Source organism: Plecotus auritus (genome assembly GCF_963455305.1).
Source record: "Plecotus auritus genome assembly, chromosome: 8".
Taxonomy (NCBI): domain Eukaryota; kingdom Metazoa; phylum Chordata; class Mammalia; order Chiroptera; family Vespertilionidae; genus Plecotus; species Plecotus auritus.
Window position 1 is genome coordinate 97,689,687 of NC_137782.1, and position 279,362 is coordinate 97,969,048.

The 279,362-nt window shown below is 54.4% G+C and overlaps 11 protein-coding genes across 21 annotated transcripts; 6 read left to right on the forward strand and 5 right to left on the reverse strand.

The window, feature by feature from the left end:
• Positions 1 to 2,430: 2,430 nt before the first annotated feature.
• Positions 2,431 to 27,086, forward strand: NTSR1 (neurotensin receptor 1; the record flags this gene model as incomplete). The annotated part of the gene is made up of 4 exons (XM_080687015.1): positions 2,431 to 3,114; positions 20,439 to 20,640; positions 25,844 to 25,934; positions 26,837 to 27,086. 4 exons carry the CDS (start codon positions 2,431 to 2,433, stop codon positions 27,084 to 27,086), a joined length of 1,227 nt encoding a protein of 408 aa, XP_080543141.1.
• A 16,186-nt stretch (positions 27,087 to 43,272) lies between these two features.
• On the forward strand, positions 43,273 to 47,377 carry MRGBP (MRG domain binding protein). Its single transcript, XM_080683831.1, has 5 exons — positions 43,273 to 43,478; positions 43,668 to 43,789; positions 45,566 to 45,647; positions 45,866 to 45,940; positions 46,506 to 47,377. Exons 1-5 carry the CDS (start codon positions 43,331 to 43,333, stop codon positions 46,691 to 46,693), a joined length of 615 nt encoding a protein of 204 aa, XP_080539957.1. The 5' UTR covers positions 43,273 to 43,330; the 3' UTR covers positions 46,694 to 47,377.
• Positions 47,378 to 50,788: 3,411 nt separating this feature from the next.
• On the forward strand, positions 50,789 to 59,574 carry OGFR (opioid growth factor receptor). Of its 2 annotated transcripts, none has more exons than XM_080684219.1 (7): positions 50,789 to 51,093; positions 53,386 to 53,454; positions 53,963 to 54,041; positions 56,204 to 56,282; positions 57,021 to 57,087; positions 57,609 to 57,757; positions 58,305 to 59,574. In XM_080684219.1, exons 1-7 carry the CDS (start codon positions 50,923 to 50,925, stop codon positions 59,275 to 59,277), a joined length of 1,587 nt encoding a protein of 528 aa, XP_080540345.1. In that variant the 5' UTR covers positions 50,789 to 50,922; the 3' UTR covers positions 59,278 to 59,574. The 2 variants fall into 2 exon arrangements, with proteins under 2 accessions (XP_080540345.1, XP_080540346.1); XM_080684220.1 differs by having other exon boundaries at positions 50,863 to 51,093; positions 53,391 to 53,454.
• Positions 59,575 to 62,374: 2,800 nt separating this feature from the next.
• On the forward strand, positions 62,375 to 82,750 carry COL9A3 (collagen type IX alpha 3 chain). Of its 2 annotated transcripts, XM_080684208.1 has the most exons (32): positions 62,375 to 62,455; positions 62,998 to 63,066; positions 64,250 to 64,285; positions 64,873 to 64,944; positions 65,507 to 65,560; positions 66,471 to 66,506; positions 66,728 to 66,751; positions 67,001 to 67,054; positions 67,401 to 67,454; positions 67,760 to 67,801; positions 68,855 to 68,911; positions 69,222 to 69,275; positions 69,735 to 69,788; positions 70,038 to 70,091; positions 70,474 to 70,527; positions 70,927 to 70,980; positions 71,664 to 71,717; positions 72,663 to 72,716; positions 72,814 to 72,867; positions 73,064 to 73,108; positions 73,188 to 73,241; positions 73,326 to 73,379; positions 73,867 to 73,920; positions 74,036 to 74,107; positions 75,084 to 75,119; positions 75,619 to 75,663; positions 76,703 to 76,735; positions 76,852 to 76,998; positions 77,092 to 77,146; positions 77,550 to 77,732; positions 81,158 to 81,235; positions 82,155 to 82,750. In XM_080684208.1, exons 1-32 carry the CDS (start codon positions 62,390 to 62,392, stop codon positions 82,340 to 82,342), a joined length of 2,040 nt encoding a protein of 679 aa, XP_080540334.1. In that variant the 5' UTR covers positions 62,375 to 62,389; the 3' UTR covers positions 82,343 to 82,750. The 2 variants fall into 2 exon arrangements, with proteins under 2 accessions (XP_080540334.1, XP_080540335.1); XM_080684209.1 differs by lacking the exon at positions 73,064 to 73,108.
• A 143-nt stretch (positions 82,751 to 82,893) lies between these two features.
• Positions 82,894 to 101,110, reverse strand: TCFL5 (transcription factor like 5). 3 transcript variants are annotated; one of them, XM_080686488.1, is made up of 6 exons: positions 100,382 to 101,110; positions 99,551 to 99,737; positions 98,880 to 98,994; positions 97,234 to 97,474; positions 94,672 to 94,813; positions 82,894 to 83,642 (listed from the first exon to the last, which is right to left on the reverse strand). In XM_080686488.1, exons 1-6 carry the CDS (start codon positions 101,038 to 101,040, stop codon positions 83,520 to 83,522), a joined length of 1,467 nt encoding a protein of 488 aa, XP_080542614.1. In that variant the 5' UTR covers positions 101,041 to 101,110; the 3' UTR covers positions 82,894 to 83,519. The 3 variants fall into 3 exon arrangements, with proteins under 3 accessions (XP_080542614.1, XP_080542613.1, XP_080542612.1); XM_080686487.1 differs by having other exon boundaries at positions 98,832 to 98,994; XM_080686486.1 differs by having other exon boundaries at positions 97,234 to 97,477; positions 98,832 to 98,994.
• Positions 101,111 to 110,300: 9,190 nt separating this feature from the next.
• Positions 110,301 to 159,973, reverse strand: DIDO1 (death inducer-obliterator 1). 6 transcript variants are annotated; one of them, XM_080686668.1, is made up of 17 exons: positions 159,852 to 159,973; positions 144,356 to 144,531; positions 142,857 to 142,969; positions 141,168 to 141,990; positions 140,232 to 140,553; positions 137,624 to 137,842; positions 135,888 to 136,101; positions 126,191 to 126,650; positions 125,934 to 126,093; positions 124,590 to 124,706; positions 124,377 to 124,481; positions 124,126 to 124,258; positions 123,383 to 123,911; positions 122,826 to 122,979; positions 122,171 to 122,260; positions 121,318 to 121,513; positions 110,301 to 114,098 (listed from the first exon to the last, which is right to left on the reverse strand). In XM_080686668.1, exons 4-17 carry the CDS (start codon positions 141,986 to 141,988, stop codon positions 110,914 to 110,916), a joined length of 6,705 nt encoding a protein of 2,234 aa, XP_080542794.1. In that variant the 5' UTR covers positions 141,989 to 141,990; positions 142,857 to 142,969; positions 144,356 to 144,531; positions 159,852 to 159,973; the 3' UTR covers positions 110,301 to 110,913. The 6 variants fall into 6 exon arrangements, with proteins under 6 accessions (XP_080542794.1, XP_080542795.1, XP_080542793.1 ...); XM_080686669.1 differs by having other exon boundaries at positions 142,857 to 142,951; positions 159,852 to 159,934; XM_080686667.1 differs by lacking the exon at positions 159,852 to 159,973 and adding an exon at positions 154,333 to 154,442 and having other exon boundaries at positions 142,857 to 142,951.
• On the forward strand, positions 159,490 to 166,330 carry GID8 (GID complex subunit 8 homolog). 2 transcript variants are annotated; one of them, XM_080686673.1, is made up of 5 exons: positions 159,490 to 160,133; positions 162,707 to 162,836; positions 163,789 to 163,985; positions 164,294 to 164,491; positions 165,469 to 166,330. In XM_080686673.1, exons 2-5 carry the CDS (start codon positions 162,719 to 162,721, stop codon positions 165,640 to 165,642), a joined length of 687 nt encoding a protein of 228 aa, XP_080542799.1. In that variant the 5' UTR covers positions 159,490 to 160,133; positions 162,707 to 162,718; the 3' UTR covers positions 165,643 to 166,330. The 2 variants fall into 2 exon arrangements, with proteins under 2 accessions (XP_080542799.1, XP_080542798.1); XM_080686672.1 differs by having other exon boundaries at positions 159,522 to 160,278.
• A 6,121-nt stretch (positions 166,331 to 172,451) lies between these two features.
• SLC17A9 (solute carrier family 17 member 9) lies at positions 172,452 to 185,367 on the forward strand. Its single transcript, XM_080683439.1, has 13 exons — positions 172,452 to 172,620; positions 176,674 to 176,871; positions 177,219 to 177,358; positions 179,136 to 179,235; positions 180,536 to 180,666; positions 181,126 to 181,222; positions 181,381 to 181,477; positions 181,919 to 182,006; positions 182,641 to 182,675; positions 183,037 to 183,152; positions 183,698 to 183,753; positions 183,864 to 183,893; positions 184,406 to 185,367. The coding sequence occupies exons 1-13, from the start codon at positions 172,547 to 172,549 to the stop codon at positions 184,567 to 184,569; spliced, it is 1,326 nt and encodes a 441-aa protein (XP_080539565.1). The 5' UTR covers positions 172,452 to 172,546; the 3' UTR covers positions 184,570 to 185,367.
• Positions 185,368 to 207,963: 22,596 nt separating this feature from the next.
• Positions 207,964 to 208,828, reverse strand: BHLHE23 (basic helix-loop-helix family member e23). Its single transcript, XM_080683849.1, has one exon. The coding sequence runs from the start codon at positions 208,811 to 208,813 to the stop codon at positions 208,154 to 208,156; it is 660 nt and encodes a 219-aa protein (XP_080539975.1). The 5' UTR covers positions 208,814 to 208,828; the 3' UTR covers positions 207,964 to 208,153.
• Positions 208,829 to 258,220: 49,392 nt separating this feature from the next.
• Positions 258,221 to 259,396, reverse strand: LOC308256506 (14-3-3 protein theta-like; the record flags this gene model as incomplete). The annotated part of the gene is given in 2 exon segments (XM_080684843.1): positions 258,221 to 259,279; positions 259,283 to 259,396. Coding segments are annotated over 2 exon segments (735 nt in total). The 3' UTR covers positions 258,221 to 258,658.
• A 15,202-nt stretch (positions 259,397 to 274,598) lies between these two features.
• On the reverse strand, positions 274,599 to 275,060 carry LOC308256491 (large ribosomal subunit protein mL43-like; the record flags this gene model as incomplete). Its single annotated transcript, XM_080684828.1, has 1 exon — positions 274,599 to 275,060. One exon carries the CDS (start codon positions 275,058 to 275,060, stop codon positions 274,599 to 274,601), a length of 462 nt encoding a protein of 153 aa, XP_080540954.1.
• Positions 275,061 to 279,362: the final 4,302 nt, after the last annotated feature.

The following is a 279,362-nucleotide window of genomic DNA, read 5'->3' on the forward strand; positions in this document are numbered from 1 at the left end:
TGTAATTTACCTGTTGGAAATGGCTAAAAGGCACTCCCCCCAAAGCTGAATGGTATTGTTAGCTGCCAGACAGCTCAGGGCATTTTATGGCCTCCTGTTGGCCAAACACCTGAACAGCTGTAGGCTATTCCGGAAACTGACAATGTTTCAGTATATCCTTTGATACTGTACCCTTTGAAGTGTATATTTCCACCTTGCCTTAGGACAGGTTGTGTTGAATAAAAAAACGGGTCCTTGGTCAAGGGGAGAGTCTTCTAGCTCCTTCAGCTGGAAGCTCCTCTGACCCCCAATGCCTTTCAAAAATATCTTTCGTCCATGGTTAATCATCTACGTGCAGCCCCCCCCCCCCCCCCCGGTACCTGAGGGCAAAGATCATAGAGCTAGTGGCTTGACTGCGCCTTGCGGGCTCTGAGGTGCAGGGCAGAGCTGTCTCTAGCTGGCTGTCCGGAGCCAGACCAGGGCCTGCCACCCACTTTGTAGAACAAGGCCTCCAAGTGACATTTCCTGGGTGGTTTTAAGCAAATGCCTTGTCATAATATTTGTGCTAAGTTTCCTTTTGTGATTTTTCTAAGCTCCTAGGCTGGCTCAAAGAGAAACCTTTGAAAGGAAAGCCAGCTTAGCAGAAAGGTCATGGGTTTGAAAACCAAATAGTGAGCTGAGGCGGCCGGGCGAGACTGCGTTTTCGCGGGCATCGTCCGGAGCAGCGACAGCTACTCAGGGGCAGGCCCAGTGACCACTGGCTTGTGCCTTCCCCTGAGGGGACTCCTGATAGAGGAGGGCAGAGGGCACAATAGTTGGCAAAACCCAACATTACCATTACTCCCTTTTGTGATGCAGACACACAGGTCCCAACCCCATGGTCTCTTAACTGGTAGGTCTGTCTTCCAGAGAGCAAACTGGTCTAATCAGTGGGGTTTTAAAGCAACCTTTGTTGGCCACGGCACCTCTCCCACGACCCCCTGAAGGTGCCACGCAGACCCCTCTAGTGTTTGGTGCACAGCTGCTCGCCCAGCACCTCCTGTGGCCCCATGGCCAGCTTCGTAACAGCCTGGCCCCGGAGCATCGGTCCATTCAGGACAAAATCGAGGCCCAGAGAAGTGGAAATGCTGGCCCAGGTCAGCAGCAGGGCCCAGTTTGAGCCCGTGTGGCCCGAGCTGGCTGTGCTGGCCTCTGACAGAGGGATGCTGGTGCTTGCTTTGAAGCTACATGTTTAAGCCATAATGACTCCCTGGGAACACAGCTGTGGGTGGCACAGGCATCCCAAGCCAGCTGCAAAAAGGAATAAGCAGGGACCCAGGCAGCCACCGTCAGCTCATGAGCTTAAACTTCCCTCCTGAGTGAGACAGGTTCCTGGGCCTCACCCCTTTACTTACCAGCCCCCCACCCCCTGCCCACTGCCCTCAGCCCACTGGGTTTCTAGACCCAGGACAGCATGTGCAGCCTGCCAGTCCACAGCCAGTCCACACAGGGACAGGGACAGGCTCTGAGGCTGTGACTCCACCCAGCCCCGCACAGTGCAGGCTCTCAGGGTGACTTTTGATGGCCAAATCAGATCCCATAAGGAGGCTGCGAGCCCACTCGCACCCCCAGCAGCCCCCAGGGCACAGGGACAGGAACCCGTTTGCATGGGAGGCGTGTTGCTTTGCTCCTGCATCCTGCCTCCCTCTCCACCCTCCTAGCTGTGCTGGAGCCCCAGGGCAACCAACTTCTGGCTGCCGCCCCCAGCAGGAAGCCCGGTGGCCCCTTCCCTGAGGGAATGAGAAGGTGGGTGGAATGAGGAGGTGGGAGGAGGCAGCCCCTCCCTCCCAGGGTGAAAGCAGGGAAGGCAAGAGGAAGGAAGGCCTGTGGCCTGGGGAGGGTCCCTGGAAACAGCATCCCTACCGCCCACACCCAATGCCCCTGGGAGCGTGTTGGGGACCCCAGCTCTTCACCCCCAGCGGGGCGGGATCAGCGGCTGGGGCCGCCTCCCCCTTTTTCGCCCCACCCAACCCCCCAGGCTGGGCGCGCCCCTCTGCCGCCAGCTCCTGGAGGCGCGGAGCCTGGAGGGCCCGGGGCGGGGCGGGAAGTGTGCGGGGTGGGCGTACTCCGAGCTCCAGCGAGGTGCTGAGGCAGCCTGAGTGAGCTCGCTCCCGCACAGGCTAGCCCGCAGCCCAAGCGGGAGGGAGGGGCGGAGCACGGAGGGAACCAGCAGCCCGGAGCTGGGAGTCTGAGCAGGAGCGGAACGCAGATCCCCAGGTGAGCGCAAGCCGCTAGCGCTCCAGGGGGCGGGTCCGGGTCAGTCGCTTCCCAGCTAGAAAGCGTCCCCTTGCTCTCTCGCGCCCTCCCCTTGGGCTTGGCCCACCCCAACCACCTGAGACACACCCACCCCCCGGGGCGCTGGACTGAGCCCGGGACCCTGACTAGCGCGGTACCGGGCCCAGCACGCTCACCATGCGCCTCAATAGCTCAGCGACCAGCTTTAGCTCCCTGGGCGCCCGGCCCTTCCCGCTGCCGCCCTCGCCCTCGGGCCCTGGCTGGGACAATGCCTCAGAGCAGGAGCAAGTGCCACCCAGCAGCGACCTGGACGTGGACACGGACATCTACTCCAAGGTGCTGGTGACCGCCGTGTACCTGGCGCTCTTCGCCGTGGGCACGGTGGGCAACGCGGTGACGGTGTTCACGCTGGCGCGAAAGAAGTCACTGCAGAGCCTGCAGAGCACTGTGCACTACCACCTGGGCAGCCTGGCGCTCTCTGACCTGCTCATCCTGCTGCTGGCCATGCCCGTGGAGCTGTACAACTTCATCTGGGTGCACCACCCCTGGGCCTTCGGGGATGCTGTCTGCAGGGGCTACTACTTCCTGCGAGACGCCTGCACCTACGCCACAGCCCTCAATGTGGCCAGCCTGAGCCTGGAGCGCTACCTGGCCATCTGCCACCCCTTCAAGGCCAAGACCCTCATGTCTCGGAGCCGCACCAAGAAGTTCATCAGTGCCATCTGGGTCGCCGCCGGCCTGCTGGCTGTGCCCATGCTCTTCACCATGGGTGAGCAGAGCCGTGGCGCCGACAGCCAGCACCCCGGCAGCCTGGTGTGCACACCTGTCGTCAGTGCCGCCACCATCAAAGTCGTCATCCAGGTGAGCAGCCTGTTCCCAGAGAGGATGGGAAAGCCCGTGGTCTCTTTCCTTCGCCCCTAAAGGAGTTCCCTCTGGATGCAGGGAGTTGGAGAAACATTTCTGAGAAATGTTGCTCCCGGGAAGCTGGGGAGAGGTAGGGGAGCAGCCTGGCCCCCCTTCTTGTCACCTTTGACTCCAGGGTTGCCAGGCCTCAGCCCTTTATCTCATCCTCTCCTTCTATCAAAGGGGCGGGGACTCAGAGCCTGACCTCCCTGGGGGCCAAGGGTGGGCCTTGGCGGCCTCCAGATTCCCTGTGCGCTGGGCCGGCTCCCAGGGTCCCCTGCATGGGGTTCTCAGAGACCACTGGTCCCAGAAGGAGGCGGGTCTGTCTCCTCTGCAGCAGATGCCCAGGCTGCCCGTGCCTCTTGGGAGGCCAGCTGATTGGTCTAGCCTTAGTTTCCCCACCAGAGCCCTGACCTCAGCAGGCAGAGGCTCAAGAGAGCTGTGGGGTGCTGGGGGCTCTGCCACGGAAAGGCTCGGAGGCACCCTCATGGGTATGGTGGAGACCATGTTGTCTTTGCTAGGCAGACCCGGAGTCTGGGTGTGGTGGCAGGTGGGGGCTGTGTAAGGCAAGCACCCTGCAGCGAGCAGCCCTCTGCTCTCCCCGGGTCTGAGCACAGCGCCATGGGAGCCCAGCTGGGACCCCACCCAGGCAATCGCTTGGAGGAGGGACCTGGCCGGGTGGGGGATCCAGCCCCCAGACAAAAGACTTGTCAGGCAGGACTTCCAGGAGAAGGCATCTACAGAGGAGTCTGGGCAGAAGTGCCACTTTGAATGGCATAGTGGCTCTAGGTCATGGGTAGCCATGGCAGTGCAGGGTGAGACAGGGAGGCCAAGGGATGGAGGGGCCGGGCAGAGTGGGAGGAGGGGCCAGAGCAGCACTGTCCCTGTCGGGCATTATTTTACACACAAGCCATACCTGCCAACCAGATGGTGCTGATGCACCTGAAGTGGGACTCGGGCAACAATGGGGGCAGGTGCTGTCATCTCTCTACACCTCAATCCCTGGACTGTGACCTCATGGGTCCCCCTCACCTCTGCTGAGGACTTGTGACTCCCGGTGCCCCATGTGGAGAGGCCCCGTCCCCACATAGCCACGCCTAGTGGGGAAGAGTCACAGCAGGGCTGCCCTCCATGCCCTCCCTGTGCTAGAGGCAGCCGGCGCCGTGGGCACGGGTCACAGTGGGAATCACCTTTCCCTTCTCTGAGGTTCCATTTTCTTCCCGAGCTCCTGTCTTTGACCGGCTGTGCCCAGGGGCTTCTCCCAGCCTGCCTTGGCATTGAGGGGGGCAGCAGCCATGCCACCTGCCTTCAAAGGTGTGATGTGGCAGGCTTAGGTCAGCAACTTGCTGCCCACCCAGGAGATGCCTTCAAGCAGACCTGCAGGGCTCAGCCAGGAGCTGCCTGAGTTGATCATCGTCAGAACAAGAGCAGAGGGAGCACAGCCCCATAAAGCATCCTCCTCCGGCTTGGTGGCCGCTCAGCTGGCCTCACAGAACAGACACCTGATGCGCTTCGCCCCACCTCCCGAAGGGCCATTCTGCGTCTTTGTGCGGCAGCTGTGGCACGGGCCCGTGGGATGTCCTGTTCCCTCGGCCACTGGGCCATGGTCTGCCGAATGTCCACGATGGCCTGGCCTTGCTTCTGCCCCCGAATTTGCCAAAGACTCGTGTGCTTCCCAGCGCCTCTCTTCAAAGGCCTCTGCTGCTGGGCACTTAGCATGCTGAGACGCTCATCCACCTGCAGCCGACAGCTCCCAGGGGCCTCTGCACCCCCAGCTTTCTGCTCCCTGTACTTGAACGAGCTTCCTTGCAGGGCATGGCCTTGGCCTGACGCCTTCCTCTCTCCTGTGCGGCCATCGCCCCCCCCCCCCAGGCGCTTTCCCGGGTAACAGTCCTGCTCAGGCTTCTGGCACTTGACAGTCTGAGCAAACTTCTGCTGTTTTTAAAGTGACATCTGGCCAGGGAGCAGCTGGGTGCCTGCATCTGCATGTCTCCTCTCATCCACCGTGTTCGGAGGTGTTGGCCAATCATGGGTCCCTTCCTTCTCCCAGCACCGCCTCTGAGGGTCCCTTCTGGGCACTGTAAACAGGTCATGGTTAGAAATGGGTTGTGACAAAGATATCTGATTAGCTTTGAAGTGGTGAGTAGAGGAGACATTTCCCGAGTGTGGCCCAGGCCGAGGTGGCAACAGGCCCAGGCCGGGGTGGCAACAGGCCGAGCAGAGCTGATGGGGAGGACAGGGCGGCCCCAGGCCAGCACAGGCACAGCTTAGGCAGTGGAGGACCCTGTGTGAGTGAGCGGTCACATGCTCGTCCCGTGAGGAAGTCCCTTCCAGGAGCAGGGCGGCCCCTGCTGTCCACACAGGCGTCTTGGAGGCGGCGGCCATCCGCACGTGACCCTGAGCGTGGATTAAGTCAGGCTGGTCCCCACCATTCCGGCCGACCCCGCTCTGACCTGGGCGTGTTTCAGGTCCTGCTGTCGCAGGTTCCGCGTCTCTGGCTTCCGGTGGCAAGGCCCACGTCAGGTGGCACAGTGAATGTCCACTGTGCAGTAGCGGCCAGGAGGGCCATGAGCTGAGACTGGCGGAAGCCTGGGGTATGAGCGTCCCCCTCAGATCCCACGTGGCCGGCACTTTCCAGTCCAGCATCGCCAGGCGGGAGCCCGGAGCCCTGCGTGAGCAGCAGCGGGGGGGTGGTCCTATCGTGGCCTCATGGCTGCCGTTTTCCAGGACCGAGGCCCCGCCTCCCCACTGCTGCTGCAGAAAATCTCTTTCAGGTTCAGTGCCAACAGAGGGGCCCCTCGCTGGGTGGCCAGCCCTGGGCGGGGTGCCCCCTCCTTAGGGGAGTGGAGTGTCCCAGGAGATCAGGACCACCTGCTCGGCTGCCCGAGCACCAGGCCATTCGCGTCCTACGTGGTTCCATGGAGGCAGAGGCAGCCGAGCAAGACCTCTCTCCACAAAGTGGAGGAAAACTGGTTGCAGTGAGGCCACCAATCACCTGTCAGTGTTTCTTGGCTGCGGCCAGCGACCTCCTCCCTGGGCAGTGTTCCGAGGGCACCCCACCCATCCACCGGTTCACGCCCCTCATTCCCGGTTGGAGGGTTGAGCTATAAACATGCGTGTGCCGGACCTTGTGTGAATGCACGTTTTCATTTACCCTGAGGAGATACTTATGAGTCAAACTGCTGGGACATACAGTGGCCTCGGTGCCAAGGTCACAGAGATGTCCTCGGCTGTCTCCTAGAAATCTTCATAGTTTTGTGTCATGTTTAGGTTTATGGTCCATTCTGAGCTGGTTTTCACCAGCGTGGGAGGCCCGAGTCTTCTTTGCACACAGGCACCTGAGTGGCCAGGGCCCCATGAAGAGAGGCTTCTCTCCAGTGAAGTGTTTGGCACTTTAATCAAAATCCCCGACCCTGTTCCAGAGTTCCCTGCTCCTCCCACCTGTGCTCTGCACTGCCCCCGCAGCGCTGCCCCCGCCGCTGCTGCCGTGATGACGCGGCTCTACAGTCTTCCCAGTGCCGGCACGTCAAACACGAGGCACGCTTGAGGTAGAGTGAGTCCTCCACGTCCTTCTTCTTCCCTAACCATCTTTGCTACCCAGGGTCCCTTGCTTCCTACATTAAGCTTTAGAATCAGCTGTCCAGCCAATACGTTTGGAGAGCCTGCAGCGACTCCAATTGCGCGCATCGCTAGGCCGACGTGCATCTCTAGCCCTACGTGCGTGCGGCGACGCGGCATCTGATGGGGGCTTGGGGCGCACGAGTTCAGTACTCGCGCAGTTCATTCGGGGCCCCTTTCGTTTATTCCATTGGTAGTTTTCAGCATGCAGGTCATACACCCTTTCTTTGTGGTTGTTCTTGTAACAGCTGCTCTCAGCCATCCACACTCATCCTAGTGTTCCTGTTCACGCCTGACGCTGCCCATGCCTCGCTCTCTACATGCAGGTCTCTAAACTGACTGCTTTTTCCCTTGTGGGTCCCATTGTCCTATTTCTTTGCATATCCCGGCATCTTATTCATCCTGGACAGTGTGTGTGACGCATGGCAGAGATGCTGGGCTCTGCTATTTTTCTCTGAGGAGTGGACATTCTTGCTTCAGCTGGCTGCTCAGTTGCTGGCCTCTCGAATTTGGGCAGACTCGCTTTTACGCCTCATTAGTCCAGACTTCGTCTCCCTGGGATTTTGTTGGTTAGAATTGGCTGCTGAGAGCAGTTGTAGCCTGGACCCTCCCCGAGGACGCGGTCCTCCCTCCTAAGGTGAGCCTTGCAGGCTTCCCAGGGGGATAGCGGGATGTTAATGAGACCTCTCCCCCGAGCTCTGCCAGATGCCAGCTGCCCTCCCCTAGCCTGTCACAGATTTGTCTGTGCACACAGCCCTGCCAGCCCACAGGCTGCTCCACACCCCGTCCTGCAAGTCTGCCCTCCCGTGTCTCACTCTGCAGGTTCAAGCCACTTGGCCACCCAATCTCACATCTCTGCCTCCTCAGCGGGAACAGCCAGGCTCTGCCAAGACCCCAGCTCCTAACGTCACGATCAGGGAAATGTCCCCAAGAAAAGGAACAGGTGACTGGGGACCACAGCCTTGCACAGTGGCTTGCCCAATGTCGAAACAGTCGCCTGACATTCTGCACAATCGTAGAGCTGTTTGTGCAGGAGACACAGTCCAGGACTCCACGTGCCGTCGTCTCCCGTGGACTCTAAACACTGCCCACTTTAAACACATCTGAGGTCGTTTATGATAAAAAGCTGGTTCAGAGGAATTATTAAAACAATGTTGCGCCTGGCTGCCATGGCTCAGTGGTTAGATTATCAGCACACACCCAAGGGACTCGGGTTCAATTTCCGGTCAAAGGTTCGGGGCATGGCCCCAGGGTCCCGTGCAGAAGGCAGCCAATCGGTGTGTCTGTCACATGCATCTCTCTCTCCCTTCCCTTGCTCCCTTCCACTCTCTGAAAAAGCAATGTGAAAAAATCCTCAATCTAGGATTAACAAAAAAAGAAAACCCCAACAATTTTGCAAAAGGATACATGACAAGAAACATAGTCATCCAAGAAACAAAGCTGAAGATAGACACTGTGTTTGGGTAAATCTTAGACTGAGGAAAAGAGCCACATTATTTATGCTGAAACATTTTTAGTTCAGTGTCTCTGTTGAAAGGTGAATGTGTTATAAATTCCACTCCCCCTTGACATAGTCAATGAATACAGCATTCTTCAGAGAGTTTCATGCCCTTGTAATCCAGAATGGTTCTTTCATTAAAAAAAACACGCCACCTCTGCGCTGGCTGGTGTGCTCAGCGGTTAGAACATTGGCCCATGCATCAAAGGGTCCCAGGTTTGATTCTGGTCAAGGCACATACCTGGGTTGCAGGTTTGATCCCCGGCCCTGGTCAGGGCTCCTGCAGGAGGCAACCAATGGATATCTCTCTCATATCAGTGTCTTTCTCTCTCTCTTCCACTCTCTCTAAAAAAATCAATGGAAAAATATACTCAGGGGAGGATTAACAATAACAACCAAAAGATCCACACCACTTCCAACCTCCAGAGCGCTCAGAGAGCCCTGGGCAGTGTGGGAGTTACTGCACTGAGCGGCCAGGCAGGAGTGCTGTGCCTGGGGGTAACTCCCCAGCTGTGGGCAGGACGCAGCCGCTGGCTCCTGAGGGTCAGGGACAGTGGCAGTTCATCAGGTTGTGCCACTTGGGAGACCCGTGCGTCGGGCTATCCAGGACATGCTGATCTGGAACGAAAATCAAAGACTCACTCGGGCCCTGGCTGGTTTGGCTCAGTGGATAGAGCGTCGGCCTGCGGACTGGAGGGTCCCAGGTTCGATTCCGGTCAAGGGCATGTACCTTGGTTGCGGGCACATCCCCGGTAGGGGGTGTGCAGGAGGCAGCTCATCGATGTTTCTATCCCTCTCCCTTCCTCTGTAAAAAAATCAATAAAATGTATTAAAAAAAAAAAAGACTCACTCGGTCGTAAGTCAGTCAGCCTGGGCTCTGCGCCCAACAGGATGTGCGTGGCAGGAAGCAGCTGTCGAGGGTCAGGATTTATTTCCTGGGATGAGGGAGAAGCAGTCGCCTCTGTACTGAGCCTCTCCCAGGACCCGGGTCGGGCTCACCTGCCGTTCCCATCGCCATCGCCACCGGCTGCTCCAGGGACCTTCAAGTGGGGGGCACCAATTGGGGGTGAGGACCCTCTCGAACTCACAGCCTGGAAACTGCCCCTGGGCTGTCCTCCGCGTGGGGAGCCCTGTGATGTTGCCCATTTATTTCCCTCTGGCAATGGGCCTGGAGGAGGCAGGGCCAGCCCACAGAAAAGCACCCGGCCTTCCGGTGAACTTGCTCTGGTGGCCTCAGGTGGGCTGCCCACCTTCCCGGGACAGCAGGCCAGGAGCACAGGCCCCAGCGCCAAGGGCGGGGGCAGGGCAGTGGAAGCCGTGAGCACTGAGTCTTGGTGGTCCCATGCCCACATGGCTTTGCAGGAAGCAGGAGAGAGGCCACCAAAAGGCCCCTGTCTCCACAGGCTGGCACAATGCCCAGGTCCCAGATTCTGCCAGCCCTGAGACCCATTTTGCGGAGGTGGCCTGTCTTCTCGGGACTTGAGCTGCCCTGGTGGACATCTGCTCCACCTCCAGGCTCACCGGACTTAGAGGACGAGGGGCAGATGAGGGCACAGGGCCTGGAGGGTGCAGGTCTCCCAGACCCTTTGCTCTCTCAGAGGCCCAGAAGGTTGGGGATAACACTGGGCCACCGAGTGGGATGTGGGGTTGGGATGGTGCCCCGACCAAAAGGGCTTTTTTGGACCAGGAGGTGCCTCTGAGGTCCTGGCCCATCCAACTGGCCTGCAGACTAGATGCAGATGTTTGCTGGGCACTGAGACAAGGCTCCACTTCCTGCAATTCCTTTTCCTGACAGCTTGTTTAAAGGATGCGCGTCTAATAAAGGAAACACACGGGAAGCTTCCATTTAACCCCAGGGCAGGTCCTCGTGTCTCTAACCCTAAACACCTTTTGTCCTGAAAGCTCCATAGGTCTCTTGAGCAGACGTGCTAGTGGCCTGGGAACCTGCCATGTTCCACGGGGTCAGTGGTCAGCAGCACAGGGACTCAAGCCCGGCCCCCTCCCCCTGCTGAGGGGGCACCTCTATGGGTGACATTTAAAGTGTTTAGAGCAGATTTCAGCACTTTCTGGGTGCCCCTTGCTGAGCTTGAATGGAATCCTTCCCTGACCTTTTAAACTAATTCAAAAAGTGGTGGGGCACCCCTGGGTCGACTCTCCCCAAGATTGAGAGCTGGGATCACCCTGCAGGAGCCACAATTAAAACCCAAGCACTGACATGCCAGGGATCCGGTGATCTGGGAGGCTCCGGCTTCCGGGAGCTGGCCACGGCTGTCAGGCAACTTCCACGCTCATTGCCAATAACTTAAAGTCACTTCCATTTCTCCTGCCCTGGAGATTGGAGAATGAAGCCCAGGAGGATGGGCTCTTTATGACAAAAATCAGGGGGGTGCCTGGCCCTAGGGGCAGAAGACAGGCCCCATGGACCCCTCACTCTGCATCTGTGTCCTGCCTGTAAGATGAGGCCAGTGTCCCCTCTGCCTACACTCAGTCCCAGGAGACCCAACACTCCCTTGCAGAGCAGGCCTTTCTTTCTTTCTTTCTTTCTTTCTTTCTTTCTTTCTTTCTTTCTTTCTTTCTTTTTTTATCCTCACCTGAGGACATTTTTCTGTTGCTTTTAGAGAGAGTGGGAAGAAGAGAGGAAGGGTGGGGAAAGAGAGAGAAAGAGAGAAACATGGATGTGAGAGAGATGCATCAATTGACTGCCTCCTGCACACACCCTGACTGGGGCTCAGGAATGAACCTATAACCCAGGTATGCGCCTTTGACCAGGAATCAAACCCGAGCTCCTTTGGTTTGCAGGCCAACACTCTAACCCTGAGCCGCACGGCCAGGGCACAGGGCAGGTTTTTCAACACAGGGCAGAGCTTCACGAGCATGAAGGTCTTCTCCGTCACTGTGCTGATTTGGGCCAAGCAGTGCCGTTGTCCACACACAGCAGGGCACTTGAAAGCACCCGCCACACTTTACTGCATGAGGTTGCGGGGCTGCAGGATGCCCGCGACCATGCGTCTCCGCCAGCAAGCAAATTTCCTCCTTCACGTCTCGTCGCGTTGCTTGGGAGCCGTTCCCTCTGCATCCACCCCTTTGCGTCCTGAGGAGGCCACTGCACCGAGGCTGCAGGGTGCTGGGTGCTGGCCAGAGCACGGAGAGAGTGGACTCAGCCTCACCTGTGCTCCTGGGTCCCAGGACCGAAGGTTCTCTGTGCAATCAGCTCAGCCAGATCAGGCAGGGCCGCACCTGCGCCCACAGCCCACACTTGTCACTACATGTGGTGGACTCTGCAGCAGCCTCAGTTCCTCCCCAGCCACATGGCACAACCCAAATCTCTGTGCAAGGGCGGCCGCAAGGGCTGGGGCCAGGCCTGGGCTGGACGGATCGCAGGGAGGCCCAGCAGGAGTTTCCGGGGAACAGGTGGGCCCCAGTGTTGAGCGCGAACAGCTTGCCTCTGCCACCGAAAACAAACAGGCCACCACTGCCTGGGCTGCACTCCCTTCCCTGGGACGGGCCCTTCCAGCAGGTGGGTCTGCAGCCAACTCCTGTGCTCGCGGGCCAGGCTGGGGCTCCGCAGGGGCGGTCTGAGGGGTCCCTGGGACAGCTGCGGGGCAATGGCTCTGGCCCCAGCTGGTGATGGAGCAGCTGTATCGGCAGCACAGATAGAGCAGCGGGACGTGGATTCCGCAAGAACGTGTGTCCGAGGTGGTGGAGGGAGAGCCGTGGCCCGGAGTCCTGGGCTCTGGGTCATTGGCTCAGGTCGGAAAGCTTTTACAGCAAATTGTCCTGCATCATGGGAATCCATGCAAACAGCCATGGTGAGCCTGTGCCCTCAACCCAGGCGAGACTGTCTGCAGGAGCCCCTGAGGCCAGCATGGGCTGAGGGCCCGGCGGAGCCCACACAGCCACTCTGAGGGGCTTAAGACAAGTCCCCTCCCACTTCCACTCTTTTGTTCCGGATTCGGCTTCTCTCCTGCCCTCCCAGCTTTCTCTCCTCCTGTTGGGGTCACGGCGGGTGGCCCAGGCCCGAGTACATTGCTGACATCTGGGTGAAAGGGGCCTCTAGCAGCTGGCAGCTTTGAAGTTCCACAACGTTCTCCAGTGAGATCCCCCCTCCCCCCATGGCATTGTCACATCACGGCAGAGAGGCATGGCCAGGCAGACTGTTCTGGGAGCACAGAATGAGCCTGCATGGTCTCAAGGCCATGAATGTTCATGGCAGGACGGGACCTTCCGATTCCAATGATGTAAAGTCATGAACAGTGTGAAACCGTGTTTGGGGGAAGATGCATCAGAGGAAGGAAGTCTCAGTCACCAGTCGCAGCAGGCAACGCCTCCATGGCCCTGGCGCGGCCACGGCTCCTCCGCACGGTCATCCTCCAGCATCACAGCTCTGGGGGGGTCAAACACTAACCCCCACGGGGCAGGAACTGGCTGGTTCTCCTGAAACAGTGGGCTGAGAGTGCGGGCAGCGCCCAGGGGAGTCAGTCCAGGATCCATTCCGGGACGAGAGTTCTAGAAAGCTCCGCTGCTATGGACGAGCTCCAGGCCGTCCTACCTGAGGATGCCGGTGGGCAGCTGGGATGGTATGGCATGGTGGTCTCGCCTCGGGATGGGGGAGGGAGGGGGACACCACCCTCTGAGGGACACTCATGACTTGGGTCTCAGCTGATAAGGAAGAAGGTTCTGGGCTGGGAGCAGCCATGGGGCAGGGGCAGGGTCACTGCTGTGATGAGAGTGATGACGGCGCCATCGCAGGGCCCTTCGACCACGGTCTGAGATTGCTCCGCCCCGCTCTGACTCTCAGGGCCCCGGGTGCACTGCTTCTGCTTTTGCAGTGTAGCTCCCAGAAGAGTTCCGTGCATCTGTGCTGGTGTGCTGTGTGCATGGGCGGTCGCCGTGGACACACAGGGTCTATGGGCTTTGGGCGATGTCCCAGAGCCTGCCCAGGCTTCCCAGGTTAGGGTGCCCATGCTGGGACAGCACACCTCTCCCTTTGCCAGCTGCTGTGGAATGAATGTTTGTGTCCCCCAATGCATGTGCTGAAATCCATTCCCGTTTGGTGGTGGGAGGAGGTGGGGCCTTCGGCAGGTGATGAGGTCATGGGGGTGGAGTCCCCATGAAAAGGCCAGAGAGCCCCTGGCCCCCTCCAGCCCCACGAGGACACGGGAAGGCGGCCTCACCAGAACCTGTCCCCGCCAGCACCCTGATGGGGCGCTGCCCCGCCAGAGCTGTGGGAATAGAGTTCTGCTGTGGTACTTTGCTAGAACAGCCGGTCACTCATTCGTTCATTCACATAGTATTTGAGTGACAGTGGGTGCCAGGCTCTGCAGCCAACTGGAGGTGGAGTTGGGGCAGCAACTGGGAGAACAAACATGTACAGTCCAAGCTAAAGGAAAAAGTGGACCCGCATCACCCTCTTCTGGCTGCTCAGGTGACAGATGGCCCACTGGGGGCAGAGGGGCAATGCCAGGCGCTCAGGGGAGCCTGCCTATCTGTGCCAGAGCGATCAGCCTGACCCCACAGGGTCCTGGCTCCCTGGCCGGCCCCATTCACAGTTCTGCAAATTGCCATGATTTGCTCAGCGGAAGGGGCGGGCAGCGGGCAGGGAGGGAATGAATGCCGCATTTGCTTTCCTCAAAGGCTGCGGCTGCTTCAGCCAGATTGCACTCCCGCCAACAAAAACCCCAGCGTACAGGCTTGCAGCTCTGAGTCCAACAAATGAACCAATTATGTCTTTGTGACAAACCATTATTAGGAGGGAGATTAAATTCCTTTCGTGGGTGGAGGAGTGGTGCAGACGGAGTGGCCTGTGACAGGCCGAGGCCTGCCTCCGGGACAGCCCCTCCCCCCCCCCCCCCCCCCCCCCCCCCCGCCAGCCGGGGCTGGCCGCCCGAGGCCTGTGGCAAGGGCTCCAGGTGGAAACAGCCCTGCCTAAGAAGAGGCCATGCTCTGGTCGCTTGATGAGACCCAAACACTGGCCGCCTTGCTCCTCACTCCAAGTCTGGAAACACAGCAATCTAGGCCCTTCCCCCGCCGCGAGCCGTCCCATACATACGTGCCTGAGAGCAGCAGTCTCATGTCCACTGGGCCTATGTCTCGTGGAAGCCCATCGCAAGAGACACCGGGATGGAGGAAGAACAGCCTGTAATCGACATGGCTGCCATGCTCTGGACACGCTGTGGGACAACACTGGCACCGCCCGGGCCTCTGGCTACACTTGTCTGTCCCTCTTACCTAACCCATTGGTTTTGTCTGGGACAGAACCACAGCCAGGCTGGTGGCACAGTGGGCTGAGTGGGGATGGTGGCACAGGTTCCCGACATCATTTCTGAGGCCGACCTGCTCCTAATCACAGCCATTCCTGGTGGAAGCCCCAGGAGGGGCCTGGCTGAAGGAACACAGGGTCACGTCCAGCCCTGATCAGTTTGGCTCAATGGTAAGAGCATTGGCCCTTGAACTGAAGGGTCGTGGGTTAATTCCCGGCCAAGAGCATGTACCTGGGTTGCAGGTTCGATCCCCAGCCCCGGTCAGGGCAGGTGCAGGAGGCAATTGATTGATGTGTCTCTCACATCAATGTTTCCCTCTCTCTCTCTTTTCCTTCCACTCTCTCTTAAAAAAAAATCAATGGAAAAATACCCTCAGGTGAGGATTAACAACAACACAAAAAGTGTCACATCCTGGGGGTTAAGTCCAGAGCACAAGGTCCCTCCAAGCCCAGCGGCTGGTCAATTTGGGAAGAAACAGCCAAATGCTGGCTGAGTTGGGGTGAGTCCCTTTCCCTTAGGGGCCTCATAGGATACAAGTGGCCCTGCTCCTAGCCCTCCTCCATCGGCCCGGGTTCTGGGTCCACCGTAATGTGATTCACCTAGAGCAGGGAGTGGCTAATTCTACCAAAAAGAGCCAGAAGCTGGCACAGAGCCAGGTGCCCACAGAGCCAGGCACCCACAGAGCCCAGGGCCCGATGCTGCCAGTGGCCGGCAATTCAAAATCGGGAGGGAACAGCCCACACAATTACATGGCAGGAAAACACCGAAATTGTGGGGCTGGAGCCTCAGCTGTGGCCATGACAGGCACACAGCAGATAGGCGGCGGGCCAGCTGCACAGAGGGGGCAGGTCCCCAGGCCCAGCCAGGCCCCGGCTGCAGGTGGGACCTTTCTGTGCACAGTCAGCACTGCGGGCTCTGGCCTGTGGCAAAGCGTGTCCCGGACTTGCGGGACCTCCCTGACCTGCGGCCGAGGGGTTTTGAACAACTTCCAGGAAAGCCACTCCCAGCGCGGCTCAGTCAGGACCAGTCCCCACCCTCCCGGCTGGTGCGGAGCACGCTCTCTGGGGTGCGGCTGCTGCCGGGGCACATGTGAAGCCCCCAGAACACTCCGCACGTGGGAGCTGGCAACGTAATCCCTCAGACTTGATCAGTGCCCAACACCTGAGCAAAGTGCAAACAAAGTGCTTAGCAGACCCGGTTGTGTCGGCTTATGTTTGCATGCGGGGTAAGCAGCAGCCAGTGCTAACAAAGGGTCGCTGTCACAGTGTGAGGTGCAGTGGGGACAGGGCTGGGACCGGCGTGGTTAGGTGACCACTAAGGCTCCTTCTTGCCCCAATGCTGTCCACCTGCCTGCGCACGCTCTGACACTGTCCCTCCAAGGATTTTTAAAGCCCCCTTTGTTGCTACTGGCAGACATCCCACTGGTCTGAACATCCTCGTGGCTTTTCAGCCAGCAGACATTTGAAAACACGGCAGACAGGCCCTCAACCTCCGTGGTTGGCACTCTGTGTGGATGGCTTCCATGCCGTTCCGAGAGGTGCTGGCATGACCGAAAAGCCAGCCCTCCCCCCAGCTGCTGCCTCCGAGTGGACATAGGCCAGGCCAAGGGGAGGGCCCTGTCCTACCCTCCAGAAGGACACCTCCCTGGGCACAGGTGGAGGGCAGGTATGCTGGGAGACCAGCTGCTGGGCTGGTGCCAGGGCCGCAGCCCACCCAGGAGCAGGCAGGATGCGGCTCCAAAGCGGCTTCTGTTCTACCGCATTTGCTCTCAGACTGTGTGCTGCCTCTGTGGCTCTGGCCCTGAGGGGTCGGGGAGACTCCCTTGCATAGGGCCTGGAGATAGAGGTCCTACAGAGTTTGGGGCTGCCCCCTGCCCCCCATGAGAGGACAGGAAGGGTCTGAGGACAAGGTGGGGGTCCTTGGTGGCCTCTGCCCCTGGCTGGCTTGGTCTCTGCCCATCCCCGTCCCCACTCCCTGGAACCCTGGGCAGCCCCATCAGGTTTATGGGTCACTGTCCATGGTGCTGACCAGGGCTCCTGGGACTCCAGCATTCTCTCCTCTCTGAGTCAGCAATGGCTCTGGTCCAGCCTCTCCCAGAAACTCCAAACCAGAGAGGAGCCGGGACCTGGGCAGAGCAGAGCGTGGCCAATGGAAGAGGAGAGAGAAGGACAGAGGCTCAGCCCTGAGAGATCACCAAGAACTACAAGTTATTCTCAGAAGTTTGCAGTTGCCCCCCAAAAAGTGTCCTCTCTGGGAAGCACGCATCCAGCGAAGCTTCCCTGATGAGGACGGCCCTCACTCTCCTCTGGCTGGTGCTCCTGCTCTCACGCTCCGCTCCTCCGCGCTGCGCCAAGGTCTGCCTAGACCGCGCATGAGAGCTCCCCGCGGTCAGCCGGCCAGCTCAGAGCTCTGCTGCATTTTTCCTTCTATAAAGTGAGGGTGCCAGCAGCTTCTACCCCATGGATTGGACATGTGTGTTCAATGGGGGTACATACCGAGTTCTGAGCCTTGTTAACAGCTAAAGGCTGTGTACCAACTGGGAAGTGGGGATTAGAGGCACTAAATGTCCTTTATTATATTGAGCCAAAATCTGTGTATTCAAGCTATCTAATGGTGGGTCAGCTGAGCTGTGCTTGGCTGAGACTTGTGGCCGGAAGCAGCTAAGCCCTAAGCTGCACATAATCCACGGTCCCCTTCCATGGTGGCTTCTCAGGCAATAAGATGACTCAGTGCCTCCTGGTCCCATCCCCGTCCTATCCCCTGGTCCTCCACCTTCGGCTCAGAAATGCTAGCAGTTCTGGGGAAGTGCGAGGGCTCCCCGCCCCCAGCCACACGCTGGACTCCTCAGGGTGTGCCACTCAGCGTTGCTGTCTTCTTTTCCAGATGCTTGTACTGCGGACCATGTGTGTGCTAGTGGGCAGCAGGCCTTTCAATTTGGGGTCCCGGCAGCATCTAAGCATCTAGGTGCTCGTTAGATGAGGAACAGCCAAGGGCATAGTCACCCTGGACAGTGTTGGCCCTGGGACACTCTGGGCCGTCACCTGGACAGACCCTTCCTGCTCTCTCGGCTCCCGGGTCCTTCTGAAATGAAGTCAGGCCCCCGAGGTCCAGTCCCTTCCCCCTCCAGCACTCCCTGTCCCAGGGTGGCCAGGTGATGAGTGTGGTAGTCACGTACCCGAGGGGCAAGGACCCAGGCCCCGTCCCAGGGCACCTCCCCAGCAGAGGCATTCCCATCGCTCCATTGGGTGCTCTGAATTCAAGATGACCGCGGGAACCGCCCCGTCCTCTCCCGGAGCCAGCCTGCATGGGCCGGCACCATTGGTTTCTCTCGGAAGCCGTCCTGGGTGTAGGGCTGTCCCCTTACGTTAGGAACACGCTAGCTGCTCTGTCCCAGCTCTTTTTCCTGAACTGTAGTCTCAGTCACCCTGGCAGGCTCACTCTCGGTGTTGACGGAGCACCCCTGGGGTGGGTGCATCGGAACTTACCAGCCAGCTCAAGTAGTGAGCACTGAAGTCGCCTTTCAAGCAAGACTGCGTGGCGTGACCGTGACACAGAAGCTGTGGAGTGACTCGCCTCATTGTTCCTGCCCTGGGAACCCTGGCACTCGCTTTGTTTCAGGACTGGGGGTAGGCGCATTCTATTCCATCTGGAGTCTGCCCCAGAGGTTAGAAGGCCGCCCCTGTGAGCCAGGCCTGGCTGGGTTGGTCACCTGCTGGGGCCCCTGCCGGCCGCCCTGGAAGCAATTTTCAGACACAGTGTCACTAGGCCGCTGGGGTTTGCAAAATCTTAAGCGGTACTTAGCACCTTCCCACGCACCACACCGCGGACTGCTGGTGGAGCCGCAAAGTGGCTGAGTCCGGGGCTGCCCCTTTACCTAAACACACTGGGACTAATGAGAGAGGGACGGCCTGTACAACCCAGCACGGGGTCTTCCGGAGGGTGGAACAGGCGGTGACCACCTCAGCGAGACCCCCTGGCTGACCCTCTGCACCTGAGGTGGCCCCTCACCCACCAGGCCTGCTGCTCCTGTCTGCAGACAGGCCCAGGCCCAGGCCCAGGGCCAGCCCTCCCGCCCAAGCACACCGGCTGCCCATCCAGCTGCCCCTGGACACACACTCTCTTCTGATGGTTTGGCCATTTATTTCCTTCTGTCTCCCTCGCAAAACTACCAATGCAGGAGGCAGAGAAGGGCAGGAACGTGGTCATAGAAACATTTGGAGAGCAAGACAGGAATTTTTCCCTTGGCTGAAACAATTTATGTCCCATCACAAATTTTATAGCACAATTTTACAGCAGTACCTGAGTCGCTGTTTTTAAAATTCCAGCAGGGCAGCATATGTGTGAGAAGCCAAGCGCCATGATCTCCTCAAGCAGTCTTGTGGCTTTTATTTCCATTTGTTAATCTTTGCTCCATCCGAGTTTTGTTTGTTTGTTTGTTTGTTGTTTTGTGTGAGTTAGGGTGCAAGTTTCAGGAACTAATTTGGGTTGTCTTAAGCGGGGGGGAAAGGAATATTTATTTTACTCAGGAGTGAGGGCTGCAGGCATAGCTGAGTCAAGGAGCTGAAACCTTATCATGGCGCTCTCCTGTCTCCTGTGCGGGCATCATTCTTAGGCGGGTCCTTCCCACAAGTTGGGAAACCGGTGCTAATAGCCACAAAAGCACGTTCTCACTCAGCAAGCCCTGAACAAAAGGCCTGTGGCTGGCCCTCATTGGATGAATGTGGTGTGGGATGGCAGGTGGCCTGCATTTCTCCAATGAGGGCCTACCCAGGTCTTTCAAATGTGCTGATTGGCCAGGTCTGGAGAGGGGGTCGGTAGTTCTCAGGAAGCACAGGGGGGTCCTGGGAAGGGGCAGAGGGTGCAGCCTCCTGGCTTTGCAGATAAACACCCCTTCTCCGCCTGCTCAGGTACCATCTCTATCCCATTCGACAAACGTTCTGGCCTCTCTTCTGTCTGCCCACTCCCCATGCCGCACTGTCCTTATGGAAGTCTCCTTTCAGCATGCTCCCATCGCAGTACCGCTGGGGCCTCCCTGTCTCGCGCTGACCCACCACTCTACCTTTCCGGAACTTTCCTGGCTATCCTTAGATGATGTTATTTTTCCATTTGAATTTTAGAATTAGCCTGTCTATTCCCAAGGCACTCTCATGTTTTATTTGGACAAATGCATAGACCAAGCACAGCCTGTCCATGTCCCCCCATCTCTGTCCAGGGGCCCTCGTCAGCCTCTTTTCCCTCCTATAGTCACATTGCTCAGGACTGATCAGATGCCTTCCTCTTTGCTTGTTGCAGGGGCGGGGGCTGGGCTGTTCCCCTGTTCCCAGAAGTGGGGGGTAGAGTGCAGAAAAGGGGCACAGCCTGAGCCCTCATTCGTGCTGTGAGCCTTGGCAAGAGAAGGCAGACCCCCAGCGCCAGCACCTCCCTGATGCAGCTGTCTAGTCTCCAGGCTGGAGGGCTGGAGAAGCCGAGGACAGGCATCGCTCACCCCCTGGAAGCCAGCATTGGCCTGAGTTTCATCTCCAATCGGGAACCCAGTCTGGTCAGGTGGGGCTGCAGGGCCATGGCCTCCTCCCCCAGGCAGGCCCCCAGAAGTAGCTATTTATGCTGCCTGCACTCAGCGAGGTGCCGTATTTTAAATGTTTTGACGTTTAAAATCTGTGTTGGATACATTTTCTCTGTTTAAATTATACCCGGCTGTGGTGACTCACAGGGAATCAGTTTGTCTTCTGGGCCCAGGCCCAGCCCCCTGAGCAGAGGGCCGGAGAGGCTGCAAACCTCCTGTGGGCTACGGGCTGGGAGCAGGCAGAGACTCCAGGCTGGGGATGGGGTCCTGTGTCTGCCAGTCACCCCAGTAGACCAAGCACCCCCAAGCCAGCAGGTCTGACGGCTGTCTCCTTTCTCCGCAGATCAATACCTTCATGTCTTTCGTGTTCCCCATGGTGGCCATCTCCATCCTCAACACCATCATCGCCAACAAACTGACAGTCATGGTCCACCAGGCAGCCGAGCAGGGCCACGTGTGCACGGTTGGGGACAAGCACAGCTCGTTTAGCATGTCTGTCGAGCCCGGCCGGGTCCAGGCTCTGCGTCACGGAGTCCGGGTTTTACGTACGTAACCACTGGGCCTTCTGGGGGAGAGGGATGGCCAGGGACCAGCAAAGCAGTGAGTGCTACACCCCCAAACAAGGCAATGTTTAAAGACCTGTGGGGTGGAGCCAAGGCTCAGAGTGCTGGGCTGCACCAGGTCGGTGCTGCTCTTCATTGCACTCATTCATTCATCCACCATCTACCACACACTCACCCATTCACGCATCAACCACTCACGCACTCACCCATTCATGCATCAACCACTCATGCACTCACCCATTCACGCACTCACCCATTCACTCACTCTTCCACTTGTTCATGCACCCATCAACAAGTCTCAGACCACTTGCCCCAGAGCCAAGGCAGCAGTGACAGGGTCACCCCTACATTCCAGTGGGAGCACAGGCTGCGCCAGAGGAAGCAAACACACACATCACACATGTTCAGACAGGGATGAACACGAAGAAGAAAATAAACCATGACCTGGCAGCCAGGAGGGGCTGAGGAAGAAACGCCCAGCTGAGATCAGCAGGACCAGGAGTTGATCTTTTTTTTTTTATTGAGTTCAGAGAGGAAGGGAGAGGGAGAGAAAGAGAAACATCAATGAGGAGAGAGACTCATTGATTGGCTGCCCAGAAACTGATCTTGGCAACAGAGCTGCAGACTGAGGGCACAGCTGTGCAAAGGCCCTGAGGTGGCGGGGCCTAGCGAGAAAGCTGGCTGGTGCTGAGAGTGGAATCATAGACGTGTCCTTTGTGACTGGCTTCTGTCCCTGAGCATAAGGCCCTCAAGGTCCATCTAGGAAGCATGTGTCAGTGGTGGAATTGTTGGAGGTCGTTCTATCTTTAATGTTTGTAAGAACAGCCATACTGTTTCCCACAGTGTCTGCACCATTGTGCATTCTCACCAGCAGTGGACAGAGTTTTCCATTTCTCCACAGATAGCCAGAAATTGTGTTTTTTTTCTGGTTCATTTGTTGTTTTTGTGGGTTTTTTTTTTTTTTTTTTTTTTTGGTAGCAGCCATTCTAATGGGCATGAGGTGGCATCTCATTGTAGTTTTGATTTTTGTTTCCCTGAGGATAGTGATGTTGAGCATCTTTCCATGTGCTTATTGGTCATTGGCCTAGCCTCTTTGGTAAAATGTCTATGCCAGTCCATTGTTGCCCATTCCTGTATACACAGGGGGCCCCCCAAAATGTGTGTGCACTTTAACAGCTGGTGCCTCACTTTTGAAAATGAAATATATTTTATTTTATTATTTGACTTTTTAAGATACTACCGTGTTTCCCCGAAAATAAGACAGTGTCTTATATTAATTTTTGCCCCAAAGACACACTAGGTCTTATTTTCAGGGGATGTCTTATATTTCCATGAAGAAGAATATGGTACACATTTATTGTTAAATGAAAATAAAGGAAATTTATTACCTGTATACGGTACGGTAGTATGGTAGTTGTCAACACAAACCAGACAAACTGTGAATCCTACAGTATCAAGAATTTACTCATTTATTCAATGACAATCATGTCATCATCTTCTGGAACATCATCATAACAATCCAATTCCTGAATTTCCTGGTGATTTTCTTGTGACTCCATTTCTTTCAGAATCAGTGGACCAAATCTGTCATGTTTAGCAATAGCACTGTCTTTAAATGAGTACTTCTTGTCAAGGTAGCCTGCTCGCAGTGCATTTGCAATGCAACTGTCAGTGATTTTCTCCCATGAATTCTTCACCCAAGTCACAACTTTTTGCAGTTTAGGTTTCACAAAGTTTCCACGCTGATTTCTCTCCATTCTATTTTCAATGTAGTCATTAATTTCCATGCGCAAATTGTCTTTGAATGGCTTGTTTATTGCAATATCAAGAGTCTGGAGATAGGCCGTCATTCCTGCGGGAATCATTATCTGATCTATTTTTCTTTCGTGAAGAAATGTCTTCATGTCTTTAGTGCGGTGAGTGCTGGCTGCATCCCAGACTAGCAGACCTCTTTGGCTCCCTCGCATAACAAGCGGCAGCATTAAATCGACCCACTTCCTTATAACTGCTTGTGTGGCCCAGGCTTTTTCAGTTTCAAGAATAAAAACGCCCAAAACACGTTCAATCTTTTCCTTCTTGCCCTTAGAAATGATTAAAGGTGGGATTTTAGTGCCATCCAGACGAATTGCCAAAATACAGGAAACACGTGCACTTTCATAAGCAGTGGAGGGAATGTACTCTAAGGAGGCACCCTGCTGTTCAATTGTTGTTTGAGATGATTGGCCCATAAACACTGCAGTTTCATCCATAGCAATCATGTTGGAAAGACTGTATTTAGAGAAGTCAGCATCATCAATAAAGGACTTGAATGCAAGTGCTCGCTTAATAACTTGAGTATCTTCCAACCTAAACAATGTTGTAGATCTTCTTAAAGACAGTTCACTTCGCTGAAGGAAATTATCCAGCCAGTGTTGTGATGCTTTGAAGTCTTCGGGGGCTATGTCAAACCGTGGTGCCATTGCAAGGGCAAATTCTTGAATCTGAGCCCTATTCACAACCAAAGCCTTTGCTCTCCTGTCAACAACCCATTCACAGATCAGGTCTTCCAGCTCGGAAAATAACGGTTGCCGACCTGATCCACACTTGCGCTTTTTAGCATTTCCCTTGTCCACTTGTTCAATGAGGTTACCATACTCTGCTCGCCATTTTCAGACCAATCGGATACTCAACATCTTCTCTTTGCAGAAAGCAGTAAGATTTTGGTCCCAAGAGTCTTCCACGATTCCTTTCTTGTACTCCACAGAGTAGCTTTTTCTTTTTGCGCTCATTTCTAGGGGTAAAAAAAAAAGGAATTGGGGTATCAAGGTGGGGGGAGGGGGATCACTCAAAATGACACAGGGGGGGATCAGAGGGGGGAATCAAAATGGCACAGGAGAATCAGAGGGGGGATTACCATTTTAGTAACCCCTTTTGATCCTCCTGTGTCATTTTGATTGTCCCCTCTGACCCTACCCCTTTATCAGACATTTACCCCCTGGGGCCTGCCTGGGGACTGTCACTGGGCTTGCTGGGGCCTGGATCTGGGCTGGAGCAGGGTCTGCCACTGACTGAGAACCTTCAGTCATCATGAAGGCGGCCGCGAGCATCAGGTAGTGTCACCAGGGACAGACCAGCACTCACCACCTTCGCCACGTCCCGTCCGCTCTAATCCTCCTGTTCTTCTACACGCATCTGCGAAAGTCTCCTCCTCTCTCCCGCCCCGCGCTCACCGCTCACTCTGACCTCCGCTCCGCCTCCACACCGCAGTGATGTCAGGACTCCACATAATGTCACTGGTTGCTAGACGCCAGTCAGGGCGGCCCTAGCGACCAGTTTATGGTAAATTAATTTTCATTCTGAGACAGAGCCTGGGGGCCTTATTTTCGGGGGATGCCTTATATTTCACTCAGAAGGAAACCTGTTAGTAGGACTTATTTTCGGAGGATGTCTTATTTTCGGGGAAACACAGTAATACTTTATTTTGATCTCCTAATAAAATATTTTTATCTGTTTGCATATTTTTCAATTTACAGTTTACATTTACTACTATTTTGTATTAGTTTCAGGTGTATAGCATAGTAGTTAGACACGCATATACTTTACAAAGGGATCTTCCCATTACTAATCAACATTTGATCTATTGTATTTCTTTTGTTATTAAATTAATGTGTATTTATTATGATCTCTCAAATTTTGGTTATTATGCCCTTTACTTTGCTTGCTAAGATACCAAGTAAAGAGTAAGAGCAGAATAAACATATATTATTTGCATATTATTAAATTCTGTTTGAAGTACATGACAGTAAATATCCTATATAATAAAAGGGTAATATGCAAATCAACCGAACGGCTGAACAACTGGTCACTGTGACGCACGCTGACCACTAGGGGGCAGATACTCAATGCAGGAGCTGCCCCCCCACCCCCACCCCCCGCTCCTGCCCCGTGGTCAGTGCACTCCCACAGGGGGAGTGCCACTCAGCCAGAAGCTCGGTTGACTGCTGGCAAGCACAGCGGCCCACCTCCGCAGCAGCACTAAGGATGTCCCCAAGGGCTCCCAGATTGCAAAAGGGCACAGGCCGGGCCAAGGGACTCCCCCCACCCCCCAATGCACGAATGTCATGCACCGAGCCTCACTGCCTTTATAATTATTCAAAGTGTACATATACTTTTTGGGGGACAACCTATATATTTTAATTCCTCACCCGATGATATGTTTTTTATTGATTTTAGGAAGAGGGAGTGGGAGAGAGAGAGATGTGAGAGAGAAACATGGGCTGGTTGCCTCCCATATGCTGACCGAGGATAAAGCATACACCTTGGGTAAGTGCCCTGACCGGGAATTGCACCCTTCAGTGCATGGGACCCACTCCAACCCAACCAGGGCTATCTTTGAAGTGGATTTTTGTTGTTTTATTGTTGAGTTTTAGAAGTTCTCTATATTAACCCTGATCAGAGATGCATAATTTGCAAACATGCTCTTCCATTCTGTGTTGCCTTTCCCTGTGTCCTGGATACAGTGTTTACTTTGACGTATAAATTATCTGTTTTTCCTTTCTTGCCTGTGTCTTTAGTGACATATCCAAGAAGTCGCTGCCAGGCACAATGTGGCACAGCTTTTGTCTGTGTTTTCTTCTGAGAGCTTTATACTCTCAGCAGAACATTTAGGTCCTTGGCCCATTTGGAGTTCATGTCTGTGTTTTGCGTATTTTGTGTGGTTTGTGTGAGGGAAGGGTCTAACTCCATCCTTCTGCGTGTGGATGCCCGCTTTTCCCGCACCTTGTGTTGCAAAGACTGTCCTTTGCCCTTGGATGGTCTCCACACCTGCTCACAAGTCGCTTGAGCATGAGCGTGAGCGTTTGCTTCTGGGCTCTCTGTTCTATCCCTTCGCTCTGTCTGTCTCTGCCAGGACCACTTTGTTTGCTTCCTGTAGCTTTTCGGTAAGTTTTGAAACCAGGAAGTTGAGTCCAGCTTTGTTCTCTCTTAAGTTGTTTTGGCTACTCAGGATCCTTTGAGATTCCATAGCAATTTTAGGGTGACTTTTTCTATTTCTACGAGAAGTGCTGCTGGGATTTTGATGGGATAACATTGAACCTGTGCGTCACCTTGGGTGTATGGAGGTCTCCACAGCGCTAAGCCTTCTGGTCCACAAACCACGTCCTTCTGGTCTCCCTCACTCCCTGAGGCCGGTGTCTCTCTGTCTCAGGAGCCGTGGTCATCGCCTTCGTGGTCTGCTGGCTGCCCTACCACGTGCGGCGCCTCATGTTCTGCTACATTTCCGACGAGCAGTGGACCCCGTGAGTACCAGAGGCTGGGGCGGGGCGTGTGCTCCCCAAACAGGAGGGCATGGGGGGCGCTGAGAGGAGCAGCTCAGGGCGGGGATATGGTCAGGGCCCTCAGATGCAGCTGTGACCAGACCGGGGGAGGGACAGATGCTGGCAACGGACTTGGCCAAGGAAAAGGGACGCAGGAAAGGAGAGCAGGTCTTAGGAGAGTGCGAGCTGAGACAGGTTAGAGGGGTCTGCAGAGCCTCGGGAAAGGCTGGCTCCCAGGTGTGGGGGAGGGAAGGCAGCTGGGGGATGGAAGAGGACACCAGGGACTGAGCGCGGCCACCCCCACGCGGTGACACTTCAGCGGGCCTCTCTGGGATGCAGCCCAGGCCCGGAACTCCTTTCTGCGCAGCAGTGCTTCCAAGTGAAGGGAACCCAGGATGGATGAGAAGCTGCGGGGGGGGGGGGGGCGCCAAGTAAAGGGTTTCTGAAACTCAGGGGTGCCTGGTGGTGAAGTGAGCGTCTGTGAGGGGGTGAGGTCCCTGTGAGTGGAGGCAAACAAGTCAAGGGTGAGGGGCACAGCTACCCAGAAGACCTGATGGGCCCCTGCCCAGCTGCTTGGCTGAAGTCAGCACCACTGAGCCCTACAGCCCTGGGGCCTGGGGTCCTGCACAGGGGCAGGCGGGCGGGCCACTTCAGGGCGATGTGGGGGCGGGGCAAAGCGGAGCAGCCACACCCTGCTGCTGACACTTGCCGGCAGGACTGCAGTCAGAACTTCAACTTCTCAGGAGAAGCAAGAACCTGGAATTTATTATGAAATGTCCTCACATCAAAAAATTATAAGTTGTTTTTAAATTATTGTCCCAAGCCACCATGTCTGCTGGCGGCTGTGGGTCATGCACACGGTCTGAGCGGCCCTCCCACGCCAGGTTCCTCTACGACTTCTACCACTACTTCTACATGCTGACCAACACCCTCTTCTACGTCAGCTCTGCCGCCAACCCCGTTCTGTACAACCTCGTCTCCGCCAACTTCCGCCAGACCTTCCTGGCCACCCTGGCCTGCCTCTGTCCCCTGTGGGGGCACAGGAGCAAGAGGCCCACCTTCTCCAGGAAGACCAACAGTGTGTCCAGCAACCACACCTTCTCCAGCAATGTCACCAGAGAGACACTCTACTAGGGCTATGAGGGCAGGTGACAGGTGACCGGTGATGGCAATGCCAGGGAGAGGCAGAGAGGGGGCTGCAAGGAGGCTGGGAGGGGGCAGGGAGGGGGCTGAGAGGGGCAGGGAGGGGGCTGGGAAGGGGCAGGGAGGGGGCTGAGAGGAGGCTGGGAGGGGGCAGGGAGGGGGCAGGGATGGAGCTGGGAGGGGTCTCAAGGAGGCTGGCCTGCCGATTGGCCTCCACCTCTATGCCCACTGCCTGGACTGGCAGCAGCTGAGGGGGGGGGCGGCATGTTGGGGGGAAGGCCTGCACTGGCCCTGGGACCTCATACCCAGAGGCTCATTTCCTTCTGCTTCTCTCTCTCCTCTCCTCTACCCCTTCCCTCCCCACGCCTCCCATCTGGCCTCTTTCAAAGCCAGAGAAATTGTTTCTCTCCCAGACCCCAAAAGAGCCTTAATGAGGAGAAATTCATGTTGGGTGAAAGGCAGTCTTATCCAGACTAATGGATGTTTAGAGAGGAGAGATGAAAGGCCTGGGTTGGGGTTGGGCCTGGAGTTGCTGGACTGGCCCTGGGAGGCAGTGACCGACCCCAAGATGAGCACCGGGAGGAGCCAGCTGGCAGGACTCGGCCAAGTGAGTGAAGAGAGGACCCGTGACCCTCTGCCGCTGGTCCAGCTCAGGAGCACGGAGCCTGGTGCAGCAGACACAGACCCGCCTCTCCCAGGGTGGTTCCCAGGAAGCTTGGATGTGCCCTAAGGACAGCGAAGGTCAGCCTGCATTGCGGGGCTGTTCCTCCACCTCCTCCTCTCACCAAGGTGGCAGTGAGGCTCTGCAGGGACCCTTCATGGGGGTGGAGGGGACCCAGGCCAGGCCAGGGACATGCCCTCACCCACTGCCCAGGTGACTCCAGCAGCCCAGCACCCGGGCAGCGGGAGTTGGGGCTCTGGCAGCCGCAGGTAGGAGGAGGAGCTGCAGGCCGGCAGCCAGGCGGAGGCCAGACTTGTTTGTCACCAGCTGGCAGGCAACAGCCCAGCCCGGCACCAGAAAAGCGGGCGCCTCCTTGATCTGTAGGAGCCAGTCTCCAAATGATGCGCCAGCCTAGCCCGGAGAAGGTCTCCGATCCCGGCCAGGGGGGCTGCCCTAGGCAGCCAGGCCTCCGGTGCAGAAGGGCCAGAGCGCCTTTTCCTAGGAGCCTCCCCTCTGGGCATGGGAGACAGCAGGCAGTTCGCGTGGGCAGCGTGGACTCAGGACTCAGGGCTCGTCCTAGCCCAGAGTCCCCAGACTCAGTCTACCACCAGGAGCATCTCAAGCGGGGGCCACACCAGCCCCAGCCCCTTCAGACCCAGTCAGTGTGGCCACGCCCCTCGGAGCCCTGCCTCAAGCCCAGAGAATGGCAGGGAGCAGGCCCACAGTGGGTCCGTGTCAGGCTGCAGGTGACTGTTCCGGAGGACCCCACCCAGAATGGACAGACATCTCTGAGGGGAGGAAGAGTGGACACAAGATGGAGACCCCACCACCCAGACCTGGACGCAGCCAGGGTGCGTCTATGGCTGCCACCCCAGAGCCACCTTCCTGTTGTTATCCTGGGCCCTGTCTGCGCACCTGCCCAGCCTTCCTGGTGCCACGTCAGCTCCTGGCCTCGTCATGTTGTCACTCCAGGGCTCCATGTGTTGGCAGGTCCAGTCTTGGAGTCCAGTGTCCCCAGTGACTGGTCAGTAGTCGTGTCACTTCACACCCCACCTCAATGTATAGCCATCGACAGAATCCCGAGTTTCTCAATAAAGGAAATGATGGCCCCCATGACTGGCTCCACTGCTGTGGGCCTGTGTGCATCCATCTGTTCACTCATCCATCCACTCATCCACTCACTCACTCGTCCACTCACTCATCCATCCACTCACTCATTCATCCACTCACTCATCTGTCCACTCTCTCATTCATCCATTCACTCACTCATCCATTCACTCATCCATCCACTTATCCATCCACTCACTCATCCACTCACTCATTCGTCCACTCACTCACCAACTCACTCACTCATCCATTCACTCATCATCCATTCATTCACTCATCCATTCACTCATCCATCCACTCATTCGTCCACTCACTCATCCATTCACTCACTCATCCATTCACTCACTCATCCATCCACTCACTTGTCCACTCACTCATCCAACCACTCATCCATCCATTCACTCACTCACTGATCCACCCACTCATTCATTCATGCACTTATTCAACAGATATTTGCTAGCACAGCAGACAGCCCCTCACTGGGGCCCTTTAACCAACACATGTGCGCTTTCGTCGTGTCTCCGAGAGGCTGGGGGGTTGGGGGCCAGGATCCCCCAGTTCAGGTCCCATCCACCCTCCAGAGCTTCAGGAAACCATGGAGGAAGAGGGGCTTGTGCAGGAGCAGCCCCCTGTGGGCCATGGGGTCCCCTCACAGCCTGGTGTCAGGGAGCCCTGAGCCCACACTAGCCTCTCCTGAGCCTCAATTTCCTGGTCTGTGCTCTGAGCACAGAGACCGAGGAAGGGGTGTGGGGTTCTCTGACATCTGACTCTGGTCTCCACACCCCAACCGAGGGAATTGAGGGAACAAAGCTAGGGGTCAGCAGTTGGGGGGCCTGGGAACAGGGCAGGGGCACTAACCCTGTCCCCTCAGAAAGCCACCACTGTCTGCTACCTCCTGCCAGCAGACAGCCTGGACACCTACCCACAGGAGGTGCCTTCTGAATTGGGGCACCCCCACATTCCCCCCTTTCCTGCTGCCTCCGCTCTGCCTGAATCTCACCACAGCAGGGTCCCCAAGGCCTCAGCCGTGGTGGTCGAAAAGGAAAGTGTCTTCGCAGCCTGCAGAGAGCCCTCTGTCCACTCCCCTCGGGGCCCTGGCAGCCTGGACAGCACAGCAGTACTGACCCCGACTGGCATCCCAGCCTCCCCACAGCCCCCCTGCTCGTGTGAGCAGATGCTCTGGTGGCCTGGGAACCTGCACCCGCGGCAACTTGTGCTGCAGCGTCCCAGGCCCACTGAGTACAGGAACGACTGCCCAGCCCTTCCCATCCTCCTGTCCATCCATCATTCACTTACTCACCTGCCAGGTGTTCTGATTGGCTCAGGGATGAGGCATGAGGCTCCAAGTGCCCCACCCTCTGTGCTTTTGAGGCACCACTCCCCCTACAGCCAGCAGTGAGGCACGGACTCCCATCACTGTGAGTTCCAGTAGAGGCACTGACTGTTTATAAAAACATCCGAAGGAATGCAGTTCTAATGGAGTTTCAGGCTAGTCATCAAGAGAGAATTTGGGGAACATGCGCAGGCAGTCCTGAACCATAGCCACAGCTCCGCGCCCCTGTTTCACGAGGGCACGTAGCCACACCCTCCACATGCCCCACAGGTTTTCTCTGCTGGAACCTCTATTCCAGCAAGTGGACCAGAGAGGAACCCACCACCCGCAGAGGGAGGGCACCTCTGGCTCACCGCCATTGCTAAGCGATGGGAGGAGGAGGGGGAGAGCTCTATACATATGAAAATACACTCGAAGGGATAAAAGAAAAAACAGCCACCGGCTTATGCAGGAGCCTGGGCTAGGAAGCTCCCCGCCCGCCCCCCCCCGCCCCCTCCGCCCTCCCCAGCCCTTCCTCCAACCCCCACTCCCTCCCACTCCATTCCTCCTCCCATGTCCCCCATTCCCCACAATTATGATTTGAATTCCAATTTTTATCAAACACCATGGAAACCATGTCCAGGCTGAATTTATGAAAGAAATGAGGCTGCTTCCCAGAGGGGACAGAGGCAGGGGAAGCCAGGGGCCAGATGGGGAGTGAGGAGTGGTAGAGCCAGGAGCCGGAGCAGGCACTGTGCTCCACGTGGGGAGGGCCTACTGGCACACATGCACATGCACATGCCTGTGCACATACCTGCACACAACATACACATGTGCATGCACACACCCAGCCTGCTCCAGCCTCCCACCCCAGTGGTCCTCACTCCTCAGCTCCGAGAGGTGGCCAGTCCTCAGCCTGCGGCCCAGCTCAGGAGGCAATCGGCAGACCTTTGGGTGCCTGGCACCACCCTCCTGACTGCCCAGGCCTCTCCAGTCCCACCCTTGTCCCTTTGAGATGAAGGGAGACACGTGGGAGCCCTCAGCCCAGCCCAGAACCAGAGCCAGTTCCCAGGCCCGAAGCACACCCAGCTTAGTCCTTGCCGCCCCTCCTCATGGCCAGGCCTCCCTCCCCACAACTGAGGCTGTCCTTCAGTGGCCGGGTCTGAACCTGCTGAACGAAGTCCCCAGTGCCAGCCAGAGTCTCACCCAGTTCCCAGGCAGGGTTCTCGCTCCCCGGCCCAGGAGACACTGGGGCTGTCTTCATGGGGCCCGTGTGTGGGGAGAAATGAGAACATTCAAACCCCCCAGTGACTGTGTTTGAGGGCAGTTTGCTTATCTTTGACTACACAGAGCATGGTAATCATAGACACTCAAAATCCTAATGAGCCAGCCGACAGCTGGCCACCATCTCGCCAGTTCTTGCTGGGGCGGGGAGGCGACCCCGGCCTACCTGGAGCTGGACCGAACCTGTGCTCAGGACACGGGCCTGGACCCATGGCTTGCTGCTCTGCTTTACAGCTGAGGGGGCAACCAAGACCTCCTGTGGGGTCCCCGGGAATGGCCCTCACATCTTCAGAGCTGGGGCCACCTGCACGGCTCAGCACTTTCCCCCAAAGCAGTGACACCTGGCCACGTCAGCTGACATGACTTGCAGCCAAGGGAACACTACTGAACCTGCTGGCCACTCCTGCGAGCAGGCTGCGTGGGAATGCCCAGTGCCCAGGGCCTGCACTGGGCCTCCAGCCAGGCAGGTGACAAGGGCAGCGTCTCCTGTCATCTTGCTGCTCAGCTTAACATTGAGCTTCTCACCGATGCCGCCCTACTAAGTGCCCAATGTCCACACCTCACCTGCTCTTTCCTCATCAGGAGCGTGGGCTCAGCCTCTGGGTGGGGGGGGGCGGGGGGAAGGATTGGAACCAAGGAGCAGAATGGGAGCTGGGCTGAGGCCGGGCCAGGCTGCAGGGGCCCTGGGTCTGGCCCCCAACCCGGTGCCCTACCGCTTGCTGTGTACACATTATCTTTCAAGATGCAAAACCCTTTCCTTTTATTAAAAAAGTGATTCATTTTCATGTGGAAATTTTAAGTAACATGGAAGAGTGTGTGGTACAGTGTGCCGTCTCCACTGGTCCCACCCGGAGACACGCGTGCCGGCAGGTGGGCCCGTGTCCTGCCCGTGCCTGTCACTGCCACCTGCTGCTCACAGACACAGCAGGTCCTGACTGGCGCCTGCACACACACACACACACACACACATTCACATGCCACATCCATGCATGTGGCGTCCCTCCTTCCCCTGTGTGCACACTCACAAAGCCATTTGTAGGCACAAAATTAAAATAGATTTCTAACATTCAAATGCTCCCTTAACAAAACGCCTCTCCCGCCTGCGCAGTCGGGGGTTCCTGTCCTGTGTCCAAGCAGAGGACCAGTCAGGGGTGGAGCCTCCCACTCAGGGAGGCAGCGGAGACCCTGCGCAGACCAGCCGGGGGCTGCAATCCAGGGAGACCACTTGGAGGAGGGAGCGAGGGGGCAGCCTTGGGCTTGTGCTCCTGGGAGCCCCCAGCGGGTGGAGATTCCCATGAACAGACTTCCCTGAGCCCCTGGGGAGTGCAGCCCTGCTGTGCGGGCGTAGTGAGCGGGCGGGGCCCTGGGTGCTCGTGAGGTGGGGGCACCAAGGGAATCAGGAGAAAGGCAAGGTGTTGAGGCCATCTCGGTGAGGACTGGGAGCGGCAGGGAGGGCCATGCTTCCCTCAGGGGACACCTGTGTGGCAAGAGCGATGCTGACAGGTGGGCCAGCTGGACCCAGGGCCTGGCAGGATGACACGGCTCACAGGAACACGTGGGCAGGGGCGGGCACGACAGGCCTCTGAGTGCCCCCGTCTGGAGTTGGCCAGTCCTGCCCATGGCGTCCCGAGCGGGGCCAGCTCAGCGGCCAGACTGCTGGCTGTTTGTCCACATCAGTCGCCTCTCTTGGGCCCAGATTGCCCTTAATCACCTAATTGCTTCTCCTGCCCGGCACTCGGGCTCCTCCGAGAAGCCCCGTCATCCATCTCCGTTCGACAGTGACACTCCCTCAGCCTGAGAGGCCGCCCGGCAGTGGTGCCAGCAGGGCCCTGAGCCCTGATCACAGAGCAGAGGCCCCATCCTGGTGGGCCTCCGTCTGAGGCCAGAAGTAGAGCAGGCTGGGTCCCTCACACCACATGGTCCTCAAACCTGACTATCCCCAGGACCGCCACACTGTCCCCTCGGCCACTCTGCCATTCCGAGCTGGTCAGCACCACTCAGACTCCCGGCGCACCTGCTTCAGGCCAGAAAGCAGCGGCACGCCCCCCACGCGGCACAAGGGGGTGGGGTGGGGGTTGGGGGGGAGTATCCGGTGTGAGGCCTTGGCGGCTCCGCCCAGCCCCTCCCCTGGAGCGAGCAGTGGCTGCTGACTGGTTCTCAGAAGCTAGTGTACCCAGGGGTTCAGGGCCTCCCAGCAGCCCTGGAGACACCCCACATTGTCCTCAGCTTACAAATGGGGAGGGGCCAAGGAGGCAGTGTCCCCGCACGGTCTGTGCCCCGGCCCCTTGCCAGTATGGGAATCCAGCCTCGGTGGGGAGAAGGTGGGAAATAGATGGCGAAGGTCCCCCCCTGGGGCCTGACCCCTTTCCTGTGGCCAGAGGACCCTGGCCTCACCCACTCAGAGCACCAAAGAGCCGAGGGGCAGATTTTCTCGTGGCCAGGCAGTAACTGTCTCTCTGGGTCACCTCAGATGAGTCATCTCAGGGGTCCTATCCCTGCTGCTCCCCAAACCAGCACCCTCCCCCGCCCGCCCTTTCCCCCTACCCTCCTCAGCCCCCTACCCCTTCATCCCCTCACCCCACCCCACACACACTGGATAGGGCTCCCCGGGCGCCCTGCCACCTCCAGGCAGAGGGAGGTGCAAGCTGGCAGGTGTGCCTGCCCCTCACCTCCTGCCCGTCCTGAAAGCCAGCGTCCAGTCCATCGCTCAGGGGCTGAGCTCTGGGTTCTTCGAAGGCAAGTGGCCCTGGGTGATGTTCAATGACTTTCCAGCCATTACTTACCGGGGAGCCCAAACAGCTTCCCAGTCTCCACGGCTGTGCATGCGGACCCTGACCCAGACTTGATTTTCAATATTGACTTTTCATTTTTTGTGTTTTAAGAATATGTTATTTTCAGATAAGTAGCACAACACAAAAGAGGGGCGAAGCTGATGCCAGGAACCATCACTGTTCCTCCCCACCACTCAGGTCCCGCCCGGAGGCAGCCTGGAGGACGTCCTGTCCTGGGAGGGGGCGGCAGCCCTGTGCTAGCCCGGGCCCGCCTCAGTGTCCAGAGTGCTGGGTCCTTCTGCATCAGACCCGCAGAACTGCCGGCCTCGGGAAGGTGGCTTAGTGTCTGTGGAGGCAGATGTCCACCCCCCAACCCCCGGAGCCTGGGACACGTGTCGTGTTATGTGACAGGGCAGAGGGATGTTGTAGATGTGAGTAAGGCCACAGCATTAGGGTAAGAAGGGTGTCCTGTATTACTAGGTGGGCCTAGAAGTCACAGGAACAGTTAAAAGCAAAGAAATTTCTCTGGCCTCTCTGGAGCCGGAGGGCAAGTCGGAGAGACTGAAGGTGCGTGGAGGACCCCACCTGCCACCACTGGCTTTGAAGGTGGAGAAAGGGGCCTGAGCCCGAGAAGTTGGGGACAATCCAGGCCACAGGCAGCAAGGATGGGCCTCAGTCCTACAGCCTCCAGGAACTGGATCCCAAGCACAGCAGGGATGAGCCAGCTCGACTTGTTCCCAGAGCCTCCCAACAGGCGCTCACTGACGACACCTTAATTTCAGAGTGTGACCCTTGCAGAGGACCCAGCCACACTAGGCCAGCCCGCTGACCTATACAATAAGACAGGAAAAGCCTGCAGTTTGAAACTGCTACAATGTGGTAATTTGTTGCAGCAGCAGCAGTGGGAAATCGCTACAGTAACCACTGCACCACTTTGGCTATTCTTACTGCCCTATTGATTCAGACCTATGTGCTTTTCAGTCTTTTGCTGTGTATTAAGAAAGCGTTGCACTCCCTAGCTGATTTGGCTCAATGGATAGAGCATTGGCCTGTGGGTCCCAGGTTCGATTCCGATCAAGGGCACATGCCCAGGTTGTGGGCTCAATCCCCAATAAGGAGCATGCAGGAGGCAGCCAATCAATGATTCTTTCTCATTATTGATGTTTCTATTTTTCTCCCCTTCCTCTCTAAAATCAATAAAAATATTTTTTTTAAAAAAAGAAAAGAAAAGAAAGCTTTGCACACCTGGCCAGCATGGCACAGTGGTTGAGCGTCAACCTATGAACCAGGAGGTCATGGTTTGATCCCCCATCAGGGCACATGCTTGGTTTGCAGGCTGGATCCCCTGTAAGGAGAGTGCAAGAGGCAGCCGATCAATGATTCGCCCTCATCATTGATGTTTCTATCCCTCTCTCCCTCTCCCTTCCTCTCTGAAATCAATAAACATATATTTTTAAAGAAAGCTTTGCATGTGTGTCTGTGCACACATGTAGAGGAGGATAAACCAGCCCTTGAGCCCTGAGCTCAGCCCCTCACATGGCCCAGTGGTCACCATCCACAGACCGGGGAGCTGGCTCAGCCAGTGCCAGAAACACTCAGGGCCCACCTGTGGTGCCATATGATGCTGGGAGTTCTGTAGCCTTCACCTGCCTTGTCCTGAGCAGGCTGCATCCTGGATCTGAATTGGGGCCACGGTGAAGTGGGGTGGGGGCCCGGCTCCCCGTCTGCAGGAAGTGGACAGATCTGAGCTCCTGAACCAGCATGCCCTGCTCTCCACGGTGTTCCAAGTGCTGCTCTTGGGGACCAGCCTGGGACAGCATGGTCAGTGGTAAGTGGACAAAAGAGGCAGACCACAGGGACATGCACTCCAACCAGTGTGGCCCAGGCTGGGACCCATTCCTCCCACCACTAGCAGCTTTGGCTGCTGCTAACTGATGTGCACCTGCTATGGCAGCCACCCCTGCAGACCTTTCCGCTGTCCTGGATGAATGATGGATAGTTGGTGGATGGGTGGATGAGTGGATGATAGATGAATGGATGGATGGTAGATGGGTGGGTGGGTGGATGGATGGATGGATGGATGGATGGATGGATGGATAGTAGATGGGTGGATAGACAAGTAGATGGATGAGTGGGTGGGTGGATGAACAGATGAGTGGGTGGGTGGGTGGGTAGGTGGATGGGTGAGTAGGTAGATAGATGGATGGATAGATGAGTGGATGGATGGATAGATGGTAGATAGGTGGGTCGATGGATGAGTGGATAGATGGGTGGGTGGATGGATGGTGGATGGATGGATAGTAGATGGATGGATAGATGAGTGGATGGATGGATGATGGTAGATGGGTGGGTTGATGGATGAGTGGATGGATGGGTAAGTAGGTAGATAGATGAATGGATAGATGAGTGGATGGATGGATGGATGGATGGATGGATGGATGGATGGATGGTAAATGGGTGGGTTGATGGATGAGTAGATGGATGGGTGGGTGAATGGATGGGTGGATGGATGGTGGATGGATGGATGGATGGGTGGTAGATGGGTGGGTTGATGGATGAGTGGATGGATGGGTAAGTAGGTAGATAGATGAATGGATAGATGAGTGGATGGATGGATGGATGGATGGATGGATGGATGGATGGATGGTAAATGGGTGGGTTGATGGATGAGTAGATGGATGGGTGGGTGAATGGATGGGTGGATGGATGGTGGATGGATGGATGGATGGGTGGTAGATGGGTGGGTTGATGGATGAGTGGATGGATGGGTAAGTAAATAGATAGATGAATGGATAGATGAGTGGATGGATGGATGGATGGATGGATGGATGGATGGTGGATGGATGGATAGTAGATGGATGGATAGAGTGGATGGATGGATGGGTTGATGGATGAGTGGGTGGATGGGTGAGTAGGTAGATAGATGAATGGATAGATGAGTGGATGGGTGGATGGATGGATGGATGGTAGATGGGTAGGTTGATGGATGAGTGGATGGATGGATGGATGGATGGAAGGAGAGTGGTCAGATGAATGGATGAAAGGACGGATAGAGGAGGAGACTAGCAGTACACTATAGATGCTGCACGGCCTGGCTCAGGGCAAGTGCGGGGCAGAGGAATTTGATTTCAGAATGATTTTTCCTGCCTCTAAAGAGAATCGCTGCCCTTTACAAAGAGCACATTCGCTATTCTCCACATTGACCCAAAGAAGCATTTTCTTTTTTTGTAAGTGCACAAGAAAGCAGAGCTGGCCTATGGAAGCTGCATCAATGAGGAATGATTCCATATTTTCAAAATAAATTCAGCCCTTGTTTTTCCCTTGAAACTGACCTGAGAGCTGAAATGATGAGCACCCCAGCCACGACCTCCATGGCATTTGGCGGCTGTCACATTGCTGTCCTGAAACATTTTGAGGTCAGAGTGGTCCCAGGGCTCTAAGAGGGAAATGATACATGACACCGCCATCAGATGGTGCATAAAGCCCTCATCATTAGAAAATAGAACAAGGGGTGGGGGGCAGTGGGAGAGGGTGTCTGTGGGGCAGAGGTGTCACTGGAGTTGGCTCTTGGGGGATAGGGGTCTTCAAAGCCGACATCAAAAAGCAGAGCCCTTGGAGACCAGCTCTCCCCTCTCCCTGGCGCTGGGCCGCACTGAGCCACGAAGCTAAGTCCCCATCACTGTGACCACACTGCCGCACAGCCCCCAGGGAGCTGCTCTCACTGAGGACAGAGCACACTGCCTTCACAGGGTCCCTGATCAGGAGGCCCGCACCTCCCCCATCTCCACCACCCCCAGCATGACACCCTCCTGGAGAAGGGCTTCCTATAAACTGGTCCACAGGCTCCCAGAGGGCCACAGGAGGAGAGAGCGGAGGGGCTGGGTCCGTCAGTTCCAGCAGGGCAAAATGAGTGGTACCCGTGGGACCCCACTCTCAGGGAAGATGAGAGAGTGGGGGGGTCACATGGGCAGAGTGCAAAGCCCAGCACCCCACTTAACACAGTGGACCAGTTACCCAGTATTCCTGTGCCTCGGTTTCCCCAACACAAACAGGATAATAATGACCACTGGCACAGAATAACCAGGAAACCCTCCTCTCTGCTTGGTCCCTGCAGTCCCAGGTGAGGCCATCAGCTCTCACAATCACCATTTGCCAGCCAGACAAAGGTCCTTCCAACAGGGCCTGGCTCTAATGACAAAGACTGTGCCCAAGGGCGTGGAAGGCCTCATATCCAACAACAAAGAACTGGGAAGTGGAGAGATGATGAAAAGCAGCTCTGCCTGTCTCCCCTGCCCACTGTGAGGCAACTTGAGAGCAGCACTGGAGGCAGCTGGCGGCACTCCCATGGTGGCCCTCATCTCAAGACACCTGGAAGACTGCTCTCAACAGCGCCCCTCCCCAGGCTGACTCAGCAGAGCGGGGACGCATGTGCGCTGACATGTGCATGCACATGCACACACAGGCACTCATCCCCGCTAATCGGGCTGCTGGTGAGGGCTGCCGCTCACACTCGGAGATGCTGGGCTACCAGAACTTCCACCCTCCTCCTCTTGGTCCATTCCACCGCCCACAGGTGTGCAGGTGGACAGGGTACCTCACCGCCAGGCTTTTCCTGGCAGAAACACACAGACTCTGTCCAGTGAAGCAGGAGGTAATGAAGTTGATTCTTGTACACCCTTCCCTGGGGGGTCTTCTGCACCCACAAAATCAGCCCAGGAGAACCTGGGCTGAGGTCTCCCCTGGCCATCACATCAGAGTCTCTCACTCACTCTACAAATCCTAAGTGCCCAGCAGTGACAGGGCTGCCTGTCCCTCACTCACACATGTCAGCAAGAGGTGGGGCACTATGGACCGGGCGGGCCCTGCATCTCAGCACATCAAGCTGCCAACCAGACAGTAATTTAGGCAAATTTAGGAGTGGGAGCATCAGATCCTATCTAATAAAAGAGTAATATGTGCCAAAACCGGTTTGGCTCAGTGGATAGAGCGTCAGCCTGCGGACTGAAAGGTCCCAGGTTCGATTCCAGTCAAGGGCATGTAACTTGGTTGCGGGCACATCCCCAGTAGGAGGTGTGCAAGAGGCAGCTGATCGATGTTTCTCTCTCATCGATGTTTCTGACTATCTATCCCTCTTCCTTCCTCTCTGTAAAAAATCAATAAAAAATATATTTTTTTTAAAAAAAAGAAGAGCAATATGCAAATTAACCATCACTCCGCTACATCCACAAGCCACGCCCACCAACCACGCCCACCAGCCCATCAGGAGCAAATATGCAAATAAACCCAACCAAGATGGCTATGGCCACAGAGAGCAGGAGGGAGGCTTGGGTTTCCCCGGCAATGGAGGAAGCCAAGCTTTCCGCCTGCCCTTGCTGGCCTAGGCCTCCACTCAAGGCTACAAAGTTTCAATGATAGAAGATACATAAATCCAAACAGAAATGGCAGCAGCCAAGGAGCTGGAAAGAGCAGGAGGCTAGGGTTGCCCCCGGCGATGGAGGAAGCCAAGCTTTCCACACACCCTGGCCAGCCCAGGCCTCGCTTAAGGCTATAAAGTTTCAATTATAGAAGATACATAAATCCCCCCAAAAATGGCTGCCGCCACAGAGCAAGCAGAAGGCTTGGCTCCACTCCAGGCTACAAAGTTTCAATTGTAGAAGATAAATAAACCCCAGATACCAGGGCCTCCACTTGGGTTGCCTGGGGGGCGTGGCTGGCCTGCAAACCACCACAGGCCCCTTGCCCAGGCCTCCCCACGCCCCAAGGAAACCCCCACCCTGATCCAGGACACCCTTCAGGACAAACCAGCTGGCCCCCACCCATGCACCAGGCCTCTATCCTATCTAATAAAAGAGTAATATGCAGATTGACCATCACTCCAACACACAAGATGGCTGCCCCCATGTGGTCAAAGATCCTGCCCCCATGTGGACACAAGATGGCTGCCACAAGATGGCCAGCAGGGGAAGGCAGTTGGGAGGGACCAGGCCTGCAAGGGAGGGCAGTTGGGGGCGATCAAGCCTGCAAGGGAGGGCAGTTAGGGGTGACCAAGCCAGCAGAGGAGGGAAGTTGGGGGCAACCAGGCCTGCAGGGAAAGGCAGTTGGGAGGGATCTAGGCCTGCAGGAGAGGGCAGTTAGGAGTGACCAGGCCTTCAGGGGAGGGCAGTTAGGGGAAAACAGGCTGGCAGGGGAGCAGTTAAGCATCAATCAGGCTGGCAGGGGAGTGGTTAGGGGGTGAGCAGGCTGGCAGGCAGAAGCGGTTAGGGATAATCAGGAAGGCAGGCAGGCGAGCGGTTGGGAGCCAGCAGTCCTGGATTGTGAGAGGGATGTCCGACTGCCCGTTTAGGCCCGATCCCACTGGGATCGGGCCTAAACGGGCAGTCGGACATCCCTCGAGGGGTCCCAGGCTGGAGAGGGTGCAGGCCTGGCTGAAGGACACACACCCCCGTGCACGAATTTCATGCACCGGGCCTCTAGTAAAATATAAGACGTCCAGTTAAACCTGAATTTTAAATAGTGAATAATTTTTTATATAAGTATAACCTATGCAATATTTGAGACATACTTATACTGTAAAATTATTCCTTGTTTATCTGAAATTGGAATTTAACTAATGTTGAATCTGGCAACCCCAAAAAGAAGCCAACCCCCCACACCAGTCAGGGATGATCAGCAGCTAAGCCTGGCATCCTGTGGCTCCCCTCATCCCTGGCCCAGCTCAGCCCTGCAGGGCTGTGGTGGGGACAATAATAGGACCAGGACAGGGTGCTGTGAGGATCAATGGAGCCGACCACAGCGCTTCCCTCCCCAGGCGGGACACAAGTCCCTGGGTCATCACAGCGATCCCTCCCTCAGATGCCCTTCTGAAGAATTGGACTTCCTTTTCAAGATGCCAACCTCTGGGTGGGCCAGGTTGCAAAGGAACAGCCTTCATTTGGTTCCTGCCTGCGTGCTTCTGAGGAGCCCTGGTTTGGGTCCAAACAGTGAGTGGGAGACGCCCCCTAGAGGTCACCAGGGCTGCAAGCCCCAGCTGGTGGTGGAGCAGATAGCTTGCCACTCCAGCTGGAGGTGTTTGTGGTTCCCCAGGCCCCTGGAGAGGAGGCTCTCCAATGGAAAAAGGCAAAGATAGGCCCTAGCTGGTTTGGCTCAGTGGATAGAGCATCAGCCTGCGGACTGAAGGGTCCCGGGTTTGATTCCAGTCAAGGGCACATGCCTGGGTTGTGGGCTCGGTCCCCAGTGTGGGGCATGCAGGAGGCAGCCAATCAATGATTCTCTCTCATCATTGATGTTTCTATCTCTTCCCCTCTCCCTTCCTCTCTGAAATCAATAAAAATACTTTTTAAAAAAGAAAAAATAGGCAAAGATGGGCCCTAACCGGTTTGGCTCAGTGGACAGAGCATCAGCCTGCGGACTGAAAGGTCCCAGGTTCGATTCCAGTCAAGGGCATGTACCTTGGTTGCGGGCACATCCCCAGTAGGGGGTGTGCAGGAGGCAGCTGGTTGATGTTTCTCTCTCATCGATGTTTCTAACTCTCTATTCCTCTCCCTTCCTTTCTATAAAAAAAAAATCAATAAAATGTATTTTTTTTAAAAAAAAAAAGGCAAAGATGGGGTGGGAGTGAGCAGAGAGTGCACGTGGCCAAGGAGGAGGGACCCCAAGGTGTCCAGGGCACAGTAAAGAGATTATAATGGAGGGCCACCCTCCAATGAGCACTTCCTGCGTTGAGGAGCCTGTGTTAAGCAGCCTTGCTTCTGCCTTGCGGCCACCACTGAGTCAAATCCCACTCTGGGCCAAGGCAGAGGAGCACCGGCCAGGCGGGACCAGAACTCCCAGCTACCTCAGGGTTCCCAGGACAGCTGGAGTCCCTGGGCCACTGCAGAATCCTCTCTGGGCCACCTCTCCTGCTGGAATTGTGGGGACTGCATCACCGGCAGCCCCCTTCACAGATGGGAAGCCGAGGTTCAGGCCCCAGCCAGCTGATCCCGCTTTGAGTCCACGTGGCTGTCCCAGAGTCTATGCGGGCCAAGGGGCAGCGCTCAGCGGCGTGGCTCCAGCTGTTTACTATGAAGCCCGAACTGTATCCGGGACACTGAGCAGACAGACGGCTGGCTGGGCAGAACCCTGGGAATGCGCCCTTGTTGGTCCAATCGCACGCAGGAGGAAACTGAGGCCTAAAGAGGCTCTGTGCCTGGCGCGACTCACACAGCTTGCAGGCGGCAGAGAAAGGGGACCCACAAGCCCCACCCTCGAGTATACAACCATTGGGAGCCAAAGAGCGCACTGCCCGGGGGTCCCGGGCTAGGGCACCACGGGGGCGTGGCCTGGCAGGAATGGGCGGGGCGGTGCGGAGGCCCGGGATGCCTTGATTGGGTGCTGCTTTGATTCGTCACTGGGCTGCTGCCTCCCAGCCGGCAGCCCCACCTTGACCACGCCCCAGGGCAAGACTCCGCCCCGGCACCGCACCGCCCCCGGCCGCGGTTTGGGCGCCGACTAGCGGTTAACCCTCCATCTGGCCCCGACCCGGCTCTGCCTCGGCCACGCCCCGGTGCGGACCGCAGTTAACTTGCGCCGGGGTCTCTCCGGGGTCTCTCCGGGGCCTCTCCGGGGCCCCACCCAGGCGTGGCCCCTGCCGCAGCCCGGGTTAACCCCCCAGGCGCCCACCTGTTTGGGCGTCTGGGTCAAGATCCTTCCCCGTTGCGCAGAAGCCGCTTTGTGCAGTGCTCAGACCAGAGGCAAAAGAAGCCCTTTAAAGCCCACACTGGCGGAATTGAGTGTGGCCTGCTCTTATTTCTTAATCGCTTTATTGGGGTGTAATTTGCAATTCCGCCATTTACATTCGACGGGATTTACCCAGAGTTGTGCAGCGATCGCCTCAACCTAATTTAGAGCGCCACCATCCCCTTCCCCAAATCTCCATTTCCGGAGGTCCGCGCTACGTTACTCGGCCGCACCGCCAGGGGGCGCCGCGGGCGCGCGCTGGGATCCACCCTCTGCTGAACCCGCGCCTGCGTGCTGAGCCCGCAGAGCACGCACCCCGGCGAGTGCGCTTGCGCGGAGCCGTGGCCCCGCCGCTCCCGCTGGGGGCTCGTCGCTGAGCCGGGCCATGGGGGAGGCCGAGGTGGGCGGCGGGGGCGCGGCGGGCGACAAGGGGCCGGGGGAGGCGGCCACTAGCCCCGCCGAGGAGACGGTGGTGTGGAGCCCGGAGGTGGAGGTGTGCCTCTTCCACGCCATGCTGGGCCACAAGCCCGTCGGTGAGCGGGCGCCGTGGACCTGCGTGGGGCGGGGCGAGCCGGCAACGGCCAGGGGCGCGCGCCGGGCGGAGCCCCCTCCCACTGACCCTGCCCGGGTTCCCGCGCCCCGCCTCTGCCTCTTCTTTACCCCTTCCCCACCGACGCCTGCCCCTCCTCCCCTCTCCCTCCAACCTGAGCCTTCTCCCGCAGGTGTGAACCGGCACTTCCACATGATCTGTATCAGGGACAAGTTCAGCCAGAATATCGGCAGGCAAGTGCCGTCCAAGGTCATCTGGGACCACCTGAGCACCATGTATGACATGCAGGCGCTGGTGAGCTGGGCCCCGCCCTCCCCAGTCCCCCAAGGCCGAGCCCCTTCCTCCCCAAACGGAGCTGGCAGTGGTGTCCCCTCCAGACCTCCTCGGTCTGTCCTCAGAGAGCCTGCGTCCTCGTGGGGACCATTCATTCAACCAGGTAGCTCCGAGTGGGGTTAAAGAAAGCACAGACCTAGTGATGATAGCTGGTTACCTGTGCAGAACCTTCTGTAGATTGGTGATCAGTGAAAGTCTCTCCAGGGAGGTAACGCCGGAGCCCAGGCCCAAGGGAGGGAGCCCTCACGCGGGCATCTGTCCTATGGGAGGTCCCAGGAGTGCTCCAGGCAGGAAGTGCCCACATTCCGGTCAGGTTAAGGTGAATGTGGTGGCTTCTCTGAGAACCAGACAGGCAGGGCTTCGGGCCTCATGGGACTCCCAGCTGACCAGGTTACCTAGGTAACCATGAGGGCCAAAGGGACAGGTGTTCCCCACAGAGGAACAGCAGGAGATCAGAGGAGGGCACACACCTGCGGTTGAGGCACCTGGGGTCGAGGCAGGAGCCTAAGCTGGGTCAGGGAAGGCTTGCCAGCCCCCCAGCCTTCTGTCCAGATCCTGTGCTGTCCTTTGCATCTTGTCGACCTCTGGCAAGTCCTTTGCCTCTGCTTGTCATGGGTCACAGCTGTGCCCTGGAGCTGGCTGCTGTTTATGCACAGCCCCTTTGAGGGTCAGCTGCTGTGCTAGAGGGGTTCTTCTGGGGTGGCCTTGGGTGCGGGGCCGAGGCAGGCCTGCACTCAGCAAAGCTCCCATGTCTGTCATGTGTGGCGTCACCTGGACCCCAGGCACTTCCCACACCCTGACTTCAGGCTGCTGGGGGCCAGAAGTGGGACATGGAGATGAGAGCAGCAGAGTCCTGTCATGGGGAGCCCCTGGTGTCCTCGGGGAGACAGGCAGGCAGCTCTGAGGCACAGACACTAGCGCAGGAGGCCCACATGACAGGCCCCAAGAGGCTGCAGTGTACACCCAGGGCTCTCAGCTCAGGACAGCAGCCCTCTCCCTCTTCCTGTCATGGCCTGTCACTCAGGTATGGGCAAGAAAGACCTCAGGGATGGTACTGCCTAGACCCCAGCACGACTCTGGCCCTTGTTAGCACAAGTCCCTGGAACCTACCCACAGAGTGACCAGGGGGACCACCAGCCGGTGGGTCACTGCGGCCAGAGATGCTGATCAGCACGTTGACAGCGGGCCATCTGGCTTGACATGGCTCCCATGTGGGTGGCAGGTGGAAGGCCGTTTCCCGAATCCCCTCCCACCAACTCACCTTCCCTCATCCTGTGTTCCATGTATCAGGGTCTCTGTCCCTTCTGGCACACGTGACGTGCAGGACAGGTGGAACCTGACAAGCCGTAGGGGCCTTGGGTCTCTGCTCTCCTTACCTGCTTTCTGTAGGGTGGCTTTCTCAGCCCACACACCGTGTCTCCAGGCTGCTGGGCTGCCACTGCCCCTGAGCGTGTGGCAGCTGCTGCTGCTCTGCCCTGAGGCATGTGCCAGCAGGGAGGAGGCCCAGCGCATCTCAGGTGACACTGACCAGCATTCTTCTCACCAAGACTCCTGCCCTGGCTGGCGCTGGAGCTGTGCCCTCCCTGGTCTGTCGCCTGCCCACCTCTGCAGCCTCAGGGCGACACTGTGCACTCACTGGGTGCTCCTGAGGTGGCTCTTACACATTTTTAGTCACTTGCTAAAATCACATCATCTTTTTTGTTTCTTAAAAAAACTAAACTTCCTATTTGCCATCAGCACGAGTCTGAGATTCTTCCATTCCCGAATCCAGAGAGGAACTTCGTCCTCCCGGAAGAAATCATTCAAGAAGTCCGCGAAGGTGAGACTTAGACAAGGTTAGGTTTGGGAATAGGGAAAGGCGGGAGGTGGGCCAAGGGTGGTGGTGTCAGGGTGAAGGGCATGAGTGAGGGTCTCTGGCCTGTGATGCTCGGCCCACCCGGATGGTCGGAGCAGCCCCAGCCTGAGCCACCCCAGGTTGGGCCAGGCGTAGTCACCCAATAGTGTGGGCATTCAGTGAAGGCAGCTCTCTCCCCGCAGGAAAAGTGACCATTGAAGAGGAAATGAAGGAGGAAATGAAGGAAGACATGGACCCCCATAATGGGGCTGATGATGGTAAGTGTGTAGCTTCTCCCGTCCCTCCGCCGGGGTCCCGGGGGACACAGCACCCACCCCTGGCAAGGCCTTCCTGCAGGGCGCAGCGCAGGTCCCCAGCCTGTATTTCTAGCCTGTTGCAGCCCCAGCTACTCTATCTGGTCCAGCAGTTGAAAGGCAGCTTCCATCTGCTCGGGCAGGAGCCTCACCGGGCATGGACATCGTGCATGTGGCCGACACCATGAATGAACCACAGGGCGGCCCCGGGCACCAGCGGGCCCAGTCAGGTGGACCCAGTGTGCAGTGCCGGAGGCCCCAGTACAGGACAAACTGAGTAGCAAAGCTGGCTCCACCTTGCAGCACAGGCGTGAGTGGCGGCCAGGGCGGGTCCTGCAGCCTGAGCGCGTGGTGCCCGAGGCCCCCACGGAGGGCCAGGTGCTCTGTGGGCCGGGCGGGCGCCCCCAGCTCAGGAGAAGCTTGTGGGTTCAGAGTGTCATATGTGTAGATACAGAATTTTCTAACTGAACAAGAAGAAGAAATAAAATTCTGGATATTCTGTTTTCAGCCAAATGATTTTGTTTCCCAGTTTTTTCATCTTCAGGAAGCTTGGGGAAAGCAACCGAAAAGTGCAGCAAAGACAGAGACAAGAACTCCTCAGACTTGGGGGCCAAGGAAGGGGTGGACAAGCGCAAGCGCAGCCGAGTCACCGACAAGGTCCTGACCGCCAACAGCAACCCCTCAAGCCCCAGTGCTGCCAAGCGGCGCCGAACTTAGATGCTCCTCAGAGAAGGGCTGGCAGGGGTCAGGTGCTTGGCCCCTGCTGCCCGCCCTGGGCCCGGGGTTCTGTGGCACCCACACTCCTAGAAACAGGATCACGGCTTAGGTGGAGTGTGCTTTGTGTCAGTTCCGCTGCTCTTTGCACCAGCGGCCCAAGCTACAGCTGCATGCCAGAGAGACCTGGAGGAATGAGCAGCAATGCTGTTGTCCCCGCCTGCCCAGGAGCACCAGTCTTCCCACTGGACCATCTGTCCGCTGCGCTTGCTTAAGTGACTGCGTCCTCAGGAGAAAGGCCACACAAGCCGCATGCAGCGGCCCCTCCCTCAGCGCCTGAGACACAGCTGGGTGCTTGGCCTCATTCACTTGTACTGTAATGATGTGTATAATGTGGTTGATATTTCACTATTTAATTTCTAAGAAGCCTATTTTACTAGTGTTTTATATGAAAAAATACTGCAGAAGTTAAAAACCTGTGTTGTATTTTTTCCAAGATGTTTTGTTTTAAGGTAATGAGCGATGGGATAATTTTTGCTCAGTTTTTATATGCCAGACACAGAGAATTTGTGGTTATTTTTGTATTACCGAGTAACTTGCAAACAGACCAAATGAGTGAGTGGAGGGGAGGCCCGAAAGAAGCTGATGGCCGGGCCGGGGCCTGTGGAGCATTAAAGCACAGAAAGCAACCTGGGCTTGTGTGATTTTCATACCAAAATCAGTTGCTTTGGCTACAGTAGGAAGTCTTCATTTTACAAAGATTGATAACTAAGCGTACAATTAGATGTACTTGACTCACTTGATACAATGTAGGTGCAACTCGTAACAGGTGACAGGTGCGGAGTGTGAGTGACTGTGACAGGCCCCCAATGGGAGAGAAACGAGGCTCAGCTGTGCCTCCTTCGCACTGGATGTTGCCTGTGCCCGGGGCTGTGACAGCTGTGCACAGCAGAAGTCCACCAAGTGATGGAGAGCCAGCCGGCACACCAACAACAGGCCACTGAATTCCCGCCCACCCAGCAGCCTTCCCACCTTCTGGGAGCAGAAAGTCAGAACTTGCTGCAGCCCGTCCAGGACCCTGTGCTGAGAGGCCGCCCAGCATCAGGTTGGAGGCTGGCCTGTGCCAGATCCATTCCTTCAGGGCCTTGAAGACATTGCTGGCACCCTGCCTCCCAGCAGGCCGACGGTGCTTGGCACAGAGTGTCTTGTACCAGGGTCTGCTGACACTGAGCGGCTGCTCTCAGCGTCCACCCTGTACTGGAACTGCAGCAGAAGCTTGCACTCCGAGGCTTGGGGGCCCCATGGTGTGGGTAGCACTTGCCGCATGGAGCAGGGATCTAGACAGAACCCAGGGTGGTCGAGGCTGCCTTCCCCACACCCTCCTGCCACTGCCCTTGCCCAGTGATGCAGTCCCAGAGGTCTGCACAACACACACCATGCTCCCAACTGTCCTTGCAGCAGAGTAGGCAACAACCCTTCATGGGAAGAGAGCAGCGGTCTGCCTTCTAGAGAGTTCTAGAACACATGCAGGGAGATAATGCCCCTTGGCCTCCCTCTCACTGCCAGTGTCCACCACCCTCACTCAGTACCCACTCTACCAGGTCCAGAGTTGTGATGCATGAGAGAAACCTGGGGTGGCACTCGGCACGGGAGGGGCTCCCTTCACTAGATTTACTGGGAAACTCCCATCTGGAACAGCGTCTTCAGGGACCTCAGAATTTGCTGGAAAAGCCTAGTCAATAAACCTGCCTTGTTTCAATTAACATTTTACTGCACTTTAAGAAGGGTGGGCAGGTGGCCCCACTCCCCCTGTCCTGAGCAGACACTGCCCCTGCCCAGGGCTGCTCAGCCCTCGCCAGCTCAGCTTCCCTGCATGTGAGTCCAGTCCCGCTGGCTGCCTGGGATTTGTGCAGGTCAGGCTCACAGGCATCTGTGGCACTTGATGTCTCCCAGCCTAGGGGTCCAATCTGTGACATGGGTCTTAGGTACATCCACCAGGCAGCATGGAAATTATCTGAACAAGAAAACAGTGAGGGCGGGATGGGCCTTAGAGACGAAGGCCCACAGAACAAAAAGAAGCACAGTCCTCCTGCAACTCAGTGCTGCCCGGACAGGCACCTCAGCGAGCAGCCCTTTGCACCAAGGATGCTGGGGCCTGAGCACCTTGCTTGCAGGGCCGGCGGGTGGGAACCAGGTGGTGTGGTCTCAGGGCTCCCTGCTCTGGCCGAGCCCCCCAAGGGGGATCCAGAAGGACTGTGGGCTCCCAAGAAGTGTTGAACACTTACTGAGTGGCAGTGGGCCTGCCCGCAAGGCTAGTTGAGTAGTGGGTGGTCTTTGGCCGAATAACATGGCCACAACTATTTTTGCCTGAGGAAAGTGTTAGGGCAGGTCTAACCTGATCCTGCCTCAGCCAGACTCCTACAAAGAGCCTGGCCAAGCACATGGGGCAGTGTGTGAGGCCTGTGGATGTGACCTGGTGTGATGCTCTCGGCCACCTCACGCACCTGGGCAACAAGCCGCCTGGAGTGCTGAGCCCACGTGGCATCTCCAGAGCCCCAGCTGTTCTCACAGTAGAATCTGTGGGGTGATTGGGTGTGGCCATTATTCATAAAGCAGCAGTTGGGCAGTGTCTTAAGTCAATAAAGAGGTCTACAGTCCTGGCCCTGGCAGGAGGCAGCAGTGGGCAAACTGAATGGTAGGCTGGGGTGGTGAAGCCGGGCTACCCTCCCGCAGGGCTCAGAGAGAAGGGACCTGCCAACCCAAAAGCTCCCAGATCAGCAAACCCGGAATGACCCACAGCCCAGCACCCAAAGCCTCCATCAGAGGAGTCCCTCTACCCCGGCATCATAGCCAGGGGCTCCAAGGCCAACTGCCAATGGGCTAACAAGTCAGGCCCTTCGCCCAGGCCTGTGGGCTGGCCCCACTCCCCAGGAAATCTACCCTGGGAGTCACCTCTGTCCTTTTAGCAAGGGGAGCAGACTCAGCTCCGGCCAGGTGGGCTGTGCTGAAGTTAATGGAGGTCGACTTGTCAGGGAGCCGTGGCACCAGCACCAAGACAGGCCTCCCGCTGAGCTCCTGGGCGATTAGAAGTCTCTGTCCCACTCTTGGCTGCCACCAGCTGCGCTGTCACCATCCCCAGGCACAGGCAGCCTGAAACCTCTCCGCTGGCTCGCGGGGCCAGGAGAATCAGCGTCCCCTGCAGGGCTGGGTGTGCCCTCTCCTGTGGCCCCGTCACCCACAGGCCGCTCTCCTCAGGGCCAAGCCTACGAGCCGGACTGGATGTTGGCTGCTTTTGTGATGATGACGTGGTGCGGTTCTAGACGACGGTTTTACCTGGAGTGACCACTCCCAAGTTTCATCTTGAAGGCGAGTCACCCACTTTGCTGGAGCTCTTGTCACCCAGCAAACGTCAGAGCCAAGGTTGCATAGGGACCACAGTCACTGGGACATGTGCAGCTGCAAGTAATTTTCACCTCCTAGCTCCTGGGTGACCCATCATTTCTGCCTCCTGGGGTTGGGGCACACTGACTCAGGGCGCTGCAGACACTCTCCTGCTGGCCTCCAAGGAGCAAACTGCTGCTGTGAGCCCCTGTGGAGGGGACACAGCGCCCTCTGTCACACAGTCTGAGGAGCTTGGAGGTACTTAGATGGCTCCCCAAACGAGCCTCTGATGGACCGCAGACCAGCTGACACCCGCAGGGCACCCTGGTGGGGTAGATTCACTGGGGGACAACTTCCAGGCAATCCCCTCCTGGGGGCATCCTCCAAGGGCATTTTCTGGGGGGAAGGGACATCTGGGGGGGGGGCATGTCCTCCAGGGGACATTCGCGGGGGGACCTCGGGGGGGGGCGTTCTCGGAGGGGAGAACATTGGGGGAAATCCTCCGGTGGGAGGTGATCTGGGAGGGGTTCTAGGGACAGGCACCCGCTGTGGACAACCTCCAGGGGCTATTCTTCAGGGGGGGAGCCTCCCTGTGAGAAGTCCCAGGCTGGCATCTTGAGATGGGGGACACCCTCTAGAGGAGACGTTCTGGGCAAGGGAAGAGGAATTTTTGGGTTGGGGTGTCTTGGGCAGGCAACCCCAGGGCACATATTCCCAGGGCGGGCCCCCTGGGCAGGCGGAGTCAGCAGCCCCGCGACCCTGGGCGCCCCGCCCCTCCCTGCCCCGCCCCCGCGCTTCCTCCGGGTTTCACTTTCGCTTCCGGCGGAGCGCGGTCCTGCAGCCACCCGAGCATGGACGATCCGGACCACGACTCCACCTGGGAGGACGAGGAGGAGGAGGAGGAGGACGGCGGGGGCCCGAGCGCCGGGGACGACGATGGCGAGGCCGGCGCCCTGGGAGATGCGGAGGACGAGGACGAGGAGGAAGAGGAGGAGGAGGAAGCGCGGCCCAGCGTGCTGCAGGTGCAGCCCCGCACCCCCACGCCCCGGGAGACCCGCACCCCGGAGACACCGTCCCCCGCACCCCAGAATGGGGGCCAGGCCCTGATCTGGGAAAAACTGTCCACTCCCCCCTATCCCCGCCGGGAGTGTGGGGGAACGGGGGCATCTCCTGGAGACCCGACTTGGGGCCCAACTCCCTCTCCAGCTATGCCCTTTTCCCCACCCTGGTCCTTCTGCCGCCCTCATAATCTGATGGACACCCTGGGATCTGCCCCTGCTTGCCACCCCCACCCCCACCTGACCCAGACAAGAGGCTTTGCAGAGAGATCCAGGGCCACACTAAGACAGGTGCCCAGGACTGAATCTGTGGTGGTGACATTTCCTCAAAAGGATACCCTGGGCACATCCTTGACCTCTCTGTCACATCCACCTCCAGGCCCCTGGCTCTGTCTTCTAGATCCCAGCGCTCTGTGCTGGCCACCTCCACGGCCCGCCTGCCTCTCAGCCTCCTGGTGCCCCTCAGGGAGCACCTGAGTCTGTTCCCCACCCTCCCACTCCCCTCCACACCTGACCCACCTGCTGTTCCTCTTGGGCTGGGGCTGGCCTTCCCCCTCCTGGAGGTGCCTTGGAGGCTGCATTTATGTGGCTTGGGAGCCAGGGCCCTGGCTGTGCCCAATGGTTACTTCTGGTTACCCTTGGTTACTTGTTAGCACTGTTACTTTTGTTGCCACCCAGTACTTGTCTTGCCACTGGTTATTTGTTAGCAGGGGCTGTTTGCTAGCACTCACTGGGGTGTGGGGGCCATTGCTCTAGCTGGGCCCCAGGAGTTAGGGAGGTATGGTACCCAGAATGGTAGCCGTCACCCTGTGTCCCAGTTGCTTTTGGATTAAAGCATCTTAACTGCGTGTCTAGAGAATCTTGAAGCCATCCAGGTGGTCTCTGGGATGGATTCTCCCTGGACCAGAGAACACTGGTTTTCAGGTTTATCTGAATGTCAATGCGAGGGACCCCGAGAGGCTCCTGGGCCTGCCTGAAAGGCAGCGGCCTAAGCGCATCCAGTGTTTTGGGCAGGGACAAGTTCCCTGAGGAGGCAGGCTGGGCAGTGGTCAGGGTCATGGGCCTGGAGTCACGGGGCAGGAATCCGGTTCTGTCCCCCAGCAGGTGTGGCGAGGGTTAGGTAGAGGACACTGTCCTCCCACAGTTCCACAAGCCACACTGCTGGAGGCCTGTGAGATGCCCATGATCCTCTGACCCCTTCCCAGAGGACTCCACCCTGCAGTGCTGCCCCGTGTGGTGCCCCACTGGCCCAGGGGTAGGAGAAACAGAAACTGGTGGAGAAGTGGGACATGCACCTGCTGAGTTTCGGTTTTGTTCTCTGGCCCTTGGACTGTAGGAGAGAACCTAACCAGCTGGCAGAGGGGCAGACCTGGAACTGGCTGGAGTTCAGACCATTGAGGGGTGTTGGGGATTGGGGAGGGGCTGGAACCTGGAGACGCAGTGGTGGACCTGGCCTCCTCACCCCTCCAGCACTTCTTGGCTCTTCCCAGGTCATGGGACCCAGCTGTCTCCCCAGGATGAACTACCTCTGCCCTGCCCCCTCATCCTCCCCCAGCCTCAGTCAGACAGCTGGGCTCAGACCTGCCTGTAATAGGTGGGTGGTGCTGCATTTCCTTAGCTTCCTGCTCACCAGTTACCTCCCATTTTTCCCAGGACCCCAGGGTGCTTGGCCTGTAGAGACAGGGATGCTGGGGTTGGGAGGGAAGCGAAGAGCCTCTGACTTGTTGCAGAGAAGGGCTGGTGGCCAGGAGACCCAGGGTCTGGTCACTGAGCAGTGGGATTGGGTGGGATGGGACTGGCGCCCTGGGCTTTGGTCATTCGTCCTTCCTCAGACCCTGTGACGAGCGTTTGGGCCCCTCCTAGGGCTGTAAGTGGCAAGGCACTGTCCTTGGGCACAAGCCTGGTGACAGTTTCCAGCCCAGTGCAAGGAGGAAGTGCTACAGAAGGCGGGTTTCCTGGGGAGATATAACTGCAGCTGAGGGGGGTGGCCAGCAAACACAGAGGAGGAAGTGAAGCTGGAGCTTGGAGGGCTGCCCCCCAAGAATGTTCCCATGAGCCTGGGGGTCCTGAGGGCTGAGCAAGGGGCAGGCCTCACTCCAACCACTCTGGGCTCCTCTGGTTTTGTTGACATCTGGCCCAAGTCCTTGCTGCCCTCACCAGGATGGGGCTCACGGGGAGGAGGGGTCTGCTTGCTGGCAGGCCTCTAGGAAGGGGGGCATCTCCCATGGGGTCTCATCCTCTCTCTTCTCTTCCCAGTCTAGGATGACAGGGTCCCTAAACTGGAGAGCCATGCAGGACACACGCAGGTACCGGCACCACTACCCGGTACGTAGCTGCCCGAAGCACCCTCCCCCCTGGGGCAAAACCCCGCCTTCCATTCCACCCAGACGAGGCCGGTGGCAAGTGTGCTCCTTGGCCCCCGCCTCTGGGGCCTCAGCGCCCTTGCCTTTCCTAGGCGTCCTGGTGCCAGCTTTCAGCACAGCCACATGAGGCCCCACACCGCCTGCCCCCGCAGTGCTCTCCTGTGTCCTCAGCCCTTGCCCTCTGCACCCATGAGCCTCAGGAAACCCTTGGGCTGCCTCTGGGTGCAGATGAAGGGGACCTCCCAGCACTGGCCACATTGGGGAGGAGGAGGAGAAGGAGGTCAGAGGTGGGTGCTGACCCTAAGGGTGAGGAGCCCAGGTTGGCACATGGGGTCCTCACCAGCCTTCAGGATGTCTGGTGTTTTCCAGTGGAGAGCAGATGTCCCTCCCCCAGGAAAGCTTTAGTCTGAGGGCCCAGGGAGGCCAGCCTGTTTCTGATGATGTCACCGGCACTCTCTTTGGCTCTTTAGGATTTGATGGAAGGGGACAGCAACGGTGACATGCCAAACCTGAGTTTCTACAGAAATGAGATTCGGTTCCTGCCCAATGGTGCGTGCCTGGCCGCCTGCAGCTGCCTCCTGCTGCGGGTCCCCTCTCCCCTCTCTCTGCCTCTGGGTCTTCTGGGACCTGGGCTGCTGGGATGTGGACTGGGACTGGGGCACTGGGGCCTATATCTTTCAGGTAGCTCCACAGCGCCCCCCTGGAGGCTACTGAGGGGACACCAGGGCCCCAACCTGCAGCTTGGACCCCACAGGCAAACTTGCTGTGATGAACCAAGCAGTAAATACATGCGGCTTTGCAGGCCCCAAGGTCTCTGTCACAACCACTTGGCTCTTCTGCCAAGTGGGAAAGCCACATGTCAACTAGTGAGTGAGTGTGGTTTCACATTTTTAAATGGTTGGAAAAAATTTAAGGTAGAATAATATTTTGTGCCTTGAAAATTATATGTAATCCAAATTTCAGTGTCCATGAGTGAAGTTCATATATATATATATATATATATGTATATGTATATGTATATGTATATGTATATGTATATATATACTATCTAGTATATATATATATATTAGATAGTATATATATATACTATCTAATAAAGAGGGACTATGCTAGTTGACCCTCATGCCATCGCAAAGATGGCGGCGCCCACAGCCAATAAGGAGGGAATATGTTGCCCTAACTGGTTTGGCTCAGTGGATAGAGCGTCGGCCTGCGGACTGAAGGGTCCCGGGTTCGATTCCTGTCAAGGGCATGTACCTTGGTTGCGGGCACATCCCCAGTGGGAGGTGTGCAGGAGGCAGCTGATCGATGTTTCTCTCATCGATGTTTCTAACTCTCTATCCCTCTCCCTTCCTCTCTGTAAAAAAATCAATAAAATATATTTAAAAAAAAAGAGGGAATATGCTAATTGACTGCCATGCCCTCAAAGATGGCGGCGCCCACAGCCACAAGCTGGCAGTGCCCAATCCCCTCAGCCCTGCTGGGGTGGCAGGCACATGGCAAGTCCGGGCTCGCGTGGGGGTGGGTCCGGCCACTCCGTGCACCTGCCTCCGGAGCCCCCCAGTCCCCTCAGCCCCCCCAGCCGCCCAGGGCCGCCCAAGGCTCAGGTAACCAGGGTCAGCCGAGGTTTGTGCTGCCGGCAGTGGCAGCAGCAGAGGTGTGATGGGCGTCACCTTCCCGATTGCCAGGTCACCTCCCACCCCTAAGGGCTCCTGGACTGTGAGAGGGCAGGCTGGGCTGAGGGACCCCCCCCTCCAGTGCATGAATTTTCATGCACCGGGCCTCTAGTATATATATTCCTTATTGATTTCAGAGAGGAAGGAAGAGGGAGAGAGAGATAGAAACATTAGTGATGAGAGAGAATCATTGACCATTGATCATTTGCCTCCAGCATGCCCCACACTGTGGGGATTGAGCCCGCAACCCTGGCATATGCCCTGACTGGAAATCAAACTGTGACCTCCTGGTTCATAGGTCGATGCACAACCACTGAGGCACACTGGCCGGGCCATGAGTGAAGTGTTATTGGAACCTGTGGTCTGTAGCTGTTTCCCTAGGATCCAGCATAATTGCCACAGAAGCCATGTGGCCACACTGCCTCAAATACTCACTGTCTGCTCCTTTGCAGAAACAGTGGCCAATGGAAGACCAGCTACGGGGTGGGGCTCAGCTGCAGGTTCTGTGTGAGGTCAGAGTCCTGATGACAAGCCCTGGTGTGAGGGGCAGTGAGGACCCTCTGGCAAAGACAGGTGCAGGTTGGGAGCACCTGTCCCTACCTCGGGCATAGTCCTCTCTCTGGCATCTGCTCTCAGGTTGCAAAGAGGCCGAGGGCCTAAACTGGGAGATTAAAATCACATGAGATGTACAACTCAAAGCTGCAGAGCCCCAGGGTCCTCAAGAAAGGTGGGAGCTCTGGCCAGTTTGGCTCAGCGGGTAGAGCATCGGCCTGCGGACAGAAGGGTCACAGGTTTGAGTCTGGTCAGGGGCACCTACCTCCGTTGCAGGCTCAATCTTCATGCCAATCAGGGCACGTGCAGGAAGCAACCCATGGATGTGTCTCTCTCACATCAATGTTTCTATCTCTCCCCCTCCCTTCCACTCTGTCTAAAAATCAATGGGGGAAAAATGCTTGGGTGAGGATTTTAAAAAAAGGTGGGTAGCAGGACGAGCTTGAGTAGCTCCACACTGACTCGTCCCTGTGGGGCTCCTAGGCTGTTTCATTGAGGATATTCTTCAGAATTGGAGGGATGACTACGATCTCCTGGAGGACAACCATTCCTACATCCAGTGGTGAGCAGAGGGCGGGCGTGGGGCTCAGAGCACAGGTGGGCTCGGCATCTGGGGAGGGGCTGGGACTCCTGAGGAGGAGGGGCAGAGTTGGGGGGCTGAGATGAGGCTGGACCCCTGGGGAGGAGCTGGAGGGCCTGGCTTAGGCAAGCCTCTTCCTGCAGTGCCCAGGCACACCTGGCTGGCACACTGCGTCCTTTCCGAAGCAGGCCGGGGTTCTTAAGCTGCGAGCAGCATCTGTGGCTGGCTGGGAGCGGAGGCTGCACGGGGGTGGGGTGGGGGGGGTGTGTGTGTGTGCAGGAAGGGCAGCGGATATGCAGCCTGCTGCACGTGGGACCCGAGGCAGCTAGTGCGGCCTGTCCTGCATGGCAGGGTGCTAACTGCGGCGTGTGGTAGCCCTGCAGTGTGTCTTTGAGGACGGCTCCCGGGGGCCTCTCCTGGGCACAGGGACTCTCAGCATCCATGATGAGAAAGGAAGGACGAAGAACAAGAGGGACAGCTGACCAGCCTGGGCAAAGTGGCTAGCTGGTCACCCTTGCTGCTGTAGGCCACATGTGCCTGTCCTGTGCCCTGGTCTGTGATGCCCACCCTGGAGCTCTCCTGCCCTCACCCCTTGACTTTATTGTGAGAGCCTGTGACATTTGTGGGTCTAGCTAGCCCCTCCTAGGGTTGAGTGGTGAGCCCAGGGGGTGGTGAGCCACTCCAGGCTGCTCAGAGCATTGCCTGCATCTTCTCCCACAGGCTGTTTCCTCTGCGGGAACCAGGGGTGAACTGGCATGCCAAGCCCCTCACGCAGCGGGAGATCAAGGTGAGCTGGGCCTCTGTGGACCCCTAGGGAGCCACTCGTAGGGCAGGAGCTAGAAGTCCCCCTAATTACCTTCCCTCTAAAGTGTTCCTCACCTCTGCCCCCAGCACTCCTCACAGACTTCCAGAGAAATCGCTCTACCTTGGGGTGTCTGGGGCAGGGGCTAGCCTTTGTCACCCCTTGTTGGGGCTGGAGCAGGACCCCCAGAGGGATTGATGGGGAGCCACTGAGCATGTCAGGAAGAGCATTGTGGCGATGGCGGGTGCCCAATGCCACCCTGGCAAATCCTGAGCACTTCCCAGCAGCTTGAGGAATTCCTTCAGGACTAAAGCGGACACTCAGGCCCTGGTGACCTGGTAGAGCTCAGAGTAGAGACGGTTACATTAAGGAGCTGTAGGGCTCCTCCACCCTGAGTTGTCCAGTCCCGGCCTCTAGATGAATCAGACCTGAGGGAGGCATCGCCCGCTGATGTCTGTGAGGGTGGCTCCTGAGCTCTCTCTCGCTCTCCTGGGGCTGCTTTCCAGGCCTTTAAAAGCTCCAAGGAAGCTGGGGAGCGGTTTGTCCAGGCCTACGAGCTCATGCTGGGGTTCTACGGAATCGAGCTCGAGGACCGGGACACAGGCAAGGTGCGCCGAGCGCAGAGCTACCAGAAGCGCTTCCAGAATCTCAACTGGTGAGGACCCCAGCGGGGTAGCTGGCACAGCCAGGTCTCAGGCTGGGAAGGGGACTGTGCTAGGGTTCTGGCAGGTGCCCTGGGAGCCCTTGTGGGAGCAGGGACAAGCGACTGAGGCTGAGCACCCTGCTCCTTGCTTGTGTGTGTGTGGGGGGGGGGTGGGGGGGAGGCGCTGCCTGATAGGGTGTGAGGGCCTAAAGGGAGTCCCACTGGTCACTGTGCCCTACTACCCACTGGGCTGGGTCAGCTTCACAGCACCCCCCTGTGCCTGTTGAGAAGCTAGGTGAGGAGGGGTCTGGAGGAAGTGCAGGGGATGAATCTGCCCATTGGCACAACCTACAGGAGCCCCCTCCAACCCTCCTCTAGCCTTGCGGGGGGAGGGGGTGTTCCATGGGACCAAGGGGACAGTCACCCTTCAGAGGACAGTCACCCTTTAGAGGAGGCATCATAAACCCAGCCTACCTCAGGCTCCTGGAGAGGGGTGCAGCCTGGTGGGAGGAGGAGAGCGGGCCTCGCGGCCCGCCCACCAGCGCCCTCTGCCCCCCAGGCACAGCCACAACAACCTCCGCATCACGCGCATCCTCAAGTCGCTGGGCGAGCTGGGGCTAGAACGCTACCAGGCGCCGCTGGTGCGCTTCTTCCTGGAGGAGACGCTGGTGCGCCGCGAGCTGCCGGGCGTGCGGCAGAGCGCCCTGGACTACTTCGTGTTTACCGTGCGCTGCCCGCGCCAGCGCCGCGCGCTGCTGCGCTTCGCCTGGGAGCACTTCCGGCCGCGCCGCCAGTTTGTCTGGGCGCCCCACGACAAGCTGCGGAGGCTCGAGCTGCACTCCCCACCTCGCCCGCTCTTGCCTGCGGGCCCCGAGCAGGCCGAGGGGGAGGCGAGCCCCGTGGACGCCCTCCTCAAGGCGGGCGCACAGGGGCTGACCTGCGGACCGGGGAGGGGCAAGGGCGGGGATAGCGTGGCCGCCGGGCCCCAGCAGCCGCGCACTGAGCCCCAGAAGGAGGGAGCCCCGGAGAGGGACCTGGGAGAGGAGGCCGGGAGCCAGGGGGAGGAGGGGCCGGAGCCCGGGAGCCCCAAGGAGTGCAAGAAGAGGAAGTTGGAGCTGAACCGGCGGGAGCAGGCCCCAGGGGAGCTGGGCCCCCAGAGCGCCTCGGAGGTGGAGAAGATCGCCCTGAACCTGGAGGGCTGCGCCCTCAGCCAGGGCAGCCTCGGGGCAGGGACCCAGGAAATGGGCAGCCAGGGACCCGGGGAGACCGAGCAGCCCTGTCCCCCGCCCCCACGGTCCAAGGTGGCCGACGAGATGAGGAAACGAAGGAAGGTGGATCAGACGCCGGCCCACACCTGGCCCCCTGCCCCCTCAGGGCGTCCTGAGGCCGGGGTGGGCAAGAATGAGGTGGAGGAGGAGGCAGAAGGCCAGGGGGTGCTGGAGCAGGGGGCCCCCGGGAGCCCGGCCCTCGCCGAACCTGCACTGGATGAGAGGGCGCAGGCGGGGCTGGCTGCCAAGCCCCCAACGCCTTAGGCTGTGGGACCTGCGGGCGCCTCGGCTGGGCCTGTGCTGCGGGGGTCCCATTGCCAGCTGTCCCAGCGCCCAGCAGTGCTGGCCTCGTCGGGTCACTGCAGCGGTGGGAGCACAGGCCCCAGGGAAGGCTAAGGACTCCAGAGCCCTTACCTCGACCTCACCGGCTGCCTCCTCCCTCCTCTGTGCCGCTGACCCATCTTTGTAAATGGGCCCTGAAGGGTCTGGGGTGGGAGTGGGGCTCACTTTCTTAGTCTAGTGCCGAGGCCTTTTCTGAATAAATTCATTTGATTTCGAGTGTTTTGGTGTGGATAGTGGTCCTGTGGGTGGCAAGGTGGATTTGGGGTTGGTTCCGTGAGCGATGCTGCTCTCTGGACTCTGGCCTAGTGGAGCATCCCTCAGGCATGTCTGCCCTGCCCACTGCTCCCTGGTCACAGCGCATGCGGCTGGCTAGTGGTTTCTTGGCTGCATTTGTTACTGGTTCAAGAGGGAGGCTGGGCACAGGCAGCTCCGCCAGCGGGGGGCAGTGTTCAGAGTGCCCAGGTCTAGCCACAGCTTCGCCTGCCCCGATTCTGAGTGCAGTGACGTGCTTTGGAAGCAAACTAATGCAGCCGTGTTCTCTGTGGCTTTGTCCCTGCCCTGCCAGCCACGGCCCCTGCTGACCCTCCACTCCAAGGCACAGCCTCCCAGGACCCCCTTGGCTCCTCCAACCTGGCATGGGCACAGTGCATCCCTTGCTATAGCAGGCCCTCCCCCCAGGACATGGGGAGCTCCCAACCTGGCTTCATCCCCCTGGGCCAGGAGCCCTCCCTTCCTGACACTGGCATGGGGGGACTTGGCAGAGGGCCACACACACTTGCCTTTGCACAAATGAAGTGATGAGCTCACTGCTCTCCTGAGGAAGGAGGGAGCTGCGGAGTGTGATCTGCCTCCTTTCCATGAAAAGCATTGATTCGCTCTAGTCCCGGGAAGAGCAGGGGGGAGGGGGACTCGGATGTGACAGACAAATTGGAAGTCATTTTGGAGGGAGAGACCCTGCCTGAACTCTCCAGCACCCACATGGGGGAGGGGCATGTCCTTATCCTCTGTTTGCACCACAGAGGGACTGAGCGCTGATGTGGGTGTGGGACGTCAAACACTGAGTCAGGAACTCCAGTGGTCGGGGTCCTGGGTGAGAGCCTGTGGGGTTCAAGTTCAGATAGAGAAGCTTGATGCCGGAAAGAAACTCCACTGGAGTCGCCCTGGGGGTGGGGTCTGTGCCCAGCAGTGGGGAACTAGGGACAGCCAGGCAGCTCCAGTACACTGACCTCAAGCTCTGGCCCCTATCCCCCAGTCCGAGGCCACTGCAGCTGTTTGGGCTTGGCGGCAGGGGCAGCTCTGGGGAGTGGGGGGTGGGGGGCAGCATTTCCCATCAACAGGATGGAAGGGTCTGCTAGGAGCTGGGTCTGGGCTTGTTGCGGGCAGTGGAGCAGGATGCCAGATACCAGGTGGCTCCCGAAGGAGTTGGAGGCCAGCTGGGCTTCCTTGGGAGTTGAGGGTCAGCTGGGAGGGACTGAGGCTGGAGCTGGGGGGAACCAATCTTGCTCCCCAGACCCCGGGCTTGGGGTGGCAGTGGAGGGCTTCCCCAGCCCGCTGCTATCTATGAAGCCCAGGATGGCTCCGGTTCTGCTGGAGGGCAGGAGCTCAGCCTCTCTGGATTCTTCCTGATATAACTCACACGTCTCCCTCCCAGGTGAGGGTGTGGCCCAGCCTGAAGAGGTTCTTGGTAGCCAGGTGCTTCCCTGAGGCTCCCTTTCCTGGTTCATCCATCGCCTCTCATTTGAATTCACATCGTCTCAAAAGTCCTGCGTTCCCACCTGGCTGGCGTGGCTCTGTGGTTGAGCATCTACATATGAACCAGGAGGTCATGGTTCAATTCCCGGTCAGGGCAGATTGATCCCTAGTGTGGGGCATGCAGGATGCAGCCGATCAATGATTCTCTCTCTCACTGATGTTTCTATCTCTCCCTCTCCCTTCCTCTCTGAAATCAATAAAATCTCATATTTAAAAAATATATTTTTTAAAAAGTCCTGCGTTCCCACATGTGGAAATGAAGCTGACACGGTGTGCCATGACCTCTAAATGGTCAGATATCTTGGGGTGGGCCTGTAGGTGACCTGGATGTTGGAGAGGCTCCTAGGGTGGCCATGGAGGCCACCTGGCCCCAGATGCTGCCCCTTCCCCTCCCAGAGTGAGTAATCAGTTTGCCCAAATCCAGGGACCCCTGAGCTGCCAGGGGCTTGTGGGAAACAGAGCACCTGACTCAGCCTTAGAGTCCCTATTCATCACTGTTTGCTCAGGCCTCGGGATCCTGGTGATCCTCCTTCCATTCGGCCAGAGCCACCACTTTGCTCTCCCTTGGGATGAGGGGTGCCAGGGACAGCTAGGCCTTTGCCAGCCATGACTCATGTGGATGGACCACTCGGTATAAAGTTTGGGGTAAGGCCCTGAAACAGGAAGTGTCCCCAACCTGGCAGGCATGGCCCTAGACTTTTGCCCATGGCGGGGCCCATGTCAAGAATCAGGGCTGTGGGGGGGCTGGTCTGAACCCTGGCATGGGGCACTCACCTTCTCTGGGGTCTTCCTGGGCCTTGGGCAGCCTGGGACCCACTCGGGGCCTGGGGAAGGGCAGGCAGCTTCCAGACTCCATTTCTCAGACTAAAGGTGCACCTTCACCACAGCAGCCCTTCAGTGTGGGGCTCTCCACACCCTGGGGAGGCGCAGGGAAGAAAAGAGCATCTTTCTCTGTTGCTAAAAGGTGTATGTGTCTAACTCACCAGTCCGGGGTAATTTTAACTCAGAGGCTGACCAAAAAAATGCCACTGGTTGTTCCCCCACCCCCCGACCCCCGCTGGCCCCAGCCTTCCTCCCACAGTCTGGACTGGGAGGCTCCAGTAGCAGTGGCGGTGGCAGCACGGAAGCCCCTGCCCACCTTGGTGGGCCCCGCTGAATGGGGGGTTTGTGTGCAGCCAGAGGGGTGGGAACTGGCGACCTGCCCACCACCTGCCCCGCCTCCAAACCCGGAGCCCCAGAGCCCCTGGCCGCGCCTCCAGCGCCACTCACAGCGCATGCAGCCATGGCTGGAGCCCCCACGCTGGCCCTGCTCCTGCTCGGGCAGCTCCTGGCCGGGACAGAGGCGCAGGTGAGCACGGGGCGCAGGAGAGCTGGGCTCGCCCCAGCGGACTGGGGTGGGGGTCCAGGGCTCTGATGTCAGACATCTAGCAGTGCAGCCTGGGGGCCGCCCCCCACCCCAGCCACCTGGGCCAGACAGCGAGTGAGCCTGGGATGTGGAGAATGGCACAGACCTGTCGCGGCTACCAGGCTGAGCCCACAGACACCGGACCTCCTTTGCATGAGCCCAGGAGGCTGCCTGGTCCTCCCAGGCTAGGGTGCCGCCACCGCCAGAGACCACAATGTGGCCTTTGTTCCAGGCTCCCTGTGGGCGGGCACAGCCCTTCCTGGCTGTACAGATGAGGTAGTAGACAGTGGCATGGGGCGGTGAGGGAGGGGGGGAGCATCGCTGAAGCCAGCTGGGGTCATGGGCCCCTGTGCCAGGCCCCAGTGCTGCTCGACCTTGGGAAGAAGGGACACTCCGTCAGACTGACCCAAGAGCCAACCAGGGGACCCACCTCGAGGGGGAGGGATGAAAAGTTTCAGGTGCCTAATGACATTTCTCCATTTCAGAAAGTGGGACCTCGGGGTCCTCCTGGTCCCCAAGGGCCACCTGGAAAGCCAGGCAAAGATGGCGTTGATGTGAGTTTGGGGCATGGGGAGGGCCCAGGAGGGTTCTGTGGGGTTCTAGCTCTGGCTCCAACCTTTACAAAGCCCTGGGCCTGATGGAGAGAAAACTAAGTCCCACTTTTCAGGTTGGGTGATGTTGGGTGATGAGCCAGCACCCTTGTGGCATGTGAAACAAAGACAATCCTTGTTCCTACTTGGGACACACCCCACGAGGACTGCATGGGACGGGGGGGCGGGGGGCTGCATGGTGGTCTTTGGACTGGAAATGTGGGCACTGAGGTGTGTGTCTCTGGGTCCCCCCAGGGTCTGTGCTCCTGTATTCTGGGGGCTGGGTGTGGAAATGCAGGGCCTGACCCTCTTCGTGGGTCTTGATGGGGCTGCTGGGGGCTGACGCCAGCCTTGGAGGGGCTTGGCCTGCACTGCATCCCTGGTAGGTGCCCCAGGCCAGAAATATGGGGAGGCAGCTGAAATCCTGCAGCCTGACCCCCAGGGGCCGTCTGGGGTGAAAACCCCTCCATCCAGCCACCTCCACGAAAGGCAGGGGGCCCCTCCAAGGCATTTCCTCACCCATAGTATCCCCTCTGAGTCCCCAAGGCCCTGCCTGGCCATAGGTGGCCCTGAGCCTCCCCCTCAACCTAGACCCCACACCTCTCCCGCCTGGCTGGGCACTTGGCACCCCAGGGCTCCCGGGCCAAGCCGATCATTCCTCCTGAGGATTCTTCCACTCAAACCTGCCTGGAGCCTCGGTTAAAGGCTTTTAGGCCTGGAGGTCATGGCAGGGAGGCCTGGGCTGCCTTCTGGGACCGCATGGGTCTAGGGTTGCCCCTCTGGACAGATGCGGGCAGCAGGCCTCTCAGCGCCCACAGTGCTTCCTGAAGCTTTTCCAGCAGTGGAGGAGCTAGGGCTTCTTGGAGCCTTCCCCTTGGTCCTGGGGGTCATGACCCTGAGCCCTCAAAGTGATCCCCAAAAGCAGTATAGGCCATGTCGGGGCTGAGCCCAGCCTGTCCAGCTAGCCCTTCTCCCCAGTGCCTGCCTCAGCACCTGGCCCTAGAGGGGAGGTGCCCTAGGTGTGGACAATGGGGTGAGGGGCTCCCGGTTTGTCTTCTGGGGCAGGGCCTTGGGGACCCAGCACTGCTCCCCTGGGGCGGGGTCTTCAGGGGACCCTTGGTCACATAAGGTGTCTCCCCCTCTGCAGGGAGAAGCTGGTCCTCCGGGTCTGCCTGGGCCCCCGGTGAGTGTCCTGGCTGTGGTGGGGGAGGGATGGCCCATTCCAGTCTGGAGGGGAGGAGGGGAGCGTGGGCCTAAAACAGAGGGGTCATTGACACCCCTTCCCACCACACTGGGCCCTGGGTTACAGAGCAGGGCTGAGCCAGGAAGGGGTGGGAGGGAGGGTGTGTGTAGGAGTCTGCGAGGCTCTGGGAGGTGCTGGCTTTGAAGCTTTCTTTGGGCCAGTGCCTGGGCAGGCGAGGAATGCAGCCCCGCAGGGAAGTTTGCCAGAGGTCCCCAAGTGAGCCCTCACAGAGCTGTGTGGGCCCAGGAATTGAGGGTCCCACAGTCAGCCCTTGGCCGGAGCGGCTGACATGTCCAGGTGGATGTCCTGAAGATGTGAGCAAGTAGGGGTCCGCTAGAGAGGGATGCCCTCCTGGGGCCAGTGAGGGGCTGGCAGGTGACCCCAGCTGGGTAGGATCTGCAGCACACAGACAGGGCCAGGCCCCTCTTGTGTGGTAGGTGGTGCCTGAACTGGAAAACACTTGATTTCTTGGTGAGGCCAAGGCTCCCCATTGGACCCTTCCTCACGCCTCTGCCCTTCCCCCACAGGGGCCAAAAGGGGCCGCAGGGAAGCCAGGGAAACCAGGAGAGGCCGGGCTGCCCGGGCTGCCTGGCGTGGACGTGAGTGTGCCTCTCCTCTCTCCCCTCCCGTGAGCCCCACTCCCCTCTGGGCTTGGAAGGGTTCCTCCCCAGCGCCCAGGAGTCAGGGTTAATTGCTGCTCTAGCTGGGCCTGCTCTGGCCTTTATCCCAGAGCTTAGTCTGGCCTTGGCCAGCAGAGGACAGAGCCCGCCCACAGCAGAGGGGAAAGTCCCACCAGCTCCTGCTTATCTGGGACAAACACCCATTATCCAGGCCCCTATGAGCTCACCTGTTGGTCATCAGGGGCTCAAGGCCTGGCCCCAAGACCATGGGGCTGAGGTCTGGAAGGGATTTCTGGGCTCGCCAACGCCAGCAACGGCTCCAGGCGCTGGGTTCCCGCTGGCTGCCTCTCTGTCCCTCAGAGGCTCTGGGCCCCCAGGTGGACAGTGGATGGCCAGCACAGGAAGGCGCCAGGCCCGAGGGTCTTCTCGGCCGCTCTGGACTCAGTTTAGTTAGGGAAGGACCCATGGCTTGTTTTTCCCCTGCACGGGGGAGGGGGCACCTCCTTTCCATGTGACCCCTCAAGCCCTGCCTCCCTCCCAGGGTCTGACTGGTAGGGAAGGACCACCTGGATCCAAGGGCGCCCCTGGAGAGCGGGTGAGTGCCAGCAGCATGGGAGGCAGCTGCAGTTCAGCCCAGGGGCGAGCTCGGGGCTGGGGGGCCCTGCAGGGCTGCAGGATAGCAGGGGGACACAGGGTGGCAAGTGCTTGGCCCCCCATTCCACACCCACCTCTGGGCAGAGTAGTCCCGTCATTCAGACTGCGTTGGGGAGGCTGATATGGTTGGGGGTGATGGACCCCACGTGCCCTTCTGCTCCCCGGGTGATCCACCACCTCTGTCTCTGTGCCCACCCAAGAGGCCCAGGGTCGCCCAGGCTGTGCCCTAAGTCTGACCATCGTTTCCTGAAGCCCATGTCCTGACCGACCAGCCTCTTCAGGAAAGCTTTCTCCAGCCCCGCACTCTGTCCCCTCCCCATTCTGAGCAGTGACTGTCCCCCCAGTCCTGGGGTGCAGACGGCAGGGAGGCCAAGGGAGAGATGCAAGGGAACTCAGCTGTAGGAGTGGGGACAAGGGCGAGAGTGGCAACTGTGGCCAGTGGGTCCTTTGGTGCCCAGTGGATGGCGGTAGGTGAACTCCAGGGTCTCTGCAGGGAGCCTTGGGTGGGCAGGACCCGGGAGGAGAGTGGCCTCAGTACAAGGACCGTGTCTTCAAGATGCTGGGTGACAGGAGGACTGGCGGGCCAGGCGGGCACCTGGGCTGCCCGAGGTTTGGGCTCCTCCGCAGGCCAAGGTGGAGGGTTCAGTGACCTCTGAATTCAACCACCGGGGCTGGGACCAGTCCCAGGTGACTGGGGCAGCAGAGGGAGCCCTCCCAGGGCCCTGTCTTCTGTAAAATGCGACCCCTCCTCAGAGGAGCTGTAGGATGGATCTGGGAGGGAGGGGAACAGGTTTGCAGACAGAGGAGGGTTGACTGGGCCCATCCCATCCCTGACACCGTTTCCTTCTCAGGGAAGTCTGGGACCCCCGGGGCCACCCGGGCTTGGGGTGAGTACAATCTCTCCTCCTGGTGGGAGTCTGAGGAGCTGCAGGGTCTGACCAGGGTGAGGTCCCAGGCCCTCTCCCCCCAGGGGGTGGGGGAGGCTCTCCTGCACCAAGACCCCCTGAGCTGCTCTTCCCCACACCCACCCAGTCGGCTCAGGGGGAGAATGGGGTGGGCACACCCATCCTGTCCCCAGCAAGCTCTGACCCCATGCTTGGCTTTGCAGGGCAAAGGCCTCCCCGGACCCCCTGTGAGTACCTACAACCCTCGTGGCCCCGAGCCAAGCACGCCCACCGCACCTAGAGCCAACCAGCTGTCAGGCGCCCAACCAGTGCTGGGGGATTCTGGGGGGGGGAACAGAGACATGGCGCCCCTGAAGTCTCAGTCCCTTCAGAGAGGGCAGACCGACCCTGCATGGGGGTCTGGGAGTGGGCTCTGACTCCTCAGCTCCCTGAAGCCCTTAGGTGCAGACTCCCACCCATCACTTCTTTACCTCCAGGGAGAGGCAGGAATCAGCGGGCTCCCAGGTGGACTCGGCCTCCGGGGCCCCCCGGTGAGTGGCTGCCTCAGACCTTCCCCACTGCTGGGAGCAGGCGCTCTGCTTGCCAAGACCCCCGAATTCAACCATCAGGGGCTTCCCACCCTTCCACCCTTCCCTTTCTGCCTCCACCCCCTGGATCCCCCTTCCCTTTCATGATGGAAGCTGTGGCTGACATCCAGAGACTGGGACAGGCCCGACCGCAGGACCACAGACCCTAGGACAAGGCCGGGGGGAGGTAGGCAGAGCTGGGAGCAGCCCCCCAAGGACACAATCCAGAGAGGCTTCTCCCTGGAAGGAGCTGGTCCCCTCACCTCAGGTGGGAGCTGGGCCTGTACACCTAAGTCATAATATCCTCCAGGGACCCTCTGGACTCCCAGGCCTGCCTGGCCCTCCGGGACCTCCTGGACCCCCTGTGAGTACTGGGCAGAGGCTCTGGATGACTGCATGGTGGGCTTGGTCCTCTGTCCCCAAGCACCCCTCCCCCGGCCCTCACCCAAGATCTGTGCCCACACTCTCTCCGACTGGGTCCAGGCCCAGCAGAGGGTGTGGATGGTCAGGGCTCTGTCCTGGTCACATGCCCTGCAGACGGGCCAGTAGCCCTCAGCTCTGACCACAGGAGGGATGAGGGCCCAAGGCCCCTAATGGTCCCTGAGTGTTGGGGATGGAGAGGCGGGGAAGGTGGGTGGGCAGTGTCACAGTCAGCCATCTCTGTTCCAGGGTCACCCAGGGGTCCTCCCCGAAGGCGCTACTGACCTTCAGGTAGGTGTTGTTTGTGACGGAGCTGGGGTGCCTGTCTTGGTGGGAGGGGCTCTGGCCTGATCCCCTGCCTCAGAGATCCATCTGGGAAATCAGCCCATTCCCTCCCAGAAGGAAGGCAGAGATGGGGTCTGGGCACAGCCGCCCCCCACCTCCGCCCACCTCACCCCTGTCCCAGTCCAGCCCTGCAGGAGCCACACGCAACAGCGAGAATCCAAATTAGGCAAAACCCAATTGCACAGTCCAGCCCCTCAGCCCAGCCGCCCTCCAGGGCTCCATCCGCCTGGCCGTGGCGGCATGGCCCGCAGACAGAACGTGCCCATCACACAAGGTTCCGGACTGTTCACTGTTATCTTGGCCTTAGAGCTTCATCACGCGTGTCAAAGGGGAAGCGGTGGCAGGGCCAGATCTGTTTTTCCGCCCGTGCTGCTGGGCGGTCGGCATGCCCTGGAAGGGAGAGCTGGCAGCTGGCTCGCCCTCTGGGGCTGTCTGCCATCTCTTCTCGTCCCACCCGCATCCCAGAAGGAGGGGGCATCTTCCAGAATGAGAACAATGGCTGAGCCGCCGATGGGTCCGCCCAGACACTGTGGTCAGTGGCCTCGGCTCCGTGCCAAATCAGCCGTGGAATGATCTAGAATCCCTAGGCCCCCACCCCACAGCCTCCTCAACACGGAGCATCAGTCTGTGCCTGAGGGACACATCCTTCCTGAAGAGCGTGTGCAGGGGAACGCCTGCTGCTCACTCGCTGCAGGGAGTGGGGCTCGCATGAAGGCGCCTTTGTGAGGCTGCAGACACTCACTGAATAGCTGCCTTGAACCTGTGGCGCCTACACTGAGGCTGAGAAATTGGAGCCAGGCTGCGAGGAGGCCGAGGTCTGGCTCCTACAGAGCCTGGGGCAGCCCTGAATGAGGCCCCGTGTGGCCCCGGGGACCCCTTCATATTGGGAATTGCCCATCTCAGGGTCCCTGGTGCTGAACTCAGTGTGGGGGTCTTGCTCAGAGTTCCCATGGGGTCCCTGTTGTCTGGGAGGGGTCTGACCACTCTATTTTCTGACAGTGCCCGGCCATCTGCCCGCCAGGGCCTCCCGGTCCCCCAGGAATGCCAGGGTTCAAGGTGAGTGGTGTGGCCACAGGGTGACTCAGACCTGAGCCCCCCTCCACACTCTGAAGGAGGCAGCCCAGCACCTGTGTGGGCTGAGATGGGAGTCTAGAAATGGGGGCTGGCTTCCCACCCTGCCTGGGGGCCTTGCTCTACCCCTCCAGTCAGCTGGCATGCTTGCTGAGAGAGCTCTCTCCCAGTCCAGCTGCACCCCTGTGACCAGCCCTGTCCCAACCTGGGCTGTCTCCCCATGAGGCCTTGGCTCAGGGCTGTCGGGGGAGAGGGGGTGTCAGGCTGTGACTCATCACCCACCACTGGCTTTTAGGGACCCACCGGCTACAAAGGGGAACAAGGAGAAGTCGGCAAAGACGGCGAGAAGGTACCCTGGTGGTGGCAGCTGGAGGGGAGGGCATTTGAGTGGTGGTGGTGGGTGAGTGGCTGCGGTGGCATCGAGGGTGTGCCTGACTGAGAAGCTTCTATGCACACGTCCCCAGCAGGCTGGGCAGGCCTCACTGCTGGCCAGAGAAGGCTGGCTTCAGCTCAAAGTGGCCCCAAGCAGCCCTGCCACCGTCCCTACAGACACTGCCCGTGGAGGGCATCTTTTCCTCACCACAGGCTGGGGTTGAGGCCGGGTGCCCTCCAGGATGGTGGGAGTGGCCAGACTGCCACGTGGGCAGCAGAGCAGGCCACCCAGCCAGGAGGAAGTGTCGGAGTGGCTAGGAGCCTGTCTCTGGAGGCGGGCCAGCATGAGGGGCGGGGCAGGTGGGCATGGAAGGGGCTGTGAGAGCTTGGGGCTGACCCAACCACAATCACATCACTTTCTCCGCCTCCTCTGCAGGGTGACCCTGGCCCCCCTGGGTCCCCCGGCATTCCTGGCACAGTGGGGCTGCAGGTGAGTGGGGGAGGGTCTGGACAGGATGATAATGTGGGATGGGAGCCCCTTGGACAGCTCGAGGCTGTGGGGGATGGTCCCTTCCTCTCAGGGTGCTAATCCTAAGGGTTTGGGGCCCCACCTCTCAGGGCCTGAGCTGAGGCTGAGGGCTTCTAGAGAAGCCACCAGGGCCACTCAGTGGCTCCCAGGGCAGGAGCAGTCCTGGGGGTCTTTGGCCTGGGCCCTGCATCTCCAGCTCTCTCCCCACAGGGTCCTCGGGGGCTCCGAGGACTGCCAGGGCCGCTTGGGCCCCCTGGGGATCGGGTAAGTCTGCCAGCACCTACCCGCCAGTACCGAGCCGCCCACACGTGGTGGTCTTTGGGTCAGGCCGTCGGCACAGGCGGTTGGGGGGCCACCTCCAGACCTCCCCAGTGGCCACAGATGGGCTGTGTGACTTGGCAAGGCTGCCTCTGAGCTTTTAGAGAGGGGTCGTCTCCAAAGCTGGGCTGTGGAGGGTTCTTTGCCCAGGTCCAGGAGGATGGGACAATAGGGAGGCCTTGGCAAACATGGAAAGGGGCTTGGGGACCACTAGGCGGCTAACTAAGGAGAGGTCTGCAGGGGTGCTTGAGGCAGGGCCTTCCACATGGAGCAGTGGGACGCTGGCCAGGTTCAGAAGTGAGGTCCAGATGCCCCCTCTTCTCTACAGGGTCCCATCGGGTTTCGAGGACCCCCCGGGATCCCAGGAGCCCCTGGGAAAGCGGTATGTGTGAGTCCTGGGGGTAGAGGGCCCATGCAGGCCCAGGCTCCCTGTTCCCTTCCCTCTTCCTCACTCAGATGCCTCCCAGCCCCACTGGGCTTCACTGTACTTTCCCAGGGCTGAGCCCTTCTGCTCTGTGGGCACACCTGGCCATACCAGTGGGTACACCTGGGGAGAGAGCTTATCAAAGAAGTGGGTCTGTCCTTTATGGAAGATTTGCACTTTCTCTTTCTGGAATGGAGTGAGGTGTGCTCAGCATTCCTCTGGCCTCTCTGATCCTCAGCAGACTCGGCCCTGCCACCTCTGACCACTTGTAGGCTTATCCTGCCAGTCACGCCTCAGTCTAGCTCTCCCACTTGCTTGAGTTGTGAACTCTGTCCTTGTCCCCCCTTCTCATTTCAGGGTGACAGAGGCGAGAGAGGCCCAGAGGGGTTCCACGGGCCCAAGGGTGACCTCGTAAGTGAGAGAAGCTTGGGTCCTTCCTCAAAAGAACCTGGTCTGGGGGGATGGGGGAGGACACATGGATGTCACATGCCATGGGACACAGGTGACTGCCCTTTCCTGCGGGTGGGTGGGGTGAGCCACTGGGCAGGTAGGGGCCTGGCCTGCCTGGGAGCCCTCCACCCCATTTGCCCAGCAGCTCCTTGAAGCTATGGTCATCTGACAAGTCCCCCTGCCCCCGAAGCAGTGGGCTTGGGCCATAGGACCCAACTCCTGGGTGCAAATTCTGGCCACGGACACACATCCACCGAGAGGCTTGGGCAGCAGTTCTTGACCTTGTGCCAAGGTTGCACAGCTGTGAGATGAAGTTACACCGATGCCGACACATCTGGTGCTAAGCCAGCAAACCTAAGTAAAGCCGAGAGGTGATCAGGCAATTGGATGACCGTCCCTAAACTGGCACTTGCCTGCGGACACTGACCAGTTCTTTCCTGGACTGAGCTGGCCACCCAACATTGCAGTGTCCACAGGGCCCAAAGCCAGGGCCCTGCACGGGGATTGGCCAACGCAGCTGTTCCCTGACCCAAGCACAACACCTGGATCCAGGACCACCGCCCCAGGTCACCCGGGAACGATTGTGGTAATATGGGAGGGACGTCCCTCACAGTTCCAACTGCAATGGCTCGCGTGTCTTTTAGGGCAGACCTGGTCCCAAAGGAGTCCCCGGAGTGGCGGGGCCTGTGGGAGAGCCGGTGAGTCCCCACGGCCTGGCCCCTATACGGAGGGACTGTCTGCTCCGCATTGCTGCTACTCTCGGCCAACTCAATGCTTCCTGTCATCTGCACCATGTCCCCGCCTTCAGGGGCAGGTGGCCTTCACGGGGCTCAGCACTCTGCTGTCATCCTCTGGAAACACATAATCATGGTTGAACAGTCCCCCAGTTTTCATTTTCATGGGCCCGACCATCCTGTGTCCACCCTGACCCGCAGAGGCCACAGGGCCAGCGGGGCAGTTGGCTGAACTTCTCCGTAATCTGGGGCATGTGAGATGTAGGTGGGTAGGACCAGCAAACACACATGCAGGACACCCAACCTCTGGCCCATGCCCCCTTGCCCACACTCAACCCACCCTCTGGGCTCCTCCCCACCCTCCTGGAGCTCAGGCCCTCGTGCCCCTGAGCAGGACACCTGAGCGGGGAGGCGGCTGAGGGCGGTGGGCGAGAGGCACACTGCGGTCCCTACCTTCCCCAAACTCAGCTATGCCTTCAGTTCCAAATGAGTCACAAATGTGGGATCAGACAGGCCTGGCCCCAGCCTCAGTTTCCCCATCTGTAAAACAGGACCCCCTAGGGACTGTGAGGAGTGTGGACAGAGGTGGAGGGTGGCACATGGTTCCACAGGCGCTCAATGAGCATCAGGGTGCATCCTCACCACCCTTCCCAGCCCATGCCCCCTCCCTGCCCGCGCCCCCTCCCTGCCCATGCCCCCTCGCCTGGGTGGTCTCAGGGCAGCACAGGTTACTAAACTGTGGCCACTGAGCCATGAAACCAGCTCAGGGTCCCCTGGCTCAGGAGGCACAGAGTCAGTGTGGGGAGGGGAGCACTGCCCAAGCAGGTGGCCTGGAGGGTGATGGGACAGGGGAGGGGTGTGGAGTGGGGGACACTGCCTGTCAGACCTCATGCCATTGTCTATCCCCAGGGCATGCCAGGCAAGGATGGCAGGGATGGCGTGCCAGGACAGGATGGTGAGAAGGTGGGTACTTGGCCAGTGGCCTGGAAGGGTGGAGGGGGTCTGTGGGGAGTTCAGCCTCCTGGGCCTCAGCACCCCATCACCCCCGAATCTCCCACAGGGAGAGGCTGGTCGCAATGGTGCCCCAGGAGAGAAGGGTCCCAGTGGGCTGCCGGTGAGTGCGTGGGTCTCCCATGGGGCCGGGGCTACAGGGGATGCTCCCAGCACAGGGCGTCTCCTGGGGTCCCTGGCTGGGGCTTGTGCAGGGGTCTCTGTGAAAAGAAGCTCCTCAGCCATTGGGGTTCTCTGCTTCCGGTCCATGTGCTCCCCACTGGACTCGGCAGCTCTGACCCCTAGCCTCTGTCCTGCAGGGTCTCCCTGGGCGAGCAGGGTCCAAGGGTGAGAAGGGAGAACTGGTAGGTGGCTTCTTTCTCCAGAGGGGTGAGGGGGAAGGAGCCCAGCCCAGAGTCCTAATGGAGGTCCCCCTCTGTGCAGGGCAGAGCTGGAGAGCTGGGCGAGGCTGGCCCCTTAGGAGAGCCCGGCATCCCGGTGAGTATCCCAGCCCCCACCCTCACCCCACACCCAAGGGCACAGACCCTGCTGACCCCTCCTCCCTCTCTTTCCCTGGGCCAGGGAGACACTGGTGTGCCTGGGGAGCGCGGGGAGGCTGGCCACAGGGGCTCAGCGGTGAGTGGGGGACGAGCATGGGGGCGATTGGCCAGGAGCCACCACCATGTGACCTGTCTGTGTGGGCTGGGGTGGCATTTGGGACGCATCAATGGGCTGAGCACGGGAAACTTAGGAGATGGTGAGGGCCAGGCTGGAACGGTACTGCTCTTGAGACGTCAGTGCTGAGGGGACAAAGCCACGACCCCGCCTCGTGCCCTGGGAGGTGCTGTGGGAGCTCCCCAGGCCGGTGTCCCCGCCATGGAGGGAGACAATGACCACACCAGCCACAGCCCCAGAGGCCTGGGTGTCAGGTCCTGGCACCAAGTCTTGTTGCTGCATGAGGTCCCACAGTGTACCTGACCTAACCTCTGGGACTCCCCCAACTACCCACAGGACATCCCCCACCTCTGTCCCTTACAACTGGGCCTCATGGCTGGGGCCCAGTGCCTGTGTCTGCCCACCCCCTGGGGAGGCAGAGCTGGACTCACCTTCCTTCTGATTTCAGGGGGCTCTGGGCTCGCAAGGCCCTCCTGGGGCCCCTGGCATCCGAGGCTTCCAGGTGGGTGAGGTTTGGGGCCAGGGTTTGTGCCCAGTGAGCCCAGGTGGGCCAACTGGGCAGGGAGGGCCCCTGCTGGGCTCCCTGTGGGTGCTGACCGGCTGGTCTTTGTCTATAGGGCTGGAAGGGTAGCATGGGGGACCCTGGCCTGCCAGGCTCCCAGGGCCTCCGCGGCAGCGTGGGCGACCGGGTAAGTGGCTGTCCTCGCAGGGGTGCCTGAGCGCTCCTGGGCACAGGGTCACATTGCTCTGAAATAACCATGACAACCTCACTCTAAACCACTGGACTGCCCCTGTGGCCACCTCTCCTAGACTCACCTAGTGGTCTTGTGACAGCCAGTAGGTTCGCGTGGGGGTCCCTCCTGTCCAGGACAGTGGGGCACAGAGGGTCCCAGGCCGGCTGGTGAGGACCTCTGGGAGGAGGCAGTGGCCTAGCCCGGCCATGCTACACCAAGTCTGTGGGAGCCCTGAGCGTCTTCCTTGGCCATCTGACCCTGCTCCACCTGGGGCTCCTCAGGCGGGTACCCAAGGCCCTGCAAAGGACACACCTGGCTCCAGACATCACTGCGACCTGGGAGGCCCTGAGCCACCACCCGACATGCTGGGGACACATGACACCACTGGCCTGTGGTAGAGACAACGCCCTTCATTAGCCTCCAGGGGGAAGCTCGGGGGCAGGATGCTTCCCAGCACAAGGACTCAGCGGGGAGGCTGAGCCCCTCCCGAACTCCTCAGAGGCCCGCCCTGTGGTCCAGTCACCCACGGGCAGTCTCAGACTTGTCCCTTTGGTTCTCATGCTGCTGTTTGAGCAAATGGGCCATTTGCATGTTGATGTTGTAGGGCTACCTCACAGTTCCCAGACAGGGCCCCAGCCTCACAGCCTGAGGGCTCTCAAGCCTCTGACTCAGCAATCCTAACGTGAAATCGGCCCAGGATTGTGTGTGTGAAGGTGTTAGAAACAAGGCCAAATTAGAGACGCCTGTGAAACAGTCGAGCCATGCTGCTCAGCCCCTATGAGACAGGCGGTTGCGAGGGAAGACCCTGAGACCTCGAGGGGACACGCACAGAGGGGTCACACACGAGCCTAGCTTTGGGACTGAGCGTCCAGGGAGGGAGCACACATCTTTAGTTCCCTAATTCCTCTAACACCGAGCCTTCTCTCTGCAGGGCCCGGGAGGAGTCACAGGCCCCAAGGGAAACGAGGTGAGCTGCGGCTGCCCCACTCTGAACTCCGGGCAGCGGCTCCCTTCTAATGTCCTTCCTCCATCTCTGTCCAAGGCTCTCACTTGCTCCTCGCTCCCTCCCAGCGGTGAGACAGCTCTGGGCACCCAGCCCCAGAGCCAGACCTGGGATGGGGCGGGGCGGCCGACCCCATGTCCTCGGCTGCCTCGGGGACTCTCTCCGGAGGGGGTGTTCCCTGCCGACCTGGGAAGTGGCAGGGGCAGGTCTAGGTTCCCCCTGCTTTTCTAGGCAGCATTTTCTCCCTGGAACCTCGGGGGTGGATGGGCCTGCACCCCTGCCTCTGCTTCCGACCTCCAGCAGCACCTGGCCCTTCTTCTATTGGCCGGGGACCTAGAACAATCTGAGCCCAAGGGGTCTCTCCTGGGAAGAAAAGCCTCTCACGCCATCAGCGGGTGTCGGCCTGCCTGCTTTGGGAGCCCCCTCTGGCATGAACAGCCCTTTAACTTGGGTGTCCTTTCAGGGCATCGCTGGCTCTGATGGTCTTCCCGGGGACAAGGGCGAACTGGTGAGTGTGATCACGTTGACTTCACTGTTAAACTAGAAACAGGCTGGCCAGCTCGGGGACCAGCCGTGGTCCCAGCAAGGGTGAACAACGCCAAGCCGGGTCAGCGAGGCAGGCCACTGCTGTCCCCTGTGCTGTCCTGGGGGGAGAGGTGGCCACAGGCCTGTCCTGCAGTGACACCGCCTACAAAGGGCGCCATCTGTGGCCATTGGAGTGAATTACCACAGTTGAGTTTTAATGGAAGAAAACTGGGCTTCTGCTGAGTTAGAGCAGGTTAGGTCTCCAGTAAACTCTTCAGTTCACTGGCAGATGCACATCTGCCCTGGACACCGAGGGAGCAGTCGCGGGGTGGAAAGGGTCTTGCTGTCTCCCACATGGCGGGGTTCCTAGTCCCGTGTGTGAGCCTCTCCTCTGTGAGACCCACATGGCTCAGGCAGCATCCTTGTCTCCGGCCGAGCCTCATGCCCAGGGCAGACTTTTTACATCTGCAGCCAGGTAGTCTCCGTGTGTGTGCTGTTCAATGTGTGACTTCCTAGACAGCCTTGCCACACGGGCCCTGGGAACCCCCCGCCCGCTCATCTGACTGGCAGGCAATGCCTTCGAGCCGGGGAACCGCTCCGGCTGTGCTCAGGCTGTGTGAGCTGAAAGCCTTGCTCCTGGTCTCCCTTTTGGCCTCAACGGGCTGTTACCCAGACGGCCGCTCGGGTGTCTGGTGGAAACTATGTCCCCTTTACACCCAGGCAGGCGGCTTCCAGGGGCGCAGCCGGAGAGGGGATTGAGGCACATGTGTGACAACAACAGAGTGGGAACAAGTGAGCATGTACATGAGGAAGTCCTGTGCAGCCACCAGCACACCTCTAGGGAAACTAAGTTAAAAACCATCAGTAGAGCCTTGGCCGGGGTGCTCCGTGGTTAGAGCACTAGCCCACACTCTGAAGGGTCTCAGGTTAAATTCCTGGTCAGGGCACATGCCCAGGTTGCGGGAGCTAACTGACCCATGTTTCTCATGTGAGTCATTAAGATGCTCACCTCTCTCTTGCAGGGAGCCAGTGGCCCCGTCGGATCCAAAGGAGAGGTGAGTAGCTGCCAGACAGTCCAACACAAAGGCAAAGGACGGCCCATCATCGCCAACCTCGCTCCCCGGAAGCCAGGTGGCTGCCCCGACCATCAGGGTCTGTTGTCTCTCCCCAGCCCGGCAGTCGAGGGGAACTGGGCCCGAAAGGCATCCAGGGTCCCAACGGAACCAGCGGTGTGGAGGGCGTCCCGGGTTTGCCTGGGCCCGTAGGCCTCCAGGGGGTGCAAGGCATGCCTGGAATCACCGGGAAGCCCGGAGTCCCGGTATGTGGCCTTCCTCTCAGAGTGTGACAGTCGGGGGACCTCAGAGGTGCCAGCACCACCCCATACGCTGACAAACTTTGGGGTGAATTTCAGGGGAAAGAAGCCAGTGAGCAGCGTATCCGGGAGCTGTGCGGGGGCATGGTCAGCGGTAAGTGCTCACTTCCCGCCTGGACTGCAGCTCCCACCAGCACCGCCCCGTGCTGACCCGGGTCCTTGGGGCCCACGGCAGGGTCACACCACGCCTGCATGTCCCGTGTCATTGAAGAAGATAGTTACGAGGGCACACAGCTGTGCCCTCTGGGCTCTGACGAACTAGTGGACATCTGGCCACTCGGATGCGCGGGTCTTAAGGAGCTCTAAGAAAACCAGGTCTCCTCTCCAGCCTGTGTTTGCTCTCGGCACGCAGAGGAGGTCTGACGCATGCGTCACGAGCCCAGTGCTGAGCCAGTCCCAGTCCCTTGAGAAAGTGCCTCTGAGAGGCAGAGCAGCCCTCACTTTGCAGGAAGCACCGGTGACCCTCCTGACTAACGGCTGCGTCTCTGTTCCCAAAGAACAAATTGCACAGTTAGCTGCTCACCTGCGGAAGCCGTTAGCTCCAGGACCCATCGGTCGGCCCGGCCCGGCCGGCCCCCCGGGTCCCCCGGGGCCTCCAGGCTCCATTGGTCACCCCGGTGCTCGGGGGCCCCCAGGATATCGTGGTCCCACCGGAGAGCTGGGAGACCCCGGACCCAGAGGTGAGTTCAGGCGGCCCCACAAAAGCCCCACCTGGAAGCCAGACCTGCCCCTCCACAGAGATGTCTCCTCCGCGGGGTGAGGGAGGGAAGAGAACCCGAGGGACCCCAGGGACCCGAAGTCACCCAGGCACGAGCCAGTGGACGTTCTGGCCTTGACTGGCTTTGGGGTCCCCCCACGCTGCCCTCCTCTGTCCACGCTCCGCACAACACTCTGAAAGGCTGAGCTTTTGCTGGAACCCGCCCTGGGCCCAGCACAGTAAACTCCTTATTCATCCGCAGGTACATTTTTAAATAGCATGTTTTCTCCAGTCAGACCAATGTTTTGGGGAGTAGGGTTACTAAACGTGGAAAATGGATGATCAGGGCCTCTTTATACTTAATAGAATGCACCTTCATGAAAATACAACCACTGCTGTTGCAAAAGGCAGAAATTTTAAAATTCAAAAACCTCCTATGGACTATGAAGAACTAGGGAACGTAATTTAGACAGGAGGTAAATCCTGGCCTGGCCCACCAGGACCCATGGAGTGGCCCTGCCACGCGCATGCCACAGGGCGCTCTGTGCCCAGACAGAAATGTGGCCTGGGGACCTGCGGACACCAGCGTGGCAGATACTGGCCACGGACCTTTTCCCAAATTGCCTTTAACACTGAGCTCACGTTAAAATGCGAAGTTTGCCAGCACAGGCGGCCTACAGCCAGTGGGGCTCACGATTCCAATTCCTTCCAATTTATTGACCAAATAATTGTGTTTCTGAAAGCTGGCTTAGAGATTGAGCAGTTCCAACATTAGAGGGTGAGCATGTCAAGGTCACCTTCTCGTCCCAGAGGCGACCTTGGCCCTGAGTTACTGCCCACCCCTCCGTGGTGTTGGAGACGGTTCTGGTGCCTGGATGTCTGTCCGGGTACCAAGAGCAGACAGGCTTTCTTCGCACAGGGATCCAAAAGCCTCACTACTTCTGAAAATAAGATTCAAAACTAGAGTTGATCACCTTTCCTGGTTCTCTCAGCAAGCCAGCGCGGCAATGCAGCCACAACGGTCATCACACAGCCGCTTCCCGCCTGAGGATGGGCCTTTGTCCCGGGCAGGGGTGGCATCACCTCCTCAGGGGTGGTGCCCAAGGGTGGCTATGACATTAATCTGGGACTGTGCAGTGCAGAACCTCAGGCAAAACCAGTCAGTGCTAAGCTCCCAACTCCCGGAAACACAGGTCAGGGGCACGGCAGGACCCAGCATGCCCTGTGGGGAGGCCATTCCTGCCAGCAGTCCTGGTGGCCTGTGTGTGATGATGGCCTCACACTGCTCACCTGGCCCATACTCCTCACCTGGCCTCACACTCCTCACCTGGCCTCACACTGCTCACCTGGCCTCACACTGCTCACCTGGCCCATACTCCTCACCTGGCCTCACATTCCTCACCTGGCCTCACACTGCTCACCTGGCCTCACACTCCTCACCTGGCCTCACACTGCTCACCTGGCCTTACACTGCTCACCTGGCCCATACTCCTCACCTGGCCTCACACTGCTCACCTGGCCTCACACTGCTCACCTGGCCTCACACTGCTCACCTGGCCCATACTCCTCACCTGGCCTCACATTCCTCACCTGGCCTCACACTGCTCACCTGGCCTCACACTCCTCACCTGGCCTCACACTGCTCACCTGGCCTTACACTGCTCACCTGGCCCATACTCCTCACCTGGCCTCACACTGCTCACCTGGCCTCACACTGCTCACCTGGCCTCACACTGCTCACCTGGCCCATACTCCTCACCTGGCCCATACTCCTCACCTGGCCTCACACTGCTCACCCGGCCTCACACTCCTCACCTGGCCTCACACTGCTCACCTAGCCTCACACTGCTCACCTGGCCTCACACTGCTCACCTGGCCCATACTCCTCACCTGGCCTCACACTGCTCACCTGGCCTCACACTCCTCACCTGGCCTCACACTGCTCACCTGGCCCATACTCCTCACCTGGCCTCACACTCCTCACCTGGCCTCACACTCCTCACCTGGCCTCACACTGCTCACCTGGCCTCACACTGCTCACCTGGCCTCACACTCCTCACCTGGCCCATACTCCTCACCTGGCCTCACACTCCTCACCTGGCCTCACACTGCTCACCTGGCCCATACTCCTCACCTGGCCTCACACTGCTCACCCGGCCTCACACTCCTCACCTGGCCTCACACTGCTCACCTAGCCTCACACTGCTCACCTGGCCTCACACTGCTCACCTGGCCTCACACTCCTCACCTGGCCTCACACTGCTCACCTGGCCCATACTCCTCACCTGGCCTCACACTCCTCACCTGGCCTCACACTCCTCACCTGGCCTCACACTGCTCACCTGGCCTCACACTCCTCACCTGGCCTCACATTCCTCATCTGGCCCATACTCCTTACCTGGCCTCACACTCCTCACCTGGCCCATACTCCTTACCTGGCCTCACATTCCTCACCTGGCCCATACTCCTCACCTGGCCTCACATTCCTCACCTGGCCCATACTCCTCACCTGGCCTCACATTCCTCACCTGGCCCATACTCCTCACCTGGCCTCACACTGCTCACCTGGCCTCACACTCCTCACCTGGCCCATACTCCTCACCTGGCCTCACACTGCTCACCTGGCCCATACTCCTCACCTGGCCTCACACTGCTCACCTGGCCTCACACTCCTCACCTGGCCTCACACTGCTCACCTGGCCCATACTCCTCACCTGGCCTCACACTGCTCACCTGGCCTCACACTCCTCACCTGGCCCATACTCCTCACCTGGCCTCACACTGCTCACCTGGCCTCACACTGCTCACCTGGCCTCACACTGCTCACCTGGCCCATACTCCTCACCTGGCCTCACACTGCTCACCTGGCCCATACTCCTCACCTGGCCTCACACTGCTCACCTGGCCCATACTGCTCACTAATGCAGAGGCAACGAGATTGGAAGGCTCCCTGATACCCATGGAGGGAGCTGGAGTTTGTCTCGCATCAGACAAAGGCTCTTCTCCCATGCTGTCTGCAAGGGTCACTGCCTCAGTGCAGGTCCTGCTTACCAGGAACGTAGCTTCACAAAGAGCGCAGGCCAACAAACAGGACTCCTTTCCGGAGACTTCGGTTTTGCAAAGACCAGAACTGGTGGGAGGGGGGCGGCCAGGATCCCACAGTTAGAGGGACATTTAAAACACCTGTGCACAACTTGTGGGCCATGTTGAAAATAGGGATACAAATGGAATGCTCAACTGTGTGACAGGCTTAAGTACTTCTGAACAAAATGAACACCATAAGAGATGGCCACTGGGATGCGTGCAGGGCTCCCCGTGTCGGAGCCTTATGCGTGCTGTGTGGCTGTCGCTGCTGCCCTGAAGCCTTCCGCAGTCTCAACACCTGCTTCTGTCAAATCCCTCTGATAGGAAGCCAAGGGGACCGAGGAGACAAAGGCACGGCCGGCGTGGGTCTGGACGGGCCCGACGGAGACCAGGGGCTCCAAGGTACAGGGCCAGTGTCTTTAACCACTTTTGTTTCTTGGCGCCTTTCCCCAATTCCCTCCCTGTGTGGGGCAGCACTGGGTGGCAGTGTCTCAGGTCTGATAAAGGAATTGCTTTCTCGGGCGAAGCTTTTGAGGCGAGGTTCGTGACAGTTTGACAACTACTTCAATACGTGAACGGTTTGCCAATAGACAGGGCCTCCTGCTCTTTTAGTTAAGCAGACTCTTTTAAAGTATTTAACTAAAGCCATCTAGTATCCATTTCACTTAAATTCTAACAGAGTTTTCTCTTAATGGACCCACAAGTACCCTGAATTAAAAATTTTTCCCCCTGAATGTTTAAATTTTAATGTCAAATATAAGAGCTGCCCCAGCGAAGGCCAGCCCCACCACACCACCACACCCCACCCCAGCCTTCTGGGGGACTGTTTGGGATCATTTTCATCTGCACTCACATCCTGGGAGTCCACACCACAGGGGGGCAGGGCCTCCCCCCAAACCGACCCCCCTCTCCCCCCACAATCTCCTCTCCTGGCCACATCCCAGGTTCCTGGCTTCTCCTCTGCTGATCCACCTCCACCACCACCCCCAATCAGGTGACCTCTAGGTGGGACTTTATTGGCTCCCCGTCCATCCTTCCCCATGTATCCCCACCTCTCACTCCTGCCACCACACCCATGCACTCCTCTGAGTGTAGAGTCTGAGCTGCCACACTCTGGATAAGACCCAGACCCTGCCCCTGCCTCGCCGCCCCTCCCACCCAGGGGCTCTGCCCTGCAGTTCTCCAGGCCTGGGCTCTCCTCCCTTGGCTTCCAGGGTTTGGAGACAAGCCAGTAACAGAGCGTGGGGAGGCCTGCAGGTGGACGGGGAGTCCCACTGTGGCTATCTCACTACATCTACATGCATCTTCCTTCTGTCTCAAGGACCCCAAGGTGTGCCTGGTGTGGGCAAAGACGGCCAAGACGGTGCCCACGGTGAGCCTGGGCTGCCCGGAGACCCTGGCCTTCCTGGTGCTGTTGGTGCTCAGGGGACCCCCGGCATCTGTGACACCTCAGCTTGCCAAGGAGCCGTGATGGGCGGCAGCGAAAAGTCAGGTCCTAGAAGCTCCTAAAACACAACCTAGAAAGTGAGAGTGACGCCAATTGAAGCAGAGGGCTCTGGAGGGACACCAGGGATCAGCAGCGTCCATTACTAAGAAGAGACATCTTGCTGCCTGCCTGCATCCTTGGTGGCGGCGCCTGGACACCTGGTCCCCACGAGGACTTCTCCAGCTGCTGGGGAAGTCCTGTCTCATGTGTGTACAGCGGCCCGTTTGGCTGTAATGTTGGACCTTGGACACAAGCCCTGTGTGGTACCACCAGGACCAACAGGGAGTACACACAGTGTATACAAGCCCATGAGAAAATTCAGCAACTTGTTTACATGGCATTTGTGTACACTAAGATATAATCCCAATAAAATGATAAATTCAAATTCATGACTGACCACAGTGTAACAAAAAATAAAGGATTTCACATACAGTACCCTCACCAAGGTCTAGTCTGACCCACCTGCTTCTTTTGTGTACAACTTTTAACTGTCTCTGACCAACAGTATTTATTGACAGTGACTTTGTATTGCACTAAACCTGTTGTAATAAAGCCACTCATTTGAAACACTCAGTTCCAAACAATAGTTTATTACATGGACAGTAATGACTCTCATTGTGAAAGCGAGGTCACCAAAGCAGCCCGCCGTGACATCTCCTCCTCTATGGACCAAAGGAGTTTTAAGGATGTCTCTGGGAATTCCTAGCAAAATTCTGCAATGCAGTCCACGTGACTGGAAGCCGTTGCAAGGGGAGGCGATAAACAAATGAAATGAATTTCCAAACTACTTCTAGTGAAGAACATTTTGACTTTTCCAATTGCTAAGGGGGCATTTTTAAATGTAAAGGAAATAAGTAAAAAGCAGTGTACCTTGTAAGACTAAAGAAATTACAAAGGGTGTTAATTTTTTAAGTTATCATGTTAAGAAAACATGATGGAATCAGACAGATAATTGAAAAATTACTAATTGTCACTGTGTCTGCATCCCAATGGTCTAAGAGGACATTAATGGACGAATACTTTGTTTCATATTTTGTTCTAGATAAATATTTTTACAAAATGTGCTTTCAAAGTCCCCACTGGAGTCCCAGCTTGAGTCACGTCCCTTGAGAGTTGACGGTTGGCGCAGAGCTCCAGGGCTTGGACACACCCATGGCCGGGCGGAGGCCGCCTGCTTCCAGGAACCAGTGTCCAGTCCGCTCACTTGATCTCCATGGCAGGGCTGCTCTGCAGACTCTCCTGCGCAGGACACGTCGCCAGGGAGTCTGGTCTGGTCAACTTTAGCCTCCTGCCAGTTTTACCGCAAAACACACTCTCAAATTCCTACAGTTGAGAAAAGATTATTAGTGTACCAATCCATAGACATGAAGATTGCTTTCTTCGAAAACACAAAAGGTTGAAAATAAGAGCTAACCTACTTCAAAATATACTATTAGCACTGGCCAATGTGGGTCAGTGGTTAGAGCGTCAGCCTGCGCACCAAAGAGCCCTGGGTTCCATTCCGGTCAAGGGCATGTACCTGGGTTACCGGTTCACAAACTTACATCACATCTTGCTAGGGGTCTGTATGATAAAAATAGGGATTTAAACACTTTTCTCATAAGTTGCACTGACATTTACTTTAATTTTCCAACAGCTTCTCATAATACCTGGTCAGACTCTAAGACCGTCTTTTATAGTTTAAAAGCAACCACATTTGCATTTGTTATTTTACTGTGGTAAAATATATACAGCATGAACTTTACAGTTTTAACCATTTGTAAGAGTGTGATTCAGATGCATGAAATATATTCACACTGTTGTATAACCATATAAATTTCCGTATGTCTTTTTTTTTTTTTTTTTAAAGCATAGCATTCTTAAATAATTAGATCTGGGTTTATATATTTTTTATTGTGGTAAAATATATACAGCAGGAAGTTTACCATTTTAACCATTTGTAAGTGTACAATTCACTGCCATTAAGTACATTCGCACTGTTGTGTAACCATCCCCTCCATCTATTTCCAAGTTTTTCATTACGCCAAACTGACACTCTGCCCCCATTAAACACTAACCCCCCCACCCCAGCGCCCAGCATCTATCTCTGTCTCTGTGAATCTGACTCCTCTAGGCCCTCATGTAAGTGGAGCCACAGGACTTGTCCTCCTGTGACTGGCTTATGTCACTTATATGTCCTCCAGGTCCCTTCATGTTGCAGGTGTCAGGACTTCATTTTTATGGCTGAGTAACAGTCCTTTGTGTGGATAAAGCACATTTTGTTCATCTCTCAATGGACACAGGTTGTTTCCACATTTTGCCTGTTGTGAATGATGTTGTTGTGAACATTTTCATACAAGTATCCATTTGGGTTTCTGTTTTCAATTCTTTGGGGTAAATACCTGGAAGTAAAATTGCTGGATCTTATGGTAGTTCTATGTTAAACCTTTTGAGGACCCACCAGATAGTCTTCCATATGGCTGCATCAATTTATTTATTTTTTCCATCTTTATTGTTTAGAGTATTACAGATGTCCTCCCCTTCCCCCACCTCCCCACCCCACGCCATTTCTCCTCTCCACCCGGTTCCTACCCCACCCTAGGCCTTCTCCACCCTATTGTCTGTGTCCATAGGTAATGCATATACACATACAAGATCTTCAGTTAATATCTTTCCATACTCCACTCACCCTTTCCCTCTGAAATTCGTCAGTCTGTTCCATGTTTCCATGCCTCTGATTCTATTTTGTTCATTAGATTCCTTGTGGTTTTTTTTTTAGATTCAATTGTTGGTAGATATGTACTTATTGCCATTTTATTGTTCATATTTTTTATCTTTTTTTTCCTTTCTTCTTTTCTTAAAGAATACCCTTCAACATTTCATGTAATACTGGTTTGGCTCCTTATACTATCTTCATATTTTTGGATTCTTTTTGCTCTTCTGATTTTTTGTTTCCTCATTTTTCAAATGGTTGATTTGATTCTCAGAATCTTCTATTCTACTGTTGATTCCCTGTAAATTACTTTATTTCAGTTAGTGTATGCTTAATTTCTGACTGGTCCTTTTCCACTAAGATCCTTGAAAATCTCACTAAGTCCCCTGAAGCTCTCATTAAGATCCTTGAGCAACCTTATAACCATTGTTATGAACTCTGTATCTAGTAGTTTCCTTGCTTCTGTTTCTTTCATTTGTGATGTTTGTCTCCACATTTTGGCTGTTTCCCTGTGTTTCTATGTATTAGGTAGAGCTGTTATGTCTCCTGGAATTAGAATGGCTTTGTGGATTAGGTGTCCTGTAGGGCCCAGTGGCTCAGCCTCCCTAGTTACTTGAGCTGGGCAGTCTAGGTGCGCCCGTGTGGGCTATGTGCACAGTCTTGTTGCAGTTGAGCCTTGATTTCTGTTGGCACCACTGGGAGGAGTTGACCTCCAGGCCAATTGGCTGATGACCAGCTGTGTCTACAATGGAATAGCTGCTGTGCAGGAGACACCCCACTGTAACAGGACTTGCTTCAGTGGGGCTTTGGTGCTGAGTCTGACCCTTGACGATGTTACTTTTGGATGTACAGAGTTGTAATATGGTGTGGTCTGAAGCCGTCCACTGGGTGCACTGGCTCTGGGGCCTCCCAGGGGTGCCAGCCACTGCCTGCAGTCATCCTGCAGAAGCTACAGAGAGATCTGCAGGTGGCTGCTACTTGTATTGGGCTAGGAAGAGCTCAAGCAAGGCCCAGCTATGAAGCAAGGCAGGCTGGTACTGGTGCCAGGTCTTAGGCCTTTTATTGATAGACTGGTGGCCCGGTGCATGAAATTTGTGCACGGGGGAGGGGGGGGTGTCCCTCAGCCCAGCCTGCACCCTCTCTAATCTGGGACCCCTCGGGGGATGTCCGACTGCCGGTTTAGGCCCGATCCGGGACCACTGGCTAACTGCTCACCTGCCTGCCTGCCTGTTCACCCCTAACCACTCTGTCTGCCGGCCTGCTAGCCCCCAACTGCCCCCCAGCCAGCCTCTTCGCCCCCAACTGCCCCCCCTTGCTGGCCTGATCGCCCCCAACTGCCCCCCCTACCGGCCTGATTGCCCCCAACTGCCCCCTCCCCCCCGATGGCCTGCTCACCCCTAACTGCCCCCATGCTGGCCTGCTCACCCCCAACTGCCCCCCTGATGGCCTGCTTGCCCCCAACTGCCCCCCCTGCCGGCCTGCTTGCCCTCAACTGCCCCCCTGCCGGCCTGCTCGCCCCCAACAGCCTCCCCCCGCACCAGCCTGATCACCCCCAACTGCACCCCCGCTCCTGGCCTGATTGCCCCTAACCGCCTCTGCCTTGGCCCCGCCACCATGGCTTTGTCTGGAAGGTCTCCCGGTCTAATTAGCATATTACCTTTATTAGTATAGATTTGAAGCCAGCTGCTGCTTGCTTGAGAGATTTTAAGAAAATCTGAAGCCTGAGCCAGGACAGACCATTCATATGGAAAAGCCACTGCAAACAGCTTGGGTGGGGCTGCAAATTGGATGGGGCAGGGTCTCAGGGAATCACCAGGGTGGAGCGAACAGTGTGGGCCAAGGCTGATGGAAACTCAGATATGGTTGCCAGTCAGCTCTGCAACAGGTGAGGTCCCAGCACAGGAACAATGACCCCTACAAGCACCATCTGAAATAAAGCCGCCCCTGAGCTCCTGCCTCGTGCGAGACAGTCTAGTTTCTCCCTCTATATGTCTGGGTCCCCCACCCTTGGAGCTCAGAGGAAGCAGGACCACGTAAGTTTGTGTGCAGGCCCTTTAAGAGGAACACGTGGGTCTCAGCAGCTTCTGTGTCATTCAGCCACAATTCCTTCCTGTTTTCTACAGCCTGAAGTTATGGGGACTTCTCTTCCCAACTCTGAAATCCTGGGCTGGGGGTCTGGTGTGGGGCTGGGACCTCCTGCTTCTCATGGGAGGCCTTGGAGATACCCTTCCCAATCAAAAACATGCCACTCATGTGTGTTGGACCAGTCCATTCTGCGCCTCTGCCCCTCCTATCAGTCTCAATGTGCTTTCTCCTTTACTTCTCTAGTTGTAGGACTTCCACTGAGCCAGATTTCAGGTTCTGAATGATGGCTGTTCTGCATTTCTGTGTTAGTTGTAATTTTGATGTGGTTGTGAGAGGCAGCGAGTACTGGTGTTTATCTATGCTGCCATCTTGGTTCCCCCTCTGGCTGCACCAATTTACAATCCCACCAGCAATCCCAAGGGCTCCAATTTCTCCACATCTTCGCCAACAACTGCTTGTTTATTTTTTTGTTTTGTGGTTTTTTTTCTGTAGCCACCGCAGATGGGTGTGAGGTGATATCTCACTGTATTTGCATCTCTCTGATGAGTAGTGATACTGAGCATGTTTCCATGTGCTCACTAGCGGTCTGCATGGCCTCTTTGGAGAAGTGTCTTGTCAGGTCCTTTGAATCAGGTTTGTCTTTTGGTTGCTGGCTGTAAGAGGGCATAGTTCATTCATGCCAGAAAGGTAAGTGGCAGCACTCTGTGGGCACTGGCTGACCCCAGTTGTCTGGAGTGATGGCTGCTCCAGTAGACCGCAGTCTCAGTGGTGTTGTGACCAAGGACCCTGCCCTGTGCAGCTTCACTCGGAAGCCATATCTGTATGTAAGTATACTCTAAACTTTGAAAGGTTTTAGTGCAACTTAAGACAAACTACATGTTGATAATTTCCTGGGTTCTGATACCCAAAGCCCAAGCATAAAATATCTGCCTATATTTGAAAGGGTCGAATTTACCTTTTTAAAAAAAACTCATTTCAGAGAGAGGAAGGGAGGTGGGTGAGTGGGTGGGGAAGAAACATCTATTTGTTGTTCTACTCATCCATGCAATCATTGGCTGATTCCCATATGTGCCCCAACCAGAGAGTAAGCCACAACCTTGGGTGCACTGGGATGATGCTCCAACCAACAGAGCTACCCAGCCAGGGCTAGAATTTACCTTTTAAAATCTACACTAATAAAAGAGAGATATGCAAATTGACAGTCACTTTGCAATACCCACCAGCCAATCAGGAGTATGCAAATTAACCCAACAAAGATGGTGGTGGCCCCGCCCCCCAGCCACTCCGGGCTTCTGGGCAGCACGCATCAGGCGTGGAGCAGCCGGGTGGGGCGGGATGCCTACTATTAGGGGGAGGTCGGGGGGGTGGAGGAGCTATAGGAGCGGCGCTCCGGCCAGAGTGAAGACGGAAGGCGGCGGCCAGAGCGAAGGCCTGGGTCCCGGGTGCCAGAAGAAAACTGGTGCCGGCAGTCAGGGGAAGGAAGGCTATTGCACAAATCTTCGTGCAACGGGCCTCTAGTAACCAAATAAAGCCCAGGCTGGTGTGGTTCAATTGGCTGGGTGACATCCTGTGCACTGTAAAGTTGCTAGTTCAATTCCTGGTCAGGGCACATGCCTAGGTTGCAGGTACACTCCCCAGTCAGGGTGCATGGAGAAGGCAACTGATCAATGTTTCTCACATCAATGTTTCTCTCTCTCCCCCTTTCCTTTCCACTCTCTCTGAAATCAATAAAAACGTATTTTTTAAAAAAACTAAATAGAAGTCAGAAACAAAACAGCCATTTCTCAGATGGAAAAGAGTACTTGGAGAGATTTTCTAAGCCATCTTCACACATGAGGCTAACACCGGGCACATCTTTATTTTCAGTATTTTGCCGGAAGTGGGTTGAGCCATGCTCCATCTGGACTCTCCTGGGGTCCTGGGGGACCAAGTCCCTGGGAGTTGGGGTGACTGTGAAACAGAGACAGGGGCCTCCTTAACCCTCCTCAGCTGAGCTGAAGGTCAGCTAGTCATTGTCATTCTGCTCTCTCAATTAGCATCTGTTTTCAACCAAACAAGTGAAAAGACTGAGTTTTAAGGGATTTTTACGATTTATCAGAACACCTTGACATGACGTCTGGCCGAACTTGATATTCATGTTAGATTTGTAGATATGAGAATGCCAATAACAAAAACTGTACTTTTTAAGAGGAAGGAGGTGGTTCTAATTACATGTCAGGAAATGACACCAGGAAGTTACGACGAGTAAGAACTCATGTCAGTACAGAGACAAAGGATTAAAGACACACGAAGGTCTTGGAACTAATACAACAGCCACACACAAAGTGAAACAGGGAATGTGAGGGCCTAACAGAGCTCTGAACTGTGTGACACAAACAGAATTCAAGGGGATGACAAATCCGATCTCAGTGGGAGATGTCACAAAGGTCTCTGGGGACCAGAGGGGACAAAATCACAATTCATAATCTTGACCTAACAAACATGGACTTCACCAAATGAAGGGTGCACGTTCTTTCCAAGTGACCACAGAACCATAAAAAATTGACCACAGCCCTAGCTGGTTTGGCTCAGAGGATAGAGCATCGGCCTGCGGACTGAAGTGTCCCAAGTTCAATTCTGGTCAAGGGCACATGCCCGGGTTGCGGGCTTGATCCCCAGTGGGGGGCGTGCAGGAGGCAGCCGATCAGTGATTCTCTCTCATCACTGATGATTCTCTCTCTCGCTCTCTCCCTTCCTCTCTGAAATCAATAAATATGTATTTTTTAAAACAATTGACCACAGGAGAGGTCACATGGTAGTCTCAATAAACCTCAAAACTGCCGAAACCGGTTTGGCTCAGTGGATAGAGCGTCGGCCTGCGGACTGAAAGGTCCCAGGTTCTATTCCGGTCAAGGGCATGTACCTTGGTTGTGGGCACGTCCCCAGTAGGGGGTGTGCAGGAGGCAGCGGATCGATGTTTCTCTCTCATCGATGTTTCTAACTCTCTATCCCTCTCCCTTCCTCTCTGTAAAAAATCAATAAAATATATTTAAAAAAAAAACAAAACAAAAAACAAAAAACCTCAAAACTATTTTTTATATGACCATCTTCAATGATCACAACGTGAGAAACAGACAGACAGGAAGAATGAAAATCTGTGGAAAATGAAAATCCTCCTTTGCAGGAATCATGCAAAGAGACAAACCAAGGACATCAGATACTTGGATACGATGAAGCATTACCCTACGCTGGGGATGTTTTCCAAGGAGCATGGAGACCAGTCTGCTTTATATTCACTGACCAAGAGGTGAAAGGCTGAAAATAAATGAAGTAAGCCTGCAACTTAAGCACCAGAAAATCTAAACTTAAAAAAAAAGGAAAGAGAGGAAAGGTTTAAAAATAATTGACATAAAAGCAAATTATGATAGAAAACACACTCTTACTGACTCCTCTGTTCCCAATCCAAGAGGCCAGAACAGACCAGGAGCCGGTGCTCAGGGAAGACCCACAGCAGAGCCAGGACACTGGGATGAGGGACAAAGGAGTGACGAAAGAACGAGGTAGGTACGAACTCATCAGCACAAAGCTGTGAAGTACTCCCCAGGAGGGTCTCCCCACACAGTGCCAGCCCACCAAGCCAGGTGGCCACTCTCCTTCCCTGGGAGCAGGGGTCCTGTTGGAGGGAACGAGGGAGGGGTCATGTGCACTCACTGAACACGGGGATCAATGACCCCTGTGCACCAACGGTGAGATCCCTAGCCACTCCACTCCCACTGTTTGAATGGGGGGCAGGGAGTAACATTATAGAAGGAGGGAGGGGAGAAGGTGCCCCAAGAGAAGCAGGAACAGCCGAAACCGGTTTGGCTCAGTGGATAGAGCGTCGGCCTGCGGACTGAAGGGTCCCGGGTTCGATTCCGGTCAAGGGCATGTACCTTGGTTGTGGGCACATCCCCGGTGGTGGGAGGTGTGCAGGAGGCAGCTGATCGATGTTTCTCCCTCATCGATGTTTCTAGCTCTCTATCCCTCTCCCTTCCTCTCTGTAAAATATCAATAAAAAATATACTAAAAAAAAAAAAGAGAAGCAGGAACACCAGGGAGGGTGGTAACCTGGGGACTGGCAGCAGAGGTCAAGGTCAGGTCACCACAATCACCTTTGACCCATCACTGGCTAAACAGGCACTAGGCAGTCCAAGGCAGTTGGAGAAAGGAGATGGGACAGGCAATTCCTTTGAGCGGTGCAGCTGAGCAGCAAGGAGGGTGATAGTTGCTGGCAGGGGACATGGGCCCAGTTCTCAAAGGTGAATAACTATGGGACAAGTAACAGCACCTTTGCACCTAATCACCAAGCAGGTACTGAAGTAAAGTGACCATCTGGCCGAGCTGTCCCGTCCCCTGACTTAAGATGGAACCAGAAAGAGCACAGCAGAGAGGCAGGGATGAATGACAGCCTGGGAGCCCTGTGACCTTGGACTGGATTCTGAGTGGGGACACCCCCAGGACAACAGGTGCAGTGTAAATGTTGCCCCTGAACTACCAGTAACAGTGTCGGTATGAAGTCCTGCCTCTGACCACGTGTTCTAGCTGAAACACACAAAGGCCAGGTGCAAAGCGGCCTTGTGTCTACAACTCACTATCAAAGGTTCAGAAAAATACAGATTCTGCACAGAACAGAGCAAATGGGCAACATGCCAACAGCTGGCACCTCTGGGCGAAGCCAGGAGGGTATACAAGGGGCTCTCAGTCCTATTCTTGTCATTCAAGTTTGAAATTGCATCAAATTTTAAACTGACATAAGTAAATAAATAAAAGTGAGCCATCTAAGTGCAGAATCCTTCAGACACCTGGATGCCACAGTAACTAATGGAGGGACCCCCAGTAAGAGGCCGCTGAATATAATGAAATGCAAACCCCATGGCTGGTCACTGCTTTAGGGGAAAAACACAGCTGAGTCGTTTTAAAAGCATTTTGGGGACATGTGACTATTAGACAACATCAGAGAACTACAATCAATGGAGGGAGGCATGACGATGGCCTGGTGAGGAAGGAGAATGACACACGAGCAGACATTCAGCGGAGAAGGGTCACGTCTGCAGTTGTCTTTGAAGTCGCCCAGCAAATGTGAGTGAGGTTGCTGATGTGCACAGGCATTTGCTATGCAGCAGGCTCATCAGAAAAACGACAAAGCCAAGCACCTACTCACTGACAAGGACCCACTGGCCCATGCAGACTCGCCTGTTGTCCTGGGCACTCAACAGTCTGGGAAAGCCTGTGGGTTCCGCCCGCCTGCCCTGTTTCTCCCTGTCCACCCAGCAGCTCAAGCCAGAACTCTGAGTGCTCCCCAATCCCTCCTCCAGCACACCACATCCCAGCGAGCACGGGCCTCTGGCTCCCACTGCAGCGCCCAGCAGTCTCGGTGAGTGCTCTGTGGCCCTCAACCAGGGTCTTCACCTTCACTCCCACCCGGATCTCTCCTTCCCAGAGTCCAGGCTACTCACACAGCAAAACATCAATCACAGCATGCCACTCCGGCCTGACCCCGCGAGGCTGTGGATACCTGGCCTCAGACGCATGCTGCGGCAGGGCCCGCACGGCCGTGTCCCTTCCTTGAGACGCTGGGGACGCCGCCCACAGGCCAGCGGAGTCGCCATTTATTTAAAGTATGACTGAGCAGAAGCCTGGTTGAAGCAGGAAAGGTTTGTGGAATAAAATGTGTACTAAGATAACGCAGGAAAATCACTTCACTCTCTCATGCATCGTATTCTGAGAACAAAGACATTCATGCAAGTAAGAGGATGAGTTACTGAGAAACAGCGAGGCCTGCGTGTGTTTAGGCTGTTTGCTTCCTAATTCCCCCCACTAACTGGCATCACTCTAGCCCGTTTCTTGATGTTCCTATGATCTGATGCAGAAACAATCTACAAATTCAATATAATTAAATTTCAGAAATGCCCAGGATGCATACTGTCCATAAAATATAGTACCTATAAATCAATCAGAGAGTGTGTGTATATTTAACAAGGTTTTTGCTGTTGTAATGCCTTCATCGTACTTGAATGAGTTCTATTAACAATTTTCTAATAGGTACACAGAGCCAAACATTAAATCATTTAAAAAGTGTAAAAGCTTTATTAAAATAACCCCACAGTCTACCCCTAACAAATAGTGTTAAAGAGTAACTGCATGACAAACAACCGTAAGTGATCCGTTAGAGAGAAGCCAACATAAGCATTGCTTGGAAATGCAATTAAATAGACAATGAAAACCAGGACGACAATGAAACATGAAGTTCACACGACGCAGACAAGGGAAGCAGAGCAACTCAGCACGCCCGGCCACGCTTGCAGCGTCCAGCATCTGGACACAGGAAGCTCTTTTTTTTTTTAAAATCCTCACTCAAGGATGTTTTCATTGATTTGATTTTTTTTTTTTTTAAGAGAGAGAGGAAGGGGGTGGGGGAGAGAGAGAAACATCACTGTGAGAAACATCAACCAGCTGCCTCTTGTACGCACCCTGACCAGGAATCAAACCCGAAAACTAGGTATGTGTCCTGACCGGGAATCAAACCCACAACCTTTTGGTGTACAGGATGACGCTCCAGCTGACTAAGCTCCGGCCGGGACATGAGGGTCTTTTTAAAAAGGTTCCATGTTTATCACACCAACCTCAGCTTGGCTCTCCAGACTTGTGCTGCGGCTCACTTCACTAAAGCCTCATCACCAGTCAGCCTCACCACTAGCTCTGCAGCCAACACTGGAGCCCAGGTGTCCGGAGGAGCACAGGAGCCACAGCTGCCACCACCTGCGTTCTCTCCTCTGAACCATGGAAGGGGCGGACAAGACCCACACCAAGCACTCAGTCCTATGGGACCCAAGCTCACTCACTCACTGGGAACCCAACAGATGGTCAAGGACATGCTGGCCCCAGAGCCCCAGGTCACCCAGTCACCCAACCCACACAAGTGTCTCTCTTCCGCCTTTGGAGGCACTGAAGTCCAGACTATTTACTTTGGAGGCACTGAAGTCCAGACCATTCATCTGCCCTTTGCTTGCTTTATCCCTTTGGGTTTTCTGAGGGCAAAACCACTCCCTCCTCCAGTCTCTGAAAGCCCCTCTCGCCCAGTCCAACCCACCACACACAGCAGCACTCAGCCTGTGTGACCCCAGTCATCTCCACCACTGTGGAGCAAGCAGGCCAGGCGGAGGCCACTTCACTCAGTGACAGCACGCGCCACGAGCAGAGCTCTGCTCACAATGACTCCGTAACATCCAATTCCAGATACAGAGGACAGTTTGGGATCTTCAGGGAAAAGGACACATAAGAACACTGATAAGCTGACAAACTCCTGAAACTCCACCTGGCCTCAATACTCACCTTTTTTTATTTAATATATTTTTATTGGTTTCAGAGAGGGAGGGAGAGGGAGAGATAGAGACATCAATGATGAGAGAGAATCATTGATCGGCTGCCTTCTGCACACCCCACACAGGGGGTCGAGCCCACAACCCGGCATGTGCCTTGATCAGGAATTGAACTATGACCTCCTGGTTCATAGGTTGATGCTCAACCACTGAGCCACGCTGGCTGGGCAATACTCACCTTCTTAAGAGAATCTCCATGGCGCTCCTGAATGTACTTTAGGAACGCAGTGGTCCACTGCAGGGTCGTGGCCTTATCTGTCTCGGCGTTGCAGAACGGGACCAAAAGATTCAACTCATCACAGCAAATGCGGATTCTGCGCCTACAGCAAAATCCAAAGCAACACAGAGAATCTGGAGCAAACACAGAGCTGAGCAAATGTGCATGTCACTTGAAGGGTCAGAGCTAAGAGGCCTGGCATCAAGTGCATGGGCAAAGGCCTCTGTTCCCCCAGGACCTGGTGCCCACGACGGCCCTCGCCCAGGCTCCTTCCCTAGGCCACTCCTGCCCTGGGCACCCTTCTCAGGGAGTTTCCCTATTTACTTCTCAGGGGCCAGATTCAAGGGTCTAGACCAGTGGTTGGCAAACTGCAGCTCGCGAGCCGCGAGTTTGCCTCTCTGTTGACTAATGAGTTTGCTGACCACTGGATAGGGGCTTAATCACAAGGAACAACAATAGCCTGTAATTATTGGAATCGAGAGTCTAGGTCAGTGGTCGGCAAACTCATTAGTCAACAGAGCAGCAAACTGCGGCTCGCGAGCCGCAGTTTGCTGACCACTGGTCTAGACCAACAACAGACCCAAACCCCTAAAACTGGAAGCAAAGTGTTGTGTTCTTTATTGGGCAGGTCACTCTCTCCCTCAAGTTAGTAAGCTGCCCGCTGTGTGCCCAGGACGAAGATCCCAGCCTCACTTCGCCAAGGGACCTGGTTCACAAAGGACCACAGACACCAGCCTATTGATATCTGGAAATCTGGGCTCCTTAAAGACCATTCAAATCACAGCTGGAGTCACGACTAGGCCACCTGCAACTTTCACACATATGGCTAGTGACGTGCGGAGTCCGACCTAAGCTGACACTGAACAATGCACAGGACATGGCCCTCGTCCTGGCCTCCCACTGAACACGCAGGACTTTATGACCTTGTGAACACAGCTGGCACTTAGTGGAGCTCTCCACCCCTCATCAGCTTGTTTAATTTTAATCCAAACCTACGTAGCAGACAGTAACTCTTACAGATGGAAACTCAGGACAGGATGGGAAGAGCTGGCAGAAGGAAGGCTGTTATAGACTAGGACAGTGGTCGGCAAACTCATTAGTCAACAAAGCCAAATATCAACAGCACAACAATTGAAATTTCTTTTGAGCGCCAAATTTTTTAAACTTAAAACTTCTTCTAACGCCACTTCTTCAAAATAGACTCGCCCAGGCCGTGGTATTTTGTGGAAAAGCCACACTCAAGGGGCCAAAGAGCCTCATGTGGCTCGCGAGCCGCAGTTTGCCGACCACGGGACTAGGACATGGCAGAGTGAGAATGGAAACTTCCACTGTGAGCATGTAAGGGTTTTCCCAGAGCAGGTGCTCAGTGAATGTCCTCTAAATAAATGCCAGAGGAAAGATGCTCTCTGTCACCTGGTGAGCTCAAGGGTGTATGCAACTCAGTCCATGGTATCTGCTGGCTTAACTGTATCCCTTTAGAGCAGGGGTGGGGAAACCCGGCCCTCGGACCATATCATGCCCTCGAAATCATTTGGTCTGGCCCTATGAAGGCATTAGGGGTGAGTTAAATGTTTGATCAAATGTAGCAGCTAATTTTTAAGTTGATAATCTTGTCTGGCCCAAGAATGATGTTACAAATATCCAAATGGCCCTGGGCAGAAACAAGGTCCCCACCCCTGCCTTAGAGAGGTAACCTGTCTCAGCTCCACCATGGGGCTTCGTCTTGGTCCAGGCTGTAACTCCTGAGCCTACAACAGAAACTGGCCTGCAAGCTCAATGAATGACTCGGTTAATTAACTCTGTGTTAGAAAGTATCATGTAAAACCCCAGCTGCAAGAGAGAAACACTAACCACCCTGATTCTACACAGAATCTGCAAATATATGTAGAGACAAAATGACTTAACAGTTTTAACCCCCTCCTTCCCCAACATTCTTAAAGGAACCAGGACAAACTGGTGACAAGGGCTGCAGGGGAACTGCCAGCAGGCTACACCACCCTCAGGAAGGAAGGCATGCCCATGAGGCTGGCCGGGATGGCATCTGGGAACTTAAGATTTCCCACCATCGTGAGTTAAGAGAGGCTCCCTGTGCCTAAGCGGTCTGTACAAATAATGTGGTTTGCATGAAACACAGGCTTTCCTTCTGGGTCTGGAGCCTGACTGTGTGCTGGGTAGGGGACGCCCACAGGACTGGTCCCAACACAATCTCGGGCATGGAGTCTGCTGACAGCTTTCACATGTCCCAGAACTCAGGGGTGGGAGCCCTTGGGAGGCCCCTCCCCCATCCCTCCACCTTCTCAAATTTTTCCATGTCTTTTCTAATGGATCAGGATGGTCTGGGTGTGTTGGGGACTCCAATCCACCCAGCAGAGCAAAGTCCACGTTTACTCATGCGAACTTTTCCTCCATTTGAACACAGACATGGCTCCTCTTGTTTTTACGGCAAGGTGCCTGTTATCACTAATGTGTCTAAGTTAAGTGACCACAGACGCTCCAAAGCTCGGTCCCACGCACACACATTACCTTCTGTCCCTCTCCATGCGGTTGTGCCTTTCCCTGCGCTGAGACCTTCCGCCCGGGGCGCTCTGGGACTGCTCCCCAAGGTGGGACTGTGATGACTCTGCAGACTGCCAGGCGCCCTGGGCGGTGGTGGCACCTTCACCCACGTTCTGAATCTCGCCAAGGGCTCTTCGCTCCACACTGGTGTCCAACTGACGTATCCTACTCCGATTCCTCTTATTTATCGCTTGTTTGCACAGCGCTTCTTCTTTGCAAAAGAAGAAAAAGTGGTACTTTAATTATTTATTTTTAACTTATCTCCAGTAATGCTGAATACATTGTTGGCATCTTGAATCCAAGACATAAACATTAATGGGAAAGGAGCACAGAGACCTGAAGAGGACGAGCTGGACACGAAGGCAACTTCGTGTGAGCAGCCAGCTCCAAGCTCCCAGTTCCAAACACCAAACTGGGCGCAAACCTACAACTAAATTACAACATGCCGAGTGTTCATCAGCACAGACTTGCCAAAGCCCCCTTGTTAATCAACAGGCGTTAACTGTCATCTATGAACAACCAAGAAGTTATTTGATTTTTCTGATATTCAGAGTGGGGGAAAAGCTGAAATTATTCTAATAAGACAAGTGGTATTCTACCTGCAATTCTCAGAAGAGGACAAAAGCTAAGTGGTTTAAAATTCAACTCACCCTCACCTTACAAGTGATTCTTCCCACATGAGGGGCAATCACATCAGAGCTACAGAAATACATCATGTTTCCACCAGACACAGAACAGCAGACACCTAACTGGTGTGTGTGGTGACGTGCATCCCGAGAAGCCACATAAAGCCACATTCAAAGAATCACCACATTTCAGAATATTGGACAGAGGGAATTTGCAGGCATTGGTAATGTTTTATTCCTTAAGCTGAGTAATCAGTATAGGAACTATTTCAATCTTAACTTTCACACCTGACAAATGTTAACATATACTTTTGTAGCAAGTGTCATAAAAACAAGGAAAAAATTAGTTATTGCCACAGGAGAAAGCAGTAGCCCTCCACCCCATCTGGTGTTCATAGCTCTCGGAAAGCTTAGTGCCAGCTGTGTTATTGTGGTGGGTAACCTGAAAACCAATTTGTTTCCAGGGAAAAAGGGGTGAGAGTTAATGTTTGAGGAAAGCAGAGTTTGCCTTCAGCAGTGTCTTTGTTTCTACATCACCTTATGGCCCTGTGCCTCCAACTCAGACCTCTGCCCACCCGCAGACTGTATCCTAAAGCTTCTAGCAGATTTCAGGCTGTGCCTTACTCGCAAGGAAAATAAAAACAAACAAGCCTATGTGCTTTGCTGACTTGAAGGTAACTGAAATTTCATGTGAGTCTATCATTTTTGTGTTAGGGTATTTACTATCAAGAACAGGCAGCCCCAAACTCAATGTTCCCATACCAAGTGTAATTCGGGCAAATGCTGAAAGTGAGGTGACGAGGGGAAGATGGAAGCCCTGAGATACAGACATTTCCAAGGCTGGTCATGTTCATAAACCACTGCCCCCTTGAAAGATCACAAGGACAGCAGGGCAAAGGTCAGGCAGAAGTACCTGTTCCCTTCCACTTGGTGGCTTACCTCCCACTTTAATCCAAACCTGCTCAGGCAAAGCTTTATTTCTACTACCTAAAGTCTGCTTCGTGGATTCAATTTCTTGTTGATAACAGAAAGAAAATGCTCTTGGCAATCCAATATCCTGATGTTTGGCAGCCTCAAGTATAGAACAGGAGTTATTAGAACTCTGGAAAAGATGAAGCAACAGGAACTTGATCAATATGCGCCTTCTCTTTCCTGTACAAATGCAATGCAGTAACAGCAGTGACGTCAAAGCTATTAAATGCAACATGAAGAGCTTAGGTCACAGAGGACTTTTGAAAATTCCCTAACCAATTTGTTAATGTGGCTACATTGAGACACAGGTTATGCTTCCATCACAGTAATTTTATTACAGTGGTGACAATGAGACCTGTAACACTTTTTGCAAATAAAAAAAAAATTATTTAACCACATAAATGCTCTCAATTTTATATGTTGTTTCTTTTTGTATTAAGTTTTAGAGAGAGGAAGAGAGAGAAGCATCAATGTGAGGGAGAAACATCAATCGGTCACTCCCACTCATGCCCCGAACGGGGATTGAAACTGCCCTGACCAGGAATCGAACCCGCCATCTTTGGCTGGATGGAACGACACTCCAACCAACTAAGCCACAAATGCTATCTATTTGAAAAAGTTAAAAAGGTCAATGAAAGAATCTAAGTAAAGACATTAACTTCACTTAACAAAGCCACTTTCTGCACCTGTGTCTGTGAGAGGCTGGAGCCCCCTCCAGAGGAGCAGGCATTCGCAGTGAACAGGGGGTAGGTGAGCTGCAGAGTAGTGGCAGCGGCAGCAGTCTTATTTTTCACTAACGCTGTGCATTTGTTTTGTTGCTGATGAAGAGGAACGTTCATTAACTCAGATGGATGTCGAATAAGAGTCACCAAACTGCCAAGACAAAAGAAAACCCAGAAACACGTGATGATTCGGCAGGAAAGCTTCCTGAAACACCACCACCATTTACCATCACATCTAACGGTTAACACTGCATTTTCTAGAGGTGCTCAAATCTGTCGGGAGGAACACACCCATCACGGAAATCTCTACCAAGCAACTGTCAACTGGTGTAATGGACAAGCTCAACCTTCTTCCTCACAGAGGGAGAGACTGTGTCATCTTTTAGTTATACCTCCTCCTCCCCATCACGCCCAGGACACCAATCTCTTTTGAGAACCATCCTCCAAAATCATGACTCTGTATAAAATGGGGAAAACTATACGGTGGGGATGGATGGCAAGCTGCAGGGTTACGGGAGCAGATAGGCTGGGAGCTCACCACAGAGCTGGCAATCCGTCAAACCTCATTATAAGTCTCCCTCACCCAGACCCAGCGGGGCCTGCTCCCTGCTGATGGCAGCCAGAAGGGAACTGGTGGCCTCTGCACAGGACCCTCTTCCTCCACACCCAGACCCGGCGGGCAGATGCCAGGCTCAGAGAAGCTGGTGGCCTCTGCACAGGACCCCTTCCTCCACACACACCCAGACCCGGCAAGACCAGCCCTCCCGCCCTGCCGCCCGCAGCCCAGGCACCCACTTGTTGAGCGCCACGCCGGGCTCGGGAGGCTCAGCGCCGCGCGGGGCGGGCGGGGGCTCGGCGGGGATGCTGTTGAAGCGGTCCTCTAGGCGGACGCGCACCGCCGACTTGGCCCGCGCCTCACAAGCGCCCTCCGCGGCAGCCGCGTTCTCCTTGCCGGCGGCGTCGGGCGCCTTAGGCCGCGCTGCGCCGGGGCCCGGGCCATCGGCGCCCGGCGTCTTTTCGGCGGCGGCGGCGGCGGGGGGCGCGCCCGCCTCGCTCAGTAGCATCATGCGTAGCTCCTGGAAGTCGATGTGGCCCAGGCACGGGTTGGCGCCCGCGAAGCCGCCGTCGGCCAGCGCCGGCGGGCACAGCAGCGGGTACACGGGCGCCGCGCCCCCGCCCGCCGCCGCCGCCGCGCCCCCCGCCGCCGCCGCGCCCCCCGCCGCTAGGAAGGCCGAGTTGAGGCGTGTCTCGAGCTCGCCCTCGGCCGCCGCCTCCATGTGCGAGTAGAGAATGTGCTGCAGCTGCGTGTACTCGACCTCCGTCATCTCCACCAGGCTCAGGTCGGTGGTCGTGAAGCTCAGCCCCGCCTCGCCCAGCGCCGCGTCCGCGCCCTCGGGGCCCGCCGGCCCGCCCGCCTGCGCCTGCGGCGGCTCCCGCGGCCCGGGGCCCGACATGCCGGCGCCAACGGCGGGGGGCGCGCGGCGGGCGGGCCGGCGTCGGACGCGCACAGGCGGACGGCGCGCCGGAAACCGCCGGCCCAGCGCGCTTGCGCGGCCCCGCCCCCAACGGCAGCCCCTCCCCCTGCGCGTCCCCCGCTCTCGGGCCCCGCCCTCCAACCGCCCGCCGCCCCGCCCCTCGACCGCGGCGGCCGGGCCGGGCTGCGGGCGCACGCGGGGGTGGTGCCAGTGTCCTCGGGTCTTGATGGCCGGGGTCCGGCGTCCGCAGACTGGAAACCACCCAAGCCTGGCGGGTAGCCACGCACACTTCCACCGAGTTCATGGAGCCACGGGGTGCTGTGCGGCTCCCCACTTCTCAGCATGCGGGGCGAACACGACGTCTCCATGCGCCCCAAAAGTAGACAGGTGAACAGTGCCCCAACACAGGTGTGACAGGCAGTCTGCGTGCCAGGTGAAGAGTCAGTCAGATCAATACACATCCAGTATTTACCGGGGCGTGTGATGCACTCCACGAATACCGGCCAAGAGACTAAGATATTTGAACAGCTTTATTGAGCTCCTGCACCAGTCCGTACTGCTCGTCCATTGTAGGGAATGAGCCTCTATGATCCATCTCCAGCATGGTGGGCTTTAGGTGGAATTTGCTGAATTTCCTGAGGGCAAACAGAATGTAGGGAGGAGGGAACAGGATATAGGAACAAAGAACTGTGGGCGTGGGCCAGCATCATGGTGGAAACACCCCGGGACAGGGGAGGTGGAGGCAGCTGGAGAAGGCCTCAGCCCAATTCTTTTAAATGGCCCAGTGGGAGACATTGAGGAAACAGGTGACTCCATAGTACTCAGCCAAAGAGGAACTGAAGGAGGGACTAAATAAAGAAGCTGTGTTTGCTGCCTCAGGTGTGCCTGTACCAACGGACACTCGCTCATGCTCTCGAGAACTATTAAAAATCTCGTTTTGACCATACTTCAGTCTCCGACCCGTCATTTGAATTTGGACAGGTGAGCATTTTCACATCCATGTAGTGTGCGGTCCAGTGGTTGTTTGTGCTCACAGCGCTGCACTCATCACCCAAAGAGGAGGCGAGTGAGCCCTAGTGAGCACCCCACTGCAGGGCTCCTTTGCACAAATAGGAGGCCCAGGCCCCAAACGTGTAAGAAAAAGAAAAGGCCAAATGGGAGAGGAGCCCTGAAGGAAGGAAGCGGCTTTACAGAACGAGGCCAGCACTGCTCAGCTGTGGGATGACCCACGCTGCAGTCAAGTCACTTCAGGGGCTCTGGACCACCCAGTAAACCATAAGCACACCATCCGTCCATGTGAGCCTCACATGATGAGGACGAGTGCTGAACTTGAAACTGTTGCACAGACACAAGCTTCCTGGGGAACCAGCACAACCCCAGGTGAAAACCAAACAACTATTACAGGAAAGTAAAACTCCAGAGCAACAGCCCCTATGAACAAGTAGGCAAACATTTTTTATTTTTTTAAGTATATTTTATTGATTTTTTACAGAGAGGAAGGGAGAGTGTTAGAGAGTTAGAAACATCGTTGTGGGAGAAACATCGATTAGCTGCCTCTTGCACACCTCTTACTGGGGATGTGCCTGCAACCAAGGTACATGCCCTTGACCTGAATCGAACCTGGGACCCTTTCATCTGTAGGCCGACACTTTTCTACTGAGCCAAACCGGTTAGGGCTAGGCAAACATTTTTTAAAATCCTCACCCGAGAATATATTTTTATTGATTTTTTAGAAAGAGAGAAACATCTATTGGTTGCCTCCTGTACGTGCCCAACAGGGGATCAAATCTAAAACCTAGGTATGTGCCCTGATGGGGAATTGAACCCACAGCATTTTTGTGTACAGGAAAATGCTTCAACCAACTGAGCAAGTATGCAAAATTTTTTAACAAAATCTTAGCCAACTGAACTCAACACAATTAACAAAAAGGAGATTATGATGCAAGCTTTGTGTACTTTTAAGAGTCAACCAATGGAAATTACCACATTAACAGATGAAAAATATCAGCCGTCTGATTACCTAAAAACAAAACAAAACTGTTTGACCAATCAACATCCATTCCTGATAGAAACTCTGCCAACCAAGGGCACACAGGAAATATAACTACAGCTAATGTCACACTTAGTGGTAAAGAGCAAATGCCCCCACCCCCCGATAAGGGGAAAAGCCGAGATGCCCACAGTCACCATATCTGCTCAGTATTGTACGGAGGGTCCACTGAGCGCAACAAAGCAGGGGAGAGACAGGCTTTCAGGTGGAAGATAAGTGCACTCCCGCCTTTACTTGCAGACCCCATGCCCATCTGTGCAGGAAATCCCAGGGACATCTATAAAAGCTAGTATGTGAATTCAGCAAGGTCACCGAAGACAAGAACAGCATGCAGATGTCCATTGTGTTCTGTATACCAGTGATACACAGGTGTGCACTGAAATTAAAATATGCCAGTACACTCAAAAATACGCTTAGGGCAGATGAGTGGATTAGAAAACTATGGTACATTTACACAATGGAATACTACGCTGCTATAAAAAAGAAGGAATTCTTACCATTTGCAGCATCATGGATGGACCTGGAGAGCATTATGTTAAGTGAAATAAGCCAGGCAATGAAAGAAAAATACCACATGATCTCACTCATTTATGGAAAATAAAGAACATTATAACCTGATGAATAAAAAGATAGATACAGAGGCAGTGAAGCATCGAACAGACTGTCAAATTACAGTGGGAAGGCTGGGGAGTGTTGGGGCCGGGCGGGGGGGAAGAAATCAACCGAAGGACTTGTATGCATGCATATAAGCACACCAATGGACACAAGACACTGGGGGGGGGGGGGGGCGGGGTTGGGATGAGGGCATATGCCAGGCAGTAGGGGGGGCTGGGGGAAGGTCAATGGGGGAAAAAGGGAGACATATGTACTACTATTTGTAATACTTTAAACAATAAAATAAAATTTAAAAACTTTCCCTTAGGTGTAAATTTAACAGAATTTTGAGAGTAAGTGGATGCTGCATGGACATGCTCCCAGGAACAAACTAAATTACAACTAAAATACAGAAAAACTTTCTGGTGGAGATGGCATAGAGACTGGGAGAACAACATAAGTAAATTAGTTTTTGAAAGTGTCTCAGTAGCTGCACATTTAAATTATTTGCTTTAAAAATATATATAAATTACTTAAAAAATAAAAACAATAAATTTAACAGAATTTTAACAGGTATAGGACATGTATGTTGATATCACACTGAATCCTTTCATGGCCCCCAAATCCTCTGTGCCCCGCCTCTTCATCCCTCCCCTCAACCCCTGGCCACCACTGATCATTACTGTCTCCACAGCTTTGTTTTCCAGATGTCACGTAGTTGGAGTCACACAGTCGCACAGAAGCCTTTCAGATTGACTTCTTCCACTCAGTCATGCATTTCATTCCTCCCTGTCTTGTCATGGCTTGTCAGCTCATTTCTTTTTTTGGTGCTGAATAATATTCCTCTGTCTGGCTGACCTATCATTCCACCTGCTGAAGGACTTCTTGGTGGCTTCCAAGTGTTGGTGATTATGAATAAAACTAGGGGCCCAGTGTACGAATTCATGCACCAGTGGGGTCCCTTGGCCTGGCCTGTGGGATCCGGCCTAAACCGGCTCTCAGATATCCCCCGAAGGATCCCGGATTGCGAGAGGGCACAGGCCAGGCCAAGGGACCCCAACGATGCACAGTCAGGGCAGAGGAGGGACATAGGAGGTGGCCACCTGGGGAGGGACCATGGGAGGGCTCCAGTGCGTGTTCAGCCTGTCTTGCTCAGTCCCGATCAGCCGGACCCCAGCAGCAAGCTAACCTATAGATGTGAGCATCTGCCCCCAGGGGGTCAGTGCATGTCATAGCAAGCGGTTGAGAGGCCTTAGCATATCATTAGCATATAATGCTTTGATTGGTTGAACGGACAACTGGATGACCGGACACTTAGCATATTAGGCTTTTATTATATAGGATGACTATAAACACACATGTGCAGGTTTTGTGTGGACACCAGCTTTCAACTCCTTTGGGTAAACACCAGGGAGCGTGGCTGCTGGGTCCCACACGTCTGTTCAGTTTGTAAGAGACACCAAGCTGCCTTCCAAAGTGGCTGCACCAGCTGCGTTCCCACCAGCAGTGAAGGAGAGTTCCCGCTGCTCCACATCATCGCCAGCACTTGGTGTTGTCAGTGCTCTGGATTTTGGCCGTTCTGATAGGTGTGTCCCATGACCTTTTGTGGACCCAATTACAGTGCTGGCTAGGTGCAGCATGGCACAGGGCTGGTGGATGTCTCAGGACACAGTATATGCTCTAAATTAGCAACCAGTATTGGTGCTCTGGCTTCAAAGCCAGGATTCAGGGACCTGTCACAATGACCCCTGCTGATTCACTGGAAAAATCTGTGTTTTCTGTTCCTGCAAGTTTAGGTTCTAAAGGGCTCAGCCCAAAGGAAGGAGCACCTTCTCTAGGGGAAAGATGGCAGACTGTGCCAGCTTGGGGACTGGCCTGTCAGGGGCTGGCCGGCTCTGAGCACCCCGTCTCTTGTGATTATAGTTGGTAGAGAATGACAATGATGTAATTCAGCCAGGACCTCCCACAGCACAGACCCAGCAGGAAGGAAAGCAGTTCTCCCACCAGGCTGGGGACCCACCAGCACAGGGAGCATAGACTGGGCAGGGGATGGGTCATTATGAACACCAGCAGCGGCCGCATGGCCAGCTGCAGAAATAAGGATGTCACAGCTGAAGTGCCTCTTCTGACTTTGACAAGAACATGTTTGTATGTCTATTAACCACTTGCCTTGGCTTCCCTTTCCTCTTGTGCTGTTAGCCAGCAGAAGATGTGACAAGAGAGCTGGCCTGTTCCCAGAGTGTGCAGGGCGGGCAGCTCACCGAAGTGTGGTCTCCTGGGGACGGGCAGCGTGGTTTCAGGATGGTGTCTCACGTGTGGTGGGAGCAGGCTTTGTTACTGTCTTTATTGGGAGATTATGGCTTAGAGGGTGCTGGGGCCTGGTGGCTGGCCGTGGCTGGGTCACCGTTCTCAGAATCCTGAGGGTTCTAGGCCAAGAGGGTCACTGAGACCTTGCTGCCTGAGATCTGAAGGCCAGAAGAGGAGCAAAGACACTTGGCTGGTTGTACTCTAAGGGCTGAGGTGGGTCACGCCGGTAGTGACTCACCTGGTAGAGCAGACCTCTATAGCCCTCAATTCTGGGCCAGGTGTGCTTCTGCCATCCTGAGAGCGAGTGGCTTCCCAGGAAGGACACTGCACCTGGAAGGTTGCAGGGAGGCAGAGTGTTTGCCTTATCCCGAATGTCATGTGACAGGATCCTCAGGCTGGTGGCTTCAGCATGGTCTTTCCCTGAAACTCACCCTCTCCCCACCCGCTTTCTTTCTGTCCCTGGGCCTGGGCCTCTACTTTTCATTAATTGAGGCATACTTGGGCTTGGCTGGCTCAGTGGTTGAGTGTTGACTGATGAACCAGGAGGTCATGGTTCAATTCCTGGTCAGGGCACATGCCCAGGTTGCAGGCTGGATCCCCAATGTGGGGCATGCAGGAGGCAGCGATTAATGATTCTCTCTCATCACTGATGTTTCTTTTTCTTTTTTCTTTTTAAATTTTCATCTGAGGGTATTTTCCCATTGATTTTTAGAGAGAGTGGAAGAGAGAGGGAAAGACAGAGAGAAATATAGATGTGAGAGAAACACCTTGATTGGTTGCCTCCTGCACGCGCTGACCAGGACCCAGGCTGGGGAGGAGCCTGCAACCAAGGTATGTGCCCTTGACCAGAATCGAACCCGGGTCCCTTCAGTCCACAGGCTGATGCTCTATCCACTGAGCCAAACAGGCTAGGGCTCTCATCATTGATATTTCTATCTTTCTCTCCTCCTCCCTCTCCCTTCCTCTCTGAAATCAATAAAAATCTTTTTTTTTTTAAACGAGTATTTGGGTGGTTGATCGTTTGGGCAATTTTGAATAAATTGCAATAAATACTTACAGACTTGTGAAGGTGAGTCTTGGTGTAGGGCAGTTTCTCAATTTTTTAAAAAATTACTCCTCCCTAAGGAGTCTCTTTAAATGGTTTTTCTTAATTGTCCTCTCCCCTTGCGACATCGCGGTCACAGAGGTTCTGTACATCTGTGTGCTGGGCCCTTTGGGGGGCTGGGCCCTTTGGGGGCATGGCCCGGGCAACACCTAAGATCTGGGCCAGTACTGCTCATTGAACATGCTGGGGACTGCGGGTTATGTGGCATCTCACCCAACAACCCGCTGGCAGGACACTGCAGCTGCCCTGCAGGTGTGCGCACCTGCCCCTCCCAGCAGCCCCGAGGGACAGGCTTGTCTCTGAGTCCTCACCAGCACCTGTGATGGTCAGTTTTCTGACACTGTGGTGGTCCCCACTATGGCTTAATACCTCCTGGTTTTTACTAACACCCCTGATTTCTTCCCTTGCAGGAGGGATGGCCGTGTGACACAGCCTGGCCGGACTGAAGTTTTAGACGAGGAACAGATGTGGGGGGCGTGCCTGCAGGCTGTCAGTTCGGCTGGCTCAGACCCCTTCAAGAGCATGGCCATAGTGTGGTCCCTGCTGTGAGCGTGTCCTTCCCGGGCACCCCGTCTGCCTGTCCCTGTGCTGTGGGGCAGGAGGTGGGAGGAGCAGAGGCCCCAGCACCTTGGGCTTTCTGGTGAAACAGCCACTTTCTTTTTTTTTGTTTTTTGTTAATACTTACCTGAGGATATCTTTCCCATTGATTTTTTTAGAGTGGAAGGCAGGGAGGGAGGAAGGGAGGGGGGGAGAGAGAGAATATCAATGTAGGAGGGACACATCCATCAGTTGCCTCCTGCACGCACCCCAACCAGGCCAGGGGCCGGGGATCGAGCCTCCAACCCAGGTACATGCCCTTGACCAGGAATCAAACCCGACCCTTGGGTACATGGGCCGATGCTCTAACCACTGAACCACACCAGTTAGGGCAAAACAGCCCCCTTCATTCTCCCTCACAGTAGCCTGAGTGGCTGAAGTGCAAGGACCAGGAGTGACAGTGAGTGGTAGCCCCCAGGAACTCCCCTGACAGGCAAACACAGCTGCTGGCTCCTGGGCTGGTCCTCCAGCCAACTCCTCATTATTCAGGTTCCCAGAGAGCTAAGCTCTGAGCAGCACCTGTACCTGCCTGACACTAAGTGGAGTCACAGCTGGAGGACAGCCAGGGTGCTGGGGTGACAGGAAGCGGGAGGTGTCGTGGAGTGTGTACAAGATACAAGATGGGCTTCAGGTTGAATGTAGGAGGCCAACCGTCAGAGGAGTCATGTAGGACTGACTGGGGACTTCTCAGTGTTCTGGGGGAAGTGCCCTGACAGCGTAGAAGTGTCCGGCTAGAATCCAGCTTTACCACTTGGCAGAACCTCAGCAGCAAGGGGCATCTCAAAGGTCAGGGCTCGCCCCTTGGGCTGGGCCTTGGGGGGTTGTCCAGCACCTTACAGGGACAGTGGTCTGTGGGCGGTGGGACTGCCCCATGCCAGGGTCCCTTTTGGAACCCCCCACACTGCACTTGTGTTCAGGGCCCCCGCTGGTTTGCTGTGCGCTTAGCTGGGAAGTCGTCTGTCCTGCCCAAGGGGCGTTTCCTCGGTGTCCCTGCTCACAGCTGGGTATGGACGCCTGTGCTCCATAAGAAGCTAAATTCTGGCACAAGGGTCATCAAATTAAGGCCAACCATGCGTAGTTGTAGACTCGTTGAGGTTCAAGGGCAAGGCCTCGCTGGCGGCTGTTCCTCCCATGGCCATGCATAGGTTCCAGAGCTGTTTGCTTCGACTGAAACACCTTGTCTGCTCATAGCTCAGCCACTGCCACGCCCCCCCCCACCCCCGCGCCCCAGGCATCCACCCAGGGCCACTGACTGTGCCTCCCCATGGGCTCCCAGATGATGCTCCCTAAGCATTAGTCAATGGCTGAGCCTTGGGGGTGAACTCCCACAGAGGTTGCCCACGTTGTGCTGCTGACCCTGGGACCTGCCACACTGGCTGACTCCCCCATGGGACCCCCATCACCTGTCACTCTAACCACACACCTGTTTGCTTTCCTGGGGCAGCCTCAGGCTTCCTGCTCTGAAAGTCCAACATGCGAACGCAGTGCAGCGCGTTGACCCAACTTGATGAGGTTGGGTGTCAGCTGGTGGCCAGATGCACAGCAAGTCCCTGAAGCCGAGCATCTGGCCACCAGCAGGCCATGAAGTGGGCTCACCTCCAAGGCCTGTGAGGGCCCCAAGGCAGCCCCGGCCCTGCCATGTCCACTGGCAAGAAGGGGTGGCCGAGGTGTCCCTTTCCAACATGGAGAGGATGCGATCACACAGACAGAAAACCTCTGTAGATGTTTATTCTACTTCAAGTAACAAAACCTACCAAGTTCCATGTTTCAATGGACAGGGATATAGTACTCTGCACTATAAAATACAATTTACAGAAAATTCTATCAAGTAAACCTAAAGAAACACACTTGATTTTTACATTTGTGTAAGTTAGAAAAATTTGTGTTGTATGTAAAAAACCTTCCCATCCTATTAGATGTTGGAACTCAACACTGCTTGACTGTGCCTTAACCTGGGCCTCTGGCTCACGGCACCAGCCTCCCAGACGGCTTACCCTGGACGGCGCCCAGCCCACCGTCCCCGGGAGAAGGAAATCCGGAGCAAGGCACAGTGAGCAACAGACTCCAAAGAACAAAAAAGACGCTCTAATTTACATTTGCAAAAGTAAGTTTATGAAAATATAAAAAAATTATCAAAGTGTATTTGTACAGTCAAATAAATTAGCAAGGTTTTCTCTTTCTCACACTTCAGAACTTGAAAAATACATAGCAAGAAGCAGTGCCCTGCCTCACAGTGGATGCTTTCTACTTGCTAGTTCTGGAACTAGTATCACTATTTTCCATCTCAGAGTTTATACAAATATTGTTTTGTTTTCAAAGACAAACTTTAAAATTTACCCCCTGACAAATATAACGGTTTAGAGCTAGTGCACTTTTCCTGGGACGGAGGAAGAACTGTGCAGAAGGTGAAGTTCAACAAACAAAATGTTCCTGATTACTGAGATAAAAGAAACCCCCCTTCAAAGTACACTTAATTGGTATATTTTCTTACCTTTAGGCTGGTAAAATTGAAACCCTTTTCAATTGTTATTTAAAATGCAACAATTTGTACTCAAACAGATGTTGCTTTTAATCATGTTTTTGAAAAAAAAAAAAAAAAAAGGTAATATATAAAAAAACTGAGCACAACTAAGAAACAATGTATTGTTTCCCGGTTGAAATTTCTAATCAAATCTCTTTAGGAAAAAAGGAAACGGCATTGGGAAGTTTGTTTCTCCGTTCCAGAGGGCTAACAGCACAGCTCTGGTGTGCACACGCGGCCCGAGGACGTTCACCAAGCACACTGCCCTCCAGAGAGGAGGCGAAACCCGCAGAAACAGCTTTTGGAAACCTAGAAATACAGATGAGGTGTCAGCAAAGGTATGGCTCTCAGGTCCACAGAATTCCCTTAAAATTTACCAGAGTCAAGTTATTGGAAAAGATAACTTTATAATCTGAAAAAGCAATATGCTTTTGTAGACACTTTCCCATTTCAGTAATTTTAAATGGAAAAATTAAGAGTTCTTACGTTTCTTTAAAAAAGCATCAGAATTGTAAAGACGTGAAATTTTGTAGGAAACCATCATACACAAAATTACAGTAATTTTGAAGTCCAGAATATTCTATTCTTCATCTATGTTCATAGCTATTTCAAAAACAATTTGTTCAACACATTTTATGAACTTGGCTTTTAAAAGGAAGTGCCCAGCTGTGACCAGGCCTAGGTGTGGGCAGCGGGGTCAGTGACCCGCGGGGCCAGGGCCTCGGCCTTTGGGTCCCGAGTGCTCTCCTTGCTTTTGCTGCGGTCCTTGCGGTCTCCGCCTCGCTCATGCTCCCGGCCCTTGTCACGGTCCCGGTCTCTACTGCGAGACCTATCCCGGTCCCGCCTCCGGTCCCTGTCCCTGTCCCTGTTTCGGCTGCGCTCCCGGCTCCGGTCCCACTCCCGCTCTCGGTCTCTGTTTGCATTGCGCTCTCGGCAGGAGTCCTTCTCACGGTGTCTGTCCCACTCGCGGCCCCGGTCCCAGTCCCGCTCCCGGCTCCAGTTCCTGCTGCGCTCGCGCTCCCAGGGCTTCCCGTGCTCCCGCTCCCGTCGTCGGTCCTCAAAGGTGCGGCCCTGCCGGCTCTCAGGCTGGACCTCAGGCTCATCCAACAGCTTCTCTTTGGGCGCGGTCTGGTTTCTGTACTCTATGCCTTTGGATGGGGCCCACTGTGCCTCGGCATCCGGGGCTGGTCCGGGAGCCCCAGAGGGCAGGTTGGGGGTTGGGCCCGACTCATCCCACCGGTCCTTGCGGTGCTGGGGCGGATGGCTGGGCAATTCCAGCAGGGGTCTGGGCACCGGCTTCATCACTTGAGGGGACTGGCCCTGGAAGTGGAACCGGGGAGGAATAGGCTCACTCTTGTCAGGAAAAGGCACAGACCCCCTTGGCCCACCAAACTGAAGGGGTGCTGGGGCCCTCTGATTCGAAAATCTGGGTGGTGAGTTCACCCTTTGCTCTTCAAACTGCTGAGGTTGAATTCCCCTGGGTCCTGGCATGAAATTTGGTGCTTGGCCTCTGGGTCCATCAAATTGATTAGGATGGGGACCCCGGGTGCTTTCAAACTGACTAGAATGTGGCCCTCTTGGACCCACAAAATGGCCAGGGGGTGGTCCCCTCTGACCCCCAAACTGAGGAGGGGGGCCGCCTCGGGGCCCTTTAAACGGGGCCAGCAGAGGCCTCCGTGGGCCTCCAAACTGGAAGGGGCCTGCACCTCTGCTTCCCACCAATGGGCCTTGTTCTGGTCCTTCAAACTGGGCAGGAGGCCCAGCCATGTCATTGTATGGGGCGTCCTGGAATTCCTTTTCCCCATGCAGATCCTTGCGTTCTTCAAATTGGGGTGGTGCTGCTCCTCTGGGTCCACCAGGGTGAGAGGGTGAGGGGCCCCTGTTGTCCCCGTAGGGAGGTGGCCCATGTGGCCCTGAGAATAAGGAAGGGATGGGCCCCTTCTGAGCTCCAAATCTGGCCGGCGGAGGCCCTCTTGCTCCATCGTTGTTAGAAATGATACTGTCTTCTGAAAACGGAGCCACTGGTCCCCGTGGTCCTGGGAAGCTGGGGCCATGAAGTCCCAATGTTCCAAAAGTACGGGATGCAGGCTCATGCTGGCCCTGTAACTGGGGCAGGGGGGTCCCTTTCTGTCCAGGTGGGGGGAATGGGTTGGACCCCTCTCCAGGTCTGCACTGTGGGTCTCTGTCTCCTTCAGTTTCAACAGCCGAACGGTCACTTTTTTCAACAAACAGGACATTTCTTGGATCCTCATATGGGGACGAGCTGAAGGATTTATCCTGAGATGCAAACGCTGGGCTTGAAAATGTGTCCCTTCCTGCAGGAGAACTGAAATTGTGCCCCTCACCTGGCATAGAGAAGTTGGGCTGGAAGGCGGTGCTGGGTGGCGTGGGTAGCAGCACCTTTCGGGCAGGCCGGGCCAGGCCTGGACCGCCTGTCATAGGAGGGCTGCTGTCGGTGGCCGGCAGGCCCTGGCTTTCTGAGGGCTCACTTGGGAGGCCATCCTGCTTGGCTGGCAGGGTGGCCCCGTCACCTGGAGCCCAGGGTGGAGACGTGGGCTCCTTTTCCTCCAGGGCAGGTACAGGCCCCTGACTAGCAGTGGCCACTCCACTGGGTGCTTCTCTGGTGGGCAGGGCAATGGGTGTGCTGCTGGCCGGGGCCTTCGAAAAGCTCTCACTCTCACTGCTCTCCACGGCCAGCCGTCGGGCCTGCCGGGGGTCCCGACTGTGTCTTGGGTCAGAGCCAGGGCCTGGCCCCTGACTGGTGGGAGGCGCGGCTGGCCTGCCGGCAGCCTGCTGCTCTTGGGGGAACAGCTCAGCCTTGGGCAGTGAGGACTTTGGAGGCGGCGACATCAACGCATCAGACACTGAGAAGTGGGCCATGGAGACCCCGACAGCGGCCCGCTGCTGCCTGAGCGCCTCCTCCTGCTCCTCCACTTGTCTTTTCTGCTCCTCGATCTGCTTGCTGAGCTCCTCTATCATCTTCTGCTGCTCCACCAGAGAGGGAGCAGACATGTCAGCTGCGAACCCAGCCGGCCTCTCCGTGGAGCTCCTGACGTCTGCACACATCCTGTTGGGCAGGTCGTCGATGGCCACTTTGGCTTCTTCTAAAATCGTCTCGTCCTCTGGGTCATAGGCCACCTCCTCCCGCTCGGTGGTCTCGGAGGCCTTTTCCATGTCGTGTCTTTTCCCTAGGTCCCCAAGCTGTGTCTCAAAGGCCCTGTCAGGACTGTATTCTTCTTCAGGGTCATAGGGTCTGTCGTCTTCCTCTTCCTCTAGAACTTTCTCTTTGGAGAGCTGACCAAACTGCTGGACAATGGGGTCCAGCAGAGGCACTGCTGGCAGCTCACACTCAGCCTTGGCCTTGGTGTCTGGGCGGGAGGTGGAGGTCAACTCCACAGACTCCATGGCCGGAGGGTCAAATGATTTCTTCTTCCCAAACAGAGTCTGCAGGATGTGTTCCAGTGGCGAAGCTGATTTTGAGGCAGAGGAAGCAGCCCCTGTGACTGCTGCTGACGCCGTTGGCACGGTGACGGTGTTGGTGGCTCCTGGCTTGAGGGAGGACAGTATCTGCAGCACCGAGGACGGAGCTGGCGGTTCTGGCAGAGGGGGAGGGGGTGGGGGAGACCCTGGGGGGGTTGTGCTAAAAGCTGTGTCCCCAGAGCTGTGCTGATACTTGGGGGGTTTCTTCTCAGCTTGTGAAGCCGGAGGCACTTTGGGGTAGACTGCCACGTCTGTCTCCTCCAGTGTCTGCAGTCGGGCCCGCTTCTCCTCTGTCTTATCTAAGTCTCCAGCATTCGAAGGACGTTTCATTTTTTGACAGATTACTAACCCAAGGATTATGTTTGGCCGTGGTGACTCAAGACCTGAAAAACAAAATATATGTGCAAATTTTAGAATCTAAATTCCACTCTGTCCTTCAGAGGTGAACTTTATTAAGGGCGGTAGTGGGGAATGTTTTCATAGGCAGAAGGCAGAAATTCTGTGCAAGATAAAATCAAGTGTTTGAAGGACTTACTGCAAAAGACAGAGAACACACAGGTGAGCTGTCTGCTGGGGAGCAATTTACCCCCAGATCCCAAACCCCAAACCAAGGGCCCAACTCACAAGTAAATTCACCCCAAGTGTCAGAATTTATGTTACAGATTTAAAATTATACATAATCCTCAAGCAGCAGTGCGGTAAAGGAGGAGGGTGGCCCTGTGCCGACGGGTTAACCAAGCACAGGGAACAAAGCTCGAATGAGTCAGGGTAGCTGTTGAACAAATCTTGGCTCTTGCTACACACCCTCCTGGCCTTGAACTCAGGAGTTTCAATACCTACATTAAGCTAAAGGTACTAATATTAAACATTTGATTAGGGACCAGTTCTACAACTCAGGTATGTGATCAATAAAATTATAGTGATCAATACAGCCCACCCCATTAGGTTAAGTCCATTGATAGCTGATGTGAAAATTACACTGAATGGGGAAAATGCTGCTGACTGAAATGGCTAAAATAAATGTTCTTTCAGGTTTAGAGACATTCCACGAGCACTAACTGATCAAGAGCTGTCCAATGCTCGGTCTTCGTAAACACAGGACATGGTGCTTAAATCCAGTGCTGAGGCCTCCAGCAAGCTGGTGCAGAGAAAGCACATCAGCGTTTTAGGGCACAGCAGGCAAGTCATTCCTTCTTAAGAAAGGCTTATTCCAAACATTCCAAGTCGTGGCACATTATTTCAGGAATACTAATATTTGATAATAACCCTACCCCGCCCGATTCAGAGTAAATCCAGACTACCACAAGGAAAACAAAAAAAGTCCAACTCATAAAGCAGTAATTTAGGGAGAAATGCCACCACACAGAAAGTTTGTTTCATGATAGCAGAATATAATTAAAAATAATCAAAATGTATAAATTCAATTTATAATTTAACACTACTGTGGTACATATTCATGTTACATTCTTACTTACTAAACAAGAAATCAAGTATTGTTTTTCCTATTGTATGACTTTAAAGATGATCACAGATCACTTCATTATGTAGTTCCGCTAATCTTCCTACATTCCAACAGAGACAAGTCAACAGGCTGGGCCCACGAGGGTGGTGGCGGTGGCCCCTGGCCCCAGGAGCAGGCATGCCAGGGCTGAGTGATCCAGCACAGCCAGACTAACAATGCTGTGCTGCCCTCCCTGCTGCTCAGGCTGCCATGTGAGTGGAGATGCCCACTGAAGACCTACCTCCCAGGACCTCACCCCACCTTCGTGAGAGAAATGGCTTCAGAGAACAGCTGTGTGTCGGGGAAAGGACGAGCTGGACAGAGGGAACAGGGCTGAAAGGTTAGGCAGACTAGAGTGTCAGTAGGTATAAGTGTCAGTCTGTTTTATAATTAACATGAATCAAGGTTATTTTAACTTCTGTTTTCATAGGCAGAATGTACTTACTAAATGTTTCACAGCTTATTCAGACCCAGTTTTGGGGTACAGTCAACTTCAATAGGCTGTTCTGGCCTGTCTGGACAATGAGCCCCAGAGCTGCAGAGCAGGGGCATGGGCAGACACTCCCGGAACCCACCAAGGGGACAGCCCTGTAAGCCTCTTGTCTCTAGGGAACCTGGCAGAATTAAAGGACTGTGCTTGGCCCCATGGGTGGTGTTGTGGGCAAGGCTGGGAGCCTCAGTGTGGAGAAGTCCCCCTGGCAGTCCACACCATTGGACTGGTCACCAGCAGAGGCACTGTGCCACCTCACAGGGAACAGCTCAACTTCTCAAGTGCCAATAGCAGGCTCGCGGCACCAATGAAGCTCCAGGTCTAAAAGCTGTGCTGGGAAGTCACTGTGCTTCACCCAGGAAGCCATGTTCTCCAGCCTAGTGATATGTGTACCCCACCAATTAAAATGTCTAATGCTGAATATGCTTTCTACAGAAATAGCACATCCCACTCTTAAGAAAATAGTTTAGACTAACCTGTTGTCATATTCAAAGGTAAGGTTGTGGTTATATTTCTTAATATTTACATTCAGAAACAGGAAGTGACCTAGAGATGGACATCTAACAGCAGACAGACTGCCTGCCTCAGCTCTCAGTGCCCACACCTGTGAGCAATCTAACAGCTCCAGAGTTGGGTGGGCATTAGTTTTGAATTTCCTCACTAATCCTCTCTAAGATGTGAAGTTTAAACTGGGCTCTCAAAATGTATACTCTTGTTTTGAAGCCGTCAAATCTTATCTGATTCATATGTTCATGTTACAGCTGCAAGAATGTTTGAAATGTAACTAGTTCTTTGGAAATATGATGCATAGGAACAAAAAATAAAGTTCACTGATCTGCACTGGGCCTTAGGGGCAATCTTTACTGAGACGGGTGCTACAAGGGAGGTCACCCACTGCTGGGAGGTGGCAGCAGGCCAGCTCTCCCCACCCGAATGCCCCTCTGGGCCTGGGCCCCTCCCGCTCAGACCACTGTTGGAATATCACCCTGGAGAGAAGAGTGGGTGCTGAGAAGGTGCAGAGCAGGGACCATGCTGGCTGCAGTGAGGAGATGGAGGGCTCTAGCTCAGGGCACAGGGAATCCGTCTCCATTGTTAGAAGCAGAAGATGCTCTTACCCACCACCCTTCTGAGTGTTGTTGAGGCTTAAATTCCTATGTCAGATGAAAACACTGAGCGGTGGGGGGGAGGGGCTGCTAACTGGGCCATCCTGCATTTCCACACAAGGAGGCCTGGCAGCCTGGGACCCCTCCTCTGCAGGGCCAGAGCAACATTGATCTCAGACTGTACTGTGTGGATGGAAATAAGCCTGCTTAGCTGCTTGGATCCGTTCCTGGAGTGGTCATGGGAGGGGCAACCTCAGCTCAGTGTTAACATCAGATCACCCAACAGCACAGAGGAGGAAACCAGGAAGCCCAGGGACTGGGACATCTAGAGAGGCAGGTGCCACCTGACTTCCTGAGTCCAGACCAAACCAGGATCCATGTCTAGGTGTGTCAGCCACAGGATGCAAGAGGTGAAGTGGCAAGGAAGGAAGCCGCCCTGGGGCCCCACATACCTCCAGCCTGGCACACCATTGACAAGCTTAATTTTAATAACTGGCTCCTTAACCCCCAAACTATCAAAATGTTGCTTTTTAACCCTAAATCTGTCGGGCACACATCCCACTCCACTGAAAGTAAAAACCCTGTGATGGTCTGAATTTGTCCCAACACTATTCCCCTACCTGCTGGACAGAAAAGTGTGGGAGTTACGCAGTAACCATCCTTAGTGTGACTGGATAGAAAAGACTAGGCACATACAGGGGTGGCGGGGTACCTGCCCCAGTCTACACGCAAGCACACACACACATGCACACACAGAATTCACACGACCTGTACAAAGCCGCTGGGCTCAGCATGCCTGAGTGTTGTCCATCTCCATCCAGGTGGCCCAAGCAGCACAGCCTGCACACCTGAGGCTGAAGGACTGGGTAAGTCATGTAGGCTTATAAAAAGCAAAATGCGGACTCTACCCTCCATCAGTGCACCTACGACAGGTACAGAGAGCTACTACGCGTTCAGATTCAAACAAACAACAACCAGTTTCCATGAAATATACTTTATTGATTTCAAAGGAGAAACTAATACATTCGTGTCAGATCACAGTGCACATCTAGATACACACACAAAGAAATGCTTACCTGACATTAAGTCACAGAATGTCCAGCTAGTTTAGAAAGCAGTGAGAATGGAGTACAGGAAAACACTATGACTGTGAGTCTCTAAGGAAGGGTCCTCTCCGTGGAGCATTCGGAGGCAGTCCCTGCCCTCTGCCAGCGTACACCTACACCTTAGACACCAGGTTGCGCAACAGCCATTGCAAAGCGGAACCTGAGCCCTTGCCTGTCACTTATGAGGGCGGAGTCCCAGCCTAGGTCCAGTCCTGCTGGGCTGCACAGGAACTGTACAAGACAAGCATCCAATCTGATCTGTCTTACTTCACAAATAAGCCCCAGGATGTGCAGACCACCCGACCCTTGTCCCCAGTGGCGAAGCTCTCAGGGCCAGTGGCAGAGCTGAGCTAGCACCCATAGTGGATGATTTCCAGCTGGACCAAAGGGCCCCAACTTTACAGCTGTCCTCTGAAATAAATAACGCTGCCACATTAGGAAAATGCCACCGTCACACAAGACTGCCTGAGGACAAATCTAAAGTACGCAAGGGTGAGAGCATCCTGGAACCTGAGCAGGCTGCTCATAGGGCTGGCGGGCGGCCAAGGGGCTGTGGACACAGCTCCCAGGTCTGTTGTACAGAGCATGGCCGAGACAGGAGGCCCTGACTATGAGAGGGTGGCCAGTGTGGACTTACTAGATCTGAACTCGGTGTTGGGGCTGCCAGCATCTTCACTGGCTTCTTAAGTGTGGACAGCAAGAGCTCGTCACTCTACTGGGCTCCCAAGGTCAGGGGAGGGAGGACCCTGCACCTTCTGTATGTGGTGTGCGAGTTGGTCTCTCTCTGCCATTTCTCCACCCCCATAGCAGGCGGGCCCCACGCAGGCCTGTGCTTCTCGTCCTAAAGAGAACTGAGAGGGATAGAGCGCAAGGCCTCAGGACAGCCACCCTGGCTTGACACCTAACTGGGTGTGACCTCAGGTGAGTGACAACTGTGACAGCACAGGGCTGCAGTGGGGTCAAGGGTGCTCCGGTCAGGCCATGGGGCCAGTGCTTGCCGGGTGGCACGTGGTCACACCTGCTGGCTGCTCTGCTGAGGGACGTCAACACCACTTTGAGACTGGGCCTGTGCCTTCGAAGGATGCTCTGCAGAGATTAGCTCAGTGAGGACAGGGACCACCGCGACAGGAGAAGCATCTCCACCCAACCTCCCACAGCAGGTGCACATACATACCAGACACATAGACACACGCACACAGGACACACACACGAGATACACACCATGGAACAGGACACTGCAGCTGGAGTGAGCCATGTCACACTAGAAACACACGGAATAGGCAGGTAGACCCTGTCTGGAAGCGGGTTTTAGGTGATGTGAAGGGTATAAAATATATACATAGATATTAACGTATATATAAAAAATTATACCAAAATAAAAAAAATAACAGACTAAATTAAACAGGCTTGCATTAAGAAGCCCTTAAATTAGCCCTAGCCGGTTTGGCTCAGTGGATAGAGCTTCGGCCTGCAGACTGAAGGGTCCCAGGTTCGATTCTGGTCAAGGGCATATAGCTTGGTTGCGGGCACAGCCCCAGTAGGGGGTGTGCAGGAGGCAGCTGATTGATGTTTCTCTCTCATCGATGTTTCTAACTCTCTCTCCCTTCCTCTCTGTAGAAAATCAATAAAATATATTTAAAAAAAAAAAGAAGCCCTTAAATTAAATCTTTAAGAGCTTATGGGCAAAACATGATTAGTTTCTAAAACCCTTGTCACTATTTGTTCTTTATTATGGACGAAAAGCTGCAGGTCCTTTGGATGTCCCCTTTGGATGTCCCCCCCGGGAGTGTCCAAGCCCCAGGAGTGTGAGGTCCACTCGGCCCATCTCTAGTGTGTCTGGTGGTCAGCGCCCCAAACGAGGTGTTACTCAGGCTCCTCGGCCAAGTGAGTCTGCAGATGGGCAATGGGAGCTCAAAGCAGCACATGAGGCTGATGAGGGGAGTAGGCCCAGGCCCTGCTAATCCACCTCTGTACACAAAAAGGGCTCTGCACTTGGAGGGCTGTCGTGCTGCCCAGCTACATGCCTACTGGACCCGCACAGCGCGGCACCTGTGACTGACCGGAGGCTCCTCACAGGTGTCTGAGAAGTCAGCTTCTTTCTCTCACCTTCAGGGACACAGGATGCTGCCCTTCATGGTCATCAGGGAGCTCGCCAGCCACTTCAGAGCTGCTCACCAAGAACCTCCACCAAGGTTCTTTCTGCCAACCACCGCCAGGTGGCATCTCTTTATCCCCAAGGAGTATGAGAGGACACCTTGAGCGCCTGGCTTTTAAAATGTATTCAGCATGAAGAGAGCTTGATGATTTGTGTAAGTACTGAACCAGGGGTTACTGACACCAATAACCCCTTTGTGGACACAATTCTGAAATCAGGGCACAGTGAGCCACCTTGTGTTAAGTGTGTGCTCCAGCCAGGACTGGGAATGCCTGTGGGAGTGGGGCAACAGTCAGGGCCCAGCTAGCGTAGGTGTGGTGTGAGCGCGGCATGTGGCTGCGGTGGGAGCACTCGCCAAGGCCTGGTGACAGGGCCAAGGTATGAAGGTGCCACGGTCTAGGCAGCCCCAGTGATGGTCAGAGGGTTCAGCCACCGCCTCTGGGACAAAGCCCTTCAAAGAGCATCACCATGTGTCTCGTCATCTTCTCGGCACTGTTAATCCTGGGGGACTTCACGGCCAAAGAGACGCATCAATTTAGGCATCTTTCACCAGCTTCTTCTCAGGTTACAGAGCTGAACCCCCACAGACCATGTCCCTTTGGAATCACCCTCAACCCTCTGACAAGTCTGACTTTTTAAAGGTTAATTTGTAAGAAATCATTTAAAAGCAGCACTTTATAAGGAAGGAGTAAACACAAAGTATTTTGCAAAAGATGAAATAACCTATTAAAAATTAAACCCTGAACAGATTTTAAAGTATTTCTCAAATTTTTCTCCTTCACTACCTGTTCTTGTATCTCTTGGAAATGACTCCCTGACAGAGGCAGAGAGAGCCTCAGAGTGGCACCTGCTCACATCCGGAGCGGGTGTCCACAGAAACCCCTGGGGGAGGCAGGAGTGAACAGCGCGGTGAAGTGTTGCCTCTCCACCTCCCCGCCTCCTGTCCTGTCTAGGCTCCTGGGCACCTGATCCGCCCAATGACCAAGGCCATGCAAGTGAAAGGCTGGTGGAATGCTGAGGGCTTTTCCTTTCATAAAACTTTTCTAAGACAATTTATGCCAATAATAAGGGTACTTCTGGTGCCACCCCCCAAGCCTAGAGCTGCATTCTCCAGCTCAATGTGGCTTCATGTGACTGCTAGTTTCTGCTGCCAGATAGACAGTGGGGGGAGCAGTTACAACCACCTGGCTCAGCTCAGTAGGACTCGGTGTCAGGGGAAGGGGATATGTGTGACCAGAGGTGCTTACCTGGTCCCTCAAAGGGCAAGAGCTTGGATGGAACAGGGTCCTCAGAGCTCAGTGGGATCAAGTAGAGGTCCTTGATGTGCCTACTGTTGTTAGCAACAACGCCAAAGCGGCCGCGGCTGCTAAAATAGGAGTAGAGAGATATATAGGCCACCTCCTCCTCCTCCGTGGCGGGATGGAAGCGGATCAGACACAGTTCCTGCAACACAAACAGGACAGGGAGCATTGGCCTGCGGTGCCGAAAACAGCATCGATTTGAACAAGAGAGACGCGGTTCTGACTTCGATTTCAGTCCTGTTAGCAATGGAGCGGCAGACAGAGCACAGGCTCAGGGCCAGGTTTCTGGACTCAGCCACGGGTCCTCAGAATAGCATCCACCTGTGGAGTTCTCATACCCAAGACAATCCATGAGCAGGGTGAGGTGATGAGCTACAGAACTCCCCGTGCCTATCCAACAGGAGGGCTAAACTAGACTGGAGGGGGCCTGAACTCCTGTGAACCCAAGAAAAACGACAGCCTGGCCCCAAGAACATTGTCCATGCAGACATGGCTGTGGCTAATTTCGGGTGCACAGAGGAAAGCCAGTCAACTCCTCCTATCGCAAGGACAACAGGGAACAGAGCGGCTGCTCACTAACAATGACCTGCATGTACCCATGGTAGGTCAGTATCAAAACCTCAGCACTATAGCACTCCCACCCACCCGGACTCATCCAGCTCTAAACCTAACTTTGAAGGTCCACCTGGAAATACTTAGGAAGCTGACATTTCACATATTAACCCATCGGGATGAGAAGGGAGGGCAGAGCTGTGTTGGAACGGGCACCTTCTTCGGTGGTACAGACAATGAGCAGTACCTTAGACACAGAGGATTTGAGTTTGCCGACATAGTCCCACACAGTCCTGGGTGCGATCCGTCCACCAATGTGAATAGTGTCGGGCAGGTCCTAAACAAAACGCACTTTGCGTGAGTGACAGGTAAACTGGCATTCAGAGGCTGATACAGTCATTTCAGGGCCCCAAGCTAGCGAGTCAAGATTCCAAAGAAAAGGGTAGTAACTGTACCAAATGCTACAAGATTACGAGTTACCAAGCCCATGGTGGGGGGTGATGATAGCCTTGTGCCAAACACGCCTGTTAGCTTTATGAAGACAGACTGCAGGACTGACTCAAGTGTCTCCAGAAATGCCGCCTGTCCAGGGCTCTGTTCACTGTGTGTGTCCCTGCACACCAAGGCAGGGCACACCCTTGGTAAATGCCCAAGCTGAACAGAGGGAGGAGAAAGACCAGCTGGGCTTCTTCATGGAAGCCGGGAGGCCCATTTCTCATTGGAATTTCTGTCCAAGCTGCTCAACCTGTGGACTCATCCATCAGTTCCAGCTGTAACTTCAGAAGTGCTCAATCACTGATGGCAGGATCAGAATGTCTCTGAGAGGTGTCTGCGCGCACGCGCTCACACACACACACCCGCACGCACGCACGCGCTCTCTCTCACTTTCTCTTGGCTCTAACCTCACTGAGATAATCAAAACATCCAGAGACGGGGTAAGCCTTAGTGACAAACTTTGCTACACTCTGCATGTTAATAAATCCTTTCCAAATGGTGCTGAGTCGAGATAGAAAGAGGGTCGTATCGCCTTCTGGAGGGGACCGAGACGCCGCAGTGCTGCAAAACAAAACCAGAGAAAAGGAGTAAAGCTCTCTTTGCACAAAGAATGTACAAAGTGCGAAGATTTTACATATTACAAAAGTAAAAGTGAGTTCGGGCAGGTTTCGATAGCTTACTTTTTTCAAATAAACTACTTTAATCATTATGATGTAAACAGATATTCTGGTCAAAGAAAAACAAACTGAATATGAATAGGCCACAAAACCAGATGGCCATAAATTCAAATTTTCAAGATTTATACTTCTAAGTCGTGTTAGGCACCTTAAATGTGCGACATTGAGTGCTTTACACAACCCCCCAGAGCAGCGGTGTTGCTGGGTGATTGCAAAGCTGAGGACTGAGTCGCTCTTCCTGCCCCTGCTGTTACTCTACGAGAAATGAACACATGTGGAGACCGCACCTGACACTTGGGGACGGCGGGACCGACAGCAGGTATCTGGGCTCAGGGGATGAGGATGGCTTGGCTAGTATGGACTTGGGCACCAGCACCGTGGTCACAGCAGGCTTTAGGACTTCTTGTTGTGGCTCTGCCGGGTGGGTGCTGCCTGGGAGGGCTGCTGCAGGAGTCATGACTGTGCTCGTTGCGCTTTGTGCGGTCCTGGGGTCTCGGCCAGACATGGTGACAGTGGTGAGCACCGTGCCCCCACAGGAGGCTGGGCAAGAAGGCCCTTCCAGGGCAGAGGGCTCAGGCGGGCCGTCTCCTGGAGCCCCAGGGAAGTACCTCCTTTCCAAGAGAGCCTGGGACGCACTCTCTGGGTCTGGCTCAGAGGTGTTTTCAGGGAGACTTTCTGGCACTGCCTCATCTGCTGAGCTAAAAACTGGCTCACAGGCAGAGCTGTCGTACTTGGATTTTGGCTCTTCTTTCTTAGCAGGAGCTGACAATTTTTGTCTTTTTGGAGCTGGTTCATCTTCTGATGATGGAACCTGACCTGTAGCACAAGAGAGGTTTGGTTTGAGGGCACAGCCTGACCCCAAGTAAATGACCATTTTTCAAGGATAAAGGAGCAATGTTCTAAAGGCAGGCGCCGACCTCACACGCTCCCAAAGACCATGCCGCCTGCGTCATGTTTTAAACTTGGGCTGAATACAATTGCTATACAAGGGTCAGCAATGTGAAACAAAAGCCTCCCCACACCTGCTTACCTGTACAAATCTTGCAGTTCAGGTCAAAGAGGTGGGCGCGGTGCTGGCCCGTCGTGTCCTTTAACATGCTGCTGAAGAGGTCCAGAGGAGGTGCAGCGCTTTTCTCGGGAACAGCGCGTACTGACTCCTGCTCCTAAGAAGAAAACAAGGAACACGGCGTGGGTCACCGCTTCCCAGTCTGGCATGGGATAAGAAACCGAGCACAAACCACTGAGACCAGGCGACTGCATAATCCTAACCCACATGCTTACATCTGAGTCTGACACTGGGGGGGAGTCTTCCATGTTGGGAATGGCCTCCTGCCTGACGGCTGTCTTTTTACTATCCTGATGCAATCTCGCTCTGGGCTCCATCACCTAAGAGAGAAGACAGCCTTAGTGGGCTCCCTCCTGCTCCCAGTGCAGCCTTTACTTCCGGGCAAGGCCAGCTGCTCGGGCTTCTGGCAGCCGCTCCCCAGTACTCACAGGCTTTGTCGGCCTCTCTTTCCATGTGGAAAGCTCTTTGGACACAAGTTCTTCTGGCTTCATTCTCACAAGTTTGGCCAAAGAGATTTCTTCACGCAGAACACGATGGAAGAGACCCTGTGAACAAACATTTTCATTCACTGGTTCAGGACAGTTGAGTGAGTGTCTCTAAGACGGAAGGAAGGGCATGGAGGAGACAGAGCAGTTAGGTGGAGTCCCTGCCCAGAGGCTGGTGACACAGGCCAAAGCACTGGACCCAGCACAGCAGGGGCCTCAAGGTGTGCAGCCCCCTAAGAGCTCATGGGAGCTAACATGCCCAGAAAACATCGGCACTGGGTCTGTACAGCTGACCTGAGGGCCACGCTGCACCAACTGCTAAAGAGACCTCAGAGACAATAGATCAACTCCAAAAGGTAGTGTTAGGGCTAAAAGTGAGAAGAGACCTCTTCTGCCAGGGCTTAACAGGCAAGATGGAAAGTCATAGTTTCCCTGTGACCCTGCTTCTGAGCACAGGTGAGTTTAAGAGGTGGAGAAGTGGGCAACCATAAGCCCAGTGCAGGAAGCAGGATCCACACCAGGCCAGAGTCCAGCCCACTCTAACCCGCGGGAACAGCACTGCCCTCCCACGGCTACTGTGAGAACCAAGTGCCCCACCCAGCTGTGCATAGCACCTGTCCGAACAGTGAGCACAGCAGAGTTTGTCTAAGGCCGTGGTTGGCAAACTGCGGCTCACGAGCCACATGCAGCTCTTTGGCCCCTTGAGTGTGGCTCTTCCACAAAATACCACGGCCTGGGCGAGTCTATTTTGAAGAAGTGGAGTTAGAAGAAGTTTAAGTTTAAAAAATTTGGCTCTCAAAAGAAATTTCAATCGTTGTCCTGTTGATATTTGGCTCTGTTGACTAATGAGTTTGCTGACCACTGGTCTAAGGGAACCATGAGGATAGGCTCACTCAGCTGATGGGGAATGACAATAATGCCCAAATATGGAGCTACCCACATACTACCATAAGGAATTTGAACTTTATTCTGGAACCAATGAAATGACGAGAAAGCAATTTTACAGCCACATTTAAGAGAGACGAATCTGGTGAACTACAGATGGACTTCAGGAAGCCAGTGAGGAAGCTAAGGGCTGCAGCTAAAGAAAGGAAGGAAGGAGGCAGCACTATTCCCTATACTGATAGCCAGTGTCAAAGGGAACAAAAATGCCTGTTAGCTTCCACAGAAAGGGTAGGAATGTTTCACAACGCTATGTATGGTTTAATGACGTGACACTCAACTCGAGCCCAGAGAACACGTGCCCTCTGAGGCAGGAAGCCCAGCCCTGAACCATGAGGCACACACCTGGTTCTTGGGGTCCTTGAGGTTGAACATGATGCTGCGGTACTTGCTCTTGTAGCGATTGTCAGTGACATGGAAGAGGTTGAACATCTCTTTCTCGATGTGGAGTGCAACCTTCCCGACCTCGTTCTCTGTCATCATGAGGTCATCACTGTCACTGGCTCTAGAAGAAACAGAATTGTGTAAACCCTGAGCTTGCACTTCATTCTCCAACAGCGGAAATCTTCCACTTTAACAAATAATCAAGCATAACAGCCCACCTTTTCCACAAAATTTCCTTCAAGGAGCGCCTTATATTTTGCCGAATCTGTGAATTTGGCTGTGATGGGGTGGTGCTCGAGGCCCCCAGGTGTCCAGGGGCTGGAGAGGCCAAGGGAACAGATGTCACCATGGGCTTCCTGGCAGCTCCCCCCGAGGCAGAGGAGCCTGGCAGCTTTTTGGAAGTAGATGTGGTGGCACCAGGCACCAGCCCTGCCTGCTTGGTGGCAGAAACACTGCCTGAGGGGGCAGGCGAGGGCCATGGCCTCTTGGGTATAGTGCCCTTGAAGCCTGAGGGCAACTTCCTGATGACTGGCTTGGCCACATTTGTGAAAGGAGGGGACTTCTTTGGAAGGAGACTCCGGGATGCAGGCTGCCTGCTGCCCACAGCAGGGCCTGGAGCAGCCACTTTCTTCGGCATCGCAGCTGCCGTGTTCTCCACTTGCCGGTCTTCCTTCATGGCTGCAAAGAACACACAATGTCAGTGAGGCAGGAGGGCACGCAGTGCACTGTCAGGTGACATGAAAAGCACGCTCAGCCTCAAACTAGCAAAGCTTACCAGGCCCCAGCTGAGGTATTGGAAATATTGAGGGAAACACTATGTAAAGTATATAATTTTTTTTTTAATCCTCACCTGAGGATATTTTTCCATTGATTTTTAAGAGAGTGGAAAAGAGAAAGGCAGAGAGTAATATCGATGTGAGAGAAACACATTGATTGGTTGCCTCCTGCATAAACCCCCGACCAGGGCAGAGCCTGCAATTGAGGTACATGCCCTTGACAGGAATCAAACCCAGGATCCTTCAGTCCAATGCTCTATCCACTGACCCAAACCAGCTAGGGCCAAAGTATGTGATTGTCGAACCACTAAGCCGTACACACCTGAAACCAATACAAAGAAAACATGCTCCCCACCCAAATTATTTACCTTAAAATGCTACTAAGTATGAAAATTAAGGGGTGGGCAGTGGGGTGGTGAGGGGGAGGTCACCAGACCTTATTGTATGAGACACTGATTTAGGGAAAAGGGTTTTAAAAGTAATTATCAAATTCAGAAAAGGAGTGTAATTAAGGCCTCTGGCAATATTTATGATCGTGACCATACTTTATTTCAGAAAGAAATGCTTTACTGGCCCTAGCCGGTTTGGCTCACTGGATAGAGCGTCAGCCTGCGGACTGAAGGATTCTGGGTTCCATTCCAGTCAAGGGCACATGCCTGAGTTGCAGGCTTGATCCTCAGCAGGGGGACGTGCAGGAGGCAGCCAATCAATGATTCTCTCTCATCATTGTTTCTCTCTTTCTCCCTCTCCCTTCCTCTCTGACAATGATTTACTGTGAAATCAATAAAAATATATTTTAAAAGAGTAGATTCAGAAGAGCATTTTCACTAAGAACTTGGGTGCAATTTCTTTGTAAACATGACTTTAAAAAATCTCTTCAGAACTGGTCACAGACTGCCTCCGGGCCCTTGAGGCCGTGGAAGGAGTATTAAGAGTCCTTTGGGGGGAGGTTACCCACAAGCTTCATTATTCTTTTGGACAAAAGTCAATACAATGCCATTTATAAAACACAGGAAAGTTGGCAGAAATCTGTAACATGGGAAGACTTATCACTCTTATACTAAGGTGACAAGAACAGATTGTGCTCTGATATAAACATTCTCATTTAAAACTACCAGTTGTGCCCTGGCTGGTTTGGTTCAGTGGATAGAGCGTCGGCCTGTGGACTGAAACATCCCAGGTTCAATTCTGGTCGGGGGGCACATGCCCGGGTTGTGGGCCCGGTCCCCAGTGAAGAGCGTGCAGGAGGCAGCCAATCAATGATTATCTCTCATCATTGATGTTTCTATCTCTCCCTTCTTCTCTGAAATCAATAAAAATATTATATTTAAATAAATAAAACTACCAGTTGTATTTGATTATTGGTAAGACCATAAATTAGCACTTTTAACCCAAACAAGAATTGTAGACAAAAGCTCAAAACATATCAAAACCCTTCAACTTGAACAAAAATTTTGACACCAGTACTTTTTATTTTAAAGAGAGCATGCTAAAGTATGGATTACATTAATCCTGTCAGGCCTTCATACTTAAGGTTTCAGGGAAACAAGACAATTCTAAGACAGATGCCGAGCCCCTCAGTCCCAGAGGTGTGCAGCTGACCAAGCCAGGTCGGCAGGTTTACAGATGGCCCTTGCTCCACACACACCCAGAATGGCGGGAACCGGTGGGGCCAGTAAGCGAACCAGGACACCGACCAGGTCACAATGGACCAATGTAAAAGGCGCCTCCTGTAGGTGTTTTTCTCAAACTACTTGCGCAGCAGCAGCAGTGAGCCTCTAAGACTCCCATACCTGCAAATGGGGGCAGGGCTTCCATAGATGATGCTCTAGTGAGCTGTCAATCTTACCTAGGGATTAAAAATCAATCACCAGTCAGCCACCACGGCTCCTTCTAACTCCCAGTAAACCAGGGAGACAGTCTGAAATCGGGTGAGGTGAGACCCTTTCTCCAGGTGCCGCCCTCCCAGGTGTTCATACTCCAGGGCCCAGGCAGACACCACCACCAGCTGTGGCCGACTTGGCAGAGGGGCCAAGAGCCACCACCCGGAGCACTTCCCGCCTGCAGCAGCAGGTAAGGCCAGTTCAGCAATGGGCTTTGCTAAAGGCACGCAGGAACCTCAAGTTCCTTCCACTTGGTAGTATGAATGAAATCACCCAATTTTATAGTTTGTGCAGCAGCACCACCAGGACCCAAAAGCTAGGACAGTGTTAGAAGTCCCTTGTTTCTATCATAAATTCTGACTTTAAATCCCGTATTTTCCTCTCAAAGCCCTCACGCCCCCTGCCTACCCCAGCCTAAGGTGGCTGTGCACCAGACCCCCAAGCTTGCTGGGGCTCCAGGCCTCAGCCAGCCCGCTTTTCCACCTGCCCTGCTTGTCATTACCCATGCCTGCCGTCACCAAGGCTCACCTCTAAAGGCTTCCAGGCATGGGAACTGGATTTCTAGATAAAGCACACTCCCAAGTCTGACAGAATGAGAAACAGAAAAAGAACGAAGATAAAAGCATTTCTACATGTGTCACTTCATCAGAATGAGTCCACATACCCGAGGCGGCCACTTGGGAATTCATTTTTACCAGTTTGGATGTGGCTAAGGTTTGCAGCACCTTGACTGCAGGATCACTCAAGTTCGGGTTCAGTAACAGGGGTAAGTGGCAGGGGGAGGGGTTGTAGCACTGAGAAGCCAGTGCTGCCTGGGTGTCTAAGGCACTGCCTGGTAGAGGGAGGTCACTGAGCACCAGGCAGGGAAGTCAGCTATCAGCAGTCACGGAGGAATGAACTGCTGACGATGAAAACTGGGACCTGAAACCAGTTCAGTCACTGCCTTTGACAAACGTACATCTTGCTGAGTATTCTAGTAGCACACTTTTAACAAACTCTAAAGGCCTGGCCGAGGTACATCCAAACACCTGAAGAGGATGCTTGACTGGAACCCAGGACCCGCGCATGATGGACATTGTTTCACGTGACAAATTCGTATTAACTTCAAAAGCTCTGGGTCTGTCTCCAGATCAGAATCTAAGATCAATACTTCTGGTCTAGCTAGCCTGTTTTTCTCCTTCAGGGAAAACCCACTGAGAGGTTACTTTTAAAACATCTCCCGCAACAATTAAAATGACCTGTCACCCAAGAGCGGTAACAGTAAACACACGCAATCTACTCAAAAAGTAGATGACTTTCCTTAACCATCACGCTATTTCATAAAATTAGTTGCTTTTGTCTCTTTAAAGTCAAGCTTCACCATCCTTTATCTGACTCCCTAAGGGCATAAACAGGTACCACTTAATTACTGGTAAAATGTCTGAAACCAGTGGACTCCAACAAGTTGGCCACTAACCTCTTCTACTTTGAAGAGACATATTTACAACCTGCAAAAACTTCCATGCAGCAACTGCTACACATGTTGGCACACATGGTCCCACTGAAAGCTGGACTTGGGACATTCTGGAATGACAGTGGCTCTAGTGCAGCGCCGGAACATTCTCAGTGGCAGAAACACTGTTTTTGAGTAGAGCTAAAATCAAATTTGCAAAACCCCCACCTAAATTAATTTCTACGCTGTATATACCTTTTTGGAAGGGCAGGGAATAATTTGATAACCAATGAGGAAGAACCCATTCTAGAAAAGCAGCAGCAGACCCCATGCTGGAGTGGCTTCAGGGGACGACAGACGCCCCCCCATGAGCTGCTGAACTCCCTGCTGATCTGCAGTGGCAAGGCTGGCAGTATCAGCAGTGATTGCAGTGTGGGCAGAGGTGGCCCTGGGAGTGTGCCAGTCTGGGCTGTCCTGGCAGTTAAGGCGCCTTTAGCTCCCACTCTGGAGCCTGCTTGTCCCAAGTTCCAGGCCAGGCTGACTTGGGGAGCCAGACACCTTAGCAGCTGTAGGAGTCAGGGTTGCCCTGTGGGCCAGACCACTGTTTCTACCTGCTGACCACGTGTGATGGGAACGGAAGGCTGGGGTGAGGCCTAGTGTAGAACTAAGCAGGCTGGTGTTCCCAGGGACTGGTAATCAGCAACTCTCTAATTGGCTCATTTCCCAGTAAGCATGGAGCGAGGGCCTTGTCACACTGCAAGGCAGGCTGTGGGGGCATCGCTGGCCTCTAGGTGGCACTGGCGGGCCTCGGTGAAGACCGGAGGACACAGGTCTCCACCAGCACTGCTGGTCTCCCACATGGAGACTGCAGACACCCAAATGAAGTCATAGCAGGACTACAAGTAAATATGAGGGTACATCCAACCAGCACAGGCACAGGGCCTGGTGAGAAGCCTTCAAAGGAATTGCATAATGCTATATATCTCCTCCTCCTCAATGTGCTAATATAATCCCCCCAAAATGAGTGTCATACTGCTACCCCGGATGGGCCTGCTTCTTAGTGACTGTTAAGAGCCAAAGAAATTAAGTGAGCATGTGGTGTGACAGTGAGCCAACCTTATAGCAGGTGCAGGGAAGCAAATGGAGGCCCTGGCAGGGGTGTCCCCTCTCTGGAGCTGCCCACTGACTCAGCACCCTACTCCACACCATCACCACCCATTGGGTCTCACAGCCACTCGGCAGTCAGACTGAGGCAGCTACCACAGTTAAGAGCTGTCTCTGTAACAGAGCCAGAGGGGGGCTCGGAGGACACAGTGGAGAAAGTGTGTACGTGAATTCTGTTCGTGGTGATTTCAGCTCTAGTTTCAGCTCAGCGGGATCCAGGTATAATTACATTTCTCACTGCAACTTGGGTTTCCTATTAAAATTCTTCCCCCAAAATCAAGTAACAGCAAGAAATTGTTTTGCTTTTATGCATTTGCTTAAATATTTTGAGTTTTTCAATAAGTACTGATTTGCTTTTGTTAGAAAACACAAATTCCTAGAGAACACGAGTGTAAGCCACCTCCCAGCTGCTGCTCAGACTGGAGACGCTATATCATTGGGATGTCTCTAAAGAGGTCTGAACTGCTGTGGTTTCGGCCACAAATCTTTTCTAGTTTATTTGTCTGCTGTCCTATTTGGGTGATTTACACCTTAAATGGAGAGGTGCCTAGACTTCTTCAAAGAAACTTGCCCAAAACCAAGTATGTATCTGGAGGTTAATGCCCTTCTTCATTTTAAGTCTCACATACAGGGTTTTGCATTCATGTTGGATTGACAGCATATGCAAGAACTGACCAAATTATTCTTCACCACTAACACTAGAATAATGTGATCAAGGCCTCGTGGGGAGCCGGGTGTGTAATCAAGAGGACTGGGCAGACAGCCTGGCGGGGGGCGGTGGCCTGGGGAGCACAGCTGCTGCTTTCCCGCCATCTCAGCACTGTCACCAGGCAGTCTCCTCACTTTAATAAGGCTACAGTTTAACCAACATCTGTGCCCAACTTGTTTACTACTTCAATCAATATGATGGGGGCAGGGGCCTGAGACTCTCCCTGTGGGCTCCAAGTCACAAAGGGTCACATGAGTGGACACCCAGGGCAGGCGGGTGGCCGTGCAGATGCAGCGGCTAGACAGCAGTTACCTTGGCGCTCTTCCTGCCGAGCTCCTCCGGGTCCACCTGTGCAATTACAGATGCTCTTTCATTTAAACAAATGAAAGTGGCAAAACTTCTTATCCATCTTCTAAGTTTACTTCTTTAATTCTCAGAAGCTAAGAATATAACTATGTGCAGTTTTGTGCCATGCACAAACATCAAGAATAGTATTTTATGATTTTATACAAATATACCCACAACTTGTGTAGCACACTGGAAGACCTGTAGCATCATCTTCAAAGGGGTACTTGGGCTCTAACACTGATGATGCCACCAGAGTGGCAAGCAGTATCAGATGGGCCCAAAGCTCCAAAAGGTCATACGTCACTGAAGAGCAGGTGGAGGGAGCTGGAACTTTTAGCACCCCTCCCTCCCCTGGGGCTCCAGCACAGGGTGCTGCTGCGGGCTTTCATCTCAAATGTTTATGTACATGAAACCTTTCCCCGATATAATTACCTGAATAGTTGGGTATTTTAATGTTATAAAAGTACAACACTGTAAAACACCAAAAGAATGTCACTGACAACCAAGAAAATTGCGGCTGTATGGAGAGCATTAAAAACAGTTGTCAAGCTAAATCCTTCATCAGTACAAGCTTTGGTTTTTCCTCTAAGGGGGGGCTGGGGGGAAGGAGAGGTGGGGGAGAAATTGGTTCATATGGACGAAGTCTGGTTTGTCCCAGCCACATTTTTATTGCTACTAACAATCCTAGAAGAGACAGGTAAAAATGGCTCATGCAGCTGATAAAACAAAAGACCCCCCTGTCCCCGCTTTAAATGTCTACAAAATATGCTTGGGTTCTAGAATCCCCCACATATTTTATTACAGGAAACTTGTTTCCTCTGATGATTTGTGAAATATGCTCCTGGAGCCCACACCATTAGTCACCCTCGTGAGAGTCCGTGTTCTCCATCCACTTCTCCACAGCTCGTGGACGATCTGCATGGCCACACAGGGACTGGGGGGAAATGCTTTATCTGGGCAACATGCTTAACAAACCATCCGGATTTGGGTGTCCTGGTTCTCTTAGGGTTTTCCATTTTAATTCTCAAAGCTAGATGAAACTGTAGAAATCTCATATTTCAGTCAAAATTTGTTCAGATCCCGTGTTTTAAGTCACCTAATGAGACATTTAAGGAGCCCAAAATACTAGAATATGAATACCAGAATCCCACTTCCATATTATAATAAACCTGGGGCATTTTACAAAAGAAAAAAAAAATTAAGCTCTCTCCATGCCTTAACAATAATGGAAGGCAAACCAATAGTGGAAATGAAGAGAAAAAAATAAAACTGTAGAAGCACAAACATGATTGATTTGGGGGAGAAATTAAAAAACAATTGTTTCCACAAGTACAGAAAACCTCAAAAACAATTTAAATAAAAAATTAATCAGGAATGAGTGTATGTTAATTGCATTACCCTGAGAGCACGAAGGACCTATTGATACTTTCATGAGGAGGAAGAGCAAACTTCGATGTGGTATAACGGAGGGTCCCACACCATGTTCACTGACAGTTGTCCCTGCATCCACAATCCAGGTCAGCACAAGGACTGGGAGAGGAAGTGCAGAGCACTGCCAGGAGCAGCATACTGGCTCTCTGGGCTAAATGAGGCTCCATATGCCCAGGCCAGTGTCCCAGCATCAGGTACACCTTGAATCTCACCATCCCAACAAAGAAAAGCCCATTCTGAAGCCGGCCAGGGAGGCAGGTGTGTGTGTGTGTGTGTGTGGGGGGGGGTCCTCATGGGGCTGCAGGGTTCTGTGTGTGCTATAGCAACTGTGAAAGGATGATCTGGGTCAGAGGTAGACACAACTGCTACTCACCCGGACTGAAGTCAGTATTTTTCCAATGACCCTTTTACTGTCCCTCCCAATCATTTTTTTGGGAAGATGACATTTCTGGGATAACAAACAAAAAAAAAATGATCAAAAGCAACTCAAAAATGTCTCCCATGCACTCAATCAGTTCTGGATATCCATCAGTTTTAACTCTGGCGTAGCAGTGTGCTAGGAAGGGTTAATCATTAGTTTGTTTCAACTTTCTGTCAACTAAAGCCCATGAAGCTTCAGGGAGGAGCCGATATGGAGAGAGGAGGTGGAGAAGAAAAGAAAACCCAGTCTGTGAGCAGAGAAGTGGGCCCCTAGTGTACCTCCCCTCCCCCAATTCCTTTCTTCTCTCAAGGTCACAGTGGGATTAGAGTCCAGGGAGAGAGCCATCCTGTCCTCACAACTCCGCACAGGGTGCCTCAGAGCAGCTTTCCAGCTCTAGTCAACAGATGGAAACCAGTCGCCAGGACCTTGGTAGATGTGCCCATGTTTCCTGAGTCTGCATCCAGTATCCTGTAACCCACTTAGAGCACAGTACACAGGACTCCAAAGTCACGGCTCCCATCAGTTCACACGTAAGTGATGCATGTTTTTAGGTACGCTCACAGCCTCAATAAAAGCGCTACTTCACAGATGTGCTATAACTTGATGAAAATTTGAGCATGAAATTCTTAGCTTAAACAACCTAAAATATATCAAACTCATTTTAATACAGGTTAACTGTACTTAACAATGTATTCCTAAAATAAAAAAATCTAGTATTACTTTGCGATTTACGTAGGTATTAGGCCATTTACAGTCTCAAAGTGAGCATTGAGTTAGACATTTTCTAACTACACTAGCCGAGTGCCTACCTACAAGCATCCTCCCTCGGTGACCGTTAAAAGGTGACTAAAAGGAGAAGGCAGAACAGCTCTATAATCTTAAAATTCAGGCTTTTTTAACCTTTCAGTGCTTTAAAAAAAGGCATAAAACAGTATAAAAGACAGCACAAATAAAAATAATCTTAGTAATAGAATAAGATGTGTCCTGCAGATCAATTTAATTTTGGAGAGTTGGGCTGAAAAACAACAAACAAAAGGTCCCGGTGCATAAGCAAATCTGGGATTTCCAAGACTGACTGGCAGTACCTCAACTCATTTTTTGGGGGTGGGGAGGCATGACCTACAGTCCAGCATCCAGAGAAGTCTGGAGGCCCCTGGTGGAGTCTGCTTTAGGAGACACCTCGCCCACTTACCTGAGACACACGACGCTCGGTGCGTGAGACCAGGAGTGTGGATATGTGGATATGTAATGTGTACTGAACATGAAAAATTTCTCTCAGCTCAGAAATCGTACTTTAGTTGACTATCAGTGCAACATCAATTTGCAGAAAGAGCTCCCAACACACAAAGGAAGTGATGACCACACGTGCTAAAGGGCAGTGTGGAAACCTGCACAGCTAACAGAGCTGTGATAATGATGTACCTGTAGTATGGATGGTGATGAACTTGGGAGTGCTGGGCAAGAGTACCTACTCACTGGACTTCGTTGGCAACAATACCAAATACTTACCAATGTATGATAATGAAAACAGATTAGACCTCAATTGCCAGGTGCCACATTCAACACTGAGGTTTACAGGGCTTTGTGGGAAACAGGCTAAGCGGAGCCCCTGGGGCTCCTGGGTATTTGCTTCCATCCCTGGAGATGCAGCTTTGAGCTTGGCTACACCTCCTAGTTCTGGACAGTCCTGAGTGGACAGACATCCAGAAAGACAGGGAAGGGTCCAGAAGCCACCCCTAGGTGATACATACATTTATACAACAGTGACGGCCACAGGGCAGCAGTCTGTTCTGGCTTTACTGCATTGTAATTGTGGTCGCTCGCCCAGGATGGCGTGCTGCTCTCACAAGTCGTTTCCTTCACAAGGACCTCAGTCCGAGCAGGGGCCACCACTGCCTTCTTCATGGCATTCTCTTTCTTGTCTGGAGCGGGTCTCTTGGGCACAGAAGAGACTTTAATGCCTGCCTGGATAATCAGTAAAACCCCAATCATTAAGGAGGTCAAAAGTTAACTTTCATTCACTTCCCTTTCTCAATGAAGGTGAGAACATGCTTAAGGTCACTCACGCTCCCACCCCACCCTGCGCCTGGGCACCACGCCTGCTCAGCACCAGGCCTCAGCAGGACTCACCACCAGCTGAGCCATCAGCATTCCACCGTAATGGCTGGGAAGGGCTTCAACTTCTGAATGACATGAGGCCCAAAACAGAATAACTGACATCCAGCTGAGGTGTGAAGCAGCCAGGGTAACACAGAACAAGTCCCCTGAGCAGGTGGTGAAAAGAGGCAAGAGCCAAGTGGGAAGGGCCTCTATGAGAGTGTGCCTGCCCACAACACTGTAGGAGAGGGCGACGCTGGGCAACAAGGCCGGGAACCACACTCCCATGCTCTCCATCAGGCATCCTGCGCTGTCACTCTTACTGAAAACAGCAGTTGATTAAAAATTACCAGCCTTAAAAATCAGGCCCTCTAGCCCAGCCAGTGTGGCTCAGTGGTTGAGTGTCCATCTATGAACAAGGAGGTCATGGTTCGATTCCTGATCAGGGCACACGCAGGAGGCAGTTGATTGATGATTCTCTCTCATCATCTATTTCTATCTCTCTCTCCCTCTCCCTTCCTCTCTAAAATAAAAAAAAATAAAAAAGAAATAAAAATCAGGCCATCCATCTACCTGTGAACTAAAGGGTCTCGGGTTTGATTCCTGGTCAAGGGCATGTACCTCGGTTTTGAGTTTGCTCCCCTTCTCCAGTTGGGGTGCGTGTGGGAGGCAACAGTCGTGTCTCTCTCACATCAATGTTTTCTCTCCCTCCCTCCCTCTCTCCCTTCCACTCTCTTTAAAAGCAATGGAAAAAAAATACCCTCAGGTAAGGAATTAACAAAAGTAAATAAAGTTAGGCCATCTAAACACTAAATAAGCATTCAACTATGTCAAGAAAACGCTCACAAGTGCAATGGGGCCATCCCACAGCCATGCCAACCAAAGCGAACTCCAGGAGGGCATGCAAGTGGGAGTTAAGTGCCTGTGATTCTCGAAACACCCTGACTCTTGACAAGTCACGTGTGTCTCAAAGCCAGACCACCTGAGAGCCAGGTCTCACAGTGAGACAGTTTCGCCTCAGAGCCCACTCCCCAGCCCTGCTGGCTGTGACGTCGCTTCCCACATGGGCTCCAACGGTCACCAATACTTCTTGGGAGATGGCTGGCTTAGGAATAGCAGCCAGCTAGCTGCCTGGGTTTGCTTTACTGTGTCCGTATTAGTCAATCCCTCAGCTAGAGGGCAGAGAAAAGAAAATGTGAGAATATATACTCACTGGTAATTCTGACAACAGGACTGATGGAAAAGGTGGAGGACAACAGAAGAGGGGATGACACCTGACTTCCATCTATGCCGCTTCCCCTACACTCTACAAACAAGCCAGCGAGTCTGGAACATGGGTACACTTAGGCTTTGACTGTTCCAATGGGGGTGGTGGTCTTGGTCAGCTTACCTGAATGCCACATCTGGGAAGAACGAGCGTTTCTGGCTTGGTCTTGGTCTTGGTCTTTTCTTTGGGTTTTTGTTTTGGCTCCTTCCCTGCACTCAGGAACTTCATGGTGGCAGCAGCATGTTTCAGAATGCAGTCACTGCTGCAGTAGACAGAGTCAGGCTGCGCCACGCGAGAGCACCCAGGTCCAATACACTTTGCGGCAGCAGGAGACTCTGTGACCTGCAGAACAGAACATGTGCCTTCAGACTTACCAATTCAAGCAGTTAAGGTACTTTGTAAAACCACTATTTCTAGTACTGAGGGGACTGTTTTTAATCAAGAGATACTAACAGTATGTTTAATGTGAATAAAACTTATGTTTTACTTACTCAAAGCACAGGAATCGACTTCCCTGTTTAAGACATGCACTTTCTGCCTGCATGCCACTCGTGGAGAACACAACTCTGTCCCTTGCACATGTGCTTTCACATCCACAATTGGTTCCCGCATATGGGATTTTTTTTTTAGAGGTAACTGAGATGCTTTTGAATTAATTGAAAGGGTCTGATTCAATCAGGCGAAAATGCTTAACAGAGAAACTGGGCCTGTTACAGGAGAGGAGACATTGCTGCTCATTCTGAAGAAAGCGGCCTGTTTTGAGGGCCATCAGTGGCTGGCTCTGAGGGTGAGGGTGCAGGTGAGAGCCAAGACACCCAATTAGGTTTGAATCCCAGATAAACAACAAATACCTTTTTAGTATAAGCATGCTACAAAAACCACAAAGGACACCTTCACAGACATGAAAGCTTCTGGACGTGGATCTTCACCCGCCTAGCCTGAGACCCTGGCCTCCATCGGCCCCTGGGATGCAGCCTAGGACAACCCTGGGCAGAGGGCCTTAGCCAGGCCCATTTCTGACCCGCGGAAACTGAGCTAAGAAGTACGTGTTTTCCTGCCAAGTCTGTAGTTGTGGTGCTAGAAACCTGACGTATCATAAGCTGAGTACGTCTGACGGTCAAGACCAAACATACAAATACATCCCTCAAATGTTCTTGAGCAAAATCTTATGTCTCACATAGTTTTTCTTCTACTGAATCCAAGTTTCACTCAAGATAAAAATTAAACGTAGTCTCAAACACACTGACACTAAGGACATGAAATTAAGATGGCTTTCCCCACTAATTTACATTTCTGTTAACTCTTCCTAATGACTGAAGTTGTTAACGGTACCATATTTCCATTGAGTACCTGCAGTACCTCACAATAGCTGTACTGAAGGCTCCAGTCCCCACTAACACAGTGCAGGGTGTGAAGGCAGAGACCCTTTCGACATGGTCATCTCACAGCCTTCTGCCTACCAGACACCTGCAGGAGGACAGGCGGGGCACAACCAGCGGGGGCGCCCTCCTACCAGCCCAGCTGACCACACCAGCGGCGGCTGGTGAAGGGTGGCTGGGATGCAGGAAGACTGGGAGTGAAAACATGCCCTGAGCAGGGCAATCACGAGAGCCCAAGACAGCTCTCCACAGTGGAAGCTGACAATCCATGGAAAACATGACAAAGAATCACAGCCCTAAAGACCAGCTGGAAAGAAGGACAGAGTAAACAGAGCTGTGGACAAGAACCACAGACACTGGGCTGGGGGCTGTCCCTGGCTGAGGTCATTTAAAACCCTAGTAGTCACGAAAGCTGCCACCACCATGCCTCAGCATCTCCAGTAAGGTAGGTTTAAGAGCACCATTTCTTGCTCTCTTGCATCTCAGCCACCATGTCATCCAGGCTTGAGGAAGACCTGAAAACTTTGGGGCCATGGGGACCACAGCCACAGCCACAGCGGCGAGCACAGGAAGCACCCGGGAGGCCAAGGTAATGCAGGTGGCTTGCATTATCACAGGAGCAACTTTGACAAATATCACCTAACAGGTATAAGGCATCAGCACCTAAAGAGAACCCAAGTTTCTGCCTGTCAACCTTGGTCAACTGTGCACCTTGGTCAGTGAGCAGACACACAAATGCTGCCAAAAACAAGACAGGAGCTGCTCCTATTACTGACATGGTACGATCAGGCTACTATAGTCTGGGAAAGGGAAGGCTCCCATAGCAGCCTGTCATGGTGGAGGCCAAGTGCTTCAGAAGAGCTGAGGAGAAGACTAAGGGTGTTAGCAGAGGCTGTGTCCTACTAGCTTGAAGCCACACAGAAGGAAGTTCATTAAATGCTCATGAGTGCTTTTAGGGGGGGGGAAAAAGACCCCAAGTTCTATCAAGATGGTGCCAGTTGAGAGGAGGGCACACTCACTTCAGTAACTCCAAGATGATTGTGAATTTGTTACATAAGACTCCATAAAGAACACTTAGGGAAAGACTCATTTTTAAGAAGCCAGTCCATCAGTTCAATTAAGGAAAACGTTGAGTCAGCAGTATCAGTCTATGAGCTGGACGTGGAGTCCCACAGGAGCAGGGGTGGGGAGGCTCACAAAGCACAAAACACAACAGCTTTCCTCCCAGCCCACCCACATCATTCATGACTGCTTCTGGGGAAGCCTAAATTATTCCAAAAGAACCAAACTCCTCCCTCTTGATGTTTGTCGGCAGAAGTCAGATCATTACTGACCCAGGAGGCAATACTTACAGGCTGGAATATCTTGAGTTTTTTCTTGCCACTTGGATTTGCAGCCTTCTCAATTCTCCCCTTTATTCCTTGGTCTTCACTGGATTTCTGCTCTATGGTCCCGATACTCATACAGTCAGTGCTGTCAGTGTCTGCAGGTTGCAGCCTCGCTTCCTGCTGGTCGGTGGTTTCTGAGTTAGGCTCGTCCTGCACCTGCAGAATGGTGCAGTTGGGGCAGATGTAATCTTCCCCGTTCCTTTCCAGGAGCCTTCCACGAGCCTCAGAAATGCCCACACAATCACCATGAAACCATTCTTCACATCGGTCACAGCAAATCATAAACCTGAAATTGGAAAATAACCAGGAATGGAAACAAAGAGATACACACTCAATTTTAGACAAATTGGTTTCAACATTGTTAAAAAAAAAAAAGCAAAGGTACAGAAAAGTAGAGACAGGATAAAAACACAATACCCTCTCAACATTCAAGCAAGTTCACTCAATCTTGTTTTGAATAGAGCATTTTAACTTAACTAAAGGGTTCCTGGTATCCCCCCACCTCAGCTCAGTACTGCTCCACGAAAGAGCAACAATGCCTTTCTACCACCCAATGAACCAGACCACAGCTCCCCTAACACCACCAGAGCAGTGCCACCTGAGAGCGATCTCTGGGATGACAGTGGGTGACAGGTAGTTTAGTCTTTGCCACCTTGCACTCTGGCCGCTGACTGCACATGGCTAGTGTGACCAAGGCAGTGAAGAGCCCCAAATGGCCTACGGCGACCACAGTGCATGCAATGTATGGCTCCAGAGTCCCTTTTGACAATGACTTGTTCATCTTTTTCAACGCACAAGTTGCTCATTCAGCCCAGCTCCATAACTCTAAATCCGCTGCTTTTCTCACATGGATTTCCCTGAAACCCGGGGCAGCCAGCATCCTCCTTGCCCATGACCTACCTGTTGTTGTGAGGCTGACGACATATGCAATATAGAGCATTGGGGTCATACACCTCACACTCGGGCTTGTGCTTGACTGAGCTTCCAGGGTCCTCCTCTTTGACTCCCGGGGCCATCCGCCCTTCTGACTTCCCCTCTCTGTCACTGCTAGCTGCCTGTTCAGCTGTGGGCTCTTGCTGGCCGGGTGGGGAGCTCTCCAAGGCATCGGCCACCTCCCCGTCCACAGCTTCTGCAGGGTCCTCTTCCCGGCGCTTCTTTCTCAGGCGACTCTGGACTCCTCTCAAGGTCCTATCAGCTGGCTCCTGTTCACGCTTTCTTCGTAGGCGATTCTGAAGTTCTTTCAAGGTCAACCCATCGCTATCACTATCAGAGGTGTCGTCCTCACCATCATCTCCTTTGGTCTTTGCAGATGAGGCTGGTCGTCCCTTACTGCCTGTGGGGCCAACCTTGGGCCCACTTTTACTGTCAGAGGAGCTCTCGATGCTCCCCTCAGAAGCAGTTTCGACATCTGTGACTGGGCAAGAGGTTGGCTCACTGGGGTCCTCAGGGGAGATAGGCACCGTCTTCCTCCCTCTGCGCCGGACTGTTGTGAGAAACTCCTCCACCCTCTCAGTCCGCTTTGGCTGCCGCCCACTGCGTCGCAAGGAAAGGCTCTGCTGCTGCTGGGGCTGCTGATCCACAGAGTCTAACTCCGCGTCCCCAGCGCCCTCTCGTTTAGCAATGGTGGTCCTTCGAAACCCCCACGTTTTCCTAAACTCTTTACTGGTGGGTTTGATGACCTTGGGGGTTTCCTCATGGCTCGGGTCACCTTTCTCATCCATACCTAATGGGGAAATGCAACCAAACCACAACCAATGTTAATGAGGCCACATTCCTTGGCGAGTGAGCAGTGAGGCAGTGAGCTGGAGGAGCATGGCCTTCATCTCACATGAGGGAGACACCCACATGACCACAGGAAAGGATCAACTTCCTACCCATGAACAGTGAAGGTGGATGTTTAAGTGTAAAAAAAAAAGTCATTTTGACCAGTGCTTCTTAAAGTGTGAGACATGACCTAATTCAAGGCAATTTTTGAAGAAAATTCTAATTGTTATACATCTAATATTACAAAGAAAAAACAGCTAGCAAATCTGTAACTTCGCCATTTAACTGGTGAGGACAAGGTCTTATAAAACAGGTAGCGGGGAAATATTAAATGAGCCCCAGTCCCGGGCAGCAAGGACATGACCAGAACAGTGTTTGCTGCGATGAGAGGTGGCTGTTATTTCCCTCCGAGTCAGGCGGACTCTGCCTGCAGAGCACAGTGGATGGAACGCTGTGCCAGTCCTGGGCCCAGTAGGTGAGAATACTGGCTGCTCCTGTCCTGGACTTTGGAGTCCTGAGCAGTCACATAAGTCCGACCACCTGGCTGGAGAGACCCCATGGAGAGGGTGTGTGCTGGACCTGCACCACAGCCCAGCTGAGCTCTGACTTAGTAGATACAAAAGGACGAGTTCTAGGGGTAGTTGTTATACAGCAACAGATGACTGGGACACTTGGGAAATACTGAACCTTGGCTACCTTGAATGTGTATTTCTTCTCCCTAATCTTCCTTTCCCCTTTCCTTCTAATACAATTACTGAAGGGTCATGCTTGTGAAAACGTTATTCCTATCTGAAAATAATAAAACCCAAAGAACACAGTATGTACCTTAAGAATTATTTTCCCAACAGTCCAGGCTTCAATCACATGTAAATGCTAGTGATGACTCAGACTTGACACCATGCTCCATCCTAGGGGAAAGACTGGTATAGAATGAAGACCTTTAAAACATAAAATATACAAAACTCAAAACCATATACAACTTGACTTCTTTCTACTTCCCACTAAATGCTGTCATCCCATTTCCTGTCCTGCTCCACACACCCTTCACTCTAGAACTTGGCCTCATGCTCCCACCACTCAGAAGCTTGCAAGAATGGCTGTGTCATTAGCATGTTTGCCATGGAGGACCACACCACTTCTGTAGTCACAGCCAAACTAAATTGGATCCTTATGGAGCTTCCAACAGAGAGTGCTCTAGCTGGTGACCTTGAGCAAGTCACAGAAATTAGCTGCATCCAGAGGCAATACCGACCTCATAATGCTGTGAGCTTCAATGTGAGAAACAGCACTCACACTCCTGAGAACAGGGCCGTGCTCCTTCCATGTGCCGTGTTAGAGCTGTTATTACTAACCACACTAGTTACAACTGTTTGCCCATCTGGCCTAGAAATCTGACTCTTAGGATAAGTGTTCTACTCTTGCAAATCTACTCGTAGCAAACCTGAGGGCCACCTTAAAAGAGGATCAAGCCCTCATTTCATACACCATTCTCAATTCCTACCAAAGACAAAGTGTGAGAGACCTGAACCAGCCTTTGCCCACAAGAAGTGCAGGTAGCCACAGTCCCTCCATTTCAGAGGGTCTGGGACTGGGCCTATGAAGCTCCCGCAGGGCTGGGAAAGGAGCCAGATCCCTACCTGCAGGGGCTGGTTTCCTGCAGGAGGAACCCTCCTCTGCAAGTACACTTCACCACAGAGCGAATGTACGACGTCAAGTTCTATGCATTAATAAAATAACCAACGGGAAAATAATTGCTCTGAATAAAATGTTATTTTTTTCCAGTTTGAGCTAATGTGGTTTTTTTTGGTTAGTAGTCTTTTACATTTTAAAAAATACATATATTATTGATTTTTTACAGAGAGTAAGGGAGAGGGATAGAGTTAGAAACATCGATGAGAGAGAAGCATTGGTCAGCTGCCTCCTGCACACCCCTTACTGGGGATGTGCCCGCAACCAAGGTACATGCCCTTGACCGGAATCGAACCTGGGACCCTTCAGTCTGCAGGCCGACGCTCTATCCGTTGAGCCAAACCGGTTAGGGCGCCCTTTACATTTTTATAAGCTGAATGTGGGCACCAAAACACCTGTAAGTTATCTTTTTCAATTGAATGCACACAAAAGTTTAGAAAAGGTGAAAAGAACAATTCTAAACATCATTCCATATTCACCTAAAAACTTTCCAACTAAAGTTTAGGATGTTTCAAACATATATGAATGTTACATTGTATCACCTTCTTTACATATAATGCCATCTTAGAAATAGAAAACACAACTTCAAACTTTTAAGGTTTTGTTGTTGACATTTAACACTAATGATACGTTACCCGCCGGACACTGAACGCTGGGACACCTCCAGAAGTCCTGAATTCAAAAAAACCCAGCCTGACCGTTGCAAGCACTTGGTCTAAGCAAACAGCCAGGCCTCAAATACTGCTGCCGCCAGCCACTGCTCACTGACGACTACACAGATTATCGTGAGACCATTCACACGAGTGAGCTCCTAAAAGAAAGAAGATGGTTTAATAAGTCTTAACTATAAATTAAACTACATTTAAAAAAACAAAATTAAAAAACCAAACATCCTCTCCCCGCTCCCCCCGCCCCCCCAAAAAAGTTTCCTTCCTTCAAGGACTTCTAGAGAAAATACTGTGACCACACAGGGACCAGGACAGGGGTGGAGCTGCCTATAAGAGAAAACGGGCCCTAGTGGGGTGGGATGGAGAGTTCCACAACCAGTAATCAGGTGTCAGCTATTACCCAATCAATCCTATATCTCAATAAACCCAACAGAGAGAGAAACAAAATATGAAAAGGCTGAACAACAAAATTAAATAATTATTTAAAAATCCTTAATTCTACATCTACACCATCATTTTAGTTTAAAAAACCTGAGAAAGATTTTAAAAGATTTTATAATCAAGGATCAGAGTGGTACAGGTCATGTATTATATTAAAAACATCTCTCTTCCTACACTCTTTCGAATGAATGAACAAACGGCCTCACTTGGTCTAAGCCCCACTAAACGTGCCTCAGTTCCCTGAGGGACCCTAAGTACTACTTTTGACTGCACGTGGCTAGTGTGACCAAGGAAGGCAGTGAAGAGCCCCAAGTGGCCTGAGATTTGCATTTCACAGTCTCACCCCAACCTAGGGGACCCACCTCACCTAGTTTCCTCCTAGCCTCATTCCAACTGCCTCCTGTAACTGTGGTCTCCTTAGTGACACAGAACAAAGACAAACATTCTGATGCCCCTCCTTTTAAAGCAACAGTGACCATTTCACCCCATTAGTAAAATATGTCACTACAGCCACCAAATCTCTTAAATGTGGTGGTAAACCGGTCTCAAAATGAGGCTACAATGGTTCAGAAACTTTACCTCTCAGAAGAAACTGGAAATAAACCTTACTTGTACATTTCAAAATCCCAAGAACAAAATTTAAGATGTTCTCAGGAATGAAAAAAAATTTAATTTGTTACTCTGAAAGACTAAAATGTCTGGATTTGACTTAAGTGTTGAAAAATTCATCAGAAAAGAAAAAATCTAGTTATTTCTATTGAACGGAATGAGATAAACTCTATATTCAGAACACACGCCTTTTTAGACAATTTGGTTCACTTATCTGGACTTTTTTATATTTCATATTTACATCTATAGTCAAGTGCTAAGTTCCTAACACAATTAAGTGTATAACCCTTTACACCACAAAGAGAATAGGTCATAAACTTTCATTCACATCATAGTAATACAACTTTTCCAAAGGAAAAAATGTGGGCATTCCTGAAAAAGTGACGGGGGGGGGGGGGGGGGGAAGATCCGTCATAAGCGCAAATTTTTTTCTCAGCTGAACACTGCTCTCTTCCCTGCTGAGGTAGGAATAATTCTTTGAAACCTTAGGTTTAAAAGATAAACCTCAAGCTCTAACCGGTTTGGCTCAGTGGATAGAGCGTCGGTCTGCGGACTGAAGGGTCCCAGGTTCGATTCCGGTCAAGGGCATGTACCTTGGTTGCAGGCACATCCCCGGTGGGAGGTGTGCAGAAGGCAGCTGATCGATGTTTCTAACTCTCTATCCCTCTCCCTTCCTCTCTGTAAAAAATCAATAAAATATATTAAAAAAAAAAAAAAAGATAAACCTCAAACTGCTATCAACCATGGAGCCTGTGTACCTACAGGGCAGCCCCAATGGCTAAACGGGATCCAGGAACAAGATCCTCCGCTATCAAGGTCCTTGGAAGGCAGCTCTCCAACTTTTTGGTCCCAAGGCCTCTTCACACTCTTAAAAACTGAAGACCCCAAAGAGCTTTTGTTTATGTGAAATACATTGTTATTTCCAAAATTAAAACAAGAAACTTTCCAGGTAATTGTGGGTGTTCTTTGCTAACCCACACCAAGCCTTGACTAGTAAGTGTCATAAACATTAGTTGCAACACAGAAACAGAAACCATATGGTCACCTGTATCACCAACTCATACAAGTCCAAGCGCAGCATGGTCCATCAGATGACACGGAGGACACACATGTGCTAGTAATATTGGCACCTGTCTCCTCAAACAGCTTTAATCATTGGGAAGCCAACAAGCTCACAATGGCAGATAGAAGCTTTTCAAGATTCTAACCCTCATTTGAAACCTGGAATTTTATCGTTAGGAACAAATATGTCAGTTCTTTCCTTTAAGACTCACATCCTTCATCTTCAAGAAAATGCCCGCCAAATGCCAGTCTGAAAACTGCAGCCTGTCAATAGTCCTTTCAAGTACAAAGGCTCAGGTCCCAACAGCCCCCAGGGGCTCCTCCTGGAGACAGCCCCCCTTCCTATCTAGGGTGAAGCAGAGATGCTACCGCATCCTCGCCTCTTCATCACAGGGAGTGGTAGGAAGATGTACACTATCAGCTGAGATTTAATAAAAATAGTCTTTACTGCTTCAAAGACAGTAAGGTAGACTGGCACGTTAAAAAATTTTAAAAATTGATTTCAGAGAGGAAGTGAGGAGAGAGGTAGAAACGTCAATGAGGATCATCGATTGAATGCCTCCCGCACACCCCCACTGGGGATTGAGCCCACAACCAGGACATGTGCCCCGACCAGGAGCTGAATCATGACCTCCTGGTTCACAGGTCAGCGCTCAACCACCAAACCACGCTGGCTGGGCAGGCTGGCACATTTTAAGTGGCTGGTGCAGAGGTGGAGAGCACACTATAGGGTTCGATGTCAGCAACCGAATTTGCTTCGGCACCATCAACAGTTAACTCAGCAAAGAAGGCAAACAACGTCAACTGTCACAGTGTTGAGTTTTTACCTCTTAATCCCTAGAAGGGTTTGAGACATCCAGGGACCCAGGGACACAGAGGACAGACTCCTGTGACAAGGTATTTCTATCAGTGTAAGAAAACACCGCACCCGTGCACAGCACTAACACAGACGTGGGCGCTTCATTATCAGAAGGGACCCACCACTGCCTCCCACCAAACCTATTCTAAAACAACCCTCACTCTGCCCTCCATTCTTTATCTCTGTCAGGCTGTCAGAAGTGAATTTCTTAAAAATAAAAGCAGAAAGCCTGGCTGGTGTGGCTCAGGGGCTCTCTGTCGACCTATGAACCAGAAGGTCATGGTTCGATTACTGGTCAGGGCACATGCCCAGGTTGCAGGCAATCCCCTGGTGAGGGCATGCAGGAGGCAGCCAATCAATGATTCTCTTTTCATCATTGATGTTTCTATCTCTCTCCCTTCTCCCTTCCTCTCTGAAATCAATAAAAATACCCCCTCCCCAAATTTTTAAAAACAAAAGCGTAAGTACCTTTCTAAAATGTTATATGTTATTTATAAAACAACTACAAATGTCAGTGGTGCGAGTGTGACCATGGTGGAGCTGAAGGCCGACCCCAACCACAGAGCACGCTGGAGGCCTGTTTCGAGTGGTGCAGTGCTACACAGTGAAGAGACTCATGTCCCTAAGACACTTTACAATATTCTACACAACCACAATGTGGATCCTACTCTCACAGCATGACAACCACTTCTTATCAAAGAGATCACCCAGTGCTGACCTGTCCCACCTGGTGGCCAAAACATGTTTGCCCAAACCTCATATCCCCAGGAACATTCAAAACTAACCATTTAAAATTTAAAACAATTCTGACCTGCCAGTCAGAAATTAGATCCAAAAGCTACAACATAACCTCGCCATTATGAACTCTGGTGACTCAGACTTTTTAATTCCGAATCTCACAATTCAGTTTCTATTAATGGGGTAGTCACTAATGAGAATACACCCAGAAATTCCAACCACACAGGATGTCCCGAGAGTGGCCCATTTTCAAGCATTGATGGTAGCCGCCCTCATCTACCCCATAGGTCCGCAGTCACAAACACTCGATGCTCATCCAAAGAACATGAGCATACCCTTGGGGCATGCGCAGGAGGTGATCAGTGGCTATGTCTTTCTCAAATCGATGTTTCTCCTCCCCTATACCCCCACTCTCCCTGAAATGCAATGGAAAAACATATCCTTGGGTGAGGATTAACAATCAATCAATCAATCAATCAATCAACTGCCAATTATCCCTGCTGGGCCAAGGACTCCTTTCCCTGAATATCCCAAGTCCTGTAGCTGTTAATTAAGAATACAGGACCTGCCCAGCTAGGATGGTTCAGTGATTGAGCATCGACCTATGAACCAGGAGGTCATGGTTTTATACTTGGTCAGGGCATGTACCCAAGGTTGTGGGGCTCAATCCCCAGTGTAGGGTGTGCAGGACGCAGATGATCAATAATGCACTCTCTCCCTCCCTTTCTGAAATCAATTAAAAAAATAAATATAAATAAACACACACACACACAGAATCCAGGGCCCCCACCCCCATTGGCCACCCTACTGTTTTTATATCCACACTGTCTGTTTGGGCCCCAATTACATCTGTGCTGGATGTTCTTCTGGCATCTCTTGGGGGCACTGCTGCCAGATCCCAGTGTCCCGCTGGGGTCTCCTGGGATCATCCACAGTCCCCTATACAGGCCACTCTCACCCCATTTCACTGCAGCAAGTGTTGTTGTTACCGAGGCTGTGTATAATTAAAGGATGTCCTACAACAAATGCCAAGTGCCATTTAACATACAAAACCAAGGGCCTCTCCCATTCAGGCATCTCACCTACAAGGCAGAGTGTCCTACAGCTAAAAGCAGTCTTCCTCCAACCCCCGATCCCCTCCAGCAGACACTCTGGCCTCACTTCAGGCAGTCCACTGGGGGGTGGAGGGGAGGTGTGCCCCGAAACACTTTCACCTGTGACCACAAACAAGCCTTTTCCCAAAAAGCAAGTAATGTGGTTGAGCCAATTTCGAAAATGCAAAGACATTGCCTGTCTTCCTAAAAGTAATTTATCCCCCCCACATTAAAGTCGGAAGGAAGTCTACTATTTCTTAAAACTTGCACTTCTCAAAAGTAAGCACTCCTAACCATTCTCTAGAGCAGTGGTTCTCAACCTTTCTAATGTCTCGACCCTTTAATACAGTTCCTCATGTTGTGGTGACCCCCAACCATAAAATTATTTTCGTTGCTACTTCATAACTGTAATTTTCCTACTGTTATGAATTGTAATGTAAATATCTGTGTTTTCTGATGGTCTTAGGCGACCCTGTAAGCGGTTCAAGACCATCGGAAAACAGATATTTACATTACGATTCATAACAGTAGGACAGTAGGAAAATTACAGTTAGGAAGTAGCAACAAAAATAATTTTATGTTTGGGAGTCACCACAACATGAGGAACTGTATTAAAGGGTCGCGGCATTAGAAAGGTTGAGAACCACTGCTCGAGAGCGAAGGTTCTCAGTGTGGCCCTTAGGCTTTGGAGGTCTCCAAGGTCAAACTATCTACACAACATTAAGACATTGTTTCTGTTTTCATGGGTCACTCCCTCAGGAGTATTCTAGAAACAAATGTGAAAAGTCAAACTGCTGCCAGTTAAGCCAGACATAAAAGAGATTTGTAAAAAGGTAAAACAATGCCCCCTTTCTTTCTCATTAAGTTGGTTTTGTCTTGGAAAATAGTTTCCATAAAATGTTATTCATGTTAATATGCAAGGATTTATTGTTTTACAATAAGTAAATATCTCTACTGTAAATGCCAAATACAGTAAATATCAACAGACACAACTTAAACAAAAGCTCTCTGGGGTCCCAGTAATTTTAGGCGTGTCAGGTCCTGACTTCGAACCCTCTGGGAATGGCTGACAGAGCAAACTTGACTCCTGGGGGAACCTTAAGGGCTGCTGCCTATTGGACCACAGTGACCTTCCAGCCAGGAAGACTACAAGGCAGGGACAGCACTGCTTCAGCAGTGGACTTTTCTGGATACTCCCGACTTTCCTAAATGAGCTTCACATGACTGCCGAGAAGGGGCTGATTCCAGTTAGGAGACTGCAGCGCCCACACTGACTGCCCCAAAGTTCAGAGAATGTGGCTGGAGAAACAAGAAAAGCCTATACTCAGGCCTGTGTCTCCTGAGCAGAGCTGCATCCCCTACAGGTCTTAGGGCAGGCAGAAATGACACTTAGAGACCTTGGAGACAAGTTAAGAATTACTGTGTTTTCAGCTGGAATCTTCCTTTCTTTCCCCAAGATTAGCAGAGACCAGCGTCTGGTTTTGGTTTTGGGGTAGTGGGAAAGGTCTAAGCTTAAATACAGGTGTTAAAGAATAAATAACAGGATTTTCTGTGTCAATTTTCATGGACACACACAGAGCTGAATCTTCACGGAGAGGCATGCCCAGGAGGGCTGTCTTACAACTAAAGGGAAAACTTCATATTACAATCAACAAACCCTAAGATTCCAAGGCTAGCGTCTACCTAGCCCTGTGTCTCTATGGGGTGCAGGGTAGCACCTCAGGCAGACCACTCAGCATTCTTGGTCCTGATAAAGGCAGCCAGCAGTGCCCTCCCCTACTGACCGCAACATGACACTCCTCCATTGACATGTGGGCTAAGTCCTCAGATAAGCAGATTCAGGGCTTGGGGGCTCAATGGCTTTTACATCAGGATGTCCCTGGCTTCAACCCCAGCTGCAAACCTAACAAGTTACCTCTCTCTGGGCTGTACTTTCCTGCCTGGGAAATGGGGGACAATTGTGACCTTACAGTTTCCTTTTAAAAGGTTATCTGAAACTCCACCACGTCAAGACCAGTCAGGGCTCACAGCGAGCAAACATGCAACCAATGGTGGAAGTCACCTATTAAATGACAATGTCAGGCCCAAATAGCGTGGCTCAGTGGTGTTTTTGCTTTCTTCTTATTTTTTTTTGTATTGCTTTAATTTTCTATATGTGTATTTAACTTTATAACCCAAATCATCGTAAAGCTATCTTTATATTGGGAAAAAGCCCCCATTTACAGTCTTATAAACGTGTATTAAAGTACCACCTAAATGTCTGTATCAGCATATGAAAAACAAAATCACAGCATCTAAAATTTGATGCCCAAAGAAATATCTGCCCCATAAAAATTACACACAAGGTAACCTACCACCTGCTGAAGTATGCTTTATAGTCATGGTTACAGGCATTCTTATTACAATACGTACAATTACCCATTCAACTTGGTGTAACAATTTACCTTACTCAAAAAATAAAATGAGGCCTAAGCAAGAGCCACTACTCTGCAAATCAGGTGGGCACTGGACCAAGTAAACTCGATTCGATTTCTAGGCCCCTCCTTCCCGACTGATGCCTTTCCATTAGTTGTCAATCACAGACCTCTGTGATTTGAATTAGCAAGGTCACTTAATGCTGGCCATAAAAAGGGTAATATTAGATTTCCATACACTGTAAGTGACTCCACCACTTAAGAAAAATGCAAAAGTCAGACTGTAAGGAAAAGCTTTCTTAGTGAACTTGCTGAGTCTACCAGGGGTATGAGAAATCAGGCCTCTATGGGACACAGTGCCACACTTCAGGGACCCAAGGACAATAGAGAGCTGGCCTGTGAACACAATCTTTACTCTGTAAGAGTCACTTGGTATCATGGGAAAGACATATGAAGAAAAATCAGGTCCTGGAACATCTTGCCAACATGTACTAGAAAGAACCAGTCCCTGGGCTATAGGGATGGAACTCCTAGGAAATTAGGCACGCCCTGGTACTTACAGTATCAACAGCAGGACCCACAAGCTCCACTGGAAGCCAAAGTGCCCACTCCAAAGCCCTTTCCCTGCGTGAAAGCAAGCCCATGAACCAAGGCCCACCTGGAGCACCAAGCGTGCCCATCTCCAAGCCCCAGGGACACATCTGCAACAAGCTATTGTGACGCTCACAGCACACATGCTATGAATGCCACCCTTTGCCAGGAAAGAAACTGATAACCATGGGTACTAGCAAATAGTAAGGAATTAAGAGGAGAGGCCAATTATACAACTTTTTATTTGTGCCCTTTTTTTCCTTTGAGAACAGAACTCACTTTGCTTGAAATAGCTTACATTTAATCCAATAGTAAAATAAGGAAAGGCTCTTGGAAAATCGGAAGTAAACAAAAGGTACGTTATTCCTAAACTCATGGTGAACAGAGGTAAGCAGAAAACGGTGCTGAGGAAATGCATTAGACAAGTTTCTTTTTTTTTTTTTAAATATATTTTATTGATATTTTACAGAGAGGAAGGGAGAGGGATAGAGAGCTAGAAACATCGATGAGAGAGAAACATCGATCAGCTGCCTCCTGCACACCTCCCACTGGGGATGTGCCCGCAACCAAGGTACATGCCCTTGACCGGAATCGAACCCGGGACCCTTCAGTCCGCAGGCTGACGCTCCATCCACTGAGCCAAACCGGTTTCGGCTAGGCAAGTTTCTTAATGGGACCAGAGCTGGGTCTTCTGAGATGACTATACCGTGTTTACAATGTGGATCAGTCACAGAGACACGAGCAACGGGGCTCTAAGCTCCAGGGTGCAAGGATGACAACACAGAGCCCAATGAAGGAGCTGGGATGACCTCGCATGTCCCCGCTAGGCTTGTCTACAAGATTGGGAGGGTCAACTTTCTGGTCACTGCTTCTGTCCTGGTGCCTGGCACACAGGATGCAATGAATATTCGCTGAATAAATCAAGGAATCGTTCCAAAGATCAGAGATCTTAGTTCCTTAAAACGCACAGCTGAAAGCAACTTTCTTGGAAGCATGTTTCAGTCAGGGCCTAAGTGGCTCCAGGAAACCATGGAACCAACATTTGTCAGAGCCCAGCCGTGCAATCCTGGGCAAGCTCCTCCCCTGTACTTCAGCTTCCTGGAGGTCAGGCTGCACACAAAAGCACCCTTCTCAAAACAAGCTGGCACTCGTGCCCACTGCAAGCCGTTATTGAAGCATAGTAACTACATTGCAACATTATCACTACTAATCGGAGGCTCAGCTTCCCCCGGTACCAACCTACAGATACAAGTTATGTGAATACACTGAAAAGATCCTAAAACCTCCTTTCTCCTCCTACAATATATGCCCCTTAGCACACGAGGCTCAAATCTCATTCCATCAGCGTGCAAACGACAAGTACATGATTACCCACGGTCCAGGCAAGAAGAGTTCCTTCAACAGCTACAGCTTGTCACCGCGCTGCTGTCACCTAAAGCCGCCCTTCCAAGCTCCCGTAACGAGGTGCCAGATCCAAAGCAGAAATGCTGATTGACTTCCTGTCTCTAGGCCTGGCCGGGAGCAATGCGCGCGGGGACCGAGGAGAAAGCAAACGGATCTGAGCGTCAGAGGCGAAAGTCTGGACGGTACACCGCGACACATATGTGGCCACAGACACCCAGCTGACAAGAAAAACTGAACACCGCCGCTTCCCGCCGGGGCGCGGACGCCGAGAAAGCGAACTGGTCTCTATGTACCACACACCGCGCCGTCGCGGCGTCGCCCTCGCAAGGCAACAGAACGTACCCCTGAACAGGCTCTGGAGCGAAACTTCGCCACCCGAGACGCCTGGTTTAAACACAACTCAACCCCACCAGCTCCACGACCACTGGAAACAGGCGTCCTACGTGTCAGCTTGCCGCACCGGGAACTTGCCTGGGTCCCAGGGCAGTGTTCGCTCTCTCCCCTTTCAGTACGCTCCCGCCGGGACCGGACCCGGCTCCCGCAGCTCGCGGGCCACACCAGGCCCCCGCCCCTCCCCCGCCGCCGCCATCTTCCCTCTCCGGCGGCAGCAGGCCCGGTGCGAACGCCGCAGCTCTGGGAGGGCCGGGCTCTAGCACCGCCGCCCTCCCGCCCTCCCCAGAGCATGGCCCTGCGGCGGTCAGCTCCTCCGCCCGCTGCCCGAACGCCACTCACCTCCGCTCCCAGACCTCTAAGATCTCGCAGCCATTTCCTCCGAGAGCACCGGAACGAGCAGGCGGGCGGGGTCAGCGCCGGCCATCGAGATGTGGGGGCTAGACTAGAGGGCCCGCCCGCCGCTCCAAGCGCCGGGAAGACGCCGGCCACCGAGACGCCCTGGAGCTAGAGAGGATACCCGCGCCCTGAGCGGCGCCCCCGTGCGGCAAACGAAAGGCCAGGTACAGACTCCACACCACGCGCATGCGCCCTGAGCCCAAGGGCCAAAGCTTTGGGCGAAAGCGGGGGTGGGGGTAGGGCGGGAATCCCAGGCTGCGAGCCCAAGGCAGACCTCCCCGCCCCCCGCCCCCCGCCTCCAGGGAGCGCACAGTGGCCCAGTTCCTGTTGGCGGGCTCCTGAGGGCAAAAGAGCAAGGCGCAGGGCCCCTTTCCCACCAGCCTGCGTTTTCAGTTTCTCCGGATTGCAGTCCAGGGGGCCAAGGAGAACAGCGAGCCGCCCACCCGCCCACAAGCAACCTGGGCACACCTGTCCACAGGGTTGGACGAAAAGGTGAGACAGTTACTGCGCCAAAAGGGAAAGGGCTCTGGCCGATGAGCAACCCTCCACATGGATTTTCTTCACTTAGTACTGACTAGTGACACCCCAGCATCTGCCTGTCCCCAGATACTCAGTCGACCTCAGAGGGCAACTCCTGCTGCCTTGGGACACCGTGGACACTGGACATTTGCCCCAAGGGCAGTAACTTCTTGACCTCTGTTCCCATCACTTGCCCCTTCAGCCCCACTTCCACGTTCCTTGGAAGCGGCGGGAACGCCTAGGCAAAAAGTGGAAAGGTGCCCTGTGTGCAGTAAAGCTGCACCTCTGACACTACAGGGTCTCCCAGATGCTTGCATGTGCACAAGAACCCGGGCCTGGAGCAGGAGTGCTTTTTAATAGACATCTCTAAGGACCACAAAGCCAGTTTTCTTCAAAGGAATACAATGCAGCTAGTTTCTGCTTGTGTGATTCTGTTAGGACCACCTTCATGGAATCTTGCAGGGATGGGCTCTATACTCTTCCAACTTGAGTCTTCAGGTTTGCCCCCAGGTAGGTGTAGTGCAGCTGTGGGCAAACTACGGTCCGCGGGACGGTGGCTGTTCTATCTGGCCTGCGGAGCCGAAAGAGCGGAGGGTTCTCTTGCTCTCCCCTCCGCTCCTTCACCAGCAGCAGTGTTAACATGGCAACGTTGGAAAACAGGGCCGCAGCTCCTTCTTCTGAGTGGGCGGATTTATATCCACCCATTCAGTAGAAGGAACAACCTCTCAATCTTCCAGAGTCTCCTTGTAATGCCCCCGCCGACATTACCCTGGGAATGTGTAGACACGTTGATGTAGGGAGACACGCCCCTGGAGAGCACAGTATCAGAGCATTAGCTAAAAAGGAGACCAACAACACTGTTCCCACTGAAGTTGATGTTTTAAAGACCAAAAACCTTTCAACCCAGTCTACATTGCCATCTACATCTACGTCCCGGGCATAATTTGGAAGTTGCACTAAAGAAAATGTTTAATTTACTGTTTACACATTTTGTTCTTTTCTATTTGTTTTAGTTTTAAATTATTTTATTATATTTAAGTTTAATTTGAAAGGCTTTTGTAACTTTCCTTTGTTAGGCAATTTTATTTTGCCTTTGCCATCTTCAATATAAGGTATGTTATTATGCTATGATTCCTCCATTTTTTGAAGTTTCAAATTATAATAATTAGTGTTTACATTCTTCTTGTTAAAATGTTTGAAATGAATAAAACTATTGAAATAAAAAAAAAAGACTGTACCCTTTTATGTAATGATGTTTACTTTGAATTTATATTAGTTCACACAAACACTCCATCCATGCTTTTGTTCCGGCCCTCCGGTCCAGTTTAAGAACCCATTGTGGCCCTCGAGTCAAAAAGTTTGCCCACCCCTGGTGTAGTGGGAGGGTTAGAGACCAAACAGATCGAGTGTAAACTGGCTTGAACAAGCATGGTGATTGATCTTGGGCAAGTTGTCTGTAAAATGGGGCTGGCATGCTGGGGCACTGGGGAAGATCACAGGAGCGTCACTACAAAGGGCCCCTAAATGGGAGTTAGAATGGGGGAACCCCGCCTGCCCAGCCTCTTTAGTAGAGGATCCTTAAATGAAAAAAAAACCAAAAACAAAACCCAGCAGCAATGTTTGTCTGCAAGTTGAGATTTTAACTTTGGGGTACAGTATAAGGCCAGGTGCTTGGAGGGTTGAAAGGCACTTAAGGACAGGGCTGAGAGTGGACCAGGAAGCCCTGAGGAAGCTTCAGAATGGGAGACCAAGGGGAAAGAGGGAAGCCCCACTGCAGTTAGAGATGACCCTCACAGCCCTGGGACTGTGCTTTTAGACCTCTCCCAGCAGGCTGACTGGGTCTGGGGCTGAGGGGCGCCTCCCCAGTGGGAGGAGTCAGGCTCTCCCCCTCTGACCTCTTCAGGTAATTCCAGCCCACTTGTTGCACCTCCTCAAGAAAGCTGCTTCTCACTGTGAAAGAGGCATTTCTGGAATATAGATTGGGTATTTTTTAGTAGAACTCTACCAACTAAGGAATACTTCCTCCTAACAAAATTATTTTAATAACCTAAAAAGTAGTCTCCAGTGTCTCAAATTCTTCCTTAGATAACCCCAATGCTTAACAAAAACCCCAAGTCCTGTGGACTGGCAACAGGAGTGGCTCAGAGGGCCAGAGGGGGCAGGAAGCTTAACAGGCTTCCATGCCTCAATGGGGTTTGAGTCTTTGTGGAAAAAATATGATTAGTGCATTACCAATACGGTCCTGCTACCCCCCACACCTCATGGAAGTCTATCAAAGCAGAAAAGATCTGGGATTCATCAGTCCAACAAACTGCTTCCCGGCTTTCAGTCTCTTCTCACCCTGAATTAAAGCCCATTGGAAAGCAGGGTCCTGGTCTCAAATGAAAACCCTAAAGCAGAACACCGCCGGGATCAAGTGCAACCTTGAGAGCCCCAATCCCCCCTCTGAGGTTCTGCCCCTTTCCAAGGACAATTCAAAACTAGTAAAGCAGCAACCAATAGTTTTATTATTACTCTCACTTGGAATTCAGACTTGGAGCAGACCAGCAACCTCCCGAGGGGGTGGGAAAGGCCAAGGTCAGACCCTTGGACCCCTTCGCTGGGCTTCCCTAACCTCCACTAGCAGTTGGGGAAAACCTGCCAGTGCCCTTTGACTCAGGGGTCATGGGCTGAAAGGCTCGGATCTCACACACACCCTGGCCCAAGGCTTACTGGAGAGAAGGCAGTGGCACATTTCAGTGGCACTCGTGTTTCCTTGGGCTGCCCCAGGCTGGACCATGGGAAGGGAAGGGGCAATAAACCCATCAACCCTACTCCAGGGCCCCAGGGTGCCTGATACCCAGAGGCTGTGCTCTTAACCATTTGTGGAATTAAAAGACATGAATTAAAAGGTTACACCCACCATTTCCTGTGGCTAGAATATAAATTCCTAGGAACAGATAAATCTAGTAATTTTTTATAGCTAACAAAAGCTTCAATCACTTTATTTTTTAAAAACCTGATTTTCACCACTTTGACATTGTATATAAAGCCAGCTCTAACAAAAGTCTGCTTACATACCTGTCAGAATTTAGAATTAATTTCCAGGTGGCTATTTCGTGATTATCCAAAAGAGAGAATAGCCAGCCACCCTCAAACCCCAGGAGCCTCCCCTTCTGATTAGCACATGAATCTCCCCATCAGCAGCGACCGCTAATCCCAGGAGGGCCCACCCAGAACTAGACCCATCCCCCTTCCCCACCCCTGCCGTTCAAAGCTAATGTAAATCCTATCAGAGACTTACATCTCTCACCCCATCTAAAGTATAAAACTGGTAGCAAAACCCCGGACAGATGGGTGTGTCTGTCTTTCCCTCTTAGCCTGGCTGCAAGTGGTTTAGACTCCCCGCCCCAAAACTGGTTGCCTTTTTTTTTTTTTGCTGGCTCACTAAAACAAAACGGTGAAAACAAGAAAGGTGTCTCTGGCGGAAACACCAAGAACAACAACAGAGGCTGAGCTCTTAGGGATTGTGAAAGTATACCCTAAAGGTTCTTATTCTGCATTTCAAAAAAAATCAATACCCATAAATCATCCTTCCATAGCAGGAGATTTTTGAGTTCCGAACTGAACCAACTGCTTCCAAAATGTAGGAACCCAAGGAAAAACAAGAGCGCCCAACTCTGTCTATAAAGGTGGAAGGTCAGCCCACTGCCTTTTATGGTTGTGCAGAGGAAAGAGAAATCCTGGGAGCCTGTCAGACACAAAATTCCTCTCCCTCCAACACAAAGTAAGTACTCAAAGCATGAAGGCAAGATGATTTCAAAGTCAAAAAAGCCAAAATTTTGCAAGTGTTTTTAAAAAAAGGAAAATGTGGACATTAACTGAAAAATGTCTCATCTTCATTCAATGGCGCCACCTCTGGCCAAACATCCGATGACAACATCTGGGCCATGCAAAAAGAACCCTTAAAGCACATACAGATGTGGCCGTGAACATATATATTGTGTGCATTTATATATACATACGTGTGTATTGATGATATATATAATTTAAATTGAAAAAAAAAGAAGGGTCAACTCCTAAAACAATCTGTGTATTTCGAACTCTCGACCAGTCAGGTCTGAGGGGCACAGTCAACTCGAGCCACCCAGGGGTGCCGCCTGTGCCCCTGCTGGTCTGCGGCAGGACTGCCCGTCCAACCCGCAGGCCACCGCATTTGTTCTAGGTGGCACTATGCTGCACACAGTCTACATTAAAAAATCAGCAGGAGTTAAATATTAAAATATTACTGTTGCTTTTACTCTTGCAAAGAAACTTATGACATAACCAGTGCCTTGGGACTTAATGGCATCATCCGTTAACAGGAAATACATGCGGGTGAAGATACAGTGGGTGGGTGACCAGATCACGCCCCCCCCCCATTTAACCTGCCTCCCGGGGTCTTGGTTCAGCTAAGCATGGACAGAACCACCTAGTAATAAAATGCTCCCTCGGGTTTCAAAGGGCCGCGGACGGGGCTGCCCTCCGCTGCCTTCCCGAAGCGCTCGAAATCGCTCCACCTCCCTCTCCGGCGACGGGGAAACCCCGCCCTGCTCGGAGCCTGCATTCTTCTAGAGCAGACGGGTTGCGACTTAACAGTCAATAGGTGTCCGTGCGCCTCCGCGTCTCCCAGGTGCGCGCCGCGCCGCTTGGGACCCCGCCGTCGCCGCCGCGCCCGCCTGCCCGGGCCGGCGGGAGCTGACGCATCCAGAGTTGGTGCGCGTTCCCCACACGGCCGGGAACCCGGGCCGCCCCACAACGGAACGGGGAGCTCCTGCTGGCTGCGCTCGGGCGGCTCCTCCCCGGCCTGTGCGGCCAGTCGGGAGGAACCTCAACTCGGGGCGGCGCGGGGCCCCGGCGCCTGTGCTCCCCGCCCCGTCCCGTGCCCTCCGGGCTCACACAAACGACGGAAGGGACACTGGCACCTTCGCCTCGGACTCAGTCTAGCGGCAGCATTCCTCGCGCGAAGTACTCCCACAGCTACGCCTGCACAGCGGCCATTTTGCCCAGAGGCGGACGACGCCTTTTGACTCTCGCGCCAACCCGTAGAGCTAGGGCGCCGATTAGAGCGTTCAGCGCAAGGACGGAAGCTGTAGTTCAGCACTTCCGGGCAGCCGCCGCGCTACGCCCTGTCGCCGGAGCAGTTGATTGGCTGCCGGCTCGCGATCTCGTGATCTCGCGGGAAGAGGCTGAGGGGACGGCTGCCGGTGCGTCTGCTCTCACGTTCCCGCCCCGCCTCTGTCGCGGCCCCCGCCTCCCCCTGCCCCTCGCCGCCGCCCCTCCCCGCCCGGCCCGGCCCGGCCCGGCCCCCAGAGCGGCCGCGGAAACTGCGCAGCAGGCGGGATTCACACAGTAAGATGGCCATGGTGGGCCCCGGCGGTCGGGCCGAGCGTCCCCGCGGAGCACGGCGGGGCCAAAAGGGGGCTGGAGGGGGGTCGGACCTGCGTGGTGTCTTCAGGGGTCCCAGGTCCGAGCAGGTGTCAGGTCGCGGCTTGTTCTCGGGCGGCGGCGGCGGCGTCGTCGTCGTCGTCGTCGTCGTCGTCGTCGTCGTCGCCCCCTGGATTTGCAAGTCAAACTGCCCGTTGCTCCGGCCGAAGCTGCCCGGCACTGTGGTCCTACCGGGAGAATACCGCCGGGGGCCGCTTGGCATTCGGAACCAGAATACTGAGACGCGGCACTGGTGTCTTTGCCAGGAGATAGATTTTTATAACAACTGCTTCCTGCAGACACCGAACCGGCGAGAACGGACACTGCTGCTTGGGGAGCAAGTGCCCCCCGTCGGAGCTGGACTGTTTAGTTGTGTCTGCTGGAGTTTAGCTGCTGACTTCTCCGAAGGGGTCGCTTTCGGAAGTCTCTCTCGCCGTCCGGGAGCGGTACAGTCGGTGTGGTTGCCCCCTGAGAACTCAGAGACAGGTGTCTTTTTGTACCGTGTGGTAATGAGAGTTTGGTCTGATTTACGCAGTTGGCCGCGTCCGCGAGGGATGGTGTTTGAAGAACAGTCTCTTGGTTTTGTCTCAGGTGCTGAGTGTTGGCATCTCCCACGAACCAGGACTTTGTCTTGTGTCCCTTTGCTTCTCTACCCACACTGGGTGATCTGGCTGTCCCTACTTTCTGACGAATGTTTCCCTAATTAATGTTCCCAGCGCTGAGCTCAGGACCTGTAATCCAGGTACCTGCTGGAGTTGCCTAGCTGCGTGTCTGACAGGCAGCCCAAACTGGCCCTGCTCCCCAAACCTGTTCCTGTCCCAGCCCTGCCTCCTCATTGTGGCCCCATCCTTCCAGGACTCATCTTCAGCCTTCCAGGCATCCTCTTATCCTACCTCGTTCAGTCCAGCAGCAAGGCCCACGGGTGTCCCCAGCACATCTGCCCCTGGTCCCTCTTGTTTGGGTGTCTCCTTACTGATTTTCCTGCTCAACTCTCACCACTCCGCATTTGCTATCTTGTAATTTTTTTAAATGTATGGAAGCATTGAGCATGTGCTTGCTATCTATAAAGCAGTGTTCCTGATGGGTATGTCAGCGACGAGAAATCAGTGTTCCTAATGGGTATTCAGCCGCACCCCCACCTCAGAAGCCCAGGTGGTTCTCCCAGGGCCAGCACTTGTCCACCCCTCCTTCCTGGTTGCACCTCCTGAGTTTCCCATTTCATGTGTATTTACTGCGAAAGCACATGTTATGCATTTTGCCTTGTTTTTGTTTTTTACTAAGCTGTCTGCCACACTTGGGCCTCTGCTGCAACTTGATATATTCATCATCTGGTTTCTAAGAGCAGTTCACGTAGCTGTCTTCATTTATTTTAACCCCCTTAGTAACTTCTGCCATGTTAGCAGTTGATCACAATCCCGTCTCAGCAACCTAAATCCAAATAGCTCTGAAAACCAAGTGTTTGCTTTTGTTTTTAACCTATTTGATGGTGGAGGCTGTTGAATGGCCTATATTCCCCTCAGCACTGATACCCATTTCACAGAAGAGATGATGTTTGATAATGGGGTGCTGCCTCAAACCCAAGAGGGCACCATGCCATATAGTGTAGACTGTCACATAGGTTTTGTGTGGTCTGAAAAGTTCTGGATCCTCACACACCCGCCCAAGGGTTTGGAGCCTGGGGTTGTGGTCCATGCTGCTGTTGGATGGACGTCTGGCGCATGGCTTCCGTGTTCCTGCCATCTGGAACAGTGTTTCTGTGAACAGGCTTGTATGTCTGGTGAAGGTGGTGAGTTCTTGAGGTCTGGTCTGGCGGGACTAGAATCTTGGGGCTGTAGGTGCACTTGTGTTTGGCCTCGTGAGGGCTGCCAAATTTTTCATAGTGCAGCCTGCTCTGACGGCAGTGAGAGCTTGGGGATAACTCTGGGTCTTTGTGATGCTGATGGTGTCACTTTCTTAGTTTTTGTTGGTCTGGTGGTCGATTACCAGTTCCTCTTGAGTATGTTTGTCATAATATGTAATTCTTTGGGTCATACCTCTGGCAGCTGCCCTTTGCACTTTGGAGAGACTTTATCTAAACTTCCTCCTTAGCCTCGCTCAGCCCCACCTCAGATGACCTCTTGGTTCTTTGATCCCTGGCTCTTTCTTGCATTCACCCTACCTTATGAACACCAACTCTTCTTCCTGGTCCCTAACCCTGTGCTGGTGTCGCTGGCCCTTTACATGTGCTATTCTCCAGGTTTAAAGTATCTTCCCACTCTCTATTGCTTCTTACTATATCACTGTGTTTATTTCTGAAATGATCACAATTGTTAGAGAATTCTTCACCAATTCCTAAAATATTTTCCCCCTGTAGAAATAAAGCAGAATGAGTTACACAGAAAAACCTGATGAAATCACGAAAGATGAGTGGATGGAAAAACTCAATAACTTACACGTGCAGCGAGCAGACATGAATCGCCTCATCATGAACTACCTAGTCACAGGTAACAGCCTGCGATAAGGATGCTACAGATGCTCCCTTTTGTGTACTACCAAAGTTCTGTGTGCTGTTAGGTTTGTTCTGGCATTATAAAACCCAGTGTGAACGTACCAGATTTGTATATTATCATGTTAAAGATATCCTCTCTTGGCTAGGAGGTCATTATTTCTGTGTCTGAAATAATAGTACCTGAGGCAAAAATCAAATTTTTTTGGCTTTTTATATTTTTGCAGTTAATTAAGATCATTAAGAATGTTCTAAAGTACATTTAAAGCCCGAGTGATCTCCCCTGGCCAATCTGGTAAATTATATTGCATTGTTTCTAAAAGGTGCTCAGCTCAAAGGAGATAGGGAGGGCAGAACCTATGAGGGAAACAGGTGGTCTGTAGTTGACACGCAGTCCTCCATGATAGTGGAAGGAAAGGGGGGGGGGGTTCTGCACTTGGTAGGAAGCCCAGATGTTTCCACAGGGATGAGTCTCTTTCCTGGTAGTTCTGAGGACCCCTTCCCCACCAGCCTCTGCTGAGATTTTTTGACAGGCGAGGAGGAGGAAATGTGAGCTTGTGGCTGTGTGTGTGTATGTAGAGAAAGGCAAACAGGCTGCTTCGGGGGAGTGGGGGGTGAGGCGGGGGGCTGTGGACTCAGTGGAGAGGAGGGAGTGCCCAGATCCTTGAGGCTGTGAAGTACTGCCTCACCTGGACCATACCTACAGCTGCTCTGCAACTGGATCTGAGGTTGCAGCCTCCTTCGGGGAGCCCACGCCAATATGTCTGGCTTCACTTTCTGTATATCAAGGCTTAACCAGGAATTCACAAAGATATTAACACCAGTCCCTGAGGAAGTACAGTACATGTGGGGGTGATTTACTTGAGGTGATTGGGCAGACAGTGATGAAAAGGCTTTTCATTTAATATCTTGCTGACTTTCTGAGCAGTGAGGCCAGTTTTCATTTCCAGAGGGCTTTAAGGAAGCCGCAGAGAAGTTTCGAATGGAGTCCGGGATTGAGCCTAGTGTGGATCTAGAAACCCTTGATGAGCGGATCAAAATCCGTGAGATGATCCTAAAGGGACAGATTCAGGAGGCAATCGCCTTGATCAACAGCCTCCACCCAGAACTGCTGGACACCAACCGCTACCTTTACTTCCACCTGCAGGTGAGTTTTGGTTGAGAGTTGTCTGCTCTGTGGATCCCTGAGAGGTGACTTGTGATGATTCAGAAGTGTCGGGTGAATCTGTGTTAATAGAATATCGTTTAATTTACGTGGGGAAAGGGGTTGAGTTAGCTGTTGTGTTATGTATTTCAGAAGTGGTTTCTTGCTGTTAAAATGCAAGTTTAATAACTCAGAGGTGCTAGAAAAGTGTCCTTTAAGTTGTCCTTTTGACTAGAGTGTAGCCTGGTGCCACCAGGGGGCTGCTGGCCCAGGTGTGGTGTGTAAGTCTGTGTGCCTTGGCCCCTGACTAGCAACAGCACCTGATTGAGCTGATCCGCCAGCGGGAGACGGAGGCTGCACTGGAGTTTGCGCAGACGCAGCTGGCAGAGCAGGGGGAGGAAAGCAGGGAGTGCCTGACGGAGATGGAGCGCACTCTGGCCCTGCTGGCCTTTGATAATCCCGAGGACTCGCCCTTTGGAGATCTTTTGAATATGATGCAGAGGCAGAAGGTAAAGAACCCACGTGGGGTGACTCCCGTGCAGAGTGTGAGGGACACATCATGTCGGGTGTGTGACACTGGTATGATAGCACCAGTTCTTCCTGGTGTTCTGTTCTTCATTGTGTGGAGCTAGGCGCAGCATGCTGTGACCTTACCCAACAGCACAGTGACCCTGCACAGTGTGGGGTTTCTGGGCACATGTATGACTTTGACTCCCCTGGAACCTAACTATTTACAGTCATTCCTCCGTAACCACGGGGGGTTAGTTTTAGGATGCACCCCCCCCCCCCCCCGCAGTGGGTACCAGAATCTGTGCAGGCTCAAGTCCCTTGTATAAAACCGTGTGACAATGCATGCAGCTGCCCTCACATCCATGGATCCCAGTGGTGGAGGTGCAACTCACCTTCGGGTATGGAGGGCCAACTGTGCTTATCGAAAAATCCACATATGGTGGTGTTCAAGGGTCAGCTGTATCCAAGCCTCTGCCGATTTTTCTCATTTACCTTAGCCTTCCTCCTGTGTATTTGGAGCCTCTTAGAAATAGGTGTCCTAAGTATTTTTTATTTAAAATCCCAGACTTGTTTCTGAAGCTTCCTGTCCTCACTGTTGGTTCTGTATTCCAGCCAACATGACGTCAGTCGTTTCCCCAAGTACAGCTGCCTCTCCTCCCATGGCCCCTCCACTGTCCTTCAGGCCACAGCAGGCTCCCTGAGGCTTTGAGGATGGAGCTTGTCATCCCTGCCTGCTCCTTCCTCTTGCAGTTCCTCCAGCCTGGCTCATGGCACTGAACTGCCATCCAGGCCAGGTGTGACATTTACCAGCTGGACTGTGAGCTCCCTGTGGGCAGGAATGTGTGTGTGTGTGTCACGCAGAGGGCCTCACATGTTTGTCAGTGGTTACAGGCCTCTGCAGATGGATAAGATGCGTGCTGTAACAGACTCTCTGGCCGCCTGCGTGTGGCTGGCTGGCTGGACATGTCTTTTCCAGGTGTGGAGCGAAGTGAACCAGGCTGTCCTGGATTATGAGAACCGGGAGTCAACACCCAAACTGGCCAAGTTACTGAAATTGCTCCTTTGGGCTCAGAATGAGCTGGACCAGAAGAAAGTAAAGTACCCCAAAATGACAGATCTCAGCAAAGGCGTCATCGAGGAGCCCAAGTAGACCTGTGCGGGGACCCCTTGTGTCATCACACAGACTCGGATTTTTACTGCAGTAGAGACTCTTGTTCCCCCTTTACTTTTGGGGAGCCAAGCACCTTTTTTAAAGGAATAATGGCCCTTTTAAGCGCTGGAAAGTTTGCAGTGAATGACACCTTGTCTTCGGAAGCCTGGTGCCGACCGCATGCGGCACATCCTGAAGGTAGTAGCACCTGGCGCTTGAGGTGTCCTGCTCCTGAAGGGTTCCCTGGCCACTGCACTGTCCTGTTATGGACACCAGTGGCCCCCCAGGCTCCCCAGAGTCTACGGAAAGCACTGGTCATTGTCCTGCTTTCTGAGAGCTTGTGGGCAGATGACACGCATTCTTCATTCTCCTGTCTCTGTGTACAAGTTGCCCTTTTGCCTGGCTTTTGTTTGTTTTTTCATGACAGAGACTATATAAACTTGTAAACTCTAACTCAAAGACTTCTTGTGTGTGAGGGCATCAAGTTTGGTTTGTTTTCCCTTCAGTCTGGGTTGTGTGGCTTTGGGGGACGTGTGTGTGAGGGGTGGGCTGTGTGTTTTTTAATTTTTCAAATATATATTTTGGTGCTGTCTGTGGTCAGAGACTCTTTTCTGGTGGGTTAAGAAACCATCTCTTCTGGGCAGTTCTATTGAAAATAAAGGTTATGCTTTGATTTCAAGAATGACCGTAATGCCTCTAAAAAGTTTTAATCATCATCGCAAACAAACCTTTTGTTTTCGGGGCTTGGTGATGGCAGTGCTTTCGTCTGGTCCTGAAGCTGGAGGGCCACTTGCCCGGCACTGTGAGGGGACACCGTGCCCTGACGAGGTGGAGGCCTGAGCTGGGCATGCGGCTGGCCTGGAGGTCTCACACTGCAGCCTGGTGGTTTCACCGGCTCACACCAGCTGGTTCTGTAGGCTTCTCAGTTCTGTGCGCATGTGTGTCTTCTGCCCAGAGGTGGAGAGCTTGGAAGTGGCGGCTTGTGTAGTTGGGGACACACGAGTGCCATGGGATTCGGAACAAACAGCTTCCCCCAGAGGTTGAGGTCCCAGTGGGTAGAGCAGTGGGCAGTGTGGTGGGCATCCTGGTGGTTCTGTCAGTCAGTCACAGATACGGAGGTCAGATGCAGTCACCATGGATGTCCTAGCCTCTGCCTCACCCACATGCCACTTGTGACATTTCCACTCTGACCGCTTCACTAGTCATGTTTCACATTCAGGTCATTGATACTTAACTACAGCAGAAGCTAGAAGGCAAATGCTAGGAGAGAGATGGAGATGAAACTACATTTTTAGAGATGCACTAATAACTCAGAATAGTCTTCACCACTTTTTCTTATTAGTGTATATAAGACGGTTCACGTGCATGTTTACTATACATCGTTAAATCTGATCGTGTCTTCATGTGTGAGGGCCAAGGTGTGTGGCAGTGGAAGTCCTGACTGTAGTAATTACCCAGAAACTTGGATTGTGCTGTTGCATTGGTCATGTAAATGGGTTGTCATGAGCTGCAAGTCGATGGGTTGGCATTTTACTAAGATAAGGAGTTTAGCCAATGCTGCAGACCAGTGAGCCGGATGGGGAGCTCGAGAGAACTCAGGTGTTGTTCTTGCCTTTAAAAGGTCTGTTCCCGTGGCCTGCTAGTGGACTGGCATGTCCTGTGGAGGGAGCAGCTCTGCAAACTTGGCTATCTGCCACCCTTTTACAGTCTCCACACTGAGCTAAGCCATTTAGAGGTGATGAAGAGGGAAAGTCATTCAACTGTTCTGCTTTGTCTCATGGAGCCTTGCTGTGGTGTTCATGAAAATGTAATGCTTTCTGGAAGTGCCTTGAAATAAATAGAGTTGGAGAATGTTCTGGTTTTCTGTGTTCCTGGTAGGACGTCATGTGAGGAATCTCCCCAGTTTGGAACCTTCCCAGAGCACAGGGATAATTACAAAGCAAGTGAGAACTAACGTGTTTTGCCATGTGAATGAAGGTTTCCAGGTTTTGGAAAAGGCACATGTATACCAGGATGTGAGATAGAAGTTGGCCTGGCATGTGACTACGCGAGGCCCTGGGGACATGGAGGTTCTGCCTCCCATTCTGTCCTGGAGACATGTCGAGAAGATAGGTTGGGCACGGTATTTCTAAGGCAACGTGCTGTCTTTATTTTCATACTCTGTACACTTAGTTCAGGAGCATGGCAGACCGGCAGTCTCAGAAAGAACCTTGTGTGTTTCATGACGTCCGCGACACTGAGGCAGGACTCCCCCTAGGTCATTGGTGGCAGGTCTCCGTGAGAAGGAAGGGCGGCAGGTGGCATGGTGGTCTGTCTGCGCTCCTGCTGACACTGCTGAGTCAGGCACAGTGGAATCCTCACTGGCTGTGTGGCTTGTCCTTACAGGGCCTGTCCTCAGCTTGGAGAGGTGTGGTTTTGATGCGTGCTACTCTGACACCTCGTGTGTGGGGCGTTTTTACACTGGGTATGTTTTGTTTCAGAAATACGTACAGCTTTCTCAGGTTCGCAGTAGATTGTGCTGTTGCATTGGTCATGTAAACTGGAGAAGCCGTCACCTTCTGTAGCAGTCTCTACATGTGATCCTGCAGGCATGTCCACGCCCAGTACCTTTTAAAAAAAAATCTTTTTAAAAATATATATTTTTCTTGATTTCAGAGAGGAAGGAAGAGGGAGAGAGAGAGATAGAAACATCAATGATGAGAATCATCAATCAGCTGCCTTCTGCACACCTCCCACTGGGGATTGAGCTTGCAACTTGGGCATGTGCCCTTACCAGGAATCAAACCATGACTTCCTGGTTCATAGGTTAACGCTCAACCACTGAGAAACACTGGCCAGGCGATGCCCAGTACCTTTTGAAAAATGCAAAATAGGTTGCTTTTGCTGCCTCTTACCAATTTTGTAGTAAAATTTTTCATGCTTTTCTCAGAGTGGTCATCCAAAAAGCTCTCTTTCTTCCATAGAGATATTCTTCTAAGAATAAGAATTAAGTGCAGTCTGATCTATTGAGACGTGGTGGGAAGGCTGTGAGGAAAGTGGAGTTCCACAGCCTTTCTGTTGGGCTGCTGCTCTATCCCCACTCGGAGCAGCACTGTATCATGTCTCATCTGTGTGTATCTGTGTGTTTGTTCGTGTGTGTCTTGTCTGTGGGTATCTGCATTTGTCTCGTTTGTGTGTCTCGTCTGTGCACGTCTGTGTGTCTTGTTTGGAATCTGTCGTCTCTTCTCTAGAGTTCTGGCACTTACCATAAGTTTCATTTTTGTGAAGGAAGTAGAACTATTTGGCTGGCCTACTGCATAATTTTAAGCTGAATTGGAATATCCCAAGTAAGTTTTTTACTTATGAAATTGCCAAACATTTCAGTATCAGGGTGGCTGCAGCCAGCCCCAGGACTTCTCACTGTGGTGCTCATGCCCATGTCCCCTAGGGTCGACTGCACCTTCCCAGGTGAAGGAAGCTGTGGGACGCCTGAAAAAACCTAGGGTGGCCCTGGCTGGTGTTGCTCAGTGGGTAGAGCATTCGCCTGCAGGCTGAAGGGTCCTGGGTTCGATTCCGGTCAAGGGCACGTGCCCAGGTTGCGGGCTCGATCCCTAATAGGGGGCGTGCAGGAGGCAGCCTATCAGTGATTCTCTCTCATCATTGATGTTTCTATCTCTCTCCCTTCTTTGAAACCAATAAAAATATATTTTAAAAATAATTTTAAAAGAAAGTGAAGCCACACAGCCAGCGAGGATTCCCAGATTCCCACGCCAGGGCAGGAGGGCCTGGGAGGGAGCAGGGTGAGGGACGGCGCAGGACCCCATCGCCTGGCCACACTCAGGAAGTGGCGCGTCTTCAATCTCTCATTGCTGTCATATTCTTGGGATGAAACAAGTGTCGGAACAGCAGTGCTTGTAACAGTCAGGTAGCAATGCCTCACCAGCTCTCAGAATGAGCTACTACAGGCCTCCACGACTCATGGAGGACCAGTATCACACTCACCATGTCTCACCATAAACTTTGTCTTTCTGGTTGCTGGTGAAACTGTACACAGTTCTGTTCTTGATCCTCTCAGCTCAAAAGCAGGGTGCCCCCTCGGTTCACTCAAATTGTGTCTGGAGCCAATTCCTTACTGCTTTCTCTTACCTGTCCACAGTGCAAGAAATGTCATACGTTACCTTCAGGAGGTACTGTGCCCGTTGGGCTGCACTGGGGGCAGAGGTGACGTGGGGGGAGGGGCATGGGGGAGACACAGGCTGTGGTCTGCTGAGTCTGAATTTTACAAAAGCTGTGCTGGTTATGGCCCTGGAGCGTGGGCAGGCAGTTATAGTAAGGCGTGAATTAGCCATTAACCTTTATGGCTTGTCTCCTGGCAGCAGAAAGTAAAGGAAGGGCCCCAAAGAAGGAGACGGGAACCAACACCCTGCTAGGACTGCTAGCACCCTCTGCCCTCCTCTTGCACACCAGGTGCTAAGCCGTTTCCTGGAATTCTCCACACCTGAACCTCAAGGACAGTTAGGTATGGGGTAGCTCCTGGGATCCACTAGGAGCCTGGAGAGTGGTTGTCCACCCCAGTCCGGCAGGGACAAGTGTTTCTAGGCTCCCTTTGGACTGTGACACTGCCTTAGGACAGGAGGCCCTGCCAAGCTCAGGGTGCTTGGAGTGTCAGATGCTCGCCTTGAGCCCTCTCTTCAACACACCCCACCCACCCTCGCTTGCACTCAGCTCCTCTGAGCCCACGCTTCTACCCTGGCTGGAGCCCCCATCCTCAGCCCCAAGTAATACAGTGGCCTTGGCCTCCCTGCCTCCACCCTGGCCTTCCTGAGCTGTCCACACCCTGAGCAGCCCACCAGGTGATCCATGCCACTCTGATGGCTCCCACCCGCAGCGCCCTGCAGCCCCTACATGCGCACTTCCTCCTTCACTTGAAGTTTTCAAGCACACTTTTCAGGGACTGCCCAGCCCAGACTATTCCAGAGACAACCCTTTCCCTACCTCCCGCCCCCCTTTATTCTTCCTGTGTTTTCTCTCCCCACCCAGAACATCAGCTCCAGGAGGAAAGGAACTTTGAGTAGTCAAATAACCAACATCCACGACAATGTGGTTCTGGTTGTAGAAAACTAGAGGCCCAATGCACGAAATTCGTGCAAGAGTAGGCCTTCCCCTGGCTGCCGACACCAGCTTCCCTCTGGCACCTGAGACCTGGGCTTCTCTCCGGCTGCTGGCAGGCAACTGGGACCCGGGTTTCCCTCGCAGCCCCGGCTTCATCCAGAAGGATGTCTGGTCTAATTTGCACATTACGCTTTTATTATTATAGATGACCATCAGAGAGTCTGGAGCAATGGAGGAAGCTGAACTACCAGGCAGAGAATGGGAAACTGTTGGTACTGAATTTAGCAACAGATTTCTCGGCTGTGGGCTAGGGCTCCTCGGGGGAATAAATCTCTACTACCACCTTCTGTCCCGTGGATGGAAGAGTAGCCACTGGTCAGCAAGCGTGAATGAAGCCAGGCGCAAAGCCCTAGGTCAGAGGTGCAAGGTCACCAGGGGCACACTGTTCAAGGCAACGGAGGGAGGGTTGGGAGGGCCACTGGTGGAGGGATGGTTTAGGCTTTGTCCTAAATGCAGGAGGAGCTTCTGGGGGGCTCAATATGGGAGGACTTGGCCAGTCCCTAGGCTGCTGTAGATACAGGTTGAGGTGAAAGATGGAGTATTACCAGGTGGCAGCTCCTGGAAAAAGCAGAATATGGCCAGAAACACAGTCACTGCCATTGCATCCCAGTGTTCTGGCCTCGCCTCTCTGTTCTCGCTCTGTCTCTCACATGGGCGTTGTTAGGTCGCCACGCAGGAGGCCAGAGTGGTGAGGGATTACGAATTTATTAGATCGTCAGTGAGGGGAGTCAGCGGCTTTTTAAAGGACTTTTGGCGGGATTTTTCTGGGCGGAGACCTCTTTATGCATATCCAGTGGGGAGAGAATGAAATGTGATCACCGCAAGTGAAAAGTGGTCTTCAGCAAAGGGAATGTCCATAGTGAAATGATCTGAAAAGCCAGTTCCTAGGGGAGGGGTATCAACTCAATTGCTCCATCAAACCTAACAGGCATGAGACCTGCTGCTCAGTGGGCACTGACAACCCCAGCACTGCACCTGGTTCAAGGTCACAGGCTGGAGCCCACCCTCAAAGATTTATTTGAAAAGTTGTTTACACTTGACCTGGCCGGTTTGGCTTAGTGGCTAGAGCGTAGGACTGAAGGGTCCCAGGTTCGATTCAGGTCTAGGGCACATGCCTGGTTGCGGTCTTGATCCCTAGTGGTAGGTGTGCAGGAGGCTGCTGATCCATGATTCTCTCTCATCATTGATGTTTCTATCTCTCCTCCCTTCCTCTCTGAAATCAATAAAAATATATTTTTTTAAAAAGAAAGAAAAGTTGGTTACACTTGAGTCTTACTGTCCTTGCATCCGGGTAAGACTCCCCCTGACTTTCATTTGATGGCACATAGCCCTGTGAGGTGAAGACCAGCCATCGCCATTTATAGACGGGGCAGCAGGCTCCTGGCTCTGCAATGGCCACCTGGCTCAGCCTCTACAAAGCTACAGGGGAGCCCGTGCCACCGCCAGGGGTGGGGGTGTGATGGGAGCCTTTGCTGGTGCTCCAGGAGCTCAGGGAGCAGGGCAGATGGAGCGAGCGCCTGAAACAGGGAAGCATGCTGACGGCCTCTGGACAGACATCCGGAGGGCGGGAGGAGGGATATGCCCCGCCTGCTGCTGTTCCCCTCCCCCACCCCGGGGGGTGGCTGTCTGGGGCGACACGTCCTGGGAGCGCCAGACGGAAGCGCTGCTGGGACTGACACGTGGACTTGGGCGGTGCTGTGGGCCGCGGGAGCCGGTCTCCGGACTCAGTTCGCACCGTGGCTGTCCGCTCCTGATGCAGCCGCCCCGAGACAAGGCCCACCGGGACAAAGCCCACCAGGACACAGCTGGGGACGCCCAGTGGTCCAGGTGGGGAGGAGGGGCGTGGGCGGGGGTTAGGGGAGAGGGCGGCGCATCCTGTGGGGAGAGTATCCTGTGCGAGATGTCCAGCTGCAGGGCCTCCTTTGCGCCTCATGGGGGGCAGGCACCACCCTGGGGCGGAAGGAGTGGAGTGCACAAGTAACTCCAACCAGCGGGGACCCTCCTCCCTTCCACCCACCCCCAGGGCCAGCAAGTGCCCCCTAGCCCACTCCAGGCTGCTGGGGCCCAGGAGGTCATGCAGGGAGGGGGGCCTGCTTGGGATAGGGGGCATCTTCCTGGTTGGGGAGGAGCCAGCGCTCACTGGCCTGGCCTCACATGCTGGAACTGACCCTGCCAGGTAGGACCACACCTGAGAGCATAGAGGAGCAGTTCAGAGTCACCCCATGGGGCAGTCAGGGGCTGGTCAGAGTCCTGCCACCACATGCCATGTGTGTGATGTGGGCCAGGTCCCCGAGGGGGGTAGGAGGAGGAGAAGTTGGCAGTAGGAGAGGAAGGGCCCAGGAAGGTTACCCACTCCTTTTCATATCTGTTTCCACTACTGTGTAGACAGGAAGGAGTAGGGAGCCCCCAGAAAAGCTCCCAGGCCACCGAGGCTCATCGCTTGCTCTGGTTCTGTGGGCTGAGGACAAGCCAGCTGGACCCCAGGCCCAAAGTCAGGCCCTGAAATTCCAGAGCTTGTCCACCTCCAGATTTGGGTCCCCCGTGAATCTGTTCTCGGGGCCTCCCTGTTGTGAGCAGAATAATGGCACCTTCCCGCCTCTGCCCCAGCACAGGGCTGCAGGAAGACCCGAAGGGACAGTCCCCAGTGTTGGGGTCAAGATGAAGGCAAAGCTGTTGGGGAAGAGGGAGAAGCTGGCATTCATAAGAAGCCATCAAAGCCAGGAGCTCCTGGGACAGGGCCAGGGAGCAGGGAGGAGCGGCGCCTGCACAGTTCCCTTTTCTGAATCAAGGGGCCACATGACTGCATGTTTGTGTGGCGTGGGTACTGCTTGCATAGGGGCCATTGCAGAAAGCATTTCTAGGTGCTTCATACATAGGAGGCATCTTGATGACTTGGGCTCCAACTTGAGGCTCAGGTCTGGTCAGAGTGGGGGCAGGGGTGCAGTCTCAGCCTCTCCTGACCAGTCCTGCCACACAGGGCTGAGCATTCTGGGTCTGGGTCATCCCTTCCAGCTAGACATCCTTGTTCTGTGTCCCCAACAGCTGTTACGGACATCCCTTTGCCCACTTAGCCGACACTGCCCGCCAGCTTAGGGACGGGGCTGTAGAGGCCTCCAGGGCCGAGGGGGAAAGTAGAGAGCACCTTACGCCACGCAGCTCCCGGGAGAGTGCCCCTGCCAGCTCCTCAGGCTCAGAGCCCACGTGGCAGAACCTCGCATGGAGCCTGCAGCTCTGGCCCTCCTGGGTCCCATGTCAGACATGGACGCAGGCAGGGAGCAAGCACTGCTGGGAACTCTGGGGCCTTGCAGGTGCCTGGCCCGACCCACCACCTTCTTCGTTCTGTGAACACCAAAGGGAGAGTCAGTGGGAGTCCCCCCTCCACCTTGGCCTCTCAGGCAGGGGAGGCTCCACTGAGACCTGTCCCATCTGCCACCGTGAGACTATTCTTGTCTCGGCTTCTGAGTAGCATTTTAAGAACCAGGAAGTAGGGCCGGGGCATGACGGCCAGGGTCCCTCCCCAGTAGAAACTGAGGGGTCACTGGACTGTTTCCAAGTACAGCACCTGCCCTGGCCTCTGTGGAGGTGCGGCCAGCGGGGCTCCTGGATTACAGAACTGTGCACGTTCAGCACAGGACCTGTTTCCCGGTGTGGGGAGGAAGTTCCAATATGTGAAACAGGTAGTGGCAGGGGTGCCCTGGGGCCTCAGCCTGTGGCACCCCGCTGAGCACCTGCAGAACCAGCTTGAAATGCAACCTCTTCACTGCACACATGGGAAAACTGAGGCTCAGGGAAGAGACAGGGTTTCCGAGTCAGTCGGGCGTGCACCAGACCACAGAAGCCACCAGGAGCTTCCCAGCTCCAGGCAAGACTTGGTCTGCAAACATGGGCATGAGGGGGCAGCAGGCTGGCTGTTTGGAACTTAGATTCATTAATCCCAAACCCTTGCATGGTGGTCTCGAACCTGGAATCAGCTCTCTCTACTTGTGGGGTACAGCAGCCGCCGTGGGGCAGCAGGGAGGGTGCTGTATCCTCCTGTCTCCCTCCCCCACTGAGAAGTACAGTGGCCCGTGTAGACAGGCGGCAGAGTAGAGGGGCATAGTTGCCATGCCTCCCTCCGGGCCAGTCACAGTGACTCCTGTGGGGGCACCCGGAACTTGTGGGCACCTTGCTGTTTACTGGCTCGTGAAGGAGGCAGACATCATGGGCTCTTCTTCCCTGGGGAAACTGAGGCTTGAGGAGGCTAGGCAACTAGTCCCAGGTCCCTCGCCCCCCAGCCTTGTCCGCAGCCAGGCGTGGGCTCCAACCCTCCTGGGGTAGTCTTGGCCTCACCCTGGACCGTCCTCCCCAGTTGTCTGTGCAGCTTGAGCCTGGAGGGGGCTGGCAGGTGGGAAACCGGCTCTGGGTCCGCTGCAGATCAAGCCCCCATATCTGCCGCCTGGACCACCCCCCAGCCCCTGCCCCCTGCCAGGTCCAGACAGAGGTCAAAATGAGGGTTTGGGAGTGAGGGGACAGTCCAGTGTCCTTCCTCATAGGCGTCCTTCCCTACTCTGCTCTGACATCTGCCCCGAAGCTCCTGCGGGCCCCCTCCTGACCACCTCTTACTTTTTGGTGCCTGGCTCCTGGCCCCTGCCCTTCCTCTCCCTGAGCCCTGCCATTTCCTGGTGACTTTGATGTCCACATGGCCCATCAATCCAGCGGCCTGGCCTCTCGCCTGTGACCTCTCCTCCCCTGCAACCTCCTGAAGCTTTACAGCACTAACACCTTTGCCCCTTCATCCACCAGGCCTTCCCCACAGCCTGCACTTCCCCCTCTGCAGTGTTCCACCCCAGGGAGGACCTGGTCACCTGCCCCAGGCCCCAGGCAGGTGGGCGAGTCCAGGTGCAGGCAGGACCCTGAACCCCCAGCTTTAGGGCATTGCCACTGTCCAGACCAGCTGCCTCCAACTGCCACCGCACTCTCAGGGCTGTCCCCCACAGCACAAGACATGCGAGTCAGCAGGGCTCCTCCTGCCTGCTCCTGTCGCCCACCCACACAGTACACTTTGCCTTTAGAAAAGCTGTAGCATGCCGGATTGCGGGAAGGTAGCACAGCACTCCCTGGCTCTGCACTGCTGCCCCTGTCACACCTGAGGTCAGTGTCCGTGTGTGTCATGGGCAGTGAGCCGGTGTTGACAGTTACAAACCAAAGTCCACAGTGCATTCAGGCCTCTGCAGCTCTCTGCTGTCCCAGGACCCGTGGGGCTCCTGCATGCACGGGTCCTCAGGGCAGGTCTCCTGAGCACCTCCACCTGTGGCCCTTGGTTTTGGTGACAGACAGTTGAGAGCACCGGCCAGGAGTTTGTGGATATTCCCTCTGTGGACATTTGTCTGACAACCTTCCCAGCAGCCAGGGATGCCTCACCCCTGCCCAGGTTCTTCCAAGGGGCCCCACAGCACCATGTCCCCTTGCTGGCCGCCCAGCACCGCCTGCCCAAAGTCCTCTGCTGGACAGACCCAACTTTTCTGGGGATCCTGCAGGACCCACTGTCCTGCCCCCAACCTGTGGTTGGTCCCCCCCCCCCCCCCAGTCACGGGACCCTCCCTCTCTGCCTCAAATGGGGTCCTCTTGCCCACCTCACCGCCCCTTTGGCAGGTACTAGCTGTCAGCTCCCGCCTGGCTGCCTTCTTGGGCCCCTTGGTCTGCAGTCCCAGGCAGCAGCCCCCAACCACAGTGCGTCTAAGCTGCCTTATACCCGCATGCTGTTAGTGACGTTCCTGGAGTCTGTCTCTCCTCCTGGGAGTCAACAGGCGGCATTTAGATGTTGGGGAGTTTGGAGTTTGGGAGGTTGTGTGCCTTTGTCAGACTCTGCCCCTCCGGGGCCTGACCCTTCCTCTCCCGCAGGCCTGAGTGCCAGGCATGGACGGGGACGCTGCTGCTGGGCACGTGCCTGCTGTACTGTGCCCGTGTCAGCATGCCCATCTGCACCGTCTCCATGAGCCAGGACTTCGGCTGGAACAAGAAAGAAGCCGGCATTGTGCTCAGCAGCTTCTTCTGGGGTTACTGCCTGACTCAGATCCTGGGTGGCCACCTGGGGGACCGGTAAATGCCCACTCCCCACTCCCGTGCTGGGCTGGAGAGCTCTTGGGGGAGGGCCTACTGGGAGCTGGGAGACCCGAGGCCCAGGGGGTTGGGATGCACAGCTACCCTTTGGGTTCTCAGCATCCTAGTGAGAGCTCTTGGGGTGGTGGGGATGGATGGACGGACTGGACCCTGTGCTCTCACCCTCGGCCTCCTCCGCAGAGGGTTGTGGCTCAGCGTGACTCTGGAGAACAGCTCTGAGAAGGGATGGCCCGAGCCCCACCTGGCTATCTCCATGCAGGATCTCTGGCCCTACAGCTCAGTCTGGCCCTGCAGCTTCCCCATCACTGCCCTCTTGGCCCCTCCAGGATCGGGGGTGAGAAGGTCATTCTGCTGTCAGCCTCTGCCTGGGGCTTCCTCACTGCTGCCACCCCACTGCTCGCACACCTGGGCAGCGCCCACCTGGTCTTCATGACCTTCTCACGCATCCTCACGGGCTTGCTCCAAGGTAGGCACACTTCAGGGGCTTCCCTCACTGGTGGTGTTAGACTCTGTCACGGAGCATGTGTGTGCATGTGTGTGTGTTCATGCAGGTGGTGCACTGTGTATGCATGCGTGTGCTCCTATGTGCTCCTGTGTGTGGTGGGTAGGCAGCTTGGACTGACGATGCCTTGGCACCCAAGCAATTTCTGTTTCTAGAAGCATTTCTGTCCTGGCCAGTCTGTTCAATGGTTAGAACATTGGGCCTCGGACTGAAGGGTCTCAGGTTTGATTCCCCGTCAAGGGCACGTACCTGGGTTGCAGGCTTGATCCCTGGTCCTCAGGTCAGGGCACATGTGGGAGGCAACCAATCAATGTGTCTCTCTCACATTGATGTTTCTCTTTCCCTCTCCCACTTCCCTCCACTCTCTAAAAATCAATGGAAAAAATATCCTCGAGTGAGGATTAACATCAACAATGAAATAAATAGAAGCATTTCAGTCTGGCAAATTCTAATGTCAGATGTCCTTCTGCCAAAACGGCTACACCCGGGTGGCCCCCAAGTTGCTGTCTAACAGCCATCAACACCATGAGGCTGACAGGCATGGTGGGGACACAGGCTCCCATGCTCTGGTTACACTAGACTTCTGGAGAGAGTCCCCAAAGACCCCAGTGGCCCAGGTGAGCAGGTGGTGTCCAGCCCCCGCTCCGGGGAAGGGACGGCCTCTGAGCTACCGCCTGCACCAGCCTGGGCTCTGCAGCACCCATCTCCTGGGTTCCACCTGAGTGTGTGGGTTCTGGGCCCTTCCTCACCACGCCCCGCCTGCTCCAGAAGGGCCCCCTGGCAGCCCCCTCAGATCCTGGCAGGGCATGGGCATGGGCCCTAGGGACCCCTGTTCTCCTGGAGTTGGCCTGTGCCTATTTCTGACCAGCCCCACCAGTCTGGCCTCTGTGCTCCCGTGAACCCACCCCAGATGGTCTGTCTCCCTGTGGCTCAGGGCTGGTGCTCTGGGTCCTGCTGACCAAGGTCCCAGAGCTGGGCTGTAGGGCGCCCCTCTGGGTAGCCTACACCTCAAGCTGTTTCTCCCCATCCTGGGAGGCCAAAAGACTTTTATATGTGCTGGACTATAGTTCATTATGGGGGACAGACCGGCTCCAGGGCAGCTGTCACGCTGGGTGACTGGCACTCTGGTGGGCAGGGCCAGTGCTCTGAGGGGAACCAAGTCCTACTCCGGTCCCCAGCCTCTTACAGCAAAACAGGCAAGAGCTGAAGTTTCCAGTGCAGTGTTTTAAACACGAGATTTTTAAATAATTGTAGATTCACAGGAAGTTGCAGAGCAACATACAGGAAGTTCTGTGCTCTCTCCCGTCTCCCTGTGGTGCCATCTCAAGTAGCTACGGGAAGCATCACGCCCAGACCCAGCACTGTGGTTCCACAGGGCCATCAGGTCTCACCTATTGTGTGTGTAGCATGTGTGTGTGTGAGATAGCATGTGCTAGTGTGAATCAGGGTGTGTGTCTGCAGGTGGACACGCCACATGCGTGTGCCAGGACTGTAGAGCTGGTGTGGCTCTGGAAGCCAGGGTGAAGGTGGCAGAAGTCTTTCCCACCAGCGCTTCTCATCCAAGCTGAGCATCTCCTTAGCCAAGTGTTGCTGCTGGTTCCTTGGGGTGATGTGAGTGTGAAGGACACCCCAAGCTTGAATAATCACCGATGGGGAACTTCCCAGCTAGGTCTCACCCTCGGCTGGTTGTACTCGCTGGCCCCGCTGGCCCGTGAGCCTCTGCATTCTCTGCTTGTTCCAGGGGTTTACTTTCCTGCGTTGACCAGCCTGTTGTCACAGAAGGTCCAGGAGAGTGAGCGAGCTTTCATCTACAGCACTGTGGGGGCCGGTTCCCAGTTTGGGTAAGTCCGAGCCTTGGGGCGGGGCAGGGTGGGGGGCGGCGGGGGAGGCAAAGTGTGAGGCCCCAGCAAAGCCCTGTAGGTGGTGGGACAGGCCACGTGGTTGCCTCTGCGGCTCCAAGTGACTGGGTCTGGCTGGTTCTGTGCTCCAGGCAACTCTGTGCACAGGTGCTGGCGGCAGGTAAAGTGGCTTTAGGCTGTGCCAGTGGGCAGGGCAGCAGCGCTTTATCAAGCGCCCTTTCATCTGTGCTGGTGGAGCCAGATGTGGGGGGTGGGCTCCGATGGGAGGTGCCTGCACTCGTCCTGGCGGGCACATGTCACATCTGGAAATGAGAGCCTGTGCCCTGCCCCTGGCTCTGTGTGGAAGGACAGCTCCCTGTCCTGATGGGCTTCCTGACCCAGGCTCGGACCCTCACTTCCCTGCTCCAAGGTCCACGCAGAATTTAGAGGGGTAAGGGGTACATGCCCCTGGGTGGGCTGGAGCAGCCTAAATAAGAACCCAGGGTGCCCAGTGCAGTGTGATGTTCAGAGAAGCAAACAGGACACCAGGAAACATTCCTCATTTATCTGAAATCCTACCTCACATGGGTGTCCTGGGCCCATTGTGTGTGTGGGGGGGGGGCAGAGAAATGGAGGCTCAGAGAAGTGACCCCCACAGGCCCAGTGGCCTCAATCTGAGCCCAGCTTTTTTCCTCCTTTACAATCTCCTGGCCAAACCAGATGTGGTGGTAGGGAAGCAGCCCCTGAACCATGATGTTTGGGGGTTGAGGCCCCCAGGGGATTGGGGGTTTTAGTTTAGAGAGACTCACACCGCAATTTCGGGCCTCCTTGTTTTTAAAAATATATTGGTATTGATTTCAGAGAGGAAGGGAGAGGGAGAGAGAGATAAAAACATCAATGATGAGAGAGAATCATTGATCGTCTGCCTCCTCCAGGCCCCACACTGGGGATGGCGCACGCAACCCGGGCATGTGCCCTGACCGGGAATCTAACAATGACCTCCTGGTTCATAGGTCAATGCTCAACAACTGAGCTAGGCCGGCCGGGCTCAGGCCCCCTTAAGGGCCGAGGAACAAGACATTCAAGCACCACAGAGCCCCTGTGCCCTGTCTCGGCCACATGGCCGTCCTGAGTACACGGTGGCCACGCAGCATCCAGTCTCCTGAATGCTAGTCTCTAACCAAGGGCTGCAACAGGGCACCCCCAGTTTCCCAGACACCAGCTTACAGGGCTGGGATGGTCCAGGTGCCTCCTTGCCTGGCCTGGGTGAAGCCAAGTCATGGCCACTGTCCTCTTGTTCTAGGACGCTGGTGACAGGGGCAGTGGGCTCCCTGCTCCTGGACTGGTGTGGCTGGCAGAGCGTCTTCTACCTCTCTGGCGGCCTCACCCTGCTGTGGGTGTGTTACGTGTACAAGTACCTGCTGAGCAAACAAGGTAACTGCGGCTGGGTAGGCACAGCCTGCAAATTCGGCCGCCCAGGAAGGGTGAGGGCCTGGAGCCTGGGCCCCTCTGGCCACCACCGAATGTGAAAGTCACAGAGCAGCCCCAGCTCAGGGGACCAGGGGCTGCCACTCAGCCCCAGACTAGGACCTCAGAAAACATGCCTGCGCTACCTGCCCCTACCCCCACCCCCCTCCATGGTTAACGCCATGTTCAAGCTGAGAGGTCTGCAGGAATCGAGGCAGAGGCAGGGAGCTGCGTGTCAGATGGCAGAAGAGGAGATGGGGACTCAGGACTGGGGAGAGGAGATCAGAAAAGTGGACCCTCAAAGGCACTGGACACAGCGGGAGGGCCCCCCCCACCACCACCCCATCACTGGGCCTTAAGAGCAGAGCAGCCGCTGTCCCTCTGATTCCGAGCAGCTTTCACATGGACGCTCCTTGCTCCCTCCAGATCTCATTCTGGCCTTGGGCGTTTTGGCGCAAGGCCTGCCGATGGCCAGGCACACCAGGGTTCCCTGGAGACAGCTCTTCCGGAAGCCTTCTGTTTGGTGAGCTGGCTGTGCGGGGTCACCTTGTGGGGCAGGGGCAGAGGGTGGGGACACTGTGTGTCCGTAGAACTGACTGATCACTGAATCAGGGTCTCCCATGTCCTCTGGCCGCCCTGGGGGCTGGGGACCGTGGGCCTGAGAGGCACCTGCACTTGCAGGGCGGCCATCTTCTCCCAGCTCTCAGCCGCCTGCTCCTTCTTCATCCTGCTGTCCTGGTTGCCAACCTTCTTCAAGGAGACCTTTCCCAGCTCCAAGGTGGGTGGGCTGCCTCGGCTCCCGCAGGGTGAAGCCACACCACATGGCCAGCACCATGCCTGGTGTGCAGAGGGCCCTGCCGTCCTGCTCCATGCGGTCCTGACCCTGCACTGCCACACTCAGCCCAACCCTGTGACGGGCCCGCCATCTGTGATGGTCATTTCTGGGGAGGGCCCAGCAGGGGCCTAATGTGAACAGGGATGTCACCTCCCGGTCCTGGTGGCCAGGACCCCCTGAGCAGCACCCTCCTGGCCAGGAGTGTGGCCCCCCATCCCCCACCCCCTGCTCTGCCCTGGGAGACTTCGCAGCAGGGGAAGACTGTGCTGGGGTCTAGCCCCGTGGGAATGGGTTAGGGTTAGGGAGGCCCAACCCCGGGGTGAGGATGAGGGTGGGGGCTGGTGCCAGCCTGGCTGCCTCTGAGACCCGCCTCCCTCTCCACAGGGCTGGGTCTTCAACATGGTGCCCTGGTTGGTGGCGATTCCCGCCAGTCTGTTCAGTGGGTTTCTCTCTGACCATCTCATCAGTCAGGGTGAGCCCTGGGGACAGGAATTGGGGGAGCCATGCCTGAACTCACCCCACTGTGGGATGGGGAGGCACCCCTCCTGGGAGGGCAGCCACAGCGATGGCAAGAGGCCATGGCCTCTGAGGACCAAGCTGGGAGAGTGAGAGCCCAGCCCTTCAGAGGCAGCAGGTGAGCCCCTGGGAGCCTGGTTCCCAGCCTGACCCGGTGGGTGGCTCCCCAGCCTCAGTTAAGAGTGGGCTCGGAGTGCAGTGAGAGGCTCCAAGTCCCCCGCAACTGGAGTGACCTCCCAAGGCCGGATGCAGAGGTGGGAAGGGCACCTGGTGTGGTCAGAGTCAAAATCAGGTGTGAGCGGGACCCGAGTGCACATCTATAATGGTCAGAATGGCCTTCCTTCCATGCATCTGCCCGACCTCAGCCTCAGGTCCTGTGAGTGCAGACGAACCTCAGAGTGGATGCACCACAGCACATACACGAGTGTGCACACGCCTCTCCCACAACACAGAATATCACGGCTTGAGCCTGGGGCCTCTCCCTGCTCCCTCCTGCAGCTCTGCCGGGGTGGGTTCCCCTGTGGGTGTTGGAGGGGGGTGTCAATGCAAACGGGGCAGTGGGAACGTGTCCTGGTCTCCCCTCTGTCCAGGTTATAGAACCATCACCGTGCGGAAATTCATGCAGGTATGGAGGTCGTGGGATGGCTGTCTTTGGACATCCTATTTATTACTGGGACATGAGGATTGTGTCCCCAAATCCCCTGACCCAGGAGGTGCCAGTGTAGCAGGGTCGTGGGAGGGTGCCCTGGTAGTGCTGGGGCCGGTGCGGCCGCCCCTTCTCGGAGCTGTGTGTGCGGCTCTCTGTGCCCTTTGAGCCCTGGCACCCATTCGGGGCCTGGATTTGCTCACATCTAATGGGGTCTGTCCACTTGAGGTTCAACCAGCAGGATAGCCCGTCCCACACTCCCCTAGGCTACCGGAGCTGGGAGGGGTACCCCTGGCCCTTTGCTGGCACAGCCCTGCCTGACCCTAGTGTCTGTCCACAGGTGATGGGCCTGGGCCTGTCCAGTGTGTTTGCCCTGTGTTTGGGTCACACCTCCAGCTTTTGTAAGTCTGTGTTCTTTGCATCGGCTTCCATCGGCCTGCAGACCTTCAACCACAGGTAAGGGCCCCACGCCCTGCCCACCAGAGACACCCATCTGCCCTCGGCCTCCAGCACTGCAGTCCTGGGTGCACAGGGGCAGGGCAGGCCATGGCAGGTCCCCACGCACGAGCCACAGAGGCAACCTGTTGTCTGTCCACCGGGAGGAGCCAGCTCATCCGGTCCACGCCCATCCTGTGGGTGGTTCCAGTCCTTCCCAGTGCCTAGCATCGGCCCTGTTTAATCAGAGAACTTCACGGGGAGTCGTTTCAGGAATTGTCATTTTTCAGATTTATGGACGCAAAGGAGTATACATTCGGCAAGCTGGCCTTCTTGTTTGTTTCTTCCTGGGAGTGGGGCCCTAGGCTGGGTCACTACCAAGATGGGGAGCTGGGAGTTCAGATGGCCCAAGTGTGGCCGAGTGCCTGGGCATGGCCAGCGAGCACCGCGGGGCTGGGCCCTGAGCCCCCGCTGGTCTCCAGCTCCAGGTGCTCAGAGGCCTGATATTAGTTCTGTGGATGGTGGCTGCCCCGTGGTCACTGGCCCACGTGCTTTCCTCCCCACAGCGGCATTTCTGTTAACATTCAGGACCTGGCCCCGTCCTGCGCTGGTGTGCTCTTTGGTGAGGACCCTGGCCCCTGCCCGGAACCTCAGCAGCTACTCCCAGGTGGGTTGCCTGCAAGGGTCACAGTGGGACCCCTCTGATGGTCTTCCTCTCTCCCCTGTTCACAGGTGTGGCCAACACAGCTGGGGCCTTAGCAGGTGAGAGGCAGGCAGGGGTCCCCTGCCTGAGGTGCCTGGGTTTCCCTGTGTCCCCCACCACCCTCTGGCTATGCAGGGTGGGGTGTGGCACCCTTCAGTGGGGTCCAACAGTGTCAGATCAGTGTGGTGGGGGGCACACCTCCAAGCTGGTCCAGAGAGAGAACAGAGCTGTGTTCTGTAGGGTTCACCCTTCCCCCACTGTAGGGTTCACCTCCCCCTCAAATGTGAGTCAGTCCCCAATGTCCTGGGTCCCCATGGGTCAAGTGCCTGGATGACTGAACAGGCCCCTCCCACTGCCCCAGCCCCACTGGAGGCACAGAGGGCACAGAGGTGGCCGGTCTCCTGCAGGGCCTGGGAGGCCTCTGCCCCCTGAGACTGGCTGGCCTTTGGACATAGAATTTGGCTTTCTCTTTAGGCCCCTTTCCTCCAGGCACCCCCACCCCAGCTCCTCTCCCCCAAACTGCCTGGGACTGCTTGTCACTCACCCTGTCTGTCCCCTCTCTTGGGTGCAGGTGTTGTGGGTGTGGGCCTGGGTGGTTACCTGATCGAGACCACAGGTTCCTGGACATCCGTGTTCAACCTGGTGGCCGCTGTCAGCAGCCTGGGGCTGTGCACCTTCCTGATGTTTGGAAAGGCCCAGAGGGTGGACCTGAGCCCCAGGCAGGAGGACCTCTAGCTGCCCGCCCCCCGCCCCAAGGTCCGTCCATCAGCCTCGGGTGAGAGGCTTTATTTAAGAGCCTCTCTCTTGCCTGCAGACGTCGGACCTCAGAGAGTGAGTCTCGGTGGAGCAGGAGTGGGGCGCCGCCCTAGTTAGGCCTCAGTTTCCCCTCTGCCACCGGGGTGCGTGCCCTACTCAGCATTGGTGGACTGTCCCGGGTGCCTGGAGTCAGTGTAGAGCGGGTGTGCCCTGCCCTCAGCCATCTGGGAGCAGTGGCTGGCACAGGGCCTGGACTGCACTCTGTCCCCAAGACGGCTTTGCTTTGTTTCTCGGCACTTGGGCCGGATCCTTCTCTGTGGTGGGCACCTGTGTGCTATGGAGTACTCCGCAGTGTCCTTGCCCCCAATTCTGTCTCCTGATGTCATCAAGTATTCCCAGGGCAGCTGCCCAGGTTGGGTGGGGGGCAGTGAGCTCCACCCCTTTGGCCGTCTTTGGGGACCCCACCCCAAGGTCTCCCTCCGTGGATCCCCAGACACTAGCAATGTGCTCTGCTTCCCTGGCACCCAGTGCCACTGTGTGGGAGCCTGGGCACCCTCTCCTGCCCAAGGCGTTCCCCAGAACCAGGTGACCCTGCCTTCCCATTTACAATAGAGGAGCCATCGCTCATGAATAATAGGTGTCGCCAGATGTATATGGAGAGAAAAGAAATACAAAAATGTGGGGAACGTACCAAAGCCTTATTTAAATGATGACTATTAATTTATTTAAAAGAAGACTGTTGTTTTAAAGCACATTGTTAAAAGAATAAATACTTGTAAAATATTTTTTGAACTCATTCACAAGAAAACCAGTAAAGTGTTACAAACATGTCAAAGGAGAACCCCAGAAACAGACCCAGGGGTAGCCAGGGCACTGCATGGGGCGAGGTGCTGCGTGTCCCCACAGCTGGTTGGGAATGGGGCACTGCTATCAGCTCCCCACAGAGCCCAGCAGCCCCGCCCACAGTCACTCAGCCCAGGCCAGCTGTGCAGGGACATCTGTTGGTTCCTATTTCAGCACAAACTTCCCCCACAGTCACCCCACTTTTTTCCTAATCCTCACCTGAAGATATTTTTCCATTGATTTTTAGAGAGAGTGGAAGAGAGAAAGAGAGAAACATCATTGTGAGAAGAACACATCGATTGGTTGCCTCCTGCATGTGCCCCAGGGAGGAGCCTGCAACTGAGGTATGTGTCCTTGACTGGAATCGAGCCCGGACCCTTCGTTCTGCAGACTGACACTCTATCCACTGGGCCAAACTGGCCTAGGGCTAGTCTCCCCACTTTTGATTAGAAAGGACCTGAGAGATTCTTTTAAAAACAATATTTTTTTTATTGATTTCAGAGAGGAAGGGAAAAGGAGAGAGAGATAGAAACATCAATGATGAGAGAGAATCATGGATCGACTGCCTCCTGCATGCCCCCCTTTAGGGATTGAGCCCAAAACCCAGGCATGTGCCCTTGACTGGAATCAAACCCAGCACCCTTTGGTCCGCCAGCCAACGCTCTATCCACTGAGCCAAACCAGCTAGGTCCAATCTGAGAGATTCTTGATCACAAAGTGAGTCTGGCCGGGTGGGCTGGGCCTGTTTGCAGAGGTGCAGTGAGAATGCTAATCCTATCTAATAAAAGAGTAATATGCAAATTAACCATCACTCTGCTACACCCACAAGCCACGCCCACCAGCCAATCAGGAGCGAGTATGTAAATTAATCCAACCAAGATGGCTGCGGCCACGGAGTGAGCAGGAGGCTTGGGTTTCCCCGGCAACGGAGGAAGCCAAACTTTCCGCCTGCCCTGGCCTGCCTTGGCCTCCGCTTAAGGCTACAAAGTTTCAATTATAGAAGATAAATAAATCCCAACAAAAATGGCGGCAGCCATGGAGCTGGAGAGAGCAGGAGGCTTGAGTTGCCCCCGGCGATGGAGGAAGCCAAGCTTTCCGCACACCTTGGCGGGCCCAGGCCTCCACTCAGGCTACAAAGTTTCAATTATAGAAGATAAATAAATCCCAGTAAAAATGGTTGCGGCCACAGAGCAAGCATGAGGCTTGGCTCCGCTCAAGGCTACAAAGTTTCAATTATAGAAGATAAATAAATCCCAGATACCAGGGCCTCCGCTTGGGTTGCCGCAGGGCGTGGCTGGCCTGCAAACCACCACAGGCCCCTCGCCCAGGTCACCCCATGCCCCAAGGGAACCCCCACCCTGATCCGGGACACCCTTCAGGGCAAACCAGTCGGCCCCCACCCATGCACCAGGCCTCTATCCTATCTAATAAAAGAGTAATATGCAAATTGACCATCACTCCAACACACAAGATGGCTGCCCCTATGTAGTCAAAGATCCTGCCCCCATGTGGACACAAGTTGGCCACCACAAGATGGCCAGCAGGGGAGGGCAGTTGGGAGGGACCAGGCCTGCAAGGGAGGGCAGTTGTGGGCGATCAGGCCAGCAGGGGAGGGCAGTTGGGAGGGACCAGTCCTGCAAGGGAGGGCAGTTGGGGGCGATCAAGCCTGCAGGGGAGGGCAGTTAGGGGTGACCAAGCCGGCAGAGGAGGGAAGTTGGGGGCAACCGGGCCTGCAGGGAAGGGCAGTTGTGGAGGACTCAGGCCTGCAGGGGAGAGCAGTTGCAGGGGGGACCAGGCCTGCAGGGGAGGGTAGTTGGGGGAGACCAGGCCTGCAGGGGAGGGTAGTTGGGGGAGACCAGGCCTGCAGGGGAAGGCAGTTAGGGGCAATCAGGCTGGCAGGGGAGCAGTTAGGCATCAATCAGGCTGGCAGGGGAGTGGTTAGGGGGTGATCAGGCTGGCATGCAGAAGTGGTTAGGGGCAATCAGGAAGGCAGGCAGGTGAGCAGTTGGGAGCCAGCAGTCCTGGATTGTGAGAGGGATATCCAACTGCCCCTACAGGGATCGGGCCTAAATGGGCAATCGGACATCCCTCAAGGGGTCCCATATTGGAGAGGGTGCAGGCTGGGCTGAGGGACAACCCCCCCCCCTGCCCCCCGTGCATGAATTTTGTGCACCGGCCTCTAGTCTATTTAATAAAAGCCTAAGTGAATGTTATGGCAGAATGACCAGTTGCTACGATGCACACTGACCACCAGGGGGCAGATGATAATGTAAGAGCTGCCCATTGGTGGTCAGTGCACTCCCACAGGGGGAGTGCCACTCAGCCAGAAGCCGGGCTCACGGCTGGCGAGTGCAGCGGCGGTGGCGGGAGCCTCTCCCACCTCTGTGGCAGCGCTAAGGATCAGCGAGCCGAGCAGTAGGAGCAGTGAGCAGGTGGGCGGTAAGGAGCAAGAGGTCCAGACTGTGAAAGGACGCAGACTGGGCTGAAGGACCCCCTCTTCCCCTGTGCATGAATTTCGTGCACTGGGCCTCTAGTGTCCTGTTATGCCCAGATTTCGTGATCCCCAAAGACCACCAGGGAGCTGAGTCCGATGCAAAAGCAAAGAGCCTTTATTCGAACTAGCTTGAGCTCAGTCCCACACACACACACACACACCAGCGCAGCGGCGAGGTGGGGAGAGAGAGAGAGAGCTTCAACAGGACAAAGGTTTTATAGGGGTCTGGGGTAGGGGTAGGTTCCCCTGAGTTGGCTGACCCCGATTGGTCAGTTCCAGGTCACCTGAAGGGACTAGCAAGGCTGTCCCCTACCCACACAGTTTTCCCAGGCTTGTTTGGATGGCAGTTATCAGTAGAATGAGAGCAACCTTTCATAGCTTACCAAGAAGTCTGTAACTATTTACTGAGATTTGCTATACTGAGAATTTGTCCTTCTGTTCTGTCTCTCCCTTAGATATTAAGAGGAACAAAGAATACATTCCTCTTGACAGACCTCCTATTCAGTGTTTTGTGCACAAAAGGCATTACGTAGTTAATAAACTTGCTGCAATCTCTCGATGACCTGTAGTCCTCCCGATCCCGCTCTCCTGTCTTTCTTTCTTTTCTCAATTCCCACCTCCCTACCTCAGCCTGGTTCAACCTGTCAGGCTGGCCCTGGCACCTGATGGGTGAAGGAGCATGCTACGGTATAGCCCAATTTGGGCCTAACTGCTTTCTTGTAGTTTTTCTCGGAAGGGAGGTTATTCTGGGGACAGGATGAAGTGGTGGGCATAGAAGAGAGTCTTCACTGTAGCCCAAGTAGCCATGGTTACTCAGGAGCATCTGACAAAACAGCTCTTCAAAGCAGCCCCTGAAGCAGGCAGCCGCACCGGGCTCGTTAATAACACATCCTTCCTGCAAAGCAGCCTCCAGCACAGGAGCTGTGCAGCATAGCAGCCCAAACAAGCAGCACGCACGGCTGGTCAGTAACATACTTTTATACCAACTTAGACAAAAGAGGCTTCTTGCCAAATAGAGACATCACCTCTGGGTGTGGAAGGGCACCCCGGCATGGTACAGGACGATTGCTGTGCCCTTGCTTTTGAACTCTTGGCCTTGAACTCTGGATAGGGCCCCACAATTGCGTTGTGTGTATCCATTCATCTGTGGGCTCCTGGGTTGTTCCTACCTCTTGGCTGTTGTGAACATGCAGCTGTGAACTGGGGGGTGCGATGAACACCTTTGTTTTTAATCCACAACAGACTGTAAACTCTTTGAGGGAGGCGGCCCTCCCCACAGAAACCTGGGGCCCAGGCGGTGATGGTGGCTCTGTGCAGAAGGGGAGCCAAAGGCACACCTGGAATGGGTGCTCACAGGCCTCCTGGTGCCACTTCCTCACAAGACAGAAGAGGAGGCATGTGGGGTTTGAGGGTGCAGGGCCCAGTGCAGCAGATGGGCCCAGCCTCCTCCCCTCAAGGACGGTTTTGGTCCAGAATGTCACCCTAATCCTTGGGTGAGGTCTCCCTCACCCTTCCCAGGCTGATGTTGGACCCCAGGACAGAGCTCCATGGAGCCCAGGGGAGTGTTTGCGGGCGGGGAGGGTGCTGATAACAGAGGCGTGTTCCCTCGGTGGGAGGGGGCCTGGTGCTATCTGGTGCAGTCAAGTCAGACATGTCCCCACCTCTGGGCAGCTCTGGCAGGGTCCCAACACCAAAACCAAACCCTGCCTGTCCCTTAGCTCCTGAAGGAGGGGCTTGCCACCTGGAATTAGGCGCATGTAACCTGCACAGCCTACTACCAGGAAGCACCTCAGGAGGGCATGGCTGTTGTCACCCCTCAGCTGGCCGACAGAGGGCTCTGTCGCACAGGGCTGTGCCCACTCTTGCCCCAGCTCCTGCTCCCAGACTCCTCCCAGGACCCGCGGGAGCTGCCCCCTCAGTGGGAGCTGATGTTCCTCTCTCCACAGGAAGGGAATGGGTGGGAGGTGGTACAGCTCAGGGCACTGCACGGGTGATGGTGGAGGAGTCACCACCAGGTTGTGTGTGGGAGAGGGCTCGAAGCTGGACACCGTGGAAAGAAAAGGGACAGAGGAAGGGTTGATCCCTCCCAGGGTGGCTCCTCAGGGGCTGTGGCTCCCCTGTTTCTACCTGTGCCTGACCCGAGTTTGAAATCCTGGCCCTGTCCTTCCCCTCTGTCCAGTGACAGTCAGGGATGTGTCTCTGGGCAGCCAGATACATCCCTTCCATCCAGTGGGGGGCGATGTCCTTGCCTGCAATAAGGCTTCCTGCCGCCACCCCCAGTGCACCTCCTCCTCTCCAATGTTTTGTCCCTACTGAGTCAGGAAGTGGGGCAGCACGTGGCCTCGAGACCGTTTCTGTCCCTGGGACTTGGGAAGCAGAGACCCCTCGGAGGGGCCAGCCCTGCTCTGACCCCTAGTTAGCACTCTGCTATAGCCCCATCTGGCCTGTGGGCTCCTGTCACGGACCCGTCTCCAGAATCACCCCTAATTGGTGGCTTCCCAGCAGTTCTCGGCAGGATGAGCACCGGGCTGGAGTGGGCCTGGTCTGCAGTCAGCATGTGCGGTGAGGACCGGGGTGGGGGGTGGGGGATGGAGGTGGGGGATGGGGGCACAGGCAGGGCAGTGGGCCCAGCCCCTGACCAGCCCTTCGGGACAGGCTGCTCTCCAGGTTAGTGAGAGCATTCAATTTGTTTGCAGAAAAGTGGAGAGCGGAGAGAGGGCCTGGTGAGCCCTGTCCAGCCAGCGGCCCGAGTGGGGATGGCTACCTCCCAGTGCAGGCCCAAGCGGTCCGGGCCTGGCCAGGCCTTTCCTCCCTTGCTTCTCGCTCTGTCTGGGGCAGCACCGCCTTGTTTACAAACTAATGTTTTTGTTCCCGGGCAGAGCTCACCAGCAAGATTCAAAGGTGTTTGAAGTGTAAATGTTTTCCTAAGTTTCAGCTGACATTCAATTTTAATGACTTTTCAAACAAAGTAACTATTAAACGATGTTTGCCTTCTCCTGATGCCTGACAGGTGCTTTTGCCCGTGGGAAGCAGATGCTAATCACATATCCTAATAGCTCATAAATAAGCAGCCTGGCATTTCCCTTTGTCTGTGGCACTGCCAATGGCCAATTTGTTCTTCAGAAGTGGCCCCCTTGGCCTGTCAATCATCTCTTGCCGTAGGCGCTTTTTGGTGATTAGAAGCCCCTTAGAGAGTGAGAAGTCCAAATTAGTTTTAAATAAAAAATAAGAATATTCATGCTGCTGAACATCTAAAGGTAAGAGCAACAGCAGAGTCCAGATTGCCAGCCAGGGCCTTGGGACCCAGACCCACTGGGGGTGCCCTGGGATGGGGCACAGGCACGGAGGCAGGAGGACAGGTGGGGGGTGCGGTGACAGGCCAGGCTGAGACAGCCGTCGAGAGCAGGGAGATGGGCGCCGGCGGCACGTTTCAGGTGGCTCGGCGCCTCTGTAGGGACGTGAAAGCTCATGAGGAGGATGGGGAGGAGAGTCAGTCTCCTTGAGAGGAGACCAAGGTCCCCTTGGAAGAGCTGAGAGTACACAGCACCTCGCTGGGTGGCGTGGGCTGCCTGGCAGTGATGGCCGTGCTCCCGGACTGGCTCCCTGTCCCCCGCTCTGGCCTGGCCAAGTGGAGCCACCCCTCCGTGGACAGGTCAGCCACGCTGGCTGTGGTCTCCCCTGGGAGTTGGGGTAATAACTGCATGACCCCGCTCGCATCCTTGCTGGGCTCTCTGGCCCTGGGCCCTGTTTGAGGCACTGACTCCAGGCATCACCCTGATGGGTCCTGCCCGCTCAGGAAGCAGGCCTGGAGCGCGTGTGGGACTGAGAAATGGGCTAGGCTGGAGGAAGCCAGGGTGGCTTTGGAGGAGTTAGCATCTGCTGGGACCTGGTGGAAGAGGCGGTGAGGGGCACTCAGGCTCCAGGACCAGCTGTGCGGGCTGCAGGCAGACACCTTGCGGTGCAGGCCTTGGAGTGTCGGTCCGGTGGGCTGCATGGAAGGTCCGGAATCTCCTGACCCTGCTCCTCCAGCTCACAGAAAGTCCTGGCACAAGGGTTAGGGATGGATCCAGGATGCAGGGGTGCCCTAGCCAACCTCCTGTGGGGGCACCTGACAGGCCTTCCTCTCCATTTGGAGGAGCTTATGGAAGTCCAGACGAGCGCTCTGGACCAGGCTTGGGCTCAAAGCCCAGCCTGGAAGCCCCAAGGCCTTCACCAGAGACCCGCCCTCTCTGACCCTGTTTTCGAGGTTCCTCCGTGGCGTGGCCAGGCCAGTACTTCGCTTCTTCTCTTGGCCTCGGCATGTTTCAGCGCGTGGATGGACCCAAGGGTGTCTCTCTGTCACCAGCTGATGGCTTTTGGGTTGACTCCATCTTCTGGCTACTTTTGGGAAAGAACGTGCGAGAAGCTGTGTGGGCACACTGGGGTCCCTGTTTCTGACTGACTGTCTCTGGAGTCCACAGATCCTCCCTCGGCCTTTGGCTGCTCCCAGGCCAGAGAGGGTCCCAGCACACGTTCACCTGGCCGAGTGAGCAGATTCTAACTCCACAGCCAGCAGAGAGCTGCTCTCTCGGATGGATGGATGGATGGGCGGGCGGGCGCGGCGTGGAGCCTGGTGAGTGCCCATCGTGGCTCTGGGGAGCGGCTGGTGTCCACTGTGCCATTGTGCCTGAATCTCCAGCAAAGCCCTCGCCATACTATTAAATCGTTTAGCAAATAAAAAATTTTAAAATGTGCAGCCAGATGTCCAAGTTGACAAAGTGCTCACGGCATTTGACTGATAAAAAGCCAGAGCACGGGTGAGCAACCGCGGTGCCCTGAGCAAGTGTGGGATGTGAAAACACCCGGCTCCTTTGTGTGTGTGTGTGGGGGGGGGGGGGGGGCGGGCACCGAGGTTTGAAGGGAGCACCCATCTGTCGCTGCCGTGTCCATGTGCCCATCCAATCCCTGAGCAGCGCTGCTCTGCAGCAGGCCCCCGAGAGGAGGCTGTCACAAAGCAAGCACCATCAATATTCATGGCGGGCCGGCGCTTACAGAGGGGACAGCAGCCACGGCTCTTTGCTTTGGTGACTGGAATCTGTTTCCTGGCAAACTCTGCCTCCTGAAGCCGCGGACGTATCTGAGAGATAGACAGGGACCCACAGAGGCCACGGTCCTCTCCGGGGCAGAGGGAGAGCTCCGGCCAGGCCCCACCTGAAGGCAGAACTCTCCCCAGGCTGAGGGGAGAGGAGGCCCCAGGGATGAGTTGGGGTTGGGGGTGAGTAGTGGGGGGATACGAGCTGAGGACAACACGGCAGCACACACATGGGAATCAGCGGAAAGCCTGAGCTCAGTTACATCTAAAACCACCCCCTGGCGAGGTGGCTCTAGGGTATTAAAGGCAGTCACCCAGAGACCCTCCTACAGGTGACAGTGTCCCCGCAAGCTATGGCAGGGGCTGAATCCAGTCTTTAGTTTGTTTCTGTGAGTGAAGCATCCAGCGTTGATCTCCACAGTGGGACATCAGGGTCCCGTGCAGGGAGCCTCCTTCCCAGGAGCACTTTCCTCCCTCTGCGGGACGTCGCTGACTGTGCTGGAAGGCAGTGACCTCTGGCCTCTGGGCCATGTCTGTCCCCTTCACCCCTTCTTCTGGGTGGGGCCGATATGAGAGGCGCTCGGTATGGGGCTACGACCGCCCTTCTCAGCTTTCGGTGGGGCATCTCACCGGGTCCCCTGCAGGGTCCCCGGTCGTCCCCACTGAGCCCCCGTTGCCAATGCCCTGCCCAAGCTCTAGGAGAGGAGCATGCAGGTGCACAGGAGCTATCAGCCCCTGCTATTGTCTCTAATAAGTACTCATGCTAATGAACGGGACGGGTTTAACAGCAATAATGACTTTATATCACAGTAGTGGCCATTCTGGATCCCATATGAAAACTGCAACAATACAATGTCCTCTGTGGTATATAAGTTTCCACTGTTGTGAAATGAAGCAGAGGCTGTGCTAGAACATTCTGAGCGAGTCCTGGAGTCTCAAACCCGAGCTGCCCTCGGGGACTGGAAAGGCACTCAGACCCTGGACCTCCACCTGCCTTGTAGGAGGCGGGCTCGTGGGGAGATCGGGGAAGCCCCCAACAAGACAGGGGCCAGAGGCCTGGACAAGCCGCCAACTGCCTGAGGCTCAGTGTCCTGGTCTGTGGTATGGGTGCTAAGACTCTGCTTTCGGGGCTTGGCAGACACCCGGGGGCTGTAGCACCTCCTACAGGTGACCCACTTGGGGTCCCTTGACAGCATGTGAAGGAGCGGGTTCCCAGAAACCAGCGTGGGCACGACTGTCCCAGGGACAGTGCTGTTCCAGAGGGCAAGATGGTTTCTCTCCCACATGGCCAGCTCCCAGCTGCAGCGGGACCTTGCTGGCATCCAGACCCCAGGCTACTTGAATGGACTGAGTCCCACCGCCACCGGGAGGACATGTGGACAGTTGCATTTCCCCGAGCAGGCATGGGAGTCCCCAAGACAGTTGCAGGAAGCCAACCTGGACCAGGTGGGCCTGAAACTGGAAGCCTCCCCCTTCAGCTATGCCTGGTCTCTGCGAGGGGACCCTCCGTATGTCCCCTGGGAGAATAACTTGGAGAAGACTGACAGCCCACAGCAGAAATGGAGCCTGTGGGACCGGCAGGCTGGGCGCCCTGGACACTGCATTGAGGGGTGTAGAGGCCCTGGAAATTGTCAGGAGCAGCTCCACTTTGACACTTTGTATCCACTGGGTTTAAGTTCCTCCTTCCTGGCAGGTGCAGTGTACAGGCTATGCCCGTCCCCCCAGCCTGCTCCATGGGCCATGATCTGAGCAGCTGCCCAGGGCCTGCACTCAGAAGGCCTACCTTGGGTGAATGCTGTGCTATCACCATCCTGCGATTCCTAGTCATGTTGAACGAGGGCCCATATTTTCATTCTGCTTTGGAACTGCAAGTCCCATAGTCAGTCCTGCACCTGGAAACCCACCGGGTCTTTGAAGGAAGGGTTGCCAGGGCGGGGTCTGCAGCTACAGGACTGACCGAGCCAATATGACGGGACGCTCAGGGCCAAGGGTGCAGGGCTGGGGATGGTGGCCAGATGCAGCAAATGGCAACATTGGATGCTGAGTTAAATTTGAGTTTCAGACAAACAAACACACTTTCAGTATAAGTGTGTCCTTTGCAATATTTGGGGCAGAGCCCTACTAAAGATTACTTTTTTTTTTTTTTTTTTTTTTTTAATCTGGAAACACCAGCTTGGGGTGTCTGCCAGGTAGGCAGGATTTCCAGTGGTTTCCAGGTGGGATCTGTCATTGGGTACCGCCAGGCCCAGCCCACCCAGGACAGTGTGGCTGCAGCAGACCCTGAGAGTAGCAGCTTCCGTGTGGAGCATACAGGAGGGGTCAGGGTCGTCTCATGCACCCCAGGCAGGCTTGGGTCTGAAGGCAGCTGGGGAGAGTGTCCTGGGCCTCGCCATTCCAGGAATTTTGGTGGCTTTAATATGTGTGATGTGCAGAAAAGCGGCCAGGTTTCAGATTAGTGCCTATTAGAGAACGAGGCCAGCGTGTCCATCTGGACCGCGCTCTGGGGCGTCCAGTCTGCAGTCCAGCCCACAGGCCTCACACACCAATGTCTGCTGGGCTCCCCTTAATGAGCAATTTTAGATTAAAGGGGAACCAACAACAGGGCTGGAGAGCTATATTAAATCTCTGCAAAATGAAAATTGCAAAGATTTACTTAAGCTGGTTCCACAGGAAATGTAATTACAGCCTCATCCATGTTCCCCCTCGGATGAGATCATTTAGCTGCCACCAGGGATTAGGAGTGTCTCCTGGACATGGAGATGGCGCTGTAACCGGCAGCTGGCACCGGGGCTGAGGGGCACAGTGCCCGGGCTCTGACTGGGCACTTAGCTCGCACATACTCAGCAGCCATCCACCCGTGACACTGGTGGCACCCCCGACGACAGCCTCTGATTGTTAAAGACATCCCCCATGCTTTCCTCTATCAGGAAAACAAAGCAGACCCTGGCAGGACAGCTCAGGGTTGAAGCATTGCCCCATGTACCAAAAGGCTGCAGTTTCGATTCCTGATCAGGGCACATACCTAGGTTGCAGGTTTGGGGCACGTACAGGAGGCAACCAACTGATGTTCTCTCTCGCATCGTTCTCTCTCTCTCTCTCTCTCTCTCTCTCTCTCTCTCTCCCCCTTTTGCTCTCTCTAAAAATCAATGGGCAAAGCCATGGGTGAGGATTTAAAAAACAAAAGAAAGAAAGCAAACAGGAGAAGAAAGTAGAGACAAGATTCGAGGAGGAAGAAGCCTCTCTCACATTGTAATTTTACAGACGATGAACTAGCTGTAGACCATCTCCCGGCATGTTTTTCCCTCCAGCTGTGGCCTGATGGCCTCCACTAGTCTGAGTCCTCTCTCACTGCTGCGAGCGTTTCCTGTTTCATTGCGAGAATGTTGGACGGCTCCTCACGACAGGTTCATCGTCCACAGGTCCTCAGCCTGAGTCCCCAGGTTAACACTAACCACAAGCTGCTATCAGCAGCCGGGCCGCTGTGCTCATGGAAAAGTGTCATCATGGGGGAACCTTCCTGCCTGGCCCTCCTGGGCCCCTCAGCGACTAGGGCCGTCATTTTTATTTAATCAGTGCTCAAAGGGCACACCGCATGCAGGCCTTGTCCCGGCCCCTCATAGGGAGGACGCCTGGGCCGCAGGCCAGCTCCAGCTCCGAGGTTGGCACACCCACACCCTCGCCCCCTCACCTGCCAGGGAGCCCAGCACAGACAGCCAGGCCAGTGCTCTTGTCTTACTCCAGGGGACGTGTTTTCAGGAGAAACATGGGAGACAGTCGGACTAGTTCCCAGGGTGTTGGCATGGACATGCTGTGGCGTCTCCATGTGTCCTGGCCGCCTTGCCCGGAACTGCAGGCAGGAGCAGTCTTTGGAAAACCCAACACATGCCAATTGGGTCTTTCCAGAAAGAGTGAGTTTGGATGCTCAGTCGCCCCTGAGAGTCCATTCCATGCCACAGAGCATCATGCAGGGCAGCTCCCGCAGACATCAAGGTGGCAACGACTCTCAAAAGCTCATGGCACCCGGGGTGGGGTGGCCGCCGCTCAGGGTGGGAGCCCACATCTCAGGTGCTGCTGGGATGAGCGCCCACTTTACTAATGGTGAGGCTCTGGCAGAGCCATATCTTTCAACTGCAAATAGCTGCGCTGAGAAGAGACCAAACTCAGAACACTCCCCACAGAAGATTTTTTGGGAAAGGCAAAGCTCCAGTGCAGATGGCAGTCCCCAGTGCTGGGCTGGGCTCTGGGGGGTGGGTCTGGGGGGATCCTTAGTGTGGGGCTGCTGGCTGTGGCGCTGGCGGCGTGCCTCTGTGCTCAACACCCCGGGACAGGCAGGTAAGGCGGGTGCATGTGATAGTGTGTAAGTTATTCCCCAACAGCCCGACTTAAACCTCACATTGTGGGCGGTAAAGCCCTGGAAGTAGACGGTTGCACAACATTGTAGGCGGACTTCATGCCGCTGAATTCTACATTGAAAAATGGCAAAAACGGTACGTTTTATGCTGTTTGTTTTACCTCAATAAAAACAGAGGGAGCAGCCACGTTACGAAAAGATGCATGGCTCCTCCTGCACCGCCTCCCGGGAGGTGCTCCCGGCGCCCCAGGGACCAGCTGTCACCTGTGCCCACGGACCTCACAGAGCCACGGACCTCACAGAGCCCATAGACATCACAGAGCCACGGACCTCACAGAGCCACGGACCTCACAGAGCCACAGGCCTCACAGAGCCACGGACCTCACAGAGCCACAGGCCTCACAGAGCCACAGACCTCACAGAGCCCACAGAGCCCACAGGCCTCACAGAGCCACAGACCTCACAGAGCCCACAGACCTCACAGAGCCCACAGGCCTCACAGAGCCACAGACCTCACAGAGCCACAGACCTCACAGAGCCCACGGACCTCACAGAGCCACGGACCTCACAGAGCCACAGACCTCACAGAGCCCACGCACCTCACAGAGCCACGGACCTCACAGAGCCATGCACCTCACAGAGCCACGCACCTCACAGAGCCATGCACCTCACAGAGCCACGCACCTCACAGAGCCACAGAGCCACGGACCTCACAGAGCCACAGAGCCACGGACCTCACAGAGCCACAGAGCCCACGGACCTCAGAGAGCCCACAGACCTCACAGAGCCATGGACCTCACAGAGCCACGGACTCACAGAGCCACGGACCTCACAGAGCCACAGAGCCTCACAGAGCCCACAGACCTCACAGAGCCCACAGACCTCACAGAGCCACAGACCTCACAGAGCCACGGACCTCACAGAGCCACAGACCTCACAGAGCCACAGAGCCATGGACCTCACAGAGCCATGGAGCTCACAGAGCCACAGAGCCATGGACTTCACAGAGCTACAGACCTCACAGAGCCACAGACCTCACAGAGCCACAGAGCCATGGACCTCACAGAGCCATGGAGCTCACAGAGCCACAGAGCCACGGACCTCACAGAGCCACAGAGCCATGGACTTCACAGAGCTACAGGCCTCACAGAGCCCACAGACCTCACAGAGCTATGGACCTCACTGGCCAGAGCAGAGCTGATGGGACGAAGTGCTACAGGGTGTGGAGCTGGTCTGGACCTTGCACGCCCTCAGGACCCTCAGGACGGCCCCGCCCGGGTCCCCCTCCCCGCCACTGCGGCTGCTCAGAGCGCTCTCCACCGGCTGGGTCCGTGTTCCACCGAGGCTGCCAGGGCCTGGAGGTGCCTCTGCCCTGGTTGTTCATTTGTAATTATTTTGGAAATACTCTCTGTTCACCGGTGTGGTGGGTGGAGGCGAGGGGAGTGGTTGAAGCTGTTCTCCCTTTTATTTATTTATTTATTTATTTTTAATAAATCTTTATTCAGATTATTACAATTATTTCTCCTTTTTCCCCCCATAGCTCCCCTCCACCCCTTTCCCACCCCACCTTCTGCCCTTACCTCCCCCCCACTGTCCTCATCCATAGGTGTATGATTTTTGTCCATTCTCTTCATGAACCCCCCCATACCCCTTTCCCCCCGAGAATTATCAGCCCACTCCCTTTCTATGCCCCTGATTCTATTATATTCACCAGATTATTCTGCTCCTCAGGTTTTTAATTCACTTGATTTTTAGGTTGGCTTGTTGATAGATATGTATTTGTTGTTCATAATTTTTTCTCTTTAATTTTTTCTTCTTCCTCTTCTTTAAGAATACCTTTCAGCATTTCATATAGTACTGGTTTGGTGGTGATGAACTCCTTCAGCTTTTTCTTATCTGTGAAGCTCTTTATCTGCCCTTCAATTCTGAATGATAGCTTTGCTGGGTAGAGTAATCTTGGTTGTAGGTTCTTGCTATTCATCACATTGAAAATTTCTTGCCACTCCCGTCTGGCCTGCATAGTTTCTGTTGAGAAGTCAGCTGACAGTCGTATGGGTGACCCTTGTAGGTAATTAACTGTTTTTCTCTTGCTGCTTTTAATATTCTCTCTTTGTCTTTTGCTCTTGGCATTTTAATTATGATGTGTCTTGGTGTGGTCCTCTTTGGATTCCTTTTGTTTGGGGTTCTGTGGGCTTCCTGGACTTGTAAGTCTATTTCTTTCACCAGGTGGGGGAAGTTTTCGGTCATTATTTCTTCAAATAGGTTTTCAGTATCTTGCTCTCTCTCTTCTTCTGGCACCCCCATAATTCTGATGTTGGTACGCTTGAAGTTGTCCCAGAGTCTTCTTACATTATCTTCAACTTTTTGGATTTTTTTTTTTTTGCTTTTTGCTTTTTCGGTTGAGTGTTTTTTGCTTCTTTGTATTTCAATTCTTTGACTTGATTCTTGTGTTCCTCTATTCTGTTTCTGGGTCTCTGTATAATATTTTTTATTTCAGTCAGTGTATGTTTAATTTCTAGTTGGTCCTTTTTCATATCTTCAAGGGTCTCGTTATATTTATCGGCCTTTTCTAGGATATTCTTAAAAAGTCTTATAACGGTGGTTTTGAATTCTATATCCAGTCGTTTGTTTTCCTCCATTTCTTTCGTTTGTGATCTGATTCTTTGACCCCGCATTTTCACTGAATCCCTGAGTTGGTAAGGTAGATATTTGTGCTAGGTTTCCAATATGGCCCAGTGGGTCTGCTTCCCCAGTTAACCTGAGGTGGACACTCTTGGTGCACCCCTTTGTGGACTGTGTGTACAGCCTTGTTGTAATTAAGTCTTTATTGTTGTTGGTATCACTGGGAAGAATTGACCTCCGGGCCAGTTGGCTGTAAGGATCAGCTGTGTCTATGCTGGGAGAAGCCCGGTGCTGGAGACAGCCTTATAGGATTAGACTTGCCAAATTGCAATAGCCTCTGTGCTCAGCTTGGATGGGGTGGAGTCTCAGTCTTGGCTTCCTGTCAGCCCCGCCCCTGCGCGCATATGCGCTTTCAGTCCTCCGCCTTCCCCAGCTCGAGTCTCCGCCTGAGAGTCCAGACTCCCCCCACAAGAGCGTGGGTCCCCAGGGGCTCGCCTGGAACTGGGGTTCACTGCAGTCAGAACTGGGGCTCGGTGCAGTCAGAATCCTCTGACTCCCCTCCACTAGGGAAAGCCTGTGGCAACCCCCGCAGCCTTTGTGCGCACTTTCAGTCCTCCGCCTTCCCCGGCTCCCGAGTCTCCGCCCGAGAGTCCAGACTCCCCCTACAAGAGCGTGGGTCCCCAGGGGCTCGCCTGGAACCGGGGTTCACTGCAGTCAGAACTGGGGCTCAGTCAGGATCCTCTGACTCCCTTTCACTAGGGAAAGCCTATGGCTACCTTCGCAGCCTTTGTGCGCACTGGCCCGTGTGCGCCTTCAGACTTCTGCCTTTCCCAGCTCACGGTCCGAGGCTTCCTTCCCCCTTCCGCCAGAGGAAGTCAGCCAAGCTCTCAGCCGCCCTTCCTCTCTGCGCGCACAAAGCCCCTTTGCCGTACCTCCAATTCTCTGTGAGCTTTTCTCCTTCCTTCTAGTTGTAGAATTTTCACTCAGCCTGCTTTCCTGTGGTTCTGGATGGTGTCCGTTCTGTCTTTTAGTTGTAGTTTTGAAATTGTTGTGCGAGGCAGCAGTTTAGGTGTTTACCTATGCCGCCATCTTGGTTTCTCGCTGTTCTCCCTTTTAAATGACTCCTGTGGCAGTTGCAGGAGTTAACCAGGCGGCTAATAAACCAGTGTCCTTGAAAGTTCCCATGCCCCTCATCCTTCAGCAAGCCACGGGTGTTAATTACCCACGCTGTCCCCTGCAGTGGCCCAGAGGCCTGCAGGATAATGAACAGGTTTAGGGGAGGTGCGCCCCCCTCAAAATTACTTTCAAACCAGCCTCATTAAGCAGAAAATGAGAACAAAATTCCTGGACAATGTGCTCATTAGAGGCGCTGACCCGTCTGCACCCCTGTCCTGCATGACCAGTGGTGGCTGTTGGCCCTCCCCCTCCGCCAGTTCCTGTGTCTCCTGGAGACGTGTCCCCTGCGAGGAGGGCCTCCCCTCTGCCCCTCAACAACCAGATGGGCTCGGGGTTCGGCGCTGCACCAGCCGGGCTGGGCAGGTATCTTGGGGCGAGAAATTGGGAGCCAGGAAGTGACCACAGCTCAGAAATTAGTCCCTCCTCCTCCTCCTGTTCAGCTCTGTCCTCTCTCCAGTGTCACTCCCGACTGTGGCCACATTTGCTGTCCGGGCTTCTCGTAGCTCTGGCTGGGAGGGTATCCCTGAGACTGAGAGGAAGCCCTCCCTAGGGTGCCGCCCGTGTCATGGGCAGGGTTTCGGCTTGGGCTGGGGTGGAGGGACCCCCGGGAGACAGGACCTGGGAGCAGGTTCCCACTGCCCATGTTTATCCTGCTGACCCCGCCTTCTGTTTCCTGTAAGGGTTTGACACCTCATCCTTGGAGACCAAGCCAGCCATTTGCCCAGGGCTGTCCAGGTTTTAAATGGAGGCAAGTCATCTCATCAAGCACAGTCAGATACACAAGGCCGGATGAGGACAGGGGGAGGGGCTCTGATATGTCTTAGAACAGCGGTGGGGCGAGGAGAAAGGGCTGCTGTGGGCTCCTGCAGACCCAGGCTGTTCTGGTCCTCACTGTGGTTAAGGATCTAGATGAACCTGCTCAGGGGATCAAAGTGTATATAGTGTGACACACATGCACACGTGAAAATGCATGCACACAAATACACACATGCTCACATGCACACACGCTCACACTGGTGCACACAGGCATGAGCACATGTACTCACATGCAAACACATGTGCTCCCACACGGTAATGCACATATATGCACCTGTGTGCTTACTTATGCACACACCCATACATGTACACAATACACATAGCACACTCATGTGTACACATGCACACACGTGTGCTCACACTCGTGAGTTCAGGTGACACTTTGGGGCAGAGAGAGCAGTGGCCCCAGCCTGTTCTTGCCAAGTGTCCCCCTGACCCTGGCTGGGCTGAAGTGCTGGCCAGCGGCTCTCCTGGGTCAGCCTTCCTTCACAGACGAGCTAGACTCAAGCAGCACCTGGGGACAGTGACACCACGTCTGCTGGCGGAAAGGCCACCCAAAGAGGGGAGGACTGCAGACTGGTCTTTCTTCCTAGAGCTGTGTTGGGGGGACAGAGAGCAGGACAGAGCGGTGGCTGTGTGTGCTGGAGGGCGGGGTGCTGGCCCATTGGGACCAAGGCGCTGAGGAGCCAGGAGGAGCTGGGAGAAGCACAGTTGGAAGCTGCTCACTCTGAACGTGGCTGCGGCCCAGCCTGGAGGGGCGCTCTGAGGGGAGGTGAAAGCAGTTCTTCTGAGTCCAGGCAGTTGGTAAACGGCTTTTTATTTGCTTTGGAAATGGAGATTCCCAGATATAAAGGACACATCTCCCCACCGGTCTGTGATGTTTGGGATAAAGGCGCCCTCCTCAGGGAATTCACCAGCAGAGGGGTGCGGGGGGCTGGCCCTGCCTGGCGGGCTGGTGAGTAACGAGCTTGAGCAGATGGTTGCTCCCACAGCGGTCGGTCCCTGGGCCCCAGCGCCACTGATGTTCAGCCCACTCCAAGCGGCCCCTTACCAGCATGCTCCGCACAGAGCTCTCCCTGGGCCTGGATTTCCTTGCACTGTAGACCCTGCCATCCCAACTGCTGCTCCTGTTGGTTGTGACTCTGTTGGAACCCCTGGGCACATATAGGCTGGACGGACCATGGACGCATGTCCAGTGCCAGGGCCGTAATGGAAGGCTCTGTCCCGAGCAAGAGAGGCGAGACCTGTCATTCCCAGGGGTCTGCACCTTTGGTGCCGCTGGGGTCAGACAGCAGGAACGCGCTGGGAGGGTGGGGACTTCCAGCTCCCGGTACAGAGAGCCAGCCGGGCTGCAGAGCAACGATGGTGACAAAATGACGTCAGTCGCCCTCAGAGAGCGTGTGGTTCCATCTTGTGTCTCAGGGTTTGTGGCCAAGTTCCCAGACGTGCCATGGTCTCGTTAGGGCCGCTAGGGCCATCCACATGGAACAGGGAAGATTGGGCACTGGTCAGGCCGCATCAGGGCCCCTGGGAGCGCAACCAACTGTGGCTCATTGCTTCAGACTACACGGGGCCTGGAAGTGAAGCTCGGCCGCGGGGAAGGCACTGCATTCCCGGTGCAGGCGCGGCGTTCCGGTGCAGGAGGCGAGCTGCTCTGTGAAACCCTCCTGCTAGGATCCTTCTCCTGACCTGAGGCCAGCACTGGGTGGGGGGCACCCCAGGAGGCCCTGAAAGTCGTGGGGAACAGAGAACACCAGCCAGGCCCACACTGAGGACCGTGCCTCCTGGAAATGATGGAGGCCGCTGCATCCTGACCACAAGCTGACCAGCAGCAGAACAACAAACTTCATTTCATTCTGACCCTTTCACGTGGGATCTTCCAAGGCTACGCGGCTCGCCACCTGGCAGGACAGTCGGCCGCCCTCCCACTCAGAGAGCTGCGCTTCCGTGCAGCCTTTGCACGGTGTAAAGACATCTGCCCCGGCACCCAGACTGGGACCGGCATGGACCACTTTTTAAACAGGCAAAACCCTGCCACCAAAGCTAACTTTCTAATCCATTGAGCCTTTCTGCATCTATGGAAACATGCAGTTTGCCCCTTTGGGTTAAGTTTGCAAATGTGTGCTACTTTCTAATTTTATGGAGCAGATTTCCCCTGGGAAAGGGTAAATAACACAGGAGTTAGGAGTCCACCGAGGTAATTGTTGCAGAAATAATCGAATACATTGTACATCTCTCTATTCCCATCCCTTCAAATAGGATGCTAACAAGCAACTAAAGACCAAAAACTCATCACAAGCGAATTCACATGATAAATGGCTGTAATCACTCAGCTGGATTAACCCAGGCTCAGGGGCCTCTGCTGGGTTTCCAGCTGCCCTCCCCTCAGTTGGCGGGGGCGGGGATGGGGCCAGGCTGTGAGCACTCCGCCTGCCCGTCCTTTTAGGAAAACAGGGCTTGTCCTTCAGCAGCAGGTGCCACTCCCTTTCATGTCCCCAGCTGCAAGGGAAGGAGACACATATTTGGCAAAGCAAGCATCTGGACTGGGATGCTCATTAGCTTCCTCATACAGCAAAGCCAAGCTCCCCGAGGTGCTGCTGACATCTGTGTAAGTGCAGAGAGAACCCCAAGTCGGGTGAAACAGCAAGGGAAGCGCTGGAGGCCATGTGGCTGCTTTGAACCGTGCAGGCTGGCTAGATGGTATGATGCTGGGAGCAGAGCCAGGTTTGGGCCGAGTTCTGCCCCCTGAGGTGGATGTGGTTTTAGGGGAGCGAATTTCCTACCGGGGGGGAAAGCACAGGTCCCTGTGCTAAGGATCTAGGGCAGCCCCAAAACCAAGCCTCACCGGCGGTGAAAAACCAAGCAAACAGTTTGGCTTTGTGCAGGCAGAGTAGCAGGTTGAGGGGCCTCCCTGACCACAGGGCGTCACACCCAGGGTATGGGAGAAATCTGTCTGCAGGGGGTTCTAAAGAGAGGGAAAAAGGGTGGCTGTGTCTGTCCTGGGTCCATCTTTAGCTTAACCACCTTGTTTAGAATCTGTGTCCTCTGTTTCCACCTGGCAAGCTGTGGGTTCTCAGGGGTCAGCAGGCACGCCCAACAGGGAATGAAGTTGGGGTACCTTGGCCATGCTGCTAGCCTCTCCTGACCTAGAAAGGGATCCCTCTGGAGTCCCCTGCCCTAAGCACCACAAGCCTGGCTTCCCGGCTCATACCTGGGCTTGAGTGAAGCTCGGTGTGCGAGGTGCCCAAGCAGCAGTCCGTGTGGCCAAGGGGGTAACCGAGGAGGAAGGCCGTGCTGGCTCAAGACAGCCCCTCGCCAGAACGGAAGCACCAGAGTTGTCCTGCACTGCCCCTGACTTCGGTGTGGCTGGCCAGCGTGCTGCTGGATGGAACCAGTGGCCAAATGGCCACTGCTGGTGGGTAGAAAACAGACGTGGCTCCTCTTGCTACCCCGGCCCTGGGGACTCAGCGGGCCAAGGTTAAAGAGGAACAAGCACAGGCCTTTCCTGTTTGTCCAGCTCTAGAATTTATTCCCTGAATCAGTTCATTTTTATTAAAGCAAAGGAAACACAGGCACTTCATATATTTGCATTTTCAGGCCAGAGCTGCAATGTCCGCTGCGGTGGCCACGAGCCACACGTGTCCACTGGACACCTGCCATGGGGCTGGTTCTAATGCGCAAGACACACTACATTTTGAAGACTCATAAGAAAAAGGAGTAATTATCTCCCTAATAATTTTAAAATGCTGATGACATGTTGACATGTTACTATGTTTGGATAAATAGAAATTATCATTAAAATGAATAGTTGAAGAAAATTTTTTAACTTTACTTAATTCATTCTATTTACCTCACCACTAGAAAATGTAAAATGCCCCACGCGGCAGGCACTCTCCACGCCAGGACATTCTGGCTAAAGGGCCGCTGTGAATCCCTCGGTCCCGGGACTCGTCCTCATGGCAGCAGGCGCGCCTGCCTTATCTGAGACAGACCTAAGAATGAGCATCATGAAAAGGCTGTTTCAAACCAGGGTTGTACACGAAGCTCTCTCTTTCACTCCTTGGGCCGTGATGGAGAAGTGGGGACTTGCGGGGGGTGGTGGGGGCAGGCGGGCAGGTGCTGGCGAGTCCCTTCAAACTGACCCACAGCATGGCCACCACCCCTGCAGGAGCACAGCCCTCCAGCAGGCAGCCAGAGCCCCCAGCTGATGCTCCCGAGGGCCTCATATGTGGGGCACACGGATGGTGGAGGCCAGGCCTCTGTGCTGAGAAAGGTACCCAGTGTCTGGGTTGCCTTAGGTGGGGAGTTTGCGGGGCAAACTTGGGAGAGGCCAAATGACACTTATTTCGAGGGAACAGCTGGCTTGATTAGTGACACTGTTGAGAAACCATCCGTTCAACCCCAGTGAAAGGCATGCAGCCAGTGGGGACAGCAAATAAACAGCTTTGCAATTGAAAAAGTTTTAATTTAACTTTTACTTAAATGAAGTTATTAAAAGGGTTTATGGCTAGTTCAATGGTTCTCTTAAAAATTGTTATTTTTCATCCGAGACATTTTCCCTTCACCTTTTCTGATTATTTCACCTATTTGTTGCTTACAGATCAGGGTCCACACCTCAGAGACGTTTTAGACTCTGATTTTGAAAGTATGAGTTGTCACAAATGAACACTACTTTGATATTAAAATTGAATCATTTAAACAAGTTGAAATCAAATACTTTATCTGAATACAAAGGATGTACTAACTTCTGTGGTTTTGGCCAGAAGAAGCAACTTTGTGTCAGATGATGAATAACTTGCAGCGCTGACCAGGGCCCCTTAGCAACGTCCCCAGCATGCATACCCTTGAGTTTGCAGCGTCCTGTCCTCAGTTACTTGGAGGGAATCTGGAACATAGTTCCCAACACTTAGCTCTGTGAGTGTGCAGCGCTGATAAACCAGCCTGTTAGGGGCAAAGACAATGAAAAAATGGAAATGAGCAGGCACTGGTATTAAGCATACATCTTTATGAGTAAGATTTAACCACACTTCATTTTGCAAATATAAAAGGGCCTTTGAAATGTATTAATTAAAGCGAAATGCTACAGACAGGCCGCTTTGTAGGGCGGCAGTCCTCCCCCATTAGCACGGCATTAAGGACAGTAGAGAAAATGGTGTTAATAAAGCCAGATATTGTAGCTGAGTCCCTTGGGCACCAACAGGGCACTGGCAGGGCGTATGCCACGCGTGGACCCCATGCAGCAGAATTCGAGCTGCACACCCACGTAAGAGACAGATGCTCCTCACCGTTTGCACCAGTCAGGGTGTGGCCCCCATTAGGTACTCACCCGTGGCCGGCCTCCTCCCCCAAAAGCTTGAGGGGGTTGGCGGGTCACCTGGACCAGACCGGCCCTCCCTTCACACCCTACGGCCAAATGCAGGCGGTATGGGCTCCTCCTCTTCCATGCAGCCGCCTGGAAGCAGAGGGCGCAGGACAGTCTCCATCCAACTCCAGCAGGGCCGCCCCTGGGGAGTCCAGGGACTGTTTAGGGACAATTCTGCAGGCTTGAGGGCAGCGGCCTTGGCGTCCACTCATCCCCAAAAGGTTAGCACCTCTAGCTAGGCAAGAAGATAAGCACACTCAGACTTGGGAAAGCCGAAAAGCCACTACCCGGCTCTTCTTGCGTTCGAAGTCCAGCTCCTTTGCAAAGGACAGTTGCGGGGCGCACTGGTTGCGGGGGCCCAGGGTGGTGGAGCCGGCAGAAGCAGGAGGTGCCAAGCGCCGCTTGTCTTCGGGACCACCCAGAGCGCAGCCCTGCAGTTTGGCAAGAGAGGGCCCCCACCCGCTAAGCAGGGTGCGCTCTGTCCCTGCGCTGCGCGAGCCCTGGGCTCAGTTGCTGGGAAGACCTGGTTTTCACAGGACGGTGAGCCGTGCTAGTCACTTTCACCGCGTCCCCAGGCCCCTGGCGAGTGGGGGGTGAGGGGGGGGGGAACGTTGGCAAGGTACCCAATGGACGCCTCAGACTCCGGGCATGGCTTCCAGCGCCCCACTCAGAGCTCAGCTCCTGTCCGACGGGCTCCGAGTTTCCCGTGGCCCCAAGCTGTTCGGCCACAGGGGCAGGCGGTGAGGCCAGGGTCCGGTGGGGCGGGGACAGTCATCGTGGACAATGCGAAAAAGGCTGACGCGCGCGGAAGGGGTGTGGGGTGTGTCCTTACAGCTTCTCATTACAGTGTTCACAAAGCGCCGAGGGCGTCCCGGGGCAGGCGGCGCGCTTGTCTGGGCAGGGCAGCGCGCCGCCCGCAGAGAAGGGGTACACAGCAGCCTGGCCGCAGGGCATCAGGGGCGCGGCGAGGCCGGGGACCTGGTGGAGGCAGGCCACGAGGCGCCGCATCTCGTCCAGGGCCTGCGCCTGCATGAGGATGTAGTTCCTGGCGAGCAGCAGCGTGGCGATCTTGGAGAGCTTGCGCACCGACGGGCCGTGAGCGTAGGGGATGACGGCGCGCAGCCCGTCCAGCGCGTCGTTCAGGTCGTGCATGCGCCGCCGCTCCCGCGCGTTGATGCTGAGCCGCAGCGAGCGCTGCTCCCGGGGCCGCCTCCGCCCGCCCGCCGCACCCCCCGGCCCGTGCCGCCGCCGCCGCCGCTGCTCGAAGGCATCGTCCTCGTCGCCACTCTGCTCGTCGCTGCTCTCGGCCGCCGCAACCCGGGTGCAGGGCGCGGGCGCCGCGGGGAGGTTGCCGCCCAGGTCCCGTGCGCCGTAGCCACGGCCCGCCTCGGGCCCCTGGGCTGCCCCGAGGGCGAGGCCAGCCGCCGCCGCGTAGCCACGGCTCAGTGCCAGGTACGCGTCCCCCGACAGAGACGTGAGCTCGGCCATGGCCCCACCGCCGGGGCCCGAGGCTGGCCGCTGCTGCCGACGCCTTGCTGCTCCGGGTTCCGCGCACCCGTCGGGCTGTCTGTGGGTCCCGGAGCCTCCGCGCTCAGAGCCGCCCAGGCCCGCTTCGGCCCCGCCTTCTGTTACCGCCCCTCCCCTCCTCTCCTCCCCACCTCGCTGCGGCGCGCTGGGCGGGTCCAGGGCGGCTCTAGGGTCCAATGGCCTTCCTCCTGCTTTGAGGTGCGGAGGTGCCGCGGGGACTTCGCGGTCGTCCAATCCGAGCGGACCTGGCGACCGCCTCTTCCCAAGCCCCGCTCCCGGAGGGTCAGAGCCACAGGCAGGCAGAGGGAGCGCAGGGACGGAGGGGCTGGAGGTATGAATGGAGATGGGTGGGGGCGGCGGGACCCACGAGCGCTTTTCCGGCTTCTCGGCTACGTCCCCCGCTGCTGCCTCCTGCCATCCCGGGCGTTGTCGCCACTAAGCGCTCTTATCCGGTGTGGACATCCGCTTCAGTCCGTTTGGCCCTGGTCCCTCTTGGCGGAGCCGCCTCTGGCATCGCGCAGGGGTCATAGCAGGGAACGCACAGCGCACGGAGGGCACCGGGCCGCCGAGGCCGCCGCGGGGTGGAGTTCCCCTCGGGGGCCCACCTCCGGGGCCTGGGGCACAGCCAAGTACCGAGGGGCAAACTGCGCTCCTGGTACTCTGCAGGCAGCCACGGGGGGCGCTAAGGGAAGCCTTTCCAACGCTGTGGTCAGGGTCTTGGGGCGCTTCCTCTTGGCTGACCGAGGTCTGGCAGAATTGGGGGGAGTGAAAGGGGACTTAGAGACAGGTAGGCCAACTCCACGTACCCTGAGGCCAACATGAGCGGTGAGGCTGATGGGGGCCGGGGTCCAATGACTTCTTACCTTGCGGACTCAGGACTGCGTGAGGGACCAGGGTGGAGGGGAGTGTATGCTGTGGACCCCCAGGGAGGGCCAGCAGGCATTTGCGGGGGTGTGGAACTGTTCGGTGGGGGGTCAGTTGAAGCCAGAGGCATGATATTGTCTTTCAAAACTTGGCCCGAAGCAGAGTTCTGGGGAGATGAAATTAAAGCCAGTCTGTGGGTCCCAGCCCAGAGACCTCCTGTATGGGCGGGCCTGGCTGTGGGAACGTCTAAACTTGGGCCAGTTTCCCAACGGCCAGGTAACCAAGAACCTTCAACAGCTCAGAGAAGGGCTGGAGGCAGGGGTGGTGTGGGCGCCCTGGGACTTGGGAGGCCCATCTGCTGGTGGCGGGGAACCAGGCACAGATCCTGAAAACCCGGGAGCCGCATCATTCTTTGGTCAGATGCCGCCACCTGCTGGCTGTCTGGGGGATTGCGTGCCACCCGTGAGTTCCTGGAGCAGATGGAACCCGTTACTGGTTCTTACTCCCTTGGCTTCCACGTTCTTGCACCAATGATTGGGTGCTTGGTTGAGATTAAATATTAATACATATAAAATTTAAAAAGGAGATATCACTGTTAAAAAGACATGAGTGACCCTGGTTAGGAGCAAATTTGTTGGCTGAAGTCTTGAGGATGAGGAGAGACACCCCTGCTGGAGGCAAGGAGACTGATGGCCCTCTTGTTCCACAAATGGGTGTTTCTATTGATCAAGGTCAAGCAGACAAAGGGGCTCGGCCTCTGACAGGGATCACCACCCTTCCTCAGCTTCCCAGCGCTGACTCCATCCCGATCTGGCTACCCTTTGAGCCACGACCTGTTGGGATCCCTTGTGGCTGAAGGAATGCTGACTAAGTCAAACTGGTTTAGAAGAAAAGACCTCGAGAGTCTTCTGTTATGAGAACCACTGATGGTTTCAGGCACAGTTGGATCTAGGCGCCTGGATGATGGTGTGGGACTTGCTTGCCTCCATCTCTCAGCTCTGCTTGGTTCTGTGCTGACTTTACTCTCAGGCAGCTGTGACCCCAGAGCGATGCAGGCAAACGTCTTACCAGCTCAGCTCCCCGAGAGGAAGCAGGCACCTCATTTCCCTCCCAGATCTGCACTCTCTTGCCCTGGAAATTCTCCACTCTTGTTCCTTGTGGTTTGGGTGGCTTCCACCCCACTCGAGGAACGGGCACCCTGACATCAGAACCTCTTCCTCCTCCCACAAGAGACCAGGCTGATCTAGTCCAGTAAGCGCCAGCCCTGGGCCTGTGCTGAGGCTGCCAGGAAGGCTGGTCCCTAGAGCTACCTCAATCTACCTGTGGGTTCCTCCTCTCCCTCCTTCATATCCCACAGGCCCCTCAGACCAGAGAGGTACTTAGCTGGGCTAGTTCCCGGAAGGCTTCCTTTTTTAAAAATATATTTTATTGATTTCTTTACAGAGAGGAAGGGAGAGGGAGAGAGAGTTAGAAACATCGATGAGGAGAAACATCCATCAGCTGCCTCCTGCACACCCCCTACTGGGGATGTACCCGCAACCAAGGTACATGCCCTTGACCAGAATCGAACCTGGGACCCTTCAGTCCGCAGGCCGAGGCTCTATCCACTGAGCCAAACCGGTTAGGGCCCGGAAGGCTTCCTGATGGAGGTTGGGTGGCACTGGCAGTTGCATTTGAGCAGAGGACTGTCTTCCTTCCATCTCTCCCACTTCCTCGGGACCAGAGCTGCACAGGTTCGTCCCCATCTCCAGTTGGACCCAGCAGAGGCCAGAGATGGTGTTCTGGGTGCATGGGCTCTGCCTCTCCTGTAACGTTATGTCTCTAGGGCAGCACACTCCCTGCTCCCTCCCCTGCTGTGCCTCCTCCAGTACTGAGTTGGGCTGAGCTCCACTAGGGGCCTGGGCTCAATGCCACCTTCTTTAGCCTCCATCCAGCTGTCACTTGGGACTTTCCGCTGTGACTGCCTTTTCCCTGGTCCATCCTAGGGAAAGGGACAGTGTTACCCAGACAAACACTTTTATTGTCAAGCCAAGTTCTGCTCAATTAGGAGGGAAAGGCAAGCCAATGAGAGAAAATGAGGGCCGCAGGTGTGTGCACAAGACGACCCACCTTCCAATGTGTAGCCGGCAGGGCAGCCAGGATGAGGTGCAGAGGGGTGGCCCTGGGTTAGCAGGGTCCCAGCTGGGCTTCCAGGCCCCAAGGAGGCCAGGGCAGCTCACCATGGTGGCGCCACCTGTTGGGCATGGAAGACAGTTACAGCAGACTCTGCCCCAGGTTTCCAAATTGGGCAAATGCAGTGACTTTTAAAAGTAGGTTGGCCCTGGCTGGCTTCTCAGTGGTTAGAGCCCTGGTCGGCAAACTGCGGCTCGCGAGCCACACGTGGCTCTTTGGCCCCTTGAGTGTGGCTCTTCCACAAAATACCACGGCCTGGGCGAGTCTATTTTGAAGAAGTGGCGTTAGAAGAAGTTTAAGTTTAAAAAATTTGGCTCTCAAAAGAAATTTCAATTGTTGTACTGTTGATATTTGGCTCTGTTGACTAATGAGTTTGCTGACCACTGGGTTAGAGCATCGGGTTCGATTCTTGGTCAAGGGGACTACCCAGCCAGCGTGGCTCAGGGGTTGAGCATCAACCTATGAACCAGGAGGTCACAGTTCGATTCCCGGTCAGGGCACTTGCCCGGATTGCAGGCTCCACCCCCAGTGTGGGGATCATTAAAAATTAAAAATCCCCTAATTAGCAGGAGGCAGCTGATCAGTGATTCTCTCTCATCACTGGTGTTTCTATCTCTCCCCCTTCTGCTCTGAAATCAATTAAAAAAATTATATAAAAAAGGGCATGTTGCCGTTTCCCCCAGACCCATGTAGGAGGCAACCAATAACTGTCTCTCTCACATCAATATCGATGTTTCTCACTCTCTCTAGAAATCAATGGAAAAAATACCCTCAGGTAAGGATTAAACAAATTGAAAACAGTGTGGATCACAGAATTTTTTTTTAAATTGTCATTTGAGGCTATCTTTCCATTGATTTTATTTATTTATTTATTTATTTATTTATTTATTTATTTATTTATTTTTAATCCTCACCCAAGGATATTTTTTCCATTGATTTATAGAGAGTGGAAGGGAGAGGGAGAGACAGAGAGAAACAACAATGTGAGAGAGACACATCGATTGGTTGTCTCCAGCATGCCTTTGACCAGGGCCCAGGCCCAGGCTGGAGAGGAACCTGCAACCAAGGCATGTGCCCTTGACCGGAATCGAATCCGGGATCCTTTGGTCTGCAGGCCGACACTCTATCCACTGAGCCAAATCGGCTAGGGCTGGACAACAGAATTTTTCACATTTTCTATGTAAGGTGTGGCTATAGAAAGATGTGAAAATTGGTGCAGCATGGAGATGGTTAATTAATGCAAAATAAAGTGCAGGGCCTTTTATACTAACATTACCAATAATTAACCCATCAAGCCTTGAGCACAGGGTGTGGAGTGACAGCCCCAGTCCCCTGGCCATGACTGTGTGTGTGTGTGTGTGTGTGTGTGTGTGTGTGTGTGTGTCGGGGAGTGTTGCATCTAGAACTGGATCCTACCAGGACCCAGAAGCCCAGGTTGCAGGCCTGGTCCAGGGGGAGCTCAGAGCAGCCTGGTCAAAGAAAAGGTCTTTTATGGCCGAAACCAGTTTGGCTCAGTGGATAGAGCGTCGGCCTGCGGACTGAAGGGTCCCGGGTTCGATTCTGGTCAAGGGCATGTACCTTGGTTGCGGGCGCATCCCCAGTGGGAGGTGTGCAGGAGGCAGCTAATCGATGTTTCTCCCTCATCGATGTTTCTAGCTCTCTATCCCTCTCCCTTCCTCTCTGTAAAATATCAATAAAATATATTTTTTTTTAAAAAAAGAAAAGGTCTTTTACGTGGTAATGTCTGTGGAACCTTTAACACAACAGGGAGAAAGCCAGCTGCCTGCGCAGACTTCCATGCAGGGGGAGCACAGATGCCACCCGTGAGCCCCTGGAGCAACCCAAAGGCTAACACAGGCCAAGTAAACAAGGTGTAAGTTTATGTGGGCCGCAAAAAAACAAAAGCTTAGATTTTCATAGAAACGTAGGTTTATTTCTATAGAGACATGCTGAATACAAAGGGCTGAAATAAATGAGTAACCATTAACATAAAATAATAGAACATTTTAATAAAAATTAATATTTTTTTCTTGAACGTTAGCTTACCAGACACTGAATAACTGCACAAATTAATAAGCTAATGCACATAAACCTATTTTTCTTGTTCTCCGAAAGCAAAATATTTCGTTGCGCACAGCAAACAAGTCAGTACAAGACTAATGACATGACAATCAGCTGCTAAAATATTCGCTGCTAGTATTAGTGGAGAAAAATGGTGTGCCTGTGCATAAGGTGCGTAAGGGAAATGAATGCAACACGATTATAGTAACCAGTCATTAGCAAACATTGTGGTTCGTTATTAATAATCCTATCTAATAAAAGAGTAATATGCAAATTGACCATCACTCCAAGATGAGATGGCCGCCCCCATGTGGTCAAAGATGGCTGCCCCCATGTGGACACAAGATGGCCTGCACGGGAGGGCATTTCTGGGCAGTTAGGGGTGACCAGGCCAGCAGAGGAGGGCAGTTGGGGGTGACCAGGTCAGCAGAGGAGGGCAGTTGCGGGGAACCAGGCCTGCAGGGGAGGGCAGTTGGGGGGGACCAGGCCTGCAGGGGAGGGCAGTTGTGGGCGATCAGGCCAGCAGGGAGGGCAGTAGGGGTGACCAGGTCAGCAGAGGAGGGCAGTTGGGGGAGACCAGGCCTGCAGGGGAGGGCAGTTGGGGGGAACCAGGCCTGCAGGGGAGGACAGTTGGAACCAGGACAGCAGGGGAGGGCAGTCGGGAGGGGGGGACCAGGCCTGCAGGGGAGGGCAGTTGGGCGGGACCAGGCCTGCAGGGGAGGACAGTTGGGGGGGACCAGGCCTGCAGGGGAGGACAGTTGGGGGGGGATGCAGGCCTGCAGGGGAGGGTAGTTAGGGGAGGTCAGTTGGGGGGAACCAGGCCTGCAGGGGAGGGCAGTTAGGGGAGGTCAGTTGGGGGGAACCAGGCCTGCAGGGGAGGGCAGTTGTGGGCTATCAGGCCAGCAGGGAGGGCAGTTAGAAGTGACCGGGCTGGCAGAAGAGAGCAGTTGGGGGAGACCAGGCCTGCAGGGGAGGACAGTTGTGGCCCATCAGGCCAGCAGGGAGGCCAGTTAGGCCTGTAGGGGAGGGCAGTTGGGGGGGACCAGGCCTGCAAGGGAGGACAGTTGGGGGGGACCCAGGACTGCAGGGGAGAGCAGTTAGTGACTGGGCCGGCAGAGGAGGGCAGTTGGGGGGGACCAGGCCTGCAGGGGAGGGCAGTTGTGGGCTATCAGGCCAGCAGGGAGGGCAGTTAGAAGTGACCAGGCTGGCAGAGGAGAGCAGTTGGGGGAGACCAGGCCAATAAGGGAGGGCAGTTGGGGGGGACCAGGCCTGCAGGGGAGGACAGTTGGGGGGGACCCAGGGCTGCAGGGGAGAGCAGTTAGGAGTGACTGGGCCGGCAGAGGAGGGCAGTTGGGGGAGACCAGGTCTGCAGGGGAGGGCAGTTGTGGGCAATCAGGCCAGCAGGGAGGCCAGTTAGGCCTGCAGGGGAGGGCAGTTGGGGGGGACCAGGCCTGCAGGGGAGGGCAGTTGGGGGGGACCAGACCAGCAGGGGAGGGCAGTTGCGGGGGGGACCAGGCCTGCAGGGGAGAGCAGTTGTGGGCTATCAGGCTAGCAGGGAGGGCAGTTAGGGGTGACCGGGCTGGCAGAGGATGGCAGTTGGGGGAGACCACGTCTGCAGGGGAGGGCAGTTGTGGGCAATCAGGCCAGCAGGGAGGGCAGTTGGGGGTGACCAGGCCAGCAAGGGAGGGTAGTTGGGGGGGGGGGACCAGGCCTGCAGGGGAGGGCAGTTGGGGGTGACCAGGCCAGCAGAGGAGGGCAGTTGGGGGAGACCATGTCTGCAGGGGAGGGCAGTTGTGGGCGATCAGGCCGCAGGGAGGGCAGTTAGGCCTGCAGGGGAGGGCAGTTGTGGGCGATCAGGCCAGCAGGGAGGGCAGTTAGGGGTGACTGGGCTGGCAGAGGAGGGCAGTTGGGGGAGACCAGGTCTGCAGGGGAGGGCAGTTGTGGGTGATCAGGCCAGCAGGGAGGCCAGTTAGGCCTGCAGGGGAGGGCAGTTGGGGGGGACCAGGCCTGTAGGGGAGGACAGTTGGGGGGGACCCAAGCCTGCAGGGGAGGGCAGTTGGGGGGGCCAGGTCTACAGGGGAGGGCAGTTAGGGGCAATCCAGCTGGCCGAGGAGCAGTTAGGCGTCAATCAGGCTGGCAGGGGAGTGGTTAGCAGGTGATCAGGCTGGCAGGCAGAAGCGGTTAGGGGCAATCAGGCAGAGGCAGGCGAGCGGTTGGAAGCCAACTGCCTGGATTGTGCGAGGGATGTCTGACCGCCCATTGAGGACTGATCCCACTGGGAACGTCAGACATACTCAAGGGGTCCCACATTGGAGAGGGTACAGGCTTGGCTGAGGGACACCCCCTCCCCGTGCACGAATTTCGTGCACCGGCCTCTAGTTATGGATAACAGGATATTGTAAAAATTAAGTTACAAAATTTTTATTAAAATGTTTCTTACATATCTTTATATTGGCTAGGCCACAAAAATATTCATTGTGGGCCACATGCGGCCCACAGGCTGGGAGTTTGACATGCTTGCCCTGGAGGGATGGCTCCCCCTCAGCCTCCTGCATTGTACAGCTGTATGTGTGCAGCTTTATCCTATATAATAAAAGCCTAACATGCAAATTTCCCCCTCGACCAGGAGTTTGACCAGGGGTCGGGGCTGGCCGGGGGTGGGGGGGGCAGGGAGGGAGGCCCTGGCCAGCAGCCAGCAGCCTCTAGGGACCCTACCCATGCACGATTTCATGCACTGGGCCTCTAGTTGAAATATAATTCACATTCTGCACAAGTCACCCATTTTATTTATATTTTAAAGTGTTGTGTTTTTTTTTAATGTTTTTATTGATTTTAGAGAAAGAGGAAGGGAGAGGGAGAGACACTGGTCAGCCTTGATCCGGAATCAAACCAGTGACCTCTTGGTGCATGGGATGACGCTCAATCCACTGCCACACGAGCCAGGCACAAGTCACCCATTTTTAAAGTGCAATTCAGTGGCATTTAGCACGTCCACACATTGTAAGACCCCCCCCCCCATCATTTCCAGAACCTTTTAATCACCCCCAAAGGAGACACGCCCCTGTCAGCAGTCACTCACCAGCCCCAGCCCCTGGCACCCACCCATCCATTCTCTGCCTCTGGAGTGTCCTGTTTGGGACACTTCATATAGATGGAATCTAAACCATGTGACCTTTTGTGTCTGGACAACACACCTTAGAGCAGTCTCAACATTTTCCCCTAAAATCAACCATCAGCATCAGTCAGACCCAGGCCTCTCCTCCCCAGGTGGGGACTCCAGGGCCTCTGCCCCACCCAGCAGTTCTGAATGCGGAAATTGACTCAGTTACTGCCTGGCGACACTAATGGACACCATCAGGTACCTCACCTTTTCCCTCTGAGGCAGGAGGGTCATTTCTGGGGAAGGATGTGTGCGCATTGCTTTTCCTAATTTCATGATGTGCCCCTGTATCGCACCCTCCCCACTGGGACCCCTGCTTCCCCTTTCGAGAGAGACACACATGGAGGTCTGGGGGAGACTGGTGGGGCCTGGGGAGAGATTGAATTAGCCAGAAAGCATGGGATCTGGAGTTGCAGTCAGTGGAGGGCACTGGCATAGCCAACACTCCTCAGCCCCACGCAGCTCGGCCACCAGGTTACACTCACATGGCATGAAATCACAGGCAGCATTGCTGCCAGCAGAATCTCCCTGTTCTTCCTAATCTCCTGTACAGTCTTCAGGTGCGGAAGGAGTCGGGCAGACCCGCCTCCCTCCCAGCTCTCTGGAGCTGTCCGACCTGGCTGAGCCACGGTCACCATCCTTCCTCTGGCCCACATCACTGGACAGAGGCTTCAATGTGCAGCTCATGCCCCAAACCTCCTGCAGTTTCTCCCCTAGGTGCTCTGCTCTGGCGCCCCTTTTCCAAGGGTCCAGATGCCTGCCAGGTTCGGGGTGGGGACAGCAGAGTTCAGGGCCAATGCAGGAGGTCCTGGAGTGGGGGATGTGGGCCTGGCCTGAGGGAGGTGCCATGGTTACCTCCCCTGCTTACCCAGAAAACACGCTGCGCTCCCCAGCTGCTCTGTGCTCAGTTCCAGGGGCTGGGATGCTCTCCTTTTATTTATTTTTAATAATTCTTTATTGTTGAAAGTGTTACATATGTCCCTTCTTATCCCCCATTGACCCCCTTCAGCCTTCCCCTCCCACCACCCCAGGCCCTCACCGCCTCATTGTCCACGTCCATGGGCGATGCATATATGCATACAAGGTCCTTGGCTGATTACCTCCTATCCCCCCTCCCCCCATCCCTTTTGGGATGCCCTCCTTTTTTTTTTTTTTTTTTTTAAATATATTTTATTGATATTTTACAGAGAGGAAGGGAGAGGGATAGAGAGCTAGAAACATCGATGGGAGAGAAACATCGATCAGCTGCCTCCTGCACACCTCCCACTGGGGATGTGCCCGCAACCAAGGTACATGCCCTTGACCGGAATCGAACCTGGGACCCTTCAGTCCGCAGGCTGACGCTCTATCCACTGAGCCAAACCGGTTTTGGCGGGATGCCCTCCTTTTAAAAAAGACTCTGGGCCTGGCCAGTGTGGCTCAGTTGGTTGGGTGTCATCTTGTGCACCAAGGGGTCACTGGTTCAATTCCTGGTCCGGGCACATGTCTGGGTGGTGGGGGCCTGTGGGAGGCAGCAACGGTGTTTTGCTCTCACATAGATGTTTCTCTTAATTAAAAATCTTTTATAAAAATGGACTTCTGCACCTTTAAGAAGCTCAATTCTCAGAATAGATGGGGCACCTGTACAGCACAGGAAGCCGTTCTGCTGAGCTCCCAGGGAGACCTGGGCGGCAGCCCATGGAGCCCTGGCTCTTTCTTTGCTTGTGATGATCTCAACCATCTCTAGTGAAGGCTCCGGGCGCTTCAGGCCTCCCCCCAAGGCTTTTGAGTCTCATTGCACAGGCCCAGGCTGCACACGCGCCCGCACACCCACCAGCCCTGCCTTCCCCCCACATTGACCTCTCTGCCTGGGCTTGAAAACTGGGCCGAGGACACATTCAAGTTTCGTCCCCACACATGCTCACTGGACACTGTGCCCCAGGGGCAGCGTCCTGAGATTTTTGTCGGGGGGAGGAGGAGCTGTCTGGGTGAGCACACCTGCTCCAGTGGCCTCCCTGGCCTCTTTTTTTTTTTTTTCCTTTAGCAAAGCACCCAGTATTTATTTATTTATTTATTTATTTATTTATTTATTTATTTTTAATAAATCTTTATTCATATTATTACAATTGTTTCTCCTTTTCCCCCCCATAGCTCCCCTCCACCCGGTTCCCACCCCACCTTCTGCCCTTACCTCCCCCTCACTGTTCTCATCCATAGGTGTATGATTTTTGTCCAGTCTCTCTCTGAATCCCCCATACCCCTTTCCCCCTGAGAATTATCAGTCCACTCTTTTCTATGCCCCTGATTCTATTATATTCACCAGATTATTCTGTTCCTCAGATTTTTAATTCACTTGATTTTTAGGTTCACTTGTTGATAGATATGTATTTGTTGTTCATAATTTTTATCTTTACTTTTTTCTTCTTCTTCTTCTTTAAGAATACCTTTCAGCATTTCATATAATACTGGTTTGGTGGTGATGAACTCCTTTAGCTTTTTCTTATCTGTGAAGCTCTTTATCTGCCCTTCAATTCTGAATGATAGCTTTGCTGGGTAGAGTAATCTTGGTTGTAGGTTCTTGCTATTCATCACATTGAAAATTTCTTGCCACTCCCGTTTGGCCTGCATAGTTTCTGTTGAGAAGTCAGCTGACAGTCGTATGGGTGCTCCCTTGTAGGTAACTAACTGTTTTTCTCTTGCTGCTTTTAATATTCTCTCTTTGTCTTTTGCTCTTGGCATTTTAATTATGATGTGTCTTGGTGTGGTCCTCTTTGGGTTCTTTTTGTTTGGGGTTCTGTGCGCTTCCTGGACTTGTAAGTCTATTTCTTTCACCAGGTGGGGGAAGTTTTCGGTCATTATTTCTTCCAATAGGTTTTCAGTATCTTGCTCTCTCTCTTCTTCTGGCACCCCCATAATTCTGATGTTGGTATGCTTGAAGTTGTCCCAGAGGCTTCTTACACTATCTTCAACTTTTTGGATTTTTTTTTTTTGCTTTTTGCTTTTTCGGTTGAGTGTTTTTTGCTTCTTTGTATTTCAATTCTTTGACTTGATTCTTGTGTTCCTCTAGTCTGTTTTTGGGTCTCTGTATAATATTTTTTATTTCAGTCAGTGTATGTTTAATTTCCAGTTGGTCCTTTTTCATATCTTCGAGGGTCTCATTATATTTATTGGCCTTTTCTAGGATATTCTTGAAAAGCCTTATAACCGTGGTTTTGAATTCTATATCCAGTCGTTTGTTTTCCTCCATTTCTTTCATTTGTGATCTGTTTCTTTGACGCCGCATTTTCATTGCTTCCCTGAGTTGGTAGGGTAGATTTGTGTGCTAGGTTTCCTATATGGCCCAGTGGGTCGGCCTCCCCAGTTAACCTGAGGTGGACACTCTTGGTGCACCCCTTTGTGGACTGTGTGTACAGCCTTGTTGTAGTTAAGTCTTGATTGTTGTTGGTATCACTGGGAGGAATTGACCTCCAGGCCAGTTGGCTGAAGGATCAGCTGTGTCTACACTGGGAGAAGTTCAGTGCTGGAGACAGCCTTATAGGATTAGACTTGCCAAATTGCAATAGCCTCTGTGCTCAGCTTGGATGGGGTGGAGTCTCAGGGCGGAGCAGACAGTCTTGGCTTCCCGTCAGCCTTGCCCTTGTGCGCACACGCGCACCTTCAGACCTCTGCCTTCCCCGGCTCCCGAGTCTCCGCCTGAGAGTCCAGATTCCCCCCACAAGAGCGTGGGTCCCCAGGGGCTCGCCTGGAACTGGGGTTCAGTGCAGTCAGAACTGGGGCTCAGTGCAGTCAGGAGCTTCTGACTCCCTTCCACTAGGGAAAGCCTGCGGCAACCTCCGCAACCTTTGTGCGCACTGGCACGCACGCGCCTTCAGACCTCTGCCTTCCCCGGCTCCCGAGTCTCTGCCCGAGAGTCCAGATTCCCCCCGTAAGAGCGTGGGTCCCCAGGGGCTCGCCTGGAACTGGGGTTCAGTGCAGTCAGAACTGGTGTTCAGTGCGGTCGGGGGCTTCCTTCCCCTTTCCGCCAGAGAAAGTCAGCCAGGCTCTCAGCCGCCCTTCCTCTCTGTGCGCACAAAGACCCTTTGCCGTACCTCCAATTCTCTGTGAGCTTTTCTCTTTCCTTCTAGTTGTAGAATTTTCACTCAGCCAGCTTTCCTGTGGTTCTGGATGGTGTCCGTTCTGTCTTTTAGTTGTAGTTTTGAAATTGTTGTGCGAGGCAGCAGTTTAGGTGTTTACCTATGCCGCCATCTTGGTTTCTCTTCCTCCCTGGCCTCTTGTGTGAGGTCACTGAAAGGGCGGGGAGAGACCGACTCCATGTTCCCTTTGTTCCATGTCCTCCACCTCGTGGAGTCAGGTTCCCGCCCTAGAACCTCTCCAAGAGCTCAACCCACACTTTTGAATTAGCCAATAGAAATGCAAGAGGAAAGTAAGCCGCACCCTGCCCCCATGTGCAACCTGACCCCGACCAATCAGCAGAGGCCACACTACCTCACCCCTCCTACCTCTCCCAGGCCCCCTATAAATCAGTGCGTTTGGGGCTTGGGGCTCTCTCTCTGCCTCCTGCCGCTGCATCAGCGAGTGTGGTGGACGGGAAGCTCGAGCTAGCTTGAATAAAGGCTCTTTGCTTTTGCATCGGACTCGGCTCCCTGGTGGTCTTTGGGGATCACGAAATCTGGGCATAATAGTCACTTACTAACGATTCCCTCTGTGGTCCCACGGGGAACTGGTCTGAAGCGGCTTCTGCACAGAGACCTGATGAGGAAAAATAAATATTTCATGGTCTGGGCCAGTGAGGGAAGAAAATAAATAGCTACACCCTCAATTAAGTGCAGGTTTCCCACCAAAGAGATGTTTTCTTCATCCTTTTAGGGTGACATCTCAAGCTGTCGAGCATGCAGCTGTGCTGGGAGCAGCCTGGGTCATGGCGGAATGGGGCTGGGACATAGGTCAGGAACTCGCCTGCTGGCAGAGGTGAGGCTGCAGACTGAGGGGGCAGAGGTGAGGCTGCAGGCTGAGGGGGCAGAGGTGAGGCTGCAGGCCGAGGGGGCACTGGACGGGAGGTCTGGGCTGCAGCCCTGCGCTGCCTACGCCATCCAGCCCAGGCAGTCCTCAGCGGCCGAGCTCTGGCTTCCCGCCTGGTGTGGGTGCCCCTCAGCCTGGCGTGGGTGCCCCTCAGCCTGGCGTGCGTGCCCCTCAGCCTGGCGTGTGTGTCCCTCAGCCTGGTGTGGGTGCCCCTCAGCCTGGCGTGTGTGTCCCTCAGCCTGGCGTGGGTGCCCCTCAGCCTGGCGGGCCTCAAGGTATGGGGCTTTTGTGCTGAGTCACAGACCCTGTCAGACCTCCCAGCTGGTTCGGGCACGGTCACAGCTCCTTGCCACGTTACTAAAGCCCATGCTCAGAGGGCCCAACCCCCCGCATCTGCTGCCCTGATTGCCCCTCTTCAGGGTCACAGCCCCTGACATCCAGAGGCTTCCTGCCACCAGAGGTCCATTGGCAATATGCCCAGCGCTGGGGAGAAGCCGGGCATCCAGGAGCAGGCAGGTGGGCCTGACTGGTCAGCACAGCCAGGGGGTTCCCATAGGAGGTGACCCTTGAGCCGGGTGGGGGTTGGTGACTACTGACATGGTGGTGGGGGTGCTGGTCCCTCTGCCTGGAACAGGGCTGGTGGGAAGGGACCTGGAACAACGAAGGGGCTGGAGGAGGGGCAGGACCCCATTGGTGGATCGGGTAGGGCACGAGAGAAGGAGGCTCACCAGTCCTGTGCCAGCAGCGGAGCCTGGCCCTCCAGCTTCGTCCTGTCCAAGCTCACTGGGCAGCTGGCAGCCCCTCGCTGAGCCTGGGCCTCTTGTCTTCACGGGGGAGGAGGGAGGAGCAGTAGTCCCGCCTCACAGGTGGGTCTGAAGAATGAACCCCTGTGTATGTGTTGGCTTGTGACAGGCGCCCAGTGTGGGTGAAGGTTCTATACCTTGTCACTGAGACTCCAGAACCAGGGGCAGTGGCCAGACGGGAGGCCACCTGGCTTGGCCGGTCTCTTGGTAAACTGTGGGCGGGCTTCTCACGTGGGCTGGGCCACGGAGCCCATGCAGGCCCAGGGGACACAGGGCAGAGACTGTAGAGGCGCCCAGTGTGCGTCTTCTGGGCAGCTGGTCCGGGGAGCGGCCCTTGTGCTCTGGACAGAAAAGGGGCTGACCTGCTGTCTCCTGGGGATAGGGGTGCAGGAGGCGGTGGCCCTGCGAGAGGAGGAGGTTGAGGCCCGCCTGGTTCCTCTGATGCTCTGGCCGTCCACGCTGTCCACCGGGCAGGCGGGGACGCAGTGTGGCCGAGTGGGCACTTCAGGGCCTTAGACTGTGGCCTGGGGAGGCTCCCCTTGCCTGAGCAGCACTCAGTTGGGGGCCCTGACTCCTGGTCCCTGAGGGGTTGTTCTGCCTTCAGCAACCTCAGCTGCCCACAGACTCAGGCTGCTAAGAATGGCAGTTAATCAGACACCCGGTAGCAAAATGTCACATTATTATTTATGAAGTGTTTAATAATCACAACACAATCATTGCAGGTGGAAAGTGCAAATGTGGTTTATAAATTGTATGTTTGAATGTAGTCAGTGCCTGGAAAAAGGCAAAATAAACGCTTTCATTCCCCACCCCCACCCTGCATCTCTCTGTGTGGCCGGGACAGGGTCAGGGAGGCTGGACAGCGATGCCCTGCTGCGTGAGGCCAGCACACCACGTTCCTGCACATGGACTCGGGCGTCTCAGGTAGGCAAACATAAAACTCAGAAGTGGAATCTGAGAGCAATGTGCGGTGTGGTGGGAGGTAAAGTACTGGATTTTATGCAATTGTGCCTGGCAAGATTTTGAGCATCTTTTGTTTTGAGAGTAAAATTCCACAATTAGAAATGAAACAAGAGAAAGAAACAAAATACTGAAGTTGGAGAAAGGCTGACAGCCCCTGACGCCAGAGCAAGATCCTTGAGGGCGACAGGCAGTGGCCTGACACGTGCAGGCACGGTGTTCTTTCTCATGGGACACCACAAGCAGGACATGGATATGTCTGCAAGCAGGACTAGCAGAGGTGAGGCTGCGAGCCAGACCCAGACCCGCCGTGCTATCCACTGTCCTGGTCCCTGGGGAAGGGGCTGTGTGGGGCCAGGATCCTCAGCTGGGCTAGCTGTGATGGGGGTGTGGCTGGTGGTTCCCTGCCTCTCTCCCAAGGCCTGTGGCTTCCTCTCTGTGGACCAGCGGAAGGTCCAACCCAGACCACACAGCAGTGACCACACAGGCTCTGAAGCCGGACCAGGCCCTGCCTCTCATGCTCACCCCTCCTGAGGGCCGGCCCTTCACTCTCTCACTCTTGACCTGGAGGCGTCATATGCAGGCTCCCTCCAGCTGTCTGCCAGCACCTTCATGTACATGGCTTTCAAATGGACCCCAAAAGATGGCACTACCCCAGAGGCCCTCTCAGCCCTGTGTGCCGAACCAGGACCCCCAGGGCTCCCAGCACTGCCCTCCAAGGAGGACGAGGACATGGGCAGGCCAGCACAGCAGCTTCGGTCGCCTTCCCACTGAGGTGTGCCCTTCTCTCCAGTTCCCCTGCCTGTGGTCGTCTCTCCTGAGCTAAGGATGAGGAGCCCAGGCTTGGCCCCTACCAGGAGCTCCAGAGGTTGAGGGCCAAGAGGTTGCCTGGAAGGAGGCCACTCACCACTGAAGCCAGTGTTCCTGGGCCTCAGCCCTGGGGTGGGAGCTGGCTTTCTGTGGCTCCTCTGCCTCTCCCACCCCATCCCCCATTTGTCTCCACAGCTCTTCCAGCTCTGAGGTCACTGTACCCTAATTAAATACTTGGGTTCTGTCCTCCCAATTGGCCCTGACTGATGCAGGTGTCTCCATCATCATCATTACCATCACTATCACTGTCATCACCATCACCATCATATCCATCACCATCACCACCATCATCATCACTGTCATCACCACCATATCATCATCACCATCACCACCATATCATCATCACCATCACCACCACTGTCATCACCATCATCACCATCACCACCATCATCATCACTGTCATCACCGCCATATCATCATCACCATCACCACCACTGTCATCACCATCATCACCATCTCATCACTGTCATCACCACCATATCATCATCACCATCACCACCACTGTCATCACCATCATCATCACCATCACCACCACTGTCATCACCATCACCACCATCATCATCACTGTCATCACCACCATATCATCATCACCATCACCATCACCACCATATCATCATCACCATCACCACCACTGTCATCACCATCATCAGTGCATCAAGGCAGTTGGACTCCTGGAGGCGGAGCTCCTGACCAGGCGGGGGCTGTGTACTCAGCGCTGCCTTGGCAGCCATCCCCCACTGCCTTGCCAAGTGAGGCAGTCTGCGTGATGGGATTTGCTATCCCAAGAGGAGCACCTCTGTCCTGGGTGCAAAGGCAGGGAGGGCTCTGGGTTTGCTCACACCAGGCTCTCTGTAAGTGTCTTTCTTGATGCTGAATTAATCAGGGGTTCTGAAAGCAACTAGGAGTTCCAATGGGCATCATCTTTGGCACAACCACAGGTGGGCTTGGAAAACAAGAAGGGTGCGAGGCCGGGGGCCTGGGGTCCCCAGCAGGGAAGAGGCACTCACACACCTCAGCACTGGGGACATCAGGGCATTGGTGCCAGACTGCTGCCGAATTAGGTGGCCGCCAACCCCGGAGGGACCTGCCGAGGCGGCTCCGAATCTGAAGCAGCCGGGCTGAGCATTGAGCCTGGGCAGTTTGCAAAGAGGCAGAACGCGCCACCTGATACTGAATACAGCTTTGCAGAGCCTCAGCCGTGCTGGTCACCTTCGCACCTGAGCTCGGGCTCAAAGGGCTGCTCTATCCTGTGCCCTGTTCTGTTGATTTACTGTGTTTCTATGTGTCAGCGTCACCAGATGGGGCCTGGCCCACAGTAAGAAGACAGACAGGTGGCTTGGACTGGGAGGGAGGGAGGTGGGAACAGGAGTGAGGTGGGAGAAGGGGAAGGGTCTGCGCAGTGAGGTGAGTGTGCAGTGACTGTGATTTTGGGAGGGGCAGCTCCAGTCTGCTCTGTAATGATGCAGGTGCTATTGCTCGATGTTCCCCCACCCATGACGTGGGGACTGGAAGCAGGGGGCCGGGGGTCTTTGGTCCTAGTGTTTTGTTGGCCTCTCGAGAGGGACTGTCCCCTGAATCCAGAAAGATCTCAGGGATCAAAGCCAGGACCTGTGACACAACCCAGCGCGAGGTTCCAGAGCCCAGAACACCATGCACACTGCACCCCTGCATGCCAGCCCCTGCCCCCTGTGGGGACTCACCTGCCTTTCCCTCCAGGGGACAGAGCACTCCCTGGGCTCGGCATCTCTCTGGACTTTCCCCGACCTTGTCTGGCCCAGAGGCTGCCCTCGCCACTGCCCCCGCTTTCTCCGGCCGGGAATTCTACTCGCCCTGTGTTTGCACTGTGTCCTGGGACACCTCTGTGGCTATGACAGTGCAGTGGGTGAGTCTGTGCGCCAGGCCAGATGCAGCAGAGGGCGCTGCAAGCCCCCTTGTCACCCCCAAGCAGGCCTCTTCCTCGGACACTGGCCAGCACCCGTACCACTTCCCTGTGAAGGAAGCAAAGGGGGATCTATTTTGTTTGTAAAGAGCTGATTATCATAGATAAATGTATCTAATTAGCCACATTTGCTGACACATAAGCCTTTAATTGTGGATTGAATAAACCTATATAATAAAACCCTAATATGCAAACAGACCGAACGGCTGAATGACCAGTCGCTATGACGCGCACTGACCACCAGGGGGCATATGCTCAACGTGGGAACTGCCCCCTGGTGGTCAGAGCACTCCCACAGGGGGAGTGCTGCTCAGCCAGAAGCTGGGCTCATGGCTGGCAACCGCAGTGGCGGCAGCCTCTCCTGCCTCCTCGGCAGTGCTAAGGATCCCTCAGGGATGTCCAACTGCCAGCATAGGCCCACTCCCACTTGGACATCCCCCAAGGGGTCCCGAACTGCGAGAGAGTGCAGGCCGAGCTGAGGGGGGGGCACCCCCAGTGCATGAATGTCATGCACCGGGCCTCTAGTTAGGTACATCTGCATATGCAAATGACACAGTTATACCCTATGTCATGTCTAACATGATACCTTCATAGACAAACCATTCTGTTGCAGGATAGAATATCATCTATTAATTTACATAAATACCTTCATTTAGAACCAGCAACTCCTGTCTGTTTACATGAGAGCTGGGCATCATCTCCTACTGAAGAGACACCTGGGGGCAACGATGCTCTGGGTGGCACCCAGGGTCAGGGGCTTTCTGGGCCACCCCAGCTCTGCTGAACCCCCTGCTCTGTGACAGGTGGGCTTGGTGTCAGCGAGGCCCCGAAGGCTGCAGGTTGGCTCAGTGCCTGTGGTCCCGCCCCAGGGCCGTGAGCTGTATACTAATGGTACTGCCCACACCACACTGGGGTCCTGGCTTCAAACACGCCACAGCTGCTCCTGTCCAGGTCCGGTCACTGCCATCCTCCCTGATGGGTGTTTTGCAAGCAGCCTCCGGAAGAGACCGGTGCCCAGCTTGGAATTCGGGGGGCTCTGCTCTGTGTTGGCCTCCCCAGCCTCTGCTTTTGGCTGAGTCTCCCCCTCCTCCAAGTGACCGCGGCAGGTGATCACCGTGTCCTCCAGGTCTGGATGGAGGGACTGTGGCCTGCCAGAGCCTTCAGGGAGCACCACCCAGCAAGGAGGGAGTGCACTGCTGCTGTCCCAAGCAGATCCAGCCTGGCAATGGGCCCAGCCCCCTCTGGCTCCCTTGCCCCTCCCCCGACTGGGCTGGGTGGCCATGTGGGCTGCACTGGGAGGCAGAGCATGAGGAATTTGGCTCCAGCCAGAAGATGGCACATTCCTTGCTTTCCAGAGGCTCTGGCAGCAGCCCATCCACGCCCACCTTCTCGTTGCCATGGCAACCTGCTGACAAGCTGACACCATCCGAATTTGCCTTCAGTACCCTCTCTTCCCTTTCCCAGCCAGGAGCACAGTGAGTGGACTTGGCCAGCAGAGGGCAGCGGTGGGTTGGCACTCAGTGGGGCAGGATGGGTGGGCCTTGCTGCATATGGGCCCTGCATTTTGGGGTCTCCACGTTTCTCCCAAAGGCTGAAGGCCAATGCCCTGCGGAGAACAGCAGGCAGGGACAGCCATTAGCCTTATGACCCGTGGGCCCTCAGCTTTGGCCGGAGATGTTCATATCCCAGGGCTGGAGGCTGCCTCAGCTGCAGCTGCTGATGGCCCCACTCGGCATGCCCCCCTGAGCCCCAGGCGCTCATCCTCTCATTCCAGGGCTCCTCTGTCCATTCGTTCCCTCTTTCACACACGGGATGGCGGGCCTTTCACTCCAGGGCTCAGACCAGCAGCACTGCCCTTTGGTCTGAGCCAGGACTCAGAGCCCCCAGGGGCGAGGGGCCTGCTGTCACCCCCACAGTATCTCCTGTGTTCTCTCAGGTGGGGGTACTTTAGCCTAACCTCTCTGTCATTTCTTTTTTAAGTCCCCTCACCCCTGCCTGTGGTTAATCTGACATCTTAACTATAAGTAAGACAAAGTATTTAAGGAATTCATCCGGCAAAGAAAGAAAAGACAATGCTGGAAGGAAGGAGGAAGCAGCATCTAAATTGCTGTGTGCCATGCAACACAGTACTGCCGGGCGAGGCCTGCGCTGGGCCACAGCACCCAGCCGGAGAAGCTCTGGCAGCCCCTGCCGAGGCACGAGGCCTGGGCTGGGGGAGGCCAGCAGTGCCTGGCATGGGTGGAGTGGGCTGGGCACCCACAGGGAGAGCCATTCCGAGGAGGAGCGGGGTGGATGCCATGGCTCGGCCTCCTGCCATGGGTAGACCTTGCTGGCCTGGGCCTCCCTCCCTCTCGGGGTCCTGGTTGTTGCAGTGTCCCCCCAGATTTGGCTCTGGGCTCCAGGTGTTACGGGTGGATTAGCAGTCAGGGTCCCTGGGTGCTGGCCCAGGAGGGCCTCCGATGGCCCCTTACTTGATGAGGCTGAGGTGGCCAGGCACCTGTGGTTATGCTCCTTGTGTTCATCTGCCGCCTCCTGGCTCACTCGGCAGCTGCATAGACTCGGTTGTCAGTTGAACCCCAGGCTGTGCCGGCAGCATCCTGGGAAGGGGCGGGTGGGGGCATGGAGACCCCCAGGTGCCTGTCGCCCTCATTGGCTTGTGAGGTCTTCAGCTCCATCTCCAACTCCTATGTGGCCTCCACCACCCACTTGGCAGAGACCCCTATTTGTCCCTGTGCCCTGGAGGGGGAAGGCTGGACCCAGCACCCTGTTTGGGACCTGCATCCTTTGTGGGGGGCTGGCTCTAAGAGGGTTCAGTGAGGTCACCTGAGGCCACAGAGGGTCCTGGGCAGGTGGTACAAAGTGGGACTACTTTCCTGATGGCACCTGGGGTGGGGCTGAAGCTTCGGTAAAACGGGTTTCCCCAAAGGTGGGACCTGAGTCATTTCCTCATCGGGTTCTGTCCAGAAACAGTTTCCAGATCAGATCTGATTTAGAAACCAACCGCAGTCCTTCTGTATGTGCCCTGTATGCCTCCCTGCCACCCACCCTAAGAAGCAGGGCTCAGGTCACCAGGGGAGGCACAAGCGATTTATGAGAATTCAAACAGCCTTTTATTTATTTATTTTTAATCTTTATTGTTCAGATTATTACAGTTGCTCCTCTTTTTTCCCCCCATAGCTCCCCTCCACCTGGTTCCCACCCCACCCCATGCCCTTACCCCCCAACCCCACACACACTGTCCTCATCCATAGGTGTATGATTTTTGTCCAGTCTCTTCCCGCACCCCCACACCTCTTTCCCCCTGAGAATTGTCAGTCCACTCCCTTTCTATGCCCCTGATTCTATTATATTCACCAGATTATTCTGTTCATCAGATTTTTTATTCACTTGATTTTTAGATTCACTTGTTGATAGATATGTATTTGTTGTTCATAATTTTTATCTTTACCTTTTTCTTTTTCTTCCTCTTCTTAAAGAATACCTTTCAGCATTTCATATAATACTCGTTTGGCAGTGATGAACTCCTTTAGCTTTTTCTTATCTGTGAAGCTCTTTATCTGACCTTCAATTCTGAACATTTAGCTACCCTGGGTAGAGTAATCTTGGTTGTAGGTTCTTGCTATTCATCGCTTTGAATATTTCTTGCCACTCCCTTCTGGCCTGCATAGTTTCTGTTGAGAAATCAGCTGACAATCGCACTGGTAGGTAACTGTTTTTCTCTTGCTGCTTTTAATATTCACTCTTTGTCTTTTGCTCTTGGCATCTTAATTATGATGTGTCTTGGTGTGGTCCTCTTTGGATTCCTTTTGTTTGGGGTTCTCTGCGCTTCCTGGACTTGTAAGTCTATTTCTTTCAACAGGTGGGGGAAGTTTTCAGTCATTATTTCTTCAAATAGGTTTTCAGTATCTTGCTCTCTCTCTTCTTCTGGCACCCCCATAATTCTGATGTTGGTACACTTGAAGTTGCCCCAGAGGCTCCTTACACTATCTTCATATTTTTGGATTCTTTTTTCTTTTTGCTTTTCCGGTTGGGTGTTTTTTGCTTTTTTGTATTTCAAATCTTTGACTTGATTCTTGCAATCCTCTAGTCTGCTATTGGATCTCTGTATATTATTTTTTATTTTAGTCAGTGTATGCTTAATTTCTAGTTGGTCCTTTTTCATATCCTCGAGGGTCTCACTAAATTTATTGGCCTTTTCTAGAAAATTCTTGAAAAACCTTATAACCGTGGTTTTGAACTCTATATCCAGTTGTTTGCTTTCCTCCATTTCTTTCATTTGTGACCTGTTTCTTTGTCTCCACATTTTGGCTGCTTCCCTGAGTTGATAGAGTGGCTTTGTGTGCTAGGTATCCTATAGGGCCCAGTGGCTCAGCCTCCCCAGTTACCTGAGGTGGACACTCTTGGTGCACCCCTTTGTGGGCTGTGTGCACAGTCTTGTTGTAGTTAAGCCTTGATTGTTGTTGGTATTACTGGGGGGAATTGACCTCCAGGCCAATTGGCTGTGAGGATCAGCTGTGTCTACGATGGGAGAACTTCTGTGCTGGAGACACCCTTATGAGGCAAGACTTGCTTCCGTGGTGCTTTGGTGCTCACTGAGTCTGCCCCCTGAGTGTGTCCCTTATGGATCTGAGGAGTGGTAACCTGGATGGTCCTACTCTGACCCCTGGATACACTGGCTTTTGGATCTCCAAGGAGGTGCAAATTTAGCCTCTGCCTGAGGCCACCCAGCAGGAGCTACAGAGAAATCTGCAGATTCCTCTTCTTTGTTTGGGTCTTAGAGGTGCCCAGATGAGGCCCAGCTGTGAAGCAATGCAAGCTGCTGTGGGGCCTTGGGCCTTCTTTTGGATGTTCTGGGTCTCTCTGACTCAGCTGCAGTTTGTTAGGTAAGTTTAGATTTCAAAGGACTAGGCCATTCATATGCAAAAGCCACTGCACACAGCTTGGATGGGGCGGAGTCTCAGGGTGGAGCAAACAGCAATGGCTTCCCGTCAGCCCTGCCCTAAGAGGCCCCTAGGGTCTCAGTGTCCCTCGGTAATCGCTGCAAGCACCTATGAGAGAAAGCTGCGCTCGAGTTCCGCCCGCTGCCAGGCAGTCCAGTTTCTCCCTGTATGAATCTGGGTCCCCAGAGTCTTGCCCAGAACTGGAGTTCAGAGCAGTCTGGAGCTTGTGTCTCCCTCCTGCTTGAAAAAGCCAGCTGCGTACTCAGTTGCCAGCACTCTCCGCACATGCCTCCGTACCTCTGCACTTTACTTCTGCACCTTCTCTGAGTCTCATTGTGCTTTTCTCTTCCCTTCTAGTTGTAGAATTTCCACTCAGCCAGCCTCCCTGTGGTTCTGGATGATGTCTGTTTTGTCTTTTAGTTGTTTTAAAGTGGTTGTGCAAGGCAGCAACTTCAGGTGTTTACCTATGCCGCCATCTTGGTTTCTCTCCTCAAACAGCCTTTTAGAAAAGATGATTTGAGGGCAGCGATGAAGCTACTCGGTGGTTCCCTGATGTGCGGGGTGGAGCTGCAGGAGCAGGATGGGTCCCTCGCTGGCCCAGGCTTGGTAGGACCTGGGGGCTGGGGCAGGCAGTCAGGCAGCTTTGAAGTCTGGCCCATGTTTTGGTCTGTGTTAGATGAGGCCTCTTCCTGCTGTCTGTGGGCATGTCTGCCCGTGTCCTGCACGTGCTTGAACACCCCCTCTGCAGGAGTGACCCACAGTCTTGCTGCTGAACTGCTTCCCGGCATGCATTCCGCTCAGCCCTCGGGAGGATCAGGGCCCTGCCTGGACTCCTGTGGCCCCGTGGGTGTCTCTTGGGTGATCATCATCATTGGCCTGAAGGGAAGACAAGAAAATGAGGATCGTTATGTCTTCTGCCAAGGAGTCAGCTTTTCCTCAAACTGTCAGAATGGAGACAAGCTAATGTTCAATGCAAGTTTGGCTTTTCATAGTTAAAAACAAGCCCGAACCATTGTCAGAGATGCTAAAATAACTCCACCGCAGGGACGGCTGGGATGGACAGAAATAGACCTGGAGCTGGACCCAACAGGCTTCCTCCACGTGGTGGCCGGGCACCCCAGGTCACTGCACAGGCAACCACCTTCCCCAGCAGCTGCCTGGCCTCGTCTGCACTCCTGTGTGGGGATTTGGAGACTTTCTTTGGGCCTGACCAGTAGTGAGGATGTAGCCCCCGGGCAGTGGGCTGGGCAGTGTTGTCTGAATTGCACGCCCGTGGGCACACTGAGGGCTCTCCTTATGTCAGCATTCAGCACAAGGCCCAGCTCCCGTTTGGTCCTCTGCCCGGACGCCCAGCTGCTTCCCTCTCCCGACCCGCTGCCTCCAGGCTGTGCATCTCTGGGATTAGGTGAGGGCATGTACCCCCCTCCTCAGACTCTGTCATAGCCTCTGGCCAGGTCAGCTTTACCTCCCGACTCCCCCTTCCTTGTGCGGGGAGCCCCTGCGTCCTCTCGTCCCTGAGCCAATGTTTCTAGTCAAACACCCGTTGCTCCCTCCTCTTGCTGATAGGTGTTGGGGAATCGCTGCTTATGAGCTTGGAGCAGCTGCGCTCTCATAGGCCCTGTCTTGGGTTGAGGACAGTCATGCGCCAGGAGAGAAGGGCAGAGGGGCTCAGCAAGGATGGCTGAAGCCACAGTGCTGTCCCCTCCTCTGAGGCAGTGGCACCTGGGCAGTTCCTGGTCCCAGCGTGCCCGGGACCCTTGCAATGACAGTGTCTGCTCTCCGCCCTGTGGTGGTGTGGTTGCAGCCCTTAGATCACCGTTGCGGAAGCAGCCCTCCGGGATCACATGTGTCGAGCCACACGGCCATGGAATGTTGGGGGAATGTGGATCAGCTCATTCCTGAGCGCTGCTCTGCTCTGTGGCCTGAAACCAGGCCTGCTCAGCCTCAAGTCCATTTTCAGTTGATATGTTGGGCGCAGGTTGGATGATGCTCCATGCTATTGTAACGTGCAAGGTGCGATCTTGACGCTCGGCGTACTCTGCTCCCCAGGGCATGTGCCTTTCTCCTGCCCACTTGCCCGGCACCGCCCAGGCCAGGCCCTCCCGCTGTGGTGCAGGTGGGCGCACCCGTTGTTTGCTTTGGGAACACAGGGTCCCCAGGTGTCCCTTAGGTAGGGGAAGGATTTGACCTCCTGGTGCCATGACCTGTGGACCAAGTGTGACTGCACCTACAGGACTTGAGGTCTCCAGAGCTTGTACAAGGTGTAAAGAAGCAGCAGTTGGGTTTTCACTGTCCTGAGAAGGCCTGTAGTGCTGGCGTGTCACCAACGTCCGTCCTGTGGGTCAGAGGGGACCTGGCAGGACCCGGGTGGTGAGGAGACTGCTTTGTGCTGTGAGTGGGCTGCTTGTTCTCCTGCAGGTTCACCCACTCACCTGACCCCGTGCCTCCCCAGCCTAGCAGACAAGCCTTGAACAAGTGGGCCCTGGCATGAAGGGGACACTGTGCTGGCCCTTCTCTCAGAACTTAAGGCAGGTGAGGGGGGTACTCAAGGGAACGGCAACTTGTGTTGCCAGGGGGGATGATGTGGGGTGCCCGAGTAGAGGGGAGCATGGCTGCTGGGGCAGCAGGGAGCCCTGGGTGTCTTGCCATCATCACCTGCTCCCAGTGCTGGGCTCCAATCTAGAAAGATCCTGGGGCAGTGGAGGAGCAGGCAGCTCTATGTTCACACTGAATCTCGAGTGCCTCATGCCCACATCCTGACCTCTGTCCCCATCCATCCACCTACCCACTCACTCCACTCATTTGTTCCTTGAACCTACTGGCTTGACTTTGGGGGTGGAGAGCTGGGAGGGAGGCATGATATGAATTGTCAGTCAGCACCTTTGACCCATTGCTGGGGTTGTGGAGCCAGGTTGTGTGTGTGGGGCCCAGGACAGAAGTGCCAACTGGTTCTGATGCTGACTTTTGTGTGTCTTTTGTCCACATCCCCTCCTCATGTCTGTCCATTCCTTCACCTGTCCCTTCCTGGCACCCTCCACACACATTAGGGAAGTGACTCAAGCATCAACAGCCAGGAGTAGGGGAAGGGCAGGCCCAGACAGAGGCAGCACAAGAGTGTCCAGGGCCCCAGCCCAGCTCTCCACCCTCCCCTCCAGCTCCTCTGCTGCCTGGTGCAAAGGTTGAGGAGGGACAAGGGCAGGGAGTGGCCTGTGGTGCCCAGATCGAGGTGGGGAGATGCCCAGCTCCCAGGATCTGGACCCCACTTCCTGCCCACAGAAACCATCTGCCTCCTGGGGTGGCAGCGTGGGAAGAAACGAGGAAGGGGACATTTCCACAGAAATGGGTACACTAGCGCCTTAACCCTTCCTTCCCCAAGTGATCTGCACACCTCCTTCCTCCTGGAACTCACTGGGGAGTGTCTTAGGGGTCAGAGGTAGAGAGAGCAGGGGTTGGACTACAGATGGAGCAACTGGTATTGCTGAGAGGAGGCTGAGAGAGGAAGGGAGGAGCCCTGAGGGCAGCAAGGGGTGGACCCATTTGGGTCAGGAACAGGCACATCACGACTCCCTTCTTTCTGGGGAGAGGTGGCATTTGAGCTGATTTCTTTTTAAGGTGAACCAGGAGCAGAAAGTGACCGGCGGAGCAGGTGAGATTTATTCCCAGGTCTCCAGGCACAGAGCCATGTTGGGATTCATAAAACTTAAAGGGGGGACCTCACTGGATGGCTGTGATGGATAGCTGGGCACAGAGATCACAGCGATAAGATATGAAGGAAACCTCCACACTCAGCCACAACCACATGGGTGTCACCTCTTCTGGCTCCTGGGTGCAGAGCCAACATCCTCTTAGGAGTCAGATGTGAGTCAAGATGGAGGCCAGGCCCCTGTCACCTGATGGAGCCGTTGTTGCATCCGCCCCCAGCTTCTGTGGCCAGCTGGTCTGCTTCTGGCCAGGAGTGCTAGGCTTTTAAAAACTGCTGGTTAGCCCGGCTGGCGTGGCTCAGTGGTTGAGCGTCGACCTATGAACCAGGAGGTCCAGTTCCCAGTTAGGGCACATGCCTGGGTTGTGGGCTCGATCCCCACTGTGGGGTGTTTGGGAGGCAGCCAATCAATGATTCTCTCTCATTATTGATGTTTCTATCTCCCTTTCCCTCTCCTTTCCTCTTTGAAATCAATAAAAGTTTATTTTTAAAAAAAACAACACAGCCCTGGCCAATTTGGCTCAGGGGATAGAGCATCGGTCTGTGGACCAAAGGGTCAGGGGTTCAATTCCAGTCAAGGGCATATACCTCAGTTGCAGGCTGCTCCCTGGCCCGGGCCTGGTTGGGGCTTGTGCAGGAGGCAACCAATTGATGTGTTTCTCTCACATAGATGTTTCTCTCTGTCTTGCCCTCTCTCTTCCACTCTCCCTAAAAATCAATGGGAAAAATATCCTCGGGCAAGGATTAACAAAAAACAAAACAAAAAAACTGCGGCCCCAGGACGAGCTACAGGGGCCGCAGCATGTGAGTGGCACAGGCAGAAGGAGGCACAGGCCTGGCTCTACCTCCGGCTCCCTCCGCCTGGGGAGGGCTGGGCCCCTCCCCACAGTCCCCGGTGCTGAGCCGGCCTGGCCCGCTGTCCATGGTGCTAGGATCCAGCCAGACTCACGCTGGGTCGTGCGCTCTCCAAGGTTCTGAAGACGAAACCCCAGCCTGGCTGACCTTCCAGGCTTCCACAAACCCCAGCTCCACGGGGCCTCCCTCCAACCCATCTCAAGTTATGGCTCTGCCCGTGTGTCTCTGGGAACAGAAGTCTCCTTATTAATCTCAGAATCTGGGAGAGCAGGCCCATCCCCCCTATATCTCATGGGCCTGCCAAGGGGTGCCTGCACCCCAGTCCCTGCTACAGCCCAGGCTCAAGGCAGAGCTTGAGCCTTCTCCCCGCGTTCCTCCCCCTCCCCCTTCCTGCCTCCCTCTTGTCCACCTCCTCACAGCAATGACCTGAGGGAGCCCAGGAACCCTTCCTCTGCTCGACGCCTGGAGGAGATGATTTGAAAATGTCTAGCTCCTCCTAATCCTGAGAGTTTGGGTTCAGGGAGGTGGACAGAACAGATGTGCCTGGGCACCTGTAACCCCAAAATACAGACTTGAGGAAGTGGCCTGCATTCTGTGGCCTATTAATGGGTCTGACATTGAGTTCAGGCTGAGAAATGGAGTCCCAGGAGGTAGAGCCATCCCCTCAGTCCTATCCCACGTAATGAAACAATGTTTGTGCATTTTTGGAGGGAGCTTGGGGTGATGAGATAGAAGTCAAGGTGAGGTTGGTTTAAGGGAAATAGTGCTGGGCCTGCTTGCCCTGTGCCCAGGGTTGGGGGATATGAAAGCTGGGGTTGTCCTGTCGCTAGAAATGCACTGCTTGAGACAGGCGTGGGCACCGAGACTCCCCACAGAGGGAGGGAGGCGGAGGACCTGCCCAGGAGGCTGTGCCAGGGTGGAGACCCCCACACTGGGCAAGGCTTGGGGCTACCTGCAGGAAATGCCTGATCCAGGGTCCTTTCCACAAACTTACAAACAAGAGAGGAATTACTTCAGATGCTCTGATTTCTCTGGTAAATGTCAAAATATGTAAACATCAGACCCTTTTCCATCAGCCACTAAGACAAATGGAAACACGTTTATTAGCATAGGGATGAATTTAATCAAATTAGCCAGAGCACAAATGAGCCACAGGAAATGCAATGAGCTGGGAATGAATTAGCAGCATAATGAAAACAACCTCAGGCCACACTCACACCCGGAGCCAGGGCTCCCCCAGCTAGTCTTTCCTTGGCTGGAGGCTCTGAGCTGGGACCACCTGATGGCCCCTGGGACCCCGGGAGCCGGGAGGAGGGGCTATAGCAGGGACTGGGGTGCAGGCACCCCTTGGTAGGCCCATGAGATATAGGGGGGATGGGCCTGCTCTCCCAGCTTCTGGGGGGTTCCTGTCTGGGGGTTGAGAGTGGGAGTCAGGGAACACCACCAGGTCTAGTAGAGAGGCCCCCCCAGTTCCAGTCCCACTTGAGCAGGGGACTTGGTGATGTGCAGTCTCCACCTGAACTGGGGCTGTCCCTATGTGCATTTAAATTCACGAGGGAAGACTCAGGACCCTGGTCTTCTGCACAGGAGGCCCCCAAACCAGCCACATGGATTCCAGCAAGGTGGAGCAGCCACATCTTGGAGCTGGCCAGTGCTTGGGGTCATGGCTGGCATTTGAGAACACTGGGCTTAAACCAAAATTAAAATGACTCATTACCTATTTGCTTCATCTGCAAAAGCAAGAGGAACTCAAAGGACAAAAAGCCTCAAGCATTTTCTCAGTCTTTCCCATTTCAGTCAAAGAAATCATGGACAAGGAGGAGAAACCAACAACATGGCCAGGTGACAGTTGAAGCTAACAGCTCACTCTGTTCCTTTAAAGAAAGCAGAAAACCTTGAGGCCACAACAAATTCAGCCTAAAGCCGGAGGGCACGATTCGCCGTCCTCTGTTTCTAATGCCCACTAAAGTGGTCATTTCTGCCAAATCGCCTTCTTCAGGGTGATGGTAATCACAAAAGAGCCAACACAGCAGTTGCCATTCACTAGAACTCGGGCACCAGGCACTGACCTACAACTCCGTGGCCCCCGGGTCCCCCTGTCTGAAGCTCTGTGGCTGCACCTCCCTGTGGCCCCAGGCAATGCCTGCACCCCCTCCCCGTCTGCTCAGCAGGCCCTTGCTGTGTGCACTGAGCAGCAGGGACCCTTCCAGGCAGCGGGTGCCGTCGTCGGGCCTGTCCCAAGCAGGCAGTGACCTTTCCTTCCCTGTCCGTTTCAGGACACTGAGGCCGGAAACACGAAGGCCCCGCTTCCTGCCCCTCACCTGGTGGGACAAAGCATCTTGCTGCTGGGCTCTCTCCTGTGGGGGAAGCTCTTCCCAGTGTGCCCGCGCCTCCCGCACCGCCCAGGGTAAGCTTCATCGTCAGGGGGTTGCTGCTGCAGCTGACTCACACCAGAACGAGGCATCAGGCTCAGCTATGCTATCCCCCACTCCCCAGACAGCCACGAAGGACCCAAGTGTAGCCCTGGGGCCCCTTCGTGTGCCACCCAAGGGTGCAGGCTGTGCATCTTCAGGCAAAGGCATCCTGAGCATAACGGGAAATGAGTGTCACCCAGTGAGTTCTGTTCCTCCCCAACAGCAAAAACGAAGAGCCTGGTCTTCCAGGGCTGGCTCAGAGGCTGAATTTTGCCACATTTATGGGTTCTATGTCGGGGGGGGGGGGGGGGGAGGAGCCTGCTCTGCTCACATGTCTAATGAGCCATGGGCAACTCCATTTCCTGGAGACGCTAACACCTGTCACCACCTCCCCAGACAGTAGGTTTGCAGGGGCGGACAGATGTTATCACTGCCTGCTGTGGGGGAGGGCACGCAGGCCAGGTTTGGCCACTTGAGCTTTTGTGCAATCCCTGTGATTTCATCAGAAGGCTGAAGAGGAAGCTTTTTTATTAGAGATGTAACATGTGCACCTACGGGGCCTGAAGTTCAATCCCACTCAGCTGTCCTGCACCTCCGTGTCCTGCTGGCTGCCCACGCCATGGCCCGTCCTTGCGGATGTCCAGCTAGCTTGGGCACTGCCCGCCTGCACCCTGCTGAGGTGCTAATTCCATCAGGGCCATCCTCTCTCCAAGGGTTCCACCTGAGTTATAATTGAGAAGCTGATTGACAGGCCAGAGCACAGAACACCAATCAGTGGATGGACCTGCAAGCTTCCAGAGTGGGGTGGGGAGGTCCTTCTGGGCCCCAAGCCCACTGCCTGCTTCTACAAATACAGGTTTTTTTTTTAAATATATATATATAATATATTTTTATTTATTTCAGAGAAGAAGAGAGAGAGAAACATCAACGATGAGAGAATCATCCATCGCTGCCTCCTGCACATCCCCTACTGGGGATTAAGCCCGCAACCCAGCCATGTGCCCTGGCCAGGAATTGAGCCATGACCTCCTGGTTTATAGGTTGATGCTCAACCACTGAACCACACCGGCCAGGCTACAAATAAAGTTTTATTGGCACACAAGCATCCTGTCACTGACATCTGCAGTGGCTTTCATCCACTGAGACCAGGAGACCGGCCCTGATGGGACACAGGGCAGCTTTTCTCAGGCCACAGTGCTGTCGGCTGAACCACTGGTTTTGGAGAACTGAGAAGAGGACTGTTAGGGATCAAGGGTTTGACCAACTAGTTAAGCCATTACTAATGGACTCTGATGCCCTAAATTCATTACCTGTATTAAAGGCCAGGACCAGCAGTGCTCTGAACCAGCTATGAGCTGGCCATTGGGACCCCAGACAAGTGCTTTCTCTGGTCCCATGACCCCACAGGGTTGGTACTCTGCAGACCAGCAGGCCCCGCAGTCCCTGAGCCTGCTTCTTAGCCCAGAAGCCTCTGGTTCAGCCCACCCGCCTTCCATCTGGGTTTTCACCCAGCTTGGCCGGCCTCACCTCTTTATCTCGCCTGCCCTGGGCCTAGGCCACCCCCTGCAGCCCCTTCCCTCTCTGAACAGCTGGGACATCGTCCCCGGGGCAGCTCTCTTCCCTCTGCCCCTCATGTCCCCACAACAGACACCACATCAGGGGGTCCACGTGCTCTCTCCTGGGTCCAGAGCAGCGAGGCTGCTCCATAATTAAACTCAGAGCAGGAAGGAGGGTGGCTGCACCGTGAAAGGTGGTCCAGCACACCTGCGGAAAGGGCACGAGGAAAAGGTCAGGATTGTTCTACCTTAGAGCAACTGCCTCCTTTATGTCGGGGCCACGGGCGAGGGGCTGGCCATTTTGCAGCAGGAAAAAATGAAAAAGGGCAGCTTCTTGGTGGGGGTGGGGCAGTAAAAACAGGCTGGGCTCAGGAAATCACACTCGAGAGTGTGGACTTTGGCTTGGGGCAAATTAGCCCATGGAGAGCCTCCCAGCTGGGTGGTGGTGGTTAGGGTTCAGTGGGACGGGCCCTACTTTGGGGAACTGTATAGTGGTGGCCACTACACAGCTTCGAGAATGTGTTAAATGCCACTGAACTGCATACCCTAAAGTGGTTAATTTTATGTCACGCGGTATTTTATCTCAACAAGGTATTTTTCAATGGCTGAGGCTTAAAAGTCGGAGTTATCCCTTTGGGAGATGAAGACACCTGGCCACCTCGGCAGCCCTGGGGGTGGGAGGGCGCATCCTCCCCATGCTCCAAAGTCGGCTGGGGGGTTCGGCTCTCACAACCCAGCCAACAGGCACAATGCCCACCACACAGGGTGTCACCATCGCTCCACCCTCTGTCTCCACAGCCCACAGCCGCAAGTTTGACATGCTTGCCTCAGATGAACAACAGACACAGGCATGTGCCCCTGTCCAGAATCGCTGCTGTCCCCGTCTACTGCTCCCATTCTGTATCTCCTTATTCCTCAGCTTCCCCCATTTTCCGTGGTTTCTGGGGAGGGTGCTGAGCAGACCATGGGGTGTCTAGGAGTCCCCCCAGTGGAGCAGGTCCTAGCTGATGAAGGTGGCTCCCCCGTGTCCCAGCCACATCCTCTCACACTGAGTCCTGTTCGGTTATTGCTTGTTGCATTTCCAGTGCTCTTACAATATTTACCGTAATTTCTGGTCCGTAGTGGTGTTTGCAAGAATCCCCAAATTCGGACCGGTAGTGGGTTGAATGGTGGCCCCAAGAGGTATGTCCACCTGGAACCCATGAAGGGGACTTTCTGTAGTAAAAGGGTCTTTGTAGATAGAACGAAGGATCTCGAGATGAGACGACCCTGGATTAGGGTGGCGCTGGATCCAATGGCAAGTGTCCCGCTAAGAGGAAGGCTGAGGGAGAGTGGAGACAGAGGCCACCTGGCTCTGGGCTCCCTCAGGCCCTGCAGCAAAATGGTGCCCGAGGGTCAGAAGGTCTGAGCCCCTAAGCTCCCTGGCTGACCTTTCCCACCTGCAGCCAGAGCCAGAGCCAGAGCCGAGGCCCTCACCTTCCACTCACTGCCCAGAGGAGCGGCGGCCTGCTGGGCGGGAAGGCAGAGGTTTGGTGAGGAGCAGCTTTGGCAGCAAGGGCGGATGCAGAGAGAGGGAGGTGGGAAGGCAAACAGCATTTCCCCTGAACTCGTGCTGATGCTGAACAGAGAGCAGCGAGGCCAGAGGGCTTCCCCAGCCCATCCTGCCTCCGCCTCAGCCCTTTCCGCTAACCGCTAACGGTGAGGACACTTGGGGGAAACGAAATTCAAAATGTTGGGGGTGGGGAATCATGAAGTACACGCCCTCTGACATCTTTTTTTAAATCCTCACCCAAGGATATTTTCCCATTGATTTTTAGAGAGAGTGGAAGAGAGAGGGAAAGACAGAGAGAAACATCGATCGATTGCCTCCTGCACAAGCCCCGACCAGGGACCTGGCAGGAGAGGAGACTGCAACCAAGGTACATGCCCTTGACTGGAATCAAACCTGGGACCCTTTCATCTGCAGGCCGATGCTCTATCCACTCAACCAAATCGGCTAGGGCCAATATACATTTTAAATGACATGAGAAAATTAAAAAGAGGACTGTTAATTGTCTAACATTTTGTAAGTTTATCAGGTGTACAATTTAAAAATAGCTTTGCCTCAGTGACAAATCAATTAATTACCATTTCTTTTTTTTCTGTGTTTTTTTTGTTTTTGTTTTTGTTTTGTATTTTGTGTTTTTTTTTTAATTCTCATTTCTTACTGAACCTACCACGAGGGCGCGAACCCGGGCGGCGCAGTCCCCAGGAAAGGCTCCTTGCATGCTACACTCAGCCAAGCAGGGGCCGCAGCCTGTGAGTGGCAGGGGACAAAGCCCGCAGACACTCATCAATCGGGAGTCTGAAGGCACTTCTTCAGAAGTATCTGGGGGCTGGGGGAGGAGATCTTGAGTGTCCAGGTGAGGGAACCAGGATGTCTGCTCCCTGGGCAGGGTGGACACCAGAGCTCTCCTGGAATTTTGTTTGGAATATTGTGGAGCTGCTGCGGGGGAGCCGTGCCTGGGCTGGATGCCCCTCTCCTCTGGAGGACTCCCGGACCCTGACAAGCTGCCAGCAGCAGGAAGGGCACCTTCACGCACCGCCTTGCTCACTGTGCCGCCCTCGCCCTCAGGCTTGGCTTTGTCAGGAAATAAACCTGTGCTCAGAGCAAAGACAGCAAATCGTATCTTCCCACTTTCCTGCTTTACTCAGAAAGAGCAAGGGAGTGGAACATCAGATGCGGGGTCCAGGGCGGGCTGCGGGGCCCCAGGGGGCTGAGGGATATAATAGGACCAGAAACTGTTCCTGGAATGGAGGGCGCTGAGCCCAACCACATACTTAAATCAATGCAAACGCTGGGAGCCAGGGACCTGTCTGAGCTCAGAGCCAGGTGCCTGGAGGGAAACCGTGTCCCCAGCACACAGGGGAGTCTGAGCGACTGAACGGCAGGCCCTACCACAGCTGCTGTTCGGATCCATTCATTGGGCAACCCCCTCAGGGGCTGTGCACACGGGCTGCAGGGCAACATGGAGTCCCCATCTCTCTGACGGGGAGGCTCATCTCTGCTCCACAGCTGTAAGAAGGGGCACTGAGGGTGCCCGAAGCCCGGGGGTCAGCACAGTCACGTGGTTCTGCCATATTCACTTTGACTGAAATGTTGTTCACCGCTTCTCTGGCATCGCAGCTGGATGGGCACCCTGCTTCTATTTGCTAAACCTGGCCCCCAGACCGGAGCCCGGCCCCTAGCACCTGTGGGAGGCCAAGCCCCCTGGTGAGAAGAAGGACCCCTGACCTGAGGACTCCATTCACAGGTTGGAGGGGGGCACCAACACCCACCTCCACCCTCACCCATCCTGCCTCCTCTGGAAGCCATCCTGAAACTCAGCCCGTGGCACATGGAGGCTTTAACCTCAGTGCACTTTGCTAAGAACAGATGGGCTCCTACCAGGAACAGCAGAGGGAGGGGGAGTCTTCAGAACAGCAGTAGCATGGAAAGGTTATTAGAATAAATTTCATCATGAATAATAAATTAATAGAATAATTTGGTGGTGCCATGTGACATCCAGGTAAGAGTGGGCATTGTAGCAGCATGGGGAGGAGGCGATGGGTGTGGGCGGAGAGCGGGGCTGTCTGGCTGGAGGGCAGAGGGCAATTGGCAGATTACAGACTGAAGGACAGGCGTTCAAAGGCAAGCTGCCTGCAGGGATGAAGGGCTCACAGACCCATCGTGGGTGGAAAGTGGGGCTCAGGACCAAATGCGGAGGAGCTCTTGAACCGACAGGCAAGGCTTGGGCTGCTGCCTAGCCCAGCCTGGTCAGTGCCCTGTGTCCCACAGAAACACTGGGAGGAGCTTCCAGCCTGAGCCCCAGCCCACGCCATCCTGGGGAGGGCGGGTACTTCATGATTCCCCACCCCCAACATTTCCCTAATGCTTTTCTCTCTTGGACAGAAAGCAGGAGCTTTTCAGTAGTAATCAAAGATCTGGAGAAATGGTCTGACTGAGCACAGGGAACTAATGACAGAGCAGGGGACTCCTCTGGGCCCAAGGGAGGACAGCAGCAGGCCAGGCCCCGCTGCCCTGCCTGTGTGGAAATGGCCCTGGACCTCAGGAAGGCCCATCACAAGGACAAGCATGTGGCTGTCTTGCTGAGTCCAAAGACCACGGCTTAGCTTAGAGCAGGTGTCCCCTCTGGGGCCCATCAACTATGGCCAAGGCAGGTGCTGCCGGGAAGGTAGAGCTGTGCTGTGAGGTTGGCCTCGGAGGCGGAGGGACCCCTGCACATGGAGTGTGCAGGCAGATCTCGTTTATGTCTGAGCTGAGGCTGAGTGAGGCTAGCAGGACCCTAGGAGGTTTGGGGGTGTGCCGTGGAGGGGGGGCTTGCTGGAAAGGCTGGCCTGAGGACTGAGCACCAGGGTGTGGCCTGCTCAGGGTCCTCTCCATGGCTCACAGGGACAGTGCAGGCCTGTAGGTGTGAAAAGCAGGATCTCTGTGGATAGGGCAGATTGCCAGGAGACCAGGGCCCCAAACTCCACGAATGAGCAGCAAGCAGCTGTGGTTCTCCCAGGGGGTGTGGGTGGAAGGCACCCACTGTCCACTGTTTCCTGTCCCCACCACCATCGTCCCCAGATTGAGCCAACCAGGGCGTCTCCAGCTGGACACAGACTATTTCTTTTGTTCACGTACATATACCCCAGTGTGAGTGAGTGTGCATGTGTGAGTCCGTATATGTATGTGTGTGAGTGTGTGTGTCCCTACACGGGAAGCAGCTGCAACGGCTCAGACCTCAGCCGTCAGCAGTCCTAACACCGTCTCCTACAGCCAATTGTGTGCACACCTAGCCCTGTGCTCCACGGGCATCTGTGAGCTCTGCCAGCATCACCCTTTGGAGATGCGCATGCGCAGAGGCGTGGCTTTATTCTTTCTTTGCCACAGTGTCTAACTCTGCAACTGACAATTAATGTTCAAAAGAACACGAAATGGAGGAGAAATTATAGCAATTTATCAACTGAAATTATAGGTGTAGACACATGTCATCCGTGGAAACAGTTTCTATCAAAATTAAAGTGTTTAGAGATTTTCCTCAATTTTAAATTATGCAAATCCCCTTTTCCTTGATCTGGCAGCGCCACGGTTTTAATTGCAGGATTACCCAGTGGCCCTGCACCATGCAGCTGCGATCCAGGCCCTCTCTTCCTCGGCTGCCCAGCTCACGAGCGTCACTGTGACCCAGCCTGGGACCCAGCCTCAGTTCTCAGGGTGTAGGGCATATTTCCCTGAGCTTCTGTGCGTTCTGTTTTATGCAAATGAGGGCCGTTTGCTGTGCAGTTCCCCATTGTATCCCTAGCTGCTGAGCGTGGAGTGAAGGCTGGACTCTGTGGGCTGCATGCTGAGACGGTCATGTGGCTGTTCTCCGTCCTGAAGACAACATGGTTTGTGGCTAGCTTATGGAAGGGTTCCTGAGATTGAACCAGCTCTGCATTCCTGGAATGACATGCTGTTTCACACACTGATGCACTTGATTCGCTAGCATTTTCTTTGGTCCTTGTCCTGTTTTGAAATCAAGATTACCCAGCCTCATAAAATTATTTGGGTAACTTTCCTATTTTCTATGAAACTAGAGACCCGGTGCACGAATTTGTGCATGGGTGGGGTCCCTCGGGGTGGCCTGCTGGGATCGGGCCCCAGCTTGCACCCACAGCCTCACAGCCCCGCAGCCCCGCAGCCCCGCGTCATCAATGCCCCTCATGTTCTGCGCCGCCCCCTGGTGGTCAGCACACATCATAGCAAATGGTCGAACTCCTGGTTGAACAATTTGCCTATTAGGCTTTGATTATATAGGATGCTTTTTAATTTTTTTTATTGATTGATTTGAGAGAGAGTGGAAGGGGACGAGAAAGAAAGAGAGAACAATATGTTGTTTTATTTATTCATTCATTTGTTGATTCTTGTATGTGCCCTGACTGAGGATCAAACCCACAACCTTGGCGTATCAGGATGATTCTCTAACCAACTGAGCTACCCAGCCAAGACCTCTATGAAATGCTTTTAAAGATAGATATTTTCTCCATGGCCAGTGTTGCTCAGTAGGTTGGAGCATTGTCCCGTACACCAAAAGGTTTTGGGTTCAATTTCTGCTCAGGGCTGCACAGGAGGCAACTGTTCAATATTTCTCTCTCACATTGATGTTTCTATGTGTACACACACAGACCCGTGCCCTCATACATTTTATGTGGGGGTTAACCTGAGGAAACCCGATTGGGTGTGGGGAAGTGGGGGGTCAACAAGGGGTTTGGTGTGAACCAGCTGTGGTGTGAGCCAGGGGACAGCATAGACCAGCCGTGGGCAAACTACCGCCCGCGGGCCGGATCCGGCCGTTCGGCTGTTCTATCTGGCCCGCGGAGCCGAAAGAGCGGAGGGTTCTCTTGCTCTCCCCTCCGCTCCTTTACTTTGAATTTACATTAGTTCACACAAACACTCCATCCATGCTTTTGTTCCGGCCCTCCGGTCCAGTTTAAGAACCCATTGTGGCCCTCGAGTCAAAAAGTTTGCCCACCCTGGCATAGACCATGTCCTGCAGAGTTCCCACCCGGGGCTAAGAGAGCCACATTGCCTTCACCCTGAGTCCTCCAGTCATGCTCAGCGAGGCCGCTCGTCTGGGCAGTGTGGAGAAAGGCCTCCAGCAGAGGGACACAGAGCAGCCAGGTGGGCATCAGGCAGGTGGTGGCCAAGGAGGTGGTGCAACAACAGTGTCTGCTGTGCTTATGTTAAGCCAGCTGTACATTCCCAGCACTTATAGCTTGCAGAGCACTTCTGTCCCTCAGTGTAGCCACTGGGAGAGTCAGTGGGCCTCACCTCTCCTTCAGTGACACACACACAGCTTCCAGGAGGTGTTGTGGGCGGTGGCCACAGGCAGATTTGGGTTCCCACCCTTTGGGGACTCTGGTTGCCTCTTTCTGGCACATTTGACCTTTGTCATAAGGCATCAGGATGCTCTTTACGGGGTGTCTGAGGAGGGGGAGGCGCAGCTCTGATGTTTGCATGCGTGTAACTGTTCCAAGTGCACTAACGTAGTGTGGGTGATAAGCAAGTGATCTGCTTCAGTTTTGCATGCGATCACACATTCTCTGAGCAAGACTCCCCCACAGAGGCCTAGAGTCAAGGGTGAGGTTCTTGGCGATAATGCCGGGTAGGAACATTTTACTCAGCATCTTGGCAATGCCAGATGGATTGAGCCCTCTTCCTTTACACACACATGCACACATGTGCACAGACAGGGATGGCCAAGGGTCTGGTCAGTGGAGGGCGGGGATTCCAAGAGGCATGGTCCAGCACCTCGGACACCGCCCGCCGTAGTTCTAGGACTCACAGCCCAGCATACTGGGCTTGCTCTGTTTCCATGAGGGTCCCAGGATTAGAGATGGGGGTGGGGGGAGGAGGATTGCACAAAGCCATCATAGCTGTAGCTTTTCTGGGACCAGCATGTCTGCTTTGTCCCCTCGAAGCATCCATGTCTGAACAGGAATGGGCTCCAGCTCCTGCTCACCACCAGCTTCTCTGGGATAAGTTCCCACCTGAGGATAGTCCTGGTTTGTCACCTGCTCTGGTTCACTTTCTGGCATCTGCTCTACCTCCCTGGCCAGAAACCTGCTTTTTCCAGTGTCTACAGCCAAGTTGTCCCATTCACCCTTGTATCTCCAAGCTGGCACGCTGCTGGCACATAGTAGGAACCAATTGAATGAAAGAACAAGACTTCCCTTCCTGTAATCTAACTTGCATGATGCCAGACAGAATTCAATTTAAATGTAAAAAGAGAAAGGTAAACAAACCTATACGTTGTTTGGATCTCTGAGGGGGTTGGGCACTTGACCAGCCACAAGTGTCCTAAGAGAGTAATGGTGGCTGCCTGCTGTGCTCCTTCACACAGGCTGGAGCAAACTGCCTTTGGCTGCTGACTATGATGAGTTTGCGTGTAGATGGTAGAGAGTGTTATAGCATTTTAGGAAGAGCTCACAATAACTGATAATTTTCACAAGGAGATAACCTTGAGGCAGAGAAGTGGTGTCTAGCCAAAGGGCCATCCATGTCCGTAGTGTGACAGTCCACAGCACCCACCTCCATGACTGGCCCACCAGCAAGCACGCCCAGGCAGCAGGGTGGTGAGAGGGGTGTGAATGGGATCCACCCCTGTGCACCCCGGCACCTGGCTTAGGTTTCCATGGCTGCTGTGACAAGGATCACGAACTGGTGGCTGATAGCAACAGAAACTTAATGTCTCAGTTCTGGAGGCTGGAAGTCCAAGGTCAATGTGTGGGCAGGGCTGGTTCCCTCTGGAGAATCTCAGGGGAATCTGTTCCAGGCTTCTCCCAGCTTCTGATGGTTGGGGCAACCCTTGGTTTGTAGACATCTCACCCCCATCTCTGCCTTCGTCTTCATGTGGCCTTCTGTCTGAGTCTCTGTCTCAAATCTCCTTTTCTCTTGTAAGGACACCATCACTGGGTGTGGGGCCCACCATAAACTTGGGGTGATCTCATCTAGAAAGTCTTTTTCCAACTAAGGTCCCATTCACAATTCTGGGGGTTGGGATGGGGAAAAAGCTTTTGGGGGTCACTGCTCAGCCCACTGCTTACTCCAAGATTAGTGGTCCTCACTCATCCTCCTGCCTCGGGCATCTCTCTAGACACAGCTTTGGCCACAGTGATGTGTCCACTGGGCTCTGCCCTGCTGATTCACCCAGGGCGACAGATGCCACAGGCCAGGGGGAGTATGGAAGGGGTGCATTGGTATGGGGACAGGGCACATGGGGATGTGCCGGAAGCCAGTTCCAGCATGTCATAATTGCAAGAGTTTCATCAAAAGGTTGATGAAACTTGGGGACTCAACAAGGGCTGAGTCACATATGTTATGACCTGTTGGAATGGCTAAAGGCATTTCCCCCAAACCTGAATAGGATGCATTAAATTGATTGTTTGCTGCCAGACAGCTCAGGGCATCTTAATCTACATGTTATTGCCTCCTACTGGCCAAACACCTGAACAGCCATAGGCTAGTCCCCAATCTGATAATGTGAATCAGACTATAAGTTTACTTAATTTGCTTGCTTTACTTTTTCAATAAAAATGCCTACTTTAATTACTCAATAAATTAGCTTTTTAAAATATAATCAAGGTCTCATATAAATTAAGTTATGTGAAAAGCCAATATTTTTGTAAGCAATTTGATTAAGCCCTCTGAAAGTTACTGGGACTACCCATAATTCCTCTGTATATGCAAATAAGCCTAAGGGGATACTCTTTAAAAATAAAATTCTAAGCTTAATAAAAAGGAGAAATTTTAAAATTTTGAAATCTCTTCCACTAATATTTACAGAGTAAACTAAAGATTGTTGTTAAAATACTAAATCTGGCCGAAGCCGGTTTGGCTCAGTGGATGGAGCGTCGGCCTGCGGACTCAAGGGTCCCGGGTTCGATTCCGGTCGGGGGCATGTGCCTTGGTTGTGGGCACATCCCCAGTGGGGGGTGTGCAGGAGGCAGCTGATCAATGTTTCTCTCTCATCGATGTTTCTAGCTTTCTGTCCCTCTCCCTTCCTCTCTGTAAAAAATCAATAAAAATATATTTAAAAAAATACTAAATCTGACAATAAATAGTAGTCAACTTATTGTAAAGAGAGTCATTGTAATATAGCTATTTGGATGCATGACTCAGTATGCAAGCAGCAGCCCTGCAGGTTGCTTGGTGTAAAAAAGAAAGACAAAGATTTTTTTTAAATTAAAACTAAGTGAGGTCTGAAAGTTATTCTGAAAGGAAATAGAGGTTTCCTTTAAACATCTGAAGAACTGTAGTTAAAAATCAATGTATTAGGCCTTAAATAAAAATAAATAGTTTGTGTCTTTGCTTCCCTAGACAACGGTTATGTAAAGTTACTCAAAGGCTAATTGCAGAAATTTAATTAATGTCATTTACTGTCCATAACCTAGGACAAGTAAGTTAAAAAGTAAACCATATTTTTGATTAATTTAAATTGGCTAATTGAAATAAGTGAATATTCACAAGAAAACTTAATTGTACTGGACAAAAACCTATTCTTGAAGCATTAACTAATTTTACAAATGTTTCATCTCATAGTAAAATTGCTTAACATGCAATGAATCCAAAGTAGTCATATTTACATGCAGAAAAATTAAAAGTTATCAAGACTGCATTGTAAGATTTCCAAAAGCCTCCTAATATTTAAATAAAAAAAGGGGGGATAGTGGAAAAATATCCTGTAAGTAAATTTCTTAATTGCTTTAAATTCTTTACTTTGAAAATTAAATTTTCATTTGTAATGCTGATAGCAGGACACCCATGAAAACATGCATGGTGTCAAAATAAGCCAAAAGAAAATCGTTTGGACAAAAATAAAAAAGACTCCAAGTCTAATTTATAGAAACGATTCCTTAATTAACCTATGGTCGAGAATATGTTAGTATATTTCCAGAAAATTCCTCCAAGCCTGTGTGGATTCCTGCAACAACGGATCCCAGAGAGGAACTGACCGGACTGCTCCAGCCACAGAAATAGCAGTGCCCCCCAAGAACAGAGGAGAAACAGTTTAGAAATGAAGATGGTGAAGATGCATTGCCATGCTAGCAGTCAGCAGCTGTGTGTTGCTGCAGGTTGCCCAGGACCAAACCAGAAAATGTCAGACCTGCATTGCCACTGTTTGTCCACCGTCCAGAACTGAAATATCATTGCTGGCATGTACACATAAGGAACTGTTGGACATTGAAATTGGGACTCAAAGAACTGTTGGCCCAAAAAGAAACTGACTGCAGGCTGATTCCTTTAATGCCTACAGCAATTTAAAGGGACTAGATAGAACTCTGTCCTTTCCACTGAATTTTAAAATCTTAAAACATGCATTCTTGTTAAATTAAAAAAAATTTAAAAAATCATGCAGTACCAGCATGTCATAATTGTAAGAATTTCATCAAAAGGTTGATGAAACTTGGGGACTCAACAAGGGCTGAGTCACATATGTTATGACCTGTTGGAATGGCTAAAGGCATTTCCCCAAACCTGAAAAGGATTCATTAAATTGATTGTTTGCTGCCAGACAGCTCAGGGCATCTTAATCTACATGTTATTGCCTCCTACTGGCCAAACACCTGAACAGCCATAGGCTATTCCCCAATCTGACAATGGACTCTGTAGACAAAACCCTAGACTTTGAAGTGTATATCTCTGCCCTGCCTTAGGACAAATTGTGTTAATAAAAAGCAAGGGTTCCTGAGACAAGGAGAACTTAGCTCCTTTAGCTAGGCTCCTCTGACCCTCAATGTGGAGGGCAGGAAGGGACTAGACCTCGGGTCTAGAGTCAGAGTAGAAAAATTTAAAACAACCACTTGGAAAGGTCACCCCCCGCAAGCACCATAGAACTCCCCATTCCATAAATAAAAGAAATAGTTTCTGCCTGACCACCACTCCCCTACCTGCCAAAGGCATTACAGAGCTGTCTCTGTAACGAACAACCCATATAGGGAAAGGTCCGGTGTAGAACTTCCTCACTGCGCGAGCGAACCATATTAGGAAAAGTCCAGGACAAAGGGGTCCCACATTCACGGGTCATTCAAAGGGGCCAATCAGGGAATGCCAGGCCAACGGTTATAGAGGGAAGGGGTATAAAGGAAGGGACTGCCCCTTTCAACGGCGCTCTCGCCACGGCACTTGCCTGCTGCTGCGTCAGCTACGGCGGGGCCCAGATTCGAATCTGCAATAAACTTTTTTCCTGTTTGATCCAATTGGTCTCGGTGGTCTATCTCCGGGGGACGCGCTCCGTTACATTTGGAGGCCCCAGCGAGATACCACTGAAGGGGCTTCTCGTTAAGCCCCTTCAAATCTCACCCCATCCTCCAGAGCTCCGCAACGTTCCTGTCCCTGCCTGCGTGGCACCGGTAAGTCAGGCCTATTTCGTTTTCGTTTTCCCTGGTCTGGTCTGGTCTGGTCTGGTACGTACCTTAGTAGTGAACTAAGGGAGGCTGGACGCCGCAGAACTCCCTGTTCACAGCCAAAGTGGTGACGACCACGGAGGCCCGGTTACAGGTCTATTGAGGAACCTGGTCTGGTTGTATGAATGGTTGATGAAGTGACTGTGCGGCCGTGGCTGATTGTGTGGGAAGTGTTGTTTGTCGGCTTCTTGTTTTGTTTTGCTTCTTTGGCTCTTTACAGTGTGTGGAGAATTGGGTCGAGGGCTAAGATGGGTCAGGGAGGCAGTAAAACCGGCCCATTGAGCCCCCTTGAGTGTATGATAAAGAACTTTACTGACTTCAAGAAGAGAGGGGAGAGCTACGGGGTGTCGGTAGATGCTTTCACCCTTCGGAGATTCTGTGAATTAGAATGGCCAACGTTTGGGGTTGATTGGCCTTCAACAGGGACCCTAGACATGGGACCCTGTACGGGAGTCCGGCGCGTAGTTTATGGCAATCCTGGACACCCGAACCAAATTCCTTACATCGACATCTGGATTGATGTCCTGTTTGATAACCCCAAATGGCTGAAGGATTGTGGTTGCCCCCGGTCTAGAGAAAAATTGGGAAAGAGACCCACTAGGTCTATCCTAGTGGCGAAGTCACCCGGGGAGTGCAGCGGGAAACCACTGCGGGCCCCCTCGGCTCCCCCTATTTTGGACGCCCCGGAGGAGGACCCGATCCCGGGACCAAGGGCTCCCCGTCCACCTCCCTACGTGGCCGCAGCCGACTCAGCCACCACCGCTGGGTCACGGGAGGAGCCCCGAACCAAGAGAGAGTATCCACCTTTGCCACAGGGAGGTGTGGCTGGACTGGACCTCCCGATGGCGCCCGATTCTTCCACCTTGCAGGGGGAGTCCCACCCCAATGACTTCCCCCTGAGCCCTCCCCATACTAGGTCAGGAGCCCTTTTTGGTGACAACCGACCAGTGGCACAACTCCCCCGGAGAGAGATAGGAGAGACAGACTCTCGCGGCGTCCACCTAAGGACTTATGTTCCGTTCACCACCTCCGACCTTTATAATTGGAAGAATCAGAACCCCCCTTTTTCCCAGAACCCACAAGGGCTGATAACTCTTCTGGAGTCTGTTTTCTATACCCACCAGCCCACATGGGACGATTGCCAACAGCTTTTAAATACCCTTTTCATGTCAGAAGAGAGAGAGAGAATAAAGACAGAAGGAAGGAAGCAGGTCCTAGATGTTCGTGGAGAACCCATAATAGACCCAACCCAGATTGATCCTGTGTTTCCCCTTACCTGTCCCAATTGGAACCCAAACTCCGTAGTGGGGAGGGAGGCTTTAGACCAATACCGCCAAGTCCTCCTAAGAGGCATTCGGGCGTCAGCCCGCAAGCCCACTAACCTCTCCAAGGTGACCGAGACCAAACAAGGGCCAAATGAAAGTCCGGCGGCCTTCCTTGAGCGATTGTGCGAGGCCTATAGGACATATACGCCTATAGACCTGAACGCCCCGGCAAATCAGGCAGCCCTCGTGGTCCAGTTTGTAGCACAGTCAGCCCCAGACATTAGAAAAAAATTGCAAAAGATAGAAGGCTTTGAGGGTAAGTCTCTTTCGGAGTTACTGGCCATAGCCCAGAGGGTCTTCGAAAACCGGGAAGACCCGTCACAGGCATTAACCCAGAAGATGGCAAGGGTCCTCATAGCCATGGAGAAAAGGGACCAAGGAGGGAGAGGACAGGGCAGAGAAAAACGGCCGGGAACAGGCACAAGGCCGCAGCTTGGGCGGAACCAGTGTGCCTACTGCAAGAAAATGGGTCACTGGAAGAATGAGTGTCTGGAGAGACCAAGGAGGAGAGAGCCAGAACCCAGCCCAGTGCTTGTAGAAGAAATAGACTGAGGACGTCAGGGCTCTTCCACCCCCCGGGAGCCCCAGGTAACGTTGACTGTGGGGGGCAAGCCGGTTGATTTCTTAGTTGATACCGGAGCCACCCACTCTGTCCTCCTAGAGCCCGAGGGCCCACTATCTTCTAGGAAAACGGCCATCATAGGAGCAACTGGGAAACCGTGAAGTCCAGCTCCCAGTGTTCTCCTGGGGTGCTTCCTCTGAACCGGATTCCAGGCTCTCTAACTTGGATAGGGTTGGGGTTCACTCTGGCACACGTCTGGCACCCCAGCTTCCTCCAGACTGCCGCCCTAAACCCGGCCACCCTTCTACCGGAGCCCCTTGATGATGCCCCACTCCATGACTGCAGGGAGATCCTCATGTCCCTAACTTCCTTGAGAGCAGACCTGACTGACATTCCTCTCCCCGAGGCAGATGGGACCCTCTTCACTGACGGGAGCAGTTTTATAGAAGGGGGTATCCGCTATGCTGGGGCCGCGGTAGTCACTCTGGACTCTGTCATTTGGGCACAGGCCCTGGGGCATGGGACTTCTGCGCAAAAGGCTGAGTTGATTGCCCTGACCCAGGCGCTCAGATGGGGCAAGGGGAAGAGGATCAATATTCGAATCTGCAATAAACTTTTTTCCTGTTTGATCCAATTGGTCTCGGTGGTCTATCTCTGGGGGACGCGCTCCGTTACACTCAATGCCTTTCAAAACTATCTTTTGTCTCTGGACTCTTACTTAAGTTACACACAGCCTTTCTCCAGATTGCTGAACCCTTCTTAATGCAGGAACAAGAACCCTGGCAGGGATGGGTTAGATAGGGTCAGAGTCACTTTGGGAAAGAGGCTGAGTGAAGGTGGAGGGTTCTGAGATGCTGGTTCTGGGGCCTGCATGCTTAGGAGCTTCCAGTTAAAGAGGGGGTTCTCAGAGCCAGCCCCCCCGCCAGGGGCGAAGTAGAAGGTGGGACAGACTCTCCCTCTCTATCTCCCTCCTCCCTTGGTATCTCTCTCTCCCTTTATCTCTCCCTCTCTTTCTCCCTCTGTTTCTCTCTCCATCTCTCTGTCTCTCTCAGGCCCAGGACTGTGGCCCTGGCGGGTTCCCTCCCACGTGCGTGGCAGCCCCATGTGCATCTTCCTTCAGGGCCAGCGAAGAGCTGGCTCTGCACGGTGGGCAGCCCCGTCTGAGTTCTGCATTCAGCTGTGAGTCCTCGTCACTACTCCCAGAACCAAGAGAACCAAGGGAACCAGCAATGGCAATTTTGTTCTCTCCGTCCCCTCCCCCCTTCTCTCTAGCCTCCCGGTTCCATTTGTGAGGTCCAGTGCCAGACGACCTGGCAGACGAGGTCAGGGGACAGTGAGCAGGCAGGGCAGGGTGGGGCAGCAGCTTGCTGTGTAGACATTGCATTCTCTGGGGCACCTGACCCTGGCCCTCGTTAGAGGAGGAGCCTGAGGGAGGATGAAGAGTCCGACATGGAGGGCCTGGGGCAGGTCCAGTGGGAGGGTGTCTTGGCCAGACATGGAGAGGCCACAGTTGCTCAAAGCATCAAAGTGAGGCTGCCCCCCCCCCCCCGTCCAGGCTCTATAGATGGACACCCCCCCTGGGGAAAGGGCTGAGAGCCGTGATCCACATCATCCCCAGGTGTGTACACTCAATGGCCGGTGCCCAAATGCACAGCACAGCTCCTGGGGAGGGAGAGCTGGCAGGGGTGCCTGCGAGAATGACGGCACTCTCCCTGCTGGTCCCTGGGATGCTGGGGACCCTGCTCTTTTGTTTCCATAGCAACACCCAGGGGAGAAGGATGCACCCCACTCATGTTCAAATTCAGTTGGGAGTTTATGGCTAAGACCCAGCCCCAGCCCTCTGGTGATGACCTCAGGCTTGATGGCAGGGCAGCAGGTGAGGCCCCTCCCAGAATGAGATGCCCATGAATGGGGCCGAAGGGCCATCCTCTGAGGGACCCGCCTGCCTCTCAGCAACCAGCTGTTACCCAGAGCCGGCCACACAAGTCCAGGAGGCTTATCTCCCAGCAGAAGCCGTGTGCGGGAAGTGAGGGGCCTCCGGGCTGTGGCTGGAGGCAGCACTGAGTCTCAGGAGAGGACCCAGGACCCAGGGAGAGGTGAGTGGTGAGGGAGAGGAGTGGCCCTGTGCATCAGGAGGGTGGCGTCCTGGGAAGGATTGTGAGGGTCGCCTTCCTCCCGCCTCCGTCTCCCCTCAGAGACACAGGCCTCCACCAGGCCTCCTGCGTGGGAACTTTAAAAATGCTAATACCTTACAGAGGGGGACTGGGAGAAGCCCAGCCATGGCCTGGGGAGTCAGGAAGCCTGGGTTCTTGTCTCAGGGGAACCACATGTCACCATAGCATGTTAGGGCTCAGAGAGTCCCAGTGGCCTGTCCAGTTTGTCACCTGCAAACCTGGCACCAGTGTCTCTCCCCAGCTCCCAGCACCCTCAGGGACTGTCTCAGGCTGGATGGGGACAATAGACGTCCCCAAGTGCCCCCGGCCCCAGGTGAGAACAGCCAGGGACTCGGCACCAGGGAGAGTAGACTGGTGGGCAGTGATGGATGGGGGGGTGCGCGGGGCTCTGGCGGGCATCCTCACACTGCAGGAACCTTGTGGTGGCCTCAGTGCTGGTCTCTTGTCAGCCGTCTTCCATGTACAGATGGACATGTCCTCCCTGCCCTGTGCTGGGTTGGCCTCATTACAAATTCAGCCCTTTCTCACCTGAGGGGGTCCTGGCCGTCAGCAACAGGGGTGGGTGGACTCAAATCCTGGGTAACCCATCTGGGGAGCCGGGGACTCGGGGCACGCACTAGGGTGCCGAGAGCCCGCGGCATCTCTGCTCCTCAGCCGAGCTCTGCTAGCAGCCATCAGCCCACCCAAGACGCTGCCCCACTGTGGGCCAGCCCCTGGAGCAGGCCACAGGCTGCCAGGTGGGCTCCCTGCTTTGGGGGGTGGGGGAAATCCTATTTGGGTTGAGGTTACCACCTTTTCACCAGGCTGAGGCCCACAAATCAAGAGCAGGCAGCCCTCAGGCCGGCCTGCGGAGGGTCGTTCCACCCCACAGCACCCCAGGACTGCTTGCATGCTCACCTCAGCGGAGGGTCGTTCCACCCCACAGCACCCCAGGACTGCTTGCATGCTCACCTCAGCACCACCGCAGCATCTCCATCACCCCCACCTGCAGGGGCTGGCGACACCAAGGAGGCTCCCTGGGAGGATTCCTTGTCTGCCCGCCTCTCCTGCTTCTGCTGGGCCCCAGCCCTACCGCCTCCTAAATCGCTGCCTCAAGGAAACTGGGGCAATAACCCTGACCTTCTCCCTGGAAGCTGATCACTGTTAAGTCTGTAATTGCTAAGAATTCATTTGTTCATTGTATGCAACTTACCTGCATCCTTTTGTTTTATATCAATTAACAGAGTAATTAGAAAGAGCAATCTCCTTGGTCGCTCCTCCCCGAAGGCTGGGCCCAGAGCTAAGGAGCCCGGCCCCTCCTCCAGCCTCACTGGGGGCTGGGCTCTGGTGCTCAGCTCTCTGCGCCTCCTGCAAGTAGGTGCGTGAGAACCTGAAGGTTTCCAATCTCTGGGTCCCCTTGGAGCCTCAGTTGGCGCAGCCTCAAGACAGGCTCAGGGCAGAGGCTCTGACGGGTTGGCAGTGCCGAAGTTTTCACAGACCAGGCAGTTCTCTTCAGGTCAGTGCCCGGCAAACACGAAGGCAGAGAAAGGACCTACTCCTGAGGCCAATGAGCGCAAGCAACAGGTCCCAATGACAGCAGCAATGGACCGCACCACACAGCCGGCCCCTCCGTGCCTCCCTGGCTGCCCTAAGGGTGGAGACAGGCTAGAGGACCGGAGGCCAGCACCTAGGCCGGCCTGGCTGTGTGGAATGCAGGGCCTTGGGGAACCTTCCCCTGCCTGCCTCACCCTCCTCCACTGCCTGCGTCTAGTGCAGCTCTGGCTTCCTCTACACAACCGAAGCTGGACACAGGCCGGACACATTTTCTTTCTTTTTTTTTGAAGGTGTGAATTTTTATTAGGAAGGGAAGTTGTCAACTGAAACAGCAGCAAATGAAAAGTGAATAAGGAAACTCCCTTTTGTCACAGCTACTCAAGACCTCCACCATATGTGACACAGGAGCCATTTCAATTTGTGACCCGCAGCCCAGAATTATCAAATGCTTTCCCATTCAATCTAATACTTCTGGATTCCTGCCCAAAAGGAATACATTAAGAACATGGAAACTTGCTCACTGATAGGAAACCCCCAAAGAGTAAGGGAGGGAATGTAGAAATTAAGAAGTTACGTAAAACACTCTTTAACTTGTAATTAACTACATTTTCAGATCTTCACAGTAATACAAAACACAGTCACTTGCAGAACTGGTTCAGATTACTTAAATACCAAATACGTTTTTAGTCCTCTACGTAAGTGTTTGGAAGTTACTTGTGTTTACGTGAAATGGAGTATTAATACTTTCCTACAGTGGTAACTGCACACCCAGGAAGGCCGAGACAAACACAAATCAAGGAATGGAGTTTCCCACAGCTGCAGTGTGAAAAGACTAGGAACAGTTGATTCCATACACATGAATGGTTTCTTTGCTCTGGGAAATCCACATGGAGGAAGGGAGATGTGCACAGAGGTTTCTGGAGGGAAGGAGGACACCACCCTGTCGGCAGTCAGTTTTCGGCACCTTCGGCCGCGTCACATTCTTCTCCTGCACTGTCCGATGTCCATAATGTGAGGTTGTCCCTAAGCAACTGCATGATGAGGGTGCTGTCTTTGTACGAGTCTTCATTCAGTGTATCGAGTTCTGCAATGGCCTCATCAAAAGCCATCTTGGCCAGTGTGCAGGCGAGCTCGGGGTTGTTGAGGATCTCATAGTAAAACACGGAGAAGTTGAGAGCCAGCCCCAGGCGGATCGGGTGTGTGGGCTGCATTTCCTTCTTGCTGATATCGAAAGCCTCTTGGTAAGCCCCTTGGGAATTGTCTATCGTTTGTTTTCGATCATCACCACATGAGACCCCAGCAAGGTACCGGAAGTAGTCTCCCTTCATTTTCAGATAGAAGACCTTACTCTCTGGATTAGTTGCATTGGCTATTAAATACTTATCCAACAATTCCAGCACGGCGGTGCAGATGGAGCGCAGCTCCGACTCCACTTTCTCCCGGTAGTCCTTGATGAACTGCAGCTTCTTGTCCAACGTGTCGGTCTTCTGCTCGATGCTCGAGATGACCCTCCAGGCGGACCGGCGGCCGCCCACCACGTTCTTGTAGGCCACCAAGAGCAGGTTGCGCTCCTAGTTGGACAGCTCGGCGCCCTGCTCCGTCACGGCCTTCATGCAGGTGGCCATGTCGTCGTAGCGCTCGGCCTGCTCAGCCAGCTTCGCCTTCTGGATCAGCTCCGTCTTCTCCATGGGGACACGGAGGAGAGAGCGGGTGAGCACCGATGGGTCGCAGGCAGCGTGCGGAGAGCCCGGACGCATTTTCATCCCAGCTGCACCCGGCGCCGGCTCAGTGCTCGCCCCATTGGCCACCCAGACCAGTCCTCACTGAGCCCCATCCCAGTTCTGCTGTCAATCATCTCTGACCCATCCACGGAGACCCTGTTCATGTCATTTGCCTCCCCTGGCTCAGGGCCAGGGTGCATGTCTGGGTTGCTCTGCACACGCGAGCGCTTGCCCCTGACTTCCTCGTGTTGCCCTGCAGACCCCGAGTCTGGAGAAACCGTCGGGGGGTGCAGTGGTGGTCGTGGCCCCTGCGACATTGTAGTCTCTGCTGAGGTCAGCTGCCCAGGGTGGCCTGCAGCAGCCCAGCACTGACACCCCTGACTCCTATGTGCTGTCCTTGCCCATCTCCTCCAGCCACCCTCTTTGTCACTGAAATCCTTGCCTGTGCTGCCCCAGGGAGAGCCAGTGGTCAGAGGGAATGTCCTGGCCCATGTTGGCCATCATCCTGGCTGCTGGGAGGGGCTGGCCTCTCCCTAAACCCTCCTAGGCTCACTCTTCCTCTCGCCTCTTGCAGGTGCCCCATCCTGGACCCACACCCCTGTCCTCCCCCCTCCCCAGTAGAGTGGGTGCAGCCCCTGGGACTCGGTTGCACGGGCCTCGTGAGGTTGGCTGGCAGGGGCAGGGGCCTGGGAGCCACTGTGTGGGAGGATGACAGCTGCAGTAAATGCATCTTTATACTCGGTGCAGAGCCTGTCGCACTGTCTCCTTTAAGAGACACCAGGAACCTGCTCGCGATCCTGTCACTGTGTCTTCGTCTCTGGTGCCCCAGATGCATCCACTTGGGGTGGAGGCGCAAGTCCCTCCCCATCTCCCCTGACACCTTGAACTGGCAATGGGCAGGGGCCACGGAAGGGGATGCAGCTGCTCTGAGCAGAGACCATTCCTCAACCCCAGGTCGGGGCCCCCTGGGGACCTCAGATGGCGGAGCAACACTACACGGACCAGCCTTTGGCCCTTTGGGCCAGGTCACCAGGGGAAAACTGCCCAGCAGCCCCGGGCCCCCCAACCCTGAGAACAATCCACACAGTCACTCCTGACTTTAGCCCTCCCCCAGTCCCCCGACCTCCGTGGCGACTAAACCTTTGTGACCACAGACAAAGGCTGAGCCTGCACATCGGTGGCACAGCTGGGACATGGGGAGACCAGGTCCAGAGCAGCAGCTGCCCCAGGATGGAACATGGGGCTGGAACGTGTCTCCCTGCTCAGCACAAACAGGTCTTAGAGAGTGACTGTTGGGGTGCAGGGTGCTCCGGGGCGGGGAATGTGGTTGTGCTTGGCCTTCGCAGCCCTTCTCAGAGCCGCGTTTCAGGCTGTGGTGGCTTTTTGTCTTTTTCAGGAAGCGCTCCAATAGCTAAGGGCATGGCATGTGTGTACACACATGTACATGAATTCACATGTCATGTGTGTATCAAGCACTTGCACACACAAAACCCCAGAGAGAGGTGTGCTCAGGCTCCATTGGCTGTGGGGCTGGGAGAGCTGTTGTTTAGGGAAAAGTGCTGTGATGTGTCTGCGGGTCCTAAACACATGGGGTCTGAAGTATAACAGCGCTGGGCTGTCCTGTGTTAATAACGTGAGGGGGCGGTCAGGGCGGGGAGAGGGGTGTTTCTGGGCCCATTTGTGCTAATGAGGCTGAGCTCATCAGCCTGTGCCCTGCACAAGGTCATACCCAATAAACATGCAACCCCAGAGGGTGAAAGCAACGACCCCACCTCACCTCCCAGAACCCAGGTTTTATTTTAGTGAAGCCACCCTCAGCCACTCCCAATAGAGGCCTTCCCTGCATCCCCACGGGGACCTGAGGCTGTTATAACCGGGGGAAGGACGATTCTTGACAATTCTCGGCTCGATATTGGCACTAATGGCCGCTCACACCGCCCCCCCCCCCCCACCCAGTGAAGCTGTCTGTCGTCCAAGCTGGTGCTAAAAACATGATCTTTTAAAAAAAACAAAAAAAACAAAAACATGATCTTTTATTTTCACCTTATTTTGACCACAGCCCTCAGTCAGATACTAATTACAGGTAAGGGGGGCGGGCTGGCCTCACGTCTGGAAGCCCCCAAGGGCATATACAGGGCACAAGGTGTGCAGACACATGTGCTGTGTGTGCGCCTGCCATGGGTGTGATTTGCCTGTGTGAAGGTGTGGACCCATGCAGCTTCTGTGTTCACAGGCATGTGTACATGGGCATGTGTGTGCACGTCACCCATGTGCCCTGTGTGTCCACAGGCCTATTAAAGGCATCAGGACAGGAAGGACTTGTTTTGATCATGGAAATGAGGGCTGTTTTGATGTTTGTGGAATGGAGGTGACATGAAAGGGGATGAATTGGAAGCAAATAAAAGTCTGGCCCAGGTTTATGGTCCAGCATCTCCCTCCAAAGCCAGCCTGTGCTGTGGACTTAGATTAACCAACAGACGCCGCTCCTGTCAGTGGGAAACATGTGACCATCCCTCACCCGAGCAGTCCTCCCGGCACTCAGTCATTAGGGGCCCGAGGGGGGTGCATAGAGGTGGGGCCTGGGCCTGGGATGCAGCCCTGCCCGGCCACCACCACCCTCCCACCCTCCAGGCCCACTGGCAGCAGCTGAGAGGACTGCCCAGTGTCTCATGTGTTGCTCATGTATGAATAAGGTCTGCAGAGATGCCTCACGGGGCAGTCAAGACACATGGCTCAGGCGCCTGCACACGGGCTCAGACAGGAGGGCAGGCTGCCCAGGTTGGGTGAGCCTTGGGATGGGCCTGGCCCTGCTTGTACCACCAGGGTTCACACCTTCCTAGTCTTGCACACACTCACGCACACATATGCACACACATGGCACAGACAGCGCACACTTTCTAGTAGAGCGTGCCAGCAGGACAGCCCCATATGGCAAACATGCCGGCTGCTTCTTGGACATTCTGACGGTGCCGCATCCCCGCTGCCCTGCACTCCGCTGTGCCCTTCATGGCAGAAGCAGCGTCACATCCCAAAACACAGAGCTAAAACAGGACACTCCGAAAGCACCTGCTCCACCTCCACCGCCCCCCGCCCACTGGCATTTTGGGCTCCACGTTAAGTAATTTCACTCTATTTATGACAGTGACTGTCCCCATCCAAGGTCACCTGAGGAGCCCTGTGATGTGGGTGGGCAGAGCTGGGCACGTGAGCTCTCGCAGGGATGAATCATGGACCCTCTCCTGGGGAGTCAGGGTGGGCCAACCTGTCCTGCCCCAGAAATTTAGATCCCTGGTGGCCACAGAGGAAGGCGGAGCTCGCCCTGCCTCACCACACTCCCTGCCAAAGCTGCAGGCGGGGCAATGGTGGCTCATGCCCACAAAACAGGCACTGATGAAGCATCCATCTTATATAAATACTGCTGTTTGAAATTTTAGCCCTGCTATTTGGCTTCTGTAAATTCTTGCTTGCTAAGACTACTCCCACTTCAGAGAGGCCATTAAACCTTCCCCAGATAAGGTTATCAGTGCTGGCGCCAGGCCAGGCCTCTGGTTGAGGTCTCGAGGCCCCAGCACATACGGGCTCTTTAAGAACTTGCAAAAGGGGCTGGAAACACCCCATATTTGGGAGACAAAGAAGGTAAAAACATATAAATAGGGAAAATTCCTGCATGTTGGGGCCCAGAATTTGAGAGACATTCTCCTCTGGACCCGCGCGTAATAAATGTAACTCCATCTCTCTAAGTATTGCTTTGTTCTTCTTCGGTTTTCTATAACACTGACACCACCTCCGGATGGAGCAGCGAGCACATGGTGGGTGCCCATAAGGATGCCCACCCATGCCAGCCTCACTGCCATTGAAATCATGCAGCTCCGCAAACAGGACGCAAGCCATGGAGGAATGGGAGCCCATAGGCTGCGGCCCAGTCCCAGGAAGAGAGCAGGGTGTGTGATGATGCCGCACTACGTGAGCCAGCGACCACCCGAATGCATTGCTGCCCCTCAGCCATCGCACACAGCCACCGCCTCTTCCCAGCACTGGAGGCAGCAGGCAGCAGATGCGGGGCTTCTGCAGGAAAAGACAAGGGAGGTGGGCTTCAGGCAGCGGCCTCGCTCAGCTCAGCAGGGGAAGGTACATCACACACAGGGTCCCCCTCCCCCAAAGACAGCTCTGCCTTCCCTGTCTGCCGGCTGGGGCCTGGCTGGGAGAGGGAAGGGGCGCCCTGGGCCACCCAGTCAGTGGGGTTCCAGCGCAGTGTCATTCCCTGAGCACAGCTCGGTCCCGCACACGGGACAGGACACCCTGGCACCTGGCCTTCTCCCAGCTGGCTCCCTGGAGGTGGCTTCTCCTCCAACAAATGATCAAGGAAATGGTGTCTCAATACCAGTGCACGTGCATTTACACATGCGTGGCCCCACAAGAGAGGAACAGTTCTCTGAGATGAAGAAACAGCATCCCCCCACCAGCCAGCCCTCTGCCAGGGAAGTCAGCCCTACATTTACTGAACACGGGCTAGTGTGTCTGGTGAGAATGCGAGGGGCATGTGAAAGGTGGCAGAGAGAGACCTCCTGCGAGGTGTGGGAGGGGTGTGTGCAGTGTGTAAGTGTGCACTGACGAAGAGATGGGCACAGGAAAGATTTCCCACGGCCGGGTGACCCCACCTGCCCAAGATAGGGAGGAGGGACAGGGCGCTGGGCTCATGGGACCAATGGGAGAAATGAGATGAGCATCAAGTGCACAAAACACCCAAAAGGGTCCTCAGTGCCTCCAAAGAGCCTGAACATCCAAGATAATTCGTCTCATCAGAGCCCCTCACACAGGTGAGACAGACCCACATCACACACAGGTGAGACAGACCCCCATCACACACAGGTGAGTGAGACCCCCCATCACATACAGGTGAGTGAGACCCCCATCACACACAGGTGAGTGAGACCCCCCATCACACACAGGTGAGTGAGACCCCCATCACACACAGGTGAGTGAGACCCCCATCACACACAGGTGAGTGAGACCCCCCATCACACACAAGTGAGATAGACCCCCATCACACACAGGTGAGTGAGACCCCCATCACACACAGGTGAGTGAGACCTCCCCCATCACACACAGGTGAGACAGACCCCCATCACACACAGGTGAGTGAGACCCCCATCACACACAGGTGAGACAGACCCACCATCTCACACAGGTGAGTGAGACCCCCATCACACACAGGTGAGACAGACCCACCATCACACACAGGTGAGTGAGACATCCCCCATCACACACAGGTGAGACAGACCCCCATCACACACAGGAGAGACAGACCCCCATCACACAGAGTTGAGTGAGACCCCCCATCACACACAGGTGAGACAGACCCCCCATCACACACAGGTGAGTGAGACCCCCCATCACACACAAGGGAGACAGACCCCCCATCACACACAGGAGAGAAAGACTCCCATCACACACAGGTGAGACAGACCCCCCATCACACACAGGTGAGTGAGACCCCCCATAACACACAGGTGAGATAGACCCCCATCACACACAGGTGAGTGAGACCCCCATCACACACAGGTGAGTGAGACCCCCCATCACACACAGGTGAGACAGACCCCCATCACACACAGGTGAGTGAGACCCCCCATCACACACAAGTGAGATTGACCCCCATCACACACAGGTGAGACAGACCTCCATCACACACAGGTGAGTGAGACCCCCCATCACACACAGGTGAGACAGACCCCCACACACACAAGAGAGAAAGACTCCCATCATACACAGGTGAGACAGACCCCCCATCACACACAGGTGAGTGAGACCCCCATCACACACAGGTGAGTGAGACCCCCATCACACACAGGTGAGTGAGACCCCCCATCACACACAGGTGAATGAGACCTCCCCCATCACACACAGGTGAGACAGACCCCCATCACACACAGGTGAGTGAGACCCCCATCACACACAGGTGAGTGAGACCCCCATCACACACAGGTGAGATAGACCCCCATCACACACAGGTGAGTGAGACCCCCCATCACACACAGGTGAGATAGACCACCATCACACACAGGTGAGTGAGACCCTCCATCACACACAGGTGAGTGAGACCCTCATCACACACAGGTGAGACAGACCCCCATCACACACAGGTGAGTGAGACCCTCCATCACACACAGGTGAGTGAGACCCCCATCACACACAGGTGAGACAGACCCCCATCACACACAGGTGAGTGAGACCCCCCATCACACACAGGTGAGTGAGACCCCCATCACACACAGGTGAGACAGACCCCCATCACACACAGGTGAGACAGACCCCCATCACACACAGGTGAGTGAAACCCCCATCACACACAGGTGAGATAGACCCCCATCACACAGGAGAGTGAGACCCCCATCACACACAGGTGAGTGAGACCCCCCCATCACACACAGGTGAGATAGACCCCCATCACACACAGGTGAGATAGACCCCCATCACACACAGGTGCGTGAGACCCCCATCACACACAGGTGAGTGAAACCCCCCATCACACACAGGTGAGGCAGATCCCCCATCACATATAGGTGAGAGATACCACCCTTCACTTATAGGTGAGAGAGACCCCCAAACACATATAGATGAGACAGACCCCCATCACACACAGGAGAGATAGAGCCCTATCATATAGGTGAGATGTAACCCCCCTCATCACACAGGTAAGATAGACCCCTCATTACACTCAGGTGAGATAGACCCTACATCACATACAGGTGAGATATACCCTCCATCATACATAGGTGATACAGACCCTGCATCACACACTGGTGAGAAAACCCCCCATATCACATAGGTGAAATGGACCCCCCATCACACACAAGTGAGATGGAGTCCCCATCACACACAGGTGAGATGGATGCTGGAAACCTAGATCAACAGTAATTAATATAAATGTGAGAAGTCCACCAGAAGGCTGAGGTTGGACTCCTTTGATATTCACAGTGTGAATTTGCATTTTATTACCTACTGCTGACTCCATGGCCTAAAGCAAACTCCCCCCAAACCTGATAATCTTACTGTTTACTAAACATTACCATTGATATGTCTGTTTGCATTCCTAAAAGGCAATTGTGTATTCTAGTAAATAAAAGCAGCTGGGAAAGGAGACTCAGTGTAACTTGACTACTAAAGTTAAGATTTCCTGGCCTCCCCCCCATAATTCCAAATTAATATTTCTTGTCTTGTGTGTCAATTTGCGCGTCAGCTCTTTCTCCAAGCCTTTGAACCCAAAAGGCACGCTGGCCATGGCTTTTCACAGGTGGACTCATCCCCCCGCCCCAAACACCCTCAGCTCAAGGACCCTCCCAGCAGAGACACAGGCTAATGTTTGTGCTCAAACCTCCCAAGTGAGCTGGTCACCCAGAGAGAACCTGCCCTAGAGCTTTAAACTGCAGGGGCCGAGTCTTGGTCCCCGAGTGAGACTTGGGGGAGATGACCTTGGGCTGGGTGGCCTGCAGTCACCAAGCCTTGTTTTGCTGAGAAAGAGGCACAGGAACAGTGGAATATTATTCTGTCATACAAACTGAGCTGTCAGGCCATGAAGAGACACAAAGAACCTCAAATGCATGACTAAGTGGAAAAAACCAATCTGAAAGGCTACAGACTGTGACTCCAGCTGTGTGACATCTGGAAAAGGCAAAGCTATGGAGACACTAAAGATTATGGTGGGCAGGGGTAATTGGGGAGGAGGGATGAACAGGGGGAGCACAGAGGACTTTAGGGCTGTGAAACTACCCTGTGTGACACTGTCATGGTGGACACATGTCATTACACATTTGTCCAAACCCACAGAACGTACACCACCCAGAGTGGCTTCAGTATACACGTGGGCTCCAGTTAATAACAATGTATCAACATCGGCTCATCAGTTGTAACAACACAGGCCGCAGGCAGAGGGGATGCGGAGCCGGCACTTCATGCTCCATTCTTCTGTACACACAGGTGAGATAGACCCCCATCACACACAAGTGAAACAGAGCCCTCGTCACATAAAGGTGAGACAGAGCCCCATCACCTGTATATCTCACCTGAGTGTGATGAGGGGTCTATCTTACCTGTGTGATATGGGGGGTCCATCTCACCTGTGTGATAGGGCTCTATCTCTCCTGTGTGTGATGGGGGTCTCACTCTCCTGTGTGTGATGGAGGTCTCACTCTCCTGTGTGTGACGGGGGGTCTCACTCTTCTGTGTGTGATGGAGGTCTCACTCTCCTGTGTGTGACAGGGGGTCTCACTCTCCTGTGTGTGATGGAGGTCTCACTCTCCTGTGTGTGACGGGGGGTCTCACTCTCCTGTGTGTGACGGGGGGTCTCACTCTCCTGTGTGTGATGGGGGTCTCACTCTCCTGTGTGTGATGGAGGTCTCACTCTCCTGTGTGTGACGGGGGGTCTCACTCTCCTGTGTGTGACGGGGGGTCTCACTCTCCTGTGTGTGATGGAGGTCTCACACTCCTGTGTGTGATGGAGGGTCTCACTCTCCTGTGTGTGATGGGGGGTCTCACTCTCCTGTGTGTGACGGGGGGTCTCACTCTCCTGTGTGTGACTGGGGGTCTCACTCTCCTGTGTGTGACGGGGGGTCTCACTCTCCTGTGTGTGACGGGGGGTCTCACACTCCTGTGTGTGATGGAGGTCTCACTCTCCTGTGTGTGACGGGGGGTCTCACTCTCCTGTGTGTGATGGAGGTCTCACTCTCCTGTGTGTGACAGGGGGTCTCACTCTCCTGTGTGTGACGGGGGGTCTCACTCTCCTGTGTGTGATGGAGGTCTCACACTCCTGTGTGTGATGGAGGGTCTCACTCTCCTGTGTGTGACGGGGGGTCTCACTCTCCTGTGTGTGATGGAGGTCTCACTCTACTGTGTGTGACGGGGGGTCTCACTCTCCTGTGTGTGACGGGGGGTCTCACTCTCCTGTGTGTGACGGGGGGTCTCACTCTCCTGTGTGTGACGGGGGGTCTCACTCTCCTGTGTGTGACGGGGGGTCTCACTCTCCTGTGTGTGACGGGGGTCTCATTCTCCTGTGTGTGACAGGGTGTCTCACTCTCCTGTGTGTGACGGGGGGTCTCACTCTCCTGTGTGTGATGGAGGTCTCACTTCCCTGTGTGTGATGGGGGTCTCACTCTCCTGTGTGTGATGGGGGGTCTCACTCTCCTGTGTGTGACGGGGGTTGTCACTCTCCTGTGTGTGACGGAGGGTCTATCTCTCCTGTGTGTGATGGAGGTCTCACTCTCCTGTGTTTGATGGGGGGTCTCACTCTCCTGTTTGTGATGGGGGGTCTCACTCTCCTGTGTTTGATGGAGGGTCTCACTCTCCTGTGTGTGATGGAGGTCTCACTCACCTGTGTGTGATGGGAGTCTATCTCTCCTGTGTGTGATGGGGGTCTCACTCATCTGTGTTACGGGGGCTCTATCTACCTGTGTGTGATGGAGGGTCTCTCACCTATGTTTGATGGGGGTCTCACTCTCCTGTGTGTGACAGGGGGTCTCACTCTCCTGTGTGTGACGGGGGTCTCACTCTCCTGTGTGTGATGGGGGGGTCTCACCTGTGTGTGACAGGGGGTCTCACTCACCTGTGTGTGATGTTGGGTCTCACTCACCTGTGTGTGATTGTGGGTCTGTCTCACCTGTGTGTGATGGGGGTCTATCTCACCTGTGTGTGATGGGGGGGTCTCACTCACCTCTGTGTGATGGGGGTCTGTTTCACCTGTTTGTGATGGGGGTCTGTCTCTCCTCTTTGTGATTGGGGGGTCTGTCTCACCTGAGTTATATGGGGGGGGTCTATCTCTCCTGTGTGAGATGGTGGTTCTGTCTCACCTGTGTGTGATGGGGGTCTGATTCTCCTGTGTGTGATGGGGGTTCCTTCTCACCTGCGTGATATGGGGGGGGTCTATCTCACCTGTGTATTATTTCCCAGAGCTCTCAAAAATAAAGAACATTGACCAAAAAATAAAAAAGCCTAGAAGACAATGCATGGATGAACTTGTGCCTGATAGGCAGAGCTCCCTCCTCAGGCCGGTGCCCTCTGGACCAAAGCTGGTGGGCGGAAAGCCTTTCCAGAGCCCCAGCACGGCCACCAGGCTTCTCCTCTAGCTCTGAACATAACCACGAAAACTGCACCCTCACACCGCCAGGCCTGGGCCTCAGACACTGCCATTGCCTTGGAGAAATATTTCATCAAGTGGAAATATGGGAAATTAGCAAAAGTTCCACTTCCAACATTCCAAGAGCACACACAGCAAGCTCCGAGGCTGCCATTCCCCACACGGAGCCCCAAGATCAGTGAAGCCCTGGGCCCTCCCTCCCAGAGGCCACCCCGCCCTCCACCATGGAGGGCACTGACTCCTCCCAAGGGTATTTTTCTTTTTTTTGGGGGGGGGGGGTTAAAAAATATATTTTATTGATTTTTTACAGAGAGGAAAGGAGAGGGATAGAGAGTTAGAAACATCGATGGGAGAGAAACATCGATCAGCTGCCTCCTGCACACCCCCCACTGGGGATATGCCTGCAACCAAGGTACATGCCCTTGACCAGAATCGAACCTGGGACCCTTTAGTCTGCAGGCCGACACTCTATCCACTGAGCCAAACCGGTTAGGGCTAAAATTTGTTTTTAATTTAAAATATTTTTGGTATTGATTGATTTTTTAAAATTATTTTTTTATTTTTTTAAATAAATCTTTATTCAGATTATTACAATTATTTCTCCTTTTTCCCCCCCATAGCTCCCCTCCACCCATTTCCCACCCCACCTTCTGCCCTTACCTCCCCCCCACTGTCCTCATCCATAGGTGTATGATTTTTGTCCAGTCTCTTCATGAACCCCCCATACCCCTTTCCCCCTGAGAATTATCAGTCCACTCCCTTTCTATGCCCCTGATTCTATTATATTCACCAGATTATTCTGTCCCTCAGGTTTTTAATTCACTTGATTTTTAGGTTCACTTGTTGATAGATATGTATTTGTTGTTCATAATTTTTCTCTTTACTTTTTTCTTCTTCCTCTTCTTTAAGAATACCTTTCAGCATTTCATATAATACTGGTTTGGTGGTGATGAACTCCTTTAGCTTTTTCTTGTCTGTGAAACTCTTTATCTGCCCTTCAATTCTGAATGATAGCTTTGCTGGGGAGAGTAATCTTGGTTGTAGGTTCTTGCTATTCATCACATTGAAAATTTCTTGCCACTCCCGTCTGGCCTGCATAGTTTCTGTTGAAAAGTCAGCTGACAGTCGTATGGGTGCTCCCTTGTATGTAACTAACTGTTTTTCTCTTGCTGCTTTTAATATTCTCTCTTTGTCTTTTGCTCTTGGCATTTTAATTATGATGTGTCTTGGTGTGGTCCTCTTTGGATTCCTTTTGTTTGGGGTTCTGTGCGCTTCCTGGACTTGTAAGTCTATTTCTTTCACCAGGTGGGGGAAGTTTTCAGTCATTATTTCTTCCAATAGGTTTTCAGTATCTTGCTCTCTCTCTTCTTCTGGCACCCCCATAATTCGGATGTTGGTACACTTGAAGTTGTCCCAGAGTCTTCTTACATTATCTTCAACTTTTTGGATTTTTTTTTTTCGCTTTTTGCTTTTTCGGTTGAGTGTTTTTTGCTTCTTTGTAATTCAATTCTTTGACTTGATTTTTGTGTTCCTCTTGTCTGTTTTTGGGTCTCTGTATAATATTTTTTATTTCAGTCAGTGTATGTTTAATTTCTAGTTGGTCCTTTTTCATATCTTCGAGAGTCTCGTTATATTTATCGGCCTTTTCTAGGATATTCTTAAAAAGCCTTATAACCGTGGTTTTGAATTCTATATCCAGTCGTTTGTTTTCCTCCATTTCTTTCATTTGTGATCTGATTCTTTGAGGCCGCATTTTCACTGCTTCCCTGAGTTGGTAAGGTAGATTTGTATGCTAGGTTTCCAATATGGCCCAGTGGGTCTGCCTCCCCAGTTAACCTGAGGTGGACACTCTTGGTGCACCCCTTTGTGGACTGTGTGTACAGCCTTGTTGTAATTAAGTCTTGATGTTGGTATCACTGGGAAGAATTGACCTCCAGGCCAGTTGGCTGTAAGGATCAGCTGTGTCTATGCTGGGAGAAGTTCGGTGCTGGAGACAGCCTTATAGGATTAGACTTGCCAAATTGCAATAGCCTCTGTGCTCAGCTTGGATGGGGTGGAGTCTCAGTCTTGGCTTCCCGTCAGCCTTGCGCTTGTGCGCACGTGCGTGCCTTCAGTCCTCCACCTTCCCCAGCTCCCGAGTCTCCGCCCGAGAGTCCAGACTCCCCCCACAAGAGCATGGGTCCCCAGGGGCTCGCCTGGTACTGGGGTTCAGTGCAGTCAGAACTGGGGTTCAGTGCGGTAGGGGGCTTCCTTCCCCCTTCCACCAGAGAAAGTCAGCCAGGCTTTCAGCCACCCTTCCTCTCTGCGCGCACAAAGACCCTTTGCCGTACCTCCAATTCTCTGTGAGCTTTTCTCTTTCCTTCTAGTTGTAGAATTTTCACTCAGCCAGCTTTCCTGTGGTTCTGGATGGTGTCCGTTCTGTCTTTTAGTTGTAGTTTTGAAATTGTTGTGCGAGGCAGCAGTTTAGGTGTTTACCTATGCCGCCATCTTGGTTTCTCCCCCCCCCAAGGGTATTTTTCTTCCCTGGAGATGTCAGGGCAACTCTGCCGGTGGCCGGGTGAGCACCTCGCTGGCTGTAGTTTTCAGTTTTATCATGAAATTCCACATCACGGAAGAGCACAGAAAAGCATGTCCTTTTACTTGATCATGAGTCAGACACCCAGGACAGAAGCAGCACCTGTCAGCCTTCAAGTCGCCCCCCTATGTCCCTCCCACCAGAACAAACCTCCAACTGTTTTTTTAAATCATTGTTCCTTACTTCCTCTTCTTCTTCATTTGAAAACACATGCCATTGCCCGTCTTAACCATTTTAAGCATCCAGTTCAGTGATGCATTCACATGGTTGCACAGCATCGCCTCTATCCCTCTCCAGAACTTCTCATCTTTGTCCCAAACTGACACTCTGTCCCCATGGACCATTCATGCCCTGTGCCCTCCCCAGCCCGGCACCGCCGTCTCCTATTTTCTATCTCTATGAATGTGACCACTCTGGTCCTTCATGGGAATCACACGGTATTTGTCTTTTTGTGACTTGTTTGTTTCCTGGAACACATGATCTCAAGGTCCATGCATGTTGTAGAACGCCCTTCCTGCATCCCACCGCGTGTGCATGCTTAGCCACTCATGCCTCGGTGGGCACTGGGGCTGTTTCGCCTCTCGGTGTGCAGCACACCTTTGAGGCCCTGCTTTCAATCATTGTGGACGAATGCCCAGAAGACGAATGGCTGGATCCCCACTTACTTTGTAGTTTAACCACGTTTATATGCCTCCTAAGTAAAATATTTAAAAATTCTGCCCATTTCAAACTCTGTAAATGGAATCCCTCTCGATGTTATTCTGTGACCTGCTTTTTCTCTGCACATTGTTGACTGAAGTTCCTCCTCGTGAACATGCTGTCCATCCTTCTGTTCACCCTTGAGGTCGGCAGCTGTGGCCCTGACCCCTCTGGGCGGCAGGAGGTGGGTGGGCGCACAGGAGCCGGGCTCTGGGCCTGCAAATCCCGGAGGAGGCGCGGGTGACCCTCCTCGCCTCTCGGGCATCTACTCCATCAGAGCCAGTCAAGGTCATCGCCTCCCAGGTGCCTGCCCTGGTCATCAGGGCCTGTCGCCCCCTGGGGCTCTCCCTCCTCGGGACCTGCTTCCTCTCCCTGCACCCGCCCTCCTCACCCACTGCTCCTATGCTTCTTTCATTGTTGGTGCCAAGACTCTTGGGTGGGGGCAGGGATCACCATCCCACTGTGACATCACAATAGCCTGCTGTCCCTGACACAAAGGCTGCGTCACTGACTGGACAGAGTAAGACGGCAGGAGCCCTGGCCCTCTCCTTTCCGCGCGGGAATGACTCCCTGGCAGCACCCAGAGGGGTTCTTGTGCATGTGCAGGTGGGTTAACAAAAGCCCATTTGAGTGCGAAATGAGGAAAGAGGGAGCGCCCTGCACCTCGGAGCCTGGCTGTGCCTCCGCACCGCCACAGCGGCCAGAGGAGGGCCCCAGGGACAGGGCTGGAGCCCCACCCCCAGGACTGAGGGCTGCGGCTGCAGGTCACACACCCAGAGGTGCCGGAGCCGCACAGCCCAGGGTCTCTTGACATCTTCACCATCGATTTTGGAGAAAAGTAGACCCGAGGTCTGTTATTACCCACCCCGATGAGCACTGCGCCCGTGCTGGGACCGAATCTCCCCCTTCAGGAGGCGTGAGCGTGTCAATACCCCCGGCACCCGATGGGCACAGGCTCGCGGTGGGCCTGCCGGGGTTCGCTCCACTCGCAAGCCGGAATCACGCAAGGGTTTCTCTGAGTAGAAATAAAGACAAAAGGCAAAGTCTGCCATGTGCCCGGTGCTCGCCCTGTGCTGCATGCCACCCGGTGAGGACGGTGCTCGCCCTGTGCTGCGTGTCACCCGGTGAGGACGGTGCTCGCCCTGTGCTGCGTGTCACCCGGTGAGGATGATGCCCTCACCAGGCCTCTGTGTCCAGCCCCAGACGAGGCCACCAGGCAGCGGCGGTGTCTTGGGAGTGGATGGGCCCAGACCCCGATGGCACCCACCGGCTAACCGCAGGGAGCAGTAACCAGCATTTAGTTTTTTTAAATTTTTTTGACAGTGGGCAAGTTTATTAATCTCAGTTTTGTAATGTATACACACTCATATAGCCTAGCCCAGTGCCAGGTTCACAGCAGAGAAGGTGCTAGCTCTCTCTAGCTCAGTGGTTGCAGAAATAGGACATCAGAGATTCTTCAGAAGCCAGCCTTGAAATCCCTCACTGTGACTTGAGATCACGATTATCAATTTGGATTTCAAAAAGGAGGGCCCAGGAAGAGCCTAGAAGACTCTCAGGTTTCAGTAATGTCAACTGGATAATGAAGAGACACAAAGTCATTGCCCCTCACAGTGGGCACCAAAAAGAAACAGGCAGCTCTTTGTCCCAAGCAAAAGTTTTGGCATCAACTTTCTCTTTCGTGGGCTCCATCTGTGTGTCTGGGCTGTAATCCCCTAAAGCAAAAGAGGAGGAACCACCTTCACTGAGACTGGAGTTGGGACAACTCTTCACTGCGCTTGCACCTGGGCTGGGGCAGGATCCTGGACCTCTCGGGGGCACAGCCCGCCCCACGTTTTCAGTTTGTTGGTGAAGGGGTGCCACTGGCCCTGAATGCTAGGGCTGTCCGTGTGGAAGGGCTTGCAGATGCGGATTATGTCCAAGCCCAACTGGTTCGCTAGCTTCTTCACCAGTGCCGTGATCTCCTCAACCGACTTGCAGTTGAGGCTCTCCTCACGCACAGCCCCGTTAAGGTATTCGGCCACGACTCTGGGCACAAAACACGGCCGCGCGTTCACGTATATTACGACCCCCGGGTTCTGTCGGGCGAAGTTGGCCACCACCTGTTCCATGAACTCCCTGGCGTCGCGGTTGAGGCTGAAGCTCAGACACTGCAGCTGCTGCATGTAGTGGCCCAGCCCGTTGTGGAGCACACTGGTCAGGAAGCGGCTCGGAGTCCTGTGCGCTGTCATGCCTGCAGCGCCCAGGCCACCGAGCCCCTACTCGACAGTAACTAGCATTTAAAGATGCGCCGGGTAGTTAAGCTAATTTGTTCTCTTTATTAAAAACTAGTGGCCCGGTGCACGGATTTGTGCACATTGAAAGGAAATTAATCAGAAGAAAGATTCGTGCAGTAATTTCATTACTACAAAAAATTACATGTCAAAATAGTATATATAATATAGTATAAAATTAAAACATGCATGCAATTGGCACAGCAAGGAGCTTTATATGTATTGTGCATGTGTGAGTCAATGTTTATTTTTAAATTGTCAGTGCACATCATATGTAACGGCTGGTCAGTGGACGGACAGTCAGACAGACAGAAGTTGGTCACTTACCATTTTATATATATAGACTAGAGGCCCGATGCACAAAATTCATGCAAGGGTAGGCCTTCGCAGCCCTGGCTGCCAGGGCCCCTGCAGCCCCAGCTGCCTCCCAGCCCTGGCTATTGGGGCCCTTGCAGCCCTAGCTGCCTCACGGCCCCGGCCCCTGCCTGCACCCACCTTGGCCTGGCGCTGCCCGCATTCACCACCTCCCCCCGCCCCGTTCCTTGGTTCTGTGGAGCCCCTCCCTCCCCTGACTGATCACCCCACTAGCCAGTGGCCTGAGCCTTCCTCTGTGGGGCGATCATGGGGCGATGGCGGGCCCCCCCCCAACCAATCACATCACACTCACCTTGGCTGGCCTGGTGCCAGTGCGTGTCAATCATAGCGTGGTTGTCCGGGTGGTCGTTCTGCTGTTTGGCTGTTTGGCTGTTGGGCCATTCGGCCGATGTGCATATTACGCTTTTATTATTATAGATAGTACCAGACATTTCATTCTGCCCTTTGGTGAAGATGAGCTGCTTGTAACCTGCCATGGGCCACAGTGCTAACCCACTCTCGGCTGGGCCGGCTCCTCTGGACAGGCCATGCAGTAAGGCCTGTCAGCTCCTCCTCTGAGGGGCCTGAGGACACACAGGCTTGTCCGTCCCGGGGAGACCCGGGGTGCTTGCATGGGGGCCACCCTGACGGCCCAGGAGCTCACTGGGGCCTGTGCATACACGGCACTGCACACACACATGCATGAGTGCACATGCCCAGCCAGCACACTTACATGCACACACAGTCCAGTCCTGGGCCAGGAGCAGGGGGTCCAGGGACTCCAGGACCATCACAGCTGACCTCCATGTCGCAAGCACCTCGTGTGCCCAGAGGACATTCAGAAGACGCTGGGCAGTGCGGAGACTGCAGTCGAAGCTTTGAAATAAAAAATCCGCCCTGGCCGGTTTGGCTCGGTGGATAGAGCGTCGGCCTGCGGACTCAAGGGTCCCGGGTTCGATTCTGGTCAAGGGTATGTGCCTTGGTTGCGGGCACATCCCCAGTGGGGGGTGTTCAGGAGGCAGCTGATTGATGTTTCTCTCTCATCGATGTTTCTAACTCTCTCTCCCTCTCCCTTCCTCTCTGTAAAAAATCAATAAAATATATTTAAAAAAAAAAATCCCAGGCGTGCTCCAGCCGCGCTCCCCTCTGTGGGCAGGGCGGGGTGACCCTGCATGGCCGAGGTGATGTCCGGAAAGCTCTGAGCCCTGGTGAAGGCCAGACGTGAGGCCACCAGTCTGGCCTGGCAGCTGAGAGGACTATGCCGGGCCAGGTGCCCACAGCTGCATCTCCCATGGCAGAAGGTGTGGCCGATCAGGGAAGGCAGCTCGGAGTGGGAGCCTGGAAGAGCCCCTCCGACTTCCTGGGCTGCCCAATCCCAGGCTCTCCATGTCCAGCGAGGTTGGGGCCTGAGCAACATCTCCATCCTGGACAGGAGGACACCCGGCTGACGGACAGGGTCTGCGGGGCTGACCTGGGACTCTCAGGACTCTGGAAGCAGCAGGTCTTCCTCCCAGAAAGGCTGCCGCGCTGCTGCCTCCGGCTCCGGTTCTGAGGATGAGAACCAGGTGGGGCACTTTTGGTAAGAAGCCTATGAAAGCCCTAACCGGTTTGGCTCAGTGGATAGAGCGTCGGCCTGCGGACTGAAGGGTCCCGGGTTCGATTCCGGTCAAGGGCATGTACCTTGGTTGCGGGCACATCCCCAGTAGGGGGCGTGCAGGAGGCAGCTGATCGATGTCTCTCTCTCATCGATGTTTCTAACTCTCTATCCCTCTCTCTTCCTCTCTGTAAAAAATCAATAAAATATATTAAAAAAAAAAGAAGCCTATGAAAATGCATGAATCAAAAAGGTGGCATTATTTTCATTAAGAGATAATGAAGTAAGACACTGCTGAGTAAATCTGGAAAAACCACTTTCTAAGCTCCAGGTGGGTGGCCCTGGAGGAAGGGCCATCGAGCGGGAAGACACAGTGCTGACACCCACAAGTGCCCACCGCTTCCTCAGTTCCAGTGGAAATAGCTCAAGTCAAAGGAATGAGCCAGAACTCATGAAAAGGCCAGCTACAGACTGGGAGGGAATATTTGCAAACCACATGTCAACCAAGGACTTGCACCTGGGACCTATAAAGAGTGCTCAGAACTCAACAGCAAAAAATAAACAATCCAGTTGGGAAGTGGCAGAAGACAGGAGGAGACAAGGCCACGTCCACACAAAAACCGGCCCACAGGGTACACAGCCACGTGCTCGCAGCAGCCGGCGAGGCCACAGGCAGCAGCGCAACAGGCCCCAGGCAACCAGGAAGGAGCTGCCAGCTGCCAGGTCTGCAGGGCCTTGAGGGTGTCCCAGCGAGCGCAAGAAGTCCATCTCAGAAGGTGGCACACAGTCTACATCCATTTAGGTAACACCCGAAGTGACAAATGGCAGCATGGGGAACAGGTGGGTGGCTGCCGGGCTGGAGGCATGTCAGGAGGAGGCAGCTTGGGAGGGGTGACTGCAAAGGCGACAGGAGGAAGATCTTCATGGCGAGGGCAGATGTGAGTCCAGGTTGTGGTGGGGCCAGGACCCCCACTTGTGACAAATGGGGGAGACCAAATGCATGCATGGCACACGCGGCCCCTCGCTGCAGGCTGTACTGTTACACAAGACGTCACCTGTCCCAGGTGACAAACTTGCCTGGGACGCCTCTGTACTGCTGTCCGCAACTTCCTTCGAATTTAGCTTCACTATCTATATATATAATAGAGAAATATGCAAGTTAGCCCAGATGCCATAAACACGACGACCGAACAGCAGGGACCTGAGCAGCCGCAGGTCCCAGCATCGCCAGCCCCCGTGAGCCAGCACACCCTTGGGCCTGGAATAATGACGCACTCACAACGAGCCCAGAGTCACTGCACAGGGGGCTGCAGATCAGGAAGGCTGTGGATGGGGAGGCTGCAGATTGGGGGGAGCTGCAGATCAGGCTGGCTATGGACCAGGGGGGCTCCGGACAAGGAAGGCTGTGGACCAGCGGGGCTGCAGATGGGGGGGACTGCGGATCAGGGGGGCTGCAGATCAGGGGGCTATAGCACTGGGGACCCCAGCTCCAAGTCCAGAGCCTGGCCTCAGGGCTGCAGCTGTGGCTGCGCTGCCCAGTGGGGAGCCCCACAGTCTGCCCCCACAGACTCAGGAGAGCCAACGGGTCCGTGGGGACGGCCAGAAAGAGGCCTCGCCTGGCGCCCTTTACTCCGTGAGGAGGGCCCCAGGGATGGGAGTTGAGGGCCAGACAGTGACCAGCGATCAGTGTTTGAAGAGGGAGCCTTCAGCCTCATGAACTTTCTCTCCCAACGAAGCTCCGGCTCCTCCCTGCACTCGGGCCCTGCCAGAGGGCCATGCCGGGCCCACGTGGCCGCTGCCCACACCCACTGGTGTCTGCAGTCCCACGTGGGACCGTGAACCGTGTCTGAGCTACTCTAAGGTGGAGCCCATGTCACCTCTTTAAAGTTTTCATTTTTGCTGATCGGACCTTTGCCTTCTGGGTGTAGAAGCCAGGACGGTGGGCACAGTGGATCCCACAGACAGGCACCCAGGAGCTTCATTCAGAGAAGGCGCCCCGCCCTGCTCCCTCCCACCCCCCACTCCCCACCCCCAGCACCGCCCACCTCGGCCTGCAGGGAGTGGCAGAGTCACCGCGACAGGCAGACAGGCACGGCTCCAGAGCTGCTCCTAAACCTCGCTCTTCCACCCTCGGCTCCCCAAGCCCAGCGCAGCCTGTGGCCAGCCCCACCGAGGGTTGGCTAGTGCCCCCAGAGCCCTCCCCAGGGCCCTCCCCAGTACCAGACAGGACCAGGCAGAAGTGGGGTGAGGTTGGCCTGGGACAGACTTAGCCCCTGCAAGCTGTGTCACAGAGAGAAGGTGCAGTGGTGTCA

What these genes read in the sequence shown, in the direction of transcription:
- OGFR (XM_080684219.1), top strand. Translation starts at nt 50,923, where the DNA reads ATGGACGATCCGGACCACGACTCCACCTGGGAGGACGAGGAGGAGGAG. An exon ending in CGCGGCCCAGCGTGCTGCAG is followed by an intron (nt 51,094 to 53,385) that starts GTGCAGCCCCGC and finishes TTCTCTTCCCAG; the next exon opens with TCTAGGATGACAGGGTCCCT. An exon ending in AACCATTCCTACATCCAGTG is followed by an intron (nt 56,283 to 57,020) that starts GTGAGCAGAGGG and finishes CTTCTCCCACAG; the next exon opens with GCTGTTTCCTCTGCGGGAAC.
- BHLHE23 (XM_080683849.1), bottom strand. Translation starts at nt 208,813, where the DNA reads ATGGCCGAGCTCACGTCTCTGTCGGGGGACGCGTACCTGGCACTGAGC.
- SLC17A9 (XM_080683439.1), top strand. Translation starts at nt 172,547, where the DNA reads ATGCAGCCGCCCCGAGACAAGGCCCACCGGGACAAAGCCCACCAGGAC. An exon ending in GGGGCCGGTTCCCAGTTTGG is followed by an intron (nt 179,236 to 180,535) that starts GTAAGTCCGAGC and finishes CTCTTGTTCTAG; the next exon opens with GACGCTGGTGACAGGGGCAG. An exon ending in CACAGCTGGGGCCTTAGCAG is followed by an intron (nt 183,894 to 184,405) that starts GTGAGAGGCAGG and finishes TCTTGGGTGCAG; the next exon opens with GTGTTGTGGGTGTGGGCCTG.
- GID8 (XM_080686673.1), top strand. Translation starts at nt 162,719, where the DNA reads ATGAGTTACACAGAAAAACCTGATGAAATCACGAAAGATGAGTGGATG. An exon ending in CATGAACTACCTAGTCACAG is followed by an intron (nt 162,837 to 163,788) that starts GTAACAGCCTGC and finishes TTTCATTTCCAG; the next exon opens with AGGGCTTTAAGGAAGCCGCA. An exon ending in ACCTTTACTTCCACCTGCAG is followed by an intron (nt 163,986 to 164,293) that starts GTGAGTTTTGGT and finishes GCCCCTGACTAG; the next exon opens with CAACAGCACCTGATTGAGCT.
- MRGBP (XM_080683831.1), top strand. Translation starts at nt 43,331, where the DNA reads ATGGGGGAGGCCGAGGTGGGCGGCGGGGGCGCGGCGGGCGACAAGGGG. An exon ending in CATTCAAGAAGTCCGCGAAG is followed by an intron (nt 45,648 to 45,865) that starts GTGAGACTTAGA and finishes CTCTCCCCGCAG; the next exon opens with GAAAAGTGACCATTGAAGAG. An exon ending in CCATAATGGGGCTGATGATG is followed by an intron (nt 45,941 to 46,505) that starts GTAAGTGTGTAG and finishes TTTGTTTCCCAG; the next exon opens with TTTTTTCATCTTCAGGAAGC.
- TCFL5 (XM_080686486.1), bottom strand. Translation starts at nt 101,040, where the DNA reads ATGTCGGGCCCCGGGCCGCGGGAGCCGCCGCAGGCGCAGGCGGGCGGG. An exon ending in GGTTTGGATTAAAGTGGGAG is followed by an intron (nt 97,478 to 98,831) that starts GTAAGCCACCAA and finishes TCTTTTGCAAAG; the next exon opens with AAGAAGCGCTGTGCAAACAA. An exon ending in ATGGAGATTCTCTTAAGAAG is followed by an intron (nt 83,643 to 94,671) that starts GTGAGTATTGCC and finishes TCTCAACTGTAG; the next exon opens with GAATTTGAGAGTGTGTTTTG.
- DIDO1 (XM_080686668.1), bottom strand. Translation starts at nt 141,988, where the DNA reads ATGGATGAGAAAGGTGACCCGAGCCATGAGGAAACCCCCAAGGTCATC. An exon ending in AAGGAAATTTTGTGGAAAAG is followed by an intron (nt 126,094 to 126,190) that starts GTGGGCTGTTAT and finishes TGTTTCTTCTAG; the next exon opens with AGCCAGTGACAGTGATGACC. An exon ending in CCCCAGTGTCAGACTCAGAT is followed by an intron (nt 124,259 to 124,376) that starts GTAAGCATGTGG and finishes TTTTCTTCTTAG; the next exon opens with GAGCAGGAGTCAGTACGCGC.
- COL9A3 (XM_080684208.1), top strand. Translation starts at nt 62,390, where the DNA reads ATGGCTGGAGCCCCCACGCTGGCCCTGCTCCTGCTCGGGCAGCTCCTG. An exon ending in TCGGCAAAGACGGCGAGAAG is followed by an intron (nt 69,276 to 69,734) that starts GTACCCTGGTGG and finishes CCTCCTCTGCAG; the next exon opens with GGTGACCCTGGCCCCCCTGG. An exon ending in GGGAGACCCCGGACCCAGAG is followed by an intron (nt 77,733 to 81,157) that starts GTGAGTTCAGGC and finishes TCCCTCTGATAG; the next exon opens with GAAGCCAAGGGGACCGAGGA.